The following is a 250,742-nucleotide window of genomic DNA, read 5'->3' as shown; positions in this document are numbered from 1 at the left end:
TACTGTTGCCTCCCTTGACTCTCCTGCTTTCAAACAGCAGCCTGAATGATGCTTTTAAAACCTAAGTCAAATCATGTCACTCTCTGCTCAGGCCTATCCAGGGCTCCCCATTTCTCAGTCTTTACAATGCCCACCAGTCCTGAATGACCAGGCCCTCTGTTCTCTCTCAGACCTCCATTTCTACCACCCTTTCCTGGCACACTTTGGTTCAGCCTCACTGTCCTCCTGGTTAGTGTTTCTATACAGCATTTCTCAGGAAATTTATGTTTTTCCGAATTTAAAAAAAAATCAGCTGAGAAATCAGGAAAACTGGAGAAAGTATTCTAATTCTCCTATAAGAATTAAACTTTAGCAATCAACACAGAGATGTTATTGAGGAAATCCACTGACATTGAGTTGAAAGCTAGAGCGGGAAAGGCTGATACTCTGAGTCAGAAGTTGAGGTCAACATTCCAGAATCTGGGACAGGAGCACCTGGGAGAGATGTGGTCACAGTCTGATTGGTCAGTTGTGCTTGGAGTTGTTACAAGGATGTGTTCCTGGCCCTGTCGTTGTATATGTTATAAAAATTCTATGAGTGTGGTTCCAAGAAATAAGTTTTGATTTAAAATGAGTCCTTAAATTGGCAATTTCCAACTCATGATTCTGTGAAAAGCTGTTAGCCTTGCTTGGAGATTTGTATGTTACATTATTCAAATGACACCCAAAAATGGTCTCTGTATTTTCCAGTATTTGAATATTTGCTACAAGCGACAATTCTTGTAAATATTTCTGAATTTAAGAGTTCTTACTTTTTAAACAAATGCTTCAGATAGTCATGATAACAAGAAAAGAATATGAAGGTGGTTGGAAGTATTTTAGAATAACAAGGGTTTGATAACTCCTGGTGAAGCATGGTGGCAACCATGCTTGGTGGGAATTGCTGCTTAATATTTTAACCCTGCTGACTTGGCTTCTGTCATTATTTGCTTGCTAAAATAATAAAAAAGTTATTTTGATTTTCTGAATTATATAAATCATCCCATTCGATTGAATACCCTATTGATTGTAATGTGAATACCCCATTGGTTGTGGTCATACTGGTTTTAGAAAACACATTCCTCTGTACCTGGAGGCCAGGACTGCATAATAACTCTAAATTGCCTCAGTGGCTCCAGATAATGTGTTCCTGTTGACTCAGTAGTCCCAAGACCCGATGGCTCCAGATAATGTGTTTCTGTCAACTCAGTGGTCCCAAGTCAGGAAACTATAATTAATCTTTGTAGATAACTAATCGGCTCAATCTAGCTTTTGTAACAAACTGCTTTTTTGCTAACCAGGTTCCTCATTCCTAACCCCGAGATGTAATCAATACCTTTGTGATTTTTGCCTATATAAATCTGGTGTTGCCGTCATTTAACCACTAAGAGATTTGGCGAGAAAAATGCCCCCTCGTAGTCCCGGCTTCAAAATAAATGTGACTCCTTAAATCGACTTCTTGAGGCGTCCTTGTGTGATTCGCGGGGTACATTACAACACTGGCAGTTTTGATTCTTTAATATCTGTTGGGAATTTGGAAACACTACTCCTTGTTGTTCCTCCAATACAAATAACCATCCCCCAACACACACACACACACACACACACCAGCCCATGGCTTCCTCTGCCTAGAATACAGTTGAGTTGCCCTGCTATTTATGTGGCTTGCTTTCTCTCTTCACTCAGTGGCTTTTTCAGAAAGGTCTTTACTGATCACCCTATGTAAAGTAATCCCTCTCCATTTCCTCACTCCTTATCCTCTGTTCCCTTGACTCTGTTTTATTTTTTTAGATGGAGGAGAAATACCATTGTTTGGATTCTGATACTAAATAGCTAGGTAGCCCAGGAGTCTAGGTGATGGCAATGTTTCTGGCCCACTGACCAGTCTCAGTAGCTAGAGACCAGATAATCTCCAAATGCATGCAATATTCTAATATTGCAGGAATAAAGACCATTCTTTCCTGTGTGTGTGTGTGTGTGTGTGTGTGTGTGTGTGTGTGTCGACCAATGGTGTTCATCAAGAAAACAACACATTGCCCTGGCCAGTGTGGCTCAGTTGGTTGGAGAGTCATTCTGTACACCAAAAGATTGTGGGTTTAATCCTGGTCAGGGCATAAACCTAGGTTGTGGGTTCGATCCCCAGTCAGGACTTGTATGGGAGGCAACAGATCGATATATATCTCTCACATCCATGTCTCTCTCTCTCTCTCTCTCTCTCTCTCTCTCTCTCTCATCAATGGAAGGAAAGAAGGGAGTAAGGGAGGGAGGGAGGGAGGGAGGGAGGAAGGAAGGAAGGAAGGAAGGAAGGAAGGAAGGAAGGAAGGAAGGAAGGAAGGAAGGAAGGAAGAAAACATGATTTCTTGGGTGTGTGGAGGGGGAGAAAAGCTAACTGAAATCAGGGCTGTGATCAGTGCCCATGATTAACTGGTGTTTTCATTATTTAAAGTGTTGCTTTTAAAATATTTGCAACATAAGATAAAGCAAGTTCAATAAAAACTTAGTCTCTTTACTGTCAACTTTCCCAACTAAGTCCCCATTGATTACATTTTGCATAAAACTCGTCTCATCTTGAGTTGTTTTCTGTCATTCTCGCTTTATTTACCTCCTGCTGCTTCTGTTTTGCAAACTGCTGAGAAGCTGCATGTGCCTTGAGAGCAAACTTTTGTGCTTTTTTTCTGAAATATGTGTTCAAAAAACCCAAACATATTCTAGAAGGTATTGTGCCTTCCAAAATAATTCTTAAAGATTTCTTCCAGAGTCAAGTTATTTTAAGCTAAAATTCCCCTGGTCTCATTCCAGGTTGGGGACATATGGCAGTGCTGGTTTCAGAGTTGGGTTTTGTGGGATGTTTTTGGTTTGTTTTCAGTCTCTCTCTCCTCTTGACATTCTCCTTCTGAGGGGAGTCAGATTTTGAATGAATGAGAGAGAGCCCACATTGTATTCCATCTGGGCTGCAACTCCCACTCCAGTCTTGTTGCCCCAATTTCCTTTTTCTCAGCATAAGCATCAGCCAAACGCAACAACACACTGGGAGAGGAACCTCATTAAGTCTCGTAGATTCTACAAACCAGATGAAATGGTCATTTCTTTTGAAGGGCAGTTAAAAGTGTATGCCACTGGACAGTTCCCACCTCCTGTGATTCTGTGGCTTAGTGTTATTTAAAAATAACATTTACTAAGTGTTTAGGACACGCTTTAGATGCATTACTTCACTTTACTTCCTAACATCTGGTGAGGCGGCACTATTATTATCCAGATTTATAGTTGAGAAGCAGAGCACAGAGGGGTTAAGTAATTTTCCCAAAGTCATTCAGGAACAGACACTGGGATTCCAGAGCAAGTGCCCAAGACTGCTCTCTTCACCTCCTCACTGAATTCAAGAAAAGAGCTTCCCTAACCGGTTTGGCTCAGTGGACAGAGCGTCAGCCTGTGGACTCAAGGGTCCCAGGTTCGATCCCGGTCAAGGGCACGTACCTTGGTTGTGGGCACATCCCCAGAGGGGGGTGTGCAGGAGGCAGCTGATCAATGTTTCTCTCTCGTCAATGTTTCTAACTCTCTATCCCTCTCCCTTCCTCTCTGTAAAAAATCAATAACATATATTAAAAAAAAGAAAAGAAAAGAGCTTATTGGCCTCCACTAGATGGTGCTGACTATCTGTTAAAAGACAAAACTGCAGCTGCTCTTTCAGAAACTCACTTTGCTTGGATTTTAGGTGTGATTCAAGAAACTACTGAAATATACTGTATGTTTGAACTGTGCTTGAGTATATTTTTAAGTAGCTATCCAAATAGAAAAAGTGAAAATTAGATCTCAAAAAAAAAACAGAACGGATTTTTAAAATATCTTGGTACATATTATGAATATCTAATATCAAATACCATTGGTGACTCGCACAGACTTAAAAAGAAATCCATGTTTTATTTCATTTACCTCTTTTACACCAATTGCACTTCCTCCCACACCTGCCAATCCTGCTTGGCCTCAATACCATCCGTGTAATCAAGACTCATGAACAGGGAAGTAAAGAAAGCCTTAAAGAACAAAAATCACGATCCGGAACAAGTAATCCTATCTTTATTCAAATAAAAACGCACTTTAAATTTAATATGTGCTTAGTACTTTTTTAGTACATTTTTTAGTACTTAAAAGGCTAGGAAATAAATCTGCTAAAAATGGGCTCTCAGATTTTGTTCCTAAGAATCGTTTCAGGTGTTATTTTAAATGTTTATATTAGTCCCTGGTCCCTGATTTAGTAGGTCTGGGGTCCGGCCCAGGAATTTGCATTTTAACAAGTACCTTGATGATTCTGGTGCAGTAGAACCAGGAACACGCTTTTAAAAACAGCGACCTCACATTTGTGCTCTAACGGGCACACAGAGGTGTCGCTGCTCCGGGAGGCACCGTGGAGACCCCTGGAGCTGTGCAGCACAGGGCCCTGAACGGAGACATCTGTAAATAGTGAGCTAGAAACTGGAAATGCTCTCCCTTCCCATTTTTTAATTCTAAACCTTTCCTTCCTCTTCCTGTCTATTGTGGAGTGCTACATAGAATCAAGTTCCAGTTGGAGGATGCTCCCCCTCCATTTTAAAAATCAGGGGGAAAATCTTGCTACTTCTCAATATTCATTAGTCCAAACACATGATACCTTTTGAATTTTGTAAGTGAAAGGAGTTAGCCCATGCATTGTCGTGTGACCTTGTTTAACTTGTTCGGGTGATGTGAATATCAGTATGGAAAAAACAGGACTGTGCCAGGCAACTATGAGATACATAAAAACCAGCATGCGCACCACCACCACCACCACCACCACCACCACAACCACACACACACATACACACACACACACACACACACACACACACTCAGTGCAGCTATACATTTATGTCCCAGGAAGTTAATAAAGGCTTGTTCTTTAAAAGCTAGTTGAAGGAAATAAATGAAAATGAAGATACCAACTAAAATCTGGAGGTTTTGTGCTTGGTGGTGGGTGTGGGCTTTTTTTGTTTTGTTTTGTTTGTCATTTCAGTGCAGCCCTCAAGAGATCAGCTCTGCGAAGCGACTCATTTTTTACCAGAAAGGGAGAAATTTTTCTCCTCTTCTCTCAGAGATTTGCCTCACAGCAACAGACTGCTTAACTCTCTCGTTATATTGCCGGCCGCATAGCTGGGTCACCTGCAGCGATTGTGTAAAGTTTCCAGAAGCGTCCCGAGGCTAGCCGCAGTTCCTGTTGCTGATACCAGCGGAGGATATGGTGTCCTACTCCTGGCACGTTGCCCCTGTCAAAGGGATGCACCAGACTCTGCTGTGCATAATGGCTGAGGACTGTCATGCTTCATGCTTCAACCTACTGGCAAGCTTGTTTTTTATTCCAAACCATAACTTCTGAATCAAGCCTGGGTTTCTGATCGTATGTTTTTTGTTTTAAATTGGTCTCTGGATCTATGTACTAAAATGCAATTTTAGGATCTAAATTATAAAAATCTTGATTATTAAATGAACCTTTATATTTTAACACAAAGTAAATGAGGTTAAAGGCAATTCATGTTATGTCATACATTCAACAATAAAGAATTTAAATTTAAAAAAAAAAAAGCAATTCACATTGCATATAAGAAATATATTCAGCCCAGCCAGTGTGGCTGTTGGTTGAGAGTCATCCCATGCACCAGGAGGTTGCCGGTTTGATTCCCAGTCAGGGCACATGCCCGGGTTGCAGGCTCTATCCCCAGTAGGGGGCGTGCCATAGGCAGCCAATCAATGTTTCTCTATCATCAATGTTTCTATTTTTCCCCTCTCCCTTCCTCTCTCTGAAATCAATAAAAACACATTAAGAAAATCAATGAATTCAAACCAAATTGAGGGTCTTAAGCAGCAATGTAGAGAAATTATTTTTCTCAGAGGTAACATAGAGATAAAGAAATGGGTCAACAACCACAGGGAGTTGTTTGGTCAACAGTAAGGCTACCACCCTGGCATGCTTAGCATCTCACTTCTTACTTTTTTTCTTATTTCAAATTCAAAGTAATGTTTTTCTCTGAACATATAATGTGTTTAGTAGACTAGGAACTAATCATCATTTTGATGACTATTGGCTTTGTTGTTTAAATCTTTTTCTTAATTGATCATCCAAACTTATTTATCAGAGGCGGACTTATTTTTCCCTTCATTTTATCCTAACAGACAAACTAAAATTAATATTCTAATTTGGTTCAAAATTTGTTATGTAACTCATACATTGACACACAAAACCACTTTAAATGATTTATTAAATTTAAATGCATTCCTGGTTTCTCATCTGGTCTCTGCTAAGAGCTGAGCTGGCCTGGTGTCTTAACCTTTCTCACTCAGTCTGTTTCTTTGTCTAGTAAAATAAGGGGCTGGCTAAAGGTTTCGATGCCTGCTTTCAGCTCTGAGGCTCTGTGATCATCTGATTTAAGCAGGCAGGGCTTTCTTAGGAAACAACCTGCTCGCGTGCCCCAGACTGAACTACAACAATATTCATACGCGCATAAAAGCACCTGTTCAAAGGGCTGGGCTGCAAGAATTGCCTGTTTAGAAACATCTGGGTAATGGTAATAGCCATCTGTCTTGTCCTCTGCAATCTACAAATAATTAAACAAAGCAAAAACACAATAGGTGTGCCCTATTTTTTATAGCATGATGCAATAGAATGAACTGAAAATTGGCTTAGGTTTTATGAGATTTGGGTGTGTATCCCCATCTGTTGTCGATTCTAGGACAAGCCTCTCCATTTACCAGCCCACTTATTACATAATGGGACAGCTACTCCCAGACACTCTTCTTACTTTGTAGAGAAATCAAAATGTTCTTGAGATTCCATATTGAATGTTTCACTGCAGTGTTCAATAAAACAAGGACTTTCATTTCAAATAAAACAGCTTTAAGTGAAAAAAAGTGAATTATCAGGCTCAAGTCACATCTGTCATCTATTAAATGTCATTTATGTTTTGCTAAGATGACTTTGTATTTTTGTGAAAATTGCCAACTATTTTTAGTCACGAATCTAGAGATCATTACCTTGGCCAAAATTTTGGGAATTTACTATTCAGGTGGCAAACTTGCATTCATTTGTCTACCTTTTATTGGCTATGTACCCAAGTCAAATCCTTCAGTAAGTTGTTTCTGGACAAGTGAGCTTTTCATTGTTTCTCTAACCACGCCTAGTTGCTCAGAGATCTTGACAGGGGCAGAAACTAGATGGTCACATGAATCCCTCCAGCTTTTTACCTCCACTCATTTTAGATTGAAAATGTCAGGAGTATGGGGAATTTCTGAGTGCTAACTATATAATAGCTAGCTATATAATAGTCTCGTCACAATAACTAGCGGGAAGAAGATTGAAGGCCTTAGGGAAATATTTTTTTATCTTCCCATCTACTATCTACTGAATTATTTAAATTTAATCATAAAAAAGGACATTTAAAAGCACTGGTTTCTGCTCCTCACATCTTCTTTATGGATTAGGCATTTTTTTTTAAAAAAACTATACATTCTGGTCCAAGGTCTTGGGGGGAAAAATCACTTCAACTCCTCCTGGACCTCAACTTCTTCATATTAAATTGCAGAGGTGGTATATGACTAGGCAAAAAATCTCCAAATTCCAAGTGCTATAACTATATGAAGTAAATTGATGTTTTATGGAGGAAGAAATTTCCTGAACTTAAAGAAAAAAACAGCCATCTATCAAAATCACTGAGGAAGACACACTTTCACTTTCCTTCAGCACTTCGTGTCAGCCGTTGGTCATTCTGCTCTCTGTCTCTGTGAGGTTTCTTTTTTCTCCCTTCATACTCCACTATAATGGTGTGTATCAAATGCAATAATATTTACTGTTATGAATGAATGAATCTTGTTATTGGTTCATATATTTGCAGGGAAGTGTATCAAGTGACCCTAGGAAAGCATGGGCAATTGAGGAAAGTGATTTGATGGCAATGACTCTTAAATTAAACTAAGGGTAAACTCAGTGCAGAATTAAGAAGCAGAACACGAGGCAGGAGATGATGCCTGTGAGTACTCTCAGCCCAGCTATCTCAATCTTGGCATTCCATTAAGCATTTTTTTTTTTAACATTTATTCTGAACTGCCTCTACAAAAAAAAAAAATGGGAAATTATGAAGCAGAAGAAAATTTGGGAAATAACATCGAGAAAAACAGCTGCCAGGCATTAAGGATTTTAATCCATTCCCCAGTACAGTTTAATAATATGTGCCAAGTGGGTATTCAAAAATAGTCATAATAACGATAGATGATCATGATCATCAGGACTTCAGAGGACGCGGTGGGAGAATCGGGCTTTACGGCCTTCTGTACTGTTTTTAGCACCGTCTCCAACGTGCTTCATCTCTTAGGGCTAATGATGTGGCCATCTGTGCTTCTAGCTTTCCCATCTGCAAAGCAGAGATCATATCATTTCCTACAGAAAGTCTGTGGGCTGTGCTTTAATATCCTCCAGTGATACATCGTATATAAATACAAAGCAGGCAATGAGAAGCCAAATGCTACCAAGGGAAGAAGAAACTTTAAGACAGAAGAGTATTATAAATTAAGATCTTCTAAGTAATATTCTAATGGTTTGAAGTCATTAATGCAAAGCTACTTACATTGCATTCGCCTTTTTTGCAGTCACTTTAGATATTTTTTAAGTAGATGGGAACATAAATAATAAACAAAACAAAAAACAGGTCCAGGATATTTTAATTCATTAAACGCAATGTTTTATACATATTTATCTAAAATATTATATGAGTTCTAAGAATTTCTGAAGCAAACTAGCATTATTTACATTAAACTTATAAAAAGTAGTACTAATTCTTAAAAGTGCTTTCAAAAAGAAATACTTCTTAGTTTTTGAGAGGATATGGAGGAAAAACTAGAATTCAGAACAGCCTAAAGTCCCTAGTAACTCGAGTCATACAGCCAAACCAAGTGAATTAGCTGAATAAACTGACATCATTTGAGTATATCAGCAAAGAGCCATTGGTTACTCTGACCCTGAATGCCTAAATTGCCTTGTTTTCTCAATTTCCTTTAGATATGCATGTTTCTTGTTTTTTTCCTTTGGTTTAGTCTGATGGTGCATTGCAAAATTTAGAAGCTTTTAAAAGTTAATTTGTATTTTTTTTCTATACATGTAAATTGTTTTAAAATAGAACAAAGGGGCTTACATAAAATAAACAAAAACAGTCCCAGAGACAAAGATCTGCACTCATTTTAGCTGTCTCTTTTGGCATTCACACATCTCCACATTCTACTTAATATGTGTAGTCTACTCTTTTGTGTATTATCCATTTGGGATATAATTTGATCGCAACCTGTCATTGTAGATGAGGATATTATACTCTTGCACAATCATTCCCTCAACTGGGTGTGTATGGGGGACAGTTTGGGGGGGGCGGCAGGAGAGCACATTCTGCTTCTTAATCATATACTAGTATATGTGAGAATTTTAAACACTTCTTGTCTTCAGCCATGGGATTTCAGCCACAATTCCAGGACATCAGAAAAATCTATTGACCACCATGTTTTACACATAAGATGACCAGTAGAACAATTCTGGTCTACATGCTTCCTCATTCACACAGCAGCAGCTGCCCTGTGCACACTGAGCCACCTCACCCCGGGGAGGGGCTGCCAAGAGCTCCGAACTCCCAGAGCTGAGATAGGGCAGCCGTTCCGCTGTCCAGTCAAGTCAAACTTGTGCCTGAGCTCCAGATGTTATTTAGCACACCAAGTGGTTAACTTACGGTTCCTTTTCCGTGGATGGGGCCACTTTGATTTGTACATCTGCCCTTAGTTACTTCGCTTGCCTATTTCACCAATATAGAAACTGTGCTCACTCATATTCACAACCTGCCTTATAGGTTTACAACGAAGTTGAACATTCTTTTAACCTTCCCCACCCACCCCCCCCTTTTTTTTTTGAAACTGAGAATTATTTGGTTAAGAAATAGTCTAGCTTACATAGGTATTTTTTAAATATATTTTATTGATTTTTTACAGAGAGGAAGGGAGAGGGATAGTTAGAAACATCAATGAGAGAGAAACATCCATCAGCTGCCTCCTGCACACCCCCTACTAAGGATGTGCCCGCAACCCAGGTACATGCCCTTGACCGGAATCGAACCTGGGACCCTTCAGTCTGCAGGCCGATGCTGTATTCACTGAGCCAAACCGGTTAGGACCATAGGTATTTTTTCTTCAGGGATTCAAATAGTCCTTTGGCATTGTGTACTGCCTCAAATTATTATTATGAATATTAATATTGGAGTGACTGGCTTAATGTAATTTTCTGGAAACCATTCCAATTAAGCCCCCTAACCACTTTAAAAAAAAAAATAGTGGATAAGCACTCATATTGATAGATCTTTACTTTGTGCCAGGCATCATGTTAACACAGATCATCCCATTTAATCCTCACAACTGCCCCATGAGGTATATTCTTGTCTCACTTGGAGTCCCCTGAAAACAGAGCTTGAGACAAAGGCTTTATGTGGTAGTGTTTTGGGGAGGTGATCCCTGAGGGCACGAATGAGGCCTAAAGAAACCCAAACAGGAAAGGAAGAGGAAGTCAGTAAGAATTCATTACTGAGACACCATTGTGGGCAGCAGGGACTTAATTCTGCCTCACTGCCTGCGATATGGACAAATGCCTCTCACAATTGTCCGGGAGGACAGGACAGGGACATTTATCCACTGGTTCCCATGGCACAGTGATCAGGGGTCACCCAGGAGCAAGGGAGTTCTCACAGGGCAGAAAGCAAAGCAAGGCCATGACTGCTCTCTGGGAAGGGAGTGGATGCAGCCAGCAGTGGCCCACTGAAGGTGGGGCTCAAATCAGAGGTGAAGTATTCGAACTGGGGCAAAAGACTCTGACACAGTGACTATCGCCCTATTTTACAGACAGAAAACCAAGACACACCGTGGTTACCTCACCTACGCAGGTCAGTAGGCCGGTCAGTGGTAGAGCCAGTCCTCAAACACGGGCCAACGGGCCCCGAAGCCCAGGGGCCTGGCCATGTGCTATCAGCCCCACCACGCGCGGGAGGAGGAAGGCTGTGCCCCAGTCTCCCCTGGAGAGGGAGCAGTCTTTCCACCAATTCAATATGGAGACATGTTCGTGACATTCGTTGCACTTTCTCCTTTGGGAATTCATTTTTAAATTTGCAACAATATGCTACTGCAATGCTGCCATCTGTGTTTATGGGGGAAACAAATACTTTTCCTTTGAGATCATGTAGGAAGCCAGAGGTTCAGATGGTAACTGCCACTTGAGGGAAAAGAAGAAACAAAAAACACATAGCTCATACAATCTCTTTTTGAGTTCAGAAACTGCTCTTCAATTTTTTATTAAAATGTAATGCTTCAGAGAGTATAGAAATACACCCGACAATGACCTGTTAGAAGTCAACCATTTGCTTCAAACATACAGAAGAAATACCTACCAAATTCTGCCTCATCAGAGTTTATTCAGTTGTACATATATATTATCAGAACGACACCAAAGTGACTACATTTGACAGATTCTTCTAAAGTAGACACAATTTTTCTGACAGATTATGTTTCCCCTTGACGAAAGTTGCAACAATTGTGCAGGTTTTGAAAGATAAGCTTGAAGGGCCACATATTAACTATCAGGGCAAGGAGCTGCAGATGGCATGCACACAGGGTCCGGAGGAGGAGGCCCTGGGGAGGGAGTGGCGGTCCCCGAGCACACAACACTTCGAGGAGACAAAACACACAGAGGAAGGGTCAGGGTCACATTCAGGAATTATAAGACATCACACTCAGGAGAGGAGAGGAAAAGGCGACTCCTTATACAGTCTTGTGCTGCCTCCAAGGGACTAGGACCAGTGTGGTTTCAGGAAAGGATGGCCTTTGGGATGCGGTGAGCAGGCCCACTTTCCTTCAGGCTTTCTCAAGGCACTGGATGGGCTCCCTTGCATACTATTAACAAAAACACAACGCCCTAGAGAAGAGCAGCTGGCACCTGGTTTGCCCTCAGGAGGAGTAAGGTGTCCTCTGCAGTTTGAATTCAGCCTGGTGAAATGCATGAGGGGCCTTGAACTGCCTGGGAGCGCCCCCGGGTCTAGTCATGAGGACACTGTCTTCCCTCTTCTATCCACTCTGGGAAAGAGGAATTGGAGAGCTCACCTGGGCTACTATATGTTGCCATGGCATTTTACGATTAATTCTTTTTCCCTGTTTTGTTCCTCCTTTGTGTCCAAAATGAAGGGAGAAATCACAGTTGCATAAGCGGACTGAAAATGAGACTGGCCCGCCGGTGTCTGGAGCCCTCCTCAGAAGGGGACCCTTTTGGGCAGAACCACCTTTCCTAACCAAGCAGTTTAGCTTGATGTGTCCAGCGGACCCAGTATACACTAGCTTTGCATTTTAAAATCACCTCTGAATTACAAAAGTTTGCATGAGATCATTTTTTTTCAATATACGTTACTTCTAATGACTGCTATGTAGCACCTTTCAGGCGAGATCAAGTGGGAACAGAAAAGACTACAGTGTGTGGACAAGACTACGGTGTCTTTCTTCTCTACCTCGAAGCTTCTCTCTCATTTGTTGAAAATAAATAAATAAAATAAATAAAATAAGGGAGAAAAGACATAGTAAAGAGCTTGCAGTGTTTTCCAACCAAAACTGCAGACATGTCTTTCTGAGGCCATAGTGATGCCTGGGAATGTCAGGATAACCAAGGACAGATTGTCTCACTTACCACCAGGCACATCTATTGCCACATCTGTCAAATGTGGGCAGAAGGGCCATCCCTTATCCACATCCCAGTGGAAAGGATGACGGGCATTGGGAGGAACTGCGAGACATATGATCAGACCTTCCAAAGAAAAGGTGTCAAATGCCAAGTCCCTATCTTCCCTGGAGGTACAGATCAATTTTAAATATATTTGACATACTTATGTCCATCAAATAGGCATTTTCTTTGTGCCCACACCACTCCATAGTTATCTTGGGCTTCCCTTGGAGTGGCCCTGCTCCTTTGAGCTCAGGGATGCTTTTTCTCTCCGTGTATTCTCTGCTGGACTCAGAGAACTGAGGGTCCCCAGAAAACAGACATGGGGTACCCACCCCAAGACCCAGTCCACAATGCCCAACTTTTGTCTCCACAAAGAGGAACATGGACTTACTAAGGACATGAATCACTGAGATAAATATATATATACTCCCTCAATAAAAAGACATTGACTTTATATAGATTTCCCTCTCATTCAAAAGCATCTGGCCCAGCCAGGAAAAGTCAACCCACTCTGGTTGCAATGAGATCATACAAATCACAGGGCCAGAGGAAGGGCCGGCCGGAGTAGGGGAGCTCCCTGCTGCTACGAGGGATTTTCAATCCTTGCTAGGAGTCCACCTTTGGAAAGACGCTCACTTTATTGTTTCTACTCATCTTCCACTCCACCCTGCCTACCTTTGGCATCTTTGTCTGGATCAGCTCTTCTGGGGTGTTACCCAAGGGGGGCAGCAGCCGCTTTTTGCTGTTTCGGGTCTCTGAGAGCCACTGGGGAGGCAACTCAAAAGGACCAAAACCAAATTGCAGGGAATACTTGCCAGGGAATGTCTCAGGTTCCACAGGGGCTGCTGAAGCCACCTGGGATAGGGAGTCCACTGTGCCCAGGGGTGGCACAGGGGGCGCAGACTGTGGCCCCTGCTCTCTCTCCAGGCAGGTGCTAAGTATCTCCTTGGCCTGGAGGTCGGCAGAGCCAGCGTACTTGGCTTCGCTCTCTTCCTCATCCTCCGTGGACTTAAAGATCTGCTGCTGCCCGATGTGGAACATCTCCAGCAGCTGGCTTCCTGAGCGCACACTGGGCTCCAGGCTGACGTCGGCCAGCCCACTCCCTGTACTCACCACGTTACGGCGACTGTACCGGTGGTGTAGCTGTACTAAGGTCCCCACCAAGCACTTGCGGACAGATTTGTTCACAGTTAGAAAGAGCACAGGGTTTGCTAGCAGAGAGACTTTCGGCAGCCAGATGGCAGTGAGCAGCAAGAAGACAGAAGTGTCAGGGATGTTGAGCACAGTCTGGTAGACAACCAGGGTAGCGTACGGCACGCTACACAAGATGAAGACCATCACCATTGAGAGCAGGGTGGCGTGCAGCTCGGCCTCCCGCTGGGAGGCGTAGGGGATAGAGATGGTGTTCTGTGGAGTCCGGAGCGCTGCTATGATGACCTTCTTCTTCTGGCTGGCACTCAGGGCCCGTCGAATCAGTATCAAGAAGAGGAAGACCATAGCCACAGGCACAATGACCGTGGTGATGTTATAGACCAGAACGTATACCAGGTGGCCCAAGGAGTTGCTCCAAACTTCGGTGCAGGTGGACATGGCATAGATGTCGGCCACATTGGTCACTGCAAACACTGGAATGCTGGCCACCACTGCATGGGCCCAGATGTACATCACCAGTTCCCGGGACTTGGCATCAGATATTTTTCTCTCCAGAGGATATAGAACTGAGTAGTACCTGCAAAATGCACACATAAAATTCATTTCACAGGAGAAGATACGCTTTAAATTAGGGGACTCTCTATTACCAAAAGTAGGAGAGACGGAAAAAAGGGTCAAGTTCTTTTATTCTGCCTAAGAAAGAGGGAACCACTGGGGAAGTTAGGCAGCCAGACCTTAAATTTTGAGGACTTTGCTGTACAATTCATAACTAGCTTTATAATTATTGCCACCAAGATTAAATTCCAAAGAGTGCTCAATATAAAGGATGCCTCCATCTGCCATAAAGACATCTATTTTTCAGTTTAAGGCTAATTTGTAAAAAATTGATATATTAACCTTACAGCTGCTCAGGGCAGGACCCAATATTAAGGATGGACTCTGGCAAAGTCCTTCCACAAAATCAACTGACAAAAATTATGCCTGCTCAATAGCTATTGTCCCCATGATAATCACTTAGTAACTCTAAGAGCAAATAATAGGTCTAAAATGCCTGCATGTTAAAACTTTTTTCCTTCAAGCCTAACTTGATTATTCTATAACCACCTAATCAGAATTCAGAAAGCACCCTGCTTCCATATCAGCAATGATTTGGTAGAACTGAGTAGTTCTACAGACCCTAGAGCCACATCTGTCAGGAAAGGGTTTCCACTAACCATCAGAATTGTGGTGATTATCAGAGATTAGCTCTGCCCACATCACTGCAGTCAGCTAATGCTGGAGTCAACCTTACAACCCTATTAACATTCATTCATTCGTGAGGCCAACTAAACACGAATGCTTTCCTGTCACAAGAGTTTCTGAGCACCACCTATGTTTAGGCACTGAGTTACAAAAAGAAGAAAAGATATACAGGGATGTTTCTAAAGTTAATGCAGGCGGGGTGGGGGGAGCATGCAAACAATTATAAATGAGGAGGTGATGGCTCTACTAGAGGTAAGCACAAAGGAAGTATGGGAAAGGGAGCACCTGGGAAAATGTCAGGAATGCTCCAGCTCAGGGAGATACGATGCAAACACAACATGACCACAGATGATCAGAGATGTATGGAGCACGATGAAATGGGTTCTAGATATCTTTCTGGGAGGGGGGAAAAGGAAGAAAAACACATAAGTTATGCATGCTCTCCATCTTATTTCTCTGAGTACAGATAAAGGTTTCTACCCACGCATGAAAACATGCTCAGGAGTCCCCTGGCTCTGATTCTTATTTGCTAACTGGCAGATAATGAACCCAGGCTTCCAGGCATTTTTGCTTCCATTATGTATCGGGAAATAGGCTGCAACACAGGCTCATTACAAGTAATTTTGTTAGTATATACACCTCTAGAAAATAATGCAGGAAGTGTAGGTGGCCTCCCAATTAACTTGCTGATTCAGTGCCATGAAACAAATATCCGTGAAAGAAGTGAGAGAAAGGATCATTTTCCCTTCACCTTCATGCACACCATATTTAGCTTACGGGTAATTTGTATCTCTGAATAATAAAATAGGATACTAACAGTCTTAATTTTCTACTAAAAGGACTTTGTTTACCTTTTAAAAAAAGAATGGCAAGTACACAGTAGATTGTCTGATGGAAAGAAAGTAAGGATATTTTATTGTTAGCATATTTTCCTCTCTAAGGTCAAAGGCCCAGAAATAACCTACAGTTATTATTGCATTGATTCTAAGTATAACAGAAAAGTATTCAAAACAATGTGTTCTGCCCTAGCCGGTTTGCTCAGTGGATAGAGCGTCAGCCTGCAGACTCAAGGGTCCCGGGTTCGATTACGGTCAATGGCATGTACCTTGGTTGCGGGCACATCCCCAGTGGGGGGTGTGCAGGAGGCAGCTGATCGATGTTTCTCTCTCATCAATGTTTCTAACTCTCTATCCCTCTCCCTTCCTCTCTGTAAAAAATCAATAAAATATATTTTTTAAAAAACAACAATGTGTTCTCACTCTTGTTGAATTCTATTCTTTAAAAAATTTCAGGACTCACAGCAGTATTATTCACAATAGTAAGAAAAAGTGGGAACAACCCAAATGTCCACCAACTAATGAATGGATAACAGAAGTGGTACAGCCAAACAAAAGACTATTATCTATATATACAAAAGCCTAAGCGACCCTTACGGCAGAACAAACAGAATGACTGGTCACTATGATGTGCACTGGCCACCAGGGGGCAGACGCTCAACACAGGAGCTGCCTCCTGGTGGTCAGTGCACTCCCACAGGGAGAGTGCCACTCAGCACTGCTACATCCCCCGAGGGGTCCCGGACTGCGAGAGGGATGTCTGACTGCCGGCTTAGGCCTGATCCCAGTGCTGTTCTCTGTAGAAGGTAGTCAGTCTAAACAACTCAGTGACTCAGGGAAGCACAGGGAACTTAGGATGAGCCTGCCACCACACTTGTCTCACCCACTCAATGTTGTTCACAGGACAGACCATGGTGGCCCAGCCCATGCGTGTGTAGCAGCTGCTGAAGCTCAAGCAGCAAGCTGTGCAGCAGCAGAAGACCATCCAGCCACAAGCCAGCAGTCAGACATCCCCTGAGAGGTCCCAGACGGCGAGAGGTCACAGGCCGTGCTGAGGGACACCCCACCCTTGCACAAATTTCATGCACTGGGCCTCTAGTTCACTAATAAAAAATAATGAAGAAAGTTGTTAAGAGAGTAGATCCTAAGAGTTCTCTTGATAAGGAAAAACAATTGTTCTTTCTTTTATATCTATACTAGAGGCCCAGTGCATGAAATTTGTGCACTGGGGGGGTGTGTGTCTCTGAGCCTGGCCTGTGCCCTCCAGGACCCCTCACGGGATATAGCAGTGCACCAAGCAGCAGGCAGCCAGGGAGGAGCCCGAATTGGGACTGGGTGCTGCGTGGCTCACGCTTACCCCGGCCCACTGCGCCTGCTGCCACAGAGTTGGGAGAGACTCCCACCATGGCAGCTGTGCTCACCAGCCATGAGCCCAGCTTCTGGCTGAGTGGTGCTCCCCCTATGGGAGCACACTGACCACCAGGGGGTAGCTCCTGCATTGAGCGTCTGCCCCCTGGTGGTCAGTGCACATCATAGCAACCGGTTGTTCCGCCTTAATGCTCGTTTAGGCTTTTAATGTATAGATGAGATGATGGATGTTAACTAAACTTATTGTGGCAATCAGTTCACAATATATTCAAGTCCTCTATGCTGTACACCTTAAACTTACACAGTGCTGTATGCAATCATATCTTAATAAAACTACAAAAGAAAAAGGAATGAAGTACTAATACATGCTACAACATGGATGAACCTTGAAAACATTATGCTGAGCAAAAGAGCCAGACATAAAAGAACACATACTGTATAATCTTACTTACATGAAATGTCCAAAAATAGCAAACATACAAAGACAGAAAGTATAGTAGTGGTTGCCTACGTCTGGGGTGGGAATGGAGAGTGAGTGTAATAAGCATGAGGCTTCTTTTCTTTAGGGTGATGAATCTGTTCTAAAGGTCAGCTTTATTGATGGCGGCACAACTCTATAAAGATATTAAAATTCATTGACTTATACACTTAAAACAGGTGAATTTTGTGAAACATAAATTGTTATCTCAATAAAAATGTTGTTTAAAAAACTCTGAGAAAAGTCCACAATGTGGTCTGAAGACTTAAGACCTCACTAAGCAGGTAGTACAAGGGGCAGTTGGAAGGACACCTGCTATAAATACAGAGTGGCTCAATGCAAAATTCATGAGGGCTGTAACTGCATCACCAGGATGTCATTGACTTTTCACTGTGATATTCCAGTGCTGTGCAATGGTTCTTTCCAGATCTTCAAAGGTCTGTTGTTGAGCATGGAAGAGACATGTGAAGTTACTGTAGAGCAGTCATGACAAAGTGGCATTGCATGGTACACATTTAGCTTGCTGAGGGATTTGAGTGTTCCACATAATATTTTTAATGCAAATTAATTGCAAACATTAAAAAATGATAGAAATCTAGATTTCTAAATTTTCTCCTAAGAAAATAGAGTCCTGCCCACTAAATCTAGATAGCCACAAAGCAACTATTAGCTGCATCTGCTAAGTGACTGACCCCAATGAACATGAATGCACACACAACCCCAGCCTGGTCTGTGGCACTTGGCTTTATCACCTGCCTTGTCTGATCCTGTGAATGGTGAGTTTCTAGTGAGAAAAATTCCAAAGAGCTAGAGTGGCTCACAGCAAGATCTGATGGTAAAATGATTGCAGACAATAAATCTAAAGAAGAATGTGCCAATTAGAAGCAAAGCCTAGAGAAAGAGAGGCAAATATTGGTGCAACCTATCCAACCACAGGCTACAAATAATTCATTTAATTCTTCTTACCGCTGAGGAAACTGAGGCTCAGAAAGATTAAGCCACTTTGCCCAAAGCCACCCACCAAAAAAAGCAATGTACCAGTAGATAGATTTCTGACTCCAGAGTTCCCTCTCTTAAGCCAACAACTTCTCCTCGTATCCAGGGCCTTTGTATGGCTCTGTCCCTCCATGCAGATGACATCAGGCAGCTAATGAAATCAAGGTTCCAGGCCTGAGAGGCTGACAGCGACTCCACATATGGGTTCTGCAATCCATACTCTCAGAGGTTATTAAGATATTAAGTATGTTTTGAATGAACAAAGCATTTAAAAATTACAAATTCACCTACAATGTAGTTAAATTTATCATAGGGTATAAAGTCAGAAGAGCCAGCCAACCTTATCCCTTCAGCAACTTTTCCTTTCTGCAAATCTTGAAATCAAAAGTACTCATGGGCACAGAATACTTTCCAATTCTTGTTTTCTTATTTAATTCTATTCAGTATTATCTCAACTGTCTTCATGATACACCAGCAACAAAGAGAAAAGACAGGAGGCTGTTGATTACTAAGATCTTTAAACTCTGATAAATTTGATCAAATTATGTATGTAGTAGTTAAAATGTAAGATTCATTTCCAAATGAACATCCTCCTAAAGAGGATGAGAAGAGAAAACAACCATCACAATATAAGGCCTTGGAAATAAATCCTCCACAGGAATTCTGGTATTATCTGGCCCGGTCCAACTGGACTATCTAATTTTTTGTTAAATAACACTGAATTGTTCTGTTGTTCTTCCAGAAATGCTTTTGTCCTACATCAAAAGCCCTAATTGTGGAGTTATCAATCAGATGAGCCTATCTACTGCAAATTGCAACACAAATACCACCAATTCCAACCAACTTGAAGCTACTCCAGGCTCCAGTAGCTCTGCCCAGCATCATGATGTGCCTCCCAATGTCACATCTTTTTTCAATGGTCCTATTTTCCACAGCTGCTGTTAAGTCCACCTGTCTTGTGTGAGGTATCTGTTCTGGCAATTCATTTCTCTTTCTGTTGATCACAAACTAAAATAGTGGAATAATGACTATTTCCCATTTGCTTCGTGATGCTAATATTTCAATATACTTTCAAAAATTGGGCATTTGGCTACCTGACCTTACCTGTCCAAGGCAATGGCAGGAAAGCTGAGGATAGTCACAGAGCAGAAGACTTTATGCAAAAATTTGACGACCTTGCAGAAGAGCATGGTGTAGATCCACCAGCAACAGTGCGGACTGGTGCTGAGGACGATGTCGAAGGGCACACAGACCAGGCTGACACCAATCCCCGAGCAGGCCAGGTTTTTAATGAACCTGTTGGTGACAGATTTGAACACGGTTGTGCGGCAAGTTGACCATAACACCATGAAGTTTCCTGGCCAAATATGCAAAATAAATAAATAAATAAAAATAAAATAAATTTTAAATAAAAAGAAAGAAGAAAAAAAGGAAAGAAAACACAGGTTAAAAAAGACTGAAAAACCACATTTCAGAGTTGATTTCAAAGGATTTAACTTAAATACTTGCATATTATATTGTCAATTTATGTGAAATCATTTAAATCATTTACATACATCTCAAAAATTCTGGAAGAATTTTTAGTGGTGAGTTTTGTTACTTAATTTAGACATATTCTGTTGTGGCCCTTAATAGCTCTTATCATAATTATTCATTTGTTTACCAGCATTACGATACTGACTCAGTCTCCTCTAAGTAGTATAAACAGTTTGCTTGGAATTACTTAGTCTCAGGCAGCCTACACTCACCAAGTTTGCAAATGACTTCCACGTCGCCAAACTCTGCAACAGAAATAGGACGCAAACCACAGGTGTAATTTTAAATTTTTTAGTAGCCATATTTTTAAAAAATGAAAAGCAGGTAAAATTTTAACAGTGTATTTTATTTAACCCAGTATATCCCAAATATTGTCATTTCAACATGTAATCACTACTTTAAAAAATAGTAATGAAATATTTTTCATTCTTGCTTTTGTACTCGGTCTTTGAATCTGGTGTGTATTTCTTTAATTGAAATAGAATTGACAAATACCATTGTATTAGTCTTAGCTGTACATGATGTGCATCTTATAGTACATTTCAACTTGCACTAGTCACATTTCAAGTGCTCAGTAGCCACATGCAGCTGGTGGCTCCTATATACAGCGCTGTCCTAGACCTTTAACAGAAATGACACATTTGACTAGCTCTCTTTGAGCATTTCCTCTCGTGGCTTCCACAACCTATAGTCTCCTGGTTTTCCTCCTATATTCCCACCTCTCCCATGTCCCAGCTATTCCTAGTTTTCTTTACCAGGCCCTTATCTACCCTCTCTCCAAAACCTCTTCCTAGATTAGATTACCCATTCAGGGGGCTCTCTATTGAAATGCTGATGACTCCTACAGTCATGTTCTAAACTAGGCCTCTCCTCTCAACTCCAAACTCCTATTTCCAACTACACATCTGATTCCCCACACCTCTCAATCTGTCTCCTCTTGATCAAGAGCCTAGGTGATCTAGGTGCCTTCCTGGCTCACTGGGCACCATTTACTCTGGCCTTGCTTTTTCTTTAATGAGGATCAAGGTTGGTCATGTCTCAGGGCCTTTGCACGTTTTTTTATACTGCCTCACATGCTCCTCATATGTCTGGTTCCTTCAAATCTAAGTCTTAATGTAATTGCTGTCTCCTCAAAGAGGACCTTCTCTATCTTTTTATTTTAAATACTCACTGCTCCTCCTTCCATTTTATAGTCTATTATAATATCCTGTTGTGGCCTTCATAACTCTAATCATAACTATTAATTTGTTTACTTGTTTCCCCTCTATTTCATGAGGATAAAAACCATCTCAATCTTGGTCATGTTATAACTCTACTGCCCTGCTCAGTATGACACACAACAGGCAGTTGATAAATATTTGTTGAATAAATGAATTTGTAAGATAAGGGGATAAGCAGTAATTGAAAGTCCCTGCAGTAAGAAGAACCCTTTTATAATAGGTATATCATGTGAGGGTATTCTAAGTCAGTAGTTCCCAAACTTTACTGGGCCTCAGAATTACTATACCAGACATTCTGAATCACAGCGAATAGGTACGGAACTGGGAACCTGCATTTGTAACAAGAACCCCAGATACAGTTGGCCCCCAGATTAAAGTTTCAGAAATACCTCTTCCACACAGTTTATACCACCACCACCCGCCACCCCCAAGGCTCACAGGGGCCAAGTCTTTAGGTATGCAGGGCAGCCTACTCTACTGGTGGAGCTTTTACCTGGTGAGAGAGCCAGGTCAATTCGGCTAGTCAGTCATGACCCAAGGATACTGCTACCTCCTGTGCATACACTTGGAGAACGCCCTCCAATGAACTGAGCCAACAGCTCGGCCTCACTTGGAAGGAGAGCGGTGGTACCAGGGGAGGGGACAGCAAGGTTCCAGGCTGCAGCCAGTCACTGCAAGGGGCTGCCTCTGCACCTCAGGTGTTGGCATCTCAGACTCACTGTCCAGAGTCTCTCTTCAAACACAATATTCAATAGCTACTTCTTATATGCCTGACAAAGTAGAAAAATAGCCACTGTGTTTAGGTAAGTAGGCCACAGCTGCTTCTAGGAAATTCTCTACTTAACTTTCCTCACATCAGTAGCTGCCTCACTGAGATGAAACCAGCTGTGTGAATATATACATACACACATTGACTCAGCGGAAGAGCTGTTTTACTCATATCACCACCTCCGGCCCCCTCAAGCTATCCTGTCACCAAGGTGATGGAGCAATAATAATGTGATGCTCCACTGATTTGGGGAATTGTTTTTCCTGGCCTTTTTCCACTGAAGCACAGATTCAAATCTGGCTGAAGTAGCTTTCCTCACTTCAGTTTTACAAACAGGACTTAAATTCTGGTAACCATCTAAAAATGAAATAGCCTTAAAGAAACCTGCCTTGAAGAGTGCACATGTCACAGTATCTTCAGTTGTCAAAATCATGGTGTCTCCAGTCTACTGGGGGACTTCCCATAAAGGCAACCCTTCTTTGCTATCGATCAAGACTCTTAGGCACTTCTTTTTCTTTCATCACTGTCAATCTTTGTAATTTGGCAGGTTATGCTGAACAAAACATTTTGAGTATCCAAAGAAACAGGAAAATTCATTACAGAGAAGGGGCCACGCTTTGGGCCAGGATCACTCATGCACATAGAAACTTAAACTGATTTCCATCATTACCCTCCTACTCTACTCTCTTATCTTTCCTTCCCCCTCTCTATTATATCAGGCATGCTTTTTCATTGCTTTAAAAAAATCATACATTTTATTAGTATGTCCACACTTGTGAATAAGGAAACTTGTTTTCAACAGTAATTACTGAAACACCCGAGACTCCTATAATCATATTTTATTTCCACTAATTATAAAACTCTAGGAAGCATCTGGAGCCTAATCCCTTTTGCTATTAAGAACCTGAAGCTAAACTAAGGAAAGCTATGTTCTTTACATGGGGCAACGTTCAATCCCACTGAGCCACACAAGCCATTCTTGAAGGTTTGCTTGAATGGATCATAACTGCATTTGTAACCCAGTTGCTGTGCAGTTTATTGCAGATGCCAGGTGTGGACGTTTAAAAGTAGAAACCTCAGGATCAAAGAAACAAAGGTTGATCCTGTTAAAATATTCAGCCACAAGTCATTCATATGATTAGAGATTTTTTGTTTCATGAGGTGTTTACATCCTTTGTTGTTAAAGCTATTTATTGCCTTTGGAAACAGTTCACCTTCCTTTTTGTAATACTATAGCGTGTGATGCGGTCTTAATGTGTGTTAAGGGAACATCCGTGTTTGCAATGGAAATCAACACCACTATTACTACTAAAATAAATTCAACCTTTTGGGTTAAAAAATACAAACAGGTCAATGTTTTATTTCACAAAAAGGTAGCCCAGGCCCATAAATAATATGTGCTATAAACGAAATAGATATGTAAAACACAAAAGCTAAAGAAATTATTCAGATGCAGTTCATTGTGACACTGATTTGGTTTTTAAAAAATTGCCAGAAAACAAGAACGTGTTAGATTGATGAATTAAATCCATTTTAAAGAAGTATAGAGGTACAAAAGTAACTTACTCAGTTTAGCAAAAGCATTCAATAGTTCTCTACTGCCATTAAGAAAAGGCAAATCCAAACTTCTCAACATCAAACAATACCCTTTAAGATATGATTTCTGGATGCCCCCACACTTAATACCCAAAGTTTCAGCATCCTAATGGAATGGAATGAACCTGTAAACCTAAGAGTCAAATCCATGTTTTCCTCTGAATGCTTAAATCTGCAGCCCAAGCAAAAGCCTCAAAAGGAACTCCCTTCTTAAGAGAGAGAGAGGGAAGGAAAGACAAGAAGGGAATAAATAAGTGCAGAGAAGGCAAATGGTGGTTAGAGGGTTAAAAAAATCTTACTGTTAAGTTCTGTGAACCTGGGAGTAGGGGGCACCAACATTAAAAGTTGAGTTTCAACGTTCATACTTCCAAAGGAAAGTTTAAATAGTTCTTTAAAAGATCCTATCTTGCCCTAACTGGTTTGGCTCAACGGATAGAGTGTCGGCCTGCGGACTCAAGGGTCCCAGGTTCGATTCCAGTCAAGGGCATGTACCTTGGTTGAGGGCACATCCCGGGTAGGGAGTGTGCAAGAGGCAGCTGATCGATGTTTCTAACTCTCTGTCCCTCTTCCTTCCTCTCTGTAAAAAATCAATAAAATATACTTTTTTAAAAAAGATTCTATCTTATTCTGATTTTTTAAATCTATTTTTAATATATGCAGGTAAATTTCTCAACTAGCCAGAGAATCAAGCGCTGGTTAGCTGGTAAGTAGAGCTTTTTTGCCACTGGTATCAGAATTATGGCCATCAACAGGAATGGGGGGCCGGAAACCAGCTTGTAGCCAGAGAGCTGTGCCTAGCAGTTTTCAATACAATTTGCTCTTCCTCTTAGTCTAAACATTTGAGCCTCTTCCTCACTAATAAAGTGTCAATTTGCTGCAACTTGTGATTAGACTAATACCTGCCCAACTGTTTAAGCTGATCACTATTAGCATGAGAAAATTATGTTATTTTAGTTACAATTAATTTGATTCCAGAGGTTTTTCTGAAATGATACAGGAGATTCAAATTAAAGCAAGAACTGAATTAGCAGGAAGAAGCTATGTAGTAAGCTTATTAAAATTCATGGTGAATTTTACATAGTTACTTTGAATGAAAAGCAGCTTATGAAATATATATTCCCAATCTAACCTCTGATGATTTCTCCTTAGAATACTTGTTCCCAATGAATAATTTAGATAAAACATTAACAGGATTCACTTTTGTAATACCTAAGAAAAATTAAGAGACTTCAACAATAGCCTCTTCCCGTCAGCTCCTGGGAGACCACACAAAGGGTTTTAGGTGAATCTACAACAAATGCACGTTATGTTTAGCGACAATGGTATCCCCAAAGACAAAATGTGTAGCACAATCAAGACAAAAAAATCCCAGTAACCTTAGCCACTGGGGCTTTCTCATGGAAGTCATAGAGCCCCTGAAATTAGCTCAATCTCTCACATCTCTTAACATACCTAGTACATAGCCAGAAACACACAGATGTATAAGGTAAAAAGGAAGAAACACAGAGTCTGAAGTTGCTGACACTTCTTTCTTTGACTAAAATTTTTTCCATAAAAACCAACTAGATTTTCATAGCTTCACAATATACCTTGCTCTCTGATCTCTCACATTCAGTCTATTAACCTCCCTGACACGTATATTGTTCTCTAAAAAGCTATGGCTTAGGATATTAGCCCCAACGAACTGACAGTGCTGAAACACTTTAATAACCACAGGTTTCATTTCCTCCTCAATAGGTGTTTGGAGAAAGCTCCCAGAGAAAAGGAGGAATTAAGTTATCTAACTCTATCATTAAGCACCCTCCCCTTGGATCCTCATCCAAACAAGCCATTCTTGTCTGAGTGGAGTAGTTCACTGTCCATCTCACTGAGAGGCCCTTCCTGTATTAAACTGCTCATGTAATCTTTGAAGGCAGGGTCCATATTTTCTGCACCATTCATATTGCATTTAGCCCAGAGGGATCATTTCTCCCTTAAAATACTGTAAATTAGGAAGCCTGAGAAGAACCTTATCTGAAAAATTCTGTTGACTGTCAAGTGCACCAGTTTTATATCCAGAAGTTGCTTCATGAATACCTAAGTACATGAATAAATAAGAGCTTGAAGCTTGATATTACTTCATAAGAATGATCAGAATTGGTGTTTGTTTTTTTTGTATACTCAATTTTGTAGGTACATCTACTAATGGCAACTGCCTTTGATCAATAAGCTGAATGTTTACTATCTCTCCATTGTCAATACAGTGTCAGAGCAGCTTGGGAGAGAGACATTCAGCAATGATCCATCATGTTATACCATAATTAATCCAGTGAACGTACAGGGAGTGCTCATGCACTTTATTATCCTACTCTCTCTGTTCCAGTAACTGTAATTATGCAGTCTAAAAGGGAAAATGATGTTGGAAAAATTTCCAAAGAACATGAGGGTAAGGTAATTGGAGGTCTCAGAAAGGAAAGTGAGCCAAATCCTGCTTTAGTCCATGGGGGACCCAGACCCAGCATAGCTGATGGGAAGTAGAAAAGTAAGATTTTGGAAATAGGAGTTCCTTATTCCTAATGATCTGGCACAATCTAACAATGATATTAACTAAAAGTTTAAAATTCCATTCCCACTTCTTTGGCGAAATTTGGGCAGAGAGGCAAGAGAAAGGGGAGAGCCTGGAGTGTGAGGAGCAAGGAATAGTATTCTAATTCTTCTAATAGATTTCAGACCACTCTCCCACTTCATGGAGGTCACATCTGCTCTAGAGTATACCGTACTTCCCTGCTTCCTACCCCACTTTCTCCCATCTCTGCAAGTAAAAAAGCCAGCAACAGAAGGTGGCTGTAGAGGAGCTGGCACTAGGAAAGCCGAAGCAGCAGATGGGATAAGAGTTGGAGGCAGCCAGATCTAGGACAGGGCCAAAGACACATGGCCAAGGCAGGGAAAGGGAAGGCTTTGGAAGGAAGTGATGGATCTGAAAGTCACTGCAAAGTTGAGGACAGAACACAGAGGCATTAAAAAGATGAGTGACTGCACATAGCCCATCAGAGCCAACTGACAACATAAGAAAATGGAATAAATGCCCAGACAAAATACTAGCCAAGAACTCCGTAGGAAGGAGGGAGTGGAGTAAAGAAGGCAAAATAAGAGACTGGCACATGTGTAACAAGGAAGGAGCTTGATAACTGAGATAGTCCGGCCCGTGGGCCGTATAAGGCCTGTGAAATCATTTGGTCTGGCCCTGCCAAGGCTTTAGGGGTGAGTTCATTAAATGTTCAACCAAATACAGCAGGCTAATTTTTAAGTCAATAATTTTGTATGGCCCATGAATGATGTTATAAATATCCAGATGGCCCTTGGTGGAAACAAGATTTCCCTCCCCTGGCCTAGACCCTAAACATGGAAAATAGTTGCTTATGAGGCAAGAACTAAACCAGCAAGCTGTAATTACGGGCCTTGCAGGTGTAACCTGATTTTGGAAGTACCTATAATGAAGTGCATGTATGTGGGTGGGCAGAAACAGTATTTTTCAGAAAGCAAATTCTAACACTTCTTTCTTTTTTTCCCTCTTCTGTTTCCCTCAAGTAGTAACAGGATTGAGAGAGAGAGAAGAGGGCAAATATCAAGAGCAAAATAACATGAAGAATAATTTCAATTCCATTTATCTCCCGTGCCATGTCTCATTTTTTATGTACATTTCCCAGTGACATTTAAGGAAACCCAGGCTTTCTGAGCCTGCATCTTCATTAGTCACATTGGTGAAAACTGGACAAAAGGTTCCTTTGCTTTGTGTCATGTTCTAAGGTTCCAGGATTTGTGATTATGGTGACCATAGTGACAGATAAACAGAGGAGAATTCTAAAGGGTGTCCCAAAATTCACGCAAGAAGTAATTTTGATAGAAAACACAGGTTTATAATTAAAAATTGTAAATTTATTGATTCATAAAGTATACAGTATAGGTTATGTATGGAATAGATATCAGGTAAATGGCCTCCACGGCTTTGCTGGCACACACGCACTCTTTTGTTGAAATTTTCCATGACCGTTTTGCATAAATGTGGCTGAATTTTGATGAGGCTCATTTTCATCTGGTGGCTTGGTTAATCGACAAAATTGTCACATTTGGGGTTCAGAAAATCCACGAGTGATTGTTGAGAAACAAATGCATCCACAACGTGTCACTGTTTGGTGCAGATTTTGGGCTGGAGGCATCATCGGACCATTCTTCTTCGAAAATGCGGCTGCTCAGGCAATAACAAAAGAGTGCATATGTGCCAGCAAAGCCGTGGAGGCCATTTACCCAATATGCTATTCCATACATAACCCTATACTGTATACTTTATGAATCAATAAAAAAATTTACAATTTTTAATTATAAACCTGTGTTTTCTATCAAAATTACTTCTTGCGTGAATTTTGGGACACCCTTTACTAACATTTCAGCATTTCATGAATAATCAGCTTCCAAATCCTGCATTCTTCCTCTAATATTAGTTGATTTGAGTAACACTGAGTTACTTACCATGCAATTTTCCTGCTGGTTCAAAATATAATCAGCATGAAATGCTATTAGCTTATTTAAAGCACTAAGATCAGAGAGAAGATGTGACCTCTTATCTTCCCATTAGAAAACAAAAGGTAAGGGGATAATTTTCTCTCCTGTGAAATATCAATTTTCCACTTTGTGGGTTTGTAAATTACTGGCTTTCATAGTGTAATCAATGTCACTGATTCAATGTGGATGAAATAAGTAAGATAAAATATAAAATCTGTTCACTTCCGCTAAGCTCCAATTTCAATTTAGTCTTGCCGCTGACATTATTCTTATAAAGGTTTAAGCATCCAAATACCATGGCTAACGGTAGAACATTTATTAGCCAACAAATTTTAATATTATCCCAGATAAGAAATAAAAGTGAGCATATATACAATGATCAAGAAAACAGTGACATGCTGCAACATTTAAAATCATCGTTTTTCCAAAAAAGAACTCTGTAATTCTTTAATTGAAGTAAAATGGTAAAATTTACAACACCAAATAGCCTTTATACACTCATATGGATAGAAGGAACCATAAGAATCATTTATACTTTCTTTGTTTCCAGATAGGACTATGTAAGTTTTATACAGAGAAAATAAATTTTTGCTAATTGTTAAGACTTCTGGGAAAAGCAGTATCCTAAAGCCCTGAGGGTAAGCAGCCTCCAAGATAGATGGCCAATGATCCCAGCCTCCTGGTATTCACATCCCTGTGTAGACCTCTCCCATAATGAACAGGGCTGACATATAAACAATAGGATATATCAGAAACGGCAGTGAGACTTCCAAGGCGACGTCATAAAAGGCATTACCACTTCCATTTTAATCTCTCTTGAATCATTTGTTCTGCGGAAAGCTAGTGGACTACATCTTAAGGAAACTCAAGAAGGCCCATGGAGAAACTGGAGTGATGAGGAACAGAGGCCCCCTTCCAACAGCCCTTTCAAGTGAGCCAACTTGAAAGGAGATTCTCTAGTCCCACTCAAGCCTTCAGGTGGCTGCAACTTTACGAGACCCTGAGCCAGAAATACCTATCTAAGCTGCTCCCAAATTCCTGGTGCCCAGAAACTGAGATAATACATGTCTGTTGTTTTATGTTGCTATGTGTTCAGGTCTGCCATTTAAACACACTGCATAGACTAAAATTTACCTGGCAAGGCTGCTGTATTAAATGAGGTAACATATAAAAAGTGCCAAACACTGCCTCATCCATAGTGTTAAATAACTGTAATATTATGTATCATTAAGTATTTCAAAACTATTTTTACTGATCTTCATGCAACTACAAATTAGTGAGACTTATTTCTAGAAGTCACAAAAGGTTTCACAATACTCACTGAGCAACTACAAAATAATGTTTCTTCAGAGTGTTAGACTTACTTATCCTTCCTTCACAAAATACAAAATACAAATCCTTTAAACTTTTCTCTTGGATGCAGTCCTATTAACTCCTGAGAGCAAATCTGTTTACTCTTTCTCGGACTTTCTCAGAAGTATAGTGAACACCAAACAACTAATAGTCCTTTAAAAATGTTTACAGCTTGACTTCTTTGCATCAGCAATAAAATTAATGAAATCAGAAAATATAGCTATTCGACTGGCAAAATGTGGGTTGCCCTCATTTGCCCTGATAAGTGGCTATTTGAAGGTACATAAAAGCCGGAGTCAAGGCACATCAGTTCGTAACCCTGGAGATCAGAGATGTGGGATGGCAGTGAGGGCCTGATGGTAGCAGCATCCACGTTTACCTTATGAAATGACCTTAACCAGATCAAGGCCTTGGTTTTTCCCCATTTTGGACATTAGGAACTTACATAACACTTATGTCCAGAGTACACTCTCCTGGTTCTCCTGCTACTACTTTGGCCACTTCTCAGCATCTCTTATATCAGGGCTCAACCTCAGTCCTTCTCATGTTATCTTCCTCTAGCCTCCCCAGACTATGTATGACCTTTCCCAAATTTTAATGGCTTCCATGTTTATTGCATCACCTCACCTCTTATCTGATCCCTAGACCCAGATATCCATATACCAACCAGATAACCATATGCCTACCCAACATTTCCACCTAGGACTCTCACAAGTATTGCAAACTTAATATGTCAAAAACTAAACTGCTGACCTTCTTTCCCAATCTCCCCTGATCTCCAGTATTATCTGTCTCAGAAAAATGCTTATTTTTAAAGCGCTTAGGAACATCAGTCCCCTTCTTGAAAACTTCTGTTGCTTTCCCATTGTTCATTAAGACAAAGCCCAAAGTCCAGCCTGCCCCAATCACTGGCTTATGTGAGAATTAGAAAAGCTTCCCCTTCGCTACCATCTGTTCTTTAATCATAATGAATATTTGACTATGAATATGAACAGTGTCACCTAGAACGAATAGTGTAGCAGCCCCTATGGACCTTCTCTTGAAGCCCCAAAATTTCAAAGCTCTCTTGCCCTCACGTGACTGTTCCTTCTGGCTTCCACCCCATCCTCTCTAAGTTTACCTCATTCTTCAGGTCTTCTTCAAAAGAAACCTTCCTTGACCACTACCACTTTCAATCTAAAGCAGGCCTACCGGATATTTATCATGCTGATTACTTCCTGTTTGCAGTACTTATAATAATGGGAATTAGTTAATCATCTGTGCCAATCTCCACTAATTCATAAGCTTTAGGAGGGCAGGGACTTCATCTAATATTTCTACCACTAGAGCCCGAATGCCTAGAGCAGTACGTGGTAATCAGGAATGCTAAATATATATTTGTTGACCATAAATGAATAAATAAATGAAAAAAAATGAATGCACACAGGAGGAGCATATCCCGTGAGCTCTCTGCATACTCGTTATACAGGATCCTATTTGGACCCCAAGTTTGAGGGGAACCCAGAAGCAAGATTCTGGCTACATATCACAGCTCTTCATTTCCTCGAAAATAGTTTTGGTTTATTTCTGAGTTGTTTTTTAAACACATGCTCACTGTTATAAATTCAAATGGCTCAGAAAAGTCTGGAAAGAAAGAAAAATCACCTGAAATCAAATCACCTTAAGATAAACATGATTAACATCCTGATCACCATCTTTTAAAACATCTCTTTCTGCACAGAAACATAACAATATGTAAATGATATGTCATTTGCACATGTTCTTTTTGCTGGACACTAACTTCTTAAGTAACGGATATGAACACACCTTCTCCATTTTCATTATTTAATGATACATCAACATATACACTGTATTTACTGACATATATGGTGGTTTGTTATTATTTCTTTTGTACACATAAAATTTTATTTTATATATGTACAATACATAGTGGGAAAATCCATGATGTGAATATATCAGTTTATTCAGTCTTTGTCCTCCAAATGGGCATTTGTTTTATGAGGTTTTGCCATTATAAACAATACTGTGATAAATATTGTTGTACATACATGCTTATTTTCTGGTGTTTCTATTTCTGTGATATTGATTTCTCATTTCCTTCAGCAGGCATACCTTGTTTCATTGTGCTTCACTTTTTGTGCTTAATAAATGTTGCATTCTGTTTTGTTTTGTTTTACAAACTGAAGGCAAGACCCTCTACCAACAAAAAGATTACGACTTGCCTCACTGCAATACTCACTTTATTGCAATGTTCTGGATCCAAACCCACAGTATCTCTGAGGTATGCCTCTAGAACAGCGGTTCTCAACCTGTGGGTCAAGACCTCATTGGGGTTCAACGACCCTTTCACAGGGGTCGCCTAAGACCATCGGAAAACACATATATAATTACATATTGTTTTGTGATTAATCACTATGCTTTAATTATGTTCAATTTGTAACAATGAAAATACATCCTGCATATCAGATATTTACATGACGATTCATAACAGTAGCAAAATTACAGTTATGAAGTAGCAACGAAAATAATTTTATGGTTGGGGGTCACCACAACATGAGGGACTGTATTAAAGGGTCGCAGCATTAGGAAGGTTGAGAACCACTGCTCTAGAACCTTTTCCTCCAAAATACCTGCCTGCAGCAGGTGTTATCACTTCTCATTGATTTTTGCCAATCAATGGGTGAGAGGTTATATGAAGACCCAGAAGGAGCAGTCTCTGTGCCCAGTGCTTCATACAAAAGGCATCATTTGCAGGGCACCATTTTCAGAATGGATTTCTGTAACATTTCTGAAAAGTAATCCAGCTGATTTGGGGTTGAATGCTGCTCTAGTCATAAACTCTGTAATTACTTGAGTCAGGCAGACTCTCGTACATCAGTGCTATTTCCCAGACTACATTCACTGCCGTATGGAGAAAAACACCCCCAAGAGAGTATTAGCATGTATTGCACTGGGGTGCCTGCTTCATAGCATGCTGGATGAGAAGGAAGAGAGAAAAAGAAAGAAACCTTATGCCTCAGAGGAAAGCTACAATACACAACAAAGTCCCCAGGATTATAGCACAGCTCTGGCCTAAGAGACATCCAATCTGAGTGAGACAGAGCAAAGCAGAGCAGGGAATCAAGGGTGCCGACTAGAAGGAGAGGTAGAAAGTCACATTTATTTATTGTTTATTTATGAAAATCTGCATGCTGCCAGGTTGGTGTGGCTCAGTGATTGAGCACTGACCTATGAACCAGGAAGTCACGGTTCAATTCCTGGTCAGAGCACATGCCCGGGTTGCAGGCTTGGTCCCCAGTAACGGGCGTGCAGGAGGCAGTCAATCAATGATTCTCTCTCATCATTGATGTTTCTCTCTCTCTCTACAAATCAATAAAAATATATTTTTTAAAAAAAGAAAATCTGCATGTCTATTTTATTTCCATTAGAAAAATATTAGCTGTATAAAATTTTGGTCCACTTCTTCTTTACCTCTACCATTCAAACTTAAATTCTTAATTTTACTCAAATAAAAGCAGAATCATACATCTGACATGATAATTAAATATTTCACATCATTAAATTAATAGGATTTCAATGAATTAGGTGTACTTTTTTTATTTTTCAGGAATAGTAACTCATCTTCCCTACATGTTATTTCCCTTTAGTTTTACTTTTTGAGGAACCATGTAATGCATGTCTCTTTTCTCATATCTAGTAATATGAGTGATACATAAGTGAAATTTATAACATCAGTAACTGGATTCATCATCTACTCTTCAATTCACGTCCATTCCCCTTACTATATGGTATTTTCCATAATACTTCAGATATTTTAGTCAGCTTACACTTTTCAACATCAGTTGTAAAAATTAAGATGTTAAATTAAAAACATTATTGAATTACAAATTAAATAATACCAGGACCCCTAGGGTGATGCTGTTGAGAGAGGGCCTTGGATCGCTCCTGTTTCAACCTCAACACCGCCTCCTTTGAGCAAAGCAGCAACCTGGTAAGCAGCTCTCATAGGAAAACTCCTCTTGAAATACTATTTGTAGATTTCATAACTTTGACAGTACCGAAGTTACGTTAGCCAGCAAAACAGTTGTTTTTACCACATAGTAAAGTCACAGCCTGCAGCTTTTAGAATTTCATCCATTTTGTAAGAGCTTATGTAGCTTCCTCTGCCACCTCTCCTGGCACAAGCTGTCCACTTGAAGGGTCCATGCCTAGCTGTCCCGACTGTAGAGTCTAATGCAGTGATGGCGCACCTTTTGAGCTCGGCATGTCAGCATTTTGAAAAACCCTAACTTAACTCTGGTGCCGTGTCACATATAGAAATTTTTTGATGTTTGCAACCGTAGTAAAACAAAGACTCATATTTTTGATATTTATTTTATATATTTAAATGCCATTTAACAAAGAAAAATCAACCAAAAAAAGGAGTTCGCGTGTCACCTCTGACACGCGTGTCATAGGTTTGCCATCACTGGTCTAATGGCCCCTGGGGCCTTCCCGATGCTGATCACCTTTCTGATCAAGAGCAACATGGCTGACTAATCCTTTTCTCTTGAGGCCCCTCTGAACAAAGAATCCCATACACTGTACCCACTCACATCTCACCTGGAAAGTCACTTTTAGAAAAATTCATCCACTATGCAGCAAAGGACATTGAGAGGGGGTACACTTCTAAAAAAAAGGGGGCTGAGAGGTTTCCATAGATGAAGTAAATAGGGTTGAGGGGCGCTTAAGAGCCAGGAAAACCTTAGGAAAGGGAGACACCATGGGAAGATGGACGTAGTTTTAGAAGGAAGGGTGTAAGGAAGGTTTGGAAGCTGCTTGCTCTGGGGAGTCCTTACCACTCCACTCCACTCACTCCATGTGCTCCTCTCTCTAAACCCAAAATGCTAGCCATTGGAAGGTCCTCTGTTCCTGCAGGGAGCTCCTGTAGGTCCTGCAGAGAGCACAGCAGAGCAAGGCACATGCTTACAGGGTGACCACTGCAGAGCTGGGTGAAGCCAGAACACCCACAGCATCTGTACACTTACATTATCTACTCATTCCTCCTCACTCCTGTAACCTTTCCAGTGGCATTTACATGATATCCATCTTTTTTGATAGTTTTAAATTCATACAGTGCACATCAGCTCCTATGACTAAAATCCATTGTACTCACTGAAGCTGCTTCTTCAGCTCTTACCTGGAGAAAATAGCCCTGGAGGCCTGAGAGCAGCTGCAAAGGTGCCATTAGGACCAGCCTCTAAGAAAGAACCCTTGAAGCATGGTAGCAATCACCTCAGGTAAAAACGGCTGTTTAATTTTTAACCCTGCTGTTCTGGCTTCTGTACTTATTTGCTTGCTAAAATAATAGAGAAGTTATTTTGATTTTCTGAACTTATATAAATCATCCCATTCGATTGAATACCCCATTGATTGTGGTTTTACTGGTCTTTCAAAACACATTCCTCTGCACCTGGAGACCAGGACACACAATTGCTTTAATTGCGTCAGTAGCTCCAGAAAATGTGTTTCTGTTGACTCAGTGGTCCCAAAACGTGAAACTATAATTAATCTTTGTAGATAACTTGCTCAATTTAGCTTCTGTAACAAACTGCTTTTGCAAACCAGGGTCCTCATTCCAAACCTAGAGATGTAATCAATACCTTTGTGATATTTGCCTATATAAGTCTGATGTTATGGGCATTCGGCACTGCGAGATTTGGAGCCGCATCTCTCTCGCAGTTGCCGGCTTCATTGATTAAATGACTCATTGATTTGATTTTGCGTCCTGTTACTCGCGGGGTACATTACAACACCCTCACCACTGACAGGGGCATCCTAAGGAAATGGCATAAATGCAAATTAAAATAATCACAGCTGCGAACAGTCTGTGGCAGAAATAAAATAAAATGTATAAAATCCAGTGTTAAAGGGAATGAAGATATAAACATCTTTACATGTTTTTGGTGTACAAGTAAATGGCTATATATCTGGAAAGTAACTTGGCAGTATCTATTAAATGCATGTACCTTGAGTAATCCTATTTTTATGAAACTATCCTACAAATAAAAGAATCAATAGATAAGACTGTATGTTCAGATATGTTTGCTGAAGGACTGTTGACAGTGACCCCAAATTTAAAACAGGCTGAATGCTTATCATTAGGATAAATTGTGGGGTGTTCCTATACAACACAGAAAAATATGTAGAAAGATACGTCCCAGGCTGTCAATATTGAGTACCTCAAGTAAAGCAGAATTGGGGGATGCCATAGTAAATGTGTGTAACTTAATTTGTTTTTAAACTAAAGAAGTGAAAGGGAAAATGTTTACACACACACACACACACACCTCTATTACTAGCCAGCCTGGTATGATGCTGAAAAATGTCACCTTCAGGGGTTAATTTTTCTATATCCAAAAGTCTATTGTTAAAATACAAATACTCTTAAAGTTGTCTTTTTGGCCCTTAACACTTGGGGGTATAGAAAGGAGATGATGTTTTGATTGCTTTCTAACAGGCTGAGAGGAACCTCCTTAACTAGGACAGGTAGGTGTTTGTGTGGGGAAGATGTAAGAAAGGCCCCGGGCTCCTGGCCTGACTGACATGCATCTTGCTTGACACTGACACCTTGTCTGGGAAGGAGAACCGAAAGAGAGGAAAAGGCACTGAATGAAGAGGTGGTGGGGCACAGGCATTTCCTGCTTTCTTAAAATGCTATGTGTAAGTTCACACTCTTATCATCTGACTGAGATATGGTGTTCCTGACTCACCATATAATATAGGACCTTGGACCACCTATATTAGGAGGACCCCAGTCCCATATCCTCTGCCCAAGCCCCTTTGTTCAAGAAAGAAAAATTCAGAGACTTTATGAGAAACTCTACCCAGTGCCTTGAACACAGGGAGATGAAAAGAGACAAATTTCTGGGAAGTTGGGGGAAGAAAGAGGTAATCTAAGCTTAGAGGAAAGTATAAAGGAGATCTAATTTAGATGAAGAAGGCACCAGCAGATGTGGAATCAGAGCCTGATGGTTGAAATGGAAGAGGAAATAAATGTGGTGGGCACAAGGGCACCCAGACTTTGAGAGCAGGTGTAAAAAGCCCCATTTGAAATTTATTTGGGGGGTGGGGAGAAACACTGATCAATTGCCTACCGCACCCGTCCTGACCAGGGTTTGAACCTACAACCTGGGTATTTGCCCTGAGCGGGAATCAAACCCACCACCCTCTGGTGTATGGGATGATGCTCCAACCAAGCCACACTGGCCAGGGTGCCCCATTTGAATTTGAAGAGGGCTAAGCCCTGCAAGTAGGGGACAAAAGCCAGAACGAAATGGCCTCACTAGCATGTATTTATAAGGTAATTTATAATAAATTTTAAGAGTATACTTCTAAATCATTTTTTAATTATCCTTAGTTTGGACCATTGTTAGACTCACATACAGCCTCAATTTAATCCTGAATATTATGAAGCCTATAATACAGCCACTCCCACCTCATACACCACTGCTACCATGAAAGTTGCTATTAACTGAAACAGGCCCCAGATTAGTCCCAGCTACAGTGAATCAAACAGCCACACCCAGGATCACAATTTCCAAGTCAGCCCACATCTGGAGTTTGAACATACCAGCTGAATGACATATCAATAGCACTCTCTGATAGTGCAAACAATTATTACATAAGCGTAACTCTGCCTGAGGTAGGAAAAAAGCCAAATTCCAGGCTAACATGTCATCTGGATTTATAATGAAATAAATCTCTCTCTACAGTAGATGTTATTTTTAAAATACCAGACATCTGAGGGCAGCGGGTGTGATTAAAGTGTGGGGGTGGGGGAAGATAATGCTGACTTCTACAAAAAATAGCTTAAAGATCTCCTGTGAATTGAGCCCAGTTTGAACACAGAGTAGCAAGTGCTATCTTCTTTTCTATGCCTTTGATGCATTTCCCTCTTTTAATTTTCCCTTCAATTCTAGGGGAAGCTTGTAAAGCTGAAAGCAAACCTGTTAAATAGCTAGGAAGATAGTCTGTCACTTTCCATGGAAGTTTTCTCTCTTTCCACTATAAAAGTAGAAAGAATGGCATCAGTAAGGTGTTGGGAGGATTGCTACTATTGCTCTTTTAAATTTTACCCAAACCTAATGCTACACAATTAGCAAAATAATAATTGATTCTTGAACAACATGGGTTTGAATTACACTTATATGTGGATTTTTTCTGTAAACACTGTTAATGTATTTTCTCTTATGATTTTAATACCATTTTATATTCTCTAGCCACTTTATTATAAGAATACTAGAGGCCCAGTGCACAAAATTCGTGCATGGTGGGGGTGGGGGTGGGTCCCTCTCAGCCCAACCTGCACCCTCTCCAATCCGGGACCCCTCAGGGGATGTCCAACTGCCAGTTTAGGCCGATCTCAGGGATCAGGCCTAAACCGGTAGTTGGACATCCCTCCCACAATCTGGGACCACTGGCTCCTAACTGCTCACCAGCCTGCCTGCCTGATCACCCCTAACTGCCCCCCCTGCCAACCTGATCACCCCTAACTGCCTCTGCCTGCCAGCCTGATTGCCCCTAACTGCCCCCCCCACTGGCCTCATTGCCCCCAACTGCCCCCCCACCGACCTGGTTGCCCCAAACTGCCCCCCGCCAGCCTGGTCGCCCCTTACTGCCCCCCTGCTGGCCTGGTCATCCCCAACTGCCCCCCCCCCCCCCGTGCTGGTCTGGTTGCCCCTAACTGTCCCCCCCCCTCCCCCCCCCCGCCAGCCTGGTCACCCCACGCAACCTGCTGTTCAGTCATTTGGTCGTCCCTCACTAATCCCCCTGCCGGCCTTGTCGCCCCAGGCAGCCTGCTGGTCATTACTATTACTGTGATGGCATCCTAGACAATTTGCATATTCCCCTATTATTAGTATAGATCATATGTAATGCATTTAATATACAAAATATGTGCTCACCGACTGTTTATGTTATGGGTAAGGCCTCTAGCCAACAGTAGGCTATTAGCAGTTAAGTTTTTGGGAAGTCAAAAGTTATACACAGATTTTCAACAGTGCAGGCAGGGGTCAGCACACCTAACCTCCACATTGTTTAAGGGTCAACTGTATGTAATAAAGCTCCTAGAGTCCCAAATATTTTTTTCATGGCCTTTGCCACAAAAAGTTAAATCAGATGCTGATTTCTCCCAATATCCTCAGGACATCATCTAAATAGTACAGAGCAACAGAATAATGGTCCTCTAATGTCAGGATTCATGAATATTACATGAGTTGCTTATAAAAATGTAGTTTCCTGGTCCCCTCCCCAAGCCTCCTGACTCATAGTGTGTGGAGTTGGGCCTACAAATCTGTATTTAATAAGCCCCAAGTGATCTTAAACAAAGTAACTGGGAAACACTGGATTAACCACTAGGAAACACTGCTATAAAATATGTATTTAATCTCAAGCCATATCATATAGCTATCAGTTTGGCTTTTCACTCTGTATCCAAACCACAACTAGATAGCACTCATGGTTCACACTATAGACACAGGCTAGATAAGAAAGCCAATTCTTTCAAATTGTTCCTGGTAACCTAATGGGAGTCCCTATCTCCTCCCCATAACCTCCCTCCTCCACTGAAAAAAAATACATAAATTGAGAGTTTGAGCAAGAACCTATAGGACACATAAGATCCTGGCCAGGAAGTGCCCATCATTTTCCTTGGCTTGTTGTCTTAAGGAGAACATATGCTAGAACATTGCCTCAACAGTACAAGAAGTTGAGGAATCAAAGTTGGACAGCCCAGCAATTAAGTCAAACCACTTCAACTTCCTCTCAACCTCTTCCATCCCAATTCAGCTGGGAAAAGTGCTGAGATGATTCTGACTCTCCTAGGGAGACCAACCATCCTGGTCTTCCCAGGACTTTCATGACTGAAACTAAGAAAATCCTGAGCAAACTGAGATGGGTTGGTCCCTCTGCTTTAACCATACCCAGAGCCAGCTCCTCAGCACGTGTGTCACCAGTACCAGGGAAGCAGCTCCCTGGGGATCTCAGACAGAGAGGGAGGCAGGCTCGGATAGGACACCACTCACTGACAGGCCATTTCCAGACCAAGTCCAGGCCCACAAATTCTGGTTCAAAAGTAGAAAACTTATAGCTCTGAAGTCTAACCAGAGAGCTCAGAGAGATCAAGTAACATGGGTTCCTTGCTCTCAGGTAAGTCTCAATCTGAGGAGTCTGAAGCAGAAAAACCCAGTTATTACAAGTAAGAAACTGAGTTTCCCATTCATGGACTCTAAACATACTTTTCCCACTAGATAAGATCTAGAAGTTAGAGAATAACTAGTAAGTTAACAAATAAAGAGGATAATTTCAGATAGCCCTCCCCCTTGGTACGAGAGAAGAAGTGGAAACCTTGGGACCAGGGAACGACACGATGGTGAATTCCCTGGGTTTTCATTTTGCCTCACATATCCCAAACTCAGAACTGAAAAAGTCAGCAACCTGGTAACGCCAATCGGCACAGACAAAAATAAAACAAAACAAAGTGAACAAACAAAAAATCCTGCTTCCTTTTAGCAAAGGAATAGGAAAGGGACAGTCTAACAGGTCAGAAAACGTTTAGATAATTACGAATGACACAGAAAACACTGTGACCCCGCCCATATCCATGTTGAGAAATGTCAAGTGGAGACCCCAGACTTCCAGCCTCACCAGGTTTTAATGGGTCACCCCACTTCCCCCACCAGAATGGTAACAGAAAAGATGAGGTAGACACTCAGGACTTTCACCACCGCCTAGCAATAAGGCCAACACCTCCCATGAGGTACTTGAAGGTCATAAGGGAGTGGTCATGTGGCACTTCTACCCCTCACACCCAGGGAGATGTCAGCAGGGGCCTAGTGGAGAGCCCAGCTATGACCCTACCCAGCTCCCCTGCTGTGTGCTTTAACAGGAGCTGAGTGGGATATCTGGGCCTCTACCCTCACCTGACAGTAACAGAGAGGCACACCCACTTTCCCTGTCACAGAGGTGTCACAAAGCAACAACTACAACAGAAGAGATAAATAAGATCTAGAGTCTCATAATGTAATTCCCAAAATATCCAGGTTTCAACTGAAAATCACTCATTGTACCAAGAACTATGAAAATCTCAAAATTAATGAAAAAAGATAAGAGATGCTAAGACCAAGAATACAGACATTAGAATTATTTTTTTAAATATATTTTTATTGATTTTTTACAGAGAGGAAGGGAGAGAGATAGAGAGTTAGAAACATCAATGAGAGAGAAACATCGATCAGCTGCCTCCTGCACACCTCCTAACTGGGGATGTGCCTGCAACCAAGGTACACGCCCTTGACTGGAATCGAACCTGGTACCTTTCAGTCCACAGGCCGACGCTCTATCCACTGAGCCAAACCGGTTACGGCAACATTAGAATTATTAAACAAGTATTTTAAAGCAGCTATCATAAAAATGCTCCAATAAACCATTATGAACATTCTTAAAATAAATAATAAAGTCTCAGCAAAATAAAAAAAAAACAGAAAATATAAAAAAAGAAACCAAAGAAAATTTTATCACCAAAAGAATATAATAACCAAAATAAAAAACTCAATGAATGGGCTCAACAGCATAATGGAAGGAACAAAAGGAAGAAACCATAAATTGTAATGCTATCTAATAATAGAGAAACATGGCAATTAACCATAACTTCGCTACCCTTCCCATTGGCTAATCAGCGAGATATGCAAATTAACTGCCAACTAAGATGGCGGCCGGCAGCCAGGCAGCTGAAGTGAACAGGAGACTTGCTTGCTCCAGTGATGGAGGAAGCCAAGGTTCCCCGCTTGCTGCTGCTGGCCTCTGAGCTTGCACTCTAAGAAACAATGTTGCAATTATAGAAGCTAAACAATCCCCAGAAACCTGCTTTCAGCCGTCAGAGCTGGAGCGAGCAGGACCGCAACAGTGTTACAATTATAGAACCCAAACAAACCCAGATACCTGCTTTCAGCAGCCAAGGTCTCAGAGCTGGAGCCGAGCCTCAGAGCTAAAGCTGGTTCTCAGCTCCAGTGACAGCCATAGAAGGTAAATAAATCCCAGAATTAAAAAAAAAAAAAAAAAGATAAAAAGGAGAGGTTGGGAGTTTCAGTCACCCGCCAGCCTGAAAACGGCCCTCAGTCCCTCACCCAGACTGGCCAGGCACCCCAGTGGGGACCCCCACCCTGAAGGGGGTGTGACCAGCTGCAAACAGCCATCATCCCTTCATCCAGGCTGGCCAGGCACTCCAGTGGGGACGCCCCCCCTGAAGGGTGTGTGACCAGCTGCAAACAGCCATCATCCCTTCATCCAGGCTGGCCAGGCACCCCAGTGGGGACCCCCACCCTGAAGGGGGTGTGACCAGCTGCAAACAGCCATCATCCCCTCATCCAGGCTGGCCAGGCACCCAAGTGGGACCCCCACCCTGAAGGGGGTGTGACCAGCCTGCAAACACCCATCAGCCCCTCATCCAGGCTGGCCAGGCACCCAAGCGGGACCCCCATCCTGATCCGGGACACCCTTCAGGGCAAACCAGCCGGCCCCCACCCATGCATCAGGCCTCTATCCTATATAGTAAATGGGTAATATGAAAACTGACCCTAACAGCAGAAAGACTGGGAATGACTGATCACTATGACACACACTGACCACCAGGGGGCAGACTCTCAATGCAGGAGCTGCCCTCTGGTGGTCAGGGCGCACTCACATGGGATGAGCTCTACTCAGCCACAAGCCAGGCTGATGGCTGCCAGTACAGCGGTGGTGGTGGGAGCCTCTCCTGCCTCCTCAGCAGCGCTAAGGATGTCCGACTGCAGTTTAGGCCTGCTCCCCACTGGCAAGTGGACATCCTCCAAGGGCTGCTGGGCTGCCAGAGGGATTTCTGATTGCCATCTTAGGCGCAATCCCCGGGGGAGCAGGCCTAAGCCAGCAGGTGGTCATCCCCTGAGGGGTCCCAGTCTGCGAGAGGGCACAGGCCGGGCTGAGGGACCTCCCCCTCCCCCCCCAAGTGCACAAATTTTTGTGCACCGGGCCTCTAGTCTATAATAATAAAAGGGTAATATGCTAATTAGACTGGATGTCTTCCAGACGTCATTCCGGATGTCCTTCCTGAATGGACATTGCCTCAACAGTGAACACAGGGGGAAGCCAGCCAGGGTCCCAGGTGCCTGCAGGAGGCCCAGGGGAAGCCAGCTTGGTCTCAGGTGCCTGCCGGCGGCCAGAGGAGGGAAGCCCAGGTCCCGGGTGCCAGAGGGAAGCTGGTGCCAGTAGCCAGGGGAAGGAAGGCCTACTCTTGCACGAATTTTCGTGCTTTAGGCCTCTAGTTAATGAATAATAACACAAGAATAAAGTCTGTGTTTCACATACTCACAACTGTAAACCTACTTTTGTACCTGTGTGTTTGTGAGAGAGAGTAAAATCCTGTTAGCTATGGAGAGAATGAATGATAAAAAGCAGGAATAGTGAGAGAGAAATCAGTTAGGAGAACATGAAGTCCTCCAGGTAAGAGATGACTGTGCTAAACTATCAACATGGGAGTTGAAACAGGGAGAAGAGCGCAGATGTGGAATACATTGTGAAGGCATAATCAATAGTATTTGCAGATGGATAATCTGTGGAGGGTGAAAGAAAAAAATCAAAAGTAACTCCTAGGTTTCTTACTTGCACATCTATATAGATAATGGTGTCATTTACTGAGATAAGGAAGAAGAATCTGTTCTCCAGAAATATTTGAGATGTGAGACTATTGTTTAATTAATTTATCCTCTTCTTGACAAACAATCACAGTTTGGATGTAAATAATTACCCCTACACATGAAGAGCTTCCCAGGTTCAACACAGGCTATGTAGCTTTGAGTGAAATCAATGAAGAAAACATATGTCTGAAAAGACCAGAAAGGAAGCACTGCTGGGTGGAAAAGCTTGTTTCCAAAATTTCTTCAAGAATTTGAATACCAGAGCAAGACAGGGTTCTTTACTTTGAAGTTGTAAACAAAATATTTCATACTGTCTACTTAAAATATTTTTCTCCACTCAAACTGATATTCTAGTTAGGTGTTTCCTTCCTAATGTCAGTCACAGATGCTTCACCTAGTTAAAGGAATTGGAAGACTATTTCCTTTGAGGCTCAAGACAAGAACCTGGCATTTAAAGGAACACAACTCAGGTTAACTCTCTAAGGCAGGACTTGGTTCTTCTTCATAAACAACTCATTTTCCTTAGGAGCACAAGCCAGTGGGCTGCAGCCCCTGGTTGCCATAGCAACTGCAATTTCACACACCAAATTGGTTTTCTCAGAACATAGACTTAGAGTAGCACTTTTTTTTTTAACATATAGTTTAGCACATGAAGGATTTGGTGTGATTTCCAGTCATCTCTTCTGTCTCAGATGTGTTTTGTTTTTAAAATGTCAGAGTGACTGAAGACTGAGACCAAAAAAGAATTTCCAGCTTTGCTCTAATTGCTCCTGTGGCTGCTATCTGCCCTTGAACAGTCTCCTTTTGGTGTTGTGGCCCAGGAGTATCATAAGCCCATGTAATCAGATTCAGCCCACCAGGAACAATGATCTACTGGCATATCCTGAAAGAAAGGACCTACTTATTCCTTTATTTCATGCTGTTCTTATTCTTCGGTCTAGTGTTTCCTGACAGCCCCCCAAAAAAATGCATGATGAAGTTGCTCAACTATATTATGAGAAATAGGAAAAAGAATCATGAAGGCAATGGTTTCTTAAGTTTCCAAATGGCCTCAGAAAGCATTGTAAAGTATATATACTATCTTTTTCACTCATTGTAAACCGTGAAAATCTACCACAGCCCTCTTTACCTCTGGTCCCAGTACAAGACCTCAAAATATTTCTCAACACTGCATTCCAGGCAGCTGCCACTCCAAATCAAATGGAGTTGGTAAGAGCATTGACATCTATTTGCTATCTGGGACTAGAATCTTAGCCAGTATTTCAAAAATCAAGTCCAGCACTCTGTGGTAGTCAAAAAGGGATCCTAAGACTGCAAAGCAAGCTGAAAGTTAGGTATTTCCTGGGTAAGTTGCTTATAAAGCCAACTAGTCAGTTAATAATTCAGGCAGTATAAAATCAAACATGCATTATTAGGAAATGTGTTTGCTAATGCCAACAAGGTCAGAAGGTAATCCCAGATGTGCCTGTCAGCATTTTTTTCTTGCCGAGAGATTATATACTTAGTTAACCAGCTATGCTACAAATATATAGTGCATCCGATTTTTTAAAGTATCAGATTTTTAAAAAGTGCAGGTGTAATCAGCTCAAAACTATCATGGAAAAGCAACTTGGAGTACATTATTAAATCAACCCATTAGGAGCTATCATCACAAAGACAAGCAATAACAAGTGTTCGTGAGGGTGTGGAGAAAAGGGAACCCTCATGCACTGACTGTGGGAATGCAAATTGGTACAGGCACTATGGAAACAGAATGGAGGTTTCTCAAAAAATCAAAACTAGAACTACCATGGAAGAGAACCAAGATGGTGGTATAGGTAAACACAAGTACTCACTGCCTCTCACAGCCACCTCAAAATTACAACTAAAATACAGAGCAACCATCATTCAGAACAACTTGAAATCTGACTGAATGGAAGTCCTACAACTAGACAAGTAAAGAAGAAAGCACATTGAGACTAGTAGGAGGGGCTGAGGCACAGAATGGGCTGGTCTGGAACCCACGTGCAGCATTTTTTTTTTAATCTGGAATAATATCTCCAAGGCCTCCTGTGAGAAGCAGGGAGCCCCAGCCCCCCAGCCCAGGGTTCCAGAGCTGAGCAATTTCCATAACTTCAGGCTGTAAAACCCAGTGGGGACTGTGGCTGAGTGGCACGGAGGCTGCTGGAAACCCAGGTGTTCCTCTTTAACAGCCGGCACACTAATTCACACGGTCTCTCTTTCTGAGCTCCAGCACCCAACGGCTTTGGGGGAATTCAGGGACATACAGGGAGGAACTAGGCTGTCTGGCATCAGGCTAGGAACTTGGGAGCAGATTTCTCCCAGAAAGGGGTGCTGACAGGGGTCGTTGTTCCTGTGCAGGGACCTCCCTCCTAAGGCAGAGCTGACCAGCAGTCATATCTGAGTTTTATCAGTGTGGCCCACACTGTTCACTCTGCTCTGGTTATTCCCTGAGACCCCACCCCATCCAATTTGCAGCCCCACCCAGGCTGTTTGCAGTGGCTTTTTCATATAAATAGCCTGTCCTGGCTCAGGCTTCAGACTTTGCTAAAATCTCTTAAGCAGCAGCAGCTGGAGTCAACATGCCTCAAACCTATCAATAAAAGGCCCAAAACCCACACTAGCACCAGCCTCTGGGACAGCTTCAACCATACCAACATTCGCAGAAGGAGAAGAGAGAGAGCAAGGTATTAAAAACTTATTTGAAGAAATAATGACAGAAAACTTTCCCTACCTGGTCGAAGAAATAGACTTATAAGTCCAGGAAGTGTAGAGAGTCCCAAACAAGAGGAACCCAAAGAGGCCCACACCAAGACACATCATAATTAAAATGCCAAGGGTTAAAGACAAAGAGAGAATCTTAAAAGCAACAAGAGGCCCTAACCGGTTTGGCTCAGTGGATAGAGCGTTGGCCTACAGACTGAAGGGTCCCAGGTTTGATTCTGGTCAAGGGCATGTACCTTAGTTGTGGGCACATCCCCAGTAGGGGGTGTGCAGGAGGTGAATGATCGATGTTTCTCTCTCATTGATGTTTCTAACTCTCTATCCCTCTCCCTTCCTCTCTGTAAAAAATCAATAAAAATATATATTTTTTAAAAAGCAACAAGAGAAAAGCAGTTAGTTACCTACAAGGGAGTGCCCATACAACTGTCAGCTGATTTCTCAACAGAAACTTTGCAGGCCAGAAGGGAGTGGCAAGAAATACTCAAAGTGATGAATAGCAAGGACCTACAACCAAGATTACTCTACCAGCAAAGCTATCATTTAGAATTGAAGGTCAGATAAAGAGCTTCACAGACAAGAAACAGCTAAAGGAGTTCATCACCACCAAACCAGTATTATATGAAAAGTTGAAGAGTATTCTTTAAGAAGAGGAAGAAGAAGAGGAGGAAGAAAAAGATAAAAAATATGAACAATAAAATGGCAATAAATACACATCTATCAACAATTAAATCTAAAAATCAAAATAAATGAACAATAAATCCAATGAACAAAATAAACTATAATTAATAAAATAGAAAAAGAGGCATGGAAACATGGAACAGACTGACGAATCTCAGAGGGAAGCGGAGGAGGGAGGTGAGAAGAGATTAACCAGAGACTTTATATGCATATATGCATTACCTATGGACACAGACAATAGGGTAGTGAAGACTTGGGGAGGGGCAGGAACCAAGTGGAGGGGGGAAATGTGGGGAAAATAGGGGGACTTCTGTAATCTCTTAACAATAAAGATTTAAATAAACAAATACATAATAGAACTACCATAAGATCCAGCAATCCACTTCTGGGTCTATAGTCAAAGGAATTGAAATCAGGATTATGGATGAATGCATAAAGAAGATGTGGTATATATACAATGGATTATTATATTCTGCCATGAGAAAGAAGGAAACCTGGTGATTGTGAACTTTGAGGGCTTATGGTATGAAAATAAGTCACACAGAGAAAGACAAATACTATATAATGCCACTTATATGTAGAACCTAAAAAAGTCACTTTTTAAAAAAAGTATAGTAGTGGTTACTGGGGACTGGAGTGGGGGAAATGAGGAAATGTTTGTCAAAGTCTAAAAAGTTTTAAATTTAATGTACAGCATGTTGATTACAGGTAATAATTCTGTAGCACATACTTAAATGTTACTAAGAGAGAAGATCCTAAATGTTCTCCCCACACACACAAAAAGAAATGGAACCTATGTAATGGGATGAAGGAGTTAGCTAATACTATGTTGCTAATCATTTTGCCATATATAAATGTATCAAATCAACACACTGTACACCTTATACTTACACAATGTTATATGTTAATTGTATCTCAATAAAAGAGGGAAGAATGAACAAATGAATGAATGAGTGAATAATCAAGTAAGCCCATTAGGTACAGGGCTTTCCTATCTTATTTACCACTGTCTCCACAATGTCTAAAACAGTGGTTCTCAACCTTCCTAATGTTGCGACCCTTTAATACAGTTCCTCATGTTGTGGTGACCCCCAACCATAAAATTATTTTCATTGCTACTTCATAACTGTAATTTTGCTACTGTTATGAATCGTAATGTAAATATCTGATATGCAGGATGTATTTTCATTGTTACAAATTGAACATAATTAAAGCATAGTGATTAATCACAAAAACAATATGTAATTATATATGTGTTTTCCGATGGTCTTAGGCGACCCCTGTGAAAGGGTCATTCGACCCCCCCGCAAAGGGGTCGCGACCCACAGGTTGATGACCACTGATCTAAAACATTACTTGTCACACAAAAAATACCTGTTACTTCACATCCACTGGGATAGCTACTATCAAATTTTTAAAAAATACAAGTGTTGACAAGGATGTGAGAAATTGGAACACTTGTGCACTGCTGGTGGGAATGTAAAGTGGTACAGCCACTTTAGAAAACAGTATGATGGTTTCTAAAAAAAAACAACACACACAACTCAAACTTTAAAAATAGAATTCTCATGTGATCATGTGATCCACCAATTCCATTTCTGGGCATAAGTCCAAAAGATTCAAAGCAGAGACTCAGAGATATTTGCACACCTATGTTCACAGCATTATTCACAACAGCCAAGAGGTGGAAACAACCCAGATATCCACCAATGGATGAATGGATAAACAAAATATGATATACACATACAATGAAATATTATTCAGCCTTTGAAAGGAAGGAAAACCTGTCACATGCTATAATGTGTATGAACCTTGAGGGCATTATACTAAGTGAAATAAGCCAGTCACAAAAAGACAAATACTGCATGATTCCACTTATATGAGACTAGAGGCCCAGTGCACAAAATTCATGCAAGGGCAGGGTCCCTAGATCTGGCCTGTGATCAGGGCCTTCTGGCTGCCTGCCTGCCGGGGCCTCCCTTCTTCGTTCCACGCCACCCCCTGGTGGTCAGCGCACGTTATAGCAAGCAATCAAACTCCCAATCTCCCGGTCTAACTCCTGAGAGGACCCTTTGCATATTAGCCTTTTATATAGAGAGAGATGTCTAAAGTGGCCAAATTCTTAGAATCAGAAAGTAGAATGGTAGCTACTAGGGGTTTGAAGGAATGTTCAATGCGTATATAGTTTCAGTTTTGCAAGATGAAAAAGTTCTAGAGATCTGTTGCACAATAAAGTATATATAATTAACACTACTGTACTGTATATTTAAAGGTGATTGAGATGGTCAGTTTTATGTTATGTGATTTTTAACCAGAATTTTACAAGCCTTAAATTGAAAAAATGCCAGTAACATTTTTGCTGATTAAATAAATGATTGAAACTGGTCACACAGACCACTCTTAATTCCTTGGCTCTTTAGACTTCAAAGATGAGTGATACTATTCTGAAAACAACACTAGAGTTAAAAAAAAAAAAAAGAAAATCTACCCAATAATAAATATGAATGAATGAACACTGGAGTGAACACATGATTTTGATAGTGGATGAGAGGATTTTTAAACAAAAGCATCAAGTCCTGGTAAAGTCTGGGATTTCGTACAGTGAGTTTCAGGCTCTCCTTAGCCAAGAACCAGCTTTTCCAGTACTGTGAAGACTGAGGAAAGCAGGCACCTTTTCCTCCCCTGCCCTGGGCATTCCAAGTGCTCCTTCCTGGATGCATTCTCCATGTCTCTGTCAAGGAGAACAGAAACAAGGGTGGCTGCTCTAGTCTCTATGGGAAAAACTGAGACACAGGAGAGTTAAATGACATGTTAGCATCACACATAGGGTCAACTGCAAATATTCCCAATCGAGTGTGTTCTCCAAATTCCATCCCCTCTGCGATCTGTAATTTGGGGATGTCTGTTAGAGAATTACTTAATTTATCATCATTTTCTAGTCACTGACTACACCCCCTGTAGTTGGCTAAATCTGGGCAATAAACAAGAAAGAGACCTAGGGGCTCAGAAGACAGGCTTGCCTTCACATGGATAAGAAGCTGAAGGGGATTTCAGGATGATGCTTCCCTGTGTCCTGAGGCGCCTGGCTGACTCTGTATTTTTGTATTTACATTCTGCTTTTTACAATATTCCCAATGCCAAAGCTCTATCTGAAAATGAAACATAAATTCTTTTTTTAATTATTACAAGTACTGGACTATTGGAATATTCAGAAATTGGTTCCATTTAGAAAGCAGGAACCAAGTGGTGCCAGCTGAAGGAATCAGTACCAATTAATTACCTTGAAGAAGAGAAACCCTCCTAAGGGACATTCTGAGATAGTCCTGATCGTAAGCATTCTGTTCATCATGGCCCCAATAAATCCCTGAAATGTCCCAGGAACTCAATGTTTCAGTCAAGTGTGACTGAATGAAGTCAATAACCTCTAGATCAGTGCTTCTCAACCTTCCTAATGCCGCAACTCTTTAATACAGTTCCTCATGTTGTGGTGACCCCCAACCATAAAATTATTTTCATTGCTACTTCATAACTGTAATTTTGCTACTGTTATGAATCGTAATGTAAATATCTGATATGCAGGATGTATTTTCATTGTTACAAATTAAACATAATTAAAGCATAGCGATTAATTACAAAAACAATATGTAATTATATCTGTGTTTTCCGATGGTCTTGGGCGACCCTTGTAAAAGGGTCGTTCGACCCCCCAAAGGGGTCGCAACCCACAGGTTGAGAACCGCTGCTCCAGATGGAAATCCTCCACTCAGCTTATCTAAGAAAAATATCCACAATCTTGACAGCTAGAAACCATTATACAAGGTAGCCATGGAAGTAAATATTTTCAGGAATTAGATAGTATAGAGTTACTTTACCTATGATATAGAATGTTTAAGTAATTTAATTATAAAATTATATGCGTCAACTTGACAGTAACTGTACCTTTAACAAGGCTTTGCAAAAGAAATATCTTAAAAATATATATAGTGAAAAATCACCATTTAACACTCTGCACCCTTTATAAATGAGCTAAATAGTATACCCAGCAGGAAATCCAACATCAGTTCACACAGAAGAGACATCAGACATCGGTTAGCTGTCAGTGGGAGAACTTCTATTATTCACTTCAGAAATTTCTCATAATAAATACTGCAGACATGTTTCACACACACACACACACAAAAAAAATGGTAACTGCATATTAAATCTTACAGGATAACTGTTGCAGATATTTAGATTCAATGTTGGGCATTCTTCCTTTGCTCTAGGTAATTGTTTAGGACACTTTTCTCCCTGGGGGGCCCTTTAAGAACTCACCATTCCAGGGGCTGTGCTATAGCTTTGTGTCCTTTCCAATCACATATTGAAACCTAATATGATGGTATTTGGAGATGGAGCCTTTGGGAGGCGATTAGGTCATGAGGGTGGAGGCCTTATGAATGAGATTAGTGCCCTTATAAGGAACCTGGAGTGCCCCCTACTTCCCTCTATATCCCATCTTCCCTCCCCCCCGCCCCAGTCCCTTCCACCATGTGAGGACAGAGAGAAGATGCCTGTCTATAAACCACAAAGTAAGCCCTCACCAGACACCAAATTTTCTGGCGCCTTGATCTTGGACTTCCCAGCCTCCAGAACTGTAAGAAAGTAATGTATGTTGTTTATAAGTCACTAGTCCACCGTATTCTGTTGTAGCAGCCCAAATATACGTACTAAGATAGACTGTCTAACTGCTGACCCTTTAGGCTTAGTCCCTGTTTCTGGCCCTGCCACTGCCCTTGCAGTGAGAATTCACTTCTCCTAATTTGACTCCCCTGTGTTTAGAACTTATTGCTCCTAGTTCTTTAAGTAACACACACATGCCCTTAGAAATAGAGCAGCTAACCTCGTCCTTCAAACATACACGCACGCAACACTGCATATGTGCACACACACAATCTGAAACTAAGCTTCTTTCCATATTATTTCCATACTGTTTTGTTTGGTGGTTGGTTTTTTTTGTTGTTGTTGTTCCATATTGTTTGAACATCAATCTTCATACCACAATATAAAACCAAAGGTAAAAAACAACAACTCTGGAATTGGTAAAAAAAAAACAAAACAAAACAAAAAACATGTTTTGCCAGTCATTTTGCTTAAATTGTAAAAAGCTTTTACTATAGAAATATAAGGTAAGAACTTTTAAACATGATACCCTACCCGGTGATATTGGTGACAATGTTCTCCATGGTAAGAAAAGCAGGTTCATTAGTGAGTTTGCTGGCTCATATGAATAAAAAAATCACAGGTGAGAATCAAACAGATTCTAAGAATCTTTTCCAAAAGTTAATGAACCATTATAATTAGTTGCAAATCACAAAATTCTATAAATAATCCATCTGGTCTTCAAGCAGATGTAGCAGCTGTTGTGGTAAAAATCATTCACATTTGTTTATGATTATTCAGTACCAATGAAGGCTCTGACATCATTTTTGCGATCATCAAATGAGAACTGACAAGTTTCGCCACATTTGAAAAAGATGTCTGATATCTATATCTGCTCTTGAAAAGATATGAATGAAGTCTCAACTGCCAAAATTTAATCTTAACCCTTGAATTAAATTTTTTAATTTAAATTTTCAAAGATCCCTGAAAAAACTGAACCAAAACTTGCTCTTAGTTAAGGCTATTCAACATTATAAATAGACTAGAGGCCCAGTGCACAAAAATGTGTGCACTCGGGGGGGTCCGTCAGCGCGGCCTACGCCCTCTTGTAGTCTGGGACCCCTCGGAGGATGTCCACCTGCCGACTTAGGCCCGCTCCCTGGGGGATCGGGCCCAAGCTGGCAGTCAGACATCCTTCTGGCAGCCCGGCAGCCCTCAGGGAATGTCCACTTACCAGCGGGGAGCAGGCCTAAGCTGCAGTCGGACATCCTTAGTGCTGCTGAGGAGGCGGGAGATGCTCCCACCACCACCGCTGTACTGGCAGCCATCAGCCTGGCTTGTGGCTGAGCAGAGCTCCCCCTGTGGGAGCACACTGACCACCAGGGGGCAGCCCCTGCATTGAGCGTCTGCCCCCTGGTGGTCAGTGTGTGTCATAGTGACCAGTCATTCCCAGTCTTTCTGCTGTTAGGGTCAGTTTGCACATTACCCTTTTATTATATAGGATAGAGGCCTGGTGCACGGGTGGGGGCCAGCTAGTTTGCCCTGAAGGGTGTCCCGGATCAGGATGGGGGTCCCGCTTGGGTGCCTGGCCAGCCTGGGTGAGGGGCTGATGGGTGTTTGCAGGCTGGTCACACCCCCTTCAGGGTGGGGGTCCCCACTGGGGCCTGGGTGAGGGCTGATGGCTGTTTTTAGGCTGGTCAAGGCCCCCCTAGTGGGGATCCCCACCCTATGGAGGTTTGGCCAGCCTGGATGAGGACCTGATGGCTGTTTTCAGGCTGGCCACACCCCCTTTAGGGTGAGCAGTCCCCACTGGGGTGCCTGGCCAGTCTGAGTGAGGTGCTGAGGGCCATTTTCAGGCTGGCCAAGCTCCCTGGCACCGGAAGCTCCCAGCCTTTCCTTTTTTTTTCAATTCTGCGGTTTATTTACCTTTTATAATTGAAACTTTGTAGCCTTGAGAGAAGCTTAGAGCCAGCCAGGGCGGGTGGGAGGGAAGCCTCCTGCTCGCTTCAGCTCTGTGTCCACAGCCTGCTGAAAGCAGGTATCTGGGGTTTGTTTACCTTCTATAATTGAAACTTTGTTGCTTTGAGTGAAGCTCAGAGCCGGCCAGGAAGTTTGGCTTCCTCCATCATTGGGGCAACCAAGCCTCCTGCTCGCTCCAGGTCCATGGCTGCCGGCCGCCATCTTGGTTGGGTTAATTTGCATATAGTCGCTCTGATTGGCTGGTGGGTGTGGCTTAAGGTGTAGCAAAGGTATGGTCAATTTGCATGTTTGTCTTTTATTAGTGTAGATCATAACTTGCATCAGATTCTCAACAAGCCAGTGGCCCATACAAGATGAAGAACATTAAATTAGGGTCTAGTGCAGCAGTCAAAAATAATTTTTTGAGATGTTTCCTTTGTAGTCCTCATCTAGCATCACGTCAAAGAGTAGGAACATTCTATAAAGAAAAAGTGGAGACTAAAAAAAATTCTTTGTTAATATCCTTTCATCTCTTACTATGAAGGTAAGGTGGAAAGCAGAGATGTAGGAATATATTTCATTGCAAAGTATCTATATATACAAAAGCCTAATATGCAAAGTGTCCCCTCGGGAGTTCAGCCAGGAGACTGGGAGTTCGATCGCTCGCTGTGACATGTGCTGACCACCAGGGGGTGGCACATAACAAGGGAAGGCCTCGGCCAGCAGCTGGCAGCCAGGGAAGGGAGGCCCCGGGCCGGCAGCTGGCAACCACTAGGGAATCTACCCATGCACGAGTTTTGTGCACTGGGCCTCTAGTTTCTGTAGAAATACAGTAGAGAGTACCTCCCTCAATGCAGATCTCACTCCCTTTAACAGACAGTATGCAACAGGCAGTGTCCGCCATGTGCTAAAGTTACCCTCCTCATCACCTTATCCTCAGGCCCCTTTCCTAACATTCTAATGTGGTTCCTCACTGCTCTCTGGATAAATGCTTTAACCCTTCTCCAAGCTTCCTTCAATGAAGCTTTCCCTTCATTTCAAGAATATCTGCACAAACTCTTTTCTATCTATTCAAGTGTCCAATGCCTGATAGAGTAACACCTTTTTATAACATGATATACTAGAAACCAAAAAAGTTGAACTACCTGGGAATCTAACTATTGTGCTTTGTATTCAAAACAACTATGTTCATCAAATATCAACAACATGCTATGTACTGATCCCTCCTGAGTGACCCAAAAGCGAAAATGGAAAGGCACTCAGAAATAAACACTGATTAGCACTACAAATGAGACTGCTATCAAATGGGCAAGAGCTAATGAAGCTATAATTATTTCATCCAATTCAGCATTTATTTCCTAAGCACTTGCAAATATACAATCCATTGAGTTGGGCTTTATGGAAAAAACAGATTCCCAAAGTTAGAATATGATGGTGGCAGAGACATGAAAACAACTCAGTAAACTGAGCTGATTTAAATATGTTTTAAATATGTTTTTATTGATTTTTAGAGAAAGAGGAATGGAGAGGGAGAGAGAGAGAAATATCGATGAGAGAGAATCATCGATCGGCTGCCTCTTGCATGCCCCCCTTTACTGGGGGTCGAGCCTGCAACTTGGGCATGTGCCCCAACCAGGAATCAAACCAGTAACTTCTTGGTGCATGCAATGATGCTCAACCACCAAGCCACACTGGTCAGGTTCAGTAAGCTCCTTTAAGGCTGGAAGAAATGCGTTGTATACTAGTAATAGAGATACAAAACACACTGCAGAAGTCTAACTTGGTGGCCTTGAAGACTCTATACCTTCTCCTTCCTCCTGCAGAATAGATAAGGACAGATGGAATGTTCCTTCCAAATTGAAGGAGAATGCAGTCAAAGACAGAGAGAAAACTAAAAGTGCATGATGTATGCAGAGAGGGTGAGGACTATGAGACAGGCTCACAATTGGCACAATAGGACATGAAGTTGGCAAGGCAAGACGAGATCTTAGAGGTTATAACTGACACACTTCATATAGGTAATAAAATACCAGGAAATTACTTTTATTATGTTACTAGAGGCCTGGTGCATGAAAATTCATGCACTGGAGGAAGGGTCCCTCAGCCCGGCCTGCTCCCTCTCACAGTCCGGGAGCCCTCAGGGGTGGGAGGCAACCCAGTGATCAGGGAAAGGCGCCCCATCACATCTCTGCTGCTGCCACTGCCGGCAGTGCAAGCCTCAGCTGGCCCTCGTTACCTGAGCCTCAGGCGGCCCTGGGCAGCTGGGCAGCTGCCATCCAAGGCTTGCCTGTGCCTTGGGCCAGCCCTGGGTGGCCGGGGGGCTGAGGGGGCTGGAGGACTCTAGAGGCAGGTGTGTGGCAAGGCCAGATGGACCCACCTGGTGGTGGGCCTGGCCTTGCTGCAAACCTGCTGCCCTGGCCGGGGCTGAGGGGACTGGGCGCTGCATCTTGTGGCTGTGGGTGCCGCCATCTTTGAGGGTGTGGCAGTCAATTAGCATATTCCCTCTTTATTGGCTGTGGGCGCCGCCATCTTTGTGGGTGGGGCAATTAGCATATTCCCTCCTTATTGGCTGTGGGTGCCACCATCTTTGTGACGGCTTGAGAGTCAATTAGCATATTACTCTTTATTAGATAGGATTATTGCTGCTACTATTATGACAGAATGTGTATATGTTTAATCATAATAGAATATAAATAGTGCTTTATTTTTAAAATTTTTTACAACAGTAGGAAAACGGTTTGTAGACAGAAAATATCAGAAAAATTAAAACTATTTAGGAGTCCATTATAAAGATGCACATTTTGACAGCTAACACTTCTTCAGCACTAAGCACTGTACTTGTATTATCTTATTTAATCTTCAAGTCAACCTCACAAGGTAGATAAATGGTACTAACCTCATTTTCTAGCTGAGAAAAATTAGGATCAGAGAAGTAACTTGCCCAAGGTCATAAAGCTAGTAGGTGGCAGTATCAGGTTCCCAAATCAGGCCCAACTCCTGAGTCCAAGTTTTTACTCCATTATATCTCAGGTGACAAAGACTAGACCAGGGAAGTGGGAGGTAATGTGGAAAATATTTGGGGGGTAGAATCAAATGGACTTTATGCCAGATTAGATTTTGGAATGGGGAAAAGAGAGAAATCGAATATGACTGAAAGATTTCTGGTCCAGATGTCTGCAGGTAAGAAAGTATAGAGTCTTCAAGGCCCACTACAGAGATGACAGAATAGGACTGAAAACTCCAACACTGGCTGCAGCAAATGCAGAGCTACTGAATCTGTGAGTCTCATGAGTCTCTTGCTTTGTACAATAGCACTTCACTCTGAGAAACTAACCAGCCATGCACTAATGTTCTTCTCACTAAGGATATTCAATGGAAGGCCTACCTCCAAGTAGACGAACCAAGTGGGATGCACTGACTTCTATCAGCAACCTGTACCTGCACCAACACCAGCCAGCCAACCCCCACAATTGTCATTAAGGTAATTTAGTTTTCATTTTTTAATTTTCATGGTCCTCCTTTTGGCCAATCTATTCATTAACCAGATCTTTTATTACCAAGCAAAAAATAGGCAAAGCCAGATGGTGACATTTAAACTGATAAAATATGTCCCCTGTTAAGTTGTTCTGATTTAAACATTTTCCAGGCCAGATTTTAAAATTACTGGGGAAAATGAAATCTGGGGAATAAACTAGCCATGCCTTTTTTAAACCTAACAACATGAAGAATTCAAAATTTACTATATAAACTTCCTAATGCGCGACCCTTTAATACAGTTCCTCATGTTGTGGTGACCCCAACTATAAAATTATTTTCGTTGCTACTTCATAACTGTAATTTTGCTACTGTTATGAATCGTAATGTAAATATCTGATATGCAGGATGTATTTTCAGGGGTCGCGACCCACAGGTTGAGAACTGCTGAATAAAGGGCAAGTCCCAAGAGGATATTCCTAAGTCCCAAGTGACTTATTTAAGTTTTCAGTCTCTAAATGTGTTTCAACCAAATAGGTGGGTGATACTTCAAAGCTTTAACCACCTTCCTCTTCTTTTCATTGATTTTCCTTAGAATTGGGCAACTTTTTCTAAAACACATACCTGTGGTGATAATAATCCCCCTTCCTTAATGACTCCCCAAGAGTTGACAGCCCCTAAAGAGTGACATCAGGAATTCAACAATGACTCCTCACATGGATGATTTGCTAAGGAGAACAGTCCAAAAGCCCGTGAAACTATCCATTTTCACCAGACCAAGTCTTCTCCTCACTTCTACTCAATTAATATCAGGCTAATTGGCATTCATTTTTAATACTGATTGAACCCATCTTGAGTAACAAATTCCAAAGTTTTTCTATTTCATCAATCACTTTTTTTCATTCTTTCAGTGTACTGTTAACTGCATAGGGATAGTAATTGGCATGTGTTATATGACTTAGTTTGTCCTTCAGAAACACCTTAGTGTCAAATGAGTTATCTCTTGCACACTTGCCGAATTCACAATCTCTTCAGCTTTTATCATCTTTACTTTCTTAAGAGCCAATAAAAATTAGAATAACAGAATGCTTCTTCTTACCACTTTCATAGATTATGTGAGATTAATAATGTTCATAAAACCCCTCAAAACTAAGTGCAAGCCCAGCAAACATGAGTCTACCATGAACTAACAGAAAGGGAAGCCAGCACACAACCAATACTGCCATCTGTTGGTGGTGGCAGGCAGAGTTGACTTACTTTTGTTTCCATCTATCAATGTCAGTTTTACATCATTCCTAAATATAGGAGGTGCTACCTCCCTTTTGAACCTGGTAAAAGTAAAATCAACCATTTCTGAAAACATATTAGGTTACTATGACAATAAGAATTTCAATGTCTATTGTTTCTTTAACTACAAAGGTACCATAATTTGTTTGGTAAGGTTTCAGAGAAATGTCTTTGCAGAATGCACACTAGATATTTTCATCTCTCTTAGAGTTGACATTTTAAAGACATTCCTGGAAAAATGCATATGTTCTCACACACAAGCAAAGTTGACTCATTCATAAATATTTAGCTTTTCAACACTATACAGTTGACCCTTGAACAATATGGGTTTGAACGCCACAGGTCCACTTATATGTCCATTTTTTTAAAGTAAATACCTATACTGTTTTCAATCTGTGGCTGGGAGTCTGCAGATGCAGAGTGCTGTCTGTGTGCATGATCTATTCCATTTTATATAGAGGACTTGTGCTTCTGTGGATTTTGGTATCCATGAGGATCCTGGATACTGAGAGAGAATTTAAGTTTTAAAGGAGTCAAAAGTTCTATGGGGATTTTCAACTGAATGGGGAGGTGACCCCTAACCCCCACACTGTTCAGGGACCAACTGTATATTTATAGGTAGTATAAAGGATTAAAAAGACCACTGGATCAAGTGTCAGCAAACAGAGTCTCATACAATCTACCACTCTATAAGCTAGGTCAAATCCTGACTCATTTCTTCACATATAAAATGAGATTATAATGCCAATCTTCTTAACACATTGTATGCGGGAAACGTATTTACATGTTTTACGCTGACTGTAAGAAGTAGAGCCACCTGTTAGCGAGCAATAAAAACTACCTGTAAAGAATGTATTAACTGAATGGGTCTGTTGAAAAAATAAAATGAGATAACATGTAAAAATATCCTAAAAACTAAAGTATGATTTAAAAAATGGTCTCATTATCATATTGCTCAACTCAAAAAAGTTTCTTACAATACACATGCAATCTTCAAGTGTCATCAACTGATTTATTTGGTATGTATTTTCTGCAAATATTTGAATCAATTCTATATTCCTCCCAAAGTTTAACTTTTTAAAAGAGTATTTTTTTAAAAAGGAATAGTACTAGACAGTGGAATAAAAATAAATGCTTTCATTTTCAAACACACTTATGACCCCTTTAAGGTCCTACTAACATACATTTAAAATTGATATTAAACATGTAAAATAAGTAATAGATGCCACACTCCATTAAGGGAGAACTGCAGGAACCTCTTTTCCCTTTGAACTTAGGAAATCTCATTACTAGCACTCTCTTCAGCAAAGAAGTTCAAACTCAATAAAACTGGATTTCACACACCTCTCATATTCTAGAATCCTATTAGATCAGTGTGGACTACAGTTCTCAAAATGGTGTTCTACCATCTGTTTAGTGCTTGAGATATAATGTTAATGATATTTATGTTCATGTTAATGATATTTATACTTTAATTTCTATTGCTATTATTATAGAATGGCCTATCAAGTCTCTCATCAAAACTAGCATATTTTACTAACTTACATTTTAGTGGGAAATTTTTGCGGTTGCCAGGTAGATCCTCTAACAATAAATGGACCACAGTATTTTTTGTCCCCTCAGGTAGTCTGAGAATGGGGGACTGGAGGAATAATTATTTCTTTTCCTTATTTATGAAATAAGGCAGATATATTTTATTTGTTTATCCTCACCAAAGGATATGTTTTACTAATTTTAGAGAGAGAGGAAGGGAAAGAGAGAGAAATATTGATGTGAGAGAGAAACATCGATCAGTTGCCTCCCGTACATGCCCCGACTGGGGATCGAACCCACAACCTTTCATTGAACAGGACTACGCTCCAACCGAGCCACCCAACCAGAGCAACAATTATTTCTTCAATTCACAAACAGAGTCATATCTTCCAGTTCTAGAGCTTGGCTGTCTTATCTGTTTGATTTGATTTGATCCTATTTTTCTTGTGTATCTGTGTGTGTTGTTGTTACTGTTGTTGTTGTTTTGTTAATCCTCACCTGAGGATATTTCCCCATGGGTTTTTAGAGAGAGTGGAAGGAAGGGGAGAGACACAGAGAGAGAAGCATAGATGTGAGAGCGACACATCATTCGGTTGCCTCCCACACGTGCCCTGACCAGGGCCAGGGAGTGAGCCTACAACCAAGGAACATGCCCTTGACCAGAATCAAACCCAGTACCCTTCAGTCTGAGGGCCAACACTCTATCCACTGAGGCAAATTGGCTAAAGCTATTCTATTTTTCTTAATAAAACAAAAGTCTCACAAGAAAACCCAATGACTGAGAACACCTAACAGAAATCCATGTAGGTCCTCAGTGCTATTTACATTCTCTCTTTTTATTTTTTATTTTGTTGTCTCATTAGGCCTAGAGATATCTCTTTTATCAAAGTCACTGTTGCCAAGGAACATAAAAACAAGGTAAAGAAAAAAGCTAACACAGAATAGGTTTATCTTCTCCCCTCACTCCATCCACACAGATATATTCTAATAAACATCCCTAAACATCCCGAAACACTCACTTATGATCATGTTCACCCAAATCCAAATGCAGAAAAACATAACAGATGCCCCATTAAATATAAGCAAATACTTTTCTAAATATCATTGCCCTTTACCAAATTATCATCCACCTATGAACTAAGTTATAGGCGTACTGAACCCAGCCTCCTGGTTCCCAAATACATACTCTTTCCACTACACATGCAGTATTTCCTGATAGAGGTGTTCAAAAAAGTTAAACAGGTGTATTTCCCTTCACTACAAATACTTCTTGCCTTTAATTAAGAAACGTACTTAAAAACTCTGTTCTATCACCAAAAATCCAATCTAAAGACAAGATTTTTCTTTAATTAACTTTATTTTTGGAAGCTACTATGAAAATTAGAAAAGGTGCATTAGGATCGTTCTGATATGTTCACAGTGAGTAAAAGAAAATCTACCTTTATGCCAAAACACACACTGCTTTATTCACTACAATGGATGACACAATATACCTCCTAATTTTAATCCAGTGCTGCAAAAAAAATAGTTTAAAATATGACAGAATCAAATCACTGCAGCTAAGTATTTGTTTTCTCAACATGCTCTTCAAAGAAATGGGCAGAGAGCCTTGGATGGATTGTTCACCTGAGAAATACTCTGACTGACAAGATGTTCATGCAAAGTACTGAAATAAGGGATGAGACTAAAGCATTCCTGTTCCGCACAGATAATGTCAGGAAGGAGCAGGGCAGTGGTTTCAAGTGGTAAACGTCACCAATGTAATCATCCTGATTTTCTTGATCCTCTCATTCAGGACCAAAAGATGTTTCTGTTGCATGCTGAGAAAAAGCTATAGAAAAATCTTTGCTAAGACTAAATGGCAAGTTTGAGGGAGATGTGGTTGTAAAATTGTGGGCATAGCATCTGATGCAACACTGACCATCTCTTCAGGTGAGAAATCACACCATTATTTCTGGACATAAGTTCAATCTAAATTTAAATTCTTCAGGAACTTCCCAAACTGACAGACTCATCACACATTTGCTGCCACTCCTAATGGACTAATTATAAAGAAGTACTTTCTATTTTAGTAAAATAAGGAGGAAGGGAAAAAGCAGTCATGCCCTCAGGGCTCATCCCCCTTAAGACAAGGGAGTCACACTAATGCTGGCTCCTGACTCCTCTGAGTGTTTTCTTTTTAAATCCTCACCCAAGGATATTTTTCCCATTGATTTTTAGAGAGTGAAAGGGAGAGATAGACAGAAACACCGAGGTACGTGCCCTTGGCTGGAATCGAACCCAGGACCCTTCAGTCCACAGGCCAACGTTCTATCCACTGAGTCAAACCAGCAAGGGCCTAACTGCTCTGAGTTTTGAAGTAATCCTTATTCCACACTGGGTTGCAGTGTGGATAATCCCTGACTGCTGCTAGGCACTGCTCTAGGTAGAACAACGTTTGGCAAATTTCTCTATCTTGGTGTCCTATAACTTCCAACAAAGCAAGTCTATCAGAGATGGACATCTCTCTATCTAAAATGTCCAACTCTATAAGTTGAACTGTCTATTGGCTTAGACTTTAATTACAAATACCATATATAAGGACCACCTAACCAGCAGTTCCCCAAAGTTGTATTTGACTTTATATAACAGAGATCCAACTACAAGAGCTTAAACTAAGAAAGGTTGTTGTTGTTTTTTTCATGTAACCTGAGGTCCAAAAGAAGATTGGAACAGTTGTTCAAAGTCATCAAGGCAAGGACCCAGATATCTAGCTTCCTACTCTGCCAATCTGAGCACGTGGCCTGTGTCCTCATAATTTTAAGATGGTCATTCCATCCCGAGGCATGCACTAATTTACTAGGCGGAAAGGGCCAGGGCCCAGGGCAAAGGCAAGCCACAGCTTTGTCTGTCCCTTTTCACTGAAAAAAAAAAATGGCATTCCCAGAGCTCCACCCAGTAAACTTCCACTTAGAACTCACTGGTGAGACCTAGGTTAACATGGATACCCTTAGTTGCAAGGGATTTCAATTGATTTTTAGAGAGTGAAAGGGAGAGGGAGAGAGAGAGTCTCTAAGATGTTTTTATCTGGCATACTGTTGCTGGGCCTAGACAAAATAAGGGTCCTTTAAATAAGGAATAATAAGAGGATGTATACTAAGTAGGGAACAAGCAGTAGCTGCTACATGATCAAGGACATTTTAGTTTTTGCTCAAACTTTACAAGTCAAAGCCATTGACTCAAACTTCAAACTGCCTACTAACCACAGGGTTTTTCTTCCCTCTAACAAATAGTTCTAAGTTCCTGATTCTTCCCTATCAAACCTACTCTTCCTGACTAACCTGTTACCGGCTTCCATAAAGGATTGACCAGTCTAGGAAACATCACTTTAGTAACAACTACAAAGAGCATTTGAAAAGAAGACATAAAGAGTCACCGCATCCTCTGAGGGAATCAACAAACCCTCTAGCACTTGCTCTGTTTGTTGAATGCTTTCCTGCTAATTCCACAGTAAAAATGTGTGTGTGTTCTTTTATAAACCAAAGCAAATCAGGTAAAGTGGGTAAGGAGGAACAGAGAAATCAAAATAAAACTAAACCCATCCCCCACTGCCTTGCTCCTTGGCAGCTGCTCCAGCCCATTAACTAAATCACTTGGAAGTCTCCAAAGTAATTTAGAGACAAGTCTTCCAATTCATTAACTGTGGCACAATTATCACAGGACTTGATAATTACACCGCACCTGTCCACACAGGCACTAAGGGCAGTCCCCTGGCCTAGCTTATGTCAGCCAAGGACTGCCTCTCTCATCTAAAAGGTAAGCGCTCAGTGAGGTAGAACAAGACACAGAGGAAAGACACAATTTCTCCAAATCTCAGGCTGAATAGACAATTCAAAGCAATAACCCTGCTCTCACAGGGAAACACTACACAATATATCCTTAGAAATGGGAGTATTATATTTTATCTGCCAAGAATGGTAAGACTCAGCAGAGAATTTGCAGGGCCACTTCCTTCCTACTGGGAGGCAGCCCAAGGAGAAATGGCAAGACCTGGGGGCTTGTTAGAGCCTGGCCATGCCCAAATAAGTCACTTCACCCCGGCCCTAATCTTGCTTTTCACATCTATAATATGACAGCATTGGACTAAATTATAAATGTCTGTGTTGTGTTCCCCAACAATGAGCCAAATGGCTAGAAACTTAGATCTAAGTGTGGAGGCTGAATGGTTTCTTAAGATTCGGAGTTGAGAAAAGCCACACTTGGCACACAGATACTAGAGTGAAAAGGCATGAGCCAAGGGCACAAAAAGTGTTTACTCAGACTAATCTTTTTGTCAACTATAATGCAAATGTCCAGTTTTCATAGTACAATGTTAGCAGAACATTGCAACCACCTTCAGCTGTAATAGCTAACTGACCTGGACCTGTTTACAGCAGCCTGTCACATAATGGTGAACTTTGGGAAGGGGCTCTGTCCTTACTGGCCTACCAGATTGTGTGGTACCTTAATTTAAAGGGGAAAATGAGGCTCCAAACCTTTCCCAGGCTGACCTCCAAGACCAGACAGGCTGCATTTGTTCCAATGGGACCTAGGTTACACCCCAAGGGAACGCTGAGGTTATTTCCTTAAAGTCTATGAGTCTAAACCAGTGATTCCCAAACTTTATTATGCTTATGAATCACCTGGGAAACCTATTAAATATGCAAACTCCTAAGTCCCATTCCAGAGAGTCTGGTTCAGTAGGTTTGGGGTACATCATAAGAATGGGTATTTAATTTATTTTCTTAGGGGAGACTGCAAATGCAGTTCCCCACTACCATAAATTATGCAGTTGAGTTTCCCTTTATGGGGAAATCACAGGGGTCAGCACATCCAGAGTGCAATGAATAAGCCTTGCTCTGTGAAAACCATCTTGTAATCATAGTATCTCCCCTGCCAGTTAAGTATAGAAATAGGTACTTTAAAATAATACCAGAAGATGACTGTGATATTGGTAATCCAAAATCCATACTTGGAGACACACTGTAATTCCAAAGCAGCTGGGTGGGCTCCTCATACTAGAAAAGGGCCTGGGTTTTCTTCATTTGGCTCAAAATAACAGTCAAGAATTAAAATTCAAACCAGTATGATGAATATGTAGGTCCTTGCTCCTCAGGAAGATGGAGAAGACCTGGGCAAGAACGGAGCAATGCACACTCCAGACAAACACAGGTGAATGGTCCTCAATCCACCTTTGCTGGAATGATGATGCTGAGTAAGGAAGCAGCATCATTACATACTGTGTGAAAATGAATAATTTATTCAACAGGTAAACAAATAACAGGACAGAGGATCTGGAGAGCCCTGCAACCCCATGCAGAACTTATGCAGCATCCTATAGTTAACTTCAAAAAGAAGTCTGTCTCCTTTCCTTCTGTTTTTGCTTATCTAAAGCTTTTGAGTTTCCTGAGAACTTACCTTTCTAGAGAAAAATCTCACCCCTACAAACACACCTACTATTTATGAGTAAGCCTGGCTCAGTGATTTTCAATAGAAAACATATGAGGTTCTTTATCAAGAATCCTAAATTCTCTTCCAAAGGAATATGTATACCATCTTTCTTTCTGAGCTCTACCTCAGGAGCCTCGACCCTTATTAAGGATATAGGCCACAATTCTCTGACAAGATTTCAGTTGCCAGAAGCTTCTCTACTCTGTAAGCTTCTAACTCATTAACTATTTTTAATATTTTTTATTTTAAATTAGTTTTATTTTAAATTAAATTATGTTGAATAGTTGACATTGTATATATTTCAGGTGGACAATATAATGGTTAGACATTTATATAACTTACAAAGTGATCTTCGTAATTCTAGTACCCACCTGACACCATACATAGTTATTACAATACTAGAGGCCCGGTGCACAAAAATGTGTGCACTAGGGGGGGGGGGGGGGGTCCCTGAGCCCTGCCTATGCCCTCTTGCAGTCTGGGACCCCTCGGAGAATGTCCACCTGTCGGCTTAGGCCCGCTCCCTGGGGGATAGGGCCCAAGCTGGCAGTCAGGCATCCCTCTGGCAGCCCGGCAGCCCTCGGGGGATTACCACTTGCCAGCGGGGAGCAGGCCTAAGCTGCAGTTGGACATCCTTAGCGCTGCTGAGGAGGCGGGAGAGGCTCCCACCACCACTGCTGTACTGGCAGCTATCAGCCTGGCTTGTGGCTGAGCAGAGCTCCCCCTGTGGGAGCACACTGACCACCAGGGGGCAGCTCCTGCATTGAGCATCTGCCCCCTGGTGGTCAGTGTGTGTCATAGTGACCAGTCATTCCCAGTCGTTCTGCTGTTGGGGTCAGTTTGCATATTACCCTTTTATTATATAGGATAGAGGCCTGGTGCATGGGTGGGAGCCGGCTGGTTTGCCCTGAAGGTGTCCCGGATCAGGGTGGGGGTCCCACTGGGGTGCCTGGCCAGCCTGGGTGAGGGGCTGATGGGTGTTTGCAGGCTGCTCACACCCCCTTCAGGGTGGGGGTCCCCACTGGGGTGCCTGGCCAGTCTGGGTGAGGAGCTGAGGGCCGTTTTCAGGCTGGCCAAGCCCCCCCAGTGATGGAAACTCCCAGCCTCTTTTTTTCTTTTTCTTTTTTTTTATTCTGGGATTTATTCACCTTCTATAATTGAAACTTTGTAGCCTTGAGAGGAGCTCAGAGCCGGCCAGGGTGGGTGGAAGGGAAGCTTGGCTTCCTCCATCGTCAGGGGCAACCCATTCCTGCTCGCTCCAGCTCCTTGGCCACAGCTGGCTGAAAGCAGGTATCTGGAGTTTATTTACCTTCTATAATTGAAACTTTGTTGCTTTGAGTGGAGCTCAGAGCTGGCCTCGGCAGCTGGGAAGCTTGGCTTCCTCCATCACTGGGGCAACCAAGCTTCCTACTCGCTCCAGCTCCGTGGCTGCCAGCCGCCATCTTGATTGGGTTAATTTGCATATAGTTGCTCTGATTGGCTGGTGGGCGTGGCTTAAGGCATAGCAAAGGTATGGTCAATTTGCATGTTTGTCTTTAATTAGTGTAGATTATTGAGTATAGTCCCTTGCTGTACTTTACATATTCATGACTGTTTTTACAACTGCAATCTGTATACCTTAATTCTTCCCTCTTTTTCACCCTTTTTTCCACCCCGCTCCCATCTGGCAACCATAAAATGTTTTCTGTACCTATGAATTTGTTTCTGTTTGGTTTGTTAATATATTTTATATTTTAGATTCCACATATAAGTGAAATCATATGGTATTTGTCTTTCTCTAACTGACTCATTAACTGTTAATGAGGCAAGTAATGGCTTGTAATCAACAGTCACTTCCTCTGTATTAGTTAGGAAACTGGAACTCCAACTAAGAGCCTTGCCTTCTCTGGTTTTTAACCCCCACCTGTGGCAACACAGTGCCAATGCTCCTGACTTTGCAAGGTTCAGGGTCCCTGCAACTCCAAGATGGAGGGCTCTATAAAGAGACTGCACTGAAAATTGAAGGGGCTCCTCTGGGAAGGCATTTTCCATTTACATAAAGTTCCAGTTAATGAGAGTTAATTGAGCAAAGACAGGAATTATACAACAGGAGTGAATGGGACACTAAGGAGATGAGCTTCAGACTCAACCCACTGAGAGAATGTGGAGAGGCTGAGCAAAGAGCTCTTTTGAACTGCAAAGTATGGAATCATATACTCTGATTCTGACTATAAGTTGTACTATTTATTTTATTTTCAAACACATTTTGAGCATTTACTGTGTGTCAGGCACCAGTTAATTTGCTTAGCAAATATTTATTCATTCTAGCTACGACCACCACAAATAGACATGTTCACTACCACTCAAAGGAAACTTCTGACTCTTGCCCTTTCCTTCATGAAAAACCAGAAACATAAATCCGCTCCCACCTACTTAGTGGCTCTGGGCTTGTTAATGGTAAGAAACCTGAACTGGACCTGAGGTCCACCAGAACATGGATGAATTGGGCTTTACCAGACCTCCTTAAGGACCACAGAATAAATTTGGTACCCTAGCGTATGTCCTTCAAATTTACAATTGTGGAATTTAGTGGCATACGATAGAACCCAAGGGCGAGAAAGCAGTCAGTTTGCTATAGGCCTTCTTTCTCCCTTTTGCTATAGGCCTAATCCTAGAACACTTTTAAATCTTTTCCAGCTATGTAACAATGATGACAAAAAGAAAGTAAAACAAACTACAAAGCTGGTTTTATTTACGTGTTCAGATATTATACCACCAATTAAGAAATTATCTTCCAGACCCTGAACTCAGTATCAACAAAAAATAACAAAAACTTCTTACAGAGTAACTGACATGCCTGGAGCATCTCCTTATGCTATTTTTGAACCAAAATAGGCTCTAGCACCAAAATAAGACTGAAATATAGTGCTGATACTCCAGGTAGAAGTTTTAAATCAAAGAGAAAACAACAGTCTACCTGAATAATCTAAGCCATCACGATGGACAGATTCTCAAGCAACTTGAATTCTGGAATTCAAGCACATTAAACCATTATTTCATTTTCTTTCCAATTTCCTTTACTTTATCAGAAAGCTAATGAAAATATTTATTGAGTACAATAAATGTGCTAACACTGGGCTAGGTGCTACAGAAAATAAAGAATGTATAAAGTACAATCTCTGCCTTTAGGAATGAGAAGATTTACTTAGAGGAAAAAAAGGCCTTCCATGCAAGGGTAACAGCACAAAGAGAGATGAATAAGATTCAAGGTTAAGGAGAACGAGTTCTTACAATAAGAAATCATCTTGGGTAGATAAGATAGAGCCAAGCAGAAAACTTACACAAAAATACATAGGCAAAGGGAAATCACTAAGTTAAGTAAGACAACTTGATAAAGTTGTGGTTTGGAAAGCTAGCGGAATATGGGGAGAAAGGAGAAATTATGAGTTTCTATTTGAACTTAATGCATTTGCCATTGTAGTGGGTTGAACTATGTTCTCTAGAGAGGTACGTGCAGTCCTAACCCCCAGCTGTGAATGTGACCTTATTTAGAAATAGGATCTTTGCAGATGTGATCAAGATAAAATGAGGTCACACTGCATTAGAGTGGGCCCTAAATCCAATAACTAGTGTCCTTATGAGAAGAAGAGAGGACACACAGAGAAAAGGCACAGGGAAGAAGGCCATTAAAGACAGAGGCAGAAATTGGAGTGGTGCAGCTACAAACCAAAGAATGTGGGCAGCCACCAGAAAGTAGAAAGTCATGGAACAGATTCCCACGCAGGGACTCCAGAAGGAACCAACCCTTCCAACATCCTGATTTTAGACTTCTGGCCTCCTGAGCAGTGAGAGAATAAATTTCTGTTGTTTTAAACCACCGGGCTGTGGTAATCTGTTACAGAAGCCCCAAGAAACTAATGTAATCATGCTCTATGCAGTAAATGTGTGAAAATGGAAAAAAATCAGATATCATTATTTCCTAATTCATTTATTTAAATTATCATTTTATGCCTTTTTTAAAAAAAATAATAGTTTTTAAAGAGAGAAGAAATGAGAGGAGAGAAACAGGATGTGAGAGCACAATATCGTTTAGCTGCCTCCTGTACGCCCCCTACTGGGAGCAAGCCCACAACCGGGGCATGTGCCCTGACTGGGAATCAAACCAACAAACTTTGGAGCACAGTACAGCGCCCAACAAATAGAGCCACATCCGCCGGGGCTATGCCTTCTCTTGAAGTGGTTTACAGTTCTCAAATTATATTAATTTACACTGAAAATCTGGAGTATCGAGAATATTGATCTGCCTCTTTTGCTTCTCCTATCAGCCAACACACATATAACTGAAACACACATTAAATTCACCCAGTTGTGAATTACAAGCTTTGACACTACATTAAAACCAATATAGAGACAATGGGCAGTTGGGCCAAGCTTTCAATGGACTGCAATAATTTCCTTTTTGTTTTTTAATTCAAAAGAAATAAACTTAATAAATACAGCACTGCCTTTCCCCTCTACCTTCCACCTTATACAGGCAGTTTTTAAGGTAGTTTTCAGGAAAAGTGCACTAGGCTAAATAGTCACACACACAAATTCTATATCACAACAAACATATACAACTCAGTAAAAGTTTATTTTCTATTTTCAGGAAATAATGAGGGTAGTTGAGCACTTAATGATACGGTACGGACACTGGATACATTAAAGCAAAGACTAAAAACCTTCACAATATTTGCCAGTCATTGTGCCATGTGCTTTGTATATATTAGCCCAAATCCTCTCAGCATTATGATACAGTTAAATTATCCTTTTCTCTGCTTCAATTATCTAAAGCTTCAAAAACAAATATAAAAAATGTACAAACAAACAAAACTCTGCAACACCCTTCCTAGGAAACTATCCCATTGAAAAAGAAACTTGAACAAAGATTATTTTTTAATTAAAAGATATTCATCACAGGACTGTTCATCATGACTTAATCAAAACACACCCTCCATGTTGAAAAATATAAGAATTATTAAATAATTAAATACCATATAAATTGATGAAATGGTGCTTTAAAGCATGTTTCATATGAGAAAATGCTCATGTTATATGAATATTTATTCTTTTCTTCACAACTATGTTTTCTAAATTCTTGACTATTTTACAATGAGAAAAGAGTTTTTTCAAAAAATAATAAAAGCTGACCCAAAGACATAATGCTAGCAAGTGGCAGAACCAGGACTTACACCCAGAATGATCTGCTTCTATAGCCCGGTGGCCCACTACCCAACACTGATCTTATAAAAGTCCAAATTTTATCCCAGGAACATTATCCTCAAAAAAGGAACAAATATGTCATGATGTAGTACTATTTCACAAAACAGACCATTATGACTATGAGCTTTCATAATTTAAAATATTGCCTCTAGCTCTGGTTGTGGTTTCTTGCTTTTCTGGTGCAACCTATCAAGAGTCAGAGTTCAGTTTGAGTCAAATGTATTATGCTGAAAGGCAACATAAACCAAGAGAGTCACTACCCAGAGAAAGACTGGCCAGGAAAGCAGTAAAACGAAGGGAGACCAGAGCTCCCACTCCAGACATTTCAGCTCAAAAGTAATTCATTAACAGTTCCATAGTCCTGAGGGAGAGGAAATTATATCAACTCATGCTAGATCCTTAATGAAAGTGACAATTTTATTCTCTTTTGCATGCTGTTCTCTATAGTCACAGGAATCTAGGACACAATGTAATCCAGGAGGCACAAAACCACACTACAAAGACCAGTTTCTTAATAAAATTATAGGTATTTGCTACATTGAATTTTAAATATTTCACATTTTTATAATCATTCCACACATTTACAGAATACCTATTGTGTAAAAAGGATTAAGACTGATCTCTAAAACACACACATTAAGAACATTTTGCAAATAAAGTTTTAGGTCTCTTCACCCTTCAACCTCCACCTTTTGCCCTCCCTTCTCATATCTGCAAGTGCCATAGCAACGACACATCTGATAACAAATTACTTTTGCTGTCTGAGAGATCATGACTACAGCTATGGGAAATACTTTTAAATTTTATTAAAATTTTTCATTTGGCCACAGCCTAGTTTCTTTGGGACTTAATTTATTTAAAGTCCTGAGCCTCCATAGCCTAAATAATCAACTAATAATCCATTACAAGGCCTCAATGTTTGCATCTTTTCAGGCAGCTCTCCATCTCTATTCCCTGTTACTGTCAAGAAACTCCCATTAGTTTAGTGATTTGCATGAGGCCACTCTGTCAACCAACAAGTGACCCTGTCTGTCACTGCTCCCAAGGGTGGCCAATGCAAGGCGTTGTCAAAGTTCTGAGTTATCATCTGAAAACCTTATCAATCATCACTGTCTCTGTGGACCACATTAGTGAAAGTATTCTCATCTGATAAAATGTATTATTTTAATTTTATTTCTTTATTCCCATGAAGCTGCAATGAATATTGTGTAGGTCAGCTAGACGAATTCACACAATGATAAACTAATTAAATGTATTCTTTTTCCTCTTCATTGACAGAGTGATGGTTACTCTTTTTAAAAAATAAGATTTTCAGCCCTAACCGGTTTGGCTCAGTGGATAGAGCGGCGGCCTGCGGACTCAAGGGTCCCAGTTTCGATTCCGGTCAAGGGCATGTACCTTGGTTGCGGGCACATACCCAGTAGGGAGTGTGCAGGAGGCAGCTGATCGATGTTTCTCTCTCATCGATGTTTCTAACTCTCTATCCCTCTCCCTTCCTCTCCGTAAAAAATCAATAAAACATATTTTTTAAAAAAATAAGATTTTCAGTGACTTTATCAAGTAACTTTTTTATCTTTAAATTCCTTCAATAAGAATGACCATCATCATGTCAGAATAATACCTCCTTACAATAATTCTATACTTACAGCTGCAGTCTGGAAGGGGAAAGCACTGGCACCCCTTCTTTCAATCATTGTTGGGTTATGCAAATAAATATAAGCAGAGCCCTGACCGGTTTGGCTCAGTGGATAGAGCGTCGGCCTGTGGACTCAAGGGTCCCAGGTTCGATTCCGGTCAAGGGCATGTACCTTGGTTGCGGGCACATCCCCAGTAGGGAATGTGCAGGAGGCAGCTGATCGATGTTTCTCTCTCATCGATGTTTCTAACTCTCTATCCTTCTCCTTTCCTCTATGTAAAAAATCAATAAAATATATATTTAAATATAAGCAGAGATAGAACTTAGATTTCTAAGGACAGAGTGAAAGAAATAGCTGAAGAATGAGAGAAGTTAGCCAGGTAATAAGGCAGGTAAGAGCTTTTATAGATAAAGGAATAACAAAAGCTAAGGCAAGGAGACTAGAAAGAGAATAATGTGCTCTGAGAACCACGAGTAGTTTGGAATTCTTGGTGTGACCTAGAAGGGATGAGCTGGATAAGAAAACAGGAGCCAGGTTGTGGAATGTCACCATAAGGAACTATGGGTATGGGGAAGCAGGGGACTTGGTTAAAAAGTCTATAAAGAGGATTCTCCGAAAGGTCGGGGGCTTCTAGGGGGACCTTGCTGAAGGCAGCAGCCCCTACCTTGACTTCTCCAAACAAGTCTGAGCCCCCGGGTGTATTACTGGAATCTCTATGTTTAGTCTTTAGACCCGACCTTGTAGAAGCATGTGTCTTCTCAAGTATACTTATCCTGCTGATTGTATCTAGAGGTTAATTTTAGTTCAAGCTATCCTATATAATAAAAGCGTAGTATGCAAATTGTCCCCTTGACTGAGAGGTCGTCCGGGAGTTCAACCAGAGGGCAGGGCTGGCCAGGGGAAGGGAGGGAAACCCCAGCCAGCAGCCGGAAGCCAGCAGCTGCTAGGGACCCTACTAGTGCACGAATTTTGTGCACTGGGTAGTTGTTACAATAAAAGCCTAAGGAGGCAGGTGAACAAGGCTGCTTGGTTGCAACAGCCAAGCAATCCCTTGGCCCTCTCTTTCACAGCAACATGTGTCAGAGTAATCCATTCATCCGTCGCTCAGGGTCTGCTGGTCAGTCCCAGCATTTGGGGAACCAGAAAAGGGTTCCAAAGAGGAGAGGGACATGATCAGAGTTGTTGAATGACGAATAATCAAGAGAGAGTAAAATGGAAGTATGGAATTTAAGGTTGCTCTCCCAAAAAGCCTGACTATAAACAGAAAGAAGAAAGGTGCTGGGGGGAGGGAGAGAACCACAAAAATGATGAGGCAAAGGAGCCAGTGGAAGCAAGAGACATGGAAGATAAAGGAATCAGGGAAATAACTATTGGAGGAAAAGGCTGCTGGTAAGTTTGCAAGTGTAGGAATAAGAACTTGAGAACAGTATCCACCAATGATCACCTTCCTGCTCTAGAGAAGCACTCAAATTTAGATCTCCTATCCAGAACAACAATTATTCTAGTTCCTAGCTACTCAAAGTATAGTCTGAGGATAAACAGCACCTATAAGTTTGTTAGACATGCACAATCTCAGGCCCCACTGCAGACCTCCCGAATCTGAATCTGCATTGCAATAAGATCCCTAGCAGATTCCCTTACACCAGCGGTTCTCAACCTGTGGGTCGCGACCCCTTTGGCACTCGAACGACCCTTTCACAGGGGTCGCCTAAGACCATCCTGCAGATCAGATATTTACATTACGATTCATAACAGTAGCAACATCACAGTTATGAAGTAGCAATGAAAATAATTTTATGGTTGGGTCACAACATGAGGAACTGTATTGAAAGGGCCAGAAGGTTGAGAACCACTGCCTTACACAGTGAAACTTGAAAAGCACTATTCCACACAACCCTGGAGAACTGTAAGGAATTACGGAAAATAGGAAAGGACCCAGAAGATGGGAGACACAGAAAAGGGAAAGAAGAAAAATAACAGCAAACTTCATATTGGTAACCTGATGCTAGAATAAATTATTGACAGGAAGGCCAAACATAATCACAACCTGTAAGAGCCAGCAAGGATGCATTAACAATACATCATGTCAGTTCTGGCCGGTGTGGGTTAGTTGGTTGAGTGTCATCCTGGGCACCGAAAGGTCACCAGTTCAATTCTAGGTTAGGGCATATACCCAGGTTGCAGGTTCAATCCCCTAGTCAGCCAATCAATGTTTCTCTCACATCAATGTCGATCTCTTCTCTCTCTCCTCCCCCTCCACTCCCTTTTCTTTCCTCTTTCTCTAAAAAAAAATAAAATCATGTCAGATTCTCATTTTCTTGTAGCAGTAAGCCTAGGAGATACAGTAGAACAGTGTATCTAGGTTTCAGTAAGTATCTGATAATATGTCTCAAAATATTTTGTAAACAAGAAATGTGGGATCTGTGATAGGTCTATTTAATGCATTCATAATTGGCTTAACAATTATTACAAAAAATGTTTTTGCCGAAACCGGTTTGGCTCAGTGAATAGAGCGTCGGCCTGCGGACTGAAGGGTCCTGGGTTCGATTCCGGTCAAGGGCATGTACCTGGGTTGTGGGCACATCCCCAGTGGGAGGTGTGCAGGACGCAGCTGACCGATGTTTCTCTCTCATCGATGTTTCTAACTCTCTATCTCTCTCCCTTCCTCTCTGTAAGAAATCAATAAACTATATTAAAAAAAAATGTTTTGACTAGTGAATTAAAATTAACCTAGATTTGCAGATCTCTGGTGACAATCTTCTATCTCCAGACTACTTAAGACTTTTTTATTGGTAATTCTGTTGCTGTTGTTGTTGTTGTTGTTGTTGTTGTTAACCCTCACCAGAGAATATTTTTCCATTGATTTTTTAGGGAGAGTGGAAGACTGAGGGAAAGACAGAGAGAAACATCGGTGTGAAAGAAACACATTGATTGGTTGCCTCCTGCACAAGCCCCAACTAGGGCCCGGGCCAGGGAGGAGCCTGTAACCGAGGTATGTACCCTTGACTGAAATCAAAACCGGGACCCTTTGGCCTACAGACCGATGCTCTATCCACTGAGTCAAACCAGCTAGGGCTTATTGATAATTTAGATGGTGATACAAAAGAGATGTAGCTAGTATCACTGAGAGCAATTATCTATATATATAAAAGGCTAAGTGACCTTTACAACCGCTCGACGAAACTACTGGTCGACCCATCGCTATGACACACACTAACCACCAGAGAGCAGATGCTCAATGCAGGAGCTGCCCCCTGGTGGTCAGTTCACTCCCACAGCCAACCTCCCACTGCCAGCCAACCTCTTGCGGTCCCTCCCCCTGGCCAGCCAACCTCCCACAGCCCTTCCTCCCAGCCAGCCGGCCCTGATTGGCCCTGATTGGGACTGGGCAAGACGGCCCGATCAGTCCTGACTGCCGGCCAGGTCGAGGGACCCCACCCGTGCACAAATTCATGCACCGGGCCTCTAGTGTTACATAATGGCATAATCAAACCCCCCCAAATAAAGAAATTAATAGATGGATACAAAGAACTAAATCATTTTAGTTAAGTTTAGATAAATTAAAATGATTATAAAATTAAAGTGCTAATCTGGACTTCTAAATTTAATAAAAACAAGGATAATGAAAAAGAAGCATAACAGCAGTACATGAAATAAAGCCTTAGGAGTTTTAGTAGATGCTTAATTCAATATGACTCAACATATTGACATTAACATGAAATCAATAGGATAATATGTAAGTTCAGTTCAACATGCATGCCAAACTCTCCAACAACACAAGAGTGTTAAGATTAAAAGGGGGCAGCGGAGATTTAAGCCAGCTTTTGCATTCTATAACTTCAGATAGTACACAAAGACCCCATAGTCAAAATTAAGGATGCCTGATATTAACAATCAGAAGGCCTAATAAGCAGGCCAAATTGAAGTGGAGTGTACTTTTAAAGCTGCCCACACTCTCCCTTGTTTGTATTCTAATGATATTTGCATGCTAATCAGGCACATCTGTTCCCAAAACCAAATAGCCTTTAATTGGTCCTTCTGATCGCCTACTTGCCCCCTCTGTTCTGATCCCTGTGTCAAGCTGAAAATGATCCTTGACTACCTTATGTGTGTTTCTATATCTACACTGCTTGTGGCTCTCTTGATAAAGACTTAGTTTCTTAGTTTGGGAGGGTCACTGCATACATACTGGATATTTGGAGGACACGTTTAGGCTTTCAACATCTCAGGGACACTGGGAAGTCCACACTAGTGGCAAGTGGGTGGAATTTCGAGGCCACAATTATTGAGGTATCAAGAAGTCCCAGAAGAAAGTGGAACACCCAAATGACTGAGAGGGACCCCAAACAGTAGGAGTGGTATGTGACCAGTCCCTGTCAGATGGTACACACTGCCAAAATTTTTATTTCAATTTCAATAAAATGCTGTGATTTTTAACAAATTCTGCAGAGATCAAGTAGAAAGATGACTTAGTGTTTTCCAATTTATGTAGCTTCAGGCAGTTCCATCATGTTTCTGACAGTCAAGTATTCCAGATGAAGTTCCATAATGAGATATTAGATTGAAAGGTAGAGAAGGAGGACCTAAAAATAAGGGGGAGTAGTCACATAACTCACCACTCCTTTTATAAAAGAATATAGCTCATGCCGAAACCGGTTTGGCTCAGTGGATAGAGCGTCGGCCTGCGGACTGAAGGGTCCCGGGTTCGATTCCGGTCAAGGGCATGTACGTGAGTTGCGGGCACATCCCCAGTGGAGATGTGCAGGAGGCAGCTGATCGATGTTTCTCTCTCATCGATGTTTCTAACTCTCTATCTCTCTCCCTTCCTCTCTGTAAAAAAATCAATAAAATATATTTTTTAAAAAAAAGAAGAATATAGCTCAAAAGGCAACCATCAGAACCCCACCCCCCACCCCCCGCCCTCGTGCTTTTTTGAATAATTTAGCTATTACTTACAGGATAAGGATTGAGATAGAGATAGTTGACAGGGGAAGAATTAGGAAATTAGGTTATTACATCAACAAAATTGTGAAGCAATTTTCTAAGTCAGTTTTGAGAAGAGGGAGGCCCTGACTAATCATTCTTAGTCTCATATAACCTTCAGCCTTAAGCAACACTAGATATTAAAAGATGGGTAGAACTGGTACCAATAACTCCAAAATTAAATTCCTACTTTTTCCCCATCCCAACCACTCTCACTACATACAATAAGTTGCCTGAAGGCAATGCTTGAGCAATGACTTGAGCACTTACCTTAAATAACCAGTCTTCTCCCTTCCCTCCTCCTAACATACACCCTCATTACTTGATTCCCTGGAAGATGCCCGCTTGTCATCTCCACAGACACTAAGAAATCAGCAGGGCCCTAGCCGGTTTGTCTCAGTGGTTAGAGCATTGGCCCTTGGACTGAAGGGTCTCGGGGTTGATTTCGGTCAGGGGCACGTACCTCAGTGGCAGGCTCCATCTACAAGGCAACCTATCGATGTTTTTTTCTCTCTGTCTCTCCCCCTTCCTTCCACTCTCTCTTAAAAAAAAAATCAATGGAAAAATATATTTCAAAAAGAAAAAAAAAGAAGAGAATGCTGGCTCCCTTAGGTCAATGTTAAAGTGTGAATCACCTGCATCGAAATCACATGCACGTTCACTAAAAATATGGACTCCAAAACCCCACGACAAACCCACAGAAACAAAATTTCTATTGTGGAATTCAGGCATGTGCATTTTTAACAGATAATTTTTATGAACACTAAGTTTAAGAATCTGTGCCTCGCAATTACAGTCACAAAGTGAGGAAAAGTGATTTACCAACAGTCAACCAGCCCACTACTCTACAGCAGGGCCAGGCTAGAATCTACCCTTCCTAAGAGCTTGCTGTGACCTTTACCAGCTAGAGCCCACTGATTTGTTACAATAAAAATGATTTGGCAAAAAGTCCTGTCCAATCTTAACAACAGCATCCCGCTGAGAAACAGGCAGTTAACCCGCTAGTCCCTATTGCCGTCTTTTATGTGGCAGAGGCAGAAAACGTCATTTTAGGGCTTCTGATAATTTGTAGAATCATCGTTGCTAAAGATCTGCAGCCTTGGGAGAAGGCCACAGAAACAACAGGACAAATACAAAAGGTGCTATTCTCATCAATCAATGAAAGGGTCTGGAAACTGAAATTTGATTACTTTGCCTCTGCTTGAGTCTCGCTTGAACTCTATGTTCCTGGAAATTAAATTCACACTCACGTTGACTTCAGAGAGTCATTCTTTCCTTTCCATTTAGCAGCCTTTGGAAGTGTTTCTTGTCCTAGGAAACTGCACGGGTGGCCCCAGCAAAAAGGAGCTGTAATTAAAGGTGCAAATGAGCACACACAGGGATGCCAAGGGAACCAGAGAGTAAATATCATATACCCCTAACATGAGGTAGACTTGTCCTCAAACATTCTTGCTCAGAAAATACAAAGTCACTCTTAATGCAAGGCATTCTCTCAATTACTTTATTTGAAACAAGTAATAACTTATTAGGAATTTTGTTTGGAGAAGGCACAATTATCTAAGATTACTTCAATCAACATTACTTTGGGCTTCTTATAAATGTCATCTGAGAGAATAAGTAAAAAAGGAGGCAACTGTATCATTCATCATTCCTGAGAGTATAAACTCACAACTGCAAATTTTATATCTTATTTAAAAGCCATAAATGGCCCAGCTGGCATGACTCAGTTGGTTAGGCATCATCCAATACACCAAAAGGTTGCTGGTTCAATTCCCAGTCAGGGCACATGCCTGGGGTTGCAGGCTCCATCCCGGGTCGGGGGCATGTAGGAGATGGCTGATTGATGTTTCTCTCACATTGATGTTTCTCTTTCTCTCTCCCTCTCCCTTCCTCTCTCTCTAAATATCAATAAAAAATTTTTTAAAAAACAATCCATGAATGATTATGTCATGGTGTTTGTGAATAGCAATGAGACAAATAGAAAAAACTTCCTCTCAAGAAATCCTAGTGGTGCCCTGGTTGTTCTATTCCCAATCAGGGCACACACAAAAATCAACCAATGAAGGCATCAATAAGCAGAACAACAAATCAATGTTTCTCTCTGTCTCTCGAATAAATAAATATATTTTTAGAAGATCAGAATGATTACTTGTGGCTCAGGTTGAAATTTCAGTGGTCACATCACACATGAGTTTTAAAAAAGATGTTGTGGCTCGTTCACACAGCTTAGAAGTGATGATGGGCCCTGGAAAAGTCTATGAGGTGCCTCCAAAATGCTTCTAGCAAAAGCAATTGCTGAAGTCAAGAGGCATGTGCAGAATCTGAACAAAATTATGTCGTAAGTTCAAAGTAGAAAAAACGTGGTTCTAATCTAACTCACTATTTTGTCACTGGTTGCAACAAGATACAACAGATTGAGTACACCAAAGTAAGGTGTCAGATCAAGATGCAAATTTTTCAAAGTTTGACCAAGTGGTTATGATACCTGAACCCTCACCCACCTGGAGGATATAAAAGAATATACAGAGACCTGTGGGTAGACACTGTGTCCTACCCACACAGGCAAGAATGGAGAGGTGTTAACTTTTCATTCAAGCCTAGTAAGGGGGCACCAACAAGCCCATGCAGACAGCTTGATGTGTAGCCCCTAGCAATTGAGTTCACAGTGAATTTTGGCTCTGAGAAACTGAAAGGGCAAGAGATGGGCTGATGAGCTGCTCAAAGAAGAGGCCAGAGCAGGCAGCCAGTACTCCCAAAATGTACCAGTCAAGGATGTGTGCGTGTTCCCTTGCACTGGGTGTGGGCCAATGGCAGGAGGTCGCGTCAGGGCTTGTCCAAGAGGTCACCTGCAGGAGCAAACATCCCTCTGCAAGGAGAAGCTGGAGGTCCAGCAGCATTCATGGGCTGAGGGCAAAGTAAGCCACTAACCAAGAATATAGGAGAGCACCACCATCAAGCTTGAAGCCACTCACAATAGGATCAGTCTGCACAGCATTTCCGAGTCCTCCATCTCCTTCCTCCACCTTAGCTCCACCCTGGAAGGCCAGGAAACCTTGGCCAGAAGCTGAAGATGGGAAAGGAAGCCAACCAGACTATCTTGCCCAACTTCAAGCTTCTCCTAGGGAACAGGCCTGGACTGGGGATTGTGTGGAGGGGAGAAGTTTTCATTTTCAATCCAGTTTGGTGCTTTGACTCCTTCATCAGACTGCACATATTATGTATAGTAATCCCCCTTTAACTGTGGGTGATATGTTCCAAGACCCCCAGTGGATGCCTGAAACCATGAATAGTACCAGACCCTATATATACTACATCTTTTCCTATACATGCATGCCTACGATAGTTTAATTTATAAATTAGACACAGTAAGAGATTAATAATAACCAATAATAAAATAGAACAATTATAACAATATGCATAGTAAAAGTTATATAAATATAGCATTATTAAGTAAAAAAAGGATTACTTGAACACAAGCACTGCAATACCAAGATAATCTATCTCATAACCAAGAGGGCTACTGAGTGAGTAAAAAGTAGGGATTACAGCACAGAGCTGCTGGACAAAGGATAAAGGGATGATTCACATCCCAGGTGGGACATAGCAGGACATCAAAAGATTTCATCAAGCTACTCAGAACAGCACATAGTTTAAAAATTATTAACTGTTTACTCTGGAATTTTCCATTTTGTATTTTTGGGTGGTAACTGACCAAGGGTAACTGAAACCTGGAAATTAAAACTGCAGATAAGGGGTGAATACTACATTAAACTGAGAGCGTTTCATGACTGAAGAATAACCAGAGAAGCCATGGAATTATCCATACTTTCATTCAAGAAGGTCATTTAATGAAACTGAAATAAAAAGGAATGAACATGGATATACGCAACTATCTGGATGAATCTCCAGGAAATTATTTGGACAAAAAAAAATCCCAAAAGGTTATACACTATGCTATGCCACTTATATAATGGTCTGTGAAATGACAAAATTATAGGAATAGAGATGAGATTAGTGATTGCCAAGAGTTGAGAAGGGGGTGGGTGTGAGAGGAAAGTAGATGTGGTTGTATAAGGGCAACAAGAGGACTCCTTGTGGTGATAGAAATGTCAATATCCTGGTTATGACACTGTACCCATCAGACCTACCAGGTGCCACATGTACTATTACGGGAAACTGGGGAACGGATACACAGCATATCTCTTTATTCTTTCTTACAATAGCATGTGAATCTACAGTTATCACAAAACAAAAAGTGTAATTTTTTAAAGGGTGCTAAAAGCTGTGTGTACACCAGTGGATTGAACAAGTGATGATCAGCCTCTATTACACTGATTTACGTTCTATCAGCTGAAGATGCTTTGAATCTTTTGTAAAACCTACTGCATTTGGTTGTGCAAAACCCAAGGTTTTCAACCTAATATAGGGTTGTCCACCAAAAATGCATATACACACTTTGAATAATTATAAAGGCAGTGTTCATTAAATTACATTTCATTTTCAAAAACTGAGCTATCAGCTGCTAAAGTGTGTATACATTTTTGGGGACATACTGTATTTGCTGACTGTGTTAGTGTATTAGTTTATTAGGACTGCCATGACCAAGTACCACAAACTGGGTGCTTAAAACAACAGAAATTTATGTCTCATAGTTATGAAAACTAGAAGTCCGAAATCAAGGTGTTGAAAGGCCATGCTTCCTCTGAAACCTGTAGAGGAATCCTTCCTTGACTCTTCCAAGCTTTTGGTGCTTTGCCAGCAATCCTTGGTATTCCTTGGCTTAAAGCTGCATAACTCCAACCTCTGCACTCATCACATAGTGTCCTCCCTGTGTGTCTCTATCTTTACTGGCCATCTTATAAGGATACCAGTCATTGGGTTAAGGACTCACCCTACACCGGTATGACCTCATCTTACTAGTAAATAAATTATCTGCAAGGACTCTAGTTCCAAATAAGGTCATATTCTGAAGTACTGGGGTAGGACTTTTACATATCTTTTAGGAGGCACAATTAAAATATTCTGTTTGTTGTTTTCAGACCTCATTCAACATCCCTACTTCCATCACTGAGCTTCCAGGATAGAAATTCAAGGGCACCACTCTGATCTCACACATTTAGGATCCATCTGTCTCAGGATAGGCAGCCAAATGCCACCTGGAGCTCCCTGATGACAACACTGCCTCTCAGCTACTATCCCATAGGCAGGGTCATGCCCCCCAGGCTGCTTCTAGCAATAATTGACTTTGCCTAGAATCCAAAAGCCTCTAAAAGCATCCCCATTCGTTACTGGGTTCAAAATGTTGCCTGTCTCATTTCATAGGCTCACTCTAACTTAAGTCAGGCTATAGTTTCTGTCCTTGTGGATTTCCTATCAAGAAACCAGCTGTTGCTCCAGATATCTGGCTTTTGTCAACAATGCTCTAGGCTGCTGGCTATGAATGAAGTGTCTGAATCCTGGCTGTAGGCAAAATTCACGCTCATTTCCAGAAAGCTCTTAAGCCTTATACAAATCAAGATTTAATTAATTGTTCTATTTAATCAATTGTTCTATTTTGTTCCCCCCAAGTATTTCATTCCATCAATCAATACTTACTGAGCACTAACTATATGCCTGGCCCTGTTCTAGATGCTGGGGACACAGCACTGCATGAGACAAAGTCTCTGTCCCCAAGGCTCTGCATTTTAATGGAGAAGGGCAGAACACCAAATAAACAAGGTAATAGCTGGGATTATAACTGCTATAGAGGAAATAACCAGGAAGATGTGATAGAAGTGGAAGGGGGACTACTTTAGATAAACTGTCTTGGAGAAAGTGACATCTGAGCTGCAACTGAAAGGATGAACACAAGCCAGCCACAAGAAGCATCTAGAGAACATTCCAGGGCAGAGAGAACAATGAGAACAATGGCCTTTAGCGGTACCAAACGTGACATGTTAAAGGAATGGAATGGTTTCGAAGCTCCAGGGGATATCTCTGCTTTTCTCCTCTCCACCTTTCACCACTTGCTTAGTGCATTCTCCCTAAGCACTGGCTATTTAACATGACAAAGCCCACATGAGTCTGGCCCAGGTTCTTCCTGTACTTGGATGCCTGGACCTTGTACTGACAAAGCTCTTGCCCTGGGTTTGGACCAGCTGAGGATACACATATACATCTCCAACGCCCCCGCCCCCCAACCCATACACCCAGAAATATTCTGCTTAGACCATCCTGAGAGATGGACACTGGCCATGGTGGAATCTGAAGCAGAAAACAATGAGCAGCTCATTCCCCAACCACATACCTGACAGCTGTCTGGACTTAATCCACACCACACAACTGACTATGGTGAGGATTGTTACCTGGTGACCTCCTCATGAGCTCTTATAAACACTCAGGAAAGTGGAAACCAGCTTATGACCCAAAGACTGGTTGAGATCATCATCCCCTGGGAAGCTACATTTAACAATAGCAGTATTTCCCTTTTCTAACACAGCTCAATTTTTTTGTTGTTACTAAGTTTTCATATTAATTAGCCTTGAACAACTATTTATGTGTAAATGACTCTTGATAAATTTTAAAAGGATGTTTCCTTAGAGAGAAAAAGTATCAGAGGCTATATACTGATTCAAGAGAGTTGCCAGTGTTTTCTAATCCAGGACACCCTCCTCTGGGCCCTGTACTGCACAGGCCTTTGACAACCCTACAGTGGTTAACCTCCCTTACATTCCTGGGCCTGAGTATGACCTTCCACTCCTGACCTTTTGCACAGCCAGACTTACAGTCCTCTTCAGTGTCCGTGAGCACCTCTCCAGTTACCAGCTTGTCTCTAGCTTCTGTTCAATTCTTAGGGTTCTGGGTTTCAGCTGCTTTTCATTCCTGGGCATCAGACTTCCATTGCATAAGGCCCTGTCTAACTTGTTTATCTAAATGGAGGACAAAAAATACTAAAATACACACACACACACACACACACACACACACACACTGAGTGGCCAGATTATTATAACCACCTGATGTTTGTAGGCAAATTAGCTACAATTTCCCGCTGAAGTTGCTAGAGGGCCAGACCATTATAAATAGGGAAGCAGGTTGTTTACCATGACAGAAGTGATTTAACAGCCTTTGAATGTTTTATATATATATATATATACACACACACACACACACACATACACACATACACACAGTATATCACTCTGGATATTTCTGTTGTGTGACAGGAACTCAACTCACACAAATTTAAGTCAAAAAGGAGGTTTGGGGGTTTGGGGTTCACCTAATTAGAAAATACAGGCTCAGGACCTCTCAAAAAATACCATAGGATGGTTTCTCTCTCCCTCACTCTCTCCCTCTCCCACACCTCCTGCTTTCTCTCACTCTCACCTCTGCTTCTCTCTCTGCCCTTATTCTCTCCTAAGCAGACAGCTCCTGGCTTCTTTTATCATTACTTAGCAGCCCCTTTGGAAAAATAGGGCTTCTCTACCAGCATCTCTGTCAAGGACTTTGACCAAGCCTGGATCCTATGACCATCCCTGGATTAATCACTGAGGACAGGAAACAGAATCCTGGGACCAGCAAGGTCTCCGTGGTCGGCAAACTGCGGCTCGCGAGCCACATGCGGCTTTTTGGCCCCTTGAGTGTGGCTCTTCCACAAAATACCACGTACAGGCGCACATACAGTGCGATTGAAACTTCGAGGCCCATGCACAGAAGTCAGTTTTCGGCCTGGGCGAGTCTATTTTGAAGAAGTACTATTGATATTTGGCTCTGTTGACTGATGAGTTTGCCGACCGCTGGTCTAGATCATGTGCCTACCCCATCTCTCGGGGTGGGAGTGGGGTTATACAGAGCACTGTGTGGGGCAGTCATATAAGAAACCACATGAGGTAGACTACAGTTTGAATCACTGTTCATTCCACAATCTTCAACCACCTGCTACCCTCTGCTACACAGGCTGGAAAGCTAAAAATATTACTTATCAGACAGCCTTGCAGTTAGGGTGCAGGTTCATGATCTAGGTTCTGCCCAGCAGCTGTTCCCTAAGAAAGCGGACATGATTAAGGTGACGTGTTGGCTGAGTGCAATCATCAAGTTTTCTTGTAAATGCAGGGAGATGACAGATGCCATTGCTGCTTCTAGGACAGCTGTGTCCTAGGGTTCTGGAGTCTACTCCCTCACTTCACTGGTGGGACATGACAGCAGCTTCATGATTTCTGTTAGAGCCAGTAGCATGATTGCACATATTTCTTGACTCTGTCCCTAGCTCTGTGACATCCAGGCTCTCCAATAAATTCTGAAAGCAACCTAATAACAAATAATAAATTTCTTTCTTCAAAAACTGTCTAGTTTGGTGTAGAAGTAAAACTTGGTGTAGAAGTAAAACCTTGCCCTGCTGCAATATGGAAAAAGATGCACATTATGTCCCCCAGTCAGAAAAAAAAAAAAAAAAAAAAAACACTTGGTCTCTGAGCCCCTCTCTTCCCCCAAAATAAAGACACATTAAAAAGACCCAGGCTCAGCTGGTGTGGCTCAATGGTTGAGTGTTGACCTATGAACCTGGAGGTCACAGTTCGATTCTCAGTCAGGGCCCATGCCTGGGTTACAGGCCTGATCCCCAGTAGGGGGCGTGGAGTAGGTAGCCAATAGATGTTTCTCCTCACAATAAATGAAATCTTGAGCCTTTTCTGTAAGTTACTGACTCCTAATAAGAACTTTATTGTTTTCTAACTTTATTGACTTTTGCAATGCTGATAGCTGAAGATATGACACAATCTTTGAGGTTATAACACTAATGTGATTTAAATACTGCTTTTTCCCCACAATAAACATAGTAACTGTAAAGTTGGTAATCTCGCAGTGGCTTTCTTTTAAATGCTTGTTTTATATTTGACAAGCAAATCCTGAACTCCTTGCAGTTCATCTCAACAAGTAAAATGTTTTTATTAAATGTTTTTGTAGCTGTGTCTTCTTTTGACAATAGGCTCTGTTGTTTGCAACTGAAAAATGTGATGAGTACTGGAAGGGAGGCTAATCAGTGAATTTGCATTTGTTTGGGAAAAGCTGTGCTGTTTGGGGGAAAAGGGTGTGCTATAAAATAAAAACAGAAAATTTCCCTAAATTATTTCATAACTAGAGGCCCAGTGCCTGAATTCGTGCACGGGTGGGTCCCTAGGCCTGGCCAGGGCTGATCGGGATTGGGCCAATCAGGGCTGGGCCGACTGGGGCCTGCTAGCCAGGGGGAAGAACAGGGGGAGGGACCGCGGGAGGTTGGCTGGCTGGCCGGCCGTGGGGAGGCACCAGGGGAGGTTGGGCAGCTCCTACATTGAGCGTCTGCCCCCTGGTGGTCAGTGCACATCATAGCAACTGGTCAACCAGTCGTTCCAGTCATTCAGTTGTAATGGTCAGTTAGGCTTTTATATATATAGACTAGAGGTCCGGTGCACAAAAACTTGTGCACTCGGGGGGGAGGGGAGGTCCCTCAGCCCGGCCTGTGCCCTCTTGCAGTCTGGGACCCCTCGGGAGATAACGACCTGCTGGCTTAGGCCTGCTCTCGGGTGGCAGAAGGCAGGCCCAATCCCTAGGTGCAGCCCCTGGTTGGGCTCAGAGCAGGGCCGATTGGGGAGTTGGGGCGCCAGCCCTTGTCATGCACAGAGCAGGGCGGATCGGGAGGTTGCGATGCCACCCCTAGTCACGCTCAGGGTAGGGCCGATTGGGGGGTTGGGGCACCGCCCCCTGTCACACTCAAGGCAGGGTCGATAGGGAGGTTGCGGCGCCACCCCGTCATGCACAGAGCAAGGCCGATCAGGGGGTTGGGGCGCTGCCCCGTCACGCACAGAGCAGGCCCATCAGGGGGGCTGGGGTTCCGTACCCTGTCACACACAGAGCAGGGTTGATCAGGGGGCTGGGGAGCTCCCCCCTGTCACGCACAGAGCAGGGCCGATCAGGGGGTTGAGGAGCTCCCCCCGTCACTCACAGAGTAGGGCCAATAGGGGAGTTGGGGCACCGCCCCCTGTCACACACAGAGCAGGGCCAATCAGGGGGTTGGGGCGCCGCCCTCTATCACCCACAGAGCAGGGCCGATCAGGGGGTTGGGGCGCCGCCACTGTCACACTCAGGGGAGGGCCGATGGGGAGGTTATGGCTCTATCCCGTCACACACAGAGCAGGGCCCGTGGGGGGGAGGAGGGTTGGGGCGCCGCACCCTGTCACACACAGAGCCGCAGGGCCATCAGGGGGTAGGGGAGCTCCCCCCTATCAGGCACAGAGCAGGACTGATCAGGGGCTTGGGGCGTCTTCCCCTGTCACGAACAGAGCAGGGCGGATAGGGAGGTTGTGGCCCCGCCCCCATCACACACAGAGCTGCAGGGCAATCAGGGGGTTTGGGCGCTGCCCCCCGTCACGCTGATCCCGGTGCTGGGAGGCATATTACCCTTTTACTATATAGGATAGAGGCCTGGTGCACAGGTGGGGGCTGGCTGGTTTGCCCTGAAGGGTGTCCTGGATCAGGGTGGGGGTCCCCACTGGGGTGCCTGCCCAGCCTGGATGAGGGGATGATGGCTGTTTGCAGCTGGTCACACCCCCTTCAGGGTGGGGGTCCCCACTGGGATGCCTGGGTGAGGGGCTGAGGGCCATTTTCAGGCTGGTGGGTGACTGAAGCTCCCAACCTGTCCTTTTTTTCTTTTTTCTTATTCTGGGCCAGCTTTAGCTCTGAGGCTTGGCTCCAGCTCTGAGGCCTCAGCTGCTGAAAGCAGGTATCTGGTTTGTTTGGGTTCTATAATTGTAACACTGTTGCAGTCCTGCTCACTCCAGCTCTGAGATCCCAGCTGGCTGAAAGCAGGGATCTGCGTTTGTTCTATAATTGAAACAATGTTGCGGTCCTGCTGGCTGAAGCCCGGCTGGCTGAAGGCAGGTTTCTGGGGTTTTGTTTAGCTTCTATATTTGTAACATTGTTTCTTAAACTGCAAGCTCAGAGGCTGGCAGCAGCAGGTGGGGAACATTGGCTTCCTCCGTCACTGAAGCAAGCAAGCCTCCTGTTCACTTCAGTGCCTGGCTGCCGGCCGCCATCTTGGCTGGCAGTTAATTTGCATATCGCCCTGATTAGCCAATGGGAAGGGTAGCGGAGGTATGGCTAATTACCATGTTTCTCTTTTATTAGATAGGATAGACTAGAGGTCCTGTGCACAAATTCACACATGGGTGGGGTCCCTCGGCCTGGCCAGTGATCGAGGACTATGGGGGGTGGGGACGCCAGCCGGCCACGAGAAGGACCTCAGGAGGTTGGCCAGCTGGCCCCCAATTTGGGGCCTTTGGGGGGGCCAGCCAGGGGAGGGGCCGTGGGTGGTTGGCTGGCTGGCCCCACCCCTGATCAGGGTCGGGGGGGCTGATCAGGGGCGGGACCAGCCAGCGGGAGGGACCGTGGGAGGTTGGAGGGGACCAATCGGTGCCTAGACTGGGCAGCCGCCGCAATGCACATCATAGCGACTGGTTGGTCTGGTTGTTTCAGTCATTACACCATTCTGGTCGCTGGGCTTTTATTATATAGACTAGAGGCCCAGTGCACAAAAATTTGTGCACTCGGGGGGGGGGGGGGTCCCTCAGCTCGGCCTGTGCCCTCTTGCAGTCTGGGACCCCCTCAGGGGATGTCCACCTGCTGGCTTAGGCCTGCTTCCCAGGGGGACCAGGCCTAAGCTGGCAGTGAGACATCCCTCTGGCAGCCCGGGAGCCCGTGGGGGATGTCCACTTGCCAGCGGGGAACAGGCCTAAGCTGCAGTCGGACATCCTTAGCGCTGCTGAGGAGGCGGGAGAGGCTCCTGCCACCACCGCTGTGCTGGCAGCTGTCAGCCTGGCTTGTGGCTGAGCAGAGCTCCCCCTGTGAGAACGCACTGACCACCAGGGGGCAGCTCTTGCATTGTGTGTCACAGTGACCAGTCATTCCCAGTGGTTCTGCTGTTAGGGTCAATTTGCACATTACCCTTTTATTATATAGGATGTTATTATAACTGAATAATGTGGTATATGTTATAAAGTATAAACCCCAGCATAAGTGTAAGGCTGATTGGTAGTAACCATGTTGGCAGGTAAGTCAAGGGTACCTAACATTGCACAGGAAGCATCCATCTGCCATTAGCAAAACTCTCCTTGTCCTTGCTCATTAAAAATCCTCTGTGGCCTTAGTCAATTCTGCTCAGTGGATAGAGCATTGGACCATGGACTGAAGGATCCCAGGTTTGAGTCCGGTCAAGGGCATGTACCTCGGTTACAGGCTCGATTCCCAGCCCCAATAGGGATGTGTGCCCCCTTCCTTCCACTCTCTCTAAAAATCAATGGAAAAATATTCTTGGGTGAGGATTAACAAAAAAATCCTATATAATAAAAGGCTAATATGCAAATTGTCCCCTTGGGAGTTTGGGAGACTGGGAGTTTGATCGCTTGCTATGATGTGCGCTGACCACCAGGGGGCAGCGTGGAACATGGCGGGCGACCAGCAGCAGGGAGCTGAGGGAGCAAGGGAAGGAGGAGGCAGAAAGGCCGGCAAACCTGATTAGCCCTGATGGCCGTCCAGGCCTAGGGACTCTACCCATGCATGAATTTTGTGCACTGGGCCTCTAGTATATAAATAAAGGCCCTCTGAATTTCATTAAGTGTCCACAGGTAATGTCTACCTACATGAAGGGACCATCATTGGAAATCAACATCCTTCAGTTCTCTTCAGCTTCCTTCCTTTGAAGTCCAAATCACTACTTCCTTTCTCTTCAGTTTAAGACAGCACATCGCCCCAATTGCCTGATCTGTCCTCAGCTCCCTTATTCTTACAGAACCGTTGTATGTACATACATAATAAATTTGAGTATTTAGTCCTGTTAATATGTCTCATGTCAATTTGATTAGACCAGCCAGAAGTACTATGAAGGAAAGGAGGGGAAAAATTACCCCCTTCCACACAGAATTATTTTCAAACAATAGAGGGCCTCTGGACATCTCAATGAAAAATTCTAGAGAATAAAGGAAGTATATTTGAATTTATTTAAAGAAAAAAAAGAAGGGCTCATTCATCTACACTACGGGACAGGGAAAAACAAGTAAATTAAATTAGAGTCATATACTATTCTAGATACTATTCCATCCTCCATTTACTTTTCAACCTTATAGATTCTTCCATGATAAATTTTTTTATTCCTAATATGTGCCTTTTTCCTAATATTTTGAGCTTCATAAAACCATACTTGCCAAGTTTACTTGCCTTGTAACTGACTGCACATGACTTTGGAACTTAAGCTCTGAGCCCCAACTGTCTTTACCAGGAAGATTCAATTACATAGATATGTTTGTATGCATCAAATCCTCAGAGAACAATGAATCAAGAATACCAGTAAGTAACAAGTACACAGGGCTATTTTTAGCTTAGCTTTTAAGGAAACCACAAATGCCTTTCACTTTTGCACAAGTTCTCTGATCTTTGACTTCTAGACATTTAAACATATTTCTTTTTTTTCTGAATATAAAAAGGAACAAATGAAATTCTCTTAGGAGGACCCAAGTAATATAGAGGGGTGAAAATATGTCCCCCTAGGCCAAGTCAAACATAAACAAGATCAAGGGGAAAATCAAGTCTCCTGTTTAGAGATAGCCACAAAAGCAGTTTTTGCATGTCATAGTGCCATGTGGAAAGAGATGAAATAAGGGCATTCATAAAAACACATTTTAACACACACACACACACACACACACACACTCACCTAGACATAGTCACATTGAGGTCTACTCCTGAAAATGCTCTCATGACAAAAAGTAGAAGACAAATATTATGATAGAATAGGACAGGATGATGACAATCAGAGAAATTATGAAGGGAAATTTCAAACACTTAAAATTCTTCCATTGCCTTTTTTATGTCAGTTATTTTGGTTTCCATGGAAATTCATAACAGTCTACAAATAAGTAATCTATAAAAATAAAAATCCATAAAAATCACACATACTCACAATCTTTTTACATCATTATAAATGCCACATCAGAGAATTCGCATTTGAAGGGAAGACACATATTTACAACATGTTCAAGAAGCTTCAACAAAAACTGAATACTGATAGTATCATTTATTACCTAAAAGAGTCGCTACCAGAAGTGCTGATAACTCTCACACCAGGAGACTCACGTTTTTGTTTTTGTTTTTTACTCATTTCAATTCAGTGGCGTTTCCTTCTCCCACCAAGTATAACTAAACCTGTTGAATGTGGTGTTTTGTGTTTTTTTATCCTGTCTTTATTCTATACTTCAAACAAAACACAGGTAGAGAAATAGACTGAGGTTTGTTTTGTTTTGGTGTTCAACAATATCTGAAGGCAACAAAGTAGAACTCCACCGGGTTGTTTACCAGCAGGTCGATGTTCCGAAGAAGCCAGCCATAAAACGTGCAAAATACGGCTCTTTGAAAATAATTTTACATATAGGGAATAGATGAGAGCTGAAAACACATCCGTCATCAGCAACCAAACAGAAGCCTTGTTCCCCGCTACTTGTAAACAAGAGCTCGGGGCAGCGCTCCGCGCGGGCACTCGAAAAGTAAGACAGTGGTTCTCAACCTTGGCTGCACATTAGAATCACCTGGGAATCTTTTTAAAATCCTGATTTCTGGGCCTCCGGAGGCCCAGGTGATTCTAATGTGCAGCCAAGGTTGAGAACCACTGAAGTAAGAAATGCTGGGCACTACCCTGCGCGCATTCCGACCCTGCGCCCATCCCGACCTGAGCGCATCCCGACGCGTTCGGCAAGGGCGGCCTGGGGAGGCTGACCTCCGCCGGCACCAGGCACGGTCCTCCGCCGGGAGAAAGCCCCACGGGACAACCCTTCGGCTTCCAGAGTGGGGCGGGAGTGGCTCGTGCCTGCTGAAGTTCCCCGCAGTTCCCCCGACCTTCTTCAACCTCCTTCCACTACCTGCACTCGGCCCTATGGGGACCGGATGCGCGCCTGTGCCCTCGGGTCCAAACCCGCGGGAGGCGCCCCAGCGGACGGCTTACCGAGCAGCGAGCCTATGAAGATGACGACCTGCACGGTGGTGGTGAAGTAGCGGTACAGCTGCGCCTCGCCCAGTTCCCCGAGAGCGCTGCTGCGGTTGGCGCCCGCCGCCTCGGCGCCCGACGCGTTGCGCGGCTCGCTGGCGTTCCGGGAGACCCAGCTGCCGTTGTGCCCCATGGCGAGGCCGGGGCTCCGGCTCGGCTCGCCGCCCGCACGCCCACCTGCAGCCCCGCGTCAGCCTCTCCTGCCCCGGGCGCAGAGGGGCGCGCGGGTACCGGGTGGAGTCCTGGAGAACCCGGGGCAGCCTCGGGTCCCCTCACGACTCCACATCGCCAGCCCCGGCGCCTAGGAGGCGGGGAGGGAGGAAGGCGAGGCGGCGCCCCATGCCCGTTCCCTCGTGGGTCCCGTCAGCACCCACATGAGGGCGGCGCGGTCAGAACCCGCCGAGCGTGGCCCGACCCTCTTCCCGGGGGGTCAGCGCAGCCCAGCCCACTCGGCGGAGAGGGAGCCACTCAGGGAGGCATTTGGTGGTCACAGGAGGGAACTCTCCGCTCTCGCCGCGCACTCCAGCCTCTGCTCCTTGCACGCCTCCGAGGGTCGGGGCATCCCTCGCGAGTCCCCTCGGCTGCGGGCTCAGCCCCCCTCCTTAGCGGGAAGAGACAGTTTGGCCGAAGCCGTTTTTCAGTCCTGCCGGCTTCGAGGCTGGATGGCGATGGGAAACCTGCGAAAAGCCCAAGCCAAGTGGCCGAAGCCTCGAGGGGAACCCCGACTTCCCGACGGCGCCCACGGCCCGGGCAGAATGCCCTGCATCTCCCCCGATTGCCTCGCCCTCAGCACCTGGCGGCCCCCCCGGGACCCCCGCGCGGTCTCCCCCGACCTCCGCCTCCACCCCACCCGCCTCGGCGCCGGCTGCAGGGAACCCGTCCCACCGCCCTTTTGCCTCTGCACGGCACTGCGCCCCCTTTCGCGACCCAGCTCCGGCCCTCGGCGGCTGGGGGAGAGCCTCTCAGCCGCGCGGGCACCAGCGAGGTCGCCCCCACAGGGGCAGGGCACGGTCTGCGCGGCCCCGGGACTCCCAGAGAGCGCCTGGGGCTGCTGGGGGCGCGCGGTCCCGGGTCACGTGACGCGCCCGGCCCCGCCCCCACCCCCGCCCCCCGCGGCGTGCCGGCGGCGGCGGCGGGGCCTGCGCCATCTTGGCCCCCCTGAGCGTGATGGCTACGGCCCGGCCCTGAGTGTGCGAGGCGCGGTGGAGCCTCGTAGCGCTACGATGGCGAGGCTGGCGGCTTCTTTCCGGCTTCGCTCCCGTTATTATGGCTGTAGCTGCTCCTCCTCTCGTCAGCAGGGGCTGCCTGGGGCTTGTAATGACACGTCGCTGTCCCTTGGGCTGGGAGCTCAGTCTCCGGCTCCACAGTCAGGCCTTGGGTGTAGCGGGTGCATTTGAGAAAGATGAAATGTAGGAATCCAGTGCACGGTTTCTTGGTCCTTTTTTATTGTTTCGTTTCTGAAAGGTGCACGATGTAACTCAGGGCCGGTGGGTCCCCGGAAGGTAGAGTTGGGAGGGAGCAGCTTCCTGCGGGCTGGTGCCAGAGGACGGGAAACGGGGATAACCAGTTGAGCTGGAAAGGACGGTGAAGTGAGAGCTAAGTGGGGCCCTGACCGGTGTGGCTCAGTGGCTAGAGCGTCGGCCTGCGGACTGAAGGGCCCCGGGTTCGATTCCGATCAAGGGCATGTGCCTTGGTTGCGGGCACCTCCCCAGTAGGAGGTGTGCAGGAGGCAGCTGATCGATGTTTCTAACTCTCTCTCCCTTCCTCTCTGTAAAAAAAAAAATCAATAAGATATATTTTTTTAAAAAGAAGCTAAGTGGGGAAAGGAACGTGTATAGTATCTCCAGGAAGGATCTGGGGAAAGAAAAGGAGAAATGAGACAGGTAAAGACGACCAAAGGTTTGCTTATCTGGGCTTTATGGAGGGCCCCGCTATGGGTTTCTTTTCTAATAAGTGAAAGGACATGGTTGAGGGCTCTGACATTGACTGATAGGCCTAGGTCCCAGAATAATAATTCGTAAGAATTAAGATTATAGAGTTATTTCTTGGTTGCCTCGAGGCTGATCGTGCTACAATATGTCTTGAAAGGACAAAACTCCATCTTGTACGTTTTTGGATTCTCACAATACCTGCATATCATCCTCCAGGTAAACGGTTATTTTAAATATTTTGGAGACCAAGAAAGAGAAAGAGAGGGAAAATTACTGATTAATTGTATTTTCAACAACAAAAAAAGTTAAAATTTGTTCTGGGAGTCCAAACATTTTAAAATCCCTGATGAAACCCCTTACACGATAACATTACAAAACAAAAAGGATAACAATAATTCCCCACCATCCGGCACATTCCTTTAAGAAGGGTTCGGGAAGAATGTGTGAGTGAGTTGTCCAGAACAGTTGCAAAAATACCTTTTACCCACCTTCACCTGCCACCCCTTTCCCTCCATTCAAAACTCTAAGAAGGATTGGGATAAAGGTGTAGGAAAGAGTATTTAATAAAGCAAGAAACCTCATTTTTTTTTTTTAATTCTGAAAAGAGCAGTAAATTCGCTACAGTCCCTAAATTAGTACTAGGGTATAGGTCTAGTTGAATCAAGAAATAACCTGATCAGCAGAGGTCACCATGAGTCTCAGACTTGCAGAAGGATCGCTTGAAAATGTAGGACCAAGAACAGAATTTCTATGGCTGTGTGCTATATTTTTCTCTGGCTACAAGAAAATTTAAGCTTGATCTAAGAGATTGGACGTGATCTAAATGTATGCTAAGTGCCTATAGTAGTGTTATTTATACTTGCCAGGTCATCATAAACTTAGGGGCCTAAAAAGCAGCAATTCTTTACTTACCTCACAAATACGCATTTTGGAGAAGGCTCGATGGGACAGCTTATCTTTGCACCGCATGACATCAGCTGGGGCAGCTCAAAGTTGAGGCCAAGGTCTGGAACCTGAAAGCTTGTTCACTCACATGTCTGGAAATTGATGCTGGCTTGTTGTTGGGACTCGAGCTGGGACTGGCCTCTCTAGGTAGCTGCCTACCTTCCTCACTGCCTGGCAGCTACACTCCAAAAGTGAGTATTCCAAGAGAGACTCACAAGAGGACACGGCAGAAGCTGCATTGACTTTTATGAGTTAACCTCAGAACTCATATGACATCACTTCCACTATATTGTATCTGTTGAAACAGTAAAAGTCACATTTAAGGGGAGAGGACATAGATCATACCTCCCAAGGGGAGGATTGTCAGTCATATTGTAAAACGAGCATGTGGGATGAGACACGTTGCAGTCATTTAAAGAAAATATGTCAAAAGAAATCCTTCAAAAGGTCCCATTTCCGGTATATTTCTTTGGGAATTAAACCTGAAGAGGTAAAAAAAAAAACCACCAAAATGAATGACAGTTCATTTCAATTACTTATCATGTACAGGTGCTCTGTGGATATGAGCTGGCCAATAGTAACACCTGACAGCAATCTGATACACGGTTGAAGGCAGGTGATTAGGACCACCCGCCAACACGTTTATGTGCTCACTAATTTTTATACAAACTTTCTGGAGATACACTTAAAGCAGATAATGGGAAATGGAGTAAAAAAATAACTAATCTCTATCTCAGATAATGTTATCAGTAACGTTCCTCTCCCATAATGAACAGTATAAGAAGGCATTCTCCCAATTTAAAAACACCCTATGTTCCCAGTTTTTAAGTTAGTTGTTTAGCACTCAGGATCCATTTCCCTGTAGAAATAATAAACATGGAAATAGCGTTCCCAGGCAAGATAGGGGCAAAAAGAGGGAATGAGAGGCTCTACGGATTAAGGACTCCCAGGGAAGCCCTACTTAGTCTGTACCTCTCCCTGGAGGCCTGCCCCCTTCAGTCTTTTTAAAGAGTTACTTCTCTTTTCCTCATAACAGTAGTTTACTCATTTAACAAATGTTAATACCCTTGTGCTGGGAAGGCAGGAATACAGTAGTGTGGACTAGAATAGATTCTCATAGCTTTCAACAATCACCTGTTCCTTAATAATATACCTACTGGGGTTTGCTTAGGAAGTTTCCTTCTAGTAACCATGGGAAAATAGTTGTAAGGTTAATTTTATGTGGCAACTTGACTGGTCTATGGATTGCCCAAATATTGGGATAAAGGTGTAGGTATAGGTCTAACGTTATCCTGGGTTTGTCTATGAGAGTATTTCTGGATGAGATTAACATTTGAGTCTGTAGACTGAGCAAAAAAGATTGTCCTTCTTAAAACCCTTAAGACAGGTGGTCGTCCAACATATGGAAGAAACCAAAGTGCCCATCAATAGAAAAGTAGATAAAAAACTGGTACATATATACAGTGGAATATTACTTGATTACAAAAAAAAACAAAATCTTACCATTTGTGGATGGACCTAGAGGTTATTATGCTAAGTGAATAAGTCAAAGACAAATACCATGTGATTTCACTTATATGTGAAATCTAAAGAACTAAATAAACAAATAAAATTGAAACACCCTAGCCCAGGGGTCCTCAAACTACGTCCCACGGGCCACATGCAAATACAAATATTGTATTTGTTCCCGTTTTGTTTTTTTACTTCAAAATAAGATATGTACAGTGTGCATAGGAATTTGTTCATAGTTTTTTTTTAAACTATAGTCCAGCCCTCCAACGGTCTGAGGGACAGTGAACTGGCCCCCTGTTTAAAAAGTTTGAGGACCCCTGCCCTAGCCAGTTTAGCTCAGTGGATAGAGCGTCGGCCTGCAGACTGAAGAGTCCTGGGTTCGATTCCAGTCTAGGGCACATGCCTGTGTTGCAGGCTCGATCCCCAGTAGGGGGCATTCAGGAGTCAGCCAATTAATGATTCTCTCTCATCATTGATGTTTCTCTCTCTCCCTCTACCTTCCTCTCTGAAATCAATATATATATATATATATATATATATATATATATATATATATATATATATTTAATTGAAACAGACATAGATACAGAGAACAGACTGATGGTTGACAGAGGGGAGGGGAGGTGGGGCTGGGTGAAAAGGTTGAAGGGATTAAGACGTACAAATTGGTCCCCAGTAGGGGGTATGCAGGAGGCAGCTGATGGATGTTTCTCTCTCATTGATGTTTCTAACTTTCTATCCCTCTCCCTTCCTCTCTGTAAAAAATCAATAAAATATATATTTTTTAAAAAGTACAAATTGATAGTTAGAAAAGAGTCATGGGGATGTAAAGTACAGCATAGGGAATATAGTCAATAATATTGCAATAACTGTCTGGTGCAAGGTGGGTATTTGAAGTACTGGGGGGAAATCACTTTTGAAAGTATATGATTGTCTAACCACTATGCTAAAACTAAAAATATTTAAACTGTAATTGAAAAATAAAATTAAAAAATTAATAAACAATGGGTGGGCCTCATCTAATCAGTTGAAGATCTGACTAGAGCAAATGGACAATAGGAAATTTTTAAAAGCCTACTTCCTTCTCTATTTTTTTCTCTTTTATACTCCAATGGTGTAGTGATAGGCAGTGATGGCGAACCTTTTGAGCTCAGCATGTCAGCATTTTGAAAAACCCTAACTTAACTCTGGTGCCGGGTCACATATAGAAATTTTTTGATATTTGTAACCATAGTAAAACAAAGATTTATATTTTTGATATTTATTTTATATATTTAAATGCCATTTAACAAAGAAAAATCAACCAAAAAAAATGAATTCGCGTGTCACCTCTGACATGCGTGTCATAGGTTCGCCATCACTGTGATAGGTAAAATTTGAATATAGGTGCTAATAACAAGTCTTTACATACCTACAGAATGTAATAGGATCCATTTCTGTTCAAAAGAATTCCCAGATGTCCACTTCTTGGGCATTTATTGAAGAGCAGGAAGGGGGTTAGGTAGGGGGAAGAAGAAATGAAATAGGATTTAGGATAATTGCAAAGACCAAGCTGGTGGTGGGAAGCAAGGAGGAGCTTCTGGGTTTTATTCCCCCTTCCTTCTTCCCTTTCTTCATTGAAGGTCTCCTCCTCCTCCCTCCTATACCCCACACCACACCCTCATATGCCCCTGCATGGCCTCTCACTAAAGGTGGAGAAAAGAAAAATGTTGGAGAAATGGTAATGTTTTGAGTTGTTAAGCCCAAGCAGCAGCATGCTGATAAAAGAGGGGTCCTTATGGCCCCTGACTACCCATCTGGAATAAGTGATTCTATTTCCAAATGGCTGTTTCTATGCCTATATAAAAGACATAGATGGTGCTGATTATTATGTAGGCATTCCTAGTGTTCAACAATATCTCATTCTCCTTAAGGGCACACAGAAGATGATTTTTTTTAGCTGCTCTCGCAAGTGGGCAGGGTCGTGCAACTATTAATGACTAATGATATGTGAGTAAAAGTGACAGATGATTTCTGGGCTATGTCAGTGATTCTCTAGTCTCTGCTGCCCTACCATTGCAATGATGGAAGGGGTCTTGTGTTGAACTAGCAGATCTGAAATACTGAAGCAGCCTATGTTTCTGAGACACCATATTCAGGGTAAGGAGGGGGTCAGCACAGGCAGATGCCCTAGAGAGCCACCCTGACTCACAACAATTTTTTCTTATTGTATTGATTTAGAGAGACAGAGGAAGGGAGGGAGAGAGAGAGAGAAAACAAACAAACATCGTTTTATTGTTCCACTTATATATAGACTCATTGGTTGTTTTTTGTATGTGCCTTGACCGGAGATTGAACCTGCAACCTTGGCATATTGGAACAATGCTCTAACCAACTGAGCTACCTACAACAAATTTTGTATGAGCAAGAAATAAACCTTTATTGTACTTAAACAACCAAGATTTGCGGAGCTGCTCATTATCAGAATAACACAGCCTATCCTGGCAGATATAGCTCAGAAAGAAAGTGCAGACTTTATTTCTGAGGAATAGAAGCTGAGTCAGTACTTCAAAAAAAAAGCTCTGTATATTGATAATGGTAATAAGGATATCCTAGATCCTTGTAAGATAATGATAGGTGATAATAGAGCCTCCGGGGAATCTTTGAATTAAGCTATTTGGGTTTTGTCATGTCCAAAAACATACTGGTCACTGGTAAGTTCATGGAGAGAGTACTTATGCTTAGTATAGGTGACAACCCATTTCTTTTTTCCTGGAAACCCAGATTGTCTCTTTACATAGGCAAACATATCAGCTCCCTCAAGAAAACAATCTAGTATAGCGGGCAAGGGGAACAGCACAAGTGTTGGTGTCAGCTGGCCCTGAGTTTGAATGCCTGCTCTCCTATTTCCATTTGTTCCCCTGGGCAGTTATATGACCTGTCTAAGCTCAATTTCCTCTACCAAATAGGGGTTAAAATGCCTATTTTGTAAGGCTGTTTTAAAGACAGTAAAATACCTAATTAATGAAAATCTCTAAAAGTTCTGGCACATTGTAGGAAATCAATAAAAGGTGACACAATTGATGCTTAAAACAGATATCAAAGGGGGTTAAAGCATCACCTTTCAGCATCTTAAATAATTCTCTTTGTAGATTTAAATAAAATACTGCCTAACAAGCCTTGTATTTTAAAAAATGGAAGAACCATTTTATTTGCAATTAGCAAAGGACAGAATGACTTTTGGGAAATTTTGCTTGAAGAGTTAGAAGTCCAGAATTTAGTCTTTACATTTTGGGGCTAAATATGTTCACTTTAGGGTTTTAAGTTTTTGGTATATTAAATTACCATCAAAGCAATTATCTGTTCAAAAGTTACTAATACAGACCGTCCCATATTCTAAATTACCTCAATGTGTGGACTGTGAAATGATTTCCTACTGATATGAATCTATGAATATATCTCCTAATCCAGTTTCCCAATTTGTAATAGTCCTCACACCTATAGATTGCTATTAAATTCATCAAAATATCAGGGAGGTGGAAGGTTGAATAACCACATGGCCTCAATAGTCTCACACACACAGACACATACACATGCACATATACTAGTACACATAGTAATCATAAAGCAACCTGACTAGTTTTTTTAATAGTAAATATGCCAAAACTAGAACACCCATGAGTATTCACCTTTAAAGGAGTCACCTTAGGAAGCTGTTTAGCTGTTGAAAAATATCACGATTTCACAACACACTTTTTGGAGCTCCTTTTTTATAATTAACTTCAGAAACTGGCACATCCTTTTCTATATCCCTGATCATAACAAACATGTCCTTTAAGAGTAAATTTGATTATTTTTGAGAGAGCCAAAAGTTATCTGGGACCAATTCTTGTGAATTAAGTGATCAAGATAGTATTTTCTTTGATAAAAGATGAGATATGACTATAAAATAATGTGACTCATAGTTTGACTTGGAAGTAATAGCCCAGCTTTGGAATAAAAGTATATACTTAACTTATTTCTGAATTTAAAGGGCAAGATTCATTTGGGTATTTAAATGTGTGAATTCATCCAAACATTCATAAAGTGATGCAAAAGTCACTAGGTACTTTTTATTTCATACTTTCTTGAGCATGAAGAGCTGTATTACCACTCCTACTTCTGGCTACCAGGCCATAGAAAACTGTAAGAACAAGTAACTTTACCTCCTAGAAGGAGAGGAGAAAGAGGGCAGGGCAGAAAATGGTATTCATAAAATTGATGGCTAAAAAACTCTCATATTTGGCAAAAATCATAAGCCTTTTTAAGAAGCTGAGCGAATCCTAATAGGATAGACCTAAAGAAATCCACACCAAGACACATCATAGAGTTCTGGACACTAAGACCAAAAAAAAAAAAATTTAATCTTGAAATCAGCCAAAGAGAAATGCCACACTACAATGTGAATGACTGCAGATTTCTCACTGAAACCCTGTAGGCCAAAGTGGCACAACATTTTTCAAGCACTGAAAGAAAAGACCTGCTTACCTATGCCCTGGCCTGTATGGCTCAGTAGGTCCTGTGCACTGAAAGATTGCTGGTTCAATTCTCAGGCAGGGCACAGGCCAGGGATTTGGACGTGCAGGAGGCAACCAATCAATGCTCCATTCTCACATCGATGTTTCTCTCTCCCTCTTCCTTCCTCTCTAGAAATCAATTAAAAATATTCTTTTTTTTTTTTTTAAAGACCTGCTGACCTAGAATTCTACATCAAATGAAAATATCCTTCAGGAATGAAGGAGAAAAGGATTGTGGTTTTGAAATTTAGTATCCAATAATCAAACAATGTGGGAGTTTTCTCTCAGGAAGTTGAGGGTAAAGAGTAAGACCAGGAGATATATTTTGGGAGAGCAGGGAAGTCATGGAGAGGTAGAGACTCTTACTTGGAGAACTGAACTAATGGTTTAGAATAGACTTTGTAAAATAAGGAAATCTTGGGGTATCCTGACAAATTGTGAACCCCACTTATGCAATGACACTATAATCAGGCCAGGTGCTCCAAGGTGTTACAGTTTATCTCCCAGGAGCTGGTTAAGAACCAGTCTTTTGTTTGAAATGAACAGTCTGTATATCCCAAGCCTGCTGACTTAACCTTTTATTTCACATAGGGCAACCACATGCAATTATGGACCTTGTTTGGATCCTGATTTAAATAAACCATTGTAAAACAACAATCCATTTTCTTTTAATAGCTAATTAAGTTATAATTGACATTAATAAATTGCATATATTCATATTGTATAATTTGGTAAATCATCACCACCATCAAGATAATGAACATATCCATCAAACTGAAGAGTTTCTTCTTGTCCCTCTGGAATCCCTCCCTCCAGCTCACTCCTATCCACCCTACCACAGGCAATCACTTATCTTCTGTTACTAAATTCATATTTTTTAGAATTTTATATAAATGAAGTATGTATTCTGCCTGGCTTATTTCACTCAGCAAAATTATTCTGAGATTCATCTATATTATTATTACACTAGAGGCCCGATGCACAAAATTCGTGCACTTGGGGAGGGGGGCGTCCCTCAGCCCGGCCTGCGCCCTCTTGCATTTCAGGAGCCCCCAGGGGATGTTCGACTGACGGCTTAGGCCCGCTCCCCTCAGGGGGAGCGGGCCTAAGCCAACAGTTGGACATCCTTAGCACAGCTGCAGAGGCGGGAGAGGCTCCTGCCACCACCGCTGCGCTTGCCAGCCTTACACCCCACTTCTGGCTGAGCAGCACTTCCCCTGTGGGAGCGCACTGACCACCTGGGGCAGCTCCTGCATTGAGCATCTGCTCCCTGGTGGTCAGTGTCGTGTTTCCTTCCACGTCCTGCGTGGTTCAGGGTTCAGGTCTGGAAGTGGAGCCGCACACAAATGAAATAGAAAAGACACAAGATAATTTGGGAATATGGGGGACCAGGCGAGCAAGTCCAACTCAGGGAGAAGGACTTCCACTGTGCTCAGGCCTCACCAAGCTTTTATAGTGAGAGGTAAACAAGGTAGTGATTACCATAGTTACACAGTTCTTGTGAGTTTCACTTGTTTTGACCATGGTTACACTTCCTGCACTTCCTCATCCCATTAGCTTTCCCAGATAAGATCTAGGGAGTGTTATAAGGTCAAGCCTAATTATGCTAAGAGGACTGTGCCCTTTAAGCTAGGACTTGTTTGTGACTTTGCCAGCAGGCCAGTCCGAGGCTTAACCCTATATCAGTTTCCCACAGGTCAGTGTGCGTCATAGTGTCCAGTGGTTCTGCTATTCAGTGGATTTGCATATTACCCTTTTATTATATAGGATAGGTGGTGTATTTCTTTTTATTGGTGAATAGTATCCCATTGTTTTGATATATCTCAATTTGTTTTTACCTTAATTTGTCCATTACCTGTTGGTGAACATTTGTACTGTTTCCAGTTTGGGGATTAAACTTCTATGAACACTTAAATACAAGTCTTTGTATGAATATATGCTTTCATTTCTCTTGGTGATACCTAAGGATGGAATAGTTGTGTCATATGGTAGGTATATGTTTAACTTTTATATTAAAATTGCATGATAGACCTACATGAAAAACCTAAAACTATAAAACATCTAAAAGAAAACAGGGAAAAATCTTTGTGACCTTGGGTTAGGCAAAAATTTCTTGCCTAACAGAAAACATGACTCATAAAAGAAAAAATGATGAACTTCCTTAAAAGTAAGAACTATTCTCTTTGTAAAACACTGTTAAAAGAATGAAAAAACAAGCCTCAGACTGGGAGAAAATCTTTGCAAATCCCATCTACACTAATAAAAGAGAAACATGGTAATTGGCGTACGACCGCTACCCTTCCCATTGGCTAATCAGCGTATCCTTATGCAAATTAACTGTCAGCCAAGATGGCGGCCGGCAGCCATGCACTGAAGCGAGCAGGGAGACTTGCTTCCTCCAGGAACTGCAGACTCCAACATTCCCCGCCTCACTTGCCGGACTCTCAACTGCAACTCTAAGCAACTATTACTATGTTGCAAATAAGAAGCTAAACAAAACTGGCTTTCAGTCAGCCCCGGACCGCAACATTGTATCCATGTTTTCAGCAGCGAGGCCTCAGAGCTAAAGCTGGCCCAGAATAAAAAAAAAAAAAAAAGAAAACAAGGAGCGGTTGGGAGCTTTTAGTCAACTGCCAGCGGGAAAACAGCCCTCAGTGACTCAGCCAGCCTGGCCAGGCACCCCAGTGGGGACCCCCACCCTGATCCAGGACACGCTTCAGGGCAAACCAGCCAGCCCCTACCCATGCACCAGGCCTCTGTTCTATATAGTAAAAGGGTAATATGCCTCCCAGCACCAGGATCAGCGGAGCAGTGAGGCTCCCGGCACCGGGATCAGCGAGACAGGGGGCAGCGCCCAAACCCCCCGATCGGCCCTGCTCTGTGCCTGATAGGGGGGAGCTCCCCAATCCCCTGATCGCCCTGCGGCTCTGTGTGTGACAGGGTGCAGCGCACCAACCCCCTGATCGACCCTGCTCTGTGTGTGACAGGGTGCGGTGCCCCAACCCTCCCCCCCCCAACGGGCCCTGCTCTGTGTGTGACAGGGTAGAACCATAACCTCTCCATCGGCCCTGCTCTGAGGGTGACAGTGGCGGTGCCCCAACCCCCTGATCGGCCCTGCTCTGTGGGTAATAGAAGGTGGCGCCCCAACCCCCCTCCACGGGCCTTGCTCTGTGTGTGACAGGGTAGAGCCATAACCTTCCCATTGGCCCTGCCCTGAGTGTAACAGGGTGCAGCACCCAAACCCCTTGATCCGCCCTGCTCTGTGTGTGACAGGGGGCGGTGCCCCAGCTCCCCTATCGGCCCTACTCTGTGAGTGACAGGGGGGAGTACCTCAACCCCCTGATGGGCCCTGCTCTGTGAGTGACAGGGAGCAGCGCCCCAACCCCCTGATTGGCCCTGCTCTGTGAGTGACAGGGGCAGCGCCCCAACCCCCTGATCAGCCCTGCTCTGTGCGTGACAGGGGGTGGCGCCGCAACCTCCCCATCGACCCTGCCTTGAGTGTAACAGGGGCGGTGCCCCAACCCCCCAATCAGTCTACCCTGAGCGTGACTGAGGGTGGCATTGCAACCTCCCAATCCGACCCTGCTCTGTGCATGACGGGGTGGCGCCCCAACTCCCCAATCGGCCCTGCTCTGAGCCTGACCAGGGGCTGCACTTAGGGATTGGGCCTGCCCTCTGCCACCCGGGAGCAGGCCTAAGCCAGCAGGTCGTTATCTCCCGAGGGGTCCCAGACTGTGAGAGGGCACAGGCCGGGCTGGGGGACCCCCTCCCCCACCCTGAGTGCACAAATTTTTGTGCACCGGGCCTCTAGTATCTTATAAAAGACTTACTTCCAGAATCCTATACAGTGGGGCCTTGACTTATGAGTTTAATTCATTCCGAGACCGAGCTCTTTAAGGAGCTCGTTAACTCAAATTACTCTGTCAACTCAATGCAAAAAATCAGCTGAGAGACAGCTGGTATCTCAAAAAACTCGTTAGTCGGGACACTCGTAAGTCAAGGCCCCACTGTATAATAAAAGCCTAATATGCTAAGTGTCTGTGGTCTGGTTGTCTGTTCAACCAATCAAATTGTAATATGCTAATGATATGCTAAGGTTGCTCAACCACTTTCTATGATGTGCACTGACCACCAGGGGGCAGACTCTCTGACTGGTAGGTTAGCTTGCTGCTGGGGTGTGGCTGATTAGGACTGAGCCAGATGGGCCGGCATGCCCTGGAGCCCTCCTCCTGTGGTCCTTCCCCAGCTGGCCAACCTCCCGCATCCTTCCCCAGCCCCGATCGTGCACTGGGTCCCTCGGCCTGGCCTACGCCCTCTTGCATTCCGGGACCCTTTGGTGGATGTCAGAGAGATGGTTTCGGCCCAATCCATAGGCCAGGCCGAGGGACCCCACTGGTGCATGAATTCGTGCACCAGGCCTCTAATCTACACTAATAAAAGAGAAACATGGTAATTAGCATACGACCTCTACCCTTCCCATTGGCTAATCAGCATATCCTTATGCAAATTAACTGTCAGCCAAGATGGCGGCCGGCAGCCATGCACTGAAGCGAACAGGGAGGCTTGCTTGCTCCAGTGAAGGCAGACTCCAACGTTCCTGCCTGACTTGCCGGCCTCTCAGCTGCAACTCTAAGCAACTATGTTGCAAATATAGAAGCTAAACAAAACCCCAGAAACCGGCTTTCAGTCAGCCGGGCTTCAGCCAGCCGGACCGCAACATTGTATCAAATACAGAAGGTAAAGGCCAGAAACATGCTTTCAGCAGCGAAGCCTCAGAGCTAAAGCTGGCCCAGAATAGAAAAAAAAAAAAAGAAAAAAAGGAGCAGTTGGGAGCTTCAGTCACCCGCCAGCCTGAAAAAGGCCCTCAGCCCCTTAGCCAGACTGGCCAGGCACCCCAGTGGGGACCCCCACCCTGATCCAGGACACCCTTCAGAGCAAACCAGCTGGCCCCCACCCATGCACCAGGCCTCTATTCTATATAGTAAAAGGGTAATATGCCTCCTGGCACCGGGATCAGCGGAGCAGCGAGGCCTCCCGGCACTGGGATCAGCGTGACAGGGGGCAGCGCCCAAACCCCCTGATCGGCCCTGCTCTGTGAGTGACAGGGGGCAGCGCCTCAACCCCCTGATTGGCCCTGCTCTGAGCGTGACAGGGGGTGGTGCCGCAACCTCCCCATCAACCCTGCCTTGAGTGTGACAGGGGGAGGTGCCCCAACCCCCCAATCAGCCCTACCCTGAGCGTGACTGAGGGTGGCATCGCAAACCCCGATCCACCCTGCTCTGTGCATGACAGGGGGCAGCGCCCCAACTCCCCAATCTGCCCTGGTCTGAGCCTGACCAGGGGCTGCACCTAGGGATTGGGCGTGCCCTCTGCCACCCGGGAGCAGGCCTAAGCCAGCAGGTCATTATCTCCCAAGGGGTCCCAGACTGTGAGAGGGCACAGGTCAGGCTGGGGGACCCCCCTCCCCCTCCGAGTGCACAAATTTTTGTGCACCGGGCCTCTAGTCCTATCTAATAAAAGAGAAACATGGTAATTAGCTGTACATCTGCTATCCTTCCCATTAGCTAATCAGTGAGTATATGCAAATTAACTGACAACCAAGATGGTGGCCGGCAGCCATGCACTGAAGCAAACAGGGAGGCTTGCTTGCTCCAGTGATTGGTGGACTCCAACATTCCCCGCCTGACTTGCCGGCCTCTCAGCTGCAACTCTAAGCAACTATGTTGCAAATATAGAAGCTAAACAAAACCCCAGAAACCTGCTTTATTCAGCCAGGCTTCAGCCAGCCGGACCGCAACATTGTATCAAATACAGAACGTAAACAAAGGCCAGAAACCGGCTTTCAGCAGCCGAGGCCTCAGAGCTAAAGCTGGCCCAGAATAAAAAAAAGAAAAAGAAAAAGAAAAAAAGGAGCGGTTGGGAGCTTCAGTCACCTGCCAGCCTGAAAACGGCCCTCAGCCCCTCAGCCAGGCTGGCCAGGCACCCCAGTGGGGACCCCCACCCTGATCCAGGACACCCTTCAGGCCAAACCAGCCAGCCCCCACCCGTGCACCAGGCCTCTATTCTATATAGTAAAAGGGTAATATGCCTCCCGGCACCGGGATCAGCGTGACAGGGGGCAGCGCCCAAACCCCCTGATTGCCCTGCGGCTCTGTGTGTGACAGGACAGACGCTCAATGCAGGAGCTGCCCCCTGGTGGTCAGTGCGCTCCCACAGGGGGAGCTTTGCTCAGCCACAAGCCAGGCTGATGGTTGCCAGTATAGCAGTGGTGGCGGTAGCCTCTCCCTCCTCAGCAGCGCTAAGGATGTCCTACCGCAGCTTAGGCCTGGTCCCCACTGGCCAGTGGACATCCCCTGAGGGCTCCCGGGCTGCCAGAGGGATGTCTGACTGCCAGCTTAGGCCCAATCCCCCAGAGAGTGGGCCTAAGCCAGCAGGTGGACATCCCCTGAGGGGTCCCAGACTGCAAAAGGGCACAGGCCAGGCTGAGGGACGCCCCCCCGAAATGCACAAATTTTTGTGCACTGGGCCTCTAGTATATAAATAATTATCAAAAGTCAATAAGAAAACAAGTTAATTTTTTAAACAGTAAAATATTTGGACAGAAGATATATGAATGGCAAATAAGCACATGAAAGAGTCTTAGCATCATTATTATGGAAACATAAATTAAGACAATGAGATACTGCTCCACATTTATTACAATGTTTAAACTTTAAAAGGCTAACAATACCAATTACTGGCAAGGATGTAGATTAGCTAGAACTCTCATAAACTGGTGGGAATATAAAATGGTTCAACCACTTTGGAAAACAGTTTTTCAGTTTCTTTTATTGTGCAATTTTGACTTTGAAATAATATCAAAGTTACAACAACCATCCAAAGAATTCTCATATATCCTTCACCTAAATTCTCCAATGGTTGATATTCTACATTTGACTTATAATCATCTCTATTTTCTGACTCATTTGGGAGCTAATTGCACATGTAATATGTATTACCTCTTAAGGCTATAGTGGACATCCTATCTAATAAAGAGGTAATATGCAAATTGACCATCACTCCAACACACAAGATCGCCGCCCCCCATGTGGTCAAAGATGGCTGGCACAAGATAGCCGGCAGGGGAGGGGAATTGTGGGCGATCAGGCCTGCAGGGGAGGGCAGTTGGGGGGGACCAGGCCTACAGGGGAGGATAGTTGGGGGCGACCAGGCCCGCAGGGGAGGGCAGTTAGGGGCAATCGGGCTGGCAGGGGAGCAGCTAGGCATCGATCAGGCTGGCAGGGGAGCGGTAGGGAGGTGATCAGGCTGGCAGGCAGAAGTGGTTAGGGGCAATCAGGCAGACAGGCAGGAGAGCAGTAGGGAGCCAGCAGTCCTGGATTGTGAGAGGGATGTCCCAGATTGGAGTGGGTGCAGGCTGGGCTGAGGGACACACACACACACACACACACACACCCCACCCTGTGCATGAATTTCATGCATCGGGCCTCTAGTTTTCTAATAAGAAAGACATTTTTCTAAAGGACCACAGTACAACCATTAAAGGTAGGAAATTAAAACTAATACATTACTGCCATCTAAGCCACAGATCTGTCCCTTCCTCTAATTTTGATGATTATTTGTATTATGCCCAGCATCCAGTATAGATTCTAATTTTAGACAATTGAAAATTTTTTACAGATTGGGTATTAAATATTAAGTAATTGTTACATTTTTAAGCTGTAAGGGTGGTATTATGTTTGTAAAAAGTCTTTGCCTATTAGAGATACATACTTAAGTATTTATAGAAAAAAAATGATATAATGTTTGAGATTTTCTTTGAGATTCACTCCCAGGGAAGTGGAAGTGGGGAAAAGAAATGAAATAAGACTAAAAAGATACCTGATTGTTAAAGCTGGGTGATGAATAGAGGGTTTATTGTATTTCCTCTACTTTTATGTATTTTTAAATTTTTCCATAATTAGAGTTTTAATAAAAAGACCAATGAAGAAGTTGAAAGATTTAAAAGATTTAATATGATCATATGTGCGATTTAGAAACATTACTCTGGCTGCAATAGGAAGAATGCTTAGAGTGGGGCAAGAAAGAAGACTGTTTTTCGAGCCATTGAAGGCTACTAGGGAAGAGATGATGGAGGCCTGAACTAAGTTAGTGGCTGTGGGTGGAGTGAAGTGATGGTTTGAAGAAATGGTGCCTATCTGGAAGTGAGAGTTGAGAAAAAGGGAATCCAGTATTACACTCAGTTGGCTTGAACTGATGTTTAGCAGGAGGTGCCATTTATCTGCACACGGTCACTGGGAAAAGAATAGGTCCACAGAGAGAAGAAGATGGTTTGAGGAGGCCTGGGGTCCAATTAGTTCATTTGTGTTATCCAGCCAAAACTGAGTGGATAAATAACAGCAAGATGCCCAAATAATCATTAATTAGCAAACAGAAAAGGGGTAAGCAGAAGAAATGTCACTTAAACCTAACTTGAGGTAATGTTATTCTAAATCGACATGCAGCCTTATTAAGTGACTAAAGCTGAAGTACAATAGCAATGTCTGGGTAGATAATTTTATAAACTCGAAAAAATATTATTGGAAGCAGAATATTACAGAAATATCCCTAAATTCACATTACTGGGCATGGAACATCATTCTTTTCATGGGACTGTAGTTCATGAAGATGCCTGAGTGGAAAGGCATTTTCAGTTTAAACTGCAACTGGGAGATCCTTAAAGGTGGAAATACAGGGACAGAGGACATACACAGGATGTTGTATCTATAGTTCAAGGTTTAGGGGGTACAAAACTGGGGAAGAGGGAGTAGTGGTCATGACTTCTACTCTCGGTAGACTTCTGGGAAAGTTCTAGGTGAGCCGGTGACATGAAAACCCATCAAAGACTTTCCTGCCACTACCCGAACCAGGGTAAATTCCAGCAGGTATTTCTGTTAAAGAAACTTATTTCGTGAAAGCCATGCCACTTGGCTTTATCATTCCATTCTGATTGATTTGATCTTCCACGTTCCTGCAGACTCCTTTGCTCTGGTTCTCCCGCATTATCTGGGCAGAGACTTCGCAAGGCCGCGCGCGCTCCGTAGCCCAGCTCCTCAAGCCGCTGAACCGGCCCCGGGCGCGGCCCCGCCCCCGACACGGTGCCCCGCCCCCGACACGGTGCCCCGCCCCAGGGCCGACCCTGCGTGAGCCCGCCCACGCCACGCCCATTGGCCGCCCCGCCCGCCCACGCCACGCCCATTGGCCGCCCCGCCCGCCCACAACGTGGGGCCCTGCCCACGGGCCGCTCCACACAGCGGTTCCCCTCCCAGAAGCCCGCCCCGGCCCACCGCCGCCGCTGCGGGGCCGCCCTGCTGTGGCCCCGGCGTTGCAATGGCTGGGGGTCTCGGGGCTCCCGGGCGCGGCCGGGACGAGGCTCCGGACAGCTACCCCCAGCGACAGGACCACGAGCTGCAGGCCCTGGAGGCCATCTACGGCGCCGACTTCCAGGACCTGCGGCCGGATGCGTGCGGACCGGTAGGAACGTGGCTCGTCGATCCGGGCCGGCTTGCTGTGGCCCAGCCTCCATCCGTTCGGCCTCCCCGGGCCAGGCCACCCGCTTCAGGATTGTGCAGTCCTTTCTTCCCTCCCAGATCCACTCACGCTCACCTTGTGTCCTTGCAGCGGCCCCGCGGGTCTTCAGAACCCCCACCTGGGCCCGGGTCTTCAGAACCCCCACCTGGGCCGAATCTCCCACAGCCTTTTCTTCTCGTAGGCTCCTCTCTCTCCCCTAGGACTGCCTCTCATTCCCATCGACGCCCCATAACATCCCCGCTTCCTTCCAATCTTGCCCCCTTCCCCCGCTGAAAGTCCTTGAGTTTGGTACAATCGCGCATTCAAAGGGGCCACTGCAACTTTGTTCTGGGACCGCGTTGGGGGCGCTTGCGCAGACCGCACTGATGCCCTCCATCTAAATTCTCTTCACTCTTCCATGTGTTCACAGCGGTAAAGAACTCGCCACTTGACTGCCCAGGCATGCTCACAGGGCTTTCCCGTATGGAGGAATTTTTCTGTACCGTCCTCCAGGGCGCTTACTAGTAGCTGTCATGGAGGGGACGTGTGCTGAGTCTAGACCTTTTTAAATGACATTTAGTTTAAAAAATTATTTTCCTTTTTGTCTGGGAGTAAGTTAAGGCACATTATAAGCTGCTGATACACTGGCCCCCCCCCGCCCCCCCCCCCCACATCCTTGAAGAGTTATCTACCGAACTATTAGGTCTCTGCATATTATCATTTAAAAGCTAGTTCTTCCTTCATCTGCTTTTAATATGTTTTTTTTTAAAATTGATTTTAGAGAGAGAGGAAGGGAAAGAGAGAGAAACATTGATTGCCTGCCTCCTGCGGGGCCCCCTACTGGGGATCCAGCTGCAAACCCAGGCATGTGCCCTGACAGGGAATCAACTAATGACCTTTCTGTACACTGGATGATGCTCAACCAAGTGAGCCACAGGCCAAGGTCCTTCATCTGCCCTTAATTCTGACAGTTCACAGCATCTTTTCAACACAACCTTATCTACACATCCAATATTTCCTCAACAAATAGGACCTTGATTCTAGGCATTGGAAATAGCCCTACCCAAAAGACAAAAACCGCTGCCCCGAGGAAAGGGAACTTAACTTATTTCTGTAGTGCTTAATTACAAGAGTTACTTTTAACCTGAAATGTAAATAGTCCTCTTATACATGCATATAACAAAATAATAACATAACTTCCTGGTGATTTGGTAATTTCTCTGTTCCTAAACATTGAGGACCAGGAAGAAGGCCCAGTAAGCAGCCAAAAATAGGTGTCACACCTGGACTCACTCAAAGGCCCCAAGATTTCATTCAAAGTCAGTTTGTTTACTTTAAATATGCTTAATTATCTAGTCTTGTGGCTGCGGAAGGGTGAATGGAGCTGATGTAAGTAGGGATACCAATCCCAGAAATTATAGCTTGTGGCCTGTATAACAAGACAGAAGTCTGAACAAAACCAAACTATGAAAGTCAGAAGAATTCAAATGACGGTGTGTGACCCATAGTGCACAGGGCAAAGAGCCTCAACACTTTTATAGGCCCTACAGGCAAATAATTGATGGTCATAAGGATGAACCAGAGTGTGTTATTCAGCAAGTACTTACCACCTGCTGTTTGAAGTATTCAGGGAAAGGTTTTACATCCACAATCTTTTATCCAAAACTCTTGAAAACAGGTTTCACAGTTCAGAAGTGTTTGCATTTACGTGCATTTATACACATGCCATATGTTCCCTAATACCTCCCTTGATGCGTGTTTGGAAGTTGGGGAGCGTCATCCAAAATCAAACAACTAAATGTGTAACCTGGATAAACAAAGATTATTGATAGCCTTGTGTCAGTTCGGCCCAAATTTGCTGCCAATAAATCCAGGTCAGAATTTATTGACCTGAATAAACTTCAGGTTTTTAAAACTTCTGAAGTTTTTAAAACTTCATTTTGGAGGATGTGTTATAATGTAGATTTCAGTTTAGTGGAATATGTATATCATTTATAAATAGCTAAACATTTTGGGAGTGAATGCTAAAAATTATTTTATATACTAAAAAAGTTTGGACAGCCCTAGTTTAAAATATGATTTTCTCTAGAGTTATACACTTACTATTAATCTAACAAATTTGGCTAATTTTCCATGTCAGCAAAGGGTCTGCTCGTTTTCAATTTTTTTTTTTTTTTCTGGAAGAGAGGGAGGGAAGTGTGGTGTTCCTGGGGTGGGGGTTCAGGGCAGCAAGGGAAAGCGGGGTGGGAGGAAGGGGTCTAATTTGATAGCTATTGCAAACATCCCTCCCTCAAAGTTTGCTTCTGTTTCAAGGCCTACCAGTAGTGTGTGAGAATAGTTTTCCTACGTTTTAATTTCTTAGTTATTAATTATCTAGGCTACCTTTCTTTGTAAGCAATGGATTTTTCTTTTTCTGTGAGCTGTTTGTTCATGTTCATTGGTTCATTTTTTCCACTGTAGTGTATATTTTTTATTCATGTGTCAGAGCTATTTATATGTTAATAAAATTAGCATTTTGGGTTATATATTACAATTTTTTTTTTTCAGAGAGGAAGAGAGAGGGAGGGAGAGATAGAAACATCAATGATGAGAGAATCAGCCATTGGCTGCCTCCTACATGCCCTATACTGGGGATCAAGCCCACAACCCAGGCTTATGCCCTGACTAGGAATCAAACTGGGACCTCTTTTTTTTTTTTAATAAATCTTTATTGTTCAGATTATTACAGTTGTTCCTCTTTTTTCCCCCCATAACTCCCCTCCACCCAGTTCCCACCCCACGCTCTGCCCTTACCTGCCCCCACTGTCCTCATCCATAGGTGTACGATTTTTGCCCAGTCTCTTCCCCCACCCCCAAACCCCTTTCCCCCCCAAGAATTGTCAGTCCGCTCCCTTTCCATGTCCCTGATTCTATTATATTCACCAGTGTACTCTGTTCATCAGATTTTTATTCACTTGATTTTTAGATTCACTTGTTGATAGATATGTAATTGTTGTTCATAATTTTTATCTTTACCGTTTTTCTTCTTCTTCCTCTTCTTAAAGAATACCTTTCAGCATTTCATATAATACTGGTTTGGTGGTGATGAACTCCTTTAGCTTTTTCTTATCAGTGAAGCTCTTTATCTGACCTTCAATTCTGAATGATAGCTTTGCTGGATAAAGTAATCTTGGTTGTAGGTTCTTGCTATTCATCACTTTGAATATTTCTTGCCACTCTCTTCTGGCCTGCATAGTTTCTGTTGAGAAATCAGCTGACAATTCTATGGGTACTCCCTTGTAGGTAATTGACTTTTTTTTTTCTTGCTGCTTTTAAGATTCTCTCTTTGTCTTTTGCTCTTGGCATTTTAATTATGATGTGTCTTGGTGTGGTCCTCTTTGGATTCCTTTTGTTTGGGGTTTTCTGCGCTTCCTGGACTTGTAAGTCTATTTCTTTCACCAGGTAGGGGAAGTTTTCTGTCATTATTTCTTCAAATAGGTTTTCAATATCTTGCTCTCTCTCTTCTTCCGGCACCCCTATAATTCAGATGTTGGTGCGCTTGAAGCTGTCCCAGAGGCTCCTTACACCATCTTCATATTTTTGGATTCTTTTTTCATTTTGCTTTTCCGGTTGGGTATTTTTTGCTTCTTCATATTTCAAATCTTTGACTTGATTCTTGGGATCCTCTTGTCTGCTGTTGGATCTCTGTATATTATTCTTTATTTCAGTCAGTGTATGCTTAATTTCTAATTGGTCTTTTTTCATATCCTCCAGGGTCTCACTAAATTTATCGGCGGTTTCTAGAAAATTCTTGAAAAACCTTATAAGTGTGGTTTTGAACTCTATATCCAGTTGCTTGCTTTCCTCCATTTCTGTCATCTGTGACCTGTTTCTTTGTCTCCGCATTTTTTATGCTTCCCTGTGTTGATAGAGTGGCTTTGTGTGCTAGGTGTCCTATAGGGCCCAGTGGCTCAGCCTCCCCAATTACCTGAGGTGGACACTCTTGGTGCACCCCTTTGTGGGCTTTGTGCACAGTCTTGTTGTAGTTAAGCCTTGATTGTTGTAGGTATCACTGGGAGGAATTGACCTCCAGGCCAATTGGCTGTGAGAATCAGCTGTGCCTGCAGTGGGAGAACTTCTGTGCTGAAGACACCCTTCTGGGGCAAGACTTGCTTCAGTGGGGCTTTGGTGCTCACTGAATCTGCCCCCTGAGTGTGTCTCTTATGGATTTGAGGAGTTGTAATCTGGATGGTCCCACTCTGACCACTGAGTACACTGGCTCTTGGATCTAAGGAGGTGCTAATTTAGCCTCTGCCTAAGGCTACCCAGCAGGAGCTATGGAGAGATCTGCAGATTCCTCTTCCTTGTTTGGGGTTTGGAGGTGCTCAGATGAGGCCCAGCTGTGAAGCAATGCAAGCTGCTATGAGACCTTGGGTCTTCTTTTGGGTGTTCTGGTTCTCTCTGACCCAGCTGCAGTTTGTTAGGTAATTTTAGATCTCAAAGGGCCAGCCCATTCATATGCAAAAGCCTCTGCTGGCAGCTTGGGTGGGGCAGGGTCTCAGGGAATCAACAGGTCGGAGCAAACAGCTATGGCTGGTCCTCAGTCCTGCCCTAAGAGGCCTTGGGGTCTCAGTGTCCCGTGGTAATCGCTGCAAGCACCTCTGAGAAAGCTGCCCTTGAGTTCCACCCGCTGACAGACAGTCCAGTTTCTCCCCGTATGAGTCTGGGTCCCCAGAGACTCGCCCGGAACTGGAGTCAGGGCCGTCGAGAGCTTGAGACTCCCTCCCGATTGAAAAAGACACCGGTGTCCTCTGTTGCCAGCCCTTTCCACGCGTACCTCCGTACCTCTGAACTTTAGTTCCGTACCTCCTGAGTCTCAGTGTGCTTTTGTCTTTCCTTCTAATTGTAGAATTCCCACTCAGCCAGCCTTCCTGTGGTTCTGGGTGATGTCTGTTTTGTCTTTAGTTGTAGTTTTGAAGTGGTTGTGCGAGGCAGCAATTTCCGGTGTTTACCTATGCCGCCATCTTGGTTTCCTCAAACTGGGACCTCTTGGTTCATAGGTTGTCGCTCAACCACTAAGCCACTCAAGCCAGGCAATATATTGCAAATATTTTCCCTTAATTGACCGTGTGCATTTTGATATTTATGTAATTAATGCAATTAAAAAAACCTTAATATTGTCCAAATGGACTGTTTTTTTTTTTGTTTTATGGTCCCTGTAGATTGTTTTATTTCTAGAAAATATTTTTCTTTCCACTGTTACCAAATAAATGAATTCTTTCAGGTTTTCTTTTTATGACTTTATTTTTAAACTTTTATCAAATAAATACAGAAATAGCTTTTTAAAAAAAGCTTTTAGCTCCATCTAAGTATGAATCTAGGCCACCCCCAACTAACCAGTTATACTAATACCAGTTTTTTGTTTTTGTTTTTCAAATTTTTCTACTACTGTAGTCCCCCCTTATCTGAGGGGAATACATTCCAAAACCCCCAGTGAATGCCTGAAACTTTGATACTTCAAAACCCTGTATATACTATAATTTTCCCTATAATAACTATGATAAAGTTTATTTTATAAATTAGGCACAGTAAGAGATTAACAGCAATAACTAATAATAAAATAGAACAGTTGTAACAGTATGCTGTAATAAAAGTTATGGGAATGTGGTCTTTCTCTGTGGAAATATCCATTGTACTGTATTCACCCTTCTTGGGATGATGTGAGATGATAAAATGCCTACATGATGAAATGAAGTGTGATAAGATGAAGTGAGGTGAATGACAGACATTGGGAGGTAGTTTTAGGCTACATCTTATCAGAAGGAGAATCACCTGCTTGAGGAGATCCTGGGTCATCAAGCTCTGAAGAGGTTATTAATTATTGAAGATCTTTTTTTCTTCTCAATTAGTGGTTTGAGAGAGAGAAAGGATGAGAAACATCGATTTGTTGTCCCACTTATTTATGCATTCATTGGTTGTTTCTTGTATGTGCCCTGATCAGGGACTGAACCCACAACCTTGGCGTATTCGGACACTGCTCTAACCAACTGAGCTACTTAGCCAGGACAATGAGAATCCTATTGATAGCAGAATTGGATCACTGTTGACCTCAAGTAACTGAAACTGTGAAAAGTGTAACCACAGATAAGGGGGGATTGCCTGCTAATTTGAAATGCTACCTTCACATTATCTCGGACTGGTAGTTTCATAAGGACAGGATCTGTGTGTTTGTTCACACCTACATGCCAAGTGCCTGGTAAAAATTTCAGAATTCTTTATTGAATGAAATAATTTCCAAATGTATTTGAGTCTATTATTGACTCTCTCTTCTATCCCATTAATCTGTTTAAGCACTGCTACCATATTGCTTTAATTATTATAGATTTATAATAAGCCTTAGTATTTGGTGTGGTCACCATTTACTTTACAAAATTTTCCTAACTAGTTTCACTTTAGTTTTTCCATATAAACTTTGGAATCAACTTGCCTGGTTCAAAAAATTATTTTTACTGGAATGGTATTTAATTTGGGGAGGATTCAGATTTTGAATATTTTTTTCTTTTAATTTTTTAAAGATTTTAATTATGTTGGCAAACAATATTATATTAGTTTTAGATGATTAGACATTTACATAACTTATGAAGTGATTACTCTGATAAGTCTAATACCCATCTGACACCGTACATAGTTATTACAATATTATTGACCTATATTTGCTGTGATGTACTTTACATCCCCATGACTATTTTTATAACTGGCAATTTGTAAGTCTTAACCCGGTACCCTTTTTCTAGATTCTGAGTATTTTAATGTTTGTAAATAAAATAGAGCTGTAGGTTATTAAACTTTTAAAAGGAATCTAACATTGTTTACTAGCTTCACAAATAGGTAGATGAGCGAACAGAAGGAGAATAAACTTGATGATTTTTACAAGATCAGTTACAGAAAGTATTCATTTTCAGAAAAGGAGGAGAAAAATCAGTGAGTAAGGCATTTAACATAAAATCAGAGAAAGACAAATACCATATAATCTCTTTTATATATGAAATCTAAAACAAAGCTCATAGATTAAATGATTGGTGGTTGGAGGATAGGTAAACTGTTAGGTTAAATAATTTGAATTAAAAAAATAAAATAAAATCTGGAAGAATGTTACCGAATTTCTATTTTCTAAGCTTTCAATGTCATTATTTTTGTGTGTTTTTTTGTTTGTTTTTAATATATTTTGATTGACTTTAGGCAGTGGTTCTCAACCTTCCTAATGCCGAGACCCTTTAATACAGTTCCGCATGTTGTGTTGACCCCCAATTTCATTGTTGCAAATTGAACATAATTAAAGCATAGTGATTAACCACAAAAACAATATATAATTATATATGTGTTTTCCGATGGTCTTAGGCGACCCCTGTGAAAGGGTCGTTCGACCCCCAAAGGGGTTGCGACCCACAGGTTGAGAACCGCTGCTTTAGAGAGAGAGGAAGGGAGAGTTAGAAACTGCCTCCTGTATGCCTCCTACTGGGATTGAGCCCGAAACCCTGCTCAATGTAACCAGTGACCTCTTGGTGCGTGGGTCGGTGCTCAACCACTGAGCCACCCCAGCTGGACCTTTTTTTTTTTACTAGGTGGTTTCGCTTGCCTATTTTGGCATTACACTCATCATGTATAAACTGAACTTAACATCTTTCACAAGCACTTTATAAACTTTTATTTGACACAGTTGATTATTTTCTTATAAAATACTGTGTTTCCTGGAATAATGGAGCACCACACAGTCCTGATTTTTCCTCTTTATGTCTTTGGCTACCTCCTTTCATCTCCTTTTTGGTTATCCCCTTTAAAATGGTCATCTAATATTGAAACTCCTCAAAGCCTGCTCATTGAATAGGCTGCAAGGAGAGCAAAGTGGGAATTCCACTTGTAATGATAGATTTGGAATAAACTTTGGAGGTCCTTGAATAGCAAGATAAGGATGTGAGGGCACCCAAGGAAGTTCTTTTTTTTTTTTTTTTTTTTTAAGTAGTCACTTTATTATTTTTATTTTTTTTTATAATATACAAAGTAAGTCTATTACCAGATTGTAGATACAAAATAATTAGCCATTTACATGCAATAAACATTGATATTTCAACAAGAATGATTTTAAATATAATGTTACATGCAATAAACATTAATATTTCAACAAAAACTATTTTAAATACAATAATATTACCAAAACTGTACTAACATAGTATAATGTCCCAAAGGTTGTAGGAAATATTAAAAATCTGCAAATAACAGGATTACTTCTATTATATTCTAAAATATTTTTTTTCCTCTGGCTCTATTTTTGTTCATCAGTTTATGTTGTTCTTCATATTACACAAATGAGCGAGATTATGTGACATTTATCTTTCTCCAACTGGTTTACTTTGCTTAGCATAAATAGTCTCCAGGCTGGCTGGACCATTTTTGATTTTGATATCTTCACAAACTTAAAACCAAACTTGCACATGTTACTTTTCTTCTAGATTTGTTATATTTTCACACAGACTAGTTTTTCCCCGCACAGAAATGACAGAATGTGAGATCTGAAGCAGCTGAGAAACAACAGGCCATGTTGAGCCAAATCTTGCCATAAAATTTAAGGAAGATATGATTAGCAGAATCCTAGGTAACAATTTTAGGCCAAACATCTGAAAGTGGTTTGAATTGTGTAACTTTTAAAATATATATAATTGTGGTTTAAAAAAAACAAAAACAAAAAAACCCCACAGATATAACATAAAATTTACCATCTTAACCATTTTTTTAACACAACATTATTTAAAACATTTTTTAAATTTATTGATTTTTAGATTGAGAAAGATTTGTTGTTCTACTTATTTATGTATTCATTGGTTGATTTTTTTCCCTCACCTGAAGATATTTTAGAGAGAGGGAAAGAAACATTGATGTGAGAGAAACAATTGATTGGTCGCCTCCCATATGCATCCCGACAGGGAAGGAACCCGAAACCCAGGTATGTGCCCTGACTGGGAATAGAACTTTCAACCCTTCAGTGCACCGAATGACGCTCCAACCAACTGAGCCACATGGGTCAGGGCTCATTGATTGATTCTTGTATATTCTTTTACCAGGGATCAATCCCACAACCTTGGCATATCAGGATGATGCTGTAACCAATCAGCTGCCTCCTGCATGCCTCCTACTGAGGATCAAGCCCCCAGTCCATGCATGTGCCCTTGATCGGAATCGAACCCGGCACCATTCAGTCCACAGGCTGACACTCTATCTACTAAGCCAAACCAGCTAGGGCTTTTAACCTTTTTAAGAGTACATTTTAGTAGTGTTAAGTATACTTACATTGTGTACAATGAAAAATTATGTTGGTATTTTTAATTGATTTCCCTTACTCTGCTGCTTATCCTGTAAACAAGTAAAGTTTAATCATGGGCTGTCATTAATCCTATGCTTTAGCCTTGAAACCAAAAAAATTGCTGCTGTGTGGAATGGCTGATAAAATTCTCAATTTTTCCTAGTCTTACCCTTTACTTCAGTGCTTTTAACAGAAGTAGGCACATTATTAATTAACCAGTTGATTTTGTTGGGCTTGTGTTAGAAAGTGCCTGAAGAAAGCACATTCATACTGAGCAGCAGGGATTATAACTGCATTGGCTCCTCCAGGAGGTGTGCTAGTGTTTCTAATCCTTTGGGGGTAATTTAAGATCCTTGGGGTTTGTTTCTTGAATAGCTGTGGGTATTTTTTATGAATTCCAAATGAGCATTACCTCTCTTGTGTTTGAGGACTGAATTTACATTACTCTCTCACTTTTTATATGCTTGAGGATTTGTTGGGCTTTTTAATAACAGTTCGGGGGAGTACCAGCTTCATGATGCCATTAGGAAGAGAATTTACTCATGTCTTATTGTAACATTATATGGCCTTCTCTCCATTACTACTTTTTATGTGGCTTGCATGTCACTTTCATTTTCAGTCTTCAAATTAATTTTTTTCCTCATGTAGGATTTTGTATATTTTGGAGCTGATTCATCTACATTGTGTTTTCCTCTCCTTTAGTGATCTCAAAAATGTGCGATTACCCCTTATTTTGTGTTTATTTGCTTGCTAATATCTGGATTATTTTCTTGTGCAGGTTAAGTCAAAGATTTTACCTGTACTGAATTTTGATGACTAGTTATCTTCCAAACCCATGAAGGAAGCCTTACCTCATCCTACTCCCCAATACATCTTGGTTGTTAAACCATTTTTAATCAAGTTATGTTCAGTCCCAGGAGTCCAGCTAATGCTTGGTATTCTAAACATGTTTCATATAAAACCTTCTTCACACATTGGGGAGCCTCTCAGTTTCCTTAAGAAAAACCTGACAAATATTGTTACATCTAAAATCACTGTTCCCTCATTATCCCTCCACCTCCACTCCCGGAACCTATATTGGTTAGGATTAAGTTGAGCAACATATGACAGAAAACTACAAAGTTTGCTTTTTTGCATGTAAAAGTCTGGAGTGTAGGGCTTTTTCTAAACTGATGTTTCACCATCCTTAATGTGCCCTTCATGGTCCAAAATGGCTATCGGAACTCCAACCATCACATATGCATGCCAGCCACCTGGAAAGAAAAAGGAATGAAGAAGTTGCTTATGTTAGTTCTTTCATCTTATTGGCCAGAAATTAGCTCAGTAGCTACACGTAGCTGCAAAGAGGTCTGATAAATGTGTCCAGTAAAAAAAAAAAAAATCTGGGCCCTAGCTGGTTTGGCTCGGTGGATAGAGCGTCAGCCTGCAGACTGAAGGGTCCCAGGTTCGATTCCAGTCAAGGGCATGTACCTTGGTTGCAGGCACATCCCCAGTAGGGGGCGTACAGGAGGCAGCTGATTGATGTTTCTCTCTCATCAGTGTTTCTAACTATCTCTCTCCCTTCCTCTCTGTAAAAAATCAATAAAATATATATTTTTTAAAAATCTGGAGTTCTATTGCCAATGAATGATCATCGGTGTCCATTCAGTGCTATTACGAATTCCCACTTTGGGGTGCAGTGAAGAAGGAAACTTTATCACAAAACAGCTCAATTGTGATACAGCATGACTGTGAAAACAGCATGGCTGTGAGCAGCCCTGGGGCTAGACCCCGCTCCAGCTAGACAGCTCTGCTGTGTTCCTTGATGAAGAGGTCTTCTCTGCGCTGTGCTGGTCTGTTCCACTATGCTCGGGCAAGACATCTTCATTGCTTTAGTTTTCAGTGGAAAAGGAAAGTGCGCTCTCAGAGCCATAGGGGAGCTGGTTTATATATTTATTTTTTATTTATTTATTTATTTGGTGTGGGTGGTAGGGTGGATGGTGGTAGTGGTGGTTAGCTGGTTTATATAGCCAGAAGTCCCCACCCTGGCCTCTGATTGTCTGTCCTCGTGCAAATGAGGACTCCAAATCCTCACAGTTTGATTGGTCTGAAAGGCACTTTCCTGATTGGTCAGATTGGAGATGCTCTGATTGGTTGGTGAAGATGTTGCTGGGGTTATAGCTGTGCTGCCCAGGTGGCATGGGGCAAGCCTCTGTCCTATGGGTTGAAATAGAATTCCTGCAACTCCTTTATAAGGGCTGGCTCAGATGGCACAAACAGTAGAGTCAGGCAGTTCAGTGCAGAGGCTGGAGGGTCAGTGCAGGCTTCTCTGTGAAGTACTGTTTGTGTGAGAGGCCCTTGTGTAAAAATGGCTGCTAGCCTCTGTTTTTAAAAATTTGAGCCCAGTTACCCACCAGGAATCCTGAATAGGGATCTTCTTTCTGAGGGTCCACAGAAATAAGGGGAGAATGAATGTTGGGGGACAACTAATAGTCTCTGCTGAGAAATACTCTAAAGCATTCCTGTTAGTAAAAGAATTATCTTCAAAATGTGTAGGCAGGCCCCCAATAGGCCTCTGTTTGCTGAAGCCTTCTTCTTGTTCAAGATACTCTGGGCATTAAGCATAGGCCCGCCCCCCTGTACTATTTCCCAAGAAGGTTAGTTACATTCAGATGTACTGTTCACTTCCGACATTAAGATGAAAGAGGCTGTTAAACCAGACATGTTGTCTTACATATGCAGATTCCCAGTCAGGGCACATGCCTGGGTTGTGGGCTCAATCCCTAGTAGGGGGCATGTAGGAAGTAGCTGATGGATGATTCGCTCTCACATTGATGTTTCTCTCTCACTTCCACTCCCTTCTACCACACTTAAAAAAAAAAGTCAGTAAGAATCAATAAAAAATCTTTTAAAAAGGATACAGCACCTACCTTGCAGAGTTGGCATAGTGCCTGGACCACATGAATAGATGTTTCTTCTCTCAGCGTCCCTTTTCTCATGATACAAAGATAATATAAACCATCTCAAATCTTTTTTTGGAAAAAGTGTAATTAATACATAAAAGAACAATAGAGTATTTAGTTATTTGGTGAAAAGCAGTTGGATGGAAGCATAAACAATTTTTGAAGTGCTCTCAGGTTTCCATGTCAAGGTTTTCACTTATTATTCTCAGTATTCAACTCGCAAGTGAAATATCCTCTGATCCCCGCCTGTCTGAATATCTTCTTCTCCCCACTGTGTTCCATTTCTCTGTGGTATTTTCTTTACAGCACTCACCACTATTGGAAAGTATTCACTTGTCTTCTAGTTTGTATAAAGTAATTGTCTGCCTAAAGTTAATCCTGTACTCCCAGACTTAGGACAGCACCCAGGCATAAGCGCACTCAGTAACATTTGAATGAATGGAAGCTACATGGAACATTTTGGTTCACTCTTTCGGTAACTTTGAAAAGGGAAATGCATTCTCTCTGGCACAGGTTTTATTTTTAAACTATGCTTTAGGAAACTTTGACCAAACACTATATCAGATATAATTACATGTAATATTTTAAAAGTAGACCTTTTAAACTAAGATGATCATTATCTTAATCATTAATGATTGGCTCTCTAGATTTAAAATATATATATATATATTGCCGAAACCGGTTTGGCTCAGTGGATAGAGCGTCGGCCTGCGGACTGAGGGGTCCCGGGTTCGATTCCGGTCAAGGGCATGTACCTGGGTTGCGGGCACATCCCCAGTGGGGGATGTGCGGGAGGCAGCTGATCGATGTTTCTAACTCTCTATCTCTCTCTCTTCCTCTCTGTAAAAAATCAATAAAATATATTAAAAAAAAAAAAAACACTAAAAAATATATATTTTTTTTCTTTTTCTCTTTTAGGTCAAAGAGCCCCCTGAAATCAATTTAGTTCTGTACCCCCAGGGTCTGGCTGGTGAAGAAGCATATGTAAAAGTGGATTTGAGGGTTAAATGCCCACCGACCTACCCAGATGTGTGAGTACATTATAAATAGCTATGATGTAATTTCAGTTCTCTGTTTTGACCACATAAAAACAGGTTGAAATAAACAGAATTTTCTCCTTCCTGCCACCGTTCTATCTAAAATTTCATTTTCTATCACTTGCATGTTATTAAAACTGTATCAGCAATAGACATTTTTATAAGACCTATCTCGTGTTAAGTTTGCTTCTAGCTGTACAATAGCCACTATAGATATCAGTATTTGCTCCATGACCAATTGTTTGCTTCCTCTGATGTGCTAACTTTTGTTTGTCTAATTCTTCATAAACTGAGAAGAGGAACAATCTAGAAGAAAAGGATAAAGGCATGGTAGCTTGTGTACTTGGTTTTAAAGTATGGTCAGCATTGGGACTTGGAGTAGCCTTCTGGGCTGAATGGAACTTTATTCATAAAGGAAGATGTAGAGTCTCCCTTCAAGGCATGTAGCCAGTGAGATAACCACAGAACTCCACATGTTTCCAAATCACCTTGAGAACCACTGATACAGCAAAAGTATTAGCAATCAGGACTCAAGTGTTCTTTTTCTCAAGTATCTTGTATATTTCATGTAATTTCCCCCAGACATTCCATATGGAAAGACAGATTGGCCTGGATGATGTTTTGTGGCTTGGTCTTATCGTGCAGGGAACCACTGAAGAAAAGTGACAAAAGGAAGCACTGACTTACACAGAGGGTGGTAAATCTATGGAATTTGTTATACTAAGAGATGATGGAGGATATGAAACTACAGATAGGTCAAGATGAACTCTTTGAAGTTAGTGACCCTCTTTTGCTCCCAACACTGTGCCCAGAGTAGATAAGTAGGTATGTAGAAAGTTAAATAATGAATTGATTAAAGAACAACTAAATTTATGAAAGCAGAATAAGACAGTACCTCTCTAGGTTTTACTTTTCTTTTTTTTTTTATTAAATATATTTTATTGATTTTTTACAGAGAGGAAGGGAGAGAGATAGAGAGTTAGAAACATCGATCAGCTGCCTCCTGCACATCCCCAGTGGGGATGTGCCCGCAACCCAGGTACATGCCCTTAACCGGAATCGAACCTGGGACCTTTCAGTCCGCAGGCCGACGCTCTATCCACTGAGCCAAACCGGCTTCGGCAGGTTTTACTTTTCTGACACCAATTGCATGTCCAACAATTCAATTCAGTTCTGATACAAACTATTCTTAGTTATAGCAGACCCCAGGGGTTAAGGCTTAGTCCCACAAGGCTTCAAAGGCCAGTTGCAAATACTAGTACTTCTGATCAGCTGGCTGTAAATTTGCAGGTTCCCACAACCTCCTCCTTGGGTTTAGTAATTTGCTAGAACAAGCTCACAGAACTCAGATAGACACTTCACTTACTACTGAGTTTATTATAAAGGATACAACTTAGGAACAGCCACATGGAAGAGATGCATAGGCAAGGAATGTAGGAGGGCATGGAGCTTCTACATCCTCTTGACATTGACAGGTATCCCTGGGTGACCACACGGTTACTCCTGGTTGAGAACTACTGCCCTAAAGAACTATTCAGGTAATCTTGATGTGTACACTTGGTAAAAATATTATGCGATGATTTTTCAAACAACAACAACATGGAAATGCTTGTAAAAAGTAAAAATTCTAATATCAGCTACATAAATTTATGTGGCTAAGGCATAAAGAGAACATTGGAAAGTTCTATTAAAATATAATTAGTATTGCTGCCCTGGCTGGTTTGGCTCAGTGGATAGAGCGTCAGCCTGCAGACTGAAGGGTCCCGGGTTCGATTCCGGTCTGGGCACATGCCTGGGTTGTGGGCTCGATCCCCAGTGGGGGGCGTGCAGGAGGCAGCCAATCAATGATTCTCTCTCATCATAGATGTTTCTCTCTCTCTCTCTCCCTTCCTCTCTGAAATCAATAAAAAAATATATAAAAATAATAAAAATAAATAAAATATAATTAGTATTGTAGATGAAGTTTTCATTATTCTTTTACTACTGCTATATAATGATTGCTTTATTTTTTAAAAAATAATTATGTAAGACTTTACTTGGGGGAACATTCATATCTTTTGAGATGATATGGGCAGGTATTTTCTGCAAAATACCTTGATGCTATCTTTTGAGATGATATGGAGCAGGAACTTTCCTTTTTTTGCAAAATACCTTGATGCCACTGAGAGAATCCCGAGTTAGACATGCATAGACTCAGGGTTATGTGATACTTTTATTCTTTTTCTCATGTATATAAACTACTTTCAGATTCCCATCTATCCAAATAGGTAATGATTGTAGAACCTATTACAATTGAAGCATTGTGAGAACATCATAGATAATGAATAGTAAAGGGTGTGCTAAGGTAAAACACCATGAATTACTCAGAAATGCTTGGCAGGAAGTACAGTCACCTTTTGTTCAGTAAAATCAAAGAAATCTTATTTAATTTCAATGAATTGTTATTGGATGTTTATTTGTTGGGAGGGCTGGCTGTGTACTTTCCTTGAGTAGACGGTGTTGAGTCTGAGTTGTGCTCTATAGGGATGAAGAGGGGGGTGAAGTAGGCATCTTTGGAAGAGTGTGTAGGACTAGATTTATACTTGAGTGAGTGAGCATTTTCCCACCTTGTTTACAATTAGAGTGAGTGACTGGACACGGCATGTTGTGGGAATACTAGATGGATCATTGTGGCTCCATGTAGTCTAGTTATTCTCATCCTGCTTTATGTGGAGCACAAAGACCAGAGCAAAGCACTTGGTGTCTGACAGGTGAGCTGTCAGAGCTGGAGTAATTGATGTTGGGGGCAAGCCAGGGTCAAGCATTATCAAACAGGGAGTGTGTAGTTCAGCTACTAGACTGGAATCACACAGAGTGATTTTTTTAAAATATTTTTTTTTATTGATTTCAGAGAGGAAGGGAGAGGGAGAGAGAGGTGGAAACATCAATGATGAGAGAGCATCATTGATCAGCTGCCTCCTGCAAGCCCCTTACTGGGATCGCCTGCAACCCAGGTATGTGCCCTGACTGGGAATCAAACCATGACCTTCTGGTTCATAGGCCCATGCTCAACCACTGAACCATTCCGGCCAGGTGAGTGATTTTTAAAAAATATGTATTTTTATTGATTTCAGAGAGGAAAGGAGAGGGAGAGAGAGGTGGAAACATCAATGATGAAAGAGAATCATTGATCAGCTGCCTCCTGTATGTCCCCTACTGGGGATCCAGCCTGCAACCTGGGCATGTACCCTTGACTGGAATCAAAACCAGGACCCTTCAGTCCGCAGGCTGATGCTCTATCTACTGAGCCAAACCAGCTAGGGCTAGAGTGATTATATATATATATATATATATAGATATATATATATATATATATATTTTTTTTTTTTTTTAGAGTGATATTTTTAAAGGTGGTAAAAGAATAGTTGATGTGGAAAATTATAATCAGATTGTAAAGCTGAAATCAGAGACAGAGGAGCTGGGGAGATGCTGGGATCAAGCCCCAGTAAGTCTGATCATCTCACAGCTCACACTGACAACTGGCCAGCCCACTCACTCCACATCGCCTGCAGGTGAATCCATGATGAGCCCTGTGTCAATCGTGCTGCTGGGATATAGTTGGAATCCTTTTGAGATGCAGAGAAATGTTGCTGGGAGTATAGAGAGAGGTTCACAAATGAGTCCTGCATGAAATCCCCACATATTAATGCAGACAGGCTGCACTTTCGAGTAACTCCTTTTTGTTTTGTTTTTTCTTTCCCAGAGTCCCTGAAATAGAGTTAAAAAATGCCAAAGGTCTGTCCAATGAGAGTGTTAATTTATTAAAATCTCGCCTGGATGAAGTGGCCAAGAAGCATTGTGGAGAGGTAAGATTTGTTTAACTGGACTTATAAGAGGACAGTAAAAATCTCATCATGTTCACCAGTGTTTGCCTTTCTGCCTCTTCTGGGACTGCAAGATATTTCCATTGCATCTTAAATCCAATTTTGACTAGAATGTTTTGTTTCTTATTGATATCTACAAAGGAGAACATTGCTATTTGTATTTCTTTAATTTATAGTACTTATGAATTACAAATTGTAGAGTGTATATAGATAATATTATTGATGCTTAAGAATCTTTCCAAAAGATGAACCTGGCCATATTTTTTGCATCCTTTGGATCTGGCACCATGACTTGATCTTGATTTGAACCTTTATATTGGAAAATATTTACAGATAAGTGACTTCTGACTAAACTTTGCCACTTTTTCTTTTTCCATATCAGAATATCTAATTGTTCTCCTTGACAACAATTAACAACATGATCTAATCCTTCATTGTCTCTTCTCTACCCGAGCATGGGGGTACACTTAGTTAAGTGCTAATTCTTTCTTAATCCTCTGCACATCAGGGTCTATCTAAGCTCATCCTTGGGTGATGTCACTCTCTCTGGAGGGCTAGACTAGGTGACTTCTTACTTTTTTTAAAATATATTTTTATTGATTTCAGAGAGGAAAGGAGAGGGAGAGAGAGATAGAAACATCAATGATGATAGATAATCATTGATTGGCTGCCTCCTGCATGCCCCACATTGGGGATCGAGTCTGCAACCCAGGCATATGCCCTGACCAGGAATCGAACCTCAACCTCCTGGTTCACTGGTTGACGCTCAACCACCAAGCCATGCCGGCCAGGCTAGGTGACTTCTTAATGTAGAGTATTACTGTGTGCTTCTTAGGTCAGACCAATTCCCTTTATGTGTAATCCTCATGTACCTGTAAAGTCACAAGGCAGCTCCTGTTTAACTATTCCATCCTATGAAAACTGAGAAGCGTTAAGACTAGCCCTAGGTCTCTGTCTCTGTTTCTGTTTCAGACCTCTCAGTATCTAGACAGTCATTCTGCAACATAGTGAGTCACAGTGTGACCTGGGAGGTGCTTTTTGGCCATGAAATTGGTGCCCACTTGAGTTTCTGTTTCCACAAACTTCAGTCATCATTGAGATACAGACAGTGATTATAGAACAGCCCCGACAAAAAACTAGGCCTTGGGAATTACTCCAAAGTTCTTTCTAGTGTAAGGGGACTCTAATGTCTAATTGAGAAATAATGTGGAGTTCTGTTAAATTTAGCTACAGAATCCTCTGGTTTCTTGAATTCATGATTTAGGATTCTTTTGAAAAAATATTTGCTCTATTTTTTATAGCACAGTATTATCCTATATAATAAAAGGCTAATATGCAAATTGACCGAACAGCAAAATGACTGGTCGCTGTGATGTGCACTGACCACCCAGGTGGTCAGTGCGCTCCCACAGGGGAAGCACTGCTCAGCCAGAAGCCGGGCTCACGGCTGGTGAGTGCAGTGGCAGTGGCGGGAGCCTCTCCAGCTTCCACGGCAGTGCTAAGGATGTCCGACTGATGGCTTAGGCCCGCTCCCCATGGGACATCCCCCGAGGGCTCCCAGACTGTGAGAGGGCACAGGCTGGTCTGAGGGACCCCCACTGAGTGCACGAATTTCGTGCATTGAGCCTCTAGTCTATATAATAAAAGCCTAAGCGACCATTATGGTGGAACAGCCAGAACAACCGGTCACTATGATGTGCACTGACCACCAGGGGGCAGATGCTCAACGCAGGAGCTGCCCCCTGGTGGTCAGTGTGCTCCCATAGGGGGAGCACCACTCAGCCAGAAGCCAGGCTCACGGCTGGTGAGTGCAGCGGCGGTGGTGGGAGCCTCTCCCATCTCCGTGGCAACACTAAGGAGCAGTGAGCAGACGGGCAGTAAGGAGCGAGGGGTTCCAGACTGCAAGAGGGCTCAGGCCAGGCTGAGAGACACGCCTCCCCCCTCAGTGCACGAATTTCGTGCACTGGGCCTGTAGTTAACAATAATCACTATGTTGTACATTAGATCCCCAGAAGTTATTCATCTTATAACTAGAACTTTGTACCCTTTGACCAATATCTCTCCTATTCTCGCACCCCCTGGTAACCACTATTCTAGTCTCTGTTTCTATGAATTTAGTGTTTTTATTTATTATTATTATTATTATTTGTTATTTGACTTTTTTTAGATTGCACATATAAATGCTATCCTACAATAGTTGTCTTTCTCTGTCTGACTTATTTCACTTAGCAGAATGCCCTCAAGGTCCAGCAAGATGTCCTTTCTCATGGCTGAATATTATATATTTATATTCCACATCTTTATTCATTCATCTGTTGACCAACACTTAGCTTGTTTTCATGTCATGGCTATTATAAATAATACACCAATAACATGGGAGTACCGACATCTCTTCAATATCCTGTTTTCATTTCATTTGGATATATATCGAGAAGTGGGATTGCTGCATGATATGATAGTTCTAGTCCTAATTTTTTGAGGAACTTCCATACTGTTTTCCATAGTGGATGCACCAGTTTATTAGTACATTCCTATCAACAGTGCACAAGTGCTCCCTTTCTCCATATCCTCAACAACACTTATTACCTGTCTTTTTTGATAATAGCCATTTAATAGGTGAGGTGATATCTCATTGAGGTTTTGATTTGCATTTCCCTGGTGATTAGTGATGTTGAGCATCTTTCCATGTACCTGTTGGCCATTTGTGTGTCATCTTTGGAAAAATATCTGTTGAGTTCCTCTGCCCATTTTTAAATAAGATTGTGTTTTTGCTTTTGAGTTGTGTGGATTCATTATATTTTGGGGGGGTATTAACCCTTATCAGATATGTGATTTGCAAATATTTTCTCCCATCTGTAGGTTGCCTTTTCATTTTATTGATGGTTTCTTTTGCTGTGAAGAAACTTTTTAATTTAATATAGTCCCACATGTTTATTTTTGCTGCCCTTTTTTTTTTTTTGGCTTTATTTTAAATTACACTTTTTATTTTGAGATCATTGTAGAGTCACATGCAGTTGTAAGAAATAATACTGAGAGATCAGATGAAACCTTTCCTTACTTTGTCCCTATGGTAACGTTTTGCAAAACTATGCACAGTATCATAGTCAGGATATTGGCATTGGTAGTCAGATAGTTTCATCACCACAAGGATCCCTCATGTTGTCCTTTTATAGCCACCCCCTTATCCCCACCTCCACCTTCTCCTGACACCTGACAACCACTAATCTGTTCTCCAGTTCTATAATTTTCTCACTTAAGGAAATTATATAAGTACTATCATATAGTGTGTAACCTTTGGGATTGGCTTTGTTTTAATTCAACACAATTCTCTGTAAATTCAACCAGATTGTTGCATGAATCAGTAATTCTTAATTTTTACTCCTGAGTAGTATTCTATGTATTTCATGGTACCACAGTTTGTTTACCATCTACCAGGTGGAAGACATCTGGATGTTGCCAGTTTTGAGCTATTAAAAAGAAACATGTTTTAAACCTTCAGGTACAGGGTTTTGTTTGTGTTTTTTGTTAATCTTCACCCAAGGTTATTTTTTCCATTGGTTTTTAGAGAGAGTGGAAGGGAGGGAAGAAGGAAGTAGAGAGAGAGAGAGAGAGAGAGAGAGAGAGGAGAGAGGAGAGAGACACATCGATTGGTTGTCTCCCGCACACACCCCAACTAGGGCTAGGGATCGAACCTGCAACCCAGGTATGTGCCCTTGACCGGAAATCAAATCCAGGACCTTTCGGTGCTCAGGCTGACACTCAACCACTGAGCCACACTAGCCAAGGCCCATGTACAGCCTTTGATGTAAACAGATGTTTTCATTTATCTGGAACAAATGCCTCGGAATGCAATTGTGGGTATATGGTAGATGTGTGTTCATTTTTTAAGAAACCGCCATACTTTTCCAGGTTGGCAGTACCACTTTACATTCCCCCCAGCAATATGTGAGTGGTCCAGTTTCTTCACATCCTTGTCAGCATTTGATGTCACTTTTTTATTTTAGCTGTTCTAATAGATGTTGTGATGGTTAATGTTATATGTGAACTTGGCTAGGCCACAGTACCCAGGTGTTTGACCATATATTATTCTGTATGTTTCTAAGTAGGTAATTTTTGGATGAGATTAACATTTAAATCTGTGGGACTTTGAGTTAAGCAGATTACCCTTCATAACGTGGGTGGGTCTCATCCAATCTTTAATAGAGGCTTTAATAGAAAAAGACTAGCCTGGAGTCGACCAAGATGGCGGCGTAGGTAAACACCGGAGACCGCTGCCGCAAACAACCATTTCAAAAATACAACTAAAAGACTGAACGGACATCACCCAGAACCACAGGAAGGCTGGCTGAAGAGAGACTCTACAACTAGAAGGAAAGAGAACAGCAAATCGAGGCTCAGAGGCGGCGCAGTGTGGAAAATACAAAGGTACCGAGGTGCGCGCGAAAGCGGGCTGGTGGCTGAGGGCGCGGTTGTCGTTTTCTGTCGGGAGTGAGTCTCAGACTCTGGGCTCCAGATCCGGACGAGTCTCTAGGGACCCAGACTCAAACGGGAGAAGCGGGATTACCCGGCATCAGTTGGAACCTGAGGGCAGCTTTCTCTCCGAGGTTTGCAGCGGCTGCCGGGGTTCTGAGAAGCAGAGCCTCTGGGAACGGGACTGAGCGTGGCCATAACTGCTCCCTCCGCCCGCCCTGTTGATCCCGCCCCGCCCAAAGCCCGCGCACAGCCATTTGCCGATCGCCTCAGGCAAAGGCTGGATTAGCGCCTCCCCAGAAGACAGACGTTTTCCGCACAGCTGATTCCTATAGCCAGTCGGCCTGAGGGTCAAATCCCTCTAGTGTTAACTACAACAATTAAGGCTTGGCTAGAACAAGACTGCGCACAGAGACCACAAGGGGGTGCACCAAGAAAGCATAAAAGATGCGGAGACAAAAAAACATGACAGAAATGGAGGATATGGAGCTAAGAATCGCAATTTTGAGGGCTTGCCATAAATTTGTGCAGAACCTCACGAAAACTAATGAGACCCTCGATGCTACGATAAAGAAATTAGAAAGTAAGCATACACGGACTGAAATAAAGAATATTATACCCAATAGCAGACCAGAGGAGTACAATAATCAAACCAAAGATTCGACAAAAAACACCCAATTGGAAAAGCAAAATGAAAAAAGAATCCGAAAGTGTGAAGATAGTGTAAGGAGCCTCTGGGACAGCTTTAAGCGGTCTAATATCAGAGTCATTGGAGTGCCAGAAGATGAGAGACAGCAAGATATTGAAAACCTATTTCAAGAAATAATGGCAGAAAACTTCCCCCACCTGGTGAAAGAAATGGACTTACAGGTCCAAGAAGCGCAGAGAACCCCAAACAAAAGGAATCCAAAGAGGACCACACCAAGACACATCATCATTAAAATGCCAAGAGCAAAAGACAAAGAGAAAATCTTAAAAGCAGCAAGAGAAAGAGGCTCAATTACCTACAAGGGAATACCCATACGACTGTCAGCTGATTTCTCAACAGAAACTTTGCAGGCCAGAAGGGAATGGCAAGAAATATTCAAAGTGCTGAATACCAAGAACCTACAACCAAGATTACTTTATCCAGCAAAGCTATCATTCAGAATTGAAGGTCAGATAAAGAGCTTCACAGATAAGGAAAAGCTAAAGGAGTTCATCACCGCCAAACCAGTATTATATGAAATGCTGAAAGGTATCCTTTAAGAAGAGGAAGAAGAAGAAAAAGGTAAAGATACAAATTATGAACAACAAACATGCATCTATCAACAAATGAATCTAAGAATCAAGTGAATAAATAACCTGATGTACAGAATGAACTGGTGATTATAATAGAATCAGGGACATAGAAAGGGAATAGACTGACTATTCTTGGGGGAAAAAGGGGTGTGGGAGATGCGGGAAGTGACTGGACAAAAATCATGCACCTATGGATGAACACAGTGGGTGGGGAGTGAGGGTGGAGGGTGGGGTGGGAGCTGGAAGGAGGGGAGTTATGGGGGGAAAAAAGAGGAACAAATGTAATAATCTGAACAATAAAGATTTAATTTAAAAAAAAAAAAAAAATAAAAAAAAAAAAAAAAAAAAAAAAAAGAAAAAGACTAGCCTTTCTAGAAGAGGAAATTTCCAGAAGATGGATGACCTTTGGACTTGGCTGCTACATTAACTCTTTAGCCACTCTGCAGATTTTGGACTCACTAGGCTCTATAACTCTAGAATCACATGAACCAATCCCTTAAAATAAATCTCTCTCTCTCTCTCTCTCTCTCTCTCTCTCCCTCTTTCTCTACACACACATACACACACGCCCTGTTGGTTCTGTTTCTCTGGAGAACTCTGGCTGATACGGATGTGTATTATGAGAATGAGAGTGGCTGTTGTAAATAAGGTCAGGAGAGGCCTCTGATAAGGTGACATTTGAGCAGAAGCTTGAGGGAAGCCAAACAACCCTATAATATGGGGGGAGGGACAGTTGCCAGTTTTGAAAGTAGTTCTTGTTTTCATCTAGTATTATATACTTATCAGATTAGTTTGTATAGAAAATGCTTTTAAATTAAACAGATTGGCAAAAGAAAAACACTCCACCACCTGGCTTCTGGCTCCTTTCTGGTACAGTAGTTTCTCTTTGATGTAATAGAAACTACCGTCTTTTCCTAGCTTTTTGTTGTTGTTGTTTATTAAATATTTTTTTTTATTGATTTCAGAGACAAAGAGAGAGAGATTGAAACATCAATGATGAGAGAGAATCATTGATTGGCTGCCTCCTGCACGCCCCCTACTGGGGATTGATCCCGAAACTCAGACCGTAATCGAACCCAGGACCCTTCAGTCCACAGGCTGATGCTCTATCCACTGAGCCAAACTGGCTAGGGCCCCAGCTTTTCTTAAAAGAGCTTTTTATTTTTTTACTTATTGATTTTAGAAAAAGACAGTAAGGGAGGGAGAGAGAGAGAGAGAAACATCTATTTGTTGTTCCACTTATTTATGCATTAATTGGTTGATTCTTATATGTGCCCTGACTAAAGATTGAACCCATAACCTTGGCGTACCAGGACATGCTCTACCCAACTGAGCTATCCGGCCAAGGCAAAAAAGAGCTTTTCTGTAAAGAACTTGCCTCCTAGACTCTAGGCTAGTGTTTCTCAATTGTAAATCGAAGTATATCTAGTGAATGCCACAGCTTCTGGTATAATAAAAAATACACGAATTTCCCCCTACAACAGCTGTGGTTCCTTTGCATTTCCTCCCTAAGTCAATAAATTTTATATCCTTGTGTACCATGACTTCTATTACTATTTACCACCGTGTTAAGTCCCTTTAGAAAATGTTTTAAACATATAATTGAAATAAGAGTTTTGAAGCTGCTTCATTGTATAATTGAAGGAAAAAAATCTCAGTGTGTTGGTCGTCAGGTGCAGAAGGAGCTCAGCACTCTTGACCTCTTTGGGGTTGGGGTAGTCAGTCAGCGTGGGGTCCCAGCCACCCTGTTCTATTGATTTACCAATCCCAGTATGATTGATGACTCCCAGGTGCAGGGGAAAGTGGCTTCCTGTGGTCACATGACTGTCTGAGAGGGAGGTCGTTTTTCTTCTGGTACTGTCTGAACGCTTCCCTAAGTGTAAATGAAGTGCTGTCTAGGTATTGATCAGCCTCCTACTGGCCCATTACCAGCAGGGAGATAATGAGGGCTTTAAATATCTGCTTCCAGACCCCCAATAGAATTATTTTCAGTATGCGGTGTGGGTAGTTGAAAGCTGATGTTAGCAATGATTATTGTCTGTTTAGCTATCATATGTAGACAGGTTTTCTAGTTAGGAAGGTAGTTTTGTTATTTTTATTCAGTCTTAAACATTTTATCAAATTATTTGTACAGAAAAATATTTTATCGGATTTATTATACAAAAAATGCCAATAAATGAAACAGGACTACAAAAGACAAGTGAAGCTTTTTATTTATCTAGTGATTTGTCTTGATAGCAACATGATGAGTCATGTAAAAGCCTTGTCCTGCTGTGATTGCCTCACGTCCTGAATTCAGAACGTGTCATATCAGAATGAATATCACTATTGTAAGTGGCTATCTGGTTGTCTGCATGTTTTTCAATAGTCTCTCCTTGGCACCCTGTCTTCCCATCATTTGACGAGTTGTGGTTGACATTCATCTCCATGTTTAGGTGATGATATTTGAACTGGCTTACCACGTGCAGTCATTTCTCAATGAACATAACAAGCCCCCTCCCAAGTCTTTTCATGAGGAAATGCTGGAAAGGCGGGCTCAGGAGGAGCAGCAGAGGCTGTTAGAGGCCAAGCGGAAAGAGGAGCAGGAGGTGAGATCTTTGTCATCACAGGTGGCCAGCCCCGATGACTGTGAGCTTCTATAGGTTGTGACTGTCTCCACCTACACACCTACATGTTAACACTGTCTCTTAGTGGGTCCCATTAATTTTGTTATTGCTTATCTCCTATTTAATTGTATATCCTCGTTACCATTTAGAATTTAAAGCTCCTTATTGTCATTGCTTTTAGGAAGGCACGTTTTATTTATTTATTTTTATTTTTAGTTAATGCTCATCTGAGGATATTTTTCCATTGATTTTTAGAAAGAGTGGAAGGGAGAGGGAGAGATAGAGAGAAACATTGATGTAAGAGAGACACATCAATTGGTTGCCTCCCGCATGCGCCCCAACCTACTAAGGGCCAGAGATGGAGCCTGCTACCAATGTATATACCCTTGGCCAGGAATAGAACCTGCAACCCTTCAGTCTGAGGGCCAACACTCTAACCACTGAACAAAACCAGCCAGTGCTGGAAGGGAAGTTTTTATTACAAGACTAGAGGCCTGGTGCATGAAATTTGTGCTTGGGCAGGGGAGGGTCCCCTCAGCCCAGCCTGCACCCTCTCTAATCCGGGATCCCTCTCGTAATCCAGAACCACTGGCTCCTAACCGCTCACCTGCCTGATGCCCCTAACTGCTCTCCCCTGCCAGCCTGATTTCCCTAACTGCTCTCCCCTCCTGGCCTGATCCCCCTAACTGCTTATCTGCTCTCCCTTCCTCACCACACCCTTTGGACCCCCGGTGCAGGCATGCTGAGAGCTCTCCGTCACGGCCCTGCCCCCATCTGATTGGTTGTTATGTGACGGCGTCCCGGACAATCTGCATATTCTTCTATTATTAGTATAGATAGTGAATATTTAGCTAACAATCTTGTTTTGGTGTACTGCTAAAACTGCCTGTTAGCTTGGGACATGTTTTCTCATTTTATTGCTGTATTTCTCATTTTATTGCTAAAGTGTATTATTGCTGTTACACTTTTCGTTGAGTGTCTTAATGGTTTTGATATTACAGTCTTGAATTTTAGGGGACTCATAAAAACACATTATTTTTCCCTACCTAAATTTAGACCCAGTGGAGCAATAGATACATGAGTTGATTGGATGGGGATCAACATATCGCTTTTAATACTGAGAAAGCTGATTGAAGAATGCAGCTGATAGTGTGTGGCTGTGGTAGTGGTGCCCATGCCACCCTGGTCCCAGGCACTGAGAACAGCTCACCTCCTCCAAATCTGCCCTGGACCCCATGGCAGAGAGCAGCACACATGCATGTTCTCCGCAGTCAGGCAGACATCACAGAAGAGGGGCTGAGTCACATGTGGGAGGACAGGAGAGTCCAACAGAGTTGCTGTAGTGAAAGTCTCTCTACATGGAACTTGAAGAATGGGGGCAACTTCCCTCCCCCACAGTCTTCATACCTAGTTAAATGGGAATGCCTGTTGCATAAGACTCTGATAAAACGGATGTAACTACAGTTTGAACTAGGTTCCATGTATTCAGGTCTCTTAGGAAGAAAGGGCTTGTGAATTTTATAAATTACAAGAGTTTTTATAATTTCAGAACTTTTATGTTGTAGAGGTTTCAAAGATTGGCCTTTGATAGCAATATGATCTCTTTCAGCAACGTGAAATCCTTCATGAGATTCAGAGAAGGAAAGAAGAGATCAAAGAAGAGAAAAAAAGGAAAGAAATGGCCAAGCAGGTACACTATCCAGTCTGCCATACTAAAATGGTTTACATTTTGCTAAACATAAAATCTTCTTATTGCTATGGATGATATTTCCCCCTCCTGTGTTATGTCAGTAGTAAAGCTCAAAATGAAGCACTAAAAGAATCACCAAACAGGAAGCAAAATTTAGAATTGTACATTATCTGTAAGTGACTTAGGCTTATGCACCTATAGTAGTTTATTAGATGAGTCGAGGGAGAGATGATATTGAAGTTTTGATAATTAACTCAGACTGGAATTCTTAATACTTGGAAAATAAAACAATTTGTTCTTACTGAGGAGTGACTGGAAACCATAAGGCTCTACTTGAGATTTCGTTCAGTGATGGAAAAGAAGGATTTACAGAGCAGGTTTCAAAGCGGTGTGAAAAAGGATAAAGTCCTTTTTTTTACATTTTTCCTGTGTCCAGCTGAATAAAAATGCGTTACTCATTCCATTTTCTAAAATGATGGCAGTTAACTAAAAGGAAGCTATGAGGTGTAGTGGGAGGAGGCACTGATGTATGAGAAGCAGCCCCTGGCTTAAAGCTTTGGTTTTTTACTGCCAAGTTCTGTGACCTTTAGGTGACACGCTCTGTGACTTATTTTCCTTGTCCCTTAAAATGGGACTTATGATGTCCCCTTACTGTCTCATGTAATTATTCCCACAGGTACTAGTAAATATACTACCCTCTGAAAGTGCAAAGTTGTGTACAAATTGTAAGATGTTTCCACCAGGTCTCCTGCTTTATGTCTGATCTGCCTTCCCTTCTTCCACCTTGCTCTCTCTTTGAATGCTTTTCGTTCCTTTCCTCTTGTTCTTCTTTCTAACTTTTTATGCATATTCCAAGATTCTAACATTTCCATTTAAAACTGTAATCTGACCTTCAGTTCCTGAACCAGTACATATTTGGATATTAAATTGTTTTCATTTTTATTTATTTTCCTTTTTATTTAACTTATTGGGGTAACACTGGTTAACAAAATTATACAGGTCTCAGGTGCACAGTTCCACAACACATCATCTCTACACTGTATTGTGTGTTCAATACCCCTAAGTCAAGTCTTAGTCCATCACCATTTATCCCCCCTGTACCCTCCTCCAGAACCACCCCGCCCCAGCAGTCACCACACTGTTGTCCGTATCCATGAGTGTTTTCTTGGACATTAAACTTTTAAAAGTTGAGTTCAACTTTATTATACTTGAAAGCATTTCGTTTAAATAAAATATGCACTTTCTCCTGAATTCATAACTATACACCAGGATTGTCTTCCATTTATGACCTACGTCTAAAGTAGGTTTACTTTTCTTTTTTTCTAGGAACGTTTGGAAATTGCTAGTTTTTCAAACCAAGATCATATCTCTAGGAAGGACCCAGGAGGACACAGAACAGCTGCTGTTCCACATGGAGGCTCTCCCGACTTTGTAGGAAACGGTAAACATCGGACCAACTCCTCTGGGAGATCTCGGTAAGTCCTCGAGATTTCTGATCTGGAAGAATGAAAGATGTAGAAGGAATAAAACAACTTGTTGTGAAAGTTGATGAATTTTCAGATAGTTGTTTTAATAACTTTTTCAAAGCCTGTATGTCTTAATATACTATTTGTTAGCCATATGAAACAAAATTTTCATTTGTTTTAACACTTTCTAAGTATTTTTAATTAAATTAGTTTTATTGCTCACTCGCCTTCATAACTATCACACTTCACAATCTTGCCTCCAATGCAGTTTGATCTGACTTCCAATGATCTAACTAGTCAATAAATGACTTAAAATTTGTTCTTCCATCAGAATCATCATCCAGTCAAATTTCCCACTGTATTTGTTTTTGGTCTGTAACTGCTTAGACCCCACCACGTATGTGGAAAATTCTCCAAATGGGCATGGTGTATGTAGAAGATTCTTTACCTGAGAATGGAGCCCCAATTTGTTGCCAGGGCTCCCCTTCCTGTAGCTCCTGAGGACCCTGTCCTTGCAGGTGGGCTCCTGGGTTGTTCCCTGTCACCAGGGGTCATATGAAAGATACTACCTCTTCCTCCACATCCTTTCCACTAAAAAATTGAGACTTCCCTAAATATTTGTTGTGATCTTCTGTGGATCAAAAGAAATTTTAGTACAGAATCCATTTATGAGTGGGTAGGTGATCAAGTAGTGTAGGTATTATAATTCAGCTTCCTTATGTGTTTAAACTGTCTCTTGAGAATCTAAGCAGCACTGAAAACCAACATTTTTCTTCTATGGAAAGAAACATTTTATTTTATTTTTATTTTTTTAAAATATATTTTATTGATTTTTTACAGAGAGGAAGGGAGAGGGATAGAGAGTTAGAAACATCAATCAGCTGCCTTCTGCACACCCCCCAATGGGGATGTGCCCACAACCAAGGTACATGCCCTTGACCGGAATCGAACCTGGGACCCTTCAGTCCGCAGGCTGACGCTCTATCCACTGAGCCAAACCAGTGAGGGCGAAAGAAACATTTTAGATACCAAATTAAAGACATATAAACTTCCAGGTTATAGTTTCTTTATAAGAAGGAAACGTTTCAGTTCTTTCCCTAATTACTGACTTAAAAAAAAATCAGCTTAGAAATCATTTGGATATTAACATTTAGTCACCTACTGTTAAGGTGAGCTGAATTTTCTCTTGAATACTGTTTCTGGTAACAATTTAATTTTAAGTTATAACTCCTTACACTAATTTAGATTATTTTTGCAACTGGGCTTCCAGTAGGCAACATAGTTTGAAGTTGACAGCATTTCACTAAGAAATACTTAACAAATTTCTATTGTGTTAGAATTAGCAGTGAGCCACGCTCAGCATGGCTAGGGGTGAACCTGAGGGGGGCAGTGAAGGATTAAAGAAGACAGACAAGAGACTAAAGCTGGTGCTAGGTGGGACACTGCTCTCGGATGGAGAGACAGTGCCACAGCCTGCAAGCCGAGTCTTTATTTTATAGCCAGATTCCACGAGGCAAAGTAAGGGCGTGGTCAAGGTGTTTACAATATTCTCTGGGTTTCGAATCTACTCAATTACATGCACCTGAACTCTATCAAGCTTTGTTTTGGCAACACTTGCTGCACCTCCCGCAACCTATATCACTCGGCCACCTGGGACCACAGGTTTGGACTATACCAGTGGTTCTCAACCTTGGCTGCACATTAGAATCACCTGGGAATCTTTTTAAAATCCTGATTCTGGGTCTCATCCTCCGGAAATTCTGTTTCTTTGTTACCAATGTTGTGACCCCACCCCATAACAAAGAGAATTTTCGGAGGATGAGGCCCAGAAATCAGGATTTTAAAAAGATTCCCAGGTGATTCTAATGTGCAGCCAAGGTTGAGAACCACTGGACCATACGGTCAAGCTTACAACCATAGCCTTTGCTATAATTGTGCTTTGCCCTCCAAGCTGGGACTTGCATGTGGCCTTGCCACGAGAGGACTGTGCCCTCTCATTATTTCAAGGCTTGAACCTGTCCAAACGCTGTAGCTGCTCTCCACACAGCAGAAATAAATCAATGCTATGAATAAGTCTTTTTGGATATATAAAAACAGTTTTTTAAGTTTAAACATTTCCATTTTTGTGACTAACTATAAACAATGGGTCTAAGATTAGATTTGCTTTTAAGATCAAAGATCATTTGCAAGTTTACTCAAGTGGGATGGGGAATTCTCCCTTTGACATAGGTAGGAAAACTTTTTTTGTTATGCTTGTGAGAGTGATATTTGTATGTCTTGGGTAGAAAAACATCCCATGAGCATCCAAGAAGGAACATGAAATAGTTTTCATCTAATGTTTGCCAAAATATTGCACATCCCTGCATGAAACTCTGTTACTGTGTTGACTACTGACTAGGAAAGAATGAATCTTCAAGTGTAGTTCATATGCTTCCTTGGTAAAGAAATAAAAAGTTGCCCTGACCGGCTTGGCTCAGTGGATAGAGCATCAGCCTGCAAACTCAAGGGTCCCAGGTTCGATTCCAGTCAAGGGCATGTACCTTGGTGCGGGCACATCCCCAGTGGGGGGTGTGCAGGAGGCAGCTGATTGGTGTTTCTCTCTCGTTGATGTTTCTAACTCTCTATCCCTCTCCCTTCCTCTCTGTAAAAAATCAATAAAATATATTTAAAAAAAAAAAGAAATAAAAAGTCCTTGATATACCAAAGTACTTCATGATTTACTCTTGATGTTGTTCCTTCCTTGCTGTTCATTGGTCTTTATGGATTAGAAAGTCAAAGGAAATAAGCATAGTGTTCCATTTTATTCTTTTGTTTTTCTTCTCCTAAAAACCAAATACATACATATTTTTAGGTAACACCAGAGACATCAGTGACATTGGTTTTCACCTCTTTATTCCTACTTTTTTTTTTTAACTCAGTGGGATTTACTTTTTATCCTTCAGAATTGTTCCAGCTGCCAGCCTGTCTTAGGTAGCATGTACCACACTTGCCATTTTCTTGGCACTTTTACTTTTATTTTAATCATAATGATACATCTTTTCTTTTTTTTTTTTTTTTCCTTTTCTAAATGTATTTTTATTGATTTCAGAGAGGAAGGGAGAGGGAGAGAGAAACATCCATGACGAGAGGGAAACATTGATCAGCTGCCTCCTGCACGCCCCACACTGGGGATCGAACCCACAACCCAGGCCTGTGCCCTGGATACATCTTTTCTTATTAGCACTCTTAGTCATCTCATTGTGTTGGTATTTAACTGTCATGATGGGGTGATTAGTATTCTAAAACACTCTAAAAAATAAAACCAAACATTTACACACTGTAAACTAAAGAACGTAAAGATGACCCAGACTAAAATGACTATTAGCACCATCGTTGGAGGAGGCAGAGCTGATGCAGAGGTGCTTCTAAATAATTGAGGTTAGTAAGTCTAATATATCATTTTAAATCTTTGCTTTTATTATTTTCTCCATAAACCAGTGTGCCCCTGGTTGCATGAGTAACTTTAGAAGTACAATGTATTAGTCATTCCCTGGTGTTAGAATATGTGGACACATGAGACTTATGTCAAAATGGGTCTTATCAGCAGTGGGGTGGGGAAAGGGGAGATGTAGGATTGGAGGTGGAGAGACCAGTTAGTAATGGAGTATTACATGTGCCCCGGGGAACGTTGGAGATGATCTCAACAGGGCAGGGGGAATGGAGAGTATGATACTTGGGGATCAGTTAGATGTAGGAGGTCTGGGAGCCCAAGGAGACTCATGCTTTTGACTCGAGACAGAATGGATGACTATGCCACAAACCAAAATAAAAGAACCCAGGGGAAAAGCCAGATTGAGAGTGGGTAGGAGGGAGGTGGCAGTTTTATTGACATTGCAGTAGCATCAAGAGTAAGTAGAGGGGCAGAAGTGGAGATAGCAAGTGTAGAAGTTTGAAAACAAAGAACAAGAGGACGTAGAGATGGGAGAGATGTATAGCTGAGGGGAAGGAGCGAATCTAGAGGGCAGATTGAACACATGGTAGAGAGGGCAACCAATGGACCAAGATCCCAGAGAGACTGTAGGAAATGGAACTGAGGACAGCATAGCTGGCCTTCCTCAGAGACTGGGAAAAAGAAAGAATGTACAGATTCCAACTAACTTTTTAGGTGGAACAATAGAAAGTGTGGACTTTATTCCTCATTGCCTCGTGTTCTATGTGAAAGTAGAAGTCAAGATCATGCTTAGAGTGAGAGGGCTGCTTTATAGAGATTTGTCCAGATGCCTCATCAAAGCATTTCTTAAAAGTGTCCAATCCTAACCATCAAGAGTGCTCTCCCTGGCCTCTTCCCTACTTCCCTCTCCCCAATTTATTTATTACTTTTGCATTATAATCTACCTTCCCAGCTGTTGCTTCCCACTCAGGAAAAAAAAAAGTAGAATGGAGAAAGAGAGGAGGAGGATTTGGCTTTAAGTGTTTTAGAGACTTCATTAAAAGGAAATGGCAGAGTATCTATCATTCAGTGGTTGGGAGCCCATTTGGAGAATGGGAATTTGAAGTGCTCCAAACCCCCCCCTTTTTTTTTAGCTTTCCCCAGATGTTCATGTGCATCTGGAATGAAGATATTGTGGGGTCAATGTGGTTGAGCTAAATCTCTGTAGAACTGCTGTGATGATGAAAATGTTTTATACCAGTGGTTCTCAACCTTCTGGCCCTTTCAGTACAGTTCCTCATGTTGTGACCCAACCATAAAATTATTTTCGTTGCTACTTCATAACAGTAATGTTGCTACTGTTATGAATCGTAATGTAAATATCTGATATGCAGGATGGCCTTAGGCAACCCCTGTGAAAGGGTCGTTCGACCGCCAAAGGGGTCGCGACCCACAGGTTGAGAACCGCTGTTTTATACTAATGCTGGCTATTAAGTACCTAAATGTGACTACTACAGTCGAAGAACTGAATTTTTTAAAAAAAGTTTTTATTGATTTTAGAGAGAGAGGAAGGGACAAGGAGAAAGAAACATCGGTTGACTGCCTCCTGCAGGCCCCCTACTTGGTATCGAGCCTGCATCTGGGGCATGTGCCCTGACTAGGACTCAAACCAGCGACCTCTCAGTGCATGGGACAATGCTCAACCAACCGAGCCACACCAGCCAGGGCGAAGAACTGAATTTTTAATTTAATTTTAATTAGTTTAAATTTAGATATCCACATGTGGCTAATGGCTACCACATTGGACAGTGGAGATCTAGAGTTGAGGGTTTGTAGAGTTCATGTGTGAAAGACCTCAATGGGAAATGGGGGAGTTGAACAACTTTCCCATTAGCCCCTTAAGCTCAATTCCCAGTAGAAACAGATGTGAGACTACGAATAGTCTAGTAAACAGGAGAAAATGGAGGGGCAAGAAGTTGGAAAAAAATAATCATGTCCAAATTTATTTTTAAGGCGAGAGCGGCAGTATTCTGTATGTAATAGTGAAGATTCTCCTGGCTCTTGTGAAATCCTGTATTTCTCTGTGGGTAATACTGATCAGCTCATGGTGCACAAAGGAAAATGTATTGGTGAGTAAACTAGCTAAATTCATTTAACTTTTCTAACAACAAAAGTTAATCATAAAGAAATGAGGTAGAGTAGACACCACAGCCTCTAGACCGTATAGTCCAAGGACGACTGGTGAGCTGATAGTCGTCATTCTAGCTCCCATTCCTAATGACCACAATGAGAAGTCACTCAGGTTTCCCCTTCTGTAAGATAGAAATTAAAACCTAGGCTCTTGGAAATATTGTTAGCAGGAAGATAATTTAAATTTCATCATCATTATAATCAGTTGAGCTTTAGAAACCAAAATAGTTGAAATATTATGAATTAGTAGAATTTTGCATCATGTGCATTTGTTACTGATGAAATATATGTAAAAAAATGAGTTCTAATGCCTGTGATCTTTTCTTTAAATAGTTTTTTATTTTCAATTACAGTTGACGTACAATATTATATTAGTTTCACTAATGCCTGTGATCTTTAATGACCAAATCCTATTTTCTTAAGTTGATATCCATCTACTTAGTTAGCATTTTCCCAGTACACATATTGTGCCTGACTAGGAAAACCATTTTCTTTTTTCCATTTTATTCTCTATGTATCTTATTTAGCAGTTTTGTCTATTGATGGCTATTTGAAGTGAAGTGGTTCAGCAATTTGTGATTTGAATTGTTTATGTTAAATTCAGGTTTTCATTATCTACTCCTTTGCCCTAAATGCCATCATCTTTTATCAGCCATGTCTATATATAAAACCCTAAGCAACCAGTCGGCTGTTTGACCAGTCGCTATGATGTGCACTGACCACCAGGAGGCAGATGCTCAACGCAGGAGCTACCCCAGGTTCAGGGCTGGCGAGTGCAGCTCCTGCAGTGTTACCAAGCTGTGGCGCTACCAAGCTGCGGCGCTACCAAGCTGCAGCAGCAGGCTCAGCGGGCCAGGATGAGTGGGAGTGGTGCAGTGCCCAGCTGCCTGCCGCTTCAGTGCGGGGATCAGCCAAAACTGGCAGTCTGACATCCCCTGAGGGGTCCTGGATTGCAAGGGGGTGCAGGCCAGGCGAGGGACCCCACCGGTGTACGAATCTATACTCCAGCCTCTAGTACTGATATAACCACTAAGTGGCGTAGGAATCACTTGTATAGAATTAATTTGACAATTTTTTTTCCAAATTATAAGATAAAGTTTATTTAGAAAGTTACAGAGGTAGTAGAAGTGAGCCAGCTGTGCTGCCTAAGTGCAGGAAACAAGTTACAGAGGCAGAAGAAGGGCCCTAAGAGCTTAGCAGAGAGAAAGGAAAATGTAAGGTGCCTGGAAGGAAGAAGTGGGTGTGGGTGTGCCCTCCCACCCTACCCCACTGCACCCCAGCCCCAGGGAGAACATGCCTAAGTTTAATTTTTAATTCCATGAATATGGTAGCCAAATTACTTAAATTGAGTTTGCTTTTTTCAGTTTCTTTTTCCCTTCCTCTTTAAGGAGCTACAAATAAGCAGGGGAGCTGCCAGGAAGCAGGCAGCAGGTGGAGGGAGAAGAAACCAAGTATCTGAATGGTCTGTGAAATGGACACTTGACCGTGGCTGGACTGGACAGAATTCTGTGCATACACAGAGCCTGCCCTGTTCAGACAAAGTGGCCATTGGACAGGTTCAGGACCTTGGTCGAGATGATTAACTTTGGTCTTGAGACTGTCCTTGACTTCGGGCATTTCAGACTCATGAATTGGCAACATAAAACCCACTACTTTTAATAATCTGGGAGATCGGGAAGAGAAATCAATCTAACTACTTATTACCTTAACTTGGTTTCCTATTCTCATTGATAATTATTACACATATTCACCTTAGTTTATACCCTCATCAGAAGACATTTGCAATCTGAAAGTTTTTTATAAAACAATTGCATAAATTATTTTGTTTTCTCACAATGGGTCTAGTTTTTAAAGTATGTTCTAATTTTCTGTGAAATATTTTTATAAAAGATCAACTAATTAATATTTTGTTTTTAGTTTAAAGCCATTAGAACTTCCTTATGGATAAAGCACGATAGAAATTGTCTGTATAAATGATGATCATTGTTAGCATATAAGAGACTCAGTTTGAGTTCTTTCTGTGACATATTTTCCTTCAGCCTCATTACAGTGTGTTCTTTTGTCCTTTATTATCCCCATCATGCAAAAGTGACAGGGAGAGGCAACAATAAAAGTAGTAAAACAAAAAAGACCCAGCAACTGTGAAATACCTATCTAGCCCCAATTGGGAAGAGGAATATTTAAGGCATTGTACTGCGTAATTCACACATGTAGTTAAGCTTTATGTAAATAACATCATAGTTTATCCCATAAATATGTGATATCTGTGTCTCTAGTGTGTGTGTACTACTTAGATCCGACATTGCACAGGTTGCTTCCTTTGGTTGACATCAGGGTCTTTTCTTAGCCTAAGAATGTCAGGATTTGTTTATGACTAGCATAACAGATCATTTTAATTAAACCTTTTTAAATTGTCAGCATTTCTATGAAGTGAAAACTGCTTCTCAGATAAAAAGTTTAGGTGAGCTAGTTCAGCCACATTTCCCAAAGTATTTTTGCTAAGGCCTCTATGTCCTACATATGCAGGTTTCTTCACTTTTCAGTTTTTAAATGGAAAAAAAAACACATTATTTCTTTGAAAAAAGTTTTTCATTTTGAAAACAGTGCAACATCACAGGAAACTATTATTTATATAATAAGAGAAACAGGCAGAATACTATATATCAGTGGTTCTCAATTGGGATTGACATTGTCCCCTGGGGAGCATTTGGTGATGTCTGGAGACATTTTTGATGGTTAAGACTAGGGTGGAGGTGCTATTGGCATCTGGTGGGTAGAGGTCAGGGATGCTGCCAATCAACATCTTCCAGTGCACAAGATAATCCTTCAACAGGGATTACCTGCTCCAAAATGTCAAGGGTAAAAAAAAACCTGCTATATATGCTATGATTTCATAAATTAGGGAGCAGGGAATGATAGAGGGAACTAGAAGAGAAATAAAACAGAATGGTGCCAGGCTAGCGTGGCTCAGTGGTTGAGCATCAACCTATGAACAGGAGGTCACAGTTCAATTACTGGTCAGGGCACATGCCTGGGTTACAGGCTCAATCCTCAGTAGGGAGCATGAAGGAGGCAGCCGATCAATTATCATTGATGTTGCTATCTCTCTCCCTCCCCCTTCCTCTCTGAAGTCAATAAAAATATATTTAAAACAAAAAATGGTTGTATTGTGGGTGATGTTTTTTGTCATTTTTAATTTTTTTTTGCAATTTTCAATAATAGTCTTTAATGAAAATATAGATTTTTATATACAGCAAAGGGAATAGAGCCACTGATATTACAATGCCTTTGCACAATGGCAGATGGTTACTAGATGTGTCATGGTTATCACATCACAAAGTATACAAATATCAAGATCACCATGCTGTATACCTGAAATGAATACAATGTCACATGCCAACATACTTTAATTACAAAATTTAATGAAAATATAGGTTTTTATAAGAAAAATTTTGGTGTTACAGAAATTGAGCACTCCAGGTACAAGTGAAAACCATATGCCTATCACTAAATAAATGTATATCTTTCTAGCTTCAAATTTAAACTGTCATTTCTGGTTCCTTCCCTCAAAACTTTTAGCTAGTATGTATTTACTGAATGCATTCAGATTTTGTGTTTAGAAAAATCACTGTTTTCAAATTTCCAGATTACTAAAACTTGTTTACACTGTGCACACTGATGTCCATTGATGAAGTAATCTGGTGGAGTGTTTCTATTTCCAAATTCCTTCTGTCACATTAGTTGGTATTTAGCTTTGTTCACTATCGCGCTGAGAGGTGTCATCAGAGGTGAACTGGTTATGAAAGTAACATTGTGAATCCTAGCTACTAGGAGAACACTCATCAGATACTAAGATCTCACTGTTGATTTTTGTACCTTTATAGTAATTAGTATTTTGGGGTTCAGAGTATATTGATAAATATTAAAACTTAGTTACAAAAGAGCATGCATTATATGAAATCATATTTTTTCTTAAGTAGCACATGGCATCCACTGGCAAATGAATGCCATGTATATTTTTTTTATCCCCACCGAAAATGTACCAGTGAGTGATCTTCCTTTTCCTGCTGATAGCTCTCGCAGACATGGTGAACGTTCCTAAAACCCGCCGAACTTTCTGTAAGAAGTGTGGCAAGCATCAACCCCACAAAGTAACACAGTACAAGAAGGGCAAGGATCCTCTGTATGCACAGGGAAAGCGGCGTTATGACAGGAAGCAAAGTGGCTATGGTGGGCAGACTAAGCCGATTTTCCGAAAAAAGGCTAAAACTACAAAGAAGATTGTGCTGAGGCTTGAATGCGTTGAGTCTAACTGCAGATCTAAGAGAATGCTGGCTATTAAGAGATGCAAGCATTTTGAATTGGGAGGAGATAAGAAGAGAAAGGGCCAAGTGATCCAGTTCTAAGCTTCATATTTTGTTTGATTATATGACAATAAAATCATGGTATGTTCAAAAAAAAAAAAAAATGTACCAGTGAGTGTTAATTACATTTTTCTCTTAATGTGCAGCCTGTGATGAACAGCTTGGAAAACTAGTCTACAATGCTTTGGAAACAGCCACTGGCAGCTTCGTCTTGTTGTATGAGTGGGTCCTTCAGTGGCAGAAAAAAATCGGTCCTTTCCTTACCAATCAAGAAAAAGAGAAGATTGATAAGTGCAAAAAGCAGGTAGGCTATCCGAGAGGGCTCACTGAGCAAAGGACCTAATTTCGAGCTTTAGGAGATGACAAAATAGCTGTGCATTTGATTGTCTGGTAAAGGTGATCAGAATGATTGATGTGAGATCAGTTTAACCAGAGGGATGGAGGGGGACCAGCACCTTCTTTACCAGTTTTCTCAGCTTCTTGCTTCCTCTTTCCGAACTTTCACAGCGTGACCCAAACTTTTGCAGCTGCTTTCTTAACCTCCTTTCTCAGCCTCTATTGTGGAATTAATAGCCATCTCTCAATAGTGCTACAAAGGCATGCTTTTTGCAGTCTTTTGAAATGTTGCTTAAAAACTGAATTCTAGGGGATTTGAGAAGTTTAGAGTAATTTATAACACTGAGTTTAAGGAGAACATTTAATATTACATATTGCAGTGTTACATAATAAAAAGGTAACAAAACTGTAGGTTAAAGTCTTGTGTTTAGAAGGCTTGTGTATTTCTGATAGAAGAAATTCTGGAAGTAAATACCAAAATCGTAACAGTTGTCTTTCAGTGGTAATCACATAGATAATTTGTTGTTGTTGTTGTTGTTGTTATTTTATGGGGTTTTTATTTTGTATTAGTACTTATTAAAATGTTGACAGTTAATCTTTATAATCAGAAAGGGTTTTTTTGAAATTAATTATTTTGAAATTAATGTTTCCTTTTTCTGGTAGCCTATTGCAAAAGAAATTTTAAAAGCTGCTCACTAATTCTATAGTATTTATATACTAGGTTTTGAGATCAAAGAAGTTGAGAAGTAACTAAATTTTTTCCACTTTATGAACTAATAGGTTGACCATATGGTTTAGGGGAGGGTCAGTTCAGGGCATATTCCTTCTCTTATCCTTTCAAAGTATGTTTTCTATTAAATATTTCACTTTTGAAGTAAAACACCAGATACTGCTGATCAACTCAATATTACCCTTTTTTTCCTTATCAGATCCAAGGGGCAGAAACAGAATTCAACTCACTGGTAAAACTGAGCCATCCCAATGTAGTACGCTACTTCGCAATGAACCTCCGAGAGCAAGACGACTCCATCGTGGTGCACATTTTGGTGGAGCACTTCAATGGGGTCTCCCTTGCTGCACACCTGAGCCACACAGGCCCCATCCCTGTGCCTCTGCTTCGCAAGTACGCAGCTCAGCTCTTGTCGGGCCTCGATTATTTGCACAGCAATTCCGTGGTGCACAAGGTTCTGGGTACCTCGAGTGTCTTGGTGGACGCAGAGGGCACCATCAAGATTACAGACTACAGCATTTCTAAGCGCCTCGCAGACATTTGCAAGGAGGATGTGTTTGAGCAAACTCGGGTTCGTTTTAGTGACAGTGCTCTGCCTTATAAAACGGGGAAGAAAGGGGATGTTTGGCACCTTGGCCTTTTGCTGCTCTCTCTCAGCCAAGGACAAGAATGTGGAGAGTACCCTGTGACCATCCCTCGTGACTTACCTGCTGACTTTCAAGATTTTCTAAAGAAGTGAGTATCATTGAGATTCTCTCTAATTGCACTTCACTGCTGTGCTTTTATTATGCTTAAATGCTAAACATCTAAGTGATGTGTATAAGCTGAAAAGTGAGCAACAGAATTAGAGTTTATTCTTTGTTTTCTCAATTCTTTTCCAGCCACATATGTTCTGTTTTCTTATGTTTATGATTCCCTTAACTCCCTCAATTTCCTAAATTCACTTAGGCTTAATAATTGATTTTTAAACTGCTTTTTGGGGACTGCCTGCTCTAGGAAGTCTGGAAGGATGGCTACGGTGGATATACCCCAGGTAATACAAATGGAAGCACCTCTCTGTCTACCTTTGCTTCTGGTTCCTAAGGGATCAAAGGCAGGGCCTCCTATTTAGAAAACATCTTTAGGAGAGTAGTAATTCTGCCCCTTGTTCTTCTTTTTTTTTTTTTTTTAAGAATTTTAAAGAGAAGAAGGGAGAAGGGGAGAGAGAAATATCAGTGTCAGAGGGAAATCAGCTGCCTCCTGCACGCCCCCTACTGGGGATTGAGCCCACAATCTGAGCATGTGTCCTAACTAGAATCGAACTGGCAGCCTTTGTGTGCACAGGACAATGCCGAACCAACTGAGCCACATCTTATTCTTCTTAACCATTCTTCTTCATTAGCAATGTCTCATTCAGCCAAGCCCTAGAGTGCAAATTATTTCCTTGCTCTAGCCAGAAGATTTTCAGCATCTATGAATTACAGGTGCACATTTAATTGCAGAGCCAAGTTTTATCCGCTTTAAGAGAATCCTTACTGAGAGGTTTTCCTCTGGCCTAGTCTTTGTGCAGGTCCATTCACTCAGTGCTTTCTAGGTTAGCCCTGTCTCTGCTCTCAGTCCAAGCCAGACCTATGTTCTCTGTTTCTCTATTAAGTGAGAAATAAGGTCTCTTAAGTTTGGGTTTTTCTAGATACTCCCCTATTCCCCCTTCCAGCAAGTTGATCTGGACTGGGTTTCTTCTCTTTCTAACAATCTGTCTTATTTCTCACCTTATTTCTTTTTCCCAGGCATTCATTTTAATTCATTTCATTCAATCCCTACATTTCATTTCTTTTATTTTACCCTTAACATTTCTTCTTCTATTTCCATCTACCTCAGCTGCCATCAGTCTGACCTAATCCATGTTGTTATTTCCTGTCACTAATGGAATACCTATTACAAAGTAAAGTAGCTGCACTTATCTTTATTTTTTTAAATATATTTTTATTGATTTCAGAGAGGAAGGGAGAGCGAAAGAGAGAGAGAAGCATCAATGAAGAGAGAGAATCATTGTTCGGCTGCCTCCTGCACACCCCCTATTGGGGATCGAGCCCACAACCCAGGCATGTGCCCTGACCAGTAATCGAACTGTAATCTCCTGGTTCATAGGTTGACGCTCAACCACTGAGCCATACCAGCCGGGCAACTGCACTTATCTTTAAACAAGATAGTTCCTATGTGCCATAAAATAGAAGTAGACATGATATACATACAGTTGTGAAAATGGGCCAACTTTGATTCTTATGCTGTGTTCTCTCAAAGAATACTTTACGAGGTCAAAAAATAAGAGCAAATTGAAGAATAATATGTGCAGGATGATACCACTTTAAAAAATCAATATCCACAAAACATAACTATATGTTTTGTTTGGATGGTTGTCAAAGACTTTATTCATTATCAGTAATGTTTTCATAGTATCTGCAAGGAGAAGGTATTCATGTTTTGCTGACAGAATTAGAAATTAATCCTAAATTTAGGGGGAAATATAGTATCTTATCCAAATGCGTTTATTACCATTTTTCCCCCCTTTCAATGTATTAAATTAAGAGTGCTTTACTTTTTAGTGCTGTGATATAAAAAATAAAATATTACCATTTATGATAGTTGCTGTCACCACAGGGATCGGGCCTAAACTGGCAGTTGGACATCCCCCGAGGGGTCCCAGATTGGAGAGGGTGTAGGCTAGGCTGAGGGACACCCCCTTCCCAGTGCACGAATTTCGTGCACCGGGCCTTTAGTACTGTAATGTTATGTGAATGTGGTCTCTCTCAAGATATCTTATTGTACTGTATGTACTTCTTGTGATGATGTGAGATGGTACAATGCGTACATGATGAGATGGAGTGAGGTGGATAATGTAGGCATCGTGACATAGCATTAGGCTACGCTTGTGCTTGGGGGCTATTATAAAGTAAAATAAGTGTTACTTGAACATAAGCACAGTCAATCTGATAGCCAAGATAAATACTAAGTGACAACAGGCAGGTAATGTATATGCTGGCTGAAGGGATTATTCACAGAGCAGAACAGTGAAAGATTTCATCGTGCTGCTCAGAATGGTATGCAATTTAAAATTGAAGAATTGTTCATTTCTGGAATTTTCCATTTAATATTTTTCAGACCACAGTTGACTGTAGGTAACTGAAACCATGGCTAAGGGAGGACTACTGTACACTTTTTAAAAATCAAATTATTGGGGTGACATTGGTCAACATGAACATGTAGATTTCAGGTGTGGGTGTCTATGTTACAAGATCTGTATATTGCACCGTGTGCCCACCACCCAAAGTCAAATCTTCTCCTGTCACCTTACATTAGGACCCCCTTCCCTCCAATCCCTTCCCTCTGGCAACCACCACATGCTGTTTGTGTTCATGAGTTTCAGTTTTATAGCCTGCATATGAATGAAATCACATGGTTCTTAGCCTTTTCTGACTGACTTATTTCACTTAGCATAATGTTCTCAAGGTCCGTCCATGTTGTTGCAAATGGTGCTATTTCATCCTTTCTCGGGGCTGAGTAATATTCCATTGTGTGTATGTACCATATCTTCTTTATTCAGTCCTCTATCACAGGACAGTTTGGTTGTTTCCATTTCTTGTGCACCATGAATAATGCTGCAGTGAACATAGGGGTGCATATATCTTTGTGAATACATGATTTCCAGGTTTTCAGGTATATACCCAGGAGTGGGACTGCTGGGTCATATGGTAGCTCTATTCTTAATTTTTTGAGGAATCACCAGACTGCTTTCCATAATGGTTCTACCAGTCTACATTCCTATCAGCAGTGAATGAGGGTTCCTTTTTTCCCACAACCTCTCCAATATTTATTATTGCTTGTCTTGCTGATAATGGCCATCTCATTGTAGTTTTGATTTGCATTTCCCTAATTTCCAGTGAGGTTGAACATCTTTTCATATATCTATTGGCTGTTCCTGTGTCTTCTTGGGAGAGGTGTATTTTCAGGTCCTCTGCCCACCTTTTGATTGGATTGTTTGTTGTTGAGTTTTATGAGTTCTTTATATGTTTTGGAAATTAAACCTTTGTCAGAGCTACTGTTTGCAAATATCATTTCCCATCTGGTTGGCTGCTATATACTTTTTTTAATTCCCCATTTGTACCCAGCCTGGTGCTTAGCATGTAAACCCTGCAGGAATGTTTATTAATTTAAATTCCTCTGAGTTCATAAGTAACATGAATTCTCTAATGTGTATCTTTAAAAGATAAACCCATAGATAAATGCCTTAGATTAACTAGGTTAGCATTTATTTTGTGTTGCTGAGATTCTTTCTCCCCTCCCACTGAGATGTGTTTGCCTGGATGACAAGGAAAGATGGAGTCCTCAGCAGCTGTTGAAACACAGCTTTATAAATCCTCAGCCAAAAACGTCTTTACTGGAACAGAATCCTGAAGGTGAGTCTTTTACCATTCTTTTTTTATACCCTGCTTGATATAAATTACTTTGAACGTATATATAAACCTAAAACTGGAAGGGACTACTACATGGATGATTTATTTTATCTGTTTTATGCTGAGCTATATACATAAATCCATTCATTTAATGTGTCCTGTGTGCCTGGAATTGTTTTTGCCATCCTGGCTTTTCCAGTCTCTACTGATGGAATGACCATTGGTGTAGCCTCTTTCAGTGATTATTATCTCTTCTTGTCATGTCGCCCTTATTACCATGTAACTGGATTTCCCTGCTGCTACTTAAGTAGCATATTAAGGGATCTCAATAGAGATTGGGATGGATTAGGAGACCTGGGTTTGGGTTCTGGCTCTGTCGTCCAGTCATTTCTTTACTCTCTGTCTAAGTTATCTATACCTGTAAACTTGGCCTAATTATATATTTCTACCTACTTTAAAGAGGACAAGGTGAGGAAAGTATTAAACAGTCTTCCAAGTAAGAGGTACTTTTTCAAACTACTGGTTGGGGCCCCTTCTGCCAACGGTTGAATCGTTGTTGTATATTGCGGCTCTTCCTGTATTCCTAATGCCTCATTTGCCTCTTGCCTTTTGTTTTATCTCAGATTTTGGAGGACAAGATTACATTGAGACTGTTATTCCTAGCAACCAGCTACCCGGTGCTGCATTCTTCAGTGAGACACAGAGACAGTTTTCCCGCTATTTCAATGAGTTTGAAGAATTACAGCTTCTCGGCAAAGGAGCTTTTGGAGCTGTCATCAAGGTGCGATTCAGGGTGGTCCCAGTCCCTTTTAGAGCTCCTGCTCTGTTCCATTTCTGCACTTATGGACTTGACTTCTATTCTGAGAGCGAGGAGGGAGGTGAATTCTACCATTTGAAACTATGATTATCTTCACCTTCATGGAGTTAAAGGCTTTATTTAAAGTTACACTGGACACATTAAGAACGCATCATTCTTCTTCCCTGGGTTGATGCAGTGTTATTAATGTGAAAACCACATGATTGTAACTGCCCAAGTGGAGTCAAGACCTTTACATGAAGAACATTGTTGTGTGCTTTGGTTTAGAAAGAAAATTATTCTCTTTTTCTCCCATTTGCTTTCAGGGTTGCTATAGATAAAAGGGCTGTGAGGTTAGAACTAAGATGGAATTCCAACTGGGAAATGGCCCCAGATGGTCTTGATGGCTTTTATTTTCCAGCTCTTACTGAGATGGGAAATTAGTGATACGTTATTAAGGTATGCTATAGTTAGGTCTTCCCTTCTTCAGTCCAGTCTATGTGGGTGACTTTTTTTATTATCTGTCCCTTGGGAGAGATTTCAGCTGTTTTTATGTAATGTAAGTATTTTTTTTTTTAATTTAGGAGACCCAGATTAATATAGTATTATTAAATCCATATAAAATATATATCATCTTACACATAGAAAGTAGGGCATATGTCTATTTAGGATTCTACACTGTTATTAGGAAACATTACTAGTATTACAGTGGAAGGCCTTTTACACCAAAAAAAAAAAAGAATAATAATTGAATTTGTTTTTTGTGGTTATCAGGGACAGAAAGACCATCTTAAGCCAATTTTCCAAAAGGATGTTATAGTATGGGAAATTTTCAACTTTCTTCTTGAAATTAGAGACATTACATTTAGGTGATCAAATAGATATACTGTGGACAGATATGCTGACAAGGTCATCATACTTAGCTTTAAGAAGAGTGAATGATTAAAGTATATATTATCCCTCTAGCACAAGCTGTAGTTTTTGAAGAAGTCCTTTAACTTCTTTACATTTTAGATTTTTGAATGCTAAACACCAGCCCAGCCATAGTGGCTTAGTGGTTGAGCATCGACCTATGAACCAGGAGGTCATGGTTTGATTCCTGGTTGGGGCACATGCCTGGGTTGCGGGCTTGATCCCCAGTGTGGGGTGTGCAGGAGGCAACCATTCAATGATTCTCTCTCTCTCTCTTCCTCTCTGAAATCAATAAAATATATTTTAAAAAACAAACATTCCTAATGGGCTTGGCTTGGTGGATAATGTTGACCCACAGACTGAAGGGTCTCAGGTTCAATTCTGGTCAAAGGCATGTACCTTGGTTGCACCATCCCTAGTAGGGGGCATGCAGGAGGCAGCTGATCGATGTTTCTCTCTCATCAATGTTTCTAACTCTTTATCCCTCTCCCTGCCTCTCTGTAAAAATCAGTAAAAATATTTTTTAAAAAAACAACCAACAAAAATACAAAACTTCATCCTATATAATAAAAGGCTAATATGCAAATTGACCGAACAGTGGAATGACCAGTTGCTATGACATGCACTGACCACCAAGGGGCAGATGCTCAATGCAGGAGCTGCCCCCTGGTTGTCAGTGCACTTCCGCAGGGGGAGCGCCACTCAGCCAGAAGCAGGGCTCACGGCTGGTGAGTGCAACGGCGGTGGCGGGAACCTCTCCCACTTCTGTGGCAATGCTAAGGATGTCCAACGGCTTAAGCCATCAGTCAAACATCTCCTGAGGGCTCCCGGACTGAGAGAGGGTGCAGGCCTGGCTGAGCCTCCCCGCCCACCCCCCGCCAAGTGCACGAATTCCATGCATCAGGCCTCTAGTTTCCTTGTAAGTACTTAAAAATTATTAGTAAGCTTATATAACTAAAACATCATAGTAATTTAAACACCTAAGTCTTTCCTGTAGTTTCTCCCTATGAGAACCGAATAGCCCTTACACCCCCCTCTGTCTCCCGGTTAGGGCAGGGCAGTCTGCTCAGTGGTCTGGCATTTCATTGGCAGTTGGACCCATTACTGTTCATGTACCTTTCCACTGAATAAGTGAATTCCTAGGAGTTTCCAGTATAGCAAGCACCACACCCCAATGACTCACAATATATATGATATGTACTTAGATAGGAGGTTGAAAGACAATGCTAAGACTTCCCACTGTCCTCAGACCCATATCTGTTTTACTTGAAAGCATCTGTTTACACACACACACACACACACACACGATAATCTGAAACCTATGAACCAAACACGAGAATGATGTGCTGTGTTTTTTGTTGTTGTTGTTTTTGTAATCAACTAGTTTCTCCCTCAGCATAAGGATACCTGGAGACTTGGCTTTGAAACTTTTACTTATATTTTGTTGTGTTGCTAATGATATTGTTCTAGTTTCAGTACCTGCCAGTGGTAAATCTGCAGTCTTCCTAGCACAATCAATGGGCATTACTTGTGTTAACACCAACTGCTGTTACCTACTGAGCAGCTTTCTCTGTGCAGCCTTGATACAGGTGCTTTATCCACCTCATTTCATTTAATCTTTTTTTTTTTCAATCATCACCCAAGGATATATTTCCATTGATTTCAGAGAGAGAAGAAGGGAGAGAAAGAAAGAGAAAAACATCGATGTGAGAGAGAAATGTCAATAAGGTGCCTCCTGAATGCTCCCTGACTGGGGATTGAATCAGAAACCTAGGTATGTGCCCTGACCAGGAATTGAACCTGCAACCTTTTGGTGTATGGGACAGTGCTCTAACTGATTAAGCCACCTGGCCAGGGCTCATTTAATCTTTTCTTTCTTTCTTTTTTTAATTGATTTCTTAGAAAGAGAGGAAGGGAGAGGGATAAAGAGATAGAAACATCGATGAGAGAGGAACATCACCAATTGGCTCTTTCCCGCACACCCCTACTGGAGATGGGCCTGTGCTCTGACTGGGCGTGGAACCGGTGACCTCTTAGTTGCTAAGTGGACGCTCAACTGCTGAGCCACACAGGCCGGGCTCATTTAATCTTTATAGTCACCCTTTGAGGTAAAGAAAGTGATATAGATGCCATTTTATAGATGAGAAAATTAAGTCTCAAGGAAGTTAGTTATTCTAAATTCACACAGCTTTATAAGTTGAGAATTAGAATTTTCATTTAGGTCTGTTGAAATTTTTGGAGTTTAGTTTGTGTTTAGTGACTTTAACAGTAAAAAAAAAAAAATCAGAGAAACTAAAGTCATCTTCTGAAGCCTTACATTGGCTTTAGAAAATAATTATTTTTAAAACATGGTTAAGAAAGCAACAAGGTTCTACTTAGAAATTTAGATAGCAGATGTGCTATTAGAAAAGTTATCTATACAGTTAATGGTTAAAATGGACATTGTTTTCCCCAAGGGCTCTTAGCAATTTAAATACATCTGGTTTAGGGTGAGATGTTTTCTAAGTTTTGGGCTGTCAAGACTTTTTCCAGCTTAGGAGTCCCAGACTGTAGCTGTTTGTTTTCACTCAGAACTCCAGGTTCTCCTTGGGAGGGCTTGGGTGACTACAGATGCCAGTCTGCTTACGGTTCTGAGCGGCTGGTGGTCCCTGGTCCCCTTCGGTCCCCGCTGCAGGTGCAGAACAAGCTGGACGGCTGCTGCTACGCGGTGAAGCGCATCCCCATCAACCCGGCCAGCAGGCACTTCCGCAGGATCAAGGGCGAGGTGACGCTGCTGTCGCGCCTGCACCATGAGAACATCGTGCGCTACTACAACGCCTGGATCGAGAAGCACGAGCGGCTGGTGGGCCCGGGCACTTCGCCCGAGGACACAGACCCCGAGGCCCGGGACGGCCGAGCGGTGTCCCGGCCAGGGCTGGGCGGCAGTGGCGCGGACGGCCCGGACAGTGTGGAGGCGGCCGCGCCGCCGCCCATCCTCACCAGCGCCGTGGAGTGGAGCACTTCGGCGGAGCGCTCAGCCGCAGGCCAGGGCTCCAGCAGCGACGAGGACGACGACGAGGACGAGCGCGACGGTGTCTTCTCACAGTCCTTCTTGTAAGAGCGCCCAGTGCTGGCGGAGCACTGCCAAGGGGCCGGGCTGCCCGGGGCATATCCAGTTTTATACCCCCATGCCCGTCGCAGGGAGGGGGGATTCCAGTAGAAATCCAGCCCAGTTTACCATGCTAAAAAAACCAAAATATGAAACCTACTTTTACAGAGTAACCAAATGCAATCCAAAGGGTCCCCCCCCCCCCTCCGCCCCCCATTATCTTCCAAAGATCTCCAAAACCCAAGCCTGGGAGAAAGGGAAAATAGAAGTTTCTTCCAATACCTCATCGTAATATATTTAATACACTTCTTTAAAAGGTCATTCTTTTAGATAAGGGCTTCCAACTCTGTGGAACATTGAAGAACTAATTTGGAGTCTTGATACAATGCCAACCTCGGCTCCAGAAAAGGTTACCAAACCAATAATTAAGATCCTAAACTCTACTCATCTCGGAAGCCAGTCATTTCATTTCATGACTTTACTTCATTGTATCAAGTTGGATACAGTTTATCATAACTCTCAGCTATTAAATTTCTTTCAGGAAAATTACTCAGGCCAATTTTTATTTAAATTGAGTTCTGTGTTTCATCATATATTAGGGGAGTACAAATCAGCATGCTATTGTGGACAGATTTATGCCTACAGGGTCATGGTATGGTATCTCTAGCTGCTGTGCTTGCTAATCATTAAGTTTTGATTTTCAAAATTATAATAGGGATTTTGGTTTCTTTAGTAGTTTTCTATTTTTCTTTTTAAGACCTGCTTCAGATTCTGAAAGTGATATCATCTTTGACAATGAAGATGAGAACAGTAAAAGCCAGAATCAGGTAGATGTATAAATAGAAATTATACCATTTTATTCATCATGGGGTGAGTATGTAAGAAAACTAATGTTTAATGTTACAAATCTCAGGTGAAATAACCTTAATCTGATATGCAAATATAGAAACCTTCAAGTTAAAATACTATTTAAAATATATGCTACTCACATGTTTATTTATAGGACTTAATTTATCCACCTAATAAAACATGCCTGCTTTTAGAAAAGAGAAGTAAATTGATACCCTGTATTTTTTAAAAATAAAACCTTTTCCTTGAGGATTTGGGGAAACTTTATATAATTGGGGATGAGGATTGAATGTAAATTAATTGAATAACTAAACAGCCTAATTGTGGAGTTAAAGTAGGTCTCTTTCCCACATCAATTAATCTTGATTCTTTATTTTCATTATCCATCCCTAGAACAGTGTTTTAACACTGAGCCATAACCTGTAACAGGTTACGAAATCAGTGTCGAGAATCACAACCAGCTTTATTTTATTCTTAATGCTCTAGAGAGGAGTATAGAATACCAAAATGTGTCACAATAATAAAGGTAAACTCTGTGGAATTTGTCTCTCATGAGTATGTGCACTTGGTGTGATATAAAATATATTTCTTTCTTTATAGGGATCATGGTCATAAAAATTTGAGAAACACTATGCTAGGCCTTGAACCCCACTCAATTATGTTTTTTTCCTCTGCCCAGGCCAGCAAAGCCCCTTGATGCTGGTACATGGAATCTAGGATGAAACTTTTTAACTACTAGGGCCATCAGGTGTTGATATAGAGAAGCATTCTGCACCTGGGGGTTCAATACAATGATTTTATTACCAGAAATGAAAATATTATCATTAGTAATTACAAGAGGCATTTATAGTAGGTAAAGCAAAATCTATGTATAGATTCTGTTAGATAAGCAGGTAAATTGCTTTGAAGGAGGTTTAAATGCATTAACCAGTATTTTTTATAAGTACTTTCCTTTCTATTAAAATCACCCTTAAAATCATTCTCTTGATTTAAATTTATGAATTGTAAATTAATCAGAAATAATAGTGTAAATACTCTAAACTGCTAAAGCAAACATTCTTTGGTTTTAGCATTAGTTAACGCATTTAATTATCATGATGTCACCAGATTTACACACCTGGCTTTGCTCCATTAGGGGCACCATCCCACAGGCGTTCTAATTAATGGGGAGAAGCCTCCAGGAGATTAACAATCTTCTACAGATAATCCCCGGAGTATATAAATGATTCGAGAGGAGGATGTGATTGTTTCCAGATCAGAATTATTTTTTCTTTGATAAAGGAAAAATGTTGAAAAGTGCTTCCACAAAGAAAGTGTAAGTCAGAAATTGTCAAGGCCTCAGTCCCAAATGGCAGATTTTTTTTTAATTAACTGAGGCCATTTTGAACTGGCATATCCTATATAATCCTATATAATAAAAGGCTAATATGCAAATTGTCCCCTCGACCCAGGAGTTCGACCAGGGGGTGGGGCACCCCCACCCCAATCAGGGGTGGTGCCATCCAGCCAACTACCCTGTGGCCCCACCCACCGGCTGGTTCCATCCCCAATCGGCCCTCCCACCCCAATCTGGGGCAGGGCCAGCTGGCCAACCTCCCGCATCCACTCCCCGCCTGCCGTCCTGGCCCAATTGTCCCCGATCAGGGTGGGCCGGCCGGACCCCATCTGTGCATGCATTTTTGCACCGGGCCTCTAGTTTGGTTAATAAATACAAGCAATTTGGAGCAGAGTAAAGACACTCATGACAAAAGAAAAAGGTAAAATGCTGCCAAATGCTTTTTTCTATACCTGGTGGGGGAGTATTTAATTACATCTATTAGAAGAGAAAATAATTTTTTAAAAACAGGGACATGTGTTAGAAAATTAGCTGAAGGAGACAAACAGATTAGCCATGTGGAAAGTAGTGGAGAGGATCAGTGGCTGTAAGTGGTACGGGAGGACCTGCTCTGCAGCAGGGTAGCCCAAAGGGCAGTGTGTTTTGGGTCATATGACCCATTTAATTTGTTTTAGCTAAAGACGAATTTCTAATCTTCTGTTTCCAAAGGAAGGCATCTTAAAGTCTTAGTCTGTACACATTCTGCTTTTCTTATCCAGAGAAAGATATAATGGTAAGAAAGAACTGACTTGACATGGAGTCTTTCTGTAGATGGCACACCTTTAATACCTACCTGTTTTTTTATTCTCCCTATCAATTATTCTGTACAGTGACAGACCTGGAAACTATACAGCGGATTCAGATAATAGCAAAATTGTCTTTAGAATTCTGTAAGCAACTAAAGGACAGTGATTGTGTTCTGCCCGATGATCTTCCCTCTAACTAAGGCAATGGGATGGCCAAGTATTTGGTGGGGGCAGGTACAAATGAGTTGACGATGATGATGACCTTGTTTAATTTTAGCCCCCACTTTGAGTTCTCCTGTGCTCCTCTTGGTTTAGGATGAAGACTGCAATGGGAAGAACAGTTGCCGTGAGAGCGAGTTATCAGTGACCACAGAAGCTGTGCACTACCTCTATATCCAGGTGAGGCTCTGGCGTGCAGCATGGTGACCAGCAGTTGCTGGTGGGTATATTTCAGGAGACTAGAGCAAGACAGTGGGCAGAGCAGGACCCACTGGCACTACCAAAGGTTAATTGGCCAGCGAGGATTGCAGCATGGAGGCCCTTTTGCTCAGCCTCGCACTCATGCTCTCCTGAACCATAGCAGGAGGTGGCATAGGGTGCTGCTTATGGGCTCCGGACTCAGGCTGTGTAAGTTCACAACTTGGATCTACCAGCCACAGCTGTGTGAGCACAGGCAAGGTTCTTCAGCAGTCTGTGCCTCAAGTTCCTTATCTGTGAATTAAATAACAGCAATCTCCATGACTCGTGAAGCATAAATGAAATAATGTATGTGAAGTAATTAGAACCATATCAGAGTTTCATAAATGCTAGACTGCATGTAAGAAACTCTGCTTTTTCTAACAAATTGAATCTGGCCAGTTAAGGTCTGATGCACAAACATCCTTGCATGTACATAAGAGACGCCAGCTTGGCTTTAGGCAAACTGGCTTGTCCTGGAACCTCTGGGGGACAAGAGCCACAGGCTAACCCGTTGCAATGAGGCATGACTAAGGGGAAGCCTGTGGCTTTGGCCTGTCCCCATGCCTGAGGGGCGGTGTTCTGGACAGTGGTGAGTTCTGCCAGCAGAGAGACAGCCACAAACCGAAAAGGAAAACTTGCCTCTACTCCAAGTGAACAGGATCATGGGCCATTATTAGCATATTCAGTCATATTTGCAAGTAGGCAGGTCTTCAGACATGAAGATAAGTTGGACAGTTTTCAGACAAGTGTCGTGTTTCAAAAGAGGCTAATTAGGTAGTTGCTTCCCTGGCATTGGAACTAGTTTGGTATTTCCTAACTGAAACATCTTTTTATCTTATTTATTTATTTTTAAAGTTTTTTTTAAGTTTTATTTATTGATTTGGGAGAGAGAAAGAAGGGGGAGAGAGAAAAAAACATTGACTTGTTGTTCCACTTATTTATGTATTCATTGGTTGCTTCTTTTATGTACCCTGACCAGGAATCGAACCTGAAACCTTGGTGTATCAGGACGATGCTCTAACCAACTGAGCTACCCAGCCAATAACATCTTTGAGATACTACTCACACGCACTATAAAGCATTTGTCTCCCAAACAGCTACCTATTGAGTATCTACTACATGCCATTACTCTCTGACAGAAGTATGTAGAAGAGATGCATCTGAGGTGTGGTAGGATTGTGGGTGGGAATCAGAGGCCTGGAGAGTGAGTCAGAATTTGTAGATGGTTATTTGGATCATGAGAGGATATTCCTCTCTTTTAAAATGAGACGTTCCTTTCTTTAAAAACAGTAAAATCCTCCTTTATGAGAAATCTCACCTCTGGCACTGGTTTGAAACATATAGTCTAGATTCATAAATCAAATGCTACATGTTGATATATCATTGTTTTCTGATACTTCAATGCATTTAAGGAGTGAAATAGAGCCCTTTCTGGATTGTTTTTATATTTATAATGTTTTATTTTAGGCTTGAAGGTCACTGTCATTAATGTAATGTACAAATGAGAAAGGCTAATGACATCATTAGGTTAATTAGCCCTTGAAAATTTGGGTTTAGAAATAATCTTGTAAAACAATAAATAAAAGTATACTTCTCAGATTTTTATATTATTTGTGACAGGGATTTTAAACAAGTAAGATAATTTTTAAATGAACAGTAATATGAAAAATTGGTTATGTTAGGATGCTAAGATTATGCATATTTTATCCCCAATTTTTTAATACTCTTTTTTTTTCAATTAAAAAAAAAATCAAGCCTTTCCCATAACTATTTGAAACCTGTGGTACATGTTTTAAAATGAAGGATTACATTTATTGCAATTGTCCTCAATTGAAACCCTGTACAGTCAACTCCCTCCTGGTTTGTCCTTGTCCGTAGATGGAGTACTGTGAAAAGAGCACTTTACGTGACACCATCGACCAGGGACTGTATCAAGACACCAACAGACTCTGGAGGCTTTTTCGAGAGATTCTGGATGGACTGGCTTATATCCATGAGAAAGTAAACTACAGCATTTCATATCTGAAAACTTATCTTTATATGAAATTTAAGATCGAATAAGAAAATCAAATAATATAAGATTGGAGAAAAACAGAAATAGAGAGAAAATTATGGGTATATTGAAAATAATCTATTTTTATAGGTACTAGAACTATGTGTCAAAAGATAAGAATATAGTACAAAGTATCAAACTTAAAAGAAAATATTGAAGGTTAGACCAAGGATTAGCAAACTGTGGCCCACATGTCAAATCCAACCACATTATTTATGGCCTGGCCTGTAAGAATGGCTTTTACATTTTTAAGTGATTATTTAAAAACAAAACATGACACATGAAAATTCTATGAAATTCAAATTTCAATGTCCATAGAGTGTTATTGGAACAGGGCCATGCTCATTGCTTACATGATGCCTATGGCTGCTCATATGCTACAACTGTAGAATTGAATAGTTATGACAGATTCTGTGGCCCATAAAATCTAAAATACTTTCTGGCCCTTCACAGAAAAACTTTGCCAACCTCTGGGTTAGGAAATACATGAACATGCCTAGAATATGAGGATGACTCCTAGAGTGGTTTAGAATACAGTGAGAATGTGATTGATGCAGGCCAAGTTATCTGATTCTGACTTGGTGCCACCCTTCTTAGGAACATGGAGGAACCAGAAAGTCATCTAGCAAGGACAGAGATAGGACTTGTTGAGTAACATGGTTTGCCACATGTACAAAATCCTATATAATAAAACCCTAATATGCAAATTGACCAAACAGTGGAATGACTGGTTGCTGTGACGCGCCCTAACCACCAGGGGGCAGGTGCTCAGTGCAGGAGCTGCTCCCTGGTGGTCATTGCGCTCCCATAGGGGGAGTGCCACTCAGCCAGAAGCCCTGAGCTGGCTCACGGCTGGCGAGCGCAGAGGCGGTGGTGGCATGGCTAAGGACCTCTCGGGGGATGTCCACCTGCCAGCTTAGGCCCGCTCCTTCAGAGGGCACAGGCTGGGCTGAGGGGACCCCCCCCCCCAAGTGCACAAATGTCGTGCACTGGGCCTCTAGTGTCATTATAAAGCTAGAAATTGCCATTACAATGTAAATACTAATGGGGCTAGCTTCAAGATGAAACACTTTTACTTTTTAAAAAATGGAATTGTCTAATGCATTATCCAGTATAAATATGTTTTCTCCTTTGCCTCAGTTTCTTTAACCTTGAAATATTTATACTGTACCATTTTTCTATTAAAAAGCCAGAACTGTAATTTACACATGTCTAGTTTATAAATGATTTGGTGGAAACAGAATTTGCAAGGCTGGAAATAAAAATGAGCTCTAGTGAGGGTCACTAGAACTCTATTACTGTGATATCATCCTGGTGCCCTACAACCATGCCTCTATGCTCTCTTCTCTCGATCTAATTTGCTCCGTATCTGCTAATCATTTGTTGGGTAGCTAACATGGTGCCACACGTAGAAATACAGGCAGACAAACCCCATGCTTGAGAAGGACTTGTTTTTTTTGAGGGAGCTAAAATGTACCTTCATGTAAGGTAAAATGGATCACACAACGTGTTTTTATTACATTTAGTTATCTCCTATATTATAATACCTGGAACAATACGCATTATGAGAATGCCGTTAGGAAGGGGAGAAAGCATGGTCATGTAACAAGTATTCATTGAGCACCTTCTGTGTGTGCTAGGGATTCGAAGTTGAAGTGTTAGAATTACCGTGGAAGACCTCATGAAAATGAGTTGGCGCTTGTAAATGTTGGTACAATTCAAATGAGTGGAGAAAAGCAAGAGTTTCCTAGGCAGGGGAACTAGGAAACAGATTAAACTTGGTTTCTTTGCTCTCTTCCATTAGGGAATGATTCACCGGGATTTGAAGCCTGTCAACATTTTTTTGGATTCTGACGACCACGTAAAAATAGGTGATTTTGGTTTGGCTACAGACCATCTACCCTTTGCTGTGAGTATTTTTTAAATTAGACTGTGCCTGAAAAGGGCCCTGCATGCTTTGATAATAATGAAAGTGTCAGAAGACAGGATAGTAATGAGATCAGTGAACTCTGCTGTGTAAGCCCTAGGAAGCAATACGAGTCTGAAGGGGTGAACTGCAAGTGACCTTTTATGCTTTGAAATTGTGAGTGCATTTTAGTGACTTCATTCCACTTGAGGGACATAATTTAGGACATAAGTATGTCGATACTTAGGCATATAATACTTTATGAAATAATTTGTATTTTGGTCTACCTCACCAGGCACTGGGCTAGGTACTTTTCACTTGAGGTGCTTTTAGTTATTTTAAGGAAATAAGGCTCAAAAAGCATAAAACGTCACTCCTAGACAACATATAATCCACAGGTGTTTGTTCTTCACAGCATTATAGAGTAGTTTAATATACAAAGCTAAAATAATGTGAAGTGAGCGAAATCCTATATAATAAAAGGCCAGCAATCATAACGGCATAACGACCAGAACCATCAATTGACCAGTCGCTATGAGGTGCATTGACCACCTCTCGATCCCTTCCCCCAGCCCGCAGGCTCTGTTCGCTGGATAGCAAATGGGGAACCATGGGGAACCAGGGTGGGTGTCGGCAGCGAGGTGGACTAGGGATTGGCGAGCGAGCTGAACAGCCAACCTCTTGGTCCCTCCCCCTGGCCCTCAGGCTCCGATAGATTACCAGATGGCGAACTGGGAACCAGGGTGAGTGGCGGCGGTGGGGCGGACTAGGGACTGGGGACTGGCAAGCGGACAGAAGGCAGACCTCTTGGTCCCTATCCCCGGCCGCAGGCTCCGATCGCTGGATGGCGAACAGGGAACCACGGGGAATTGGGGTGGGTGGCGGCGGTGGGGCGGGACTGGGGACTGGCGACTGGCAAGTGGGCAGAATAGCCGACCTCTTGGTCCCTCCCCCTGGCCCACAGGCTCCAATAGATCTCCAGATGGCGGGGGAACCAGGGTGGGTGGCGGCAGTGGGGCGGGGCTGGGGACTGGTGAGTGGGCAGGGGATGGCCCTCATCGCAGGCTAGGCCTAGGGACCCTACCCGCGCACGATTTCGTGCGCTGGGCCTCTAGTAGAGATATAAAAGGAGAAAATGTACATATGGTTATGAGGATCAAGAAAAGCTACATAAAGAAAACAGCATTTCAAATGTGCCTTAAAGGATGGATGTGAGTCCAGCAGGCCAAGCTTGAGGACAGGGTATAGTGACACCAGGATGGGGATTCCAGCAAAAATAAGTATAAGCAAAGGCCCTGAGGTGAGCAGACATGATTGTTTGAAGGCCAGCAAGTTGTTGGGTGAGAGAGGATGCTGTAAGGTTGAAAGCCCTGTAGGTGGCAGACCTTGAGTGCCAGAAGGAGAGTTTACTTGACATTGGAAGCCCAAGTTATTAAGTTCCAAAATAGTACACCGTTAGTAAATGCTGTTAATTCTAAGGGCGGTCAGAGAAAATAAAATAGGATTTGGATTAATGGTAAATAATCCATTTGGATAAATGGTAAATAGAGGCTGAATTGAAAGGAGAGATTAGAAGGAGCAGAGAGGGAGGAAATGGAAGGGGGTCAGTAAGAACGTGGTCCTGACCAGCACAGGGTATGTAGAGGAATGCTAAGACCAAGGAAGGGCTAAATGATGGGGGTCTTGGTCCCCAAACTAAAGAATTTAACTTGCTTTCTGGAAAGCTTATATAGTGAGGTAGATAAGAGCACAGCTGGACTAGAATCCTATCTCTGCCAGTTCTTTGTGTTGTGACGTTGGGCAAGTTGGTTAACATCTCAGTCTCATTTACAAAAGGTGTCTAATACTAGTCCCTACTTCAGAGAGGTGTCAGCAGGATAAAATAAGACTACAGGAAAGCTGTGGACAGTGCCCAGCACTGAAAATTTTAACAGCTGCTAGTATTGATGATGGTGCTTGTAATAGCGACCCATGGAGTAATGTCAGCAAAGTAGTGATTTAGGGAAGTATGTGAATCAGCACTGTCACAGATACAGTGGAGGAAGGTGAGGCTACTTAAGAGGTGTTAGCAGTGATAGTGGGAATTTGGTGGCCTGCCTCTAGGAAAAAATAATAAAAATTGACCCAAATGAATGGGAAAGTTAGAAAGTGAGGTGGTGATGGTGGTGGTTAATATATTCTTCCTCTTCCTAGTATATAGATTCTGTTTTGGCATTTGCTTCTATAAGCTTCAGGAGTTTCTGTCACAAAGAAAGAGTTCTGTAGTGAATTGCCCTTCTTCTTGATCTTATTGGGTTTCTGGCAAGCTCTGCATTAAGTGGGCCAAGTAAACAAAAAATTTCAAAGCTAAAAAAAAAAAAAGCTTTATTACAATTATTCTGGTTTCTGTGTGATATTTTTCATTCAGTCTTTATTTAGAAATGGATAAGCCATTCGTAAGGAATAATATAACATTTTAATCTGATATTTGGTTTATACTTTTAGGCTGATGGCAAACAAGATGATGCAGCAGGAGATCACTTAATTAAATCAGACCCTTCAGGTAAATCCAGTATATTTTATTCATGTATTAAAAAAACACACCACAGCCTGGCCAGTGTGGCTCAGTGGTTGAGTGTCGACCTATGAACCAGGAGGTCACGACTTGCTTCCCGGTCAGGGCACAAGAAACTTTTTTTTTAATGAAAATTGGCCTTTTTTTAAAGTCCTGTTATTGGAAACCCTTCTCTCGCCTTCTTCCATGCAGGCCATTTGACTGGGATGGTTGGCACTGCGCTGTATGTAAGCCCGGAAGTCCAAGGAAGCACCAAATCTGCATACAACCAGGTAAAGGGAAAGCTTCTGGGAGAGAAGGAAAGGTCTCAAGAGTGAGACAATAGTAAGAACATCAAGGTCATGGCATTTGGGGTTTAGTTACCAGCTGAAATAGTCAGGAACATTTTATATGTATCCACAGGTATACGGAGTGACTACACTAGACAGGACAGTGACTGACACTGACACAGTTGCTGCCGAGATAATTTACAGTCCCTCCATCCATTCAAAGAAGATTTGAACTAACCCAGTTCCAGGCCAGGCCCCAGGAGCACAAGGAATAAGGCAGTCGAGTAATAGGACAGATACCTTATTCCAGCCCTCAAGGAGCTTATCCAATAAAAGCTAAGAAGAAAAGGGGTCCAGTGACCAAAGAACACTAGGGACATTGTCTTTAGATTAAACCAGAGAAAGTTTTTCCGAGAAGATGCCTGTTAAGATAAAGGAAAAGAAAGGAAAAGCCATGCAGAGTTGGAGGTTGGAGCATGCCTGGGAGGAAATGGGGGGTGAAGTGGCAGTAGCATGCCTAAAGAGAAGACGGGGTGAGAGCTAGTTTGGCACATTTAAGGCATCAAAGAGAAGGTCTGTGTAGCTACTGTGCAGTGAGCAATGGGGAGAGAGGCATGAAGTGAAGCTGGACAGGAGGGCAGGGGTCCGACTGTGCAGGGCCAGCTTAGCCATGACAAGGACCAGGCACAGGGAGCAGCTGAAGGATCTCGAGCGACAGGTCACTCCAGCTGCTGCTGGAGGCTTTGCAGAAGTTCAGATGGAGCAGGTGGTAGCTGGAACCAGAGTGGTACCAAGTGAGGCGGGGAGAAGTATGCTGTTATAGGATAATTTGGGGGGAATTGACAAGGTTTCCTCATGGAGTAGATTTAGGTGAGGAAAAGGAAGAAAAATGGGACACTGCTCAGGTGAATGAGATGAGAAGACCTGAGGAAAGACATGGAGGAGAAGATGGCAGGAAAATTCCATTTGAGACATGTTAACTTTGAAATACCTCACGAGAAATCCAACTGGAGATGTCCAGTAGGTTGCGAGAGACTCCAGGTTCAAGGCTGAGAAAGGTCAGAGTCAGAGGTATAAATGTGAGAGTCATCAGCACCCAGATGGGATTTAAAGCTATGAGATTGGATGAGATCACTTAAAGCAAGAGTGCAGAGCTAAATTTTAAAAATATATTAGGCAGGCAGTTCACATCAAAACACAAGCCTGGGGTTGGGCTCTGACAGGGAGCACTTGGCAGTGACAGAAAGTTGAGACAGACCTCCGAAGACCCATCAAGAGTGAGGGTGGGGGGAGATGGACTTGGGTGTGGGAAGGGACTTTCGGTGCCACCTTTCCGAACGCAATGTAGAATAGTGTGATTAAATCCTTAAAAGCACTCTACTCTTTGGCCCAGAAGTTCCACCTTTTGAAATGTACCAAAAAGAAACAACCATGGACATTCCAAAAAAGATTAGTGTAAAGAGAATTCTCCATAGTATTATTTATAACAGTGAAAAATGACAAGCATGTTTAAAAATAGGGAACTGATCAAATAAATTATGAGACTTCCACGTAATTGAATACTGTATGTCATTAAGGTCATATTTTAGAAGCTTGCTTTAGAAAAATGATATAGTATTTTAAAAAATATCACTAAATTAAGGGAATAAAAGTTACAAGAATAGCATGGCTCTAGTTTTATAGTGTGTACATGTGTACATATTAAAAAGCACAAAGTGGGCATCCTTAGACATCAATAGTAACTGTGGTGACATTGTGAGCACTTGCTATTTTGATCTTGGTGCTTTTCTGAATATTCCACATTTTCTACAGCCAACATGTGTAAGAAATGCCACCATGAATGTTTGTTTTTAAAACTGCAGAGATCACTGGTGATCATTGGAGAGGCTCTCCTACTAATCCTTGACGCCAGTTCATTCAGGAGTTTTTCTTGAAAGTGGCTTCCGTGCCTGTGCGGTGACCGTGAGCAGGCGTGTTGGCTGCCTGTGGCACATGCCCTCTGGCTCCTCCAGCAGCTCCCTCTCGGGCACTCTCCACTGACTTCACCTTTTTCCTCGTTGCTTGCACTTGTATATTTGTTAGGATTTGTCTATGATCTTTCTGTTGTGTAATTTCTCTGCCTCGTTGGTATGGCTTTGCAAGCAATAGCTGATCTTTGTTGTTAACTGCAGATTTTGGCCTGTGTTTCACTTTTGAGATTAGTTAAGATGCAAGGCAAATTCTTGAGACAAATCTCAGTTGTCTTTGCTTTTTAAGTAATTATTCTCAGTGGTTGGCCAGTGGTTATCTATGTCTCTAAACCAGTCACAATTAAATTTCAAGGGAAATATTGAAAAGTCTTGCCAAATATTTAATCTCATCTATACCTTATTCCTATTCTTTAGAAGAAATTAATTTTTTTCTATTTAATTGGCTTGTTTTTCACTTATGCAAACTTTAATTCCAATTAACAGCGCTCATAATTCCCTGGTAAATAACATTTCATATCACCACTCTCTAAATATAATTCTTTTTCCTCCTCAGAAAGTGGATCTCTTCAGCCTGGGAATCATCTTCTTTGAGATGTCCTATTACCCCATGGTCACGGCCTCAGAAAGGATCTTTGTTCTCAACCAACTCAGAGATGTATGTATGAGATGTTTCAGTGCATCATTTTCCAGTAACCTGGATCTTAGCATGGACAGCAGAATTCAGTGCAGAGGGTTTTTCTGGTACTTATAATATAGAAAAAGTGATCCTGCTATAATTTTCTGTATTCCTAATAAGTAGAAATCTATCTCTTGCATACTTCCCGTGATGAGAAACTCCCCAGTTTTGTTTATTTTTAGAAATCTTACTTGGAGAAATTGCTAAGCTATAGTTATTTTATTTAAATGATCCTGAGAGGTTTACTCTTAATTTTAAAACAAAGGAAAAATCCAAGAACTTTTGCATAATATCAGTACAGTTACAGCAGTGAGAATGGGTTATAAGGTTAATGGGAATTAACTTTTAAAAATTAAATGTCCCAGCTGGTGCCTAAAGAAAAGTACCATGGCCAAAATATCGGCCACTTGAATTTTTTTCCTCAATGAAATTTCCATTTGTGTTCTTGGGATTAATTCTTGCCTCTGTTATTATCCAAACTGAAAAGTGGCTAATGTTAACAGTGTGTGAGGTCAAGGACGGGAATTAGAAAAGGCATCAAGATGAAAGTGGAGAGTAAGGTGTGGGTGAGGGTGATTTAGATTTACATATTCATGAGCAAGAGATACTGAGATTCTTCCCCTTCCTTCCTGAGCTGAGCCAGTGCTTTGGAAAACACTTGAATTATTTTATTGCCAGTACAGGATGGGCAGCTATGTTCATAAAGTAAAGGAGTAAATAAAGCGATTACTGTGCCCTTCCCGTGACTTGAGAATTGTCTTTGATGAAGTGCCTTTCTTTAGTCAAAATTTACCTCATTTCAAGAATATCTAAACTGTCAAGTTAATGTTATAATTAGGGTCTTATTTACCAGAAAGGTGAGACCTTTGGGGGAAGTAGAGGTTTCAGTTAATGTTTTTCTCTTACTCTGTGTTGATGGTTTGGTGTTTTTGCCTTTTTTCATCTGTGTGTTTAATAAAGTTACTTTCTTGTTTTCTGAAACTATTAGATTTTAAATATCTTGTCCTCACCTAAGGTGCTTCCTATCATCTAGGCTGTCATTTGGGTAACGTTTGCATCAGTATGTATGTACTTGGAAGAATGGCACTGGGTTTCAAGAAGGTGCCACCTCCATCTTCCCTTGTTGGCAGATTTTCATTTCTGTATTTGCTTTTCTTACCTCTGGTGAATGAATGCTTTCACTGTGGCAGTCTGCCAAGCACTTGCTGATTTGAATATGATATTCTTTTAGCCCACTTCACCCAAGTTTCCAGAAGACTTCGATGATGGAGAGCATACAAAGCAGGTAATTTTCTGATGCTTTAAACACCATCCTCACTCTTGGGTTTTAATTACTATTTTTCTTCTTTTTCAATTAGTAATCTTCTGCCACTCATTCTCTTGTGTCCTGGGAACAACGTAGAGGGAAAATCAAAAGATAAAGCACTTAAAATGTCACTAATCTTGAAACACACCATAAAAATGCCAAGGATTGGCACAGAAAATTAACAAACTACAGAGTTCTTTTGTGTGGTTCATTGTGCTTTTGAAGTGCTATTTGGAACCTTGCCTTCCCTGTTGAAAAAAAAAAGAGAGAGAGAGAATGCTTTTATAACTCATTGTTTTAGAGAAAGCTTAGGATTTTAAGAAAAGAAAAACAATTTAAAACTATCATTTTGTTCTGTTTTGTGGTTCAAGTAGTTCAGATTGTGAAGGGGAAGACCAGACAATCTGAAGTTACAGTATTTTGGAGCAAAGTAATTTCTCCTCCATGCTATAAATATCTGAATGTGTGTGTATGTGGCTTGTCATAGGTTAATATTGGCGCCCAGCTAGTTAGTTGTTGAGGATTTTTTGGGTCATTTATGTCAATAAAATATAAAAAGGGCCTCTGTTACATTGTTACACAGCACTGTGGGCATATTGAAGTGCAGGGAGGAAAATGACAAATTCAGCAACCTTCAGAAATGAAAATGCACCCACTAAGTGCATGAAGTATGGTGTCTTGTCTTTGACTGGAAGCAACCACCGGCTTGTCAGGAGAATTCCTGAGCATCATCTGTTGCTTCTCCTCCCTGGTATGCCTGGGTTTTGTTATAGAAATCTGTCATCTCCTGGCTGTTGAACCATGATCCGGCAAAGCGGCCCACAGCCACAGAACTGCTCAAGAGTGAGCTGCTGCCCCCACCGCAGATGGAGGAGTCGGAGCTGCATGAGGTGCTGCACCACACCCTGGCCAACGTGGACGGGAAGGCCTATCGCACCATGATGGCCCAGATCTTCTCCCAGCGCATCCCCCCTGCCATTGACTACACCTATGACAGCGACATACTGAAGGTGGGCTTAAGCAAGGCTTCGATGGAGAGCTGTACCTGCCTCACAGAAGGACCAAGTCAGTTTCTCATTTTTCATGGATTCCTTTAAGGCCTCCAACATAATTCTTAATCTGAGGTCTGTGTATGAAAAATGTGTGCATTTGTATTATTCTGGGAAGAACCACACTTTTAATCACTTACTTGAAGGAATTTCTGACCCACCCCCCAGGACAGTGGTCGGCAAACTCATTAGTCAGCAGAGCCAAATATCAACAGTACAACGATTGAACTTCCTTTTGAGAGCCAAATTTTTTAAACTTAAACTATATAGGTAGGTACATTGTTATTAACTTAATTAGGGTACTCCTAAGGCTTAGGAAGAGCCACACTCAAGGGGCCAAAGAGCCGCATGTGGCTCGTGAGCCGCAGTTTGCCGACCACTGCCCCAGGACATTAGAAGGAATGCTTTTAGAGACTGATGGGGCCCAGCTGTCCACAGCCAAAGACATCAACCAGCTCAGCTACAGATCAGGTAGTCAGTAACTCCCAGTGCTGGCTGCACGTCAGAATCTCCTGGGAGACCCTTTGACAATACAGATGCCCATTCTAGTGACTGGATCTCCAGGTGTGAGGTACTTGAAGAATCTGTTTAAAAGCTCCCAGCTGGTTTCTAAAGGATAGCCAGGTTTGAGAGCTGTCAGTGTTTTCTTTAAAAAAAATAAACAGGGTAAAAAAAAAATGTATGTGCCCCCCGCCCCCCACCCCTCTCTGTCTTCTCTGCCCTGGGAGCAGTTCCCCTCATCCCCTGAAAATGTATGCCTGCACCAAGTTTGTCTTCACCCCTCCTTGGTCAGGAGCACCTCTCAGCGGAGCGGTCACTACAGTGGTGCTGAAACAACCAGAGACAGTGCAGATGAGAGCCTCCGCAGCTTGGCAGCCCATGTCCCCCGACCTCGCTTATTTCTAATTGCAGCTTCCAAACCAGTGTCATTTCAAGGGACATCGACACAGCAGCCAAGTTCATTGGGGCTGGGGCTGCCACAGTAGGGGTGGCAGGCTCTGGGGCTGGAATTGGGACTATGTTAGGGGTTTGCTTGCTCCACGATGGTGCCGAGAGTCCATAGGGGGAATGTGTATATTTGACTAGCTCTCTCTCTGAAGGGCAAATACCAATCTGGTTAAGAGTTTGGACTCTGAACTTAGCTGGCCCTCCGCAAGCAGGACGTGCTGTGAGACTTGTGCTTTCTCTAACCTGAATATGTTCAGAAAGGGACTAACTTGTTGAAATCTCTTCAGTGATCCTCAGAACAAGCAATGTAATGAAAGCCACAGATTAATATTTTAGGTGATCCTTTTGATTAAGCTTTGATAACATTTTAATTGGTCCTATTTTAGGGCAACTTTTCGATCCGTATAGCCAAGATGCAGCAGCATGTGTGTGAGACCATCATCCGCATCTTTAAAAGACATGGTATGTACTTTTGAAAAAATTATATGCCTTCTTAAAAGATGTTGTTTTCATCATTGAAAAGTACTATTGCCCTGGCTGGTTTGGCTAAGTGGGTAGAGCATTGGCCTGCGGACTGAAGGGTCCCAGGTTCGATTCCAGTCAAGGGGACATGCCTGGGTTGTCGGCTCCATCCCCAGTGGGGGGTGTGCAGGAGACAGCCTATCAATGATTCTCTCTCATCATTGATGTTTCTATTTCTCTCTCCCTCTCCCTTCCTCTCTGAAATCAACAAAAATATATTTAAAAGAAAAAAGTATTGTTAATGGATTTGAGTGCAATTATATTTTACTTTTAAACTAAATTACAAGCAACTGACATCATGTGAATTAAAGCTTATTTTTACAATCCAGCTTGTTAAGGAGAAACAGATTTTAATATTACAGCCTTGCTACTAAAGTACAGCTGGTTTACGGAGTCATAAGTATGACTAGATTGGTAAGCTAACCTTAGGTGAGCTCTCCATTGAGAATTGACCATAGACTGATGATGATTTCCACAGTCCCCATAGCAGGGGACCCCACTGTCAGGTTTGTGTTCATTTTAACTTGCTTCCTCGGAAAAATGATTGGTTATTTTTTTTCTAATTTGGTTTAGGAGCTGTCCAGTTGTGTACCCCACTACTGCTTCCCCGAAATAGGCAAATATACGAGCACAACGAAGCCGCCTTATTCATGGACCACAGCGGGATGCTGGTGATGCTTCCTTTCGACCTGCGGGTGAGGCTGGGCATACTCTGCTGGCAGTTTGGATGCCATGTCTGGTCGCAGGGGTGGCATGTCTGTTAAAGGATTACTCCTGCCAATCTTTTTGTTTTGGGGTGGGTTTTTTTTTTGTTTGTTTGTGTGTTGTTGTTTTTTTGCTGAACTTAAAATCTAAATGTCACCCTTACGAGACATATGTTTAAGGAAGTCGTTGGGGTGAGGGCATTACTGGAATTCAGTAATCCTTTGACCCTGTGTACATCCACTTTGTTAATCACACAAGTGCTTTTGGCCCTAGAAACTGAAGCCTGCATTGCAGGTGCCACGTTTGCGCCTCGCGGTTAAGCCTCTACCGAATGACCATAGCACATTAACCAAGCCCGCTGAGACAAATACATGGAGTTTTTTCTCTACTTCCTGGGCAGATCTTTGCTAACTTTCTAACATGTTAATGTCTAGAACAACTAAATTCTTATAACAGCAGTGTCTGCTAACGGGGTGTGCTGAAATCTGCTCATGCTTGCTTTCCTTCAGGTCCCCAGGGTTCCCTCTGACAGCAACACTCTTACCAGTTGTTCACTCATAGGGTTGGCTGCTGACAAGCCCATCTGTAGCACTGTCTGTGCATAAGACAGACACGAGTTTAATACTCATAATGTACAGAAAGCACTTATAAGTAGAGGAATGAGCAAAAGATATAACCAGGAAATTATCACAAGAAATGCACAGGGCTGATAAACTTCTGAGTGTACCGCCTCACCAATAATGAGGAAATATCAAGCAAAGGTGTCTCCACTTCACCCATCAGAATGGCAAAAATATTTCAGTTAATACCCAGAGATGACAAGGGTGTAGGAAAATAGGTACTTTTATATGTTGCTGATGGGAATGTAAATCGCTAAACCTCTAGAAAAGTAATCTGAAAGTATTTACTAAAATTAAAAAAAAATGTTTTTGCTACACAAACTATATCCTGTGAACCAGGAACTCCACTTTGAGGAATTGATTTAAAGAAAATACAAATACATTGGTGTATGAATATTAAAAGGATGTTTATTGCTATATTATTATGGTGGTCAAAATCTGAAAACTGCATGTTTATCTATAGGAAAATGGTTGAATAATTTACTATGGAATATTAAAGAGGTATAAGATCAAAATACATATATATGTATTTAGGTATACCCATATCTATATTTGATCTGTAGAAATGTCTATAGGGTAGTGTTAGATAGGGGGGAAAGTATGTTTCAAAGGAACTCTAATATGACCCCATTTTTATTATAAAGAAAGAGAGAAAGTTGGGGGAGGGGTCAATTGAGGAAAAAGGAAACATATGTAAAACTTTAGACAATAAAAAAAAAACATTTCATTTTTAAAACTGAAAAAAAAAAGAAATTTAAAAAACAACAACTGAGTGTATGAACTTTATGTTTGCATCATCTGGTATGTGTGTGGTATAAACATGCCCTCACATACATGTGAATGACCACAAACACCAGTTTGTTTGTATCACCATAGAGTGAAGTGTCAAAGAATACACTGAGCCGAAACCAGTTTGGCTCAGTGGATAGAGCATCGGCCTGCGGACTGAAGAGTCCCAAGGTTCGATTCCGGTCAAGGGCATGTACCTGGGTTGCGGGCACATCCCCAGTGGGAGATGTGCAGGAGGCGGCTGATCGATGTTTTTCTCTCATCGATGTTTCTAACTCTCTATCTCTCTCCCTTCCTCTCTGTAAAAAATCAATAAAATATTTTTTAAAAAAACAAACAAACAAAAAAAGAATACACTGAACCTTTGACTGTATATTTCTGGAGAGGGTGTGGAATCAAGGCATTTCCTTTTTCATACCTTTGTGGTGCAGCTTATTGCAATAACATGTTTTGCTTTTCTGGTTTAGGAAAAAATTCTTCCATATCTTGGCTTGTTTTTCTTATACAGTAAGTAAAGTGATTTGGGATTTTTTTTTGAGTGAGAAGTGAATCAATAGCATATCAGACATTTGGGCCCTGTTAAAGAAAGGGTAGAAGTACAAACATTTACACGGTGGTACTTAAAACTGGCTGCTGCTTCTCTAGATGTTAGGAGACTAAAGTATAAATTTTTAAACATAGCTCCTTTTCTGTGAGCTGATAGTTAACTACAAAAGATAAAAAGTAATTACCCTTTAGAATGTAACCCATTGGTTAACAATGCTCTCAGATCTCTTGGGACAATCTGAAAATGGTTTTATAAGTTTTGATGATTATTAGTGGGTAGTTATTAAACATTTCTCCTAAAAGATCGGTAGGAAAATCAAGGAATTCGTCACAAGAGATAATGCCCATGTTGATTGCATTATCATAAATGACACTTAAAAATCTTCACAAATAACTTGCACTGATTTTAACTTGGCATAATAAAATTTGGCAGGATATTTACCAAAAGGTTAATTTTTCCTCAAACTTAACAACCTAAAAAATACCACAATAAATAAGGCTCACCAACTTTATTATGTGCAGCAGTGGGGTCTGCTGCTGACTGACACAGTCAAGAACATTTCAAGGAACATGAATGACAAACAGTGCGCAACTTTGTGAATGTACTAACAGCCACAGAATTGTCCACTGTAAAAGGGTTGAACTCTATGGTATATGAGTTATATCTCAATAAAGCTGTTACTTAAAAACTAAAAGGAGTGTGCTAGTTGACACATCTTGACATTGACCTTTGAAACTTTATGTCTCAGGTTCCTTTTGCAAGATACGTGGCAAGAAATAATATATTGAATTTAAAACGGTAAGAAACAATGAGGATTTCATTCGGTGGATGTGGGGGAAAACCCAGGAAGAATGTTTTATCTTCTGTGATCCTTATACAGTAAAGAATTTGGGGTTTAAAGTTTGGAATATGGTCCAAAACCCAGGCACAGTAGCCCTTTCTATAAAGTGATGAGGACAGTCAGCCTCCTCTTCAAGAGGGAGGTAGCACTTGGGTGGGTACTGAAGCTCCTGCAGTCTGTTCTGTGACTTCCGAATATCCCCAAGCAACATAACTAATTATTTTCACGAATAGTTGCTTGGAAAAATAACATCTGGCTGTTCTTGATGGTCCCTTTTAAAACTTAATTGGAGGGACAAATGGCCAGTGATCCCTGCATGAAAACTGCCTGCATAGGTAACGGAACAAAAGCTGTGAGTGGGGAAGCGGAGTGAACCAGCAGGAGTGCTGAGCACCAGGAGCTCCGGGCACTTAGCACCGGGGAGAGTTTCTGTACATGCAGACACCACAGGGTCTGACACCAGGTCTTCATCAGTTGGAGCAGAATTGTTGTCAACAAGGCACCCTACTGTAAGGCTCCTTTCCCCAAAAGAAATCACAGCTCTTTACATGCTTTTATTCTCAGCTGCAAATGAACAATTAATCGTCATAGTCCTAAGGTGTGGGTATCACTGTGTAGAAAGCAAGCACTTAAGGTAAAGTTATTTTTGTGTGTAATGTCATCTCTATTTCAGACATGTAATGAAAACTGGGACTTGGAACCTAGGCCGTAAGGCAAGACTGTTCTGGGAAAACCTTCTTTAGGCTTTCTTTGTCATACCACTGATTAATTTCTTCATAGTTGTTACTTGTTCAAATATCTTATGCATATTTGATTCCAGTAAGCAATGACCTTAGAAATCAGGTTTCTCTCTCCAGATACTGCATAGAACGTGTGTTCAGACCTCGCAAATTAGACCGATTTCATCCCAAAGAACTTCTGGAATGTGCGTTTGATATCGTCACCTCCACCACCAACAGCTCTCTGCCCACTGCTGAAGTCATCTACACTATCTATGAAATCATCCAAGAGTTCCCAGCCCTGCAGGTTCCTTTCCGCATTCTAACATTCTGAGGTTCCCCCACCAGAGTCCTTCATCAGGCGTGGGGCGGGGCACCGCCTGCAGAGCTGCACCCCAGCTGTGCTGACAGTGAATCACTGTCACTAAAGTGACAGAAAAGTTTGATGATGTTGCTTTTGAGTTTTACCTCAGGCTTTTACCTCGGCCTTGAAAGGAACAGCCTTTGTTTTTATCTGTTTGTTTTGTTTTGAGGGAAGGGTGTTGTTTTTCTGCCTATTCTTCCAAAATGGAAGAAATTAGGCTGATTCCTAAGATGGTTTTTTTTTTAGTACATTTATAGCCTCTTCCGAGCCCTTGGTGGGTCCCTCCTATACCTGAGCTCTCAACTCCCCAACTTCACTTTTCCTCATGTTTGCATGCTCCCTAGCCACTGCTCTTACCCAAGGTTTGGCTCTCAGGCCCTCCCTCCCCATTCCGTGGGCCTGCGCTGTTCACTCCATCGCAGTTCCTTCTCTTGAAAGACCTCTCTACCCAGCCATGGTGTTGGCCCTTTCTCCCCAGGAAGCCTGACTGCTCCCCACTGATGGACTGGCCCCCTTTCCTTTTCAACGCTCACTGACTCAAGACATCACCTGCTTCCTTGAGTTGTGTTGGTAGTTGTTCAGTCAGAGTGTGTGCTCATTTTTGTTTTTTTTCCAAATGATAAGAGGAAGTTTATTTAGAACGTTACAGAGGTGGTAGAAGTGAGCCAGTTTAGCAGGAAGACAAAGGCAACTGCTGAGGGGAGAATTTGAGGGGAAGGGTAAAGCACCCTCACCCTCGTGCTCCCACAGGCAGAATCGCCCAGGGTGTGTGCTCCTTTGGGCAGAACCTGTGTGTCCACTTTTCTGCATGCCCTGCTGCACCGAGCTCCGGACGTAGCTCACGACTCGGAACGCTCATTAATTGACAAATGTAAGGATAGCTGTTTCCCTAGCCTGTGCTTATAAAGTCAGTTACAACTGAGCCAGATCCTTTCCCTCTTGAAGTCTGTGCGAATTTGCTCAGGCTTTTTAACATAACTGAAGGCCAAAGTACTTTGATGTGTGTAATAAAGTGTTAAATGGTATTACACTGTTTGACTACAACAAATGAAAAAAAATGTATATGAAAAAATAAGCTAGAAAGTAATATACTAAAACTCAGTCTTTCAGGCTCAGTCTTTTCGTGTGTTAGGATCGTAAATTGATAGTGAGATCTTAGGTTTGGTCATGTAACTACCTTGCTTTTATAACTAAAATAGTCTCTTTTTTTCGGGGGTATCCTAGGAAAGAAATTACAGTATTTACTTGAACCATACCATGTTATTGAAAGCAATACTCTTACACTGTGGGATCCCAGAAGATAAACTCAATCAAGTCTACATTATTCTGTATGATGCCGTGGTAAGCATTTAATTACTTTCACTTGATATTGAAGGATACAAATAGTTCGTGAGCATTTTCTTAGTGATGTAGCTGTAACATTGAATTTGGAGTTGTATCTCCTTCCCTCATTGCTATAAGGTAAAAGAACCAATTCTCTGATTATATCAACAATTAATGAGCTTTTATTCTGGACTAGTGACTTCCAGGGTGTTTTTTTTTAAGGGTAACTTCTGATTTTATAAAGATCAAATTGTCTTATTTCACTTGTAAGATAATAAAGTTCTTCACTAACCTACTTCTGGAGGCAAAAAAAATCAGTCCTCGTACTTGCTAATAACGACCTTTACTGAGCACCCACCCATGTGGCAAGCATTAGTCTAATCTCCTTACGTGGGTTAACTCACTCCATCCTCACATGTGCTGTAATTATACTTAATTTGCGAGGCCAAGAGAAGGGAGTATTAACATTGAGGATAAAGACTTACCCCTGCCCTTAGTCCTTCCAGCCTACCTGTGCTTACCAGCAACGTCACTTATAGGTTGGGTTGCTGGAATTGGGGAAGAGTGTTTTAAAACTCTGTTGGAGCCTCATTTGCCACCTCTTTCCTGTGAGACCAGGGCAGTGGCACCTCCAGTTCCTCTTCATAATTAGCCACATCATAGTAGAGCCTGGAGGGAAAACACTGAAAATTTTATTTTCTTTAAATATATTTTTATTGATTTTAGAGAGAGAGGGAGAGGGATAGAGAGGTAAAAACATCAATCGACTGCCTCCTGCACACCCCTACCAGGGATCGAGCCTGCACCCCAGGCATGTGCCCTGACCGGGAATCAAACCAGTGACCTCTTGGTTCATGGGTCAACGCTCAACCACTGAGCCACACCAGCCAGGCTGAAAAATTTAAATTGTGTGATATTATGAGGCTGGGATGGAGGTGAATGCTTACTTATGTTTTATAATTTTTTTCTTGTAAAATATTGGTTTTTTATAACAAATAAGAAGCATAGATTCTAGGAGATTTAGTAACTAACAGTACCAGACAGTCTCTGGTTAAGGCAGAACAAATAGTGAAAGTCCATAATGGCTTATTGTTTTTTATACACCAAAAGGCTTAACTAATTTTTCTTTCATCTGGCAGGTATACCTTGAGGCCTCTAACATTACTGTCAGTTTCTAGTGGTTCTTTCCTCCCCCAAAATGCTACTGCTGTGTAGCAGTGACAGATGCAATATGTCAGTCAGACACTGGCCCCAGGGGTCTTGCAGAGGCCTCAGGTCAGCCTTGTTCATATCCACAGCCACAGCCTGACTGCCAGCGTGGGATGAAATGCGGAACCTGTCAGTCCGTGGTTTTTATCAGGGGGACGGAGATCAGTTGACTCCCTCCCCCGCAAACAGAAACGCCCTGGTCAGGCCTGTCCACCTCAGAGTTGCTTCACCATTCAGCAACTTTCCCCTTTTTAATTCTTTCATGTAAGGGTTTTTCACAATTTAAAATAATGTGAAGTTTTATATGAATTGGAAAAAAAAACTTTCGTAAATTACAGAATTAACACATCTTTCATGATTAGGAGTAGTTTATCCAAAATGAAGACTGTGCTTAACAGAATTAGCCTGGAAATTGTACCTTGTTCAGGGTCATTTGGTCTCTCTCATTTTACCTTTTTCTTCTACATTAGACAGAAAAGCTGACGAGGAGAGAAGTGGAAGCTAAATTTTGTAATCTGTCTTTGTCTCCTAATAGTGTAAGTACCTTCTCATGGTGTTATTACAGCTCTCTGTGAATTTGTGAGACCAGAAAATGTCACCAAATTCTTGCTGCAGTAAGCCAACAGCACTGCCTGCTGCCTCACAGACGGTTTTCCCCGAGTGTTAATAGGTACCATGGCAACACGGGACTAAGGGAAGAGAGAAACCAGTGCTGTGATCAAAAAAAGCCTCTCCATGCTGCGGCTTAATGTGCTGTAATCATCCTGTTCTTTCTCCACCATCAGATCCCTCTTCACACCCTTGTAAAGGCTGCCTGGTGGGCCCTCCTGCTGAGCAGACCTAGTACTAGCTATCCTCTTCTGAAATAGATTCTGTGGGACTAGAATGAGGCACAGAGCTCTGCAGATTAATGGGTATCCACCCATCCTGCAACCCCTCCCCACCAGGGTCTTCTAACGCCTGAGAACTAAATTAAGGCTCTTGCTTTACTGGTACATTTCCTCCTAAATTCTTGTGTTTGATCCCATTAGCTGTGAGGAACATCTCCCGGGGGAACCAGGTTTATTGTATTCTCCCTGCCGGCATTAGACTGGGCCCAGATCTTCGGCATAGTCACCCACACTTAACTGAGCTGCTGCGATGCAGAAGACAACAGGGATTTCTTACGTTTTTCTGAATATTTACATAGGAAGAGGGATTTTAAAAACCTTCCCAGAACCCTTTGTAGCCCTTGGACAGACATGATCCTGTGACCAGCAAAACTCACACATGGGAGAGGTTACAATGTGACTGTACTCAGGTCAGGCAGAGCTAGGGAGAGAATGAGCAGTCGAGGAGTCTACAGACTGCTTTCAGTTCTTAATTAGGATTGGCCTTTAAAAAGACATGAGGGGGGAGAAAAAGAGAGACATGAGGGGACATCTGCAGCATGTATTCACCCTCAGCTCTTTAAAACAGGTTCACAGGGCACACATAGACCACAGTTTAAAGAAATCACCCCTATAGTTTGCAGGTAGGGAAAGTAGACCAGATCAATAGCACTGGGAGTTCTAGAAATTCAGCTAGGTTAGATTTTAAATGTTACATATTGGAAGAGATATTGATGATATGCAAAGTGACCTAATGGCATAGCATTCTAATACAAAAAAAAACGGTATTTACATAAAACCCTAGACATGTACACAGCACATACTTGTGTTCACAAATAGTGGAGTGTATAAATAGCACAAAGAATCAGCTCAGCAAACTGCCCGATTCAGTAATTCCCTACCCGAAGGTCTAAGCCCAAAAGGTTCTTTGAACTAATGTCCCATTTCAAAGCTATTTCACACTTGCACGTGAAAGCTGCACTGGTTGCTAAAGTGTCAGTTTCTTTTCGCTAAATTTCTATTCACTGGTCATTTGTGATGATAAGCATTGATTCAAAGTTATGTGTTCAGTTAGTTTAAAATGGAACAATTAGTATCTAATAAAGGCAGTTGGTACTCATTATTTAAAAATAGAACTCTAAGCATATTAAAAACAGGAGGAGAAATGCTGCAAAACAGTTTCAAATATCTGGCCCCGTCTTATTTTACAAATGAGGCACTGAGGCCCAAAGAGATACCATGAGTTAGATGATGACGATAGGGTGAGGACCCAATCCGGGGGGGGGGGTGGGGGGGGGGGTGACTCTAGTGCTTCTGGTATTTTATTAATGGGGAAATTTAATGTTATAATTATTGAGAAGAAGTTACTAAGAGAAAAAAATTAAATGAGCCCATTTTAAAATTAAAATATTTTATCTTTAATAAAGAGATCTTAACATTTTTATTTTTAAAAAATAATTTATGATTATTGTGTGTAACTATATTAAGCTGACTGTTCATTCAACTCTCAGTTTCCAGGTGCCGATTTAGAGTTGAACCAGGTTCTGCTTGCCTACAGCCTTAAAATAGCTACAATTTTGCTTCTTAATAATTTCCACTTTAGGTCCGGGAAGTTTTCTCTGGTCTTACGATCCCAGTTATTGCCTCCTCACTTGTTCTGTGCCAGCGACTGTGCCGGCTACAGAGAGGTCATCGCTAGCCCCGCCCTCTCCTGGGAAGGACCATGTATACAGGTGGCAAGAGCTAGGAGCTGGGATCAGGGTCTGAAAGACCAGGAGGCTGCCTGCTGGAGATGACATCTAGCTGCCCCCTCCCCCCACCCCCCCCTACCCACCCCTCCACCCCCCCACCCCCAGATACAAATAGGAATCGGTCAGGCAGAGGGAGGAGAGGGGATTTCTGACTGCTTTGGTGTGGTATTAGACAGAACAAGTCAAACTTTGCCTTCCTGTCCCCAGCCCCCCCATTTGTATGGCTGTAGTAATCAGAATTCATGAGAATGAGGATGGAAAGGAGAACAATATTGGCTTAAAAATATAATGGAGGTGGGGGTGCCTGGGGAGAGGTCAATGGGGGGGAAAGGGGGACTTATGTAATACTTCAAACACTAAAAATTTCAATTTAAAAAAAAGAAAGAAAAATACAATGGAAGCTCTACTAAAGCCAAATTCTGCTCTGCTGGGGCCACCATTAACTATGAGTAAGTGTGTGGCTTAAAAATGAACTTGTGAGGAGGTAGGTGCCTGAAGCACTTCTGTGAGGTGCCTTAGAGTTGTTGGAAAAGGATAATCCTCATTTGGGATTGTGGTAAGGGCTAAAATGACCTTCAACTACCAAATCCTCTTCTTGGATTGGAGGTATGTGTATGAAACCCAGTGCAAAGTAAGTCTTCCCTGCTGTGGACTGCAAGCTAACTGTACCTCTTTGCTTTCTAGCTGTGTCGACTCTACAAATTTATTGAGCAGAAGGGAGATTTGCAAGATCTAACACCAACAATAAATTCATTAATAAAACAGAAAACAGGCGTTGCCCAACTGGTGAAGTATGGCATAAAAGATCTAGAGGAGGTTGTTGGGCTGTTGAAGAAACTTGGCATAAAGTTACAGGTTTGGCAATTGTTTGATTCTGGCGGTACAGATTTGTAGCGTTAATAACAGCACAAGAGGGAAAGGGGTTTTGTTGTATTAATGCCAGTAAGTGTTTTATTGTCCCAGAAGATCTGTGCTTTCTACATTTTGCAACATTTGATACCTAGTAATAATTTTGGCTTCAATCAGAATTTCTGTGCAAGCATCACGATTCCTGTTGTGCAGCAATTCTTACTGTCATTTAGCCTCAGAGAAGACAGCAGTTTCTCTTACTTGGCGGGTTATAGTGAAACAGACTTTGTACCAGATCTTACTGAATATTTGCTTTATGCTAAATAGATTGTTCTGATGGAAAACAGTGCCTTTGATACGGTTGTGTGGCATTTCGCTTGGCAGGTCTTGATCAATTTGGGCTTGGTTTACAAGGTGCAGCAGCACAGCGGGATCATCTTCCAGTTCGTGGCGTTCATCAAACGGAGGCAAAGGGCTGTCTCTGAAATCCTTGCAGCTGGTGGCAGATACGACCTGCTGGTGAGGGCTGGCCCCGGATTTGTTGATCTGTTCTGGCTTAATTTCATTTATTCCTCAACTTGTTATTTTGAACATTTTCAAACCCACAGAAAAATAGAACCAGTAGTATAGTTGAACACTGTGTATCTTTGTTGATTTACCTCTGAGTACAGGGTGTGTGTGTGTGTGTGTGTGTGTGTGTGAGTGTGTGTGTGTGTGTGTGTGTGTGAGTGTGTGTGTGTGTGTGTGTGTGTGTGTGTGTGTGTTTTATTTTTTTATTTTAGAGAGGGAGGAAGGGGGAGAGAGAAACATCAATGTGAGAGAGAAACATCAATCGGTTGCCTCCCATACACACCCGGAGCAGGGATCAAATCCGAAACCTTCCAGTGCACTGGATGACACTCAAACCTACTGAGCCACACCAAGCTAAACATATCTTTCATCGAGGTTAGAAATGTCTTGTGAACCACTCTTGTAATGTTTTTAAACTTTTATTTTGAAATAATTATAGATTGACAGGAAGTTGCAAAGATAGTACAGAGAAGTCTATGTAACGTTTACCCAATTTCTTCCAGTGGTTAAACCCGGCATAATCTAATAAAATGTCAACACCAGGAAATGGACATTGATTTACTGTATGTGTATAATTCTGTGCCATTTATTCACGTGTAGATTCCCACAACCACCAAGTGCAGAAACCTTCTCTGCCTTTATGCCCCTTTACTTCATCCCCCATGTATCATGTGATTGTCTTAAATACTTTCTCTACATACATTGAGATCCAGATCAGAAAGTGTTATGCTTATTACTTTGATTGTCACACTGAGAGACTCAAGAGAAGAAGGAAGTCTGTTGTATTTCTCCAACATTTCTGGTTTCTCATGAGAAATCTGTTATTTGAATTATTTTTTTCACTATAGGAAAGGTGATTCTCAATGGTTTTAAAGAGGTTTGTGTGTTTTTCTTTGTCTTTCGTTTGAGGTTTATTTATGATGTGTCTTGGCTGTAATAGGGCAGGTATTGTCTAAAAGTTTTCTGTCCTGCTGGGTTGCCTCTTGTGTGGTCTTTTAGCCAGAAAAAGCAGGTTTTCATCAGGGCTTTTCTGTTGTTTTGCCTTGGCATGTCTGGGTTGCCAGTTTCTCTGGCCCCCAATTCAGGACATAGGAGGCAAAGACCAAACCCAGGGAACTAGCCATGTGTCATGTGGTTTCTGGCCAGTCTGCTGCCTTCTCTTCACTTCAGAATCTTCTTATATTTGTTTTATGTAATGTCCAGGATTTTTAGCTGTACTTAGCAGGAAGAATAGGGAGAAGTGTACTTATCCATTTTGGGTACAGAACTTATATGTTGCCCTAGATCCATGGTCAGCAAACTGCGGCTCGTGAGCCACATGCGGCTCTTTGGCCCCTTGAGTGTGGCTCTTCCCAAGCCTTAGGAGTACCCTAGTTAAGTTAATAACAATGTACCTACCTATATAGTTTATGTTTAAAAAATTTGGCTCTCAAAAGAAATTTCAGTCGTTGTACTGTTGATATTTGTCTCTGTTAGACTCATGAGTTTGCCAACCACTGCCCTAAATGGTTTGGCTCAGTGGATAGAGCATCAGCCTGCAGACTGCAAGGTCCCAGATTCGATTCTGGCCAAGGGCACATGCCTGGGTTGGGGGCTCGATCCCCCCTCAGTAGGGGACATGCAGGAGGCAGCCAATCAATGATTCTCTCTCATCATTGATGTTTCTCTCTCTCTAGTTCTCTCCCTTCCTCTCTGAAATCAATAAAAATATTTTTTTAAAAAGAACCTATATATTACATTTTAAATTATATAGTAATATAAAATAAGTAAAAAGAAACAGGTAGAATTAATTTTAATAATGTATTTCATTTGATGCAATATATCCAAAGTATTATTTCACCATGTAATCAAAATTTTTTAAATTATTGAGCCATTTTACTTTTTTTTTATTCTGAATCTTTGCAGCCAGTGTGTATTTTACATAGAGCACATGTCAGTTCAGATTAGCCTTATTTCAAGTACTCAAGCCACATATGGCTAGTGGCTGCCCTATTGAACAGTACAGTTATAGATGTAATATTTACTTAAATTTGCATGTGGGCTTGCTTCTGTCTCTTACACACACACACACACACACACACACACACGCGCGCGCCTTTTTGTTGAACCCTTTGATGATAAGTTGCTGGGAGAGCATGCACTCTAATCATTGCTTTGCCCATAATTGCAATTTCTTCTCTCTTTCGTAACCAGAACTGCGTGTCTTTCTCTGCAGATTCCCCAGTTTAGAGGACCACAGGCTCTGGGGCCAGTTCCCACTGCCATTGGGGTCAGCATAGCAATAGACAAGATATCTGCTGCTGTCCTCAACATGGAAGAACCTGTAAGTACCGGCTTTGCCTTCCAGTGTGCCTTGAGTCATCTTTTATTCCGTAGTCATTTACATGGAGCCCAGATGTGGCGGTGATAGATTTGGGTTTGGTAGGTTATCTTCGCCATGATAGACAAACCAAAAACTTGGTGTTGAGTCCTTGCCTTTCAGTCCTTAGCCTCTCATGGGGGAACCTCGACAATCCATCCTTCCTTTCCTAGCCTCACTCTTCATCTGTAATGAGCTCTGTGGGTATGAGGTGTTATTGTTGTTAACAGACTCATATCAAAACCCCTTGTTCAGAAATCCTGCTGTACTCTGCAGAGCTAAAAATGGTTCTCTTTCCTTTGTGTTTCAAGCAAGATTAATTTTCCTAGAGGGTAGTTTTGAAATAATATCTATCCTAAAAGACAAACATTAAAGTTTTTTTTACTATGCTATTTACTTATATTACTATGTAATTTTGAAGTAAAGGCTTCTGCACATATGTTGCTGTACAAGATTCCAAAATGCCTGCCTTCATGTGAGTGCTGCTTCCCTCCTGGTGCTGGTCCGCCTACATGCCTGTAGTCTGCCTCTTCTAAATGTCATCACTCTGTTTCTGATCCAGGTTTCAATAAGCTCTTGTGACCTCCTGGTCGTAAGTGTTGGCCAGATGTCCATGTCCAGGGCCATCAACATCACCCAGAAACTCTGGACGGCAGGAATCACAGCAGAAATCATGTATGACTGGTCACAGGTAATGAGGCACAGTGAATGGAATGCAAATAGTCATGGCTTCCATGGGAAATCATCCTCTATCACTTCGGGTTCTCAGACTCTATCTCTGAGGTTACAGCTGCTTCCTGTATTAGTTTCTGATTGCAGCAGTAATAAATCACCACAAACTTAGTGGCTAAAAACAACACAAGTTTATTAGCTTACATTCCTGGAATTCAGAAGTCTGAACAGTATTAACTGGACTCAACACAAGGTGTCGATAGGGTTATTACTTCTGAAGACTTTGGGGGGAGAGTCCTTTTCCAGCTCTTAGAGGATGCCTGCATTCTTTGGCTCATGGCCCGATCCTCCATCTTCAAACATGGCAGAGCAGCATCTCCTTTCCTCTCTGACCTATGCTTCTGTCCTTACATTCTCTAACTCTGACCTCCCTGTCTCCTTCTTATAACGACCCTTGTGATTACTTTGGGCCCACCCAGATAATCTAGGATAATCTCCCTATCTCAAGATCCTTAACGTTAGCACATCTGCAAAGTCCCTTGTACTATATAAGGTAATATAGTCACAGGTCCTGGGGATAAAGACGTGGATGGACGGACACCTTTACAATCCATTATCCACCCTACCACACTTCCCAAGGGCATTCTGTATTTAGTGTGTCTGTAGCTTTATATCCTCAAACCTCCCATAGCTGACTGAATACTTGCCTACCCTTTAGAACGTGGGGCCTTTAGATAACTAACTTCTTACTGCCATGAGCAGATCACAGAAGGGGTTGTACCCTAGGTGATCATCCAAGTTGTACATGTTTACCCACACTCAAGTTGCCCCAGTGCCTGAAGAGACGTTTGGGGAAACAGAGCCCCCACCCTCCCTCCTGCTCCTTTCACATCACCTGCCCAGTCATTTATGAAGTTGCTGTTGTCCATTTTTGTGTTATATAAAAATTCATGTCAGAAGTAGGCTGAGCAATAAATTTTTTTTTATTGATTTTAGAGAAGAAGGGAGAGGGTGAGAGAAACATCAATGATGAGAGAGAATCATTGATCAGCTGCCTCCTGCACGCCCCACACTGATGATGGAGCCCGTAACCCAGGTATGTGCCCTGCCAGGAATTGAACCATGACCTCCTGGTTCATAGGTCAACACTCAACCACTGAGCCATGCTGGCCAGGTGCAATAATTTTGTTGTTCAGGTGCGATAATTTTTAGTCATTTTCCAGAGCAGTATTTCTTTCATTTGTTAACTTGTTTCATAAATTGTTAGAGAAGTGCTCTGTCTTACCGTAAAATATAAGCCCAGTAATGTGACTTCAGTCCTGCAATGTGACATCCCCCTGCAGGCTTCTCTCCTCTGATGTTCTTTGCTTTATGATTCAATTATGCTTTTCACTCTCCACTATTTCTTTTGTTGCCTTCGCTTTCCTCAAAGGCCTTTTCTGTGTGTGTGTGTGTGTGTGTGTGTGTGTGTGTGTGTGTGTGTGTGTGTGAGATAATTTCTGGCACCTTCCCTCAAGATTTGAAGCTTCTGAAAACCTCTTACTGTGTCCTGACCACACTGATTGCCCATGGACCCTTAGAACAATAGTGAAAGTAATGAAAAGAGGTCTTATTCCTCCCTTGAATTCTGCTTAATATTTATGACCCCTGAAGTCAGCATGTTCACTTTGAGAATACAATTGAACACAGTGTTTCCATTCTTTTTAATTCCTTGAAGCGGCTCCCGGTGCTCTCTGTTATTTCATACACTGTTTATTTGTTTCAGTCCCAAGAGGAACTACAGGAGTACTGCCGACATCATGAAATCACCTATGTGGCCCTTGTGTCAGATAAAGAAGGAAGCCATGTCAAGGTAAAGACCAGAGAAAATCTTTCACAATTCAGTAGATTCCTAAAACTCTGTTAACTGTAGAACACCCAACTTCCCACCTGCCTGTGGGTGGAAATCCATTATTTTGTTCTCCCTCTGAATTGCTGGACTCATTATTGGAGAGAATCATCATAATAAAAGGCTAGAGGCATCATGACTGAAACGACCAAACGACTGGTCACCATGAGGTGCATGGAGTACCTCTCGGGACCTCCCCCTACCCGCCCTCACCCCATCCCCAGGGTCGCTGGCAGCATAGGCAGAGCATCGTGGGGTGCTGGCAGCATCCATGGAGCGTGCGAGGCATCGTGGGGCGGCGGACATGGCCCTGATTGCAGGCTAGGCTTAGGGGACCCTACACGCGCACGATTTAATCGTGCACTGGGCCTGTAGTATAAAATAAGAAAGAGAGACTCTGAACACTTCCTTAGAGCTTAAAAAAAATGGTGGCTGTAGTTTTTTCCTAATTTTCTTCCCTTGTTTTCTTTTTACATCCAAGAAAATAATAATTAGAGGTGATACTGCTGACTGGCATATTCTCTGGCTACTTACTAACCAGTTTTACTGTATTGCATGTAACTAAAAATGCTCAAACTGAAAGAACCTCATAACCTTTATTTCTGTTTTTAAAGGAAAAAAAACGAAATCAACATTTTTCTCCTTGTTTTTCTCTTATAATGTCTTTGTCTAGTTTTAATATGACAGTAATATTGGCTTCATAAAATGAACTGGACAATGTTCTCTCCCTTTGTGTTCTCTGGAAGATTTGTTTAGAATTAGTATTATTTAATCCTCATTTATTTGGTGAAGTTCACCAATAAAGCCACATGGGCTTAGATATAGAGCTATTCAGGTTGCCTCTTTCTTCATGAGTTTTGATAGTTTGTATCTTTCCTAGAATGTTTCCATTTCATCTAAGTTTCCAAATATTCCCTATTCTTTCACTATCTGTAGGATCTGTAGTGATATCCTCTTTCATTCCTGACATTGGTAATTTATGTCTCCCATCTTTTTTTTCTTGATCAGCCTGACCAGAGGTTTATCAATTTTGTCTTTTCCGAGAACCAGCTTTTGATGTCTGCATTTTCTCTATTTTTTATCTGTTTTCTATTTTATTGATTTCTATTCTTTTTTTTTAACCTGCTAATTTTAGATTTAGTTTATTTTTCTAGTTTCTTCTACAGAACTTTACATCAGGGTTTGACAGACTACAACCTACATACAGGCCAAATCCAGCCCACAGCCTATTTTTGCATGGCCTGTGGGCCACAACCCCTTTTTATGTTCTTTGTTTAAAAAGAAAAAGTGTGTGACAAAGAGTGTGTGACCTGCAAAGTTTAAATGTTTACTATCTAACCCAGCCGTGGGCAAACTACAGCCCGTTTGAAATGAATAAAACTAAAAAAAAAAAAAAGACCGTACCCTTTTATGTAATGATGTTTACTTTGAATTTATATTAGTTCACACAAACACTCCATCCATGCTTTTGTTCCGGCCCTCTGGTCCAGTTTAAGAACCCATTGTGGCCCTCGAGTCAAAAAGTTTGCCCACCCCTGATCTAGCCCTTTACAGAAAAAAAAAAAAAAATGCTGGCCACCTGGTATAAATTTCACTCTACATACTGCATTAGTTGCATACCATTTATTTAGTACTTTTTATTTTCACTTAGTTCAGAATATTTCTAATTTCCTTGATGATTTCTTCTTTTATCCATTAGTTATTTAGAAGTGTGTGTTTTAATTTCCAAATATTTGGGTATTTTCCAGATATATTGCTTTAACCATTTTAGTTTAATTCCTTTGTGACCAGAAATCATACTCCGTGTGATATCAGTCCTTTAAATAATGGTCTGTTATTGTAAATATTCCATGTACACTTGAAAAGAAGGTGTATTCTACATTGTTAGGAGGAGTGTTTCATAACATCAATTTGTGCATATTAGTTGATACCATTGCTTAAATCTTCTATATCTTTCCTAACTTACTTGTCTGTTTGTTCTATCAGTTACTGAGGAGCATTGATCTCCAGCTATAATTGTAGGTTTATCTATTTCTCCTTTTAGTTCTATCATTTTTGCTTCATGTATTTTGAAACTCTGTTATTTGGTGAATACACATTTAGGATTTTATATCTTCTTGATGAATTGACCTCTTTATAATTATGAAATGTTCTTTATCCCTGGTAATATTTCTTATTCTGAAGTCTTTTGGTTAGTATTTGCATGGCTTATCATTCTCCTTCTATTTGTGTCTTTATATGTAAAGTAGGTTCTTTACTAGTAGAGACAGTCACTAGTTGAGTTTTGCTTTTTTATCCAGCCTTTTAGAAATTGGTGTGGTTAGACCACTTATATGTAATGCAATTATTAAAATGATTGAGTTTAAAACTACCATTTTACTATCTGTTCTTTTTCCATTTTTTTTCTGTTTTCATGTCCTCTTTTAAATTATTTTTTATTCCATTTTATCTCTACTATTGGTTTACTGACTATAATTCTTTGTTTTTGATGGGATTTTTTAGTGACTTCTCTTGGGTTTATAGTACACATCTCTAACTTATCACATTGTACTTTCAAAAAATATCATGCACCTTCACATATATTACAACAGAATAATATTACAACAGAATATCTCCATTTCCTCTCTCTCTCCCATTTAATGTGCTATTGTTACCTAATGCTTTTTTCTACTTATGTTATAAATCCCATTGTTAATATTTTGGTTTTAATTAGTTAGTTATCTTTTTTTTTTTTTTTTTTTTTTTTTTTTTTTTTTTTTTTTTGGTGGGTCAAAACTTATTTTAATGGTATATTTCATTAAAAACAGTATTATATAAATGCACATTTTATAATACATACTTTTAAAGAAATAATTCTGATAATAAAACATTATTTGTTTTTTCAATCAAATAGCAAAAGTTTATAATACAAGAAATAATATATTGTCATACACCTATATTTATAAACTTCTACCTTCAAAACTAATAATATTCCAAATTTAGTGTATATAATCAGAAGTAATAAAAATTTTTAAACTTATGTATTTTTTGTTTTATTGAGATATAATTGATGTGATGTACTTCTCTAATAAAATATGTCTATATTTTTCCCACATTTCAGTCATAAAAAACAATAGGAATAATATACATGAGCAAAATATTTAGTTCAAATTTTTTTTTTTTCTTTCTTTTTTTTTTTTTTTTTTTTCTTTTTTTTTTTTATTTTATTTTTTTTTTTTTATTTTCCTCTTAAAGTATTACAAAGGGTATTACATAAGTATCCTTTCCCCCTCCCCCCCCGCCCTTGACAAACCACTACCCTCCCTTACCCCCCAGTGTCTTATGTCCATTAGTTATGCTTATATGCATGCATACAAGTCCTTCGGTTGATCTCTTACTCCCCTCCCTCCTGCCCCCCAACTCTCTCTGGCCTTCCCACTGCAGTTTGACAATCAGTTTGAGGCAGCTCTGCCTCTGTATCTATTATTGTTCAAAAGTTTGTAATGGTCTTTATTATCCATGAATGAGTGAGATCATGTGGTATTTTTCCTTCATTGACTGGCTTGTTTCACTTAGCATAATGCTCTCCAGTTCCATCCATGATGTTGCAAATGGTAGGAGTTCCTTCTTTTTAACAGCAGCATAGTATTCCATCGTGTAGATGTACCACAGTTTTCTAATCCATTCATCTACTGATGGGCACTTAGGCTGTTTCCAGATCTTAGCTATGGTGAATTGTGCTGCTATGAACATCTGGGTGCATATATCCTTTCTGATAGGTGTTTCTGGTTTCTTGGGATATATTCCTAGTAGTGGGATCACAGGGTCAAATGGGAGTTCCATTTCCAATTTTTTGAGGAACCTCCATACTGCCTTCCATAGTGGCTGCACCAGTCTGCATTCCCACCAGCAGTGCACAAGTGTTCCTTTTTCTCCACATCCTCTCCAGCACTTGTCGTTTGTTGATTTGTTGATGATGGCCATTCTGACAGGTGTGAGATGGTACCTCATTGTTGTTTTGATTTGCATCTCTCGGATGATTAGTGACTTTGAGCATGTTTTCATATGTCTCTTGGCTTTCTGAATGTCCTCTTTTGAAAGGTGTCTATTTAGATCCTTTGCCCATTTTTTGATTGGATTGTTTATCTTCTTTTTGTTAAGTTGTATGAGTTCCCTATAAATTTTGGAGATTAAGCCCTTATCAGATATGACGTTGGCAAATATGTTTTCCCACGAGGTGGGTTTTCTTGTTGTTTTGTTGATGGTTTCTTTTGCTGTGCAGAAGCTTTTTATTTTGATGTAGTCCCATTTGTTCAGTTTCTCTTTAGTTTCAACTGCCCTAGGAGCTGTATCAGTGAAGAAATTGTTTTGGCATATGTCTGAGATTTTGTTGCCTTTGTATTCTTCTAGAATTTTTATGGTTTCCTGTCGTACATTTAAGTCCTTTATCCATTTTGAGTTTATTCTTGTGTATGGTGTAAGTTGGTGGTCTAGTTTCATTTTCTTGCATATGTCTGTCCAATTTTCCCAACACCATTTATTGAAGAGACTATCTTGGCTCCATTGTATGTTCATGCCTCCTTTGTCAAAAATTAATTGAGCATATTGGTTCGGGCTAATTTCTGGACTCTCTATTCTATTCCACTGATCTATATGTCTGTTCTTGTGCCAGTACCAGGCAGTTTTGAGAACAGTGGCTTTGTAATACAGCTTGATATCTGGCATTGAGATCCCACCTACTTTGTTCTTTCTCAGGATCGTTGCAGCTATTCGGGGTCTTTTTTTATTCCAGATGAATTTTTGGAGAGTTCGTTCTAGATCTTTGAAGAAGGCCATTGGTATTTTAATGGGAAGTGCGTTGAATGTATAGATTGCTTTGGGTAGTATGGACATTTTAATGATGTTGATTCTACCAATCCAAGAACATGGTATGTTCTTCCATCTGTTTATGTCTTCCTCTATCTCTTTTTTCAACGTCCTGTAGTTTTCTGAGTAGAGGTCTTTAACCTCTTTAGTTAAGTTTATTCCTAGGTATCTTAATTTTTTTGGTGCGATGGTAAATGGGATTGTTTTTCTGATCTCCCTTTCTGAAAGTTCACTGTTGGTGTATAGAAATGCCTCAGATTTCTTGGGGTTAATTTTGTATCCTGCTACATTGCCAAATTCATGTATTAAGTCTAGTAGCTTTTTGATGGAGTCTCTAGGGTTTTGTATGTATAATATCATGTCATCTGCAAATAAGGACAGTTTTACTTCCTCTTTTCCAATTTGGATGCCTTTTATTCCTTCTTCTTGCCTAATTGCAATGGCTAATACTTCCAGTACTATGTTGAACAGGAGTGGTGAGAGTGGGCATCCCTGTCTTGTTCCTGTTCTTAGGGGAAATGGTGTTAGTTTTTGTCCATTGAGTATGATGTTGGCTGTGGGCCTGTCATATATGGCTTTTATTATGTTGAGGTATGATCCTTCTATTCCCACCTTTCTGAGAGTTTTTATCAAAAATGGGTGTTGGATTTTGTCGAATGCTTTTTCTGCATCAATTGATATGACCATGTGGTTTTTTTCTTTCAATTTGTTTATGTGATGTATCACATTTATTGATTTACGGATGTTGTACCATCCTTGCATCTCTGGGATGAATCCTACTTGGTCATGGTGTATGATCCTTCTGATGTACTGCTGGATCCGATTTGCTAAGATTTTGTTGAGGATTTTGGCATCTATGTTCATGAGGGATATTGGCCTGTAATTCTCTTTCATTGTGATGTCTTTACCTGGTTTTGGTATTAGGGTGATGCTGGCTTCATAGAATGAGCTTGGAAGCGTTCCTTCCTCTTGAATTTTTTGTAGTAGTCTGAGGAGGGTAGGTTTTAGTTCTTCCTTGAATGTTTGGTAGAACTCCCCTGTGAAGCCGTCTGGCCCTGGGCTTTTGTTTGCTGGAAGCTTTCTGATGACTGCTTCAATTTCTTCCATAGTTATTGGCCTATTGAGGTTTTTAGATTCTTCCTGATTGAGTTTTGGAATGTTGTATTTTTCTAGGAATTTGTCCATTTCCTCCAGGTTGTCCAGTTTGTTGGAGTAGAGTTGCTCGTAGTATTGTTTAACAATCATTTGTATTTCTGTGGGGTCTGTTGTTATTTCGCCTCTATCATTTCTGATTTGGTTTATTTGGGACCTCTCTCTTTGCTTCTTGGTGAGCCTGGCTAGGGGTTTGTCAATCTTGTTTATCCTTTCAAAGAACCAGCTCTTGGTTTCATTGATTTTCTGTATTGTTTTTTTGGTCTCTATTTCATTGATTTCTGCTCTAATCTTTATTATCTCCTTCCTTCTGCTCACTCTGGGGTTTTCTTGTTGCTCTCTTTCTAATTCTTTGAGTTGTAGAGTTAGATGATTGACTACCATTTTTTCTTGTTTTTTGAGATAGGCCTGTAGAGCTATAAACTTCCCTCTCAGGACTGCTTTCATTGTGTCCCAGAGGTTTTGGATTGTTGTGTTTTCATTGTCATTAGTGTCCAGGATGTTTTTAATTTCTTCTTTGATGTCATCGGTAACCCAATCAATATTTAATAACATGCTATTCAGCTTCCAAGTGTTTGAGTATTTTGGGTTGTTTTTATTGTAGTTTATTTCTAACATTATGCCATCGTGGTCTGTGAAGAAGCTTTTTATGATTTCAATCTTCTTGAATTTGTGGAGACTTTGCTTGTGACCCAATATGTGGTCTATTTTTGAATATGTCCCATGAGCACCTGAGAGGAATGTATATTCCGCAGCTGTGGGGTGAAGTGTTCTGAAGATGTCAATTAAGTCCATCTGATCTAGTGAGTCATTTAGGATTGCTGTTTCTTTGCTGAGTTTTTGTCTAGCGGATTTATCCAGTGATGTCAGTGGTGTATTAAAGTCCCCTACTATGATTGTATTGTTGTCGATCTCTCCCCTGATATCTTCCAGAAGTTTTCTTATGTATGTGGGTGCTCCTGCATTGGGTGCATATATGTTTACCAGGGTTATATCTTCTTGTTGTATTGATCCCTTTAGTATTATGAAGTGGCCTTCCTTATCTCTGGTTATGGCCTTCACTTTGAGATGTACTTTGTCAGATATAAGTATTGCTACCCCAGCTTTCTTTTCCTTTCCATTTGCGTGAAAGATATTTTTCCATCCCTTCACTTTCAGTCTGTGTGAGTCCCTTCTAATGAGGTGGGTCTCTTGTAGACAGCAGATGTATGGGTCATGTTTTTTTATCCATTCAGCCACTCGATGTCTTTTGGTTGGAGCATTTAGTCCATTTACATTTAAAGTTATTATTGAAAGGTATTTGTTTGTAGCCATTTCTTTTTGTGTGTGTGTGTGTGGCTGTTTTCTTTCTGAGCTTGATATTTCTTCTTTTTACACCAGTCCCTTTAGCATTTCTTGCATGGCTGGCTTGGTGGTGATAAACTCCCTTAGCCCTTTTTTGTCTGTGAAGCTTCTTATTTCCCCTTCAATTTTGAATGATAGCCTTGCTGGATAGAGTATTCTTGGATTCAGTCCTTTGCTTTGCATCACTTTGTAGATTTCCGTCCATTCTTTTCTGGCCTGATGTGTTTCTGTTGAGAAATCATTTGATAATCTAATGGGAGATCCCTTGTATGTTACTTTCCGTCTCTCTCTTGCAGCCTGTAAGATTCTCTCTTTATCCTGAACATTTGCCATGGTAATTATGATGTGTCTTGGTGTGGGTCTTTTCGGGTTCACCTTGTTTGGGACTCTCTGGGCTTGTGTGACTTTTTTCTTCCCCACCTCAGGGAAGTTTTCTGATATTATTTCTTCGAATAGGTTTTCTAATCCATGTTCATCTTTCTGTTGTTCTGGCACCCCTATTATTCGTATGTTGTTTCGTTTCATGTTGTCCCAAAGCTCCCTTAGGCTCTCCTCCTGTCTTTTAATTTTTTTCTCCATTTGCCGTACAGTTTGAGTGTGTTTTGCTTCCTTGTCTTCTAATTCACTAATTCGGTCCTCCGCTTCTCCCAGTCTACTGTTGATACTTTCAATGGAGTTTTTTATTGAAGCTATGTCACTCTTCATTTCTTCTTGGGACTTACTTAAGTTGTTGATTTTTTCATCTGTTTCTTCTAGCTTCTTGCATAAGTAGTTGAGTTTTTCATCTGTTTCTTCTTGCTTCTTGAACATGTGGTGCATGTACTCTAGGAACCTTATTCTGAATTCTTTTTCCGTCATGTTGCATATCTCTGTCTCACTTAGCTGCTTTTCTGGCGAGTCCTCCTTTTCTTTCCTTTGGGGGTTTCTTTGCCTACCCATGTTTGATCTCGCTGACATATGTAGATGTTGAGGTGTTCAGTGGCTGCTCCCTGGGTGGCAGGGGCTCCTTGGGTTGTGGTTGCTGCTCAGACGGTTGCGGTAGCAGCTGCTTTCCAGTTGGCAGCAGCTCCTCTGGTGGGTGTTGTTCACAGCTGTGTTGGCTCTTCTGGCTGGTGGGGGGAGGCTTCACGTACAGTTGCTGTTCCACAGACAGAGGGTGTGGTGATCAGGAGGCTGTGGTGATCAGGAGGCTGCGGTGATCAGGGGGCTGCTGTTGCTTGGATCTGCTGCGTTGATTTAAAGGCACAAAATACAACAGAGCAAGGCACAACGTACCAGGCACTGAACACAAGTATATTCACAATATTAATAACTCCAAATAAAGGTGACCACCCGAATTAAGAGAATTAGGGGATAAGGGAGAAAGAAGAGAAGAAGATAAAAGAGAGAACAGAAAAGAAAAATAAGAAAAAAACAAACAAAAAAGGAGTGCAAAAATAGAATTGGGAAAAAAGAGGGGGGAAAAAAAGAGAGCGAAAAAAGAGAATGAAGTAGAAGTGGGGAAGAGACTCCCCGTATGAGGAGCAAACTCCAATAGAACTGCCACTAATCTCAACAGATTCCAGCAACAGATCCCTGGAGATGAATGCAAACTACAAACCACCAATAATATCCAGAGGGGTAAGGGAAAACAGAAGCACAAAAATAACTGGGGTGGGGTGGGGGAGGGAAGGGAAAAACCAGCAGAAAAAAAAAAGAAAAAGAAAAAGAAAAAGAAAAACTACCTCACAACCAGTCCTAAAAAAGAAGAAAAAACACAAAACAAAACAAACAAACAAATTAAAAAAAAAAAAAAAAAAAAAAAAAAAGCCCAATATATTCAACAATCAAGAAAACAATAGAAAGATAAGAGAGAAAAAAAATGGTTGGAAAGTGAAGAAGGATAAAGAATAGGTGTATAAGGATTTAGAGCAGTAGATTGGAAATAGGATATATAAGTAGGGTGGAATTAGACAGGGGGTAAAAAGAGGGAATTGGGAAAGTCTGGAGCAGGAATAGGGTAAGAGAAACAGGACACCAAAAGGGGAAAAGTAAGGAAGAGGGTTTTAGCAAAGAGGTGGAATTGAGATAGGGAAAATTAATGCTAAAGGAACGATGAAAATAGAATGGAGAACACTAATCCCAAAAGAAAATAAAGAGAAAATAAAATGGCACTTTAAAAAATGGTAAAATGGTAGGAGTAATAATACTGGTTAAAAATAAAAATGTGGTAATTGAAAGGGTAAAATCAGGTGATGGAAAAAGAAGAAAAAGAGAGAAAAAAAAAATTGGTTTCTTAGTAAAAAGGTGAAAAAATTAAAAAGAAAAAGAAAAAGAAAAAATTTGCAGTAGTGATGGTCTTTCGGTTCTTCTACTCTTCAGCCTGGTTCGCCTTAGTCCTGCCAGGTATTTAGGAGAGTGTTGAATTTGCCTGCATTACACTGTTCCTCCGTGTTGTAAATCACAGTCCTGATTTTAAAGCAGGCCGTATTTGTGATCCAGTCTGCCTTAATTTGTATTCCCCTAAGAGTCAGTTTGTGGCTCAACCTCTGGGTGGCAGTGTTTTTGGGTTGGCCTCTGAGGCTATACAGCTTCTCTATCCTTTTTTAATCCTTACCCTGCTCTGTGTTGTTGGTGGGACTGAAAATCCCTCTATAGGCCAGACCCTGGTAACTCCCAGGGACTAATCAGCTTGTTTTAGTCCTTTATCTCATACAGGGTGGAATCTGGGTGTGGCTGTGCTCCTTGCCTGGGGGGCTGGGGGGAGGAATTCCACCCTCTGGAGGAATGGCTGCCCCAGTCCTGGGCCCAGGGGGGTCTCAGCACTCAATTCGCTGCCACCTCCTCCGGCTCCCCCTCTTTCCTCAGCCTCTCCCCAGATTCCCCTCGTCTGCACCTTCACCCTCTCTTCAGCACAGGTGAGTGTCTGTATCCGAACTGTCCTATGAGCAGGGTTCAGTGAAAACAAAGAAACAGACAAACGCCGGCCGGCCGCGGAAACGCTCCTCTTACCGGTCTGGGAAACGCTTCTCTTACCAGCACTGCATGGTCTGGGAAACGCTCCTCTCTTATGGGCACTGCATGGTCTGATCAGTTCCTCAGGATGCCCCCTTTAGTCTCAGTTCTCCGCAATCACAAAATCCAAATCTCAAATCTCCTGGCGCCAGCAAACCCGCGGAACTCCTTACCCTGGTCAGGGTCTGTGTCTGTCCCAAGAGACGCGGCTGTCTGCCATGCGGTCTCCCTCCGACCCTCTGGGCTCAGGTCTGGCCAATTAGTTAGTTATCTTTTAAAGTGGTTTTTAAATAAGGGGGAACTATCCTTTATATTTACTCACGTATTTACCATTTCTGGAACTGTTTATTCCTTTGTGTTAAGCCAGATATCATTCTGATTTAATTTTCCGTCTGCCTGAAGAACTTCCTTTAATATTTCTGGTTAGTGTAGGTCTGCTGGCAATGAATTCTCTCAGCTGTTATTGGCCTGAAAAAGTCCTCATTTTACTTTCATTTCTTTTTCTTGTTTTAAGTCATCACCCGAGGACACGTTTTTGAGAGAGAGAGAGAAACATTGATCGGTTGTCTCCTGTTTGCGCTGCCACTGAGTTTGTGCCCTGACTAGGAATGAAACCCGCAACCTTTTGTTATGTGGGGCTCTGCTCCAGCCAGCTGAGTCACCTGGCCAGGGCTCACTTTCATTTCTTAAAGTTATTTTTGCTGGTATAGAATTCAAGATTCATAATTTTTCTTTTCCATTTTGAAGATGTTTTTTATTGTCTCCTAACCTGGTTTAAAATGTTTGCTTTGATCCTCTGAATATAATGTATCCTTTTTCTCCTGTCAGCTTTTAAGATTTTTTTTTTGTCATTGGCTTTCTGGGATTTGAATATGATGTGCTGCTGTGTGGTATTCTTTGTTTCACGGGGCTTCTTTGACCTGTAGATGTATAGTACTTACCAAATTTGGAAATTTTTTAGACATTATTTCTTCAAATTTTTTGTCCCTTTCCCTCCTTTACTTCTGGGGCTCTGATTATAGTATATTAATTATTTGATATTGCCCCACAGCTCAGACTCTTTTTTGTTTTATTGTGTGCCCCCCTCCCCCCGCTTTATTTTGAATGAGTCCCTGATCTTTTCTGCAATCTCAAATCTGCTTTTAATCCCATACAGTGCATTTCTTATTTCAGATATTATATTTTTTTCATCTGTACAAGTTACATTGTGTTTTTTTTAATGTCTTCCATTTCTCTCATTGTGGTTCTTATTTGGTTTATATTCTTTATAAGATTTTAAATGGGTGTTTTAAGATACTTGTATACTAATTCCATCATCTCTGTCATTTCTGGGGCTATTTCTATGTATTAATGTTTTACCTGGTTATGAGTCATATTTTTTAGTACTTTGCATTCCTAATAATTTTTATTAGGAATAATAAAAATTGGACATTGTGAATTTTACATTTTTGGGTGCTGGGTTTTCTTATGCTCCCGTAAGCTCTGTTGACCTTTGTTCTGGAATGTAGTTAGATCTTTGGATTCTGTTTGATCCTCTCCAGGCTTGATTTTAAGCTTTGTTAGGGCAGGTTCGGGGCAACTTTTAGTCTTGGCCTAATTTAGTCCCTAGCAGTGCCCTTCGGAGGATTCTGCCTCATGCCCTATGTATTATGAGATCTCTCTACTCTGGTAAGGACAAGAACTATTCCCAGTCCTGTGATTCCAGAAATTATTATGCCTACTTATTTCTGGTGGTTGTTTCTTCAGCTGTGGATGGTTTCCTGTCACCCATGCCAGGTCAGTACCTCTGCCAAAGATGTGAGTGGAATCTTCTGCAGAGCTTCAGAAATATTTCTCTGTGAGCGTGTGGCTCTCTCCTCTTTGGTCGTCTGCCCCACAATTTGTAGCCAGCTTGGCCTGCCTAAACCTCAACTCAGCAAGGCTCCTAGTCTCTGTTTAGGTACCCCTCCCCGGCACTGCAGTCTGCAAACTTCTTCAACACAATAACCTGGGCCACTTGTAGGATAATAGCCCTCCACTGCTTATTGTCCAATGTCTGAAAACCATTGTTTATGTTTCATCTGGTTTTCTAGTTTAAGGCAGGAGGGCAATTCTTGTAGTAGTTAATCCTTCATGGACAGATTTGGAAGTCCCCACTGGCAGTCTGGTTGTTAGTCACAAAACCATCAGTTACCCTACGTTCCACTGATCAGGCCTCGTCTAGAGCAGTGATTGCTCCTGCAGTATTACCAGGAAATGACTGTCTAGCCTCTGCTGATAATTCCAGTGTCATAACGCACTGCTGTTATGGTTAGCACATTTTAGAAACTTGACTCAGAATCTGCTTCCCAATAGGTACAATCACTGGTCCTAGTTCTACCCTCTGGAGTAGTTAAGGTAACAAATCTAATTTTTCCTGCTTCCCTCAGCTACCTTCAAATAAATTTTAGGAGTCAGCTGCCATGCCACTTTAACTGTCCTCTGTTCTGGTGTAAACATTCCAGTTACTGAAGCCATTCCTCATCACATGGTTTCCAGATCCTTGACCCTCTTAACCTCCTCTAGACATACTTCACTGTGTCACTGTCTGTCTTTAAATATGATACTAAAATTTTACAGAGTGCTCTAAGCATGTTCTGATTAAAAGGAAAGGGTCTGTGGCCTCCCTCCATCCAGATACCACATTTCTCCTAATACAGCCTATAAGTGAATTCTTAGCAACCATGTGGTTCCTTGGGCTCATACTAAATTTATCATCAACTAAACCCATTAGGCTTTTCACACTTATTACCAGGTCTGGCTGGCCTTCCACAATGAGGCTTTAATTTCAGGACTTCATATTTATCTCCATTAAATATGATTTTGTTCATTGCAACATTGTTCCAGCATCTCCAGCTCTTTTCAGTCTTGATTCTGCCTCTATTAATGATGGATCGATAGCATCACCTTCATATATGAAGGGCAAGCCATCACTTCATTCAGCAAATGCATTTTAAGCATTCATTGTGGGAGGGGTTACATTGAGGCCCATGAAGAATACAGGGACATTAAGCCACAAGCCCTACTGTCAAGGATCCTGTAATCTAATAGGAAACATAAGACATTTGTGCATGATTATGACCTAGGAAATGCTCAACGCCATGAAGGTCTTACAGAGAAAGTTCTCTGAGGGTTCATCAGCCTAGTACAGCCGTGGGCAAACTACGGCCCGTTTGAAATGAATAAAACTAAAAAAAAAAAAAGACCGTACCCTTTTATGTAATGATGTTTACTTTGAATTTATATTAGTTCACACAAACACTCCATCCATGCTTTTGTTCCGGCCCTCCGGTCCAGTTTAAGAACCCATTGTGGCCCTCGAGTCAAAAAGTTTGCCCACCCCTGGCCTAGTAGATTATTTCAGAGGTAGCAAGGACGTCTACAGGGTGGAGGTGGAATTTATACTGGAACCTCAAGGATGGGCAGGATACAGGTATGTGCTGAAAGGGACTTTTAAGCAGAAGGAATAGCAAAGGTAATGGTAGTTCTTTCCATAGATTGTCTGAAAGATAGAGTCAGGCCAGCAGAGAACTATTCTGGTATTACCCTCAATAGTCTGTTTTGGATAAAGCAGAAGGATTATAAAGAAGGGGACTTCAGCCCTAACTGGTTTGGCTCAGTGGATAGAGCATCGGCCTGTGGACTGGAGGGTCCCGGGTACGATTCCAGTCAAGGGCACATGCTCGGGTTCTGGGCTCAATCCCCAGTAGGGGGCGTGCAGAAGGCAGCCGATAAATGATCTCTCTCATCATTGATGTTTCTATCTCTATCTCCCTCTCCCTTCCTCTCTGAAATCAATAAAAATGTATTTTAAAAAAAGAAGAAGAAGAAGGGGACTTCAGCAAGAGAGAATGGTTCTAGCTAGATCATGGAGAGCCAAAAAAATTTGGACTGTGTTTAGCTACTAACAGGGAGCCAGTGTATGTTTTTAACAGAAGGGGACAACAGAATTGTATATGAAAAAAATTAACCTGCAGGGATGTGTAGTATGGAAAGGAGCAAGGGAAAGTTGAAGACAGGGATAGCAATGGGAAGAATATCGGGCTATCCCAAGCCAAGGCTGAGTGCTGGCCATGCAAGTGGAGATGAAAGGGCAGGCACCACAAAAGCAGGATGACAGGACTTGGGTTTGAAAAGGAGAGGGAGGAGTTGTAGAAACCTTGGTGACTGACCAGAGGATGTTTAAAAAGAAGAATATGTGAAAGAAAGAAATTAAGTAGGAGCAGGTTTGTCTTGGCCTTTTTTTAAAAAAAATTCTATCACCTATGATAAGCTATTCTAGTCTAGACTTGGGTTTCCCAACAGCCACGCTTTGACTTCTTGGGCCAGATAATTCCTTGTGGGGCTGCTGTCTTGTGCATTGTAGGCTGTTTAGCAGCATGCCTAGCCTCTACACTTGATGCCCCCACAGTTGTCATAACCAGAAGTGTCTCTGAACATGACCAAATGTCCTGTGGGGAGCAAAATCGCCCCTACACTGTCGCCTTGTCTTACTATAGAATTCTGATTTAGCCTTTTGGCTTCTGAAATGATGAATCTGTTTCATTCTTTTTAAGGTTAAGTCTTTTGAGAAGGAAAGGCAAACAGAGAAACGTGTGCTGGAGTCTGATCTTGTGGACCATGTTATGCAGAAACTGAGGACTAAAGTCAATGATGAAAGGACTATCAGGTAACTGTAATAAACAAAAGCCCAGAAAATCAGCTGGGACTATCTATATAGAACATAGGCAAATTTACTTTAAAAATCAATTTGATCCTTTTTGGAAATAAAGATAGGTCTGGATAACTTTCAGTGAATCTTTCTATTGTTTCTGAATAACTCAGCAGTTTAATTATATGACCCCCTGTGTAAGACTAGTTGTTTCTTACTTTCAACATTTTTCTCTGGAACATATCCAAGAATATTTTATCATTTTGAAAGGGCTAAGCTGCCAAACTCTGTCTGCCATTATCTTATTTGGTCTGTTAATCAGTGAATTTTGATAGTGTTTTGTCTAATATGTTCTGTGAAGAGATCTCATATACTCATGATGGGAATCTAAATTGGTGCAACTGTCTGGATAGGAATTTAACAAAGTAAGTTTTAAAAGCCTTAAGACTGGCTAGTGACGTCAGAGGAATGGCAGCATAAGGGTGCTTCTTTTCCTCTCCCCCTGACATTTCAACAAGTTAACCATCTTTTCAACAAATAAGTCCCTGCTCAACACAGATGCACACCTGAGAGACCTGCACACTGAAACACCTAAAGGTGGGCATCCGGGGATAAACAGGGCAGCGAGAAGGCAGGAAAGCGCGGACGGCCCGCATGTGCAGCCCTGCAGCTCAGCTGGGAGCTCGCAGCCTGGCCTGGAGAGGGGAGAAAGCCGGTGGTAGCAGGCACTTCCTTGGGCCTGGAGGAACGGAGGGATGGGGGGCGGGGGCAGCGAGCAGCCTTTGAGTCACAAGCATGAGCAACGAGAAAGAACAGTGACTGAGTCAGCAGACGCCCAAAGAGAACATGGGGTTCTGCCATGCGGATCCCCACTGCTGGGCCGGGCGGTGGTGTTTCAAACAAAGAAAGGAAACCACAGAGCCTTGCTACTGCTTCGACTCCCAAAACTCGCCTCCTGCTGCCCTTGAAATTGACTCCAGGAGCATATTATCTGTAAACCGAGAGCTGTTGCAATAGGTTCGCTGTTTCCCTCTGTGACTGAACCCCAGGAAGGGTGCTTGGGGTGGGACCCTGCAGAGGTCAGGGGTCACCATTACTGTGTGGGCATAACAAACCCCACCCCCAAGCAGCATGGAGGTACTGTCCTATGGAAGCCAAGGAGGATCAAATCTGGTAAAAATCTTTCGATTCAGCGCCATCTACTGTAACATAGTAGAAAGACCCTTCAGAGATAAATGTGAAAACAAAGAAGGGAGCCCTGACCGGTTTGGCTCAGTGTATGGAGCATCGGCCTGCGGACTGAAGGGTCCCGGGTTCGGTTCTAGTCAGGGGCATATGCCTTGTTTGCGGGCGCATTCCCAGTGGGGGGCGTGCGGGAGGCGGCTGATCGATGTTTCTATCTCATCAATGTTTCTAACTCTCTGTCCCTCTCCCTTCCTCTCTGTAAAAAAATCAATAAAATATATTAAACAAACAAACAAACAAACAAAAACAAAGAAGGGCAGCAAATACCATGAAGAACCACAGTAATGACGATGACCAGAAAGAAAACAAAAAAATTCCCAGAAAGCAGGGTGGAACACATGGAATTAGGTGATATAAATGACAGAGACTTCAAGACTACAGTTCTGAAAATACTCAACGAGATGCGAGGAAGTACTGACAAGCAATTCAGTGCACTCAGAAAACAAATCAATGAACAAAAGGAGTATTTCTACAAGGAAATTGAAACTTTAAAAAAGAATATATCAGAAATACTGGAAATGAAGCAGGCAATTTAGGGAGATTAAGAGTGAACTGTTGAGCATAGAAAACAGAACCAACCAGTTAAAGGAAAGAACTAGTGATATCGAAGGTAGGAATCAAGAGGGAAGAAAAGAGAGACCTGAGAATAAAGAAAAATGAAAGAGCGCTACGAGACTCCCTGGCTTAATCAGAAAAAGTAATAGCAGAATCATAGGCATAGTGGAGGAGGAAAAGAGGGAACATGGACTAGAGAGTCTATTAAAACAAATAGTGAATGAGAACTTCCCAAGTCTATGGAAAGAACTAGATCCTTGAGTCCAAGAAGCAAACAGAACACCTAGTTACTCCAATCCAAGGGGCCCTCTCCAAGGCACTTGGTGATAAAGCTGTCAAAAATTAATGACAAAGAAAAAATTCTCAAAGCATCCAGGGGAAAAAAGGAAGTGACCTACAGAGGAAAACCCATTAGAATTTCATCTGACTTCTCAGCAGAAACTACAAGCCAGAACAGAGTGGAGCTAAATATTCAAACATCTGAAAGAGAAATTACCAGCCACGAATAATATATCCAGCAAAATTATCCTTTAGATATGAAGGGGAAATAAAGACATTTCCATACATATAGAAGCTGAGGGATTTTATCACCAAAAAAACCTCCATTGTAGGAAATACTCAAGGGAGTTATTCTACCTGAAACAAAGAACCTGTCACAACACTATAAGTAAGATCCCCCAAAACTTACAGCATAAACAGGGATAACTTGTGACAACAAAAACATACAAGAGGAAGGGGGGAAGGTCTGAATTGGCAAAGGAAGATGAAGATCAGATATATTCAAAATATCCCGTATTCATGGATTGGAAGAATCGACATAGTTAAAATGACCATATTACCCAAAGCAATATACAAATTTAATGCAATCCCCATCAAAATCCCAGTGCCATTTTTTTAAGAAATAAAACAAGAATTCATCAGATTTGTATAGAACCCTGAATAGCCAAAACAAGTAAAGATAGTCTCTTCAATAAATGGTGCTGGGAAAAATGGCAAGCCACATGCAAACGAATAAAACTGGATTACAGTTTGTCCCCATGTGCAAAAATTAATTCAAAATGGATCAAAGACCTAAATATCAGACCTGAAACAGTAAGTTACATAGAAAAAATATAGGTACCAAACTTATGGACCTGGGTCATAGAGAACATTTTATGAACTTGACTCCAAAGGTAAGGGAAGCAAAGACAAAAATAAATGAATGGGACTATATCAAACTAAAAAGCTTCTGCACTGCAAAAGAAACTGGCAACAAAACAAACAGGCAGCCAACCAGATGGGAGATGATATTTGCAAATTGTAGCTCCAACAGAGGTTTAATTTAAAAATATATATAAAGAACTCAGCACCAAAAAAACAAACAATCCAATCAAAAAGTGGGCAGAGAACCTGAAAATACACCTCTCTCAAGAAGACATACGAATAACCAATATGAAAAGATGTTCAACCTCACTGGAAATTAGGGAAATGCAAATCAAAACTATAGTGAGATACCACCCTGTTAGAGTGGCCATTATCAACAAGACAAGCAATAACAAGCATTGGAGAGGTTTTGGAAAAAAGGGAACCCTCATTCACTGCTGGTGGGAATGTAGACTGGTGCAACCACTATGGAAAGCAGTCTGGCAATTCCTCAAAAAGTTAAGAATAGAGCTACCATATGACCCACCAATTTCACTCCTGGGTATATGCCCGAAAAACTCAAAATCATGTATTCAAAAAAAATATGCACCCTTATGTTCACTGCGGCATTATTCATGGTGCACAATGTACAAGACATGGAAACAACTCAAGTGTCCTGCGGTAGAGGACTAGATAAAGAAGATGTGGTACATATACACAATGGAATATTACTCAGCCATGAAAAAGGATGGAATAGCACCATTTGCAACAACATGGATGGACCTTGAGAACATTATGCTAAGTGAAATAAGTCAGACAGAAAAAGTTAAGAACCATGTGATTTCACTCATATGTGGGATATAAAACTGAAACTCGAACACAAACAGCATGTGGTGGTTGCCAGAGGGAAGGGAGTTGGGGGAGCAGGGGTCCTAATATAAGGTGACTTTGGGTGGTGGGCACATGGTGCAATATAGAGATCTTGTAACACAGAAACCCACACTAAGTGGTGGGTGATAGTTCATGTTGTGGGTGACAGTGATGGGTGATAGGTCATGTTGAACAATGTCACCCTAATAAATTTAATTTAAAAATTAAATGCTACTGGTATCTAGTAGAGACCAGGGACGCCACTAAACATTCTACAATGCACAGGACTGACCACCCACCCCCAACAAAGAATTATGTGGCTCAAAATGTTAATAGTGTCAAGACTAAGAAATCCTGGCTAATATAAAATAAGTGTTTTTGTCCTGGCAAGTTTGGCTCAGTGGATAGAGTGTCGGCCTGCGGACTGAAGGGTCCCAGGTTCAATTCTGGTCAAGGGCACATGCCTGTGTTGCAGGCTCGATCCCCAATAGGGGGCGTGCAGGAGGCAGCTGATCAATCTCTTATCGATGTTTCTCTCTCTCCCTCTCCCTTCCACTCTGAAATCAATAAAAATATATAAAAAATAAAAATAAATGTTTTGCTCTCTTCTCCCTTCCTGGCTCTGCCCCCTCCCATCTGCACCTAGCTTTCATAAATTCATCATCAGGCTTTTTCCGAGGGAATATGTTTGTGTTTTTTTTAAATATATTTTATTGATTTTTTTTCAGAGAGGAAGGAAGAGGGATAGAGAGTTAGAAACATCGATGAGAGAGAAACATCGATCAGCTGCCTCCTACACACCCCCTACTGGGGATGTGCCCGCAACCAAGGTACATGCCCTTGACCGGAATCGAACCTGGGACCCTTCAGTCCGCAGGCTGATGCTCTATCCACTGAGCCAACCGGTTACGGCGGGAATATGTTTTTGAAGTCACCAGTTATTAAGGGCTGCAGATCCAAATCAAAGACAGATTTAGAAGAGAAAACAAAAAGTCAACTAATTAATAGTGAGTACATGAATACTATTAAGACACTTAATCGGCCAGATGGGATTTAGTTTTAGCAGGAAAGGTTTAAAATCTTTCCTCCCAAATGATTATTTCCCAAGATAGAATGCTATTGTGTCTCTCAAAGGCTAGAAAGTCTTTGAAAGAACATCCATTCATAGCTTTTGAAAGAATCTCCTTATTTACTAAATGTTCTGTGGATGACAGCCAAGGTTGCTGCCATAATGAAGGAGGGGCCTGCCTGTGCTAATGTTTCCTTGTATTGTGAGGGGAACGGAAAGAACACCCATTACATTTCATTGAAATTAGCTTCTTATATTGAGCCAAGATTTCAAACAGCTGAATAGATCAGAATGTTGTCTTTAGGCATTTGTTAATTTGAAATGACATCCTTTATAATTTTTACCTGCTCTTGACTAAAAGCATAATTAAGTGCAAATTAGTTGTTTTTGTTTTTCCTTCACTAATAACCAATACTTATGAAATATTTTTATATTGAATTAAAAAAATGATTCACTTTAAGTATAGCTCACTGTAAGTAATCTGTGTTGCCTTTGGCTTATTGACTGTTTTCTTTTTTTTGTTTTGGTTGTTTTTAGAGAAGCTTCCGATAATCTCGCAGTACAAAATCTGAAGGGGTCATTTTCTAATGCTTCAGGTATAATTACTAATTACAATCTAAACATAATAATGCTTTTATGCGTGTGTGTTTTCTGTAAGCACTATGTGGCTAACTCCTTGTTGCATCAAATATATATATTTTAAGTAACATATATATAATTAATTGTACCAAATAGAATTTATCCCTATGCTTTGAAACTCACATCTTAGAAAATAACAAGATGATTACTGGTGATTACTGGGTATTTGGTGACTTCTGATCCTGGTATTCTTTGTCTTAGTATCTTATTTTTACAAGTGGTTTAATCTTTCTTCAACTTAGTTTATAGTATAGATTTATTAAATGTGGATACTTTTCCTGGAAATTTTCCCCATACACAGGATTGAAGAAAAGTATTTTGAAATCCCTCGGGGAAAGATGATATAGATAGTATAGATATAGATATAGATATAGATATAGATATAGATATAGATATAGATATAGATATAGATATAGATAGAAAGATATAGATATAGATATATAGATATAGATAGATAGATAGATAGATAGATAGATAGATAGATTTTTTTTTTTTCATGAAAGCCAAGGAGGAACAGTGGTGATAGTTATGCCTTTAGTTTCATCACATCTATCTTACTGAAAAATAAGTGTCCTAATTAAGTCCACAAGAAGACATATTTGGCTTTTAACAGAATTGGATCTTTTTGGTTCATTTCTGTTAGCATTGACTCTATGTCACCATCAGATTTCAAATACTTTGAGAGATTTAAGGACTGTTAGTCTCAGAGATAATGCTTTGTTTTTTTCATGGGTGCATGAGGTTTGGGTGACTCATATCGCCTCCCTTTGTTTTTGTCACTCCCACGCCCACCTGAGGAGAGAAGGCTGTTGGTTTTGACGGAAGCGTCCAGACTGCTGGGTGTTGAGGTTCTGGGTTCTCCCTGGGCAATTGCAGGCAGTTGCAGAGACAGAAAACAAGGCCCAGACATCATCTAGCCCCATTGAGTCACCCCAGAGAGATCCTATTAATATTCTCCGTCCTACCCCGGTGAGGTTGAAACAGCCCCCGTGAGGTAGGGACGACCCTGGTCAGGTCGAAACGGCCCCGGTGTGGTAGGGACGACCCCGGTGAGGTTGAAACAGCCCCCGTGAGGTAGGGACGACCCCGGTGAGGTTTAAACGGCCCCCGTGAGGTTGGGACGACCCCGGTGAGGTTGAAACGGCCCCCGTGAGGTAGGGACGACCCTGGTGAGGTTGAAACGGCCCCCGTGAGGTAGGGACGACCCTGGTCAGGTCGAAACGGCCCCGGTGTGGTAGGGACGACCCCGGTGAGGTTGAAACGGCCCCCGTGAGGTAGGGACGACCCCAGTCAGGTCGAAACGGCCCCGGTGTGGTAGGGACAACCCCGGTCAGGTTGAAACAGCCACGGTATGGTAGGGACAACCCCGGTGAGGTTGAAACGGCCCCTGTGAGGTAGGGACGACCCTGGTCAGATCGAAACGGCCCCGGTGTGGTAGGGACAACCCCGGTCAGGTTGAAACGGCCCCGGTGTGGTAGGGACGACCCCGGTGAGGTTGAAACGGCCCTGGTGATGCTCAGACGGCCCTGGTGAGGTTGAGACTACTCCAGTGAGGTTGGGACAAATAAATGGGACCAGTATGGACTGATGAACAGGGGTAGATACAGAAGCAGAGCAACATTGAACAGAATGTTAAACTACAGTGGGAAGCCTGGGGAGGGGGGGGGGGGGGGGATTAAGAGACCAACTGAAGGACTGATATGCATGCATATAAGATTAACCAATGGACACAAGACACGGGGCGGGGGGTAGGGGCCGGGGGAATGTCAAGGGGGGGGAAAAAAGGAGACATATGTAATACTCTTTGTAATACTTTAAGAAATAAAAATTATTAAAATTAAAAAAATAAATAAATAAAAATAAATAAATAAAAAACCTAAAAAAAAAAAAAAAAATATTCTCCGTCCTCTCGGTGTTAGAGAACATAGGACCAGAGAAGGCCTGATTGTGAAGCTCTCTCTGTTTCAGGTCTGTTTGAAATCCATGGAGCAGCCGTTGTCCCCACTGTGACTGTGATAGCCCCGGAGAAGCTGTCAGCCAGCAGTAAGCGGCGGTATGAGACTCAGGTGCGTTAGTGTCCAAGGCTATCGAAGGTGAGCTACAAAGGAAGGAAACAGGAAAGGAGAATGAGAGTGTTCTGGAAATATTTTCCTTCCCACTTCCCTAACTTGATGGCTTCTGAAAGTTGCATCAACACAATCATCTCTCTGGCACCAAGATTTTGCCACATCCGTCCTCCAAAGAGGCGTCAGTGTGGACTGTGGGCCCCTGGAAGCAGCTGTCAGAATTATTGGATCTACACAGAAGCTTTCTCATCTGGCTCTAATGGCAGATGGAGTTTTTTTTTTTTTGGGGGGGGGGGGGGTTGTTGTTGTTTTAAAATATATTTTTATTTATTTCAGAGAGGAAAGGAGATAGAAACATTAATGATGAGAGATAATCATTAATTGGCTGCCTAAACGGAGTTTGTTTTTGCTTTAAATAACAAAGCAGAAGAGATCTATCCCAAGACTTGATGCAAAAATATCTTTACATAGATTTTGGTATCTATTATCTACCTGATTCTGTGCTAAGTGCCATATAAAATAAAAGACATAGGACATGGCCCCACTCCTCAAAGAGTTTGTAACCTTAGAAGCATATGCATTTTATGCTTGGAGAACAATACATGTGAATAAGTAACAGAATGCTGAATTAAATATCTATAATAATAAAAGGGCAATATGCTAATTAGACCGGATGTCCTTCCAGACGAAGTCAGGGCTACAGCCTGTGATCAAGGCAGCTGCCATGGCTATGAGGGAGGGATCCAGGCAGCCGCCAAGGCTGCAAAGACCTACTCCTGCACGAATTTTGTGCATCGGGCCTCTAGTATTTAATATGAGTGTTAGAGTGTATTATAGACACACGGGAGAGACAGAGGTCAGTGTTTGCTTCAGAGATGGTCCCTGAGGGATTGAAAGGGGCAGGGAGAACAGGTTAGGGTTTTCCACTTGGGAGGGACGGAAGGAAAGGCAGCATGGACGGGGCTAATGAGCACAGTCAGGACGCCGGCCTCACTTGGGAAGAAGTGAGTTGGAGAGCAGTCATTTTTTAGAAATGTAATTAGATTGAAATACAGAAGATCAGGTTACCTTATTTTTGTAAGCTCTCCTGGCTATTTCTCAGGATGTTGGGTGGAAACCAATTTTTCACATCTTTCTACTGTATTTCAGTTTCATGTTCTCGTTGCTACCACCTTCCCCTTTTTCCAAATTTAGCTTAATACTGAAATCTCCCTGCTTCCACATGAGTTTCACCACACTGAGCTTTTTACTAGGTGTCATCTCAAAATTATAAAGAAATAAGCAACTTAGGTGGGTTTATTAAACAAATTATAGATAGGCTACAAAATCTCATTTCCCGATATAATGGGATACACATCTTTCTGAGGTGGATTAAGTGCAAATTCTAGGCCTTGGTTTGTCACCTGTGATTGTTTCCTGGAATAGGACATAGATTGGCAAGAAAGATGGCTTGGTTTGACAGGTTCTGAATTCTGACATGTTTTCTTTTAGGTACAAACCCGACTTCAGACCTCCCTTGCCAACTTACATCAGAAAAGCAGTGAAATTGAAATTTTGGCTGTAAGTTACTTTCTTTAACCTTTTGAGGATGGCGTCTGTCCATGCTGTCAAAGTAGTTTCCTCAGAGGCCAGGGCTTTTTTGCTCAGTGTCAGCAGTATTGGGGTACAAGCCTGTTATCACTGATGTGAATCTCGTGTAATCTAAAGAACTGGGGAGAACAATGGAAGGTTTTGTGTTTGTTTCTCCTACTTCCTTCCTCTGAAGTGAAAATGAAAATCATTTTTCTAAATGTTTCAGGCCTTTGCCTCACTAAGCCTACACTGAGTGAGGGTAGCAGTGTCAAACCTCTGGAGTGAGTGCAGTGTGTGGGAACTAGAAGTAACAGTACACCAGGGCTGAGATCTTGTCGTGCGTGGTTCATTAAGTCTGCTCTATAGCACAATAGCATCCCGGACTCTGCCAGCCACTTTCATGTTGCTCCATCCACAGTGGCACCATCATCACACGTCAGTATGTGCTGCCAGGGGTTCTCTGACAGATGATGTACATTTTTGTGTATTGACAGGTGGATCTACCCAAAGAAACAATCTTACAGTGTTTATCATTAGAGGTAAGCAAAACGAACTCTTCTGCATTGTGGTTTTTAAAATCCCAAAGCTTTGCCAAAAACAAAAACAAAGACAAAACCACTGAAAATGGTATTTTCTTAGTGATGTTAGGTATTTTTGTCAGTTCCAGGAATTTGGAAACTTGTTCCTTTATGTGACATATATATTACTAAATCAGATTTTAAAAGAATCATACTTTTCTGGTGACTTTCTTTTAAATTTCAGAGATTATTTAACAAATAACTAGTGCTTTTATTGAGTGTCAAGCTCTGGCAGGTCTTGTCCTAAGCATTTTACAAATCTTTAACTCATTTAATCATAACAAACCCAAGAGAGAGGTACTATTGTTATCACCATTTTATAGGGAACAGAAGTAGAGAGGTTAAATATCTTACTCAGGGTCACCCAACTAGTAAGTAGTAGAGCCAGTATTTGAACCTAGGTAAAGTAGTGGAGTCAATGTTCTTAACCACTACTAGTATACATGTCATACCTTCATTCCAACTAGGGAAGCTCATTTATAGAACTAGAAGTGTACGGAAAATCTTTTTGTAAAAATTTAATTTAGGTATTTTTTATGTCGTCCCCCCGCCCCACAAGTACATACCCTAACTATCAAATAATCAAATAACTTGTTAAATTTTGAATAAACCTTTGCTATTAAGAATGCTTAACTATAATCATAGCTATAGGTGATTTTTGCAACATCATATCAAAGAATACTTTGTCTAGCCCTAACCGGTTTGGCTCAGTAGATAGAGCGTCGGCCTGTGGACTCTAGGGTCCCAGGTTCGATTCCGGCCAAGGGCATGTACCTTGGTTGCGGGCACATACCCAGTAGGGAGTGTGCAGGAGGCAACTGATCGATGTTTCTAACTCTCTATCCCTCTTCCTTCCTCTCTGTAAAAAAATCAATAAAATATATTTTAAAAAAAAAAGAATACTTTGTCTATCCAGATTAAATCAGATGAAAAATGACCTTTGCCCCAAAACTAATGCTTCCTACTGTATTTCCTGTTGTTGTATTATAAGTAAGCATATACCACTACACTGGCAGTGTATTATCTCATGGTCCATTCAGATGGATGCACATCAGAGGTGGTTATGTCCATTTTACAAAAAATAGACAATAGGCAGAAATAACTGGTCTAAAGTCAGATCAGCACACACGGTGCTGCTGTATTGTTAACCAGATCTAATAAGGTGATCTGCTGTAAAGAAAACTGATGCTTTAAGGAGGAACCCCAGCAGTTTGCCCAGCAGTTCTAGTATCGCCCTATAATGATTTCTTCAGTATAACTAAAGGGGGGAATGGCATTGGACTTTCATTAGTGACCCAGAAAAATGCCACTTAATAAACCCTAGTACCTGCTGTTAAGTCTCACTTATTTTTTCTAGTGGGATGCTGATGAACAGGCATTTAACACAACTGTGAAGCAGCTGCTGTCACGCCTGCCAAAGCAAAGATACCTGAAAGTAGTCTGTGATGAAATTTATAACATCAAAGTAGGAAAAAAGTAAGTTACCACTTAGGCACCGCAGATTTCAAAATGGGTTAAAACTCGAGGAGGGGTTTTTAAGTGACATAGTTTATTGTCTAGAGGTTTGATGGCTGATAAGCTGTTATGTTAGAACTGCAACTCAGGACTGAACCACAGTCATGATCTTGTCAACCACAAAACTGAGGTCTCAGAAGTAACTATCCCAATTGTAAATTTTAATCACCCAGGTAACTCCTAGAACTATCTATATATATAAAAGCCTAAACAGCCTTTACAACAAAACAACCAGAATGACTGGTTGACCGGTCGCTATGATGCACGCTGCCAGGGGGCAGATGCTCAATGCAGGAGCAGCTCCCTGGTGGTCAGTGCACTCCCACAGCGGGAGCACTGCTCAGCCAGAAACCGGGCTCGAGCACAGCTGCAGCAGTGGTAGCCTCTCCTGCTCCACAGCGGCGCTACCAAGCAGCAGCAATGGTGGCAGTAGGCACAGCAGGGCCGAGATGAGCTGCACCTGACCCCGGCTGGGGCTTCTCCGCCTGCTGCTTCAACACTGCTACACCCCCTGAGGGGTCCCAGATTTTGAGAGGGTGCAGGCCAGGCTGAGGGACGCCACCCGTGCACAAATCTGTGCACAGGGCCTCTAGTGTTTAAATAGAAAAACAGCTGTGACTACTTTGCTTTATGTCCTCATGTCAGAAGCCAGCTGTTCACATTCTCTTCCGTTTAAAAGGCAATGACAAAGCCTATGAAGCAAATGGTGGTCTCCTTGTGTAGGACCTTATACTGCAGACCCTTACCAGTCACAGCTTTTGTAAAACTTGTGCAATGTTTCCATCTTGTTTTTAATTGAATAAAACTCCTACAGTTAGGTGCTCTAAAAATAAATTTTTACTAACCCTGTTCTCTATCCATTATACTGATCCTCCTTTCTCCTTTCTTTTGCAGGGTGTCCGTGCTATTCCTGTATAGCTACAGAGATGACTACTACAGAATCTTATTTTAATCCTAGAGAACAGTCATTACATTGTTCAAACAGGAGCTGTAAAATGTTGTACATTCATTGTAATTTTAAATTAACTTTACATTCTAAGAAGCTGTCACGCAAAGTGGAGCTTTATAAGTTTTTCATTTGTAATATATATATAAATTTATCTTTTACAATATAATAAATGCTTTCATATATTTCCTTTTTAATTGCAAATCTATTGACATGAAAGGTTTTGTGGAGCTAGAAGACAGGAAAACAGCCTTGTTCTTCCCTTAGCTCTAATGACTAACTCATGAAAATGTCCAAACTGAAGGGCATAAAGGAGTCAAATATCATCATTAACTTGTAATCTTTAGTATTAATTTTGTAATATGCTTATCCTAAGGTGATTAAGCAAACTCTAATTTGACTATGAGAATTCATTCAAATTTGCTAAAGGAACTATGATAAAATTATATAGCCTGGCCGTGGCTGGTATTGCATAATGGTTAGCATCCGCCTACGCACCAAAGGATCTAGGGTTTCATACCCAGTCAAGAGCATATGCCCAGGTTGTGAGCTCCCTCCCTGGTAGGGGGCATGCAGGAGGCAGCCAATCCATGTTGCACTCTCTTCGAAGGTTCTCTCCCTTTCCCTTCCTCCTCTGAAAAATCAATAAACTATTCTTTTTTTTTTTTTTTTTTAATATATTTTATTGACTTTTTACAGAGAGGAAGGGAGAGGGATAGAGAGTTAGAAACATCCATCAGCTGCCTCCTGCACACCTCCCACTGGGGATGTGCCCGCAACCAAAGTACATGCCCTTGACCGGAATCGAACCTGGGACCCTTCAGTCCGCAGGCCGACGCTCTATCCGCTGAGCCAAACCGGTCAGGGCAATAAACTATTCTTAAAAAAAAAAAAAATTATATAGCCAGTTGGGAAGAATACCCATGAGCTAACACAACTTTTAATAAAATTTTCAGGTTTCAATACCAATAACCCAGAAAATAGGGCTAAAGGCTATTCATAATCACATCATCCCAGAATCAGTACTTACTGCCAGGAATTATTAATATGGGGAGAGAAAAAGAATAAGAGTCAGTGCTGATAAATAGACAGGTTTAATGATGCATTGTTCTTCGCACAGATGCCTGCAGAGTCTTTAACTAAAATCCAGGAATACGCAAGTAGGCAACATAGACCAATTAGCCAGATCTAAAATAAACTGGCTTCTTATAACTACCCTGTAAACATCACAGCTCTTCTTCCGTCCAAAACGAACATAATCTCACATGAAAACAGTTAATGTAGGGGAACCAGAACCTAGTTTTGTGGCCAAAAGTAAAAACCGAAGGAAAAATAGCAATTTGGTGGTTAGTTGGTGAAAGCAGGGAATCTGGAGCCCTTCACTGTGCTGCTTTGCTCTTCTTACTCTTGCTCTTTTTGTCCCTCTTCTTCAGCCCATCCATGTTTGCTCTCAGCAGGTTTGAATAAGCCTAAAAGACACGGAGCATGACCTTAGTGGGAAGAGTTACAAATTGGTGGGGCAGCTGCCCTGTTTCCATAATGGCTTTAGTGTGGCCAAATCAGAAAGTCTACCTGATAAAGCAAATAATACCATGGGACACTTGTACCTGAAGGAAAGTGGTGTAAGAGGAAAACACTCACATTTTAGCAGCTTCTGCAATGCTCATCCACTGTGAGTTGCACTTCTTTTTTTTTTTTTAAGCAAAAACATAAACATAGGCAACTTCTTGTTCAACTTTACTATAGGCAGAGCATATCTGAAGCCTACGATGGCAAAATCTAGCTTATAAAAACTTAAAAGGAAGACAGTATCAGTGTTGAAAGTAGAATTCATAGCCTGGCAGCTCTTAATCATAAACTACTGGTAACATATCATAGGAGGGCGGTGAACCTAAATATCAATGCTCACCCAGTGTTCAATGTTATGCTGACTTGCCCTGAGAAAGGGACATAGATAACAGCAGAAACTCACCATCTGAAACTTATTCACTTCTTTGGAGCTCACCTGGAAAAGAGGAGGGGAAAATGGTCACCCCTAGTATCCATACAGTAACCCCCTGCCTCACCCTAGATAAGAACTCAAAAGCCTCATGAAGACAGCATCCTAATCGCTAAAATATTCCTTCTCAATCTCAGAGGTCATGATACACTAAAGGCTATTTTCCTAATTCACTCTCCTCTGCCTGGGAAGCAGCAAAGTTTGGGCTTTTTTCCACATGAGACTTGTGCCAAGATGGGAAAGAGGCAGAATTATGTTCCTAAAGAAGCTGTGCTTCTCACCTCTATTGAAATCTCTTACACACATGGCATCGACTTTTCTCCCTGGGTGCTGAGATGTCAAAGGACTAAGTACTACTCTTTTCTGCAGGATACATTTAAACTACTCCCCATCTTATTTTAAACCTATCGTCCTTTAATTCAAGCCTATTTAAGCAAAATGCAAGCTACCACAAGAAATCCTACCTCTAAAAATTCTTTGGGTTTTCTTATTTTGTGATACCCAACTTTATTTTTTAAAACCCCATAGCTTTACTGTAAATGTCCTCGAGATAACTGGTAAAGGGGGCACCAACTAATTATGATCTTCAAGTTCACGAATATCCTGTACTGATGTGACTGGAAAGGGAGGCCAGTCTGGTTCTGCCCCAGCAGAATAAAGAAGTACAGGCACATCTCAAACATTGCGAGTTTGGTTCCAGACCATCACAACAAAGCAAGTCACAGCCTTTTTGCTGGTGGAGGGCCTTGCCTTAATTTGTAATAAACGCAACAACTGGCAGCATAATAAAGCAATGCATAATAAAAGCGGTATGTCTGTATTCATTCAGAACCCAGGGAGTCTCTTGGTACTTGAGAGAGTATAAATTTAGTCTAGAGCGCTACTGTTCCCTTTCAAGCCATATTCAACCTCCTCCTTGAAAGGGAACACTAGTGCTCTGGACTAAATTTATACTCTCTCAAGTACCAAGTCTACATATAGCTACATGCTTACTATGTGAACCACAAAGAAAAGGAATAATTAGCTTAAAAGCATCATCTGGTGAGAAGAAGTTGGTCATGGAAAGCCCAGCACAGTAAGCTAAGGGCATAAGTAATCATATATTCACTGCTCCTTACAATGCTACTATGAGTAAGGACCAATATGCTAATTTTATTTCTACAAAACTTTCAGCAGAACAAATGTTTGACTCCACCTTCATTTTAATTTTGCTCTTGAGTTTTCTATTACAAAGGTAATCAAAGAAAGCCCTGATCGCACCCTGGCCAGGTGGCTCAGTTGGTTGGAGTGTCATCCTATACACCAAAAGGTTATGGGTTTGATTCCCAGCCAGGGCACATACCTAGGTTGCAGGTTTGATCCCCCGTCGGGACACGAATGGGAGGTAACTGATCGATGTTTCTCTCTCCCTCTCTCAAATCAATAAAAACATACCGTCGGGTGAGGATTTTTAAAAAGAGGAAAAAAAATGCAGATCCCAAAACAGCTGGGGAGCTACACAATAACTACCCTTCATTTAAAACAAAAACAAGCCCTGGACGGTGTAGCTCGGTTGGGCAATGTCTAGTGCGCAAGCTCATCCCGAGTAGGAGTTGTGCTGGAGGCAGCCTTTCGATGTTGCGTTCTCCCTCCAATGTTTCGCTCTTCTCCCTTCCTCTGTAAAAATCAATAAACTATTCTTTAAAAAATAAAATAGCCCCAGTCGGTTTGGCTCAGTGGATACAGCGTCGGCCTGCGGACTGAAGGGTCCTAGGATCGATTCCGGTCAAGGGCACATGCCCAGGTTGCAGTCCCGATTCCCAGAAGGGGCATACAAGAGGCTGATGATCAATGAGTCTCTCTCATCACTGATGTTTCTCTCTCTCTCTCTCTCTCTCTCTCTCTCTCTCTCCCTCTCCTTTCCTCGCTGAAATCAATGAAAAATAAATGTTTCCTTTAAAAATAAAATAAACAAAAACAAAACCTGGTTCAGTTATGCCACCTGCTCAGTTAAGTTTAAGTCTTAAAACTCCAAAACTGTAGTGTTAGGCACCCGACTCACCACTGTGCTAATCTTCTTTTTCCCATCAGTTGCTCTTAACAGACACTTGTTGTCTGAGGGTTCGAAGCCCTCCACTGAGCCCTTCCTCGGAATGGGTTTAGTTCGGCCATCGTCTGCAAGGAAAACGCACCCTGGTGACCACAGCCACAGGCGTTGTTAAGAGGCCGGCAGAGAGCTAACAGGCGGGGGAGGAATAGAGGACCCCTCCTCCACCCGCACTGCTCTAGCTCTGCTGACCACCGGATCCGCCACCAGCTCAGGTTTGGCCCAAACCTGGAAAGCGACTTGCTATCTCCACTCTCCGCGGTGGGGTTTGGGACCCCGACAAGGAGGAGAGCCATGGCGGCGGGCCCCACTGTAACCGGGACCGGCTTACGCTGCTGAGCGCTGATAGGCGTCGGTCCCTCTGCCCCGAAGGTGCCCAGTCCGCGGAGGAGGGGAGGAAGGGAAGGCGGGAATGCGCCGGGGGCTGACTCGGGTTCCCCGACACCGGGCACCCGGGCTGGGCACGCGGCCTCCCCGCCCCCGGCCCCGCCCCCTCCCGGCCCGGCCGCGGGGCCGGCTGCTTACACTTCTTGAGGGTGATGAACACGCTGCCCGACAGCCGGCACTTCTGGAAGAGCCTGGTCAGCTCCGTCAGGAACTGCAACACAACACACCAGGCCCCGTCGGGCAGCCGCAGGTCCCGCCGCGTCACGCCCCACTCCCACCCGCCGAGCAGACGGCGGCCCGAGCTAAGCCCGACGGCACCCTCCCCGGCGCGCCAGCCCCCACTTACCTGCTCACTCTCCAGCAGAACCATCCCGGCTCCGCGGGCCCACTCAGGCCACAGAAGACCCGAGCAATCGCAGCCGGAAGTTCCTGCCAGGCTGGGTGGGGACTTCCGCTTTTCGATGGCAACTCTATCCCACCAATCCCTGCCTCCGCCCTCTCCCCGCCCCTGCTGCCCGCGCCTGCGCTCTGGGGCGCCCCCGTCCAGCCCCGCGCCTTTGGGCCGCCGGGGATTCACTGGCGAGGATTCCGCTCTCCTCAGTTAGAGCCGAGGGAGGGGGAGCGCGAAAGAAAGACTTGGTAGAAACCTACAGTTTCTACCTAACAGGGAAGTGCCTCGGTTTCCCCATCCTTACCATAAGGCAGTGGTTCTCAACCTCCCTAATGCCGCGCCCCTTTAATACAGTTCCTCATGTTGTGGTGACCCCAACCATAACATTATTTTCGTTGCTACTTCATAACTGTAATTTTGCTACTGTTATGAATCGTCATGTAAATATCTGACATGCAGGATGTATTTGCAGTTACAAATTGAACATAATTAAAGCATAGTGATTAATCACAAAAACAATATGTAGTTATATGTTTTCCGATGGTCTTAGACGACCCCTGTGAAAGCGTCGTTCGACCGCCAAAGGGGTCGCGACCCACAGGTTGAGAACCGCTGCACTAGCGGATTGTATTAGCTTCCTTTACCACAAACTTAGTGGCTTAAAACAACATGAATTTATTCTTTTCTTTTCTTTTCTTTGATTTTTCTTTTTCTTTTTGTTAATCCTCACCAGAGGCTGTTTTCTCCATTGCTCCTGGAGAGACTGGAAGGGAGTGAGGGAAGGGGAGAGGGAGAGAAATAGGAAGAGGGACAGAGGGAGAGAGGAAGAGAGAGAGAGAGAAACATCTATGTGAGAGAGACACATCAGCTGGTTGCCTCTCGCAACCCAGGTACGTGCCCTGAACTAGGAATCGAACCCTCAAACCTTTGGTGGTTGGGCCGATGCTCCAACCACTGAGCAACACTGGCCAGGGTGAATTTATTCTTTTCCAGATCTGGAGGTCAGGCTTCTCACATCAATGTGTCTGTAGGGCTGCATTCCATCTGGAAGCTTCAGGGGAAATCTGTTTTCTTGCCCTTCTAGAAGTCACCTGGATTCCTTGACTCGTGGCCTCTTCCTTACATCTTTCAACCTCTTGGTTTGATTATCACATCTCCTCCTACTGACTGATCCTCCTGTCTCCCTCTTATAAGGACCATATGGTTCCATTGGGCACACCTGGACGATCCAGAATAACCGCCCTATCTCAATATCCTTCATTTAATCACTTCTGCAAAATCCTTTAAACATGTTAAGGTAACATATTCACAAGTTCTGGGTATCAGAACAATAGACATTGGGGGGGAGGGGGCGCTACCACAGAAGTTATTGCAAAAGTCCAGGTGCTAGTACACTTGGAATCAGATTAGGGTACACAGCAGGTCCTCAGTTAACTTTATTTTGTTCAACATCGTTTCATTATGTTAATGACATGCCCTAGGAACTTAACCCTTGTTTATATAAATTAGCCTATGGAAAAATTGTTTTCATTACAGGTCATTTTGCTTAAAGTTGCAGAACCTACAGACAACCTTAAGTGAAGACACTGAAAAGTCAACAGGACTGTCGTTCAATTGGATAAGAGCATTAAGAAGAAAAGAGAAATCAGGGTTGTCTCATAGGTTTTTTATTTGAGCAACTGGATGGATAGTGGTGCCATTTGCTAAGATAAGAAAGACTTAGGAAGTAAAAAGCTTTTGCTTTTGTTTTCACGAAGAATAAAAAAAGGCCTTAAAAAAAAGGCCTTGATATTCCACCCTTTGAGTTACAACTATTATAACAATTGAGAGGGAGGCAAGAATGGGAGCGGGATGAAGAATTAATTACAAGGGGTTCGATGGCTGCAAGTCTAGTCCACTTCGTCTTTGTACTGGAAGGGCTCATCGCCAGTTTCATTGAGAAGACCCATGCAGATGAGGGCTTCTGTCACCCCAAAAAGGGGTGCCTGTCTTCAAAGTAACCCTTCTCCTCCTGGCCCACAGCCAGGGGAATGTGGATGCTAGTGCTACAGTGGGCCACACCAGCAAAAAATCAGTTGATGTTGGAGGTTTCCTTGAATCCTCTTAGGTTCCAGGCATTGTCTCGCCCGCCTTGGGATCATAGGCTCCGAGGAGGTACTGGTGTTGCTTGCTCAGCCTCTGGAAGGACTCGACTCCTCAATGTACTTCAGACCGTTTTCCTCTCGCATGACCTTGGTGCTGAAGTTGGTGTGACTGTCCACACCATTCCAGTTCCCAGGAATGGGCTTAGGATCAAAGGTTGTTATCACTCCAGCCCCGTTTGGCTCAGTGGATAGAGCGTCGGCCTTCGGACTCAAGCGTCCCAGGTTCGATTCCAATCAAGGGCATGTACCTGGGTTGCGGGCACATCCCCAGTGGGAGGTGTGCAGGAGGCAGCTGATAGATGTTTCTCTCTCATCGATGTTTCTAACTCTCTATCCTTCTCCCTTCCTCTCTGTAAAAAATCAATAAAATATATTTTTTTAAAAAGTTGCTATCACTCCAAATCTTCACACTCTTAGTGCAAGATTCTATCACAGAGTCCTATCTGGAATTCCCACTGGGTGGGCATGACCTCAGCATTTGGCCCCTTGGTCTTGATGCCAGCTCATGAGCAGGCTGGGTAGTGAACCTCCACAATATCCCTGTCATAGGCTCTGTCTGCTCCCACGCCACAGTAGTATGGCCCTTGGGGCCCAAGGAAGCCATTGGAAAGTCAACCAAAGGGGTATATTCCTGCTTCATTCAAAACCAGGAGTGCTGATTACTCACTATGTCAATTATCCCTGTATGCCTTAAATTGGTCTCTGCAGGCTTTCATTTGTACTTGAAGACTTCACAGAACACCAGCTTGTTGGGATCCTTGTGGAAAGGGTCCTGAAACATGGCAGCAGGGACAAGACACATATCACTGTTGGAGTCTTCAGACTATAAAGTACTAGAGCCATCAAAATTCTACTCGGCCGCCCTGACCAGTTTGGCTCAGTGGATAGAGCGTCGGCCTGCGGACTGAAGGGTCCCAGGTTCGATTCCAGTCAAGGGCATGTACCTTGGTTGCAGGCACATCCCCAGTAGGGGGTGTGCAGGAGGCAGCTGATCGATGTTTCTAACTCTCTATCCCTCTCTCTTCCTCTCTCTAAAAAATCAGTAAAATATACTTTTAAAAAAATGCTACGTGGGCAACTCTTCTATACACTTGGGCTCACTGTCCAAGGTCTTGCATCGCAGGCCTTCTCCAGTATCATCAGTCCAGACATACATATCACCCGTAGGCAGGGACGTGTACACCTCCTTGATGCCTTTGTTTAAGTGGGAACTCCCTGAGGTGGAAGATGTTTTGGGGGACAAGCTGGCGGCAGGCAGGTAGGTCGTGAGAGTGAGGTGCGGGGAGAAGAGAGGAGGCTGGAGGTGCTGCTCAGATGCTCCATTCTTCTCCCAACCTCGGCTCTGCCAGGAAGTAAAAAGTTTTGTAAAAAAGATGAAAAGTTTTTGTTTTGGTGAAGTAATATCTGAGATGCCTATGACGTGTAAGTGGAATTATCAAGCAAGCATCTGAATATACAAGTTTGGAGCTCGGTGGTGCCGTAAACGCTATTAAAAAATTTGGAGAGTCATCTTCATATGCCACGGGACTAGCACAGGCTGGAACAGTCTGGTGAAAACCCCTCCTATGGGGCTACTAGCACAGGACCACTCTGCCATGACCACCACTGGGAATAATCTCTAACGAGCTGTAGGCCTTGGAATTTCTAGAAGTCAGAGTCCTTGTTGGGAGTCCCAGATTGGCCAACATCTAAGTCCTGAGGGCAGATAGAGGGTAACCCCTCTGACCCTTTTATTTTCTTTGCCTTTCATCAAAAATCACACAATGGGAGATTACAAATAACTTCAGATCCTGGAGAACCAAAACCCAGCAGAGGTCTGCTACAAAAGGTCATCAGCTTAGGATGAGAAGTGGGCAGAGGGTTTCTTTTAAAGAAACCATGGAATCCTCAGAGAACAAACATATTTGAGATGCGGTATCAGATTGCCAGAGAACATCAGAGCCGGCTTGATATTCATGGTCATGAATTTAAGTGGAACCAGTTGCAGTGCTCGTGGGATCTAAGGGTTGGCCTAAATCAGCGGTTCTCAACCTGTGGGTCGTGACCCCTTTGGCAGTCGAACGACCCTTTCACAGGGGTCGCCTAAGACCATCCTGCATATCAGATATTTAGATTACGATTCATAACAGTAGCAACATTACAGTTATGAAGTAGCAACGAAAATAATTTTATGGTTGGGTCACTACATGAGGAACTGTATTTAAAGGGCCAGAAGGTTGAGAACCACTGCCTTAGACAGTTTCTGAGGTTTAAATCCCTTTATCAGCAAAATGGGGATAATATTTCACAGATGTTACAAAGATTTTATATAATGCTATAATTGAGACTCTTAGGCATGCTCTAACATGGTAAATATGGATACTTCTGTTTAAATAACTAAAATTAAATAAAAGAAAAAATTCAATTATTTAGTCCCACTAGCCACATTTCAGAGATTCAATAACCACATATATCTTGGCTAATACAGAAATAGAGTGTTTCTGTCATCACAGATTCTACTGGACAATGCTACTGTGGATAACATAACTTTGGGGCTGGCACATAATGAATTCTCAATAAACAGTGTTATTATTTATGGACCAGTCCCCTTCCGTCATTTGGATACCACCTTCTTTTTTCCTTTTTAAAATATATTTTTATTGATTTTAATGAGAGAAAAGGAGAGAGATAGAGAGATAGAAACATCAATTGACTGCCTCCTGCATACCCCTTACTGGGAATTGAACCTGCAACCCCCGCACATGCCCTGATGGGGAATCAGAACTGTGACCTCCTAGTTCATAGGTCGTTGCTCAACCACTGAGCACACTGGTCGGGCAAAGATACTGTCTTCTTTATTTTTGCTAATCTAATACCACCTGTATTATTAGTTAATATTTTTCTTCAAGTTGGCTCATTTTACACTTAAAGAAGTTTATTTAATATCGTTATCATAAATGAAAAAACAGCATCTTTTGCCATAAAAAAGGAATCATAAAAATCAGTACTATGAAACAAAATAATGTGGCGTGAATGAATAAAGCAATAATGAAGCAAGTCAATTTTTAAAAATAGAGATCCAAAAATAAATTCCCCAACGAGGAAAACAATGGATTGTTAATGATCAGTCCGGAATAAAGACAGCTCAGTGAACAATGAAACTGAGAGTCTATGTTAAAAAGACATGGTTAAATTTTGTCAAAAACACAAAATTCTGCCTTGCAGTTAGGTTGGTGGCTTTTGGCCCTTGGAGCAGAGGAGTATGTGAGGCAGGAAGCTGGGTCCCAATCTCCAAGTTACATGGACCAGACACCTTTTGGCCTCTTCTCCTGCACTCACCCTAAGAGAACTGGGAAATGAAAATATCTCCCAAATCCCCTCCCACCTCCTGGGGCCTTCGGCAATGGCCTAGGCAGCACTGAGTGCAGCACCGAGCCTCCCAGCACAGAACACCTGCGTGTACTTGCCCAGCCTTAGGCCCAAGTGTGGGCCTGCTGCAGGCTGACTTGGGAGGAGAGAACACCCTGTACTCCTCAGAGGCCTGGGGCCTAAGGGCCTGGAGAAGTGTCCGCTTGTATCACCTAAGATCATCTCTCCAGAATGTTGTGGCCATACATGTCCTTTCCTTAGGCAGAGTACGATTGAATTTATTAGGTTTTAATTAGGGCTAGGGTTTGAATTAGGTTCAAAGGTCTTATTTAGATGCGGGTTGATTAACTTATAGCTGTGGTTACTCGAATGCAATTAAGCTTCGCAGTGTCTGGACTACAGTGATGGTTATAAACATAGATGCCGCCTGGCTGCCTGGGTTTGAGTAACAGCTCTACCTCTCCTTGCCTAAGTGACTGGAGGCAAATTACATGGCCTCTATTGAAGGTCACTTTTTTAAAAAAGGTGAAATGACTCTCACACACATATTTAAGATCTATTTACTTTATTATTAATCAGGGAACCAGAGAGATGTTACAACTCATTCAAGGTGAATCCAAAGAACAGACCATTTATAGATCCGGAGTATTGAAGTGAATTTATAAATGGAAGCAAAATTGAATTTCTCACAAGAGAGGAAGGTTGAACAGAATTCATCTGCATATGCATAGACTGAACCTCAGCACCACCATCGGTCTCTCCAACCTGTGGGTTGCAAACTAGTTTAAAGGCCAAGAAAAGCTATAATCAGATGGCACCGGAGGGTGTGCTCAGTACATGGTTTTTCACTGCAAACACCTGCTAATTTTTTTATTCCAAATTTACTTAAATCCTTCGGTCTTTTAGTTCCCTCGTCTATAAAATGGGGACGTAATTCAAGTGCCTACCTCACTGTGAATTGGGGAGAGGTAAGTGAGCTAAGGTAGGGACCCTAGTCCCTTAGATTGGAGTTGGCCGTTCCCTTGTCTCTTTGTCAAGGTGGATTCGTTCTACAGAAGCAGGTCACGATGATACAAGCATGGATGAGTGCCCACCTTGCCAGATGCTGTGCTGGTTTCCAGTGTCACTCTGAGGGGCACTGCGGGTCCTGATCTGCCTCCCTGTAGGCCCAGTGTGCTGACGTCAGGGTCAGCTCAGGATGAAGGAAGGGAGGGGGGTGTCATTGAAACATAGAAGGGAATGACATGGCAGACCCCCCTGGGTCTGTGGGATGTGGTTAGTTCTGGTGGCAGCATCCTAGAGAAGGCCACAGGGGAGGTCAGAGGGAATTGAGGGTGTGCCCTAGACATCTGGGTGCTCAGAATGAGAGAATAACCTCCCCATAGCCATGGCAACACATTCCTTAAACTGAATCCACCCAGACACTCCCAACTAGCAATTCCTTTATTCTTCGTATCAGTCAGTCAATTCACTGTGTATCTTCTTGGGAGATTCAGGGCCCCAGGGACTTCTGCTTCCCATGCCCCCAGGATGAACTCCCAGGTTTAGATCCCAGCCCTAGTGCCCTGGAGCGGCCTGGTGAGAGCACTGGACTGGGAGTCAGGGGGGCCTGGGTTTGCCTCTTGTCCCTTACTTTAGCTAGGTACTTACCTGCAGTTTCCTCCGCATTGTACCTACCCCAAAGGGTTGTTGTCAGGTTTCAGTGAGATGATCTATGTAAAGGGCTCACGGTAAGCACCAAATAGATGTATTTCTTTAATGTGTCACCATTATGTTATAGACTCAGGCCAGATTGCTAAAATTACTTCCACTTGCAAACTTCTGAGAGCTACTGCTTCTCAGCCCCTGGCCCCGCCTGGGGGCCCTAGGGAAGTTACTGGAGCTCACGAGTGTCAGTGGTTGGCACTGGCCTTCCCTTTGCTCACAGAGAAATAAGGAAGTAGGCGATACCACCAAGTCCCCGCTCCAGGCGGGCACCTCAGAGGGGGGCGCTCCCGGCCGAGCCCTGCCTGCAGCGCTCCCTGCGGCCGGCAGGGGAAGCCCTGACCTCGCCGGACAAACGCAGTCGCGGGCCGCCCGTCTTCCCAGATCTTTTGTCCCTTTACCTTGGACTATACCAGTATCCAATACTCTGGTCATTATTTCTCAAAGTCATTTCTGCTGTGGCTAGAACAGTGATGGCGAACCTTTTGAGCTCGGCGTGTCAGCATTTTGAAAAACCCTAACTTAACTCTGGTGCCGTGTCACATATAGAAATTTTTTGATATTTGCAACCATAGTAAAACGAAGACTTATATTTTTGATATTTATTTTATATATTTAAATACCATTTAACAAAGAAAAATCAACCAAAAAAATGAGTTCGCGTGTCACCTCTGACATGCGTGTCATAGGTTCGCCATCACTGGGGTAGAAGTTTCTGCGTGACGGATATTGTCATTCATTCCATCATTGAGCGAGGACTAAACAAGCACCCACTCGTGCCAGGCGCACTGCCCTAGGTGAGGGGTCACAGGAAGCTGACCGAGATCTGCATTGGAGGAGGAACTGATTTTCTTTTTTTCTCAGATAATAATAGGTCGCTTATATTTTTAAGAATTTACTAAGTGCCAGGCTCACTTCTAGTGCTTTAAGTACCTTCTTTCTTGAGCCCTCATAAGAGTCGTGTGCGGGGAATGTTGTTAATGTCCGTTTTCTGGACAGAGACACTGAGGCACCAGAAGTGACGCAACAAGGTGCCTCCGGTCACACCACCAGTAAGGGGTGGAGTGGAGATCGGAACCCGAGTTCAAGGACTTTAGAGCCAGCCCCATGCTGCACTGCTTCTGCGCCCGGAGAAGAGCAGCAAACGGCACAGCCTGGGAGCCCAGGGCCTGCCAGGTGTCCAGGGAGGGGGTGGGACGTGTAGGAGAAGGTGGGAAGTCGGGAAGGAGGCCTGGGCAGAGCAGAAAAGCTGGGGAGTCCACCTCTCATCTTTCTCTCCCGCCCTCTTGGTCTGGAGCCACATCCAAGGCCCTGTCCCCACCATCCCAGCCACACCCGCACACTCCCACCACCACACAGGCCTTTCCTGCCTCCCGGGTCCTTAGTCCTCGGATTCTAGGCCCCCCACCTGCTGGCTGTGTCTCTGAAGGAAAGTCACTTCTTCAACCCCGATGAGCCTCCATTTCCTCAACTGTAAAATGGGTGTGTCTGCCTCACACCGCTGTGGGTTGTCATAAGTGAGAAAGCATGGTGCAAGGCCAGGTTTCATTGTTATTTTCCCCTCCTACTCAAGTACAAATATTCCATCCTCCAAAACCCCCTCTTCTCCACCCCCACCAAACCCCAGCTCACTAACCTCAGCTCACTGAGCAGAGCAACCCATCTGGGAGCCAAACCATGCTAATATGCTCATGACAAATGGTTACATATGTCACACACACACACTCCATTTTTGGAGGCAACTCAGGCAATTTTAAACAAAGAAAGGACTCTGAAGGTGGGCTTTGGGGAGATTAAAAGGAGTTCTCAGTACCCTACAGACTGCACCCCATAGCATACACACAAGTCAGCGTGCACAGAACCGGGCTGTGGCACTCATGAGACACCCGTGGTCTTTAACAGGTCTTCCCCTGCGATGAGTTTCTTCCTCGCTGAACCTCAGGAGGAGGAGGAGGGTCACCACACCCCATATTGTATGAGGGAAACTGAGACCAAGACAAGCAAGTGTGATTGTCGTTCAAACGGTCCCACTGAGGCTGGAGGTCTGGGGCATGAAGGACCCTGACCCCATCAACAACAACAACAAAAAGAACTCTGTCCTCTTCCTGGCTGCCTTCCCCCCCTTCCATGGGCAGTGAGTGGGAGGAGGGGACCTTTTATTCATGATGACTAGGGGTCCCAAAATTTTAAATTTCCTGCCTGGAAGTCAAGGACAGGAAATTATAAAGCCAGAGTTTCTGTACAAATTACCCAGGTGCCCTAACTCCCCAAAGTCACAGGTGCTGTTCATCTCTTAGCCTCTGTCATCATTCATTCTTCATTGTCCAAGGAAGCCACTCCACAAAGGGCTCTGAGAGACCAGCAGATGTCGAGTTACGCATGGAACCTAGACAGACACAATGGACAGATTCCCGTCAGATCGGAGCCAAGTCCTGGTAATAACATCCATGAATCACTGACTTCAGTGAGTCACAACGTCAAGCTGCAAGAAGCCTTTACCGTCTGGTTACTGACAAGTAAGAAAACCGAGTGAGACCCAAGAGGGAACGTGACTGGCCCCGGGTCACAGAGCTTGTTAGTGGCAGGGTAAAGGCTGGAGTCCTGAGCCTCAGGCCCATGTACTTTCAACTGCCCTTCACGGCCCTCTGAAAGCCCCAGGCCCTGGGACAGAGGGTGGAAGGAAAAGCACAGGCCCCTCATGATCAGCCCAGGGCAGCTCAGGCTCTCCTAGCAGGCAGGCTCTGTGTTAGCCTCTGCCCTCCCTTGGGGAGGAAAGAGCCCGGCGTCCATCCTCACACCCCAGGCACCAGGACTCATGTTAGAAGATATAGGAGGCAGCTTCCTGCTTGGCCCTCATCCAAGGCCATTTCACAATAGGGGGAAGAGCCTGGGCTGAGAGTCCCGGGTTACTGCTCACCCCACCCCCACCCCAGCCCTTCTCAGATCCCCCGGGTAGGATTAGCTAAGCCCTACCTGAGATTGGGGTAGAGGAGAGAGCAAGGCTGGAGAGGCCCCATTGAGCGTGCTCTGTGAGTGGTGCCCTGGAGTGGACCTGGGGGAAGCCTGGCAAGTGCCCACCACCCTTCCCTTTCCCTTGCCATCCACCTGCCAGCATTCACACGTAGGAGTCCTTTGTCGGACAAGGGCTGGTCCGCTCCGGTCAGCCCCATAACACTCACTGTTAGTCAGAGGGGGCCGGGGAGCAGGCTTGGAAAGGGGCAGGCCTTGGTCAGCTTCCTGTAATGAGGCAACGTGACTGCAGGCAGAATATTCTGGGGAGGGAAGCCCCTGTCGTCGTCCTCCCCCTCCCAGCCTGGCCTGACTGACATTCAGGCAGGAACTAAGACAGAGGCATTGGGACATTCGGTGAGGTTTTATTTCCCCCCACAATAGGGTCAGCTCTAAGCTCAGCTCTGTAAGGGATCTTCTTTGAAGTAGGAGGTAGTGGTTAGGGACCCAAATTTTCCTGTCATAAAGTCTTCAAGAGGAGACAAAGCAAACCCAGGCGAAATGTCAAACCACAACACAAGGCAGCGTGAGACCAGCCCACGTTCTCAGGCTGGACAATCCTCGGGGCAGGGGCAAGTCACTGCAGGCAAGGCTGAGGGGCCCCAAGCATGGGGAGCCTTCAGCTCTGCAGAGCTGGTAGGAACGGTCTTCCAGGCAGGGAAGGGAAGATGGGCAGCAAAGAACATGCACTTGCAGGGGACGAGACCCTGTTTGCACAGCAATGAGGCTGGGAATGTGCCTGGTCCTTCCTCAGCTCTCACTCATTAACTCGGTCTTCCTCTGTCCATGGGAAGCCACTGGCCTACTGAGGCATGTGACCATGTGGAGAGCTAGGCAGGGGCAAGGGGGGTGCCAGGGAGCTCAGCGCCTGGGTGGAGGAGCCCTCTGACAACAGGAAGCAGCTGCAGCAGGCTCCAGGGCGGTGATGGTGTCTGTCACTCTCCACCCTTGCTGCAGCCCCTGCAGAACAAACTGTTCTTCGAGAAGCTCTGGGACAAAGGGCCCACACCTGCTCCCCAGGTCGGTTTGGACAAGCCCCCATCAGCACAGGCAGGGAGCCCAGCAGCTTCCCGAACCCCCGGCCTCCTCCTAACCCTGAGCCTGCTGCAGTTTACTGAGTCAATGAAACACAAAACAAGAGCTTTCTTTGGGGGGGGCCGGGGGCGGGCACGGGAGGACAGGGACTGATCCTTCCTAAAGACCTCATCCCTGGTCCCAAACTCTGAACTGAGTGATGATGCTAAAGTGGTGTGGCTTTGCAGAAACGGCACTGGATCAGAAGTCAAAGCCCTGAGTTCTCATCTTAATTCTGACACTAAAATGTTGTGTGACCTTGAACAAGTCATTTCCCATTGGTGGGCTTCAGTCTCCTCCCTGGAGAGTTAGAATTGATAAGCTCCAAGGTGCCTTCCAGTTAAAAATGTGAATCTAATGCCGTGGGGTGGCTTTGAGGGTGCTAAAGTGCCTCTCAGGGGCTGGGGTAGCTGGGAGAGAAATTAGAATGAAAGTCTGATCAAGGTCTAGATCAGCGGTTCTCAACCTGTGGGTCTCGACCCCTTTGGCGGTGGAACGACCCTTTCACAGGGGTCGCCTAAGACCATCCTGCATATCAGATATTTACATTACGATTCATAACAGTAGCAACATTACAGTTATGAAGGAGCAACGAAAATAATTTTATGGTTGAGTCACAACATGAGGAACTGTATTTAAAGGGCCAGAAGGTTGAGGACCACTGCTCTAGATGAAATGGAATTAGATTCAATTTAGAACCTGAGATGGGTTTTGTTTCCCCAGACCCCCATGATAAAGCGATACGGGTCTGTTGAACTGAGAATACCTCAAGGAAGAGATAATTTTATGGAAGAAGATTCCCCAAGAATTGTTGAAGAGCTAGAATCCTTCCAGATACTTTAAGGTCATTCCTCAGTCACAGCCCCCCTCCCCCCAAGATGGAGTGAATTAGGAGAAGGGACTTGCTTGAGAGCCGAGAGCCGGGTGTCATAATGCCAGGAAGGAAAGATCCCATCCTTCGCAACGTTCTTCCTCACTTAAGCTGCTCCTTAAAATTCCTTCAGGTGGGGACCAAGCCTTTCATGCCACAGTCCAGTCATAGCTAAAACTGGACACAACCACTTAAATTCTATCTTTCTAGGACCCAGGATGTGCTGGGAGAGGCTTTCAGAGGGCGGGGCTGGAGAGGCAGGGAAGGTGGAGTTCCGAATATCACAGGAGCCAGGCTTTTCAGGCAGCTCAGACCCGTTCCCGGGGGCGGTGACATGGCAGACGGCCGTGGGCATCATAAATGCCTCTGGTTCACTTTCTGAAAGCCCCTACATTTGTCTCCCAGGCCAGCAGCCCTCGAGCAGAGGAGCCCAGTTTAACTCCTCTGAGTCCACTACCCACTCACCTTCAGTGGGGTGGGGGAGCGGCCTAGCCTCCCGCCAGATGACCCACGTGGTTTAGGTGAAATAGACTCTTCTGAAAGGAGCCACAACCCTAGGCCCTCGGAGGCAGCTGTAGTACCGGGTGGAGTGTGTGGGGTGGAAGGGAGGGTGAGAATAAGAAGGAGAGGGAACAGGCCAGTCTCCATTGGCTTTCAGTCTACAGAGCTGCACGCTGCCAAGACCATTGTTGGCAAAAAAAACGAAGGGAGAGGAGGAACTGGCCAGACCAAGCCTATGTGTGCTGCTTCTCAACTGCAGCCCAGAGCATACAGACGCGGGCTTGGCATGCTCCCGTGTGTGTGTGTGTGTGTGTGTGTGTGTGTAGGCAAACAGGCACAGCAAGAGGGAGAGTGTGTGCGTTGGCCTGAATGAGCACTGGCAATCACAGTAGAGAAGATGCCAAAACTCTGTATTTACCATCAAGGCCAATGGTGCTGGGAGATGCAGAGCCAGGGCCCACCTCCCACCCCTGCCCATCCCAAGACCCTGCTTCTCACAGCGCACAGGAAGAAGAGAGGGGGATAGGTCTGTGGTTGGAGCTTCATCTTCAAGGCGTGCTCTGCCGGGCCCGCGGCCTTCCTCACGCCCATGCAGGCTTCTCCTGCTAGTCAAGGCGCACTGAGTAAGCGGCTCCTTTGCACAGGGCCCTCTCCAGCGCCTCGTTCCTTCCCTCAGAACAGAGGCTACCTGGCAGGAGGGGAAGATTCGTGCAGACAAGGAGGAGTTCAAAGCAGCACTCCTATCCCTGGCTGGTGGCTCAGTGGTTAGAGCGTTAGCTCTCGGACGGAAGGGTCTCAGGTTCGATTCCTGGTCAAGGATACATACCTGAGTTTCCGGTTCAATCCTCAGCCTCGGTCGGGGCAACCAACCAATGTTTCTTTTTTTCTCTCTCCTCCTCCTCCCTCCCTTCTACTCTGTCTAAAAATCAATGGGGAAATATCCCCGGGTGAGGATTAACAACCACAACAAAAAAAGCAGCACCTCTAGTTTCAACTTGTGAAAGAGTTGGGTTTGAAGGAGAGAAAGGATTTGGAAAAACTGAGACCAGTGGGCCAGCGGTCATGGAAGGGGAGGAGACATTTCAGGCACAAAAAAGGGGTTAAGCTTGTCATTTATAGAAAAGATTATAAGGAACACTTTTTGGTTTTACTGACACATCTCTGACAACAACTGAGTCAGGCCAATCGAATTGTCCTGCAGTTAGCACCCCGAGGCAGCATCAGATCCCACAAATTAAAGGACAAAGTCCTCAAGAAGACTGCCCTTACTTCCAATGCCAGATGCAAATGGGGTCCCCAGGCCACCCACACTTCTGTCTGACTTGGCTCCCACTACCCCCCTTCAGGTTCCGTAATTTGCTAGAATGACTCAGAATTCACTAAAAGTGCTGTGTTTACAACTAGAGTGTTACTGTAACACACAACTCTGCAATAGCCCAGGGGAAGAGGCATACAAGAAAGGGCTGGGGGGAGGGGCTGCCGCGCTTCCATGCCTTCTCCTCAAGGAATCAGGTGTGTCACCCTCCCAGCACATCACGTGTTCACCAACCAGGAAGCTCTCTGAGTTCCAGTGCTGGCAATTGTTATACTAGGTTTCATTCCATAGGCGTGATTGATTACATCGTTGACCATGTGATTGAACTCAGTTTCCAGGCTCCCTCCTCCTCTCCTCAGAGGTTGGGAGTAGGGTGGGGATGAAATTTCCAACCCTTTAATCACACCTTCCCACAGTCCTTCTGGGTGGCCAGCCCTTTGCTTGAAACTATTTTAAGGGTCCACCTGAGTCATCTCATTAGCATAAACTCAGGTATGGTTTAACAGGGCTCTATGGACATCATAGCTGGTTTGGGTCAGTGAATAGAGCGTCAGCCTGTGGACTGAAGGGTTCCGGGTATGATTCTGGTCAAGGGCACATGCCTGGGTTACAGGCTCAATCTCCAGTAGGGGGCGTGCAGGGGGCAGCCAGTCAATGATTCTCTCTCATCATTAATATCTCTCTCTCTCTCTCTCTCTCTTTCACTCTCTCTCTTTGTCTCTCTCCCTTCCTCTCTGAAATCAACAAAAATATATTTTAAAAATAATAATAAATAAAGGGCTCTATGGATAACAAAAGACACTGCTATTACTCAGGGCAGCTCTGTGTCAGGAAAGGGGAACAAAGATACTGTGGTAAAGAAGGGGGAACTGAGGATGGAAAGGTAGGATGGGACAAATTTATAAGGTCAGAAATGGATGGGTAAGAGGAGAAGGAATCACTGGCTCCCTCCTAAGGAGGTGAAGGCAGAGGGAAAGCAGTAGAGACAACTCCCTCACTTTAGTATCTTGATAGAATCTCTCACCCTTTTTAATGTTTAATTTCCTCCCAGGTGTTTCATCCAGAAGGAGGAGTCATCCCCTAGTCTCTGCTTTGGCTCAAAGGCCCCCAAGGCCCCCAGGACTTAGGTCCACCTTCCCCCAACTCAGGCTATTAACACCCCCCCAGTTCAAATGCCATCTCCTTCCAGAAGCCTTCCCTGATTACTCCAGTGAGGAGTGACCCTGCCCTAAATTCCAAAGCCCTTTGGGTCAGTCAGTCTCTTACTGTCCTATACTGTGACTCATATTCTTATATTCCCAATTTGATCCTAAGCACCTTGCCTTTCCTTATCCTGCTTCGCTCAGAACAACCAGCCCTGTGTGTTTTGTATAACATCTGTGAGCTCTCTGCTGACATCCATTACTATCATTGGCCTCTTCTCTGTCCCTGAGAACTTGGCGCCTTCCCTCAGCAGAGCACGCCCCTCCCTGTCTCTCTGAATAGAGTGTGAATGTCTCTCTCTTTGAAGAGTGTGACCGTCTATCTTTGTGAATATTGTGAATGTCTACTCCACCAGACTGATCCTCCAGGGCAAAGGACCTGTCTACATTCCAAGCCTGCACACAGCCCGACAGGTAGTGGGGCTCGGACACGTGTGCAGAATGAACTCAGTTCCTTCTAGAGAGTGTTACCTCTCTCACATTTAGGAAAGATCAAGAGAGGAGAGGATGAGTTCTATTGGGAAGGAGGGGGTGGCTCAAACAAGGGCAACGCTGGCCTTTCCCACAGGATCCTGGGCCTCCTGGCCCTCTCGCCAGAAGACTGCTCTTGGTGGGCACTCCACAGCAGGCAGGTGGACGGCAGGGTGAGAAGCCAGACCAGCCCAGGCAGACTGGCCAGCAGATGGGCAGCGTTAGCACCACAATACGCCCTGGGGACAGGCATCGCTGAAAGGAGCCTTTCGTGTGAAAGCTTTCCCCTTGAATGGCTTCCAGCCCCTTTGACACCCCAGAGCAATGTCCAAACCATAGTTTACTTGCCACTAATGGTTACCACTTGGAGGCCCTGGGCTGAGTGGGAACAGGTCTGCCCAGCCACCCGCTCCTCCTCTGAGGCAGGACCTAATGCTGCCTGAGGCGGTCCCCCAGGGGTGGAGGTGAGTGCCACAGCTGAGGATGAGGCTCTCCTCCACCCCTCTCCAGGCAGGGTCCCATGACATGGACTCGCCCAGGGGAACGGAAGCCAGACATGAAAAGGGACATGATGCCCAAGGCTTCTCAGTGGCCTCTGAAGCTGGCCCAGCGTCAACAACGCTGCCTTGGTCTCTTTCTGCAGGCACCTGCCCGAGGGCAGGGGTTTGTCGCTCCCTGGAGCACAAGTTCTTTGACTTTTCTGTGGCCCGGTACCCACCCCATACTCCCCAGAGTGGTGCCCGGCCTCATGGGGAAGCCACCGTTTGGGAATGGAAGAAATGGAGACCTGCTCCTAAGAAATAGTTAATCCTCTCCCCTTCCCCCAGGCCTCTTGCACCTGCAGGCTGCGGTGTGTGGTTTCCCACAGCTGCAGCTGGCTCTGCAGCAGCCCCCTCCCTTGGAGGGAACCTGAGAGGCCCCGTGGCCTGAGGCCCCTGGGAGGGGCTCCTCGCCCTGGGTCCAGCTGCTGGGGGTGGCATGAGAGGGTCTTGCTGCCCTCTGACCTGGACCTGCCACGAGGAGTGCTCCGGTTGAGTGACCAGTCCTGGGAGGGGTCTGCTGGGCTTCTTGCTAAAGCTGAAGGCAGAGATTCCAGTTTGGGAGGTGGCCAGAGACCCCCCTCCACAGGGCCTCTCAGCCCCTCCCTTGCTCCAACTTCAACTGGCTTCTGGAAGAAGGATGGCCTCCTAAGTGTGGGCTTGCCATGGCCCGGGGGGAGGGGAGGGAGTGGAGCTCCTGAAGGAGAGGGTGAGTTGAGTGTGAGAAGTGAGTGGGAAGGCAGGAAGGAACAGGAGGAAGTGAGATTTGGCGAGCCAGGCCTCTGTAGGTCAAGACAACCTTGAACCCACGATGCTGGTACTCTGTTAGGCTCTGTTCTCTGTCTGGCCTAGAAAAGGGTAGGTTGTCCCGGAGTCTGGGCAGATTCCCAGTTGCCCTCTGGGCTAGGCATATGTGCTCAAGAGACACCTCTGAACACTGCTCATTATGAGGCAATGAAGAAAAAGTGTGGGAGCTTCCCTGTGGGACATGGCCCGGGGAGGACTTAGCAGGGCCCCCAGACTCAGCCCCTTGATAACAGCCTGCCCATTGCCCCACCTTTGGCCACGGAGCACGCCCTGAAATCCCCGGGGAACATGTGGTCGATGCTACGGGGGGGGGGGGGCTCCACCCCAGGTCACAGCCAAGAGATGATCACTTGGGTCCAGAGCCAAGGCTTGAGATGGAGGGATGGGCAGGCAGGAATCTGACAGGCACCCGGTGGTGACAGGGCCCGGGGCTCTGGCTAATCTCACATCCAGCTCCAGGCAAATTGCTTCAATTCAACACTTTCCCTGTGAGGCCCTGTGGCCGGCCTCCTGCTCGGGGCTTCGGGCCTCCAGTCTGCAGAAAAAGCCCAGCTCCCCTTGGAGATAACTCCCCCACCAGGATAGGAAGAGGGAGGGCAATTTGGCAAAGAGGCTTGAAAGGAAACAGAGCTACCCATCTGCAGAAACCCCTGAGTCAGATGTGGGGAGGAGGAAGGGAGGGCTCAAGCAGAAGCTGCAATTCGGTCCTCGTTCCCTTGCCTCAGGAAGAGACCAGCTGCAAGGTGGCAGCCAGGCCCGGAGGAGGTAAGGGTGCGTGCTGGGCGGGCACTGAGCAAGCTTCGGTTTTGGCTCTCGCGTAACCTGACACTCTGAAAGGGGTATAACTGATGCCAACAACCCTTGCCAGTGCCAGGAGTCCACGGTGTACTCCAGACTTGTGCTTGGCCCGTTCTCAGCAGCCCCACGTGGCCTGAGCACAGAGTGTGCCTGGGAGTTGGTTTGCCCTCAGGTACATGCAGCCAAAGCCCTTCGAAAGACCACTAAGCTCCTGAGAGGAGGGGCTGATGAGACGGCCCAAGGGGATCCTGCCTTCACTGGGGTTCTGTTTTTGCTTTTGCTTTATTGCTGTTACACTATAATTCAGCGTTTACTCGTTATGATTGTCCAGACCCCAGGTGTCAAGAAAATTCCCGGAAATCTGTTGGGATGCCGAAGATCTGGAGTACCGCCTTCTGATTTGTGACGTAAACAGCATTGGCACTTTCCTCCGTGCTCACATTCATCCGTTTTGACAATTTTATATCATTTTGGACTTTTTGCCAAGACTGAGCTGCTCCAATACTGAGTTAGGACTCTTTCTATTCATACATTTATTTCATTTTTCATTTAACGAATATTTAGTGAGTGCCTACGGTGTGCCATCCACTGTGCTGATGTTGGGAATAAAACAAGGCCCATCCTAGGTCGCATGACAGGCCACACCCCAGATGTCACAGCCAACAACACAGAAGTTACTATCTGCACCCAACCATGACTACTGAGCACTTTCAATTTCTTGAAAGAAAGACCTTAGAGTCCTTAGAAGAGGAGCATCCCCACAAATAGGGCTGTGATTTTTAAAAATATATATTTTTACTTATTTATTTTATTTTTAAGTATGTAATACAGTCTCACATATAAAACGACATGAAATCTCAATCAAGTTTCCTACTAACTTTTCCCTAAGATTCCATCTCTCTAGTATTTTTTAAATGTAAATATTTTCTTAACTTTCCTCTTTATTACTTAAAAGGTAGTGTACTATAATCATTGAAAGGAAACAGAGCTGAAACCCCTGAGTCAGATGTGTTTTTGTTTTTTGTTAATCCTCACCCAAGAATATTTTTTCCATTTTTTAATTTTTTTTTTACAGAGAGTGAAAGGGAGAGGGAGGGACAGAGAGAAACATCAATGTGAGAGAGACACATCGATTGGTTGCCTCCTGCATGAACCCCGACTAGGGCCAGGGATCCAGCAACCAAGGTACGTGCCTTTGACAGGAATTGAACCCGGGACCCTTCAGTCTGTGGGCCGACACTTTATCCATGGAGCCAAACTGGCTAAGGCATCATGGATTTTCTTGACAATATGCCCTGGGGATTATTCTATATCTGCACAGAGAGGGTTTCCTATTTCTTCTTACAGCTGCAAAGTGTTCCTTATTCTAAACCAGTCCTCTACTGACGGCACTAGGTGGTCAGTCCCCAACCCTTTGTCAGAAGGGCCAGGTGTGTACTTTCAGGTGTGAACAGGTACCCTGGCCCAGTGGTTTGTGAGAGATATTCCACATGGTCCTCCATAGAGGCTGTGCCATTTCCATTCCCATCAGCAATATATGAAAAGGCCTATTTTGCCACCAGGCTGAGATTTTTTAAAAAAATATGTTTTTATTAATTTCAGAGAGAAAGGGAGAGGGAGAGAGAGACAGAAACATCAATGATGAGAGAGAATCATTGATTGGCTGTCTCCTGCACGCCCCCTACTGGGGATTGAGCGTGCAACCCGGGCATGTGCTCTTGACTGGAATCGAACCTGGGACCCTTCAGTCTGTAGGTTAATGCTCTATCCACTGAGCCAAACTGACTAGGACCAGGCTGAGATTTTTAAAGAGAAAGGAAGAGGCAATATCAGGGCTCCAAAGAAGCAAGGTAGAGAAGACCAAGTCCAGAGCAGAAGCCCAGAGCGTGGCTGATGATGGTGTACGGAGAGCTGAGGACTGGTGTCTTCAGGCCATGGTGTTTTATTTGTTTTGGAGCAGCAACCCTCACAGGTGGTAAGTGGGGTACTCTTCCCTGGGGGAGCAAAGGGACTCCAGGAAGAGAATCTCTGAGGAAAGGCTGAGGGAAGGGTTTAGCTGGTGTGTGGAGGTTGTGGGGGGATAGGTATGCATGAGGCCCACAATACCCAGCAGAAAAAGAAAATGGACGTGATATGGCGGGCTTCATTAGGCCTATGGAAGAACTTGTAACTTTGAAGGTGTCTCACATTGTTTTAGGGGGTGGAAGGCCCTTTGGAAACTCCGCAATGGGATTTCTAGGAGCATTGCCCAAACATTCGTGCAGCAAATGCCAAATATCAACCGTGTGCCCAGCTCTGATCTAAGTGCTGAGAATACAAGTGTGAACAGGACAAAATCCTCACTCTGTGGAGGTCTAAAGGAGGGGGTCTGAGCCAGTAAGCAAATAAGTAAACAAACACAGATTTTTTTTTATAGTAAGGAGAAGGGGTAGGGATTGGCAGAGGGGAGAGGTTACGGAAAACAGGAAAATTCTCTCTGAGGAGGTGACATTTGGGCAGACAAGACACCTGAGTCATGAAAAGGAGTGGCCCGTACACTGATCTGAAGGAGAGAGAAGGACAAGCAAGGGTTGCCTGAGGCTAAGGAGTGGGCCCTGCTCCCAGCACTGACATTAAGGCTGGAGGAGATGGACTGGGAGGGGCTGGGGAGCCTCACATGGGCTCCAAACCACACAAGAAGTTTGGTTCTTATTTTAAGACTATCAGGAAAGCCCTGGCCGGTGTTAGAGCATCGGCCTGTGCACCAAAGGATCATGGGGTTCAATTCCCAGTCAAGGGCACATACCTGGGTTGCAGCTTCATTCCAAGTCCCAGTAGGTTGGGGCATGTGAGGAAGGCAACCGATCTTTCACATGGATGTTTCTCTCTCTCTCTGCTCTTCCTTCACCTCCCCCTGCCCCCCCCCCCCCCCACCTTCCCTCCTCACTTCCAATCTCTCTGAAAAAAATAAAATCAATGGGAAAAAATATAATGGAAAAAAATATTCTCAGGTGAGGATTAACAGCGAAACAACGAAAAAAGAATAACAGGAAAAAGAAACTGATCACAAAGACGCATATTACATGATTCTATTTCTGTGAAATGTCCAAAACAGGCAAATCCATAGACACCGAAAGTAGATTCATTTCTCGAGGAGATGAGCCTGGGGCTGGCAGCGTTGGGAGGAAATGGGCAGTGACTATTAATAGGGGTGATGAGAATGTTCCCAAATGGATCAAGGCAATAGTCAAACAATCCCGTGAATATACCAAACAACTGCTGAACTGTACACTTCGAATGGGTGAGTTACAAGGCATGTGAATTACATTTCAATAAAGCTGTTATTAAAAAAATGATAACAGGAAGCTGTTGTGCAGCTGTTTTAATCAGGGGAGTAACATTATTACTCAGGCTGCTGTCGGAGAATAAGCTGTAGGGAGGCAAGAGCAGAGGCCAGACACTGCTGAGAGGCTACTGCAGTGGGCCAGGCAGGGGGGAGCGGGCGGGCAGTGACTTGACTCGGCCAGGGCTGGGTGCTTTGTGATGGAAATTAACGAGGAGGTCAGAATGGGTATATTTTGTGTTTGATCATGGATTGGATGTGAGGGGTGGAGGGTAGTGATAATCTAGGCCACATGATGACAATGAAGAAGACCGGAGGAAGAGTCAGATTGGGGGAGGAACAGGAAATCAGAACTCTGTATTGAACATGGTAGGCTTCTGAGATGCCCAGCAGGCAGGGAAGATATCAGGGTCAGGGTCACCACCGTGCAAATGGTCATATATACTGAGGGCCAGCAATGCTCTGAGGAGAGCTCCTGCAGGATCCAGCAACAGTCACCCATAGAGGAGGCCAATTCATTAACACAGCGCTCCGTCCCTGTTTCCCTCTTCCTCTCTCACTACTGCTCCCTGGGTCACGTTCCCAGGTAGACAACTGACTCGTAAGTAAGCCTTTGTCTCAGACGCTGCCTTTGGGAGATCCCATGTAAGATGCCACAGAAGATTCCTTAACAACAATGTCACAGCTCAGCGGGGGAGAAGCAAGGATTCCTATCCAGGCAGGGGTTCTGGAGATGCTGTTTCATTCTCTACTCTGTTCCCCATTGTCTCAAGGAGTCCAACCCTTGGATGGCATTTCAAGTCACAGGCCTGGATGGGATCTGACCAGGGAAAGACTGTAAATAGGAAGCAAGTCCCCACACCATGCGAACATTTAGAGACGAAGCACAGGAGCCAGTGAAGGAGTCCTGGACTCCAAATGAAGACAGTATTTCAAGGAGGAGCGATTTCTCTATTGTGCAAATGCTACTGAGAAGCTGAATGGGATGAGAGGAAACTGACTTTTGGATGTGCCAGCAGGAGGTCATTGATGACTTGGACAAGTGCAGCTTCAATGGAGTGACAGAGACAAAGGCTTGGCTAGAGTGGCTGAGGGAATGGGGGTGAGCACGTGGGAGGAAGGAAACAGGGCAGCAGCTGAAGAGGCTATAGAGTCAAGGGAGAGTTTGTTTTAAAGATGACAGAGATCACAGCATGTTTATATGCGGAAGGAGATGATCTGATAGAGAGGGGCAGTTGGATAGTGTGGGAAAGAGAAGGATGATTTTGGTCAGTCCTCGAGTAAGTGAAGGGATTGGGATCTGGTGTGCAAGTGGAGGTGGGGCTGGCTGGCCCGGATCCCGAGAGGAGGCCATGGGTTGTAGGAAAGGAAGGCAGAGAGTAGGACACAGATGCCGGCACCAGGGGAGACCTGATGGTGAGAAGACAGGTACTTTTCATATGATTGCATCTATTTCCTCACAGAAATAAGAAGCAAGGTCCTTTGCTAACAGCGGGGAACAAAGAGGAGGTGCTGAGAGTTGGAGAAGAGAGGAGAAGATGTGAAACAGTCACCTGGAAAGTGGGGCAGTGAATTTAGTAGAGAAACAGAGTAGGATCACTGGGCAAGTTGAGTGCCCACTTGAGGTTTGTGGTCAGAAATGTAAAGTGCGGCTAGTCAGCATGGTTGTGAGTTTTCCCCAGTGATGTTCAGCTACTCAGTGCAGGTGCAGAGAAGGTAGAGCATAGGGACTAAGCAGGGTCGAGGTGTCAGAAGAGTCCAACCAAAGGGAAAGGGCCTAGGGAGTGGAGGGCTTGTGCAAAAGAGTGGTAATTGTCACAGGCCACAGAATCAAGAGGGAGAGGGAGGCTAATGAGGAGATGAGGGGACTGACGGACAGTGAAAGGGGTGAGTTCAGTGGCATGGAGGTCCCAAAGGAGACAGAATAGAGTGAAGATAACAGAGTAAATGATCTAAACACAGGAAGTGGTGGTCAGAGAGTGGAGGGTTTAGAAGAGCTAAGTTATAGGTTATGGCCATGGGAGTGGGCGTGAGGTGGGAAGAAGACTGGTGGAGAGAGGAGGTCAAAGACCGTGAGTGGGAGGTGTTGGGAGGGTCATCGCCATAGCTGACCGTCCCTGCCCACTGCCTCTAAAATAGCTCTTTGATCCCCTGCCACACTACTCCTTCACCTGCCTGTTTTCCCTTTTGCAGCATCTCTACCTGACATTACGTTATGCAGTGCTTATTTATTTGTTAATCATTCTTATCCCCATAAGAATGTAAGCACCTTGAGGGCTGGCCCATTTTCTCTTTGATTTACTCCCGTACCCTCAATTCTAAGAATAGTCCTGGCACTCAGTAAGTGCTCAAAAATACCTGTTGAACGAAAGACTGAATGTTAAGGTCTTAAAAAATAATGAAAAAGTGGTGGAAAAGAGGAAGATCATGAGTCGGGAACTAGATTATTCTGTGAATGAGTGGGACTGGCCTCAAGTATGGTACGTCTAGGAGGGACTGTGGCTGCTTTGGTCTGATGGCATGGCCTTCAAATGATATGGAGTTTTAGTGTGTGGAAGGAGAACATCCTAGAAATAGCCATTAGGAACAGGAGGATAACTCCCCACCTCCAGACACATTGGTATGAGGGATGTAGGAGAAAGAAGTCGCCACCATAGGAGGTGGCTGCAAGAAAGTTATGTTTGGGGGATCAGAGAGGTTTTATTTAGAGCAGGAAGGTGAAGGAATGCTCAAAGAGAAGTGTGTGTGTGTGTGTGTGTGTGTGTGTGTGTGTGTGAAGATTTCAGAGAGGAAGGGAGAGGGAGAGAGACAGAAACATCAATGATGAGAGAGAATCATTGATTAGCCACCCTCTGCACTCCCCCCACTAGGGGCTGAGTCCAAAACCTGGGCATGTGCCCTGACCGGGAATCAAACTGTGACCTCTTGGTTCATAGGTTGATGCTCAACCCTTGAGCCACACCAGCTGGGCATATGGGCAGATTTTACTGATGATAAACAATGAGTTCCAGAAAGCAAAGTGAGAGGATTTGGGGACTGGGTCAGATTAGGGCATTTCATAGCTATATGGCAGTGAAAGTCATGGGGATGAGGATGGCTAAAATTCTCAGGAATCTGGTGGTGCCTGGGGACATGAGGACTGCAGGGTGTGATGGGGTTATCCTGATGGTCTATCAAGGCAAGGTGGGTGACAGGTCTCATCCCAGCCCCCTCCTCCAGTCTGGGCCATTGGGTGGTGTGTGGCAGTGAGGCAGCAACATTGCCAGACAACAATTGTGCAGAGTGGGAGGCGAGGGCAGCATCCAGTACCAGAAGGAAAACTGAGAGGGCACTAAAGAGGCTAGATGATTGCCCCACCCTTTCCTACAACAGTTATGTCACTTTGAACAAAATGGGCATCATTTTCCTCAGCTATAAAATGGAGAGGAGAGGGGGTCCCTTCCGGCTGTGTAAACCTTACCTCTCCCCTTTTGTCCATGACCTCCTTTCTCCTCAGCCTCCCCACCACTTAGCAAGGCCTTAGTCCTCCTGCGGCCCTTATATATCAACCATGCTCCTGCTGCCAGGGTAGCTGGAAGGCAGAACCTCGGGCACGAGTAAGAAGAGGAACCATCCCGAAGGCAGTGGGGAAGACGAGCAGGGACCAGCGACAAAGAAACAGACTGACATGCAGAGGCTCCCAGGCCCTCTGGAAGGGAACGAAGGCAGCAGGCACGGCTCAGGGACGGGCTGTTCGTTACCCAACAGCTCCATGGGCCTGGGGCCGGCCAGGGAACCAGCCAGGCAACCAATCAGAACAAGGCTTTGGCCAGGGGCTTGAAGTGCTGGTCTAGGATTCGGCCTTCACCAAGAGGAAGTGTGTGATCCTTCCCGGCCTGCGGGGCAGGGATAGTCATAAGGACCTTGTTTCCTCCCTTGTTGAAAGGTAAGTTCACTGAGTGCTCATCATGTGTCTGGCACTAAGTCATCCGCACAGAGACCCTCTAAATTAGCTTCTACTATGATCCTCCTGGTTCAAAGGTCAACCCTTAACCACTGAGCCATGCCGGTTGGGGCAATAGTCCAGCTTCTTCAGAGAATCTCTGGAGACCTTTAAGTCATTGTCAGGTGGTGTTAGCCTCACCATTTCTCAGATTGGATAATTGAGTCATGAAGGACAGACTCCTTCAATGAATCCTTTCCTGGTGTCTTTTCTGTGCAACATGAGGCAGAAGGTGGGGCCAAAGGTATTTCAGGCAGTGACTGCTCAGGTTAGGAGCAGGGATGTGCAGATTCCTAGAGCTTCCCATTGCCTGATGAATGTGCCCTGTGGATAGTGAAGCTACCATGCTGGCCATGTGGTTGGGTACTTAAAACCACTCACTTGGAAAGGCTCCATTTTCATCTTGTGCTTGCACCATCACACTCTGCTGCGCATACCCACCCATAACAAATATACTTTGTGCTCATTGAATGTTAATTAGCCTCATAAAGGGCTCACAAAAGGCTTTGGGGAGAAAGAAGGTGATGTTTCACCGGGGCCTTGAAGAGAAGTGAGTTGGTGCAGAGAAGGGGGAGATGAGCAAGGCCACATGCCACATTGGTGGGGGACTATAGTGTGAAATGAGATTGGACAGAATTCAGAGTTCTCGAGTCTTTTAATTCCAGGGACCTGGTTACGACATGGCGATCAACACATCCTGTTCGAGAAATGTTGACTTCTCATAGACCCGGAACCACATTCTGTTCCCCAAGCCTTATCCCTGGCATGGAGCTGCACCCACCCAGAGGGAAAACCTTTTACAAATTGCCACCAACGCACTGGATAGGCTGACAAGGGACCTATTTGGTGACCTGGCACATTCCATTCATCATGGTGACCACACTCGGTGCTTAAGAGCTAGCTGTTCTCAATGATGGAAAAGCTCTCTATCTCTGCCGTCCAATATGGTAGCATTAGCCACCTGTGGCTACCGAGAATTCAAAATGGGACTAGTGAGACTGGAGGATGAATTTTACATTTTATTTCATTTTAGTGAAACAGCCACGTGTGGCAGGTGGGCAGGGCAGGTGCACATTCCTGCCTGGTCATGGACCGTCAGCTCTAGGAGAGACTAACTATGCCTGGTTTTACTTACAGGCTTCTCCCCAGGACCTACACAGGGTCTGCACATGATTGGCA

The 250,742-nt window shown here is 42.6% G+C and overlaps 4 protein-coding genes, 1 non-coding gene and 1 pseudogene across 8 annotated transcripts; 2 read left to right on the top strand and 4 right to left on the bottom strand.

The window, feature by feature from the left end:
- Window positions 1–11,195: 11,195 nt before the first annotated feature.
- Window positions 11,196–92,395, bottom strand: GPR176 (G protein-coupled receptor 176). The gene is made up of 3 exons (XM_070405134.1): window positions 92,221–92,395; window positions 19,979–20,231; window positions 11,196–14,531 (listed from the first exon to the last, which is right to left on the bottom strand). Exons 1-3 carry the CDS (start codon window positions 92,393–92,395, stop codon window positions 13,409–13,411), a joined length of 1,551 nt encoding a protein of 516 aa, XP_070261235.1. The 3' UTR covers window positions 11,196–13,408.
- On the bottom strand, window positions 64,656–64,815 carry LOC139001019 (U1 spliceosomal RNA). The gene has a single exon (XR_011469805.1). It is a non-coding gene; the product is annotated as a U1 spliceosomal RNA (small nuclear RNA).
- An 18,088-nt stretch (window positions 92,396–110,483) lies between the features above and the next one.
- Window positions 110,484–220,248, top strand: EIF2AK4 (eukaryotic translation initiation factor 2 alpha kinase 4). Of its 4 annotated transcripts, XM_070425252.1 has the most exons (39): window positions 110,484–110,695; window positions 123,926–124,038; window positions 127,787–127,889; window positions 136,094–136,246; window positions 137,874–137,954; window positions 139,281–139,429; window positions 144,843–144,958; window positions 149,530–149,687; window positions 150,649–151,184; window positions 154,776–154,882; window positions 155,503–155,660; window positions 159,262–159,680; window positions 160,433–160,502; window positions 162,961–163,044; window positions 164,983–165,105; window positions 166,962–167,066; window positions 169,548–169,605; window positions 169,810–169,889; window positions 172,410–172,511; window positions 173,764–173,817; window positions 174,612–174,848; window positions 176,222–176,297; window positions 176,931–177,052; window positions 179,767–179,816; window positions 180,717–180,885; window positions 182,167–182,283; window positions 183,945–184,010; window positions 186,779–186,949; window positions 187,328–187,462; window positions 189,729–189,836; window positions 190,435–190,563; window positions 192,310–192,396; window positions 207,342–207,454; window positions 212,835–212,893; window positions 214,905–215,002; window positions 216,494–216,562; window positions 217,069–217,113; window positions 218,510–218,628; window positions 219,562–220,247. In XM_070425252.1, exons 1-39 carry the CDS (start codon window positions 110,552–110,554, stop codon window positions 219,617–219,619), a joined length of 4,941 nt encoding a protein of 1,646 aa, XP_070281353.1. In that variant the 5' UTR covers window positions 110,484–110,551; the 3' UTR covers window positions 219,620–220,247. The 4 variants fall into 4 exon arrangements, 3 of the variants coding, with proteins under 3 accessions (XP_070281353.1, XP_070281354.1, XP_070281355.1); XM_070425253.1 differs by lacking the exon at window positions 136,094–136,246 and having other exon boundaries at window positions 219,562–220,248; XR_011472803.1 differs by lacking the exons at window positions 217,069–217,113; window positions 218,510–218,628; window positions 219,562–220,247 and having other exon boundaries at window positions 214,905–215,264.
- Window positions 149,078–149,487, top strand: LOC139003363 (large ribosomal subunit protein eL42-like). Its single transcript, XM_070405120.1, has one exon. It carries the CDS (start codon window positions 149,105–149,107, stop codon window positions 149,423–149,425), a length of 321 nt encoding a protein of 106 aa, XP_070261221.1. The 5' UTR covers window positions 149,078–149,104; the 3' UTR covers window positions 149,426–149,487.
- A 443-nt stretch (window positions 220,249–220,691) lies between the features above and the next one.
- On the bottom strand, window positions 220,692–224,541 carry SRP14 (signal recognition particle 14). The gene is made up of 5 exons (XM_070425255.1): window positions 224,432–224,541; window positions 224,224–224,296; window positions 223,654–223,766; window positions 221,586–221,618; window positions 220,692–221,082 (listed from the first exon to the last, which is right to left on the bottom strand). Exons 1-5 carry the CDS (start codon window positions 224,453–224,455, stop codon window positions 220,993–220,995), a joined length of 333 nt encoding a protein of 110 aa, XP_070281356.1. The 5' UTR covers window positions 224,456–224,541; the 3' UTR covers window positions 220,692–220,992.
- Window positions 224,542–226,365: 1,824 nt separating this feature from the next.
- On the bottom strand, window positions 226,366–231,636 carry LOC139005023 (glutamine synthetase-like; annotated as a pseudogene).
- Between the last annotated feature and the right edge of the window lie 19,106 nt (window positions 231,637–250,742).

Source organism: Myotis yumanensis, unplaced genomic scaffold, assembly GCF_028538775.1.
Source record: "Myotis yumanensis isolate MYYU_CA2020_CCGP unplaced genomic scaffold, mMyoYum1.0.hap1 SCAF_1, whole genome shotgun sequence".
Classification (NCBI taxonomy): domain Eukaryota; kingdom Metazoa; phylum Chordata; class Mammalia; order Chiroptera; family Vespertilionidae; genus Myotis; species Myotis yumanensis.
The sequence above is the reverse complement of the archived record's forward strand: the minus strand, read 5'-3'. Positions and strand labels throughout refer to the sequence as shown.

Bases quoted from the DNA above. Each gene is read 5' to 3' on its own strand.
- GPR176 (XM_070405134.1), bottom strand. From the start codon at position 92,395: ATGGGGCACAACGGCAGCTGGGTCTCCCGGAACGCCAGCGAGCCGCGC. The intron at 20,232-92,220 runs GTAAGCCGTCCG...ATATTTGGCCAG, and splicing joins CTTCATAGGCTCGCTGCTCG to GAAACTTCATGGTGTTATGG. The intron at 14,532-19,978 runs GTAAGGTCAGGT...TGCATTTTGCAG, and splicing joins CCTGCCATTGCCTTGGACAG to GTACTACTCAGTTCTATATC.
- SRP14 (XM_070425255.1), bottom strand. From the start codon at position 224,455: ATGGTTCTGCTGGAGAGTGAGCAG. The intron at 224,297-224,431 runs GTAAGTGGGGGC...GTTGTGTTGCAG, and splicing joins TTCTGCTGGAGAGTGAGCAG to TTCCTGACGGAGCTGACCAG. The intron at 223,767-224,223 runs GTAAGCAGCCGG...TTTTCCTTGCAG, and splicing joins GTTCATCACCCTCAAGAAGT to ACGATGGCCGAACTAAACCC.
- LOC139003363 (XM_070405120.1), top strand. From the start codon at position 149,105: ATGGTGAACGTTCCTAAAACCCGCCGAACTTTCTGTAAGAAGTGTGGC.
- EIF2AK4 (XM_070425252.1), top strand. From the start codon at position 110,552: ATGGCTGGGGGTCTCGGGGCTCCCGGGCGCGGCCGGGACGAGGCTCCG. The intron at 151,185-154,775 runs GTGAGTATCATT...CCTCCCACTGAG, and splicing joins TTTCAAGATTTTCTAAAGAA to ATGTGTTTGCCTGGATGACA. The intron at 218,629-219,561 runs GTAAGTTACCAC...TTTCTTTTGCAG, and splicing joins AACATCAAAGTAGGAAAAAA to GGTGTCCGTGCTATTCCTGT.